The 271,792-nt window shown below is 41.5% G+C and overlaps 6 protein-coding genes and 1 long non-coding RNA gene across 10 annotated transcripts; 4 read left to right on the top strand and 3 right to left on the bottom strand.

Moving 5' to 3' along the window:
- Window positions 1-12,775: 12,775 nt before the first annotated feature.
- On the top strand, window positions 12,776-40,673 carry ANKRD29 (ankyrin repeat domain 29). Of its 2 annotated transcripts, XM_041477745.1 has the most exons (10): window positions 12,776-12,813; window positions 18,452-18,562; window positions 20,263-20,361; window positions 22,067-22,165; window positions 28,359-28,457; window positions 31,731-31,829; window positions 37,529-37,627; window positions 38,100-38,195; window positions 39,262-39,360; window positions 40,545-40,673. In XM_041477745.1, the coding sequence occupies exons 1-10, from the start codon at window positions 12,793-12,795 to the stop codon at window positions 40,626-40,628; spliced, it is 906 nt and encodes a 301-aa protein (XP_041333679.1). In that variant the 5' UTR covers window positions 12,776-12,792; the 3' UTR covers window positions 40,629-40,673. The 2 variants fall into 2 exon arrangements, with proteins under 2 accessions (XP_041333679.1, XP_041333680.1); XM_041477746.1 differs by lacking the exon at window positions 39,262-39,360 and having other exon boundaries at window positions 40,545-40,628.
- Window positions 40,674-52,309: 11,636 nt separating this feature from the next.
- On the top strand, window positions 52,310-79,203 carry NPC1 (NPC intracellular cholesterol transporter 1). The gene is made up of 25 exons (XM_041477650.1): window positions 52,310-52,538; window positions 59,239-59,361; window positions 60,599-60,705; window positions 61,305-61,480; window positions 62,370-62,537; window positions 63,153-63,402; window positions 64,580-64,656; window positions 65,298-65,668; window positions 66,023-66,249; window positions 66,625-66,725; window positions 67,619-67,721; window positions 68,674-68,863; window positions 69,251-69,433; window positions 70,087-70,201; window positions 71,020-71,147; window positions 71,237-71,377; window positions 71,953-72,042; window positions 72,153-72,343; window positions 73,125-73,240; window positions 73,795-73,924; window positions 74,621-74,821; window positions 75,610-75,841; window positions 76,890-77,003; window positions 77,779-77,941; window positions 78,581-79,203. Exons 1-25 carry the CDS (start codon window positions 52,461-52,463, stop codon window positions 78,661-78,663), a joined length of 3,858 nt encoding a protein of 1,285 aa, XP_041333584.1. The 5' UTR covers window positions 52,310-52,460; the 3' UTR covers window positions 78,664-79,203.
- Window positions 79,119-95,264, bottom strand: RMC1 (regulator of MON1-CCZ1). The gene is made up of 19 exons (XM_041477603.1): window positions 94,808-95,264; window positions 92,148-92,224; window positions 90,771-90,855; window positions 90,354-90,410; window positions 89,188-89,274; window positions 87,854-87,994; window positions 86,177-86,280; window positions 85,611-85,700; window positions 84,861-84,966; window positions 83,394-83,505; window positions 82,282-82,326; window positions 82,221-82,228; window positions 81,912-82,046; window positions 81,081-81,200; window positions 80,805-80,882; window positions 80,548-80,652; window positions 80,395-80,463; window positions 80,022-80,247; window positions 79,119-79,296 (listed from the first exon to the last, which is right to left on the bottom strand). The coding sequence occupies exons 1-19, from the start codon at window positions 95,033-95,035 to the stop codon at window positions 79,217-79,219; spliced, it is 1,953 nt and encodes a 650-aa protein (XP_041333537.1). The 5' UTR covers window positions 95,036-95,264; the 3' UTR covers window positions 79,119-79,216.
- A 2,325-nt stretch (window positions 95,265-97,589) lies between these two features.
- Window positions 97,590-108,206, bottom strand: RIOK3 (RIO kinase 3). The gene is made up of 13 exons (XM_041477651.1): window positions 108,040-108,206; window positions 107,170-107,291; window positions 106,202-106,347; window positions 105,969-106,073; window positions 105,305-105,414; window positions 104,451-104,594; window positions 103,442-103,569; window positions 102,353-102,538; window positions 101,713-101,872; window positions 100,614-100,694; window positions 100,436-100,525; window positions 100,019-100,126; window positions 97,590-98,923 (listed from the first exon to the last, which is right to left on the bottom strand). The coding sequence occupies exons 1-13, from the start codon at window positions 108,103-108,105 to the stop codon at window positions 98,822-98,824; spliced, it is 1,548 nt and encodes a 515-aa protein (XP_041333585.1). The 5' UTR covers window positions 108,106-108,206; the 3' UTR covers window positions 97,590-98,821.
- LOC121359015 lies at window positions 97,937-103,590 on the top strand. Its single transcript, XR_005955983.1, has 3 exons — window positions 97,937-97,989; window positions 98,839-99,023; window positions 103,454-103,590. It is a non-coding gene; the product is annotated as an uncharacterized LOC121359015 (long non-coding RNA).
- A 4,624-nt stretch (window positions 108,207-112,830) lies between the features above and the next one.
- TMEM241 (transmembrane protein 241) lies at window positions 112,831-167,729 on the top strand. Of its 3 annotated transcripts, XR_005955984.1 has the most exons (16): window positions 112,831-112,967; window positions 116,450-116,496; window positions 118,235-118,312; window positions 122,607-122,688; window positions 125,898-125,975; window positions 127,365-127,390; window positions 129,052-129,103; window positions 129,841-129,889; window positions 131,884-131,929; window positions 132,895-132,930; window positions 139,092-139,126; window positions 140,344-140,413; window positions 141,476-141,512; window positions 143,063-143,156; window positions 163,539-163,603; window positions 167,010-167,729. XR_005955984.1 is itself a non-coding variant. In XM_041477662.1 (15 exons), the coding sequence occupies exons 1-15, from the start codon at window positions 112,896-112,898 to the stop codon at window positions 167,068-167,070; spliced, it is 888 nt and encodes a 295-aa protein (XP_041333596.1). In that variant the 5' UTR covers window positions 112,831-112,895; the 3' UTR covers window positions 167,071-167,729. The 3 variants fall into 3 exon arrangements, 2 of the variants coding, with proteins under 2 accessions (XP_041333596.1, XP_041333595.1); XM_041477662.1 differs by lacking the exon at window positions 141,476-141,512 and having other exon boundaries at window positions 127,368-127,390; XM_041477661.1 differs by lacking the exon at window positions 141,476-141,512.
- Window positions 167,730-182,666: 14,937 nt separating this feature from the next.
- CABLES1 (Cdk5 and Abl enzyme substrate 1) lies at window positions 182,667-252,752 on the bottom strand. Its single transcript, XM_041477602.1, has 11 exons — window positions 252,405-252,752; window positions 251,635-252,101; window positions 218,166-218,237; window positions 215,824-215,916; window positions 208,991-209,068; window positions 199,067-199,166; window positions 197,392-197,548; window positions 196,510-196,613; window positions 186,943-187,049; window positions 185,831-186,038; window positions 182,667-184,286 (listed from the first exon to the last, which is right to left on the bottom strand). The coding sequence occupies exons 1-11, from the start codon at window positions 252,750-252,752 to the stop codon at window positions 184,146-184,148; spliced, it is 1,875 nt and encodes a 624-aa protein (XP_041333536.1). The 3' UTR covers window positions 182,667-184,145.
- Between the last annotated feature and the right edge of the window lie 19,040 nt (window positions 252,753-271,792).

The raw sequence follows: 271,792 nt of genomic DNA, 5'->3' as shown, positions 1-271,792 counted from the left end.
ATGTTCATTCTCAGACAGTTTTAATTTATTGGTAAGCATCACATGAAAAAACACAACTTACACAAGCCAGAACCTAATAGTTTAATAAAATAATTACATGTTCTTGGATATAGTTTCCTAAAAGTTAAAACCAGGAAACTTTGTAAACATTCACAAAGTTAGTCTATCAGATAGAAAAAGAGAGGGAGAAATTTTCCTGGCTTTTCCCTGGTAAAATTGTGTGCATTTCCTAGGTATTTCCTTAATGTATACCTAGATTTAAAAACATTTTCTTGGCCTTCTCAGTGATTTTTCTGTCCTTTAGTAAATCACTTATGCCAAACAAGGGTTAGGTTTTGGGTTTTTTTATTCAGTGTGTTTTCTAGAAATAGCGATCAATAGAGATATTGATCTCTAGAGATTTTAGATTTAGAGAGATTTATAGAAATTTTAGATTTTCTTGAAAAATCTCTAGAGATCTCTCTAAATATGTGGGCAGGTATGATGAAAAATGCAATGACAATTTTTGCCTTTGACTCAAAGTGGTTGGAAAAAGTGTTTGTAGGGGCATTCCCAGCACAGGTACTCAATAACTTGATTCCTATTAAAAGTTCCTGCAGAATTATCCAAAAATTTTATGCTGACACCCTGGAGCTGTGCAAAGCCAGAGATAATAATTTGCATGAAGAAGCAGACAGAGTAGTAGTGTGGGTGTGTGTGTGGAGGTGATAACAGCATGGGCGGTTGGAAAACTGAAGTTTTTCTGTGACTTCACTCTGTTTTGGCTCACCTTATCTAATATAGAACTTCATCCTCTAAAAAGGTCACTATCAATAATTAATGACATAATACTTCATCTTCCCCTCATGTCATTTTTTTTTTGTAATTACAGGTTCCAGATACACAGATAAGAATTTAGTAGCTGGCAGCTCTCTGCAATCAGCATTTATGGACAGTGCCCCTCTGCAGAAAACATTCTTCTCCAGCTATCTGCCCTTTTTTCTTCCCAGTAAAGCCTTTCCTCCTTTTTCCTGCAGCCTTTTGAGGTTTGCTTTCCTTATTTCTTCCTGTCTGCAAGGAACAGACAAGGAACATTAGTTGACTGATGTTGAGCACCTTATTGAATAAATGTAGGCAACTGAAAATGTCACTGGGTCTGTACTGTTATAACATAAGCAGATTACATTGCATTTTCAGGCATTTAAGCTACTATGAATATAGCTCATTCTTTTTATTTTAAAATACATTCATTCAAAATTTCAAGTCAAGAATGTTTGTTGAAAATTAGCCTTGCTGATGTAACTTCTGTTTCACTCTCTTATTGATATGTGCGCTACAGCATTTCTCGTCTCATACTGCTGTTTCATATATGCCATGTTATAAACCTCCAGTGAAAATGAAACCATCAGTAGAGAGTCCCAGTGAGTAATATTTTTTTATTGCTCACTGAGTAATTAATGGTAATATTTAGCTCCTACTTTACCATCCCACATTGCCACACGTGATGTTATGGGAGTTTGCTCTTTGTTTCTGTGATAATAATGAATCAATATCCTACCAGGTAGCCAGAAAGTCTCTCAGATTAGATAGTCCTGAGTCTCTGCTCAGTGATCATTATAGATTAAATTGTGCATCTTGTTACCTCATTAATGTTTCCTATCCCACATTTATGTTTAAGGCAGTCTTAATAATCTTGAGGAGAGACTCAACACTTTGCAGGAAGACTCTCCCACAGACTAAATCTTCACCAGGTAAGCAGGTCTCTAGCCTAGAGTGTAAATACCCAACCAGGAGCTTTCAAGCTCAGGTAATGATTCCAACTTTTATCACGGAAATAAGGCATTTATCACATCCTGTCATAAATGCTTATGTATGACTAATGTTCAGTTTGTGTCTATATGTAAACTTTCGTTAGTTTTAATAACAGTTTTTTGTTGAGGACTCCCCATGTCTGGAGACACGAGGCTTGACTCCATTTTCTCAGAAGACTGATTTATATCTTATGATCTATATTATATTAAAATACTACATAAAAACTATACTAAAAGAACAGAGAGAAAAGATCATCAGAAGGCTTGAAAGAACAAGAATAGAATAGAATACATAACAAAATCTTGTGACTCTCAGAGTCCAATGCAGCTGCATCTGTGATTGGCTCTTAATTAGAAACAACCAACATGCACCAATCACAGATGCACCTGTTGCATTCCACAGCAGCAGATAGTTGTTGTTTACATTTCTTTCCTGAGGCCCTCAGCTCCTCAGGAGGGGAAAATCCTAGCAAAGGATTTTTCATAAAATATCATAGCTACAGTTTTTCACAGTAAACCTAGCGTAAAATAAGGTTACATGCAGGCACTCTGGTTTAATAGGAAAATGGTGCAGTGTGTGTTGGCAAGACCAGTGTCCTCAATGAATAGCACTGAATAAGATGCATTCTGTTTAAGATCATTTCGGTCTCTGATTTTCTGACAAAAGTAGCTTTTTCATCTTTCAGAAATTCCTTTAGTATTTGGGGACCCTACCATGTTCCTTTGAAAAAGATAAATTATCCTCTTTGTAACTGGAATAGAGGCATACAGAGGCTAGGACTGAGGTCTAAAATGCAACTCTATCAGCAGAAACAGTTCAGATGACTACATTACTTAGTTTAATCCCAAACTCATTTATTCAGAACTGCCCTTTTTTTCTGTCCTTTGGTTTGAGTTCATTTTTTTCTTGTTTCTTTTACCTGTTTCTTTCTGGATTTACACACTAGGATTATGCCATCCTCCTTAATAGACCATCTTTTTCTGCTAGATCTTGTTATCCATCCAATTGGAACCTCTCTTATTGTCTGTCCTAGCATCTCACATGATTCAGGTATTTCAGCTGGTGCTTTCTGAAATTCTCCATAATTAGATGGCCGCATAATGCTGCTGTACCATGCAAATGTGCTTGTTGCATGGTAGTTTAGTTGTTACCATTTACTTAGCACAGTTCTACAGCCTAATACAAAGGTCTGTCTTTCCTTCTGCCAGACAGCAATCTCATATATTGAGATTTTAGTGTACATTCTGCTTCCTAAGTTAACTTGACATAGTCTTATAATAGAAAACCATTGTAAATACTGTTGGTTTCTAAGGGCCCTCAAGTTAAATTGCAACATCTGAAGAGCATTCTCATCATAGCTGTTATATTTTTTCTTATCTTTTGTCTTTCTTTCCTATCTCCTGTCTTTTTTGAAATATCCTGGCTACAAACAGCTTACTAGTAAGCACTCATATCTTGATGGGATTGTGGGCCAAGAAATTTTAAAATGGCTTTGTGGCAGATTGGTATTTTATGCTCTTTTACTGCAGAGAAGTGCTAAGCCAAAAGAGGAGGGAAGGTGAATGTTTGCTACTTTGCAACATTTTCTCCATTAGTGGGAAGGTAAATTGCATTTTCCGGAGAAGGGGAATTACATTTTCAAGGCAAAAACATGACCTCTCATCCCTAGCCAGTGTGTAGAACTCATGACAGTCCTTCCCAGTTTTGATCTTTTTATGTTTACTCAGTGAATATCCTGGGGCTAGGGCAACCCTGGAAGCAAGACACAACTTCTTTGCCAATGATTAAGTCCAGAGGAACACTCTGGGCTGTGTAGCTAAAGGTATAGCTAAGACTCCCTAAGCAAACTACACTTGAGTATAACTCATGTTAACTACAAAGGCTGATGTGTCTTTTGTTTTTTCTTTTCTTGAATAAACTTTCTAATGGACAACATTAAAATCCATCCACTTTATTGTTTTGTTTCTTAATGGATGTCCTTCTTATTCTCGGCTTCCTGTACTTTTTTTATAGAGTTGCTCATGGACTTAAAAGTTCAAAAGGAAGAAAACAAGTCTGGTTCATAAAATGGCTGATTTTTTGTAAAGAAGCACATGCTCCCCTTGGTCAGTACCCGATGACTTGTCAGTCAAACATCTGGGGAAAACTAAAATGTCAGCTCTTGTATTTTTCACATCCTGTTTTTCTGTTTGCTGACATTGGTGCTATTATTGCTACTTTGACCATCATAATAAGGGAAAACAGCACTCCACAGACTCCCTGCCACAGTACACCAAGCAGCTACTTATGGAAACCACTTCTTTGTAGTCTGCTTTTCCTAAGAGGCTCTTTTAGCCATTGGTTAAATTAGTTTGGCATTTGAATTTCATATTTTTCTCTGCCAGAATTGTCTTTGATCTGATCTCTAATAATAAGACAGTGTTTTTTTTCTGGGATCTGTTTCCAGAAAGGTTTTAGGTAGTGTTGCTTTTACACATTGCCTCAGGTTTACTTCAATCTCAGCTCTAGCCTGACCATAGTCTCATCAAGTTTTTAATTTTTAAACAGAACCTTGTGTTTAAATGCGATAGGAAGCCAGACTTTCAGCAGCATAAACTGAGGAGACTCCAGTGCTATATCAGTTTATTCCAGCTGAGGATCAGGCAAAAAATATAACTTCAAATTCAAACAGATGTTGTTTAAGAATATTGATTTATTTAATTTTTGTAACTCAGAAAATACAGCAAATTTAAAACAAATCCCACATGAAAGTGCCGAAAATTAAGTGGACAATACTTTTGCTATGTTTTTTTGAGCACAATTACAGATTTCTGTAACACAGACATAATACGCTACAAACATTCTTTGTGGAGGAGAATTTAAAATTAAAAGAGTTGCAACTCTTAAAAATCACTTTTTTGGTTTGTTTTTTGGGGTTTTTTTGGTTATTAATAATTCGTTTCAGTCATGTTAATTATCAGGAGCTTAATTAGGACATTCGATAGTGCTTGGTAGCCTTACTGTGGTATTATTTTATCATTTGGTTATTTTATCATACAGTTGTATGTATGTGTTCTTTAGCCAAATCCTTTATTTTCAATTAGTGGACTGATTTTCTGACCAGCAGAGCATAAGACAGAGAAATCAAACTGACTGAGCTGTAGCCAATAACTCAATTTTTTTACCTGGCAAGGCAAGCAGTTTCTCTCTCACATGCACAGAGTTGACTCCTATTGAACTTGCTTGTGCCATGTCATCCATTCCCTCAGCCCAAGGTCTCACTCCCTTCCTTTGAGGACCTCCACTCTCTCCAAGCGAGAATGAAATTAATCTACCAGATCAGTTTTACTGGTGAGCTTTAAGGTCTCAGGGAGGCATCTCAGACTCTGGACTCTGAAAGTTATGCTCCACAACAGCTTCTGTTGTCCTCAGACAAAGCTTTTGGGGCAGAAAAGAAATAGCCAAACACACACCGTTCAGCTGATCATGTGAATGAGACAGTGAGAATCTTACACTTCCATGCCAAATACAGAGCAGTTCTGTGGTTCCTGTGCAGCGCTGGTGAGCACTGTCCTGATTTCTTACACTGGGGTTTTTCTATCTTAGTAAATGTACACAAATCTTCCACTTACAAGAAGTTAGTTATATTCTGTGGGGAAAAAAAAATATATATATAGCAAACCCTGGATAATCTGCTGTTTTTCCTACCTGCACTAGCATATGGGATATATCAGGCATTGTTCTCACACTTATGTGACATATGTTTTCAGATCCACAACTCTTCTCACAATAAAGTTATATACAATAATATAGAAACAATGGCTGGGGGAAATGGATATGATATTATTTGATTTGGATATGCCTTTCTGTTTAGAGGACTTCACTAGCAATGAAGTTTAGATTGTTCATGGACTCAAACAGCCAGTTTCATTTATCTGCACCACTATCCATTAGCATTTAAGTGCCAGGCGTAGGGTTAGAAAGATTGTAAACTTGAACACAGGCTCACAGGCTTCTCTCTGGCTAAGCAGATGGAAAATAGGTAAACAATTCACTTCAGACTGAGTCATAAAATCAGCATATACAGAGGGTAAGCAGGGAGAGCAAAAGGAAATGACAGATGAATATAACATACAGTCACAACCTGTAAACGCTGTCTTAAAGCAATATAACTTGAAGAGAGCAAAATTCCAAGACTGGGAGGAGAAAGATAAAAAAAAAAAATTGAATATGACATACATTGGCTAACATAGAGAAGCTTAAGTTAAGCTGTTTGAAGGTTGGAAGGCATTTGCCCTTAAGTGAAGATGGCATGCTGGTGCTTATACTGGACTAGAAATTGGTCTTACATGGTAGTTGTTGTCCTTTCATTGATTTCCTTCACCTGTCCTTTCATATCTGTGACAGAAGTCATGAATTTGCTGTGAACAAATGGAAAAGAGGAAGGAAAAGAGCATACTCATTGGAAAACTCAAGTAGTAATTTGTGGAATTTGTTCTGTACTACTTATTCAAGTGCAATGCTAACTTCTCTCTGATTCCCTAGTCATTAGCCTAGGCATCAGTTCAAAGGTTCATGTGAAGGGAGTTGATAACACTCTTGTGGTCCCCAGCAGCTACATGTCCTTACACCAGCTTATACCAGCAAATTTGATAGGAAGTTGGATGTCATAGGAGGCCTCAGCAAAAAGGCTGTGTAGTAAAAAGAAAGATTCGAGGTAAGAGTTCCCAAGAAGGATGAATGAATACAGTTGCCAACATGTTGGGTAAACTATTTCTATTAATAGATAAACTTTTCCATTTTCAGGTCCAGTTTTATAAATTCCCCATTCTATTTTTGAAAGGTTTATGGGACCCATAAATACTTAGTACAGTTTTCCTGATAAGTCTTCAAAATTTATTTTCAAAGTAACTTTTGCTGTTTCTAATATTATACCTATTCATTTCCAGGAGTACCTTCCAAAATAAAGAATAACTCAAAGCACTTTTTTCATACATTAGTATGTAAAATAGACCTGTATTTTTTTAATATTATGGAAGTAATGAACAGGCCATGTCCTATTAATTCTACAGTTTAGCAAGGAAAGATTAATGGAAATGGTAGACCAGATGGAAAATCTTTTTGTTTATAGACTGTTTTATCAAAGTTATTGCTGATGATTTAAATGCATTTCTTCAACATGAAGAATGTAAGTTAAAAAAATAATGGAAAGTGCAATACACAACTTGAAGACTGTAATGATCCTGATAATTACAAAATTGAAGTCAATCTACTTAGTTTTCCTTAAATTTTGCAATATTCCATCTGTAAATTAAAGTAGGTCTTACAACAAAGAAATCAATAAAACTGGGTTGCATTCCTTAAGGAATCACACAAAAGTTCTTCCCAAATCCTGAAATCACGGGGTGAAAGTGTACTGGAAAGGCATGACAGCATGAATTAACCTAATGCAGTCCTATGAATTAATCCTTGGAGTTGTCACTGTGTGGTACTGATTTCAGTGTCTCAAGTGGCAGATCTCTCCAGAACTATGTTATTGAAATCTTTTTCTATGGAGTGCCAGAAAGAATAAGATGCTACTCATTTTGAAATGAGTAGCATCTCTTTTGTTCACAACGATAAAAATTTAGGGGATTAGATACCACTTCAGCAGCAAGGCTGTGTGTATTTCTGTGCACTTTCATAGTGACACATTCATGGATCTGCTCTGGTGCTTTCCTGATTTAAAACTCCTTGTGCACACAAGGCAAGGCTGGAAGTAAAATACCAGTGTGCTGAATTAATTAGAAATGCCTCTCAGATCTGTCACTATTCCTCTTTTTAATGAAAAGACAGTTTGAATAGCAATAATACATTGCACTCAAATTAATATCCACCTCATAAAGTCCTAGCATTTTGTGTGCAAACTTTGGCTAAGCACATAATCAATAATCAATCTGAGACATGCCAGGAGGTTTTCTCCATGGCTGTTCAAGTGTTTCAACATGAGATGAGCAGTGCCACTCTCACTGAAAGAAGCAAGCCCAGTTACTCAACCCTAAGTGCTGTGAAGGAGCCAAAGGGCATCAAACCAAGAAGCAGACAAGGATTCCTTTAGGAATGAATATTCCTAGGTGGTATAGCCTGCTGGATTAGGAATGATTAATACTCCCAGGCAGGGGTTGGGCAAGCCCAGGCACTCTGGGGTGTATCACTCTTGTTGGACATGTACAAGCTGATGACAAAGTAGATACAGCATGCTTAGAAAGTATCACATTTAGTGTGTATGTTATGTACCATGAATTTGCATCGTGCACCCTGAAAAAGGTCAGGTTCACCATGTCCTTGAAATGGGTTGAGGAAGCACACATACATGAGCCCCACAGTAAACTGCAGTGGACAGGCCTTGGATTTCCTGATGATTGTGGCCAATTTGTAGGTGCTGCAGAACATCTGCAAGTCCTGGGCAAATAGTGAGACTTCCCAGATTCTCACTGGATGAGAGAACACACACAGGGCAAAGGGAAGGAGCCACAAGACTTTGGCTACTTTTCAGGCAGGAGAGGGGGGCCAACATGGCTGTGCCAGACATCTTATAAGGTGCTTTTTGTGTATCAAAGACTGCACTGCAGTTTAGAGATGTCTAAGCTAGCTGTGGCAGTAGTAGCACAGCACAGGCTGTCTACATTTGCAAGTACTGCAGCCTGACAGGAGTGAATCTGTAGAGCGAACAGTGCTGAGGACCTAAAGTCTGCAGTGTACCTATTTCATGATGAGTTAGTTTTAATTCAGATTAGCTCTCTTTCAATCCCAGTTGGAAGCTGCAGTCCACTGAGTCTGCTCCTGGAGGAGTTCTTTGAGGTTAGCTCAAACTGGATTCAGTTTGCACGGTACAGGTTCCCTTCACAAAAAGAAAAGAGCACCATAAGGGGAAACAATCAGGAGATTCACTTCAGCTATGTACTCCTCATCCAGACCAGAGCACTAAAGTAGGTGTCCCAGAGAGGTCAGCATGAGCTGATTTAGCCAGCCAAGAACTTGGATTTGCTGGTCTATGCAGATGTCCGTGCTGGCACAGCAGAACTGCTGGTGGTGTCTGAGCTTGTCAGCTCAATTCTCTCCACAGCACAGTGCAGGATTTAGTCAAGATCAAGAATGATTTCAGCAACATAAAGAGTCCAAATACTGGGGAAAAGACAAAATGTTTAGAGCTGTTATCTTACTGTGTGCTGGTATTGAATGTTGCTGACAAAAACTGATTAAACTGCAAAAACCTTGGGCTGATGGTTTCAAAGCAGTATTTGTCTTGGTTGTCATCATTTTGAGTTACAAGGCAAAAGAACGTAAGAAAGACAAACTGAGAAGTTATTTTTAAAGATTTTGGCACAAAAGGCTTGCCCAGGCCCAGACAGGAGGTCATGGGCAGAAACATACACAGTTGTCTAAGAGGCAATGATCCAGGATTTTGAAATCATGCAGAGAGAACTAGAGTAGTAAAGAGCATTTATGCCTTTAGCAAAATAGAAATAGAATTTGCTATTCACAGTAGCCAGGCTGATTACTGTTGTTGTCTAGGTAAAATCAGGCTTCAAAATTTGTAACTGAAACCGCTGTAGATTTCTCCACTTTACATTTTAAAATGCCATTTTTTTTTCATAGTTTGGATAAAGTAATTTATTTCTAGAAAAACACAGAAATCTATTTACATTTTAAAAATATTTAAATAACTAAATGTTAATGGAAGCAAATATCCAAGGAGAGAAGACAATGCAGATACAGCTGAAATCAAAAACATTTCATCAATTATTTTTGTACAGGTGATATTGAAAGCAAAAGCATTGACATTATTGACATACAGCCATATGGGAAATGACAAAAGCTATTGCAGAAACATATTTGTCAGTGCAATATCTTCCAAGTTGCACAAATGCAGTTGTGTGGCACACCCTGCAGTAAAGAGCTCTGGAGTCTGGAAGATGGCAGGCAAATTTAACAACAGGTTTTTGAGATGGGGCAGAATCCCATGTCACAGTTCACTGAAGTTACAAAACACACATTAACCATCTTGTCTGATGAAATGTATTTATCCATTTCCATACACAGCAGGCAAACTCATATTGCTGTCTATTCACATTTCTAAATGGGTATTTGTTTATTTATTGCTGTTTTTTAAAGCAGATAGAAATTAATGTCATCTTTGCATAAAAAATTGTCGAGGTTTAGATTATAATCTCTGAAGGAATGTTTTTTTAACTCAGATTTTGTGCTATTTCTCTTAATCATCCATATATAGATGTGCTTGAACTGTTCTGGCTCAGGTAAGGTTTTTCTGTGACTTACACAGAATGGTTGGATCAGCTTTTAAATGCAATAACTTAATTTGTTCCTGCAATTCATCTTAGGTAGCCTTCAGATTTGAACAAAACAACATGACTCAGGATATTTGAAATAATCGCTGTGATGAAATACTGGGTGAGAGGAATGCAGCCTGCTGCCCTGCAGATGAATTCTGCCAAGCAGCTAACAAATCCCAACCAGTCCGAGTATCTTGCAATCTTAAATATTCTGCCAAGACTAAAGAATAGAGGAGAAGTGTAGCCCTAAAACACAGTATTCCCGTGATAGTAACAGGCATTGAGTTTGCAGGGCCTCGGGAACTGAGGCTTGCCAGGTTTGCTCTTTTTAAACTTTTCTTGACCTCCCTCAATTTTGTTTTACATGGCTTATCTCTAACAGCAGCTTTTCTAATTGAAATGAGAATTAGTTTGGTTGTATTATGGAACTGGAGACCAGTGAAAAAAGAGTCAGAGGTAAAAGCATATCAGCAAACATATAAAACTGAATCAGGCAGATCCTAGAGGGAAGAAGAAGAAGAAGAAGCCATTAACATGAAAATCATAGTCCCTGAAATGACCAATTCCAGGTGCTACAGCTCACCATAACATCAGAATGAAACCACCAACTCTGGGACCTAGCAGAGCAGGAGAAAGATGAGGATAACATCCAGAAAAGGAGTAAAAACTAGGAAGTGTATGTAAGTTTTAACTGTAATGTTATTAATACTGATTTTTTTCTCTGTTTAGACATCTTTCTTTTTCTGCTGTCATTACATCTGCTCTAGTAATGATTCTTATATTAGACTGTTAACATTCAGTTATAATAATTACAAATTCTTGGGTTTATATATATATATATATATGAGGGGCGTGTCCTCTGCCCATAAACAAGTGTAACAATAGGCAGCAGACGTCTGCATCAAAAAACATTGTTTCTACATGCTTTCTGGGATAAACTTTCAAAGGATCACTAAAAAGGAGCATAATTTTTATATGTATTTCTGTATTCAACTGTTCTGACAAATTATTGTACCTAAATATGAAAACAGAAAAGTCACAGGAGACCTCGTGCAACTGAAAATATGTGCAATTTCAGATTTTGTGGGGATATTAAGAAAAGCCCTTTAAATTTTCCCCCCCGACACCCAAGATAAATACAGACCCAAAAAAAACTATTTTGCTTTCATCTCCTTCTTTGTTGTTCTTCGAAAGAACTCCTTGGGGTTTTTTTGGTCAGGAAATTTAATATTTAGGCTGATGAAAGTAAAAAGTTTGGCATGTTATTCACAAAAGATTGAATAAACACAGGGATTTTCCAAGGGTGAGGGAGGGAGTGTTACAGATCAGTAGTATTTTCCTCTTTCAGTGGACAGTCATCACTGTGCAACTGGATCAGAGCAAGGATGACTCTCAACTCTGCAATCTGCTGAATTTATTCGGTATTTTTAAGTTTAAGAAGAAATCTGAGTGATCGTATGATCTCAGTAATTAAGGTTCACACCAGGCCATGCATTCTGAGATGAGCTGGTGCTATTAGCAGATTTCATCTGCCTGCCTCCCGTTTGTTTTACTGTATGCACAGATGCACAGATGAATATTGCCTCAGGAAAAAGATCTGCAGAAACCCCTTCACTTGCAGATTTGTAGAATAAGCTATTTGGATCTCAGCACAAGTATTTTCTCTCAATGCACACGCATAATTTTCTCGTGAATGGGATTTATGGTTGCACATCAAAAGAGGAAAATCCCTAAGGGCTCAGTTTAAACCAACAATAGCAAAGAAATTCAGGAATCTCTCACCAGAGCATGCCCTGCTTTGCCTGCTTTGCTTTGCCTATATCACGAAGACTTTGAATGAAATCTCTGGCAGCCAGGCAAAACAGGACATGAATTGGCCTTATGACTGTTCATTTTTAAAGGCATACAATTAAGCCCTTAAGAATTTACTGGCTTCCTAATGAGAGGAAATCAGCTGTGGGAGATAGTGTTGGTGATAGCTGGATGCGGGCAAGGTGAAGGAACGCTGACCCTCACCACAGGTTTGGGTGGCAGCACTGTGGCTGTACTCACAGCAGTGAGCACTCTTAACAGGTTTTGCTTAGATATGAAGGGCAGAGGCTGTGAAATACAAAAGTGGTGCTATGCAGGTGGCATTAGCACCGTGATGAGGATAGGGCTGGGGTGAGGGTGCTTGGAGTTTGGACCATTTCAGTGCTATTCCTGAGCTACAGAGGCCTGATCCATAGGTCTAAACCAGAGGCTGTGGTGTGGGTCCCCCACCCTGGGGGCTGGCTCCTCAGGATGCTGCTGGAGCAGGGGCCCACTTTAAATAATACTAATATAACACTTGTTATAATAAGTTATGATACTTGTTGTTATTATAACTAACAACAACAACAATAGAACAATAATAACTATGCAACCCAAAATATCAATAAAATGTAATTTTCTGTAATTATATAAAATTGCATGCTGATATAATTAGAATGTCTTCTAATATAATTGATTCTATTATAATCTAATATAATCCATTCTGCTAAATAATAATAAAAAGAAGAAGAACAACAACGATGATAATAATGACAATAATGACAATAATGACAATAATTACAATAATGGCAATGACAATAATAATGATAATAATGATGATGATACTGCGCGGGCGGGCGCGGCGCGGCGCGGAGCGGGGCGGAGGCGGAGCGCTGCGATGTGCAGGATGTCGTTCAAGGTGAGCCGGGCGCCTCAAGGGGAGAGGGGCGGGGGGATGCGCCTTTGGGTTCCCGCTTTGCGCTTGTCATGCCGGCAGCCCGTGGAGCGCTCTGTCGTATCCGTGATTTGGGGATTGATTTGTTTTATTTTTTTAGGAAAAACGAGGGTGGTGTAGGGAGGAAGGAAAGAGAGCAGTAACGTCCTTCCCGGGCTTTGCGGTGCCCCGGGAGTGCTGCGGTGGCGGCTGATGGAGCGGGCGCTTTTCACAGCTGACAGCCCCAGAAGGGTGCGTGCCTTGTGTTACATAAACTGCGAGCCTCCGCGGAGCTTCACTCTGGCTCTGGGGTGGCCGGGCTCTGTGCTCTGGGTTTTGGTGCAGTCAGGAGCCTCCTCCTCACTTTTGCGACCATCTCTGCTGGTGCTGGTTGTGTAATAGTTAGGAGGCAGTCTTTATCCGTGCTCTTCCTTTCAGGCTGTGGTGGCCACTGAAGCCACACTGGTTCGTTCCCTTTGCCAGCTGTGATTCCCGTCACTTTTTGTACTTCTTCCATCCAAACCCACGCAAGAGCAGTCATTTCAAATGATTGCCCTAAAGAAGTTTTTTAATGTAAGGACAGGATTAATAAGGTTATTTGGCAAAGAGGGAAGCAAGCAGCAATTTACTAATGATGTTAACAGATCATATTTATGATGGATGTACATCTTCTCTGTTATGCACTTTCTGGATGCTGTGCTTGCCCTTCTCTTATTGATCAACAACTCAGTGCCAGTCCTTTGCCATATTGCTTGTGTTGCAATTTTTGATTTGATGGATTATTCCCTGTACTTGCCTCTCTCCTGTCAGGATATCTCCCCCCTGGAATGCTGGTGCTTCGATGTCACCGTGTCAGTTCAGTGGTGGTGCAGCAGGTGGTTCCCACCTGCAGTTAAAGCCCTCCCGTGGAGGCAGCAAAGAACCTTTGCTCCAGGGGTAGCTCAGTCTTGCACTAGGTGGTGAAATCATGGAATGCCTTGGGTTGGAAGGGATCTTAAAGATCATCATGTTCCATCCCTCTGCCATAAGCAGGGACACTTTCTACTAGACCAGGCAGCTCAAAGCCTCTTCCAGCCTGACAATGGACACTTCTAGGGATGGGGCATCCACCGCTCCTCTGGGCAACCTGTTCCAGTGTTCACCACCTTCACAGTAAAGAATCTCTTCCAAATATCCACCCTAAACCTACCCCCTTCCAGTTTAAAGCCATTTGTCCTTGTCCTGTCTCCACATGCCCTTGTAAAAGTCCCTCTCCTCTTTCAGGTCCCGTTCAGCCAATGGAAGGTTGCTCTAAGGTCTCCTCAGAGCTTTCTCTTCTCCAGGCTGAACAACCTCAATTCCCTCAGCCTGTCTTCATAGGAGAGGTGCTTTCTCATGATCATCTTCATGGCCTTCTTCTGGATTTGCTCCACCAGGTCCACATCCTTATGTTGGGGACCCCAGAGCTGAACATAGTACTCCAGGTGTGGTCTTACCAGAGCAGAATTGGGGGAGAGAATCACTTTCCTCATCCTGCTGGTCTTGATTCCTTTGATGTAGCCCAGGATACACTTGGCTTTCTGGACTGCAGTCTCTGTGGTCATCCCCTTTTTGGTCCTGCATTGGTCTCACACCTCTTTTTGTTTCTTTTTTTTTTTTTTTCAGTTTTTCTATCCCTTCATTCTGTGTGAGTTTTTTCCCACCTTCATTACTCACAAGCATCCACCCTAACAGCCCCATGTTCCTGGTGATGCCAGCTTCTTTTTCTTTCTTATACTTTTTTGGCCTCCTTGTTTATTTAACTTGTTCTTCAGGTCTTAGTTTCTGTTCTATCCCTATCAGCTCCTTTTCTGTGTCCTGTTTCTCACATTGTATTCCCTCAAGTTTTCCTGTTCAAAGTAGCTCACTGCTTTCCCTTCTCTCTGAAGAACTGCAGACCATACCTCCCTCTCTCTGTTTTCTCTCCCTTTCCTGTGACATTTTGTTTGGCATTTTCTCTTTCTCTCAGATCATGAACTTAACTTGGATTCTTACTGTTTGCCACAGGCTGTTCACATTTTCCATCTTATTATCCTACTTACCCATGGCATAGCATTTATCTTTCTTTCTCACACAAATGTCCTCTCTTCTGCCACATTTTGCCTGACTAAACAACATTTATATATTGAATCACCTTTCCTTTTTATCAGGATCCTTCACGTAGGATATATTGCTATCTAATAGAGAACTCTGCTCCTAAGTTGCACTAGCCTTTTCCATCATGCTTGATCCTGATTTCAGTTCTTCTTCTTCTTTAAACTTTTTACTCAATTCCTCCTTCCCATTAGGACTGGTTTGGAAACTAAGAAAGAAAAGGGAAATTTCTTGTGTTTTGCCAGCACAGGGAACAAGCCAATGGGTGGACTAGTGTTCTCTTTCTCCTTTCTTTTCTTTCTCTTTGTCTATTGCCCCTTTCCTTTCCCTGTTTAAGAACTGCACTCTTCCTCCTCAGCAGTCACCCCACTGTCACCTGTGCTTTCTCTGCAAACAGCAAATCAAAGGTAGGGCAGGGAGCAGGAGCTGGTGGTCACAGCATTTAAATTATATTTTCCCCCTCAATATTCCTGAAATGACACAGATACCTTAGCACAATTCTTTTTTTTTTTCTGTATCCCTGCAGAGAAATGGTTTTGTCAGATTTATAATATATATTTTCCTCTAGACCATTTTTGAAAAAGTGTTTTTTCCAATGTCAATACAGCATGAATATAATGCCAGCTTTTCATCTTTGGGCTCTCATAAAAGCATACAAACAATCAAAATTATTAGCACAGCCAGATTTTAAAATAAAATTTTAGAGAACTTGATGAAGTGAAGGAACTTTTATCCTGAAAGTTGCTGATGCTTGCACAAGTGACATAATGAAACAAGCAATTTTCATGAAAGTTATTAGCTAATAATTTTCAAATGTTTCTTACATTCTGCTCCCAGACTGTCAGTGCTGAGGATCAGTTGTTTACTTTGAGGATGCTTTGGGAGCAGACTAGCTTTATGATAGGAATTACATAAAAATTTTGTCTGATTAATCTTTTGACATTCAACATTACCTCTCCCTAGGAAGTATCTGATGAGACATGACTGAGTTCACAACCGAACAACAGCAGTCACATCCTGCAGCTACAAACCCATTTATTGCTAAAAAATAATTCAATTAATTGGAATATTAACCCCAAAGTGCTGTCTTACATTTTGCCTACCAGTGCTGTCAGTATTGCTGATAAAAATGAAGATCACAGAGATATAGATCCAGGGATATAAACTGCCACACAGTACACACAATGAGGCTGTACTTGACAGGTGCCCAGATAATTTGAATTATTTTGCACTTTCATTCATCTTAACACGTACAATAGCTCAGATTTGCATCTGATTTTTTTTTTAATACAGTCACTGGATGGTTGATGGTCTGAGTGTGCTGTATATTCTACTTTTTATACAAGGGATTCCAAGCAACACAGGAGCACAAGGAGAAGTAAAAGTGCTTAATAGGAGTCAGTTCAAATGGGAAAAAACTTTGGTTTTTGTCCTTGGTGCACTGAAGAATTCTTCCATTCCTTGAGTCTGATCCAAAGTATAAGGACAACTCTGCTGGAGGGCTACTGTAGGACTTAGAGGAGAGAAGAAAGAGGTAGGAATTTATGACTCATAAAGCCAAAGACTTTGAATTTCTCCGTCCAGGGTCACACTGGACATTTAGTTCTCTTCTCACGTGAACTGGTGAGAGCAGGTAAGGAGTTCCTGGATATGGATTCTAGGTCACCTGTCCAGTGAAAGTGGGGGTGTATGATGAGCCATAATAAAATTCAGTCTGCTACTGTGCCCTTGTAGTTAAAACTGGAGTGGATTAAATAAATATGTCCCTTTATGGATGTATTGCCATACCTCTAAATCTTCTAAAACTTTAAGGCATAGTTTGGGACAATAAAAGGTAAAGAATTTGATTGTCCATTTTGTAAAGTCTAAACATAATTCTTTTGCAATAGCTTTCCAGTGAATATCATAATAACAAAGCCAATAAGACAATATTCCTGCCAGCTTTATAAATAAATATCTATCTAATAAATCAGAGCAGAAAGGGCAACTTGAGCCCTGTGTGTTTAGGTCAATTGTTTGCTTTTACATGAAATTTCAGTGGTTCTAAGGGCAAAGATAGGAAGACACTACAGTGTTGCCAGCAAGGAGGGTATAAACTGCTGTCTCTACCTTAATCAACATTATCTACACATTCTCCAGGGAAATGCAACAGCTGTGAAAAGAAGATCAGAATTTCGCTTATTGTGCTTGCTAAAATTTTCAGACTCCTGCCCCTGCATGTGCTGGTACAAGAAATACCACTATCAATTTATAGGAAGTGACTTATAGTTTATTGAATGGTTGGAACATCTCTCATCTGAAACAGCTGCCAATTTTCCAACCTATTAATATTAAAAATGGAATCCATGGGAAGTGCTCAGTGTGACAGACCTGAGATAGATTCAGATTCATGATTCATGTGTCTGCTGGTTTCTGCAAAGTTTATTGTCTTCATGTCAGTGAAGGAAGCAATTTAAACTGTGCTGTATTTGTGCATTTTAATTATAAAGCATAAAACTATTGAATCCTGATTCCCTGCCACATTACATGTGTGCATTGACATTTAGACAAGAAGTGCCTATGTAATTTCTGAAGCTGGATTATTGACTTTAATATCCACTCTGCACTCTCTCTGGGTTATCCTGAAGTCAGGGTTCGCTGCAAAGCAATGCCCCTGGGTATTTTTGACTCTGCTTTGGTGTGACTATTGGTGGAGTGATGTTTTACACCTCTGTAGGTGGTTTGGGCCCTTATTAAAAAATCAACAGCATGAGCCTGCTCTAGGATACATATCATTGCCATCATGGTGTTTACCCCACACTTCACCCCTGACAGAGCTTACCTGTCAAGGCAGAATATTGGCAGCTGTCTGCATCAATTTGGTAAAGAGAGTGGGAGCAAAGTCCATGTCTTTTCATTCTGCCCTTTTCCTGTGCTGGAGCAGTCATCATTCACTCCTGCCCAGGAGATATTGCACATGCCTGCAGTCCCAGGGTGTTAATTCCAGGCAGGAGACTGAACAAGCAGTCTGGGAGATGCATGAGCAATACTTTTCCTGTATTGGAACTTTGTGTGCAGCAAAGAAGGAGATGACAGAGAGCTAATCTGAAAACCAAGAGGATGTCCTGCAGCAGGACATGTCAGCAGGATGCTTCAGCCTAAGTGTGGCCAGCCCCACCATAGAAGCAGACAATACAGGCATCACTGGGCATGTTGTTCCGTGTGCTGTTTCCCTGTGGATCTGGATCATCATCATTTCTTATTACAGAGCAATCTAAGAGACTGCCATGGACACAAGGAAGACTTGAAATAACATGAGGAAGCACAGGAAGACTGGTCTCTTTAATTGCAAAAAGAAATTAAATTAGCTTCCTTTCCATGCTCTGGGGGTTTGAAAAAACAGCACATTAAGCTGAAACTTTCCTGTCTTGAATGCAGAATGTATGCAATGTGTATGCTTGCCCAGTGTATTTCCCAAAGTGATTTATTTCTGCTTTCTTTTTTTTTTTTTTCTTTTCATTTTTTCCACCAGAAAGAAACACCACTTGCCAATGCTGCATTTTGGGCTGCAAGAAAAGGAAACCTGGCTCTCCTCCAACTGCTGCTGAACAGTGGGCGAGTAGATGTGGACTGCAAAGACAGCGTATGCACGCAATGCACCTACAGCCACAGCACTCATTTTGCATCACTTTCCATAGCCCACCATGCAGAGGGTGTAGTAGGGATCTAACATGAAACATATGAATGTTTTATGGTACTTCAGGATGATTGAAAACCTTCTCCTGTCAGTAATCAAGCTTGAAACGCAAGATAAAATAGTGTGATGATTTACATTAGTGGCAAGGGGTTAAGAATTTGCCAGCACTCAAAAATGTGTCTTACACAGTTATTTGTGGTGCTGACATTAAAAACACACATCCTAGCACCTCAGGCTTCTCTTTGCAAAGAAATGTCATTGTAGTAATAGATCACAGCAAAGAGTTGGCTGAATTGAGCCCAGGTAGCAGTGATTCTGTCAGCTAACAGACCTCCTCATAATTAAAACAACTGCTGGCCTCCTAAATTCTTCCTCTCCACCCAATCTCTGGACTGGGCAGCAACATGAAGGCACAAGATTGCCAAGCAAGAGGAGCCCAGACACATTCCTTACTGTGACTGACATGGGCTGAAATTAGTTTTGAGATTGGAAATGGGTTGATAACACAGATAATGAGCAGGTCTTTCTATTCTGCCTACAGTGCATGGTGAGATACTTGATTGTGCTAATCTGAGTCAAAGAGCAAGGGGAAAAGGAGGGTGAGAAGTTCCAGGTTTCTTTTGTGTGGCATTGGGACTGACTGACACAGAGTCATGCTGGTGTTGGTAAGGATTAATGCCACTTCCAACCAAAACATGAACTTGCCACAGCTTCTCTCACTTTGAATACCTTCAAAGTGTAAGAGATTTTCTAAGCCCATTGACTTTAACGTATCTTCTCATTTTCATTCCATTTTTGCCCTGTAGGCAAGTATTTGTCCTACAGTACTTCTGGAGCTGGTGCTATGACTGTCCTTCTGACAAGAGAGGGAAGGTTGTTCAAATAGAGACTTGTAGTAAAAAGGACAGAGATCAGTAAGAAAAAATAAAATCACTACTGTTCATTTTTTCTCAAAAAAAGGCTAACTTTGGACAAGAAATTTCACACTGCATTGTATTAATGATTGTATCAGACATACACATTTTCTAGACTAAATTATTTTTTTACAATTAAGACCTCATGTTTGCTTTTTGTAATGTCACCCATTCCTTCTTTAAATTGAGCTGTTGTGTGTGAATGGTTTTAAAGGATGTGTTTCATCCTTATGCACATGGTTTCTTCATATTGTCCATGCACTGCATACATATAAATCTTACTTCTTTCCCTGGAAGTGACCTTATAGTGTACTGAGGGAGCTGAACACAGATTTCTGTACAGAAAGTTCTCTCTTATAATGTGAAGAGTCACTGAGTGAGTTTGCTCTCATTATTTGGATAGGGAATTACTGTTCAAATCACCCAGCCCCTTCTCCTGACTATGACTCAGAATTCTAAGTGACTCAGCTGAGTCACTCAGCTCCTGTGTCTGAGGTTATTCTTCTGGAAATGATGAAAAGAACTTTGGGATTCTCTGCTTAAAAAGAGAGGGAAAAAAAGCTGTTTAGAAACAAACCCCATTCTTTTTATACTTGTTGCACTTATTTTGGGACAATAAGATATCATAAGCTTCCTCCAGCTTTTTGGCAGAGATGCTGTCTCATCCAGACAGCCTGATTCATTGCTGTAGGTGTCTGTTGAAGGTACTGACTTGTTTTTCCTTACTCCCAGCTTGGCACAACAGCTCTGATGGTAGCCTCTTACTATGGCCACATAGATTGTGTACGGGAATTGGTGTTGCAAGGAGCAGATATCAATCTGCAGAGAGAGGTAGGATTCAAACAGGGCTTGATTAAGTGACTGTTGGTTTGTTACAAATAATAAGAGTGTTGTCTGCTGCTTGTTGCCAGTTGTTTCTTTGTCACTTGCTGTATAGTGTATTTATAACATGTATAATGGCTTCTGTTCCGAGGACATCAGGGAATCAGATATCTGGAGTTTACAATAGAAAATCAGATGCCAGAGGTACATTTATAACAACACATCAAGCATCTTCAGCACATCTGGTTGGTGAGGGTCAGTTACATCTGGGATGTAACCCCCCAGAGTTATTCCATTTATGTGTTTGCAGGTTTACTTTTTGGCACAACAGTTTACAGATCTCCAGATGGGATAAATAATAAGAAGACCTTTACCTTTGATTTGCAGCCTGGTCATTAAAACAGAGTGGATGCCATTTCTAGCAGAGGGATTTTTTTTCATTTTGTATGTTTTGGAGTTTCTGCCTTTTAGTCTGAGCCAACTCATTTCTAGCAGTCGCACAGCTTTATCACCCATACCCTTTCCTGCATCTCTGCTTGGCATTCAAGACGTGTCTTGCACCATGACATCGGCATGGAAGGGACATCAGCAACTGATTTTTTTGGGACATTGCCTTTCACTCATATTCCATGCAGGCAGTTGTAAGGATTGCAGTTGCTCTGGTCTGCATGTTGGCTGTGCAAAGAGCAGAATTGCTGTGGGACAACCATTGGTTTTAAGAGAAGAACAGTTTAAGGAGGGCATGAAACTACATGGGATGGTGGCAGGTCATGCAATGGTGGCAGGACAGCAGTGTGCTCATTGCTCAAATGGTACAAGCCAAGGTTTCTTACTTTCCTTGGTTACCTGGAACCAACGCATTAATCTCATGCTGACATCTGCAAGTTACTGAGTCAGTGAATGCCCTGTTTGATGATGTAGGTGTCTTTGCACTTACTGGCCTAAACTTGCTCTAACCATGATTGTCGGTGTCTTTCAGTGGGGTCCTGTTCGAACAAAACATGTACTTAAATACGTCCCTTCCCTTAGGTAAACATTGCTTGGAAAGAAGCAACAAAAGAAAAAGTTAAGAACACTTTTATGGAGCTGCTCTTGATTATCACTCAGGAAATACTGATTCAACAAGCCAACAAAAAAGAAAAACACTGAAAGCCTCCAAAATCACTCTGTTGCAGAAAGGGAGCAAAACAGATGAAGTTTAAGTGCTAAAGACCAATGGCACTGTTCTGCAACTAAATGGAGTTACTCCAACCAGTGCTCTTGTTCTCTGAAGTTGCTGTGAAGCTCAGGAAAATGAGAGTCCCATAAATGTGCCCAGGAGAGTGGGCTCTGAAATTATCTAAGTGGGGCCATATGCTATTGTAAAGGCTTTGGACACTGGAGTGAATTTCACATCTAGCTCCCAATTCCTGTACTTTCTACATGGGGTAAGAGAGCCCAAAGTAAAAAAAGCCTGCATCTATCTCCCTTCCTTCCCTTCCTTCCTTCCTTTCCTCCCCTCCCTCCCAAATGTATGGTGCTGGACAGATTTTTCAGTGCAATGGGAAGAAGACTGAGTTAGGATACCTGGTGTCCTCTGGAGTCTTCAAATTCATCATGTCTTTTCAGCTGATACTCAAGTGATTGAGCTCAATACTTTTTAATTTGAAATGTCTATACTTCAGTCAAGTGTGTTATGTGTTTGTTACTATTTTAATGCATTTTTCCTTTACAGTCAGGTGCAACTTCTCTGTTCTTTGCTGCACAGCAAGGCCACAATGATGTAGTGAAGTTTCTCTTTTCATTTGGAGCCTCCACTGAATTTAAGAATAAAGTAAGATGATGGGTCTATTTTTGCATGCTGATACATTCTGACAGTCAAGGCTGGGTTTTTGTATTCACATGAAACATGACAGGGAAGTGTTAAGATGATGAAATTTCCTCATGTGAACGTTTTTGAGTAATGCAACACATGGTGATATATTAACTTTAGACTAGATTTTCCTACCTAGACTTAATGACATAAATTCATCAAGGTCCCTTGACAGTGATATCAGTCTTTCTTCATAAACTATCCTCCAATACAGGATCAAAGGGTCTCTTTGCACATACCAGGTAGGATCCTGATTTAGGTGTTTATGTACTCTGGTTGCATAGAACTTACATTTCATCAACATTGGAATGTCCCGACATGCCACCATTAGATACATAAGAATATAATGCCTTCATTTCCCCCTAAATTCCCACCTTCCCATCTGGGACAAGAAGATGAAATGCACCTCAGAGTTTTTATTTCTTTGTTCAGGCAGGTCCTTTTCCAAAATCTTGTTAGAAGAGCCAAAAGCTCACCCCTCATGCTGTCAACAGCAGCAAGATCAGCAGTTCATCACTGGCAGCAGTACATCAACCCAGGTTTTTTTTGCCCAAGCCAGTATTAGCACCTCTGCTTTCAGCAAACGGGGGAAAAGCAACATATTTTCAATAAGTACACTTGTCCTTGATGTGCTGGCTGCATTTTGAAGTGTTCGGAGGAGGACACTTGTCAGTCACTTATCCTGGGATCCCTAGTGATATCTTTGAAGAAGCAGTAGTTGTTTACCCCACAGTAATCATTTTCTCAAGATATTTTAGTCAGTGATTTGAATGATTCTCTCAACCCATACCAGTTTTCTGGAGTCCCCGGAAATACAGGCTCTAAATACAAGGGAATTGATGGAACCGCAGAAACTCAGCTCCTTATGCTCCAGGGGCTAAAAATCCTGTTGTTTTGTGGCCAGCGTTCACACATGCCCATTGAGTAGGATTCTGATACCCCAGGGAGCTGTGCTTGTGGTGAGCAACTCTCTGACCACAGCAGCAGCCAGTAGTGAAAGCATGAATGAAGTAGTGGCTGTTTAGCACAACATGGAGTGCAGCTGTGAAAGTTGGCAGTGCAGGAGGTTGCAGTGTTAAATACAACAGCTGTATCTTACAGTGCTGGATAATCGCATGTGGGACAAATTTCTTGGGAAAGGTTGCACATTAAAATAAATTACCTTTATTTCAGGATATGGGTGGGGGTTAGCAAGATTCAGAGGGGTCATCTTCCCTTGCAATCAGCTGGCAAGTCAGAGGCTCAGTACCTCATTCTGTCTAGAAAGACATCTTCAAGTTAGTTGAAGTTACATCTTCACTCAGTCTTTCCACAGCCTGCGAACTAGGAGTCTGTGAAGAGACCAAGTTTTAATCCAGGAGGTGAACAGCAGGCTTGAAATTGTCTGATCCTTCATTGCAATATACAATCTTTTATGAAGCATGCAAAATATATTTATGTGAAACACTAGGACAGATAAAAGAGAGCAAAAATCTAAATTATAAAAGAATACTCCTATGTCCAGGTGCTCCAAATGGCTTCCATCTTTGGACAAATGCAAGTTTGGGGTCTACTGTTGCTCACCTTGAAAATTTCATTCCAGACCCTCTTTTCCTGCCTAACCCTGCTTCTGAACCCAGACCTGACTTGGCCCATATGCCAGTCCCAAGCATCTTTTAAGCTGCTGGTTGCTCTTCCTCTCCAGGCCACAGCTTTCTGATACATCCAGACAAGCTGGTTGAAAGATATCACCAGCTCCCAATGGGTGTAACATGGGAAGCTGGTGTGTGATGTGCATGTGAGATGATTTTCCAGCAGCATCACCCAGCGTGTGCCTGAGCAGGAGGCACCAGTCAGGTGTAGTGCATGGACAGTCCGCATCTTCCACTGTATCAATTCAATCTTCTGATTTAATAATGTGGTTTTCGTAGCTTGGAATAATTCCATTATTCTGTTAACAGGTGACCAAGGTGACAGGCTCCTCTATCCCTCCCAAACCCCAGAAACAATATAATTGATAAAATACACCTTTTCAGGTTAGGGACAAGGCATTTTCTCACTATGACACTCATCTGGGAGCATCACTGGAAAAGATACGGCTGATCCTGCTTTTAAAGGGCACTGCAAAATGAATCCCTTTGCAAAGAATATGTATATTTCTATTATAAATTACTACATGAATTTGGAATAAGCACACAAATTGAATGTATCCTAGAAAACAGAGACTTAACTAAGGAAATGCAAAGCCCAACATCTTTTTCATGTACTTATCTGTAAATTGTGATTACTACATTTGTTACTCATATATGAGAATTCTGAAGAACTATCTTAATACAGGCATGCAATTCTTGTTAAGCCTTGTATCATTAGAATTGATATTTGCTATGGCAGGAAAAGTAAAACTATTCTAAAATACTGTAATAAAGTAATTTGCAATAAATGCTGATGTTCTAAAGAGAATTAATAGTACTATTGAAGGTTAATTATTACATAATTATTACATACAATATTATTCATTCATATTATTCTGCACTGTCCCAGTCTGACATCCATATAAATATTTAACATAGGTTGAATTTTTCTTTTCTTTATTCTGATAGATGTGATTAGCATGTGAGATCTTTAAAAGCATGGTGGCACGTTTTCCAAGCAGTACTGCAGGTTGAGCAGTGTGTCAGAGGCTGTTTTTCAGCAGGCAGTGATTGCAGAAGATCAGTTCTCATCCTCTGTACCACCTTTAAGAGATGGTTAAACAAGGTACAATTGTAAGCTCTTTCAGGTGTTGATGACAGAAGAAAGGGGTCAGCAAATAGAGAAGTCTGCACCACTTAGTGTGGTCTTACCCAGTACTGCTGTTCCAAGTATTTTCACGGCAGATCAGCAGCTGCTGTTATGTGCTGACAGTGAGGAGGGCAGACCCTGGGGAGGGCAGAAAAATAGTTTCAGGGGAAGAATTGCAGAGGTAGCTGAGAAAAGTCCAGCTCCTATCTGAGCTGGAAATATTTGCAGTGCAGGATTAATAGAAGCTTCATTGTGTCAGGAAAACAGGATATGAGCAAGAAGTGAACCCAAGGCAATGTGCCATCTCCAAGAGGTTGCACAGTGGCCTCCTGCCCACTGCAGAAGGGGTGATAGCCCCAGGAGCCCCTCAGTGCTTGCTCACATGGCCAGCTCCCATTTGCTGCCCTGCTCAGAGTTTCCAAGAGGCTTGCCAGTACCAAAGACGCTGCTTCAGCTTTTTACTTATCTCAGCTGAAGCCAAAAAGGAAAGAGGTAATCACATGTCTGAAAGGGATGTTAAAACTCCATCATTTAATTTATTTTTTCTTTAATTCCCCACAACTTATCTGCATTCCCTATGGTCTGTAAAGCATTGGGGTCTTCAGCTAGAGCTTGCTGGAGTTAAGTGTGAGAGAAAACCAGATGGAAGCTCAAGGCAAGAGGAGGACTGAGTAATAAACCATTGCACTGTTTGACAATTCCTTGATTTAACTAAGTGCTGTCTTATCACATGGTCAGTGAAAAAGTTTCCTGCCCCCAGCTTCCCTTTCTTACAGAAAGATGTAAATCTAATTTTTCACAGTGGTGCCCCCAGCTCAGAGCATGCAGAGGAATCCCAATCCCTTCTGTTGAATGTGTTCAGCCTTATATATCAGACAGACAGTAGAGCAGGTCTTAGAGCTCAGTTGTCCTCCTGATCAGGGACCAGGTCTTTGAGCCCAGGAATTGTTACCCACTTCTCTCTGCCTCAGTAAATATTTGATTCAGAGTGGACAGATGAAACTGGGGACCATCCAATGATCCTCTTCTAACCCCTGGACTCTGATCAGACTGATCTAGGAAAACTTGGTCACTTTAGTCTGAAAGATCCAAATGACGTATTTTGGAATTGTGTTACTCTTGCAAAGAAAAAAAGAATTTGTCTAAAACTGTTCACTGGGTTGAACCAAACACTTGGTCAGGAACCCCTTTTTGAATTAATTAGACATCTATTGAGAGAATGTTGCCATTCTTAAACCCCAAGCTGTCACATCTCCCCAGATGGGATCACACATTGGGATTCCAAGTGTTGCGCTTCAGCTCTGCTGTGCCAACTGGGGTTAGCTCTGCAGGCCTGCCTTTTATTTGGGACCTGTCACTTGGTTCCCTATGGAAATTATGATAATAACCAAACAATCTTCTAAAAATAACAGGAGTTTGTGGAGAAAACAAGAATTTTAGAAAACAAAAGCCTGACCATAAAGTAGTAAACAAACTTTTCCCAGATGCAACCAACTGAGCATGTCTATTTACCGTCCATACATGGAACTTTAATATTTTTAAGCTTCCTAAAACTTTTCCTTCCATGCCTCTCCACAGAGAACCTTCAGTCTGGATAGCATAGTTTCTCTTCTTGATTCACTAACCTTTCTCTCTCAACATTGTTCAGGGAAAACGTCTTTAAAAATTTCTCTGGGTTTTTTTGTTTTGTTTTGTTTTGTTTTGTTTTGTTTTGTTTTGTTTATAGCCCTTTGATCCAGTAAATCACCCCTTGAACAAAGTGGCTTTCACTTGGCTGGGGAGAGGAAATAGGTTACATGAAGCTATTAGCTTTTCCATTGTCTTTTAAGTGTGTATAAGGTGTTTTTTAATCCAAGAACAACTGTGATTGCTTTTGTGTTTTGTTCCAGCAGTTCCCATTAAGTTACAGTAGTTTAATTTGTCAGGAAAGTCTAATTTCTCATAAGAGAAACTTAACTCCACTGACCTGATTACACACTGTACTTAGTCAAATAATCCAGAATTAATAGACAATTAATAGGCTGTCACACAACAGCCTCACATCTCTGGCTTTGCTGACACCCAAGCCTTCTTTTCTTTTCAATGTTGTGGCAGTTTTGGGGGTAGCTATAAACAGTGTCTGAGGGTTAGTTCAGTCATGTCAGAGCTTGAATTTTCACCAGGCTATTACAGCCATGAAATTGCACCATTGATTAATAAATTTGATTGGCACTTCTCATTATAAAAGATACATTGGGTCACTCAAGATGCAACTTCTGTTGTGAATATCTGTCTGTGTGGAAAATTTCAGACAACTTTGGGGTTGTTTCAGAGAACAAGTCTAGGCCAAAGCACAGTTTTGTGTCCACATTAATAGCAGCTCTAGAAACCATTTAGATTAAATACTTTAGATTATTTTGTGAAGGAGAGGCTTGAGACTGGGAGAAGGCTAGGGAGGAGAGAGAAGACCTGTGGTGGGAGCATTTTGGGGTGTGCATCATCTTTGCACTATGGCCTGGTGCCATCCCAGGCAGATGACAAGAACTTGCTCTGCATAGCTGTGTCTGAAATACTGGTAATTTCTGAGTGGGGCACAGCACATTTAAGATGGCAAGACCCACGTTTGTTGTCTCAGTTTGAGCTGGTTTGGAGTCAATCACCAGTGACACTGAGGTGTTTCCCTTCTCAGTTGGCTCCCAAGGGAACGTTTCTACAAGGAGGTTTGATGCATGTGCCTAGGTCTCCCTTTAGTGGTGATGTGGAGTAATTCTAGCTGCCTGGGATTGATCCCACTTGCAGGGATCGCTTCTCAGCACAGCAGTAACAGTGCTTTCACTGGTGGTCATGCCTTTGGTCAGACTCACACTTTCACCGTCAGCTAGCACACTTTAAAATGCCTCCTCTCTGCTCAGCTTCCGACAAGGCCAACAAGCTACCGATGAGAGGCAGGACAAAACAGGGCACAAGGTTCTGGCCAAAGAAGAGCAGATGATCAACAGACTCTGGAGCAGTGGAAAGGTGTGCTGTCCTTCCATTGGTGGAAGAGTTTGACAGGCATGAGGAATTTGGCTGTAAAAGGAAGAAACGTGGAGGAGCTTGAAGCTGTGAAAGGAACAAAGCTTCTAATGACAAGGCAGAAGATGAGGAACGCAAAACAGAATTTTCTTCATTCCTTTCCCTCCCTAAAAAAACTCAGGAGAAAAATTTATATAATGACAGAGCCAAGCTGAAAGATTTACATGTCAACACTTGGCATTAAAGTCGTAAAAGATTCAGTAGCTACTCATCACAGAACTGCTGTGAGCCAAATTCTGAAAAGTCTTGAAGTTTGGCTCTTTTTTTTTTTTTTATGGTGAAGTTCAGCCCAGCATCTGACCTCTCACCTGACTGTACCCATTCTTTTTTGTTTTCACAGGATGGAGGCACAGCTCTGCTGGCTGCCTGTCAGTACGGGCATGCAAAAGTAGTGGAAACTCTGCTGAAGCACGGCGCCAACATTCACGATCAACTCTATGTGAGTTATTTGACGCACACAATATTGACAATGGTGGTGGTGGAACAAATGTGCTGTTGCTTGGACAACAGCAGACACCCTGGCTCCAGCACAGACAGGCATTTGCCAAACACTGCAGTTTTATAGTATTCTGTTCCTCCAAGATGTGGATTTTGTTAACTGTCTGCTTTTCATGATGCTGAGAGAAGTAGCACAAAATCAGAAAAGATTCTTTGGCTGCCTTTTGGTTCACGATCTGTATGGAGGATATGTACCAAATATGGAACAGATTGTGCTACCCATTAGCCTTGGATGAAAGAGCATGTCATGTTCTACCATGATTTGCAGGAGAGTGAATAGCTCTAGAGCCTCTGAAGTACATTAGTTTTCTGCCAGAAAGAATAGCAAAAATTAAAATTTTTAAATTACATCAAAGCAGTTTTTTTAAAATATCAATTAAAATGATGTTATTTGGTATTTGTGAATCTTCAGTTTGCCAGTGTTTTGGGCAAAGTAAGGTTAAAGTGGCTGAACTGATGTCGTTTAGTTGACTTTTCTGAAAGTTGGATTGTACCAATGAAGCTCTGGATTTAATTTACTCCAACAGAGACATAGATAAGTTGAGCTTTTCAGCATTCAACAGAAACAAGTAGCAGATTTTGCCTTTGCTTCCCACCCCACTCTTTCCTACCCCAGGGCACTCAAGACTGACAAAGAGGAAGTTGTTTCTCTGAGATATATGAGTTTTTTCAGCTGTTTCCATTGGCTTTGGATCTGCAGGATGCTGTTGCACTCCCTGCTGGCTTGCAGGGGAGCTGAGAGCTGGTGACTACAGAAGTGGTCATAGGGGGATCCCCACCTCAGTGTTGCCTCACCCCTCATTTATAAATAAGGTACCACCCTTGCTGTTGTGCAAATTGTCTTTCTGATCTGAGGGCAGTGATTCATCCCTTTGCAGGGTAATCCCAGGGGCTGCCACTCAGTTTAAAAATAGCTATGCTGCCACACCTGCAGACTCTTACCCAGAGGTCAAGGCAGTAAAATAACTTCCTTGTTGTCTCTTCTGGAGATGAGCAATATTTGCAATTGGATTTTAAAATGTACTTTTATTGCTCACAGACATTGGGCAAAGCCAGCCAGAAAGAGTTGTGTAACAAAATAAGAATATGATCTCTTGAAAAAAAGTGTTGTCTAGCTCGTTTTATGGGCCAAGCTGCATTTGTCAAGTGGTATCTGGATGGCAGTTTCACTGGCAGCCAAATGGGAGAGATTTTGCACATACATTTGGATACTCCTCCCAAAACCATCAAGATTGATGTTTTAATCTTAAATTGACTCATGTGAGGGGTCAGGAGAGCAAGAGACAAAAGAATACTCTAACTAAATAGTATTTCTTGCAAAAATGCTTTATAGCCTCAAAACAGCATTCTCATTACAGCATCCATTCAAATCAAATAGGTCAGTGAATGCAAGGTTCTCCATCTTGATTGTTCCTATAATAAAGAGCTTTTTTTATATTACACAACCTTGTTTACTTTCTAAATTGAAGTGTTCTCTGGCTCTGGAGGAGAGTGTTCTCTGGCTCTGGTAGTGCCAAGTTTTTTCATCTACTCATACAGCAACCAGAGAAAACAGCCCATCAGAGGGCCCAGGGACAGGCATTAATAGTTCCAGCAGAGACCTCTTTTGGTTACCAGGACATTTGTCTTGAAATCAATGTCAAACATCCTAAATTCAGTCCCTCGGGCACTATATTCAGCTCATGCTTCACCAAGTCTGTGCTGAGTTTTTCAGCTAGAGGAGTAGCTGCACATGCTCTCTCTGCAGACAACAGCATTTAGTCCCAACATAGTGATATGCCAACAAGGTCAACAGCAGGCTTCCACTAAAATGCCCTGTATTTTGTGATCAGCACCTGCCTGAGTTGTCATGAGAGGTGTACTTGCACATCTGAGATGCAGTATAGGGGTTAATTCCCATCTCTATTTAAACGAAAAGATTCTCACCTCCTGGGAAAACTTGTCCTAGCACATCCTGTGCTTAGTGCTGTGGATGTAGGATGGGTAAACACCTGTCCCACCCTCAATACAGATTTCTGCTTATAGTTGGTTAGATGGATTATAATGCTGTTTGAAAATGTTCCATCAAAAACACTTAATGAAATATGACTTTCAATTTTTTTTCCTATGGAAGGGGTTTCTCTGAAGTAAAATTCTGAGAATATCTGCATATGAAAGACATATCAAAGAAAAATACAACACTGTATTTGTTCACAATTTATTCTTTCACAAGCTTTTTGCAGGAAAATTCTGGTTTCTGATATGGCTACTAAATACTTTTAGATTACTATATTACAGGAGAAGGCTCTTCTACAAGATGTGCCAGAGCAGAAGCATGGTGGTTTCTGAAGTGGCACAGCAGTATGGCACAGGCCTTACTCGTTCAGCCTCAAGGGCAGCCTTCAGTGCTGGGGTCTGTAATCTTGCAAAGTACCTGACATGTCTCCACCATGTAGCAGAACACTTCTGCATGATCATATAAAAGCTAAATGAACCTGTATTGCTGTACAGGAGCTAATTTCTAATTATGTAGCTCAATGCCTCAAAGTATAGTAAAACAGAGCAACCCTGACGAGGGGGAGAAAGGATGAGGAGGCCTCCATTGATATCAAAAGGCTAATTAATTACTTTATTATACTATATTATTCTATTCTACATCACTCTGTCTTTATTATACTATATTATTCTATTCTACATTACATTATATTACATTACATCTAAATTGAATCTGCCAGGCACTCAACTGCACAGAATCTCGTGACTGTCAGCCAACAGTCCCGACACACACACACATGCTTGGCCCTGATAGGCCAAGGAAACAAAACACCATCACTTTGGGTAAACAATCACCATATTGCATTCTACTTTGGCACAACATAGGCACAGCAAATGAGATAAGAATTGTTTTGATCATTCTTTTTTTTGCTTCTCCCAGGTTCAGAGAATGCAAATCCCACATCAAAGGACTAGACTCTTAGTATTCCAGACACAGGATTTAATGCTGGATTTGAAATATGACGGGAGCCAGTATTTGTGCATACTGAATGAAAATGTCGCCACAGTTTATTATGAACTAGACTTTGCATTTTGGTAGTTATTTCTTGAGCATGGCTGTATATCTGCTGTAGCAAAGCATAATGACTAAAGACTGAGAACTTAATTCAATTTGATTTGGTTTTGTGTGGAAAAATGGCATCACTTCAATGCAGTGTAAGACTGATGTGTTTGTTCTTAGGATGGAGCTTCTGCAATTTTCCTGGCGGCACAAGGAGGATATCTGGATGTCATCCGATTGCTGCTTTCTTCAGGAGCAAAGGTCAACCAACCACGACAGGTATGAGCAACACTTCAGGGCAGAGCTGGGTTCTAATTTTACAGTTATGAAAATGAACACTGGAATTTTCTCCAGACATTGGTTCCCGTGAAGCTGTTTCATTGGAAGGCAGTTTGTGGCTGTGTCAACATTCTGTGTTTTAGTTCAGATTGGTAACATGATTTTGAAGTCAATACCTAAGTCATTTCTGAAAGAATTGAAACTGAAAGCTCTGCTCCACATCTACACATTACAGCCTGTGAGCCACCATCCCTGGAGGTTTTTAAAAGACAGTGTAGATGTGGCACTTGGGCACATGCTTTGGTGGTGGACTTGGCAGTGCTGGGTTAATGGTTGGACTCAGAGGTCTTTTCCAGCCTAAAGGATGCTATGATTCTAGAACAAATCAAACCACTGACTGCTCCTTTAAACGGGTTAGAACCACACGCATCCTCCATCCAGTATGGAATGTTGATGTAAGGGTCTTCCACTGCCTCTTGCAACTACCAATCTGTTTGTGTTGTACATTACTTTTGAGGGTCTACACAGCCTACAACATCCCTGAGTCCTTTTGAAAATTATTTGAAAAGCTTTTGAAAATCTGGGCACTCTGGGAGGAGGCAGTACTAAATTTGAAATCTCCAGACCTTCGGATGTGGCTTTGGTGTCAAAGTTCATCTTTGACAAGTCCTTTTATTTTTAGTTTAACTTTTGTTTATTTGTTTGTTTTACTTTGTGTCATTTCTGTGCACTCTGAAATTCAAGCATGAGTTTTGCCTTCATCTCTGGAAGTTCTTGATACATATGGAAAGCTTTTCTCCCCATTTTCAGCTAGTCACTCTAGTGGGCCTGATGTTGCTAACACATACAACCAGTGGCAGCTGTAACCATGAAATTAGCTCCTCTGCAAGCAGTAGGGCTGCTGTTTGATCATTAAATGGAAAGTGTGAGCTAGATTTGTGGCTGGTTCAGAGATTCCTGATAGAAGGTCTGGGGCTGGGTCCACTGTGCATCACTGGATGGTGGAGTTAGGTAAGGGTGCAAGGGGCTTTCTAGGTTTTAAAACTGTGAGATAGGTAAACATAGGTGGTATACAGAGACATGTATGAAAGCTCTCTTGCTTTCCAAATAAAAGGGTTTCTTAATTGTTTAGCTGTTTCTTGACTCTAAAATCAGCACCTAAACAGCTAGAGGTGGAGTTGCACAGCTAGCTTTACACCCAGCACGTAGAAATGTCTGGTTAGAGATGGAGCTTCTCAGGAATCTCTACCTGCTTGAAGAGACCCTTGCCTGTGTTCTGCTGAAACCCTGCAGGCAAGGTAGCTGTTCTGGGTCTTCACTGCACATTTGAAATTGATGGGATAAGGTTTTGTCCTTGTAATTAGTCATGCATGTCAGCCAGGTGGCTGTGATCACTGACTGCAGCAAGCGAAAAAGCAGCAGGCAAGAGCAAATGAGTGTGAAAACTCTAATTACAGTGGACAACGTGGCATGAGACAAGCTCTGCCAGGTATTTGCAGTATTTCATTTCATCTGCACCAAAAGCCTGACAAATCATAGCCTGGCAACAGACACTGATCTATATGCTTCTGCGTGTGTAGGTCTTTGCACACTCCTAGCTGTGGAAAAAGGATTAGTATTTTAAGGGCCTTAACTGAAACAGTTTTCCTGCTGCCCCTAGCCCCACCTCTGAGTACCAGAGCTGTGCTGGCAGCTGCCCCCTGAATTGATGATTAGCTGCTCCTAGGTTGCCTCCACACTGTCTCCCTAGAAAAAGCTTAAGAAATGTTAAAAGCTGTTAATTAAGTCTAAAGTTTCAATGTAGAAGGAGGGACCAAGGTATGCATTAATGCCTTTTGAGTAAGTCAAAATAGGGTTGGGGATCTTTAGATCTGGCTGAACCCTGTTGCCATTAAAACTGCTTTCTGTATCTGTCATTATAATGCAGCTAATTCTTTCTGACATTATTTTTTTAGCTCTCTAATCCAATTTCTACAACACAATGTTTCACGAGGCATTTTTAAATCTTAGTTGAGGCAAAGACTAGTCTCTGTGTGAATGCTCCTCCTGGCTCCTCTGTTTCATCTCCAGCAGGACAGACCTTCCTTGCTTGAGGGTACCTCCGATCCCTGCTAAGATTATGCCTGGATAAGTGCGTGGCATTTGTATTTGGACCCACTGTAATCTGAAACATTTCCTTAACAAATGGAACATTTTTACTGTTTAATTAGTCAAGTAATGGTTGGATGGACTTCAGTCTGTTTCTTCCTAACAAATGGATTTGTACTTTGTAAGAAGGGGGTGTGTTGGTCATGAGGAATGTAGCTCTAGAAGGAGCGGTTTCGATGCCAGACAACTCTTGCTCTCATTTACGAGCTACCTTGCTCTCACTGTGGTAGAAAACTTTTCCAGGCAACATTACCTCAAATACAGGGCTGCAGGGTGCCAGGTGTGAGTTCATCTTCCCCTTCCTCATGGTGTCCAAGTTTTCCTCTCTACCTAGGGAATTTGGTGGCTTAAGCCACAGACCTGCACACACGTGTCTGCCTTCTATGTCTGCTGCTGCTGCTGTGGTGGGTACCGGTTCCCCCTCAGCCTGGTATCCCACCTCCCATCCCATGGGGGTATGTCTGACACCACAGAGCATTTTGGATCATCCTGGCTGTCCACGTGCAAGCCCTTCAGTTCTCACAAGACCAAATAGTGAAGCTTCCTGGAAAGTTTCTTCCCTGGCAATGTCCTTTCTCTTGGGTTGTAATTGCCTTCTGCTCTTGCCAAATTGAGGAGCTGGGCAGGAATTCTTTTGTCATCTTTTTGTCTAGACAGAGCTGGGGGCAATGTCTGAAGCCTGCTACAGGAGATGTTTCTATGCTTCTTCAACTTACAAAACAAAGCTGTAAGATTCTTTGCCAATGCTGTTTTGGCAGTCTGTGTCCCAACAGGCTTTATTCTGGCTGGCTAAGCAGATTCAAAATAACCTGAAAATTAATGACTTTTGTCTTAGCACTTGATATGCAATTACACATACATGTAAGCCAGTAAAACCACACTTCAGCAAGCAAGAAATTTGCTATTGGCAAATTAGTTGTAGTAGTGCAAGTGGACTAATAGGCAGAGCAGTGGAGGATATGATACTGAGTAGCCTGAGAATAGGGCTTGCCTGCCCCTGGAAATCTGAGGGCTCTTTCACCTCCCACCCAAATCTGACCTTTTCTAAAACTTCAAGCCATAAGCAAAAGTTGAGATTCAAAGCTGCAAGATGAAGTCATTGGTGAATGGGTAGGAGAAAGAACATTAATAATTTCAGTCAGAGTATATTTGGAACTTCTGGCTTCTGGATATATAAGGTAGTGTCCATATATACTAGCTTGTAACCAAATGTGGAAAAAAAGAGCACCTTACAAACATATGGCATATTTAAAATTATTCTAGGAATGTAGTGATCTGCAGTCTGCTGGCTGGGCAGAGGGACAAGGAAAGGAGAGTAGCTTTTGAACTGCATCTTTCCCTGTTCTCGCTTCCTTCCTGACTCATCTCCAAGCCCTAATATCTGTTTACACATGAATTCTCATGTGATCTCTTAGTAAAATGTAGTATCTGCTTTGTGTTGTTCACCAACATGAAAATGGACAGAAAGCTCATCTACTCCATATAAATATCATAGATAATTGCATAAACCTGAGTGCTAGATGCTGTTTGCCTAAGAGAAAGAAGCTGACCATAGTCAATGTGAGCCCATCATTATCTTCACTATCTTTCTTCTCTTCAGGCTAAGTCCTTCAATGCAGTCACTTTTCCTTATAAAGTGCTTTTATCTCTATCCTATAGCTGAGGTGCTGAGGATAACGTCTGACAGCAATACTATTAATGACAATTAACGGTAGCAGTTATATTACTCAACATTTGCACCTCTTTTTGCTCCTTTTCATACCTGAAAATAGGGGCTGTTCCTACAAACTCACTGTGAGTAAACAAAAGCTGCTTTATTTGCTATGCTGAGCTTGTGATTTCATTGCTTGTGTAAATACAAGAGTGGATTTGCACAGCATTGGTTCTTCATGCAGATTAAATTGTGTAGGCTGCTCTCAGATATTTTCCAAGTTTTACAGGCTTTTTCAATGCAACAATTGCTATTTTCTAGAGCCCTCTGGTGGGGGGAGATTAGAAAAATATAAAGTGCCAGCTTACTGGTGGGGAAAACACTAAAATAAATAAATTGGAGAGGGACAGTTTTTGCCATCAAACTAGCATTACATACTCTGTATACAAGAGAGCCTTTGTTATTTTTGAATCACAAAGAACACTTGTATTTACAGGATATATACCAGAGTGAGTTCAGTCACTAATTTCAATGAGTTAATTTATAGAGAAATTATACAAGGGTGGGAAAAGATCTTGTTCTTCAACATTTGAGAAGCCTGAAGATCTCAGGATGTGCATTTGTTCCTTCTCAGAATCAGAAAAAGGGAAGCCCAGATTATTATTTCAAAAGAAGAAATAACTTTTGTGTTTCTTTCAAATTATTAATTCATTAGTCCATGAAAAGCAGAGAACTGATTCAACAATGGTTTCCTGGGTTGCATGAGCAAGTCATAGGAATCTTCAGGTGGCACTGGGAAGTGAGACTGTTTCTTTGACTAAGGTGGCAATATCTTATTTAATGTAAAAAGTTGATTTCTCCTGAAACTTCTCATTAAGGCTAGTTTTGAAGTCTTAGTTTAGTTTTTCTTCCTCTTTCAAGCCAAGCCTTCAGGCTCCAGAGGGTGGTGAGGGGAGCTGGCAAGCCCTAAAGGCAGAAGCAGGCACCCTGCTTTGTGGGGTCTCACTTCTGTGTTAAAGTCCAAACAGGCAAAGCCTTTTTTAAAGGCCCATGAAAATTAGTTTGGCACTGCATAACCGCTGGAGTCTGGAGAATCAGGCCATTTAGAATCAAAAAGAGGAAAAGACATAAAAAACCTAAATTCTACTTGCAGTGAGAAATACTTCTAGTGCTTCAACTCACTTTTGCCTTTGGGAGGGAAATCCATCTCAAAGTTTAGCTTACTCTGAATGTGCATTTTCTGAGGTTTTGTGTTCAAATAATGATTGCATAGGACTTTTCCAAAGCAGATTGTTTCATGCTGGACTCCTTGATAATTGCCTTGTTTTCTAGTGGAGTTTTGAAGATAAAATTTGTGAAATACTTACCTTCACCGTAAGGCAGGATGTTTTTACCCAGTTCCCTGAGGGTGGATAATGTAACTCAATACTGATAGTTGGTGATCACCTTGCATTGCTCCCTAGCTTCTGTAAACAACTTTCACTCCCTATGTGCAGGCACCCAGCTGCAGAATCTGCCTGTGCATGCTGAGGTTTGTCTCTGTCCTCTGTCCTGTCTAATCACCTAGAGTTCAAAGTACACAGGATACCTTTAGCCCTTATGTTTCAAAATTCCCTGTGTATTTTAGGCATGGCTGGTGCCTTACTGGGCTTTAATTCACAGAGCAGTGCATATTTCTGGCAAACTATGCAAGAGAAGGCAGTAAAAGGAGCTCTACTCCACAAATTGAAGCAGTCCTAACTTAATACCAACCTACCACATGAGTTTGGACACAGCTTTGCATTTGTCTCCCTGCAAGATTTGATTGAGTAATTGATATACATCAAATCCAGTAGGTTTGGGCAGTAAAATATCAGAGGGCACTGAAGTGAAGCCATCAGCAGTCATGTTTTGTTTGCAGGACGGGACAGCTCCCCTGTGGATTGCCTCGCAGATGGGTCACAGCGAAGTGGTGCGAGTGATGCTGCTCCGGGGAGCTGAGCGAGACGCCGCGCGGGATGTGAGTAGCGCTTCCTCCTGCGCTCTGTCTGCAGCTTAATGCCTCACTTGGGGGCTGTAAGTCTGCCTGGATGGAGGCTTGGTGCCTCCAGAGTCCATCCTGTTTGTCAGGTTGCAAAGTCCCACCACAGTCCCTTTCCTTTTCCCTGCTGTGTCTGGGACAGCTTCCTGGAGGGACCTTCTGGAATAAGGGAATGGAAATGTCCACATAGTTGAGAGACAAAGATTATATATGGTATCACTGGTTCATTTCATCCTGAAGTTTTCACCCACCAGAGAAACAATCCTCCAGGTACCCTAAAACCAGCAGCACATGCTGTGGAGGTGCTCCCTCAAAGGTGATGAGCAGAGGAGACTCTCCTCTCAGATGTGTGGGGAGAGCTGGCATTTCCCTCCAGCTTTTTATTCCCCTCCATCTTCCCCTGCAAGGGGAATGCAGGCAAGGCATTTTTGACATTCCTCTTTTTTTAAAGGATGGTACCACTGCTTTACTGAAGGCTGCCATTAAAGGCTACAACAATGTGATAGAAGAGTTGCTGAAATTCTCTCCCACACTTGGCCTGCTGAAGGTTAGTAGTGAAACACAGAGACTTTTTTAGGCACAACATAAGAAGACGAAGGGTCTGATGAAAAATCTGTCATTTATGACTACTCTAGTGCCAGATGATACAAGTTTGAGCCAAAAAAAAAGTCAAGAAAAAAAGATTTTTAGTCTTAATACCACTCACAAATCTTTTTAAACAAAACTGTGAATTTAATTATTTAATTCTTGGAATGAGGAAGCACATTGTGTCACAGAAGAAATTCTGCTTTTTGTCACTCAATTTTATTTCTACTGTAAGTAGATTACTCTTGACTATACAATTTTAACATTATACCCAGCCTTCTATTGCATTTAGTCAGCAAAATAGTGTCCTAAAAGATCTGTTGTGAGCAGATTCTCTACTTGATTTTGTTTTCCTCTGAATTCATAAAGTGACTTGAAAAATAACAGCTATTTGGAAGCTGCTTTTTAATGGCTGACCTAATTTTATGTGTCCATAAATCACCTATTTTGATAGCCTCTGTGCATGCAAATGATTGGCAAACTTAATGTACTTGAAAATGTAGGTGGCATCAACTTAGTTATTAATTTTGAGTATGAAATAAGTTCCACACATATTTGAACTGTCAGTTTGCAACCACAAACAAACAAAAGGCCAGCCATAAAAACCCCCTCTCAGCTGCCTGACACTGAGGCCATTAATCATCAGAGAGAGAAGATAAAATGCACAGATGGCTTCCATTACTGCTTGTGCTTCTGTTTCACTTGTTAATGACTGATTTTGCTGGGCAGAAACAAGTGCTGTGTTCATGTCACCTCTGATCTATTGCCAAGGCTGATTATTAAAAGGAAATACTGCTGTGGTAATGTGAACTTGACTCTCATTTTTATTAAAGCATTTAAAATCACGTCCTTCACATCCCACTCGGGGCTGCCAGCACCCTAACTCAGACCCTATGCCTTTGATGACCTAATCTCTCCCATGTTACTTCATTCTCCCTGGTAGGTCTGTTCTTTACAAGCCTTTTGTTTCACTGCCTTTTGCTTTTCTTCCCATGCATGGTGCAAACACCTCCACTGGCATTCCCTAGAATGGCACCTCTGCTCTCCATGCAGCCGTCCTGAGTGGCAACGTGAGGACAGTGGCACTGCTCCTTGAGGCAGGAGCGGATCCATGCCTGAGGAACAAGGTAGGTCCTGGCTCACCATCATGTGTGCCATCAAGGTGGGGCAGCCCATGTTTCTGTGTAGAATTCAGGGCATTGCCCATACAAGAAAAAAGAATAAAAAAATCCCAATTTAAATGCACCTTTCCCATATCTTACATAGATCTGTTAGGGTTATTTATTAGTTTTGCATTCTTTTGATAGCAGCAATTTCTCTATAGAAAACTTACCACAGTTTTATCCCGTGAAGTGTTTTAACATTACATGCTTAATTATTCTGTGAATATGTCTTCTTCTGACATGTTTCTGAACTATTTGCTGCGAGGGTTTGATATGGGTTTGTTAAGCTGTAAATGAATAGTCTGGCATTGACTTCTGCGTGAGTGAAAGTTTGTAAAACAAGTAATCCAGGACATATGTTGTAAATATTTTGGTCATTTAATATAAAATTTCTGGCTTTTAATTTCTGCATCATTCCACTTGATGGCAGCACAGTTAATGTCACTCACACAGTAGTCTCTGTTAATAGACATTTTGGGTTTATAATATAACCTGAAAATGCACAAGGTTTTTTTGCTACTGATAATGATCTACAGCAGCAGGGGTGTGCAGTAGAAGAAAGTGTGTGGCTGAAACCTCTCCTACTGATTTCTTTTTTTTAGCTTTTGTAAACAACATGCCATTTGGCATGACAGAGTATATTTGCAGGACAGAATTATTGATTTTCTGAAGCAGCTTCATCATAAATGCTTTGTGTTACCAAAATTGTATTCAAGAAATAAAAAAAGCAATAACAAACTCATGTTCTATTACCAACCTTACAGCATAACACGATTTTAAGTCACCCCTTAGAGTTTTATGGACATTAGTACATAAGGACCTGCCCCATCTCCCCCAAAAAGTCAGCAGCTATGCTCTCCTTTACTTCTGCAGCAGAAGCATAGGGAACCCAAGGGCATTTACCTGGACAATCAGCACAAAATAAGCTGTCACTCAAATTCCATTCTGGGATTGTTTTGAAGACTTAAATGAGGCTTGAACACTGAAAGATGGTTTCCTAAGATATCTTCAACAGTGGTGGAGACAACACTAGAAAAAACCCACGTCATTATAATGACCAGTACGATCTTCTCTAGAGTGTACTGCTTTCAATCATGATTGGGAAATACTCTTTCATTTCTGCTAACCTCAAGGGTTTTTTGTTCCAGGCAAATGAATTACCAGCAGAACTAACAAAAAATGAACGCATCCTCCGACTCCTCCGTGCAAAGGAAAAGCAAAGGAAAAGCTAATGCATCCCTACGGCAGATGCAGTTTGACAGAGATGTGCCCTGACCACAAGTAGCATGACAGTAATCCTAGGTTGGAACAGTTTGCAGAACTGATTAGCCTGTCCAGTACACGCTCCCTGAATGCACCAGGCCCTTGCCACAGGGTCACCACGGGCTGGAGCCTCCGCCCGCATCGCTGAACGCGGGACCGTGACGAGAGCAGGGGGTGGCCCAGGAGCTGCCTCTGCACCGCAGCCCTGCCTGTCCTCCACACCCCACCGATCCCAGCACCCACGTTTGCTCCCCACTCCTCCCGGCACAGGCAAGCACCCCTGCTGCTTCAGACACGCGTCCCCACGCTGTCATGGCCACACAGCTGTGACAGCGTGCGTAGGGAGCACTCGGCTCTTGTGCCAGAAGGATACCCGGACCTTGCAGCTGTTTGGATTCAGTTGCCCATGGAGCAGCCCCATGACTCCCCTGCCCTCCCTTTGCTGACAGTGACCATTCCTCTGTACCTCCAAGTGCCATGTGAGACTAGAGGTGAGATGCTGCCTGAGCCATCACAACAGCAAAAGTTCTCCTGTCAGCCCAGGGGTGAGGTAACATTTTTGCTACTACATGAAGCTCCATAAAAATGATCAAGAGTATTGCAAGTGATGCCAAAAGCTACCAACCAAACAAAAAGCAAGGGGAAGTCCTCTCAATTGCAGCATCTTGATCTGCCAATCTGTCCAGCAACAAAACACAGTGGAAAAGTTTATTTCGAAATGCCTACGCAGCTTATGGGGATCCTTCCCCAGCCCTGTGTGCATTTTTGTGGGGAGAGGAGGACTGGTTGCTGAGCAAACTAACAATGCCCAAAAGGGCATTTTTCCACAGGTGCAAGTACATCAGAAACTCAGCTGTCAGGCACAACAAACCACACAGATGCTACACAAGTGGTATTTGTATGTTCTGCACCCAGATATGTGGCACTATGGTTTGGTACCCACAGCTACTACGCAAAGCACTCATTCCCCAGGTCTGTGTCAAGAGCTAAGGGAGAATTGCACAGTGTTCAGGTGTTTCAGCAGTTGGTGAGAGGGTTACACCAGGGTAGCCATAACTGAACAGACCCACTAATTATTGCAGACATGGAAAATGAAGTCTGAACAGCAGTTTTGGCCTTTATTGTGGTTAAGACACTTAGACGTGCTACTCGTGCCTGTGTGGGGAAGGCAGTGCAAATTGCAGGTGGCTTGTGAGCAGCTATGTTTTAACCATGTTGCTCTAAGACACCCCATTAAAACCCAGTAATTTCTGCAGTATAACAGTATATACCGTGTCCTGTTAGCCACAAAAACATTAGATTAATTTACAGTGAGTTGAGTTAAAAAGTTAGTTCAGTACATAAATCCAGGCACTTCACCCACTTTCAAACCTTGGCAAATTATTGAATTGCTTTAAAAGCTGAAGACAAGGAAGATTGTAAGGACACAAAATAATTCTTGCTTAAGAAATGTCTGCCTATGTTTCAGCTGCACTGCTGCATTTGTGCTTTGGTGAGTTAAAAGGAAATCTATAAGTGAGCTAACACAAATGAATGTAGTTTATGTATTGCAAATTAGCCATGTGAATTATCAAATTATAAAGTTATTCTTTTTGTGAGTAAGTTAGGTAAGAAGTCAGTGTTCTGGTGAAGAGAACAGAACCAGGTGTACCTTTTCTTGCATGCTGGAATTCCTATTCAATTTCTACTCTGCATTAAATAGGAAAGCTTTAAGTTTTCCAACAATGTAATAAGAAAAAAATATTTGTTTAGGTAATTTATGCTGCTGTATTTTTAAATTAAAATAATGTTGTGCCTAACAGAAACTTGCAGGTGAACTGGTACAGAACCAAAGAATTATGCAAGATGCTTAAGGGATGACGGTATCCAGGTATAAGTTCTGCAAGAGACTAAAAAATATTGAGCATGCAGAAATCTCAAGAGCCTTATTTGGATCTTAAATTGCACAGCATTACAAGGGACTGCACTCTAACTTCTTTAACAAACGGTACTGGAGAGGACAGGTTTATTTGGAGCCTCCAGTGGGCTGAAGATGAGCATACTATTTTGGAGAACAGTAGAGGGACTCTGGGCAGCCTGGCCTCAATATTGAACTTTCACCCTAAATTTTCTACACATCAACAATGGGCAACAACCACCCTCTCAGTGAAAAGCCCTTTCATATTTGTAAAGGAGGTGAATAATCATTAGAAGGTCTTCAGTAGCTATGCAATAAATACTTACTATCAGACAGGCTGTAGTCCTCTTAAAAAAGGTGGAAGCATCCATTTTTGGTGAAGGTCTCCTATTTTTTCCTGATAGCAGAGCATAGGAGAGAGGACAAGGCAAGCCAACAGTGGTCCTGCAACAGCTGAAGTAAGAAGCTGAGACAACAAATGCAAGTATCCAATATCTACAGGTGGTCCTTCCTTTCTGCCAGGTGTATTTTCTTGGGAGAGATGTCTTGTCCCAAAGGGACCAGTTACTCAGCAAAGAGCTTCTTCAACTATGCCTGTCCATGAGAAGATGCATGTCTGCTCCTCACCACTTAGAGTAGGACTTTCCAAGTCCTGTGTCCAGCTGCCTCTATGAATGGTCACTGCAGCTGGGGATCTCTTGAAACATGTGAAGAACACCTGGGTCCCTGTGTCCCACACAGCACATCGGCTGACCTTCTGAGACCTTCTGAGATGATGCAGCTACCAGGTTTTTTGGTTTTGTTTTGGTTTTGGTTTTTTGTTTTTTTTTTGTTTTTTTTTTTTTTTGAGTGATCTTGTGCTATAATGGGCTTTTCTTATTTCTGAGCAACATTTGAAATGTGGGGCTAGCACAGGTTAAAGGGAGAGATTTGTTGGTCTCTTCTTGCTCTTGTTAGTGCTGGCTGATACAACACACAGGCTGTCTGGGGGGATCTGTCATGGAGAACTGGCACTGAAGTCTTTCTCTGTCTGATTCAGGCTGAAGTTGTATCTAGCTTCAGCAAAGACACTGTTCAACCAGAATGAGACTTCTGGCATGGAAACCTCCTTTTTGGGAGCATTTCTTTCATCTTGGAGCCTTTGGAGAGAGGGATGGTTTCAGTTTTGGGCTCCCTGTAACCCAAAGGTGCTTAATCTGCCTGTATATGGGCTCTCAAGTTGCAATACTGTTTATCACCGTGCAATCAATGTTTTCACAAAGAAACCTTAATAATTATTAGTATTTATGTAGCTGTTGTTATCTTCAAAGTGTTTGGTAAATACTGCTGTGGTTTGTTTGTTGTATTAAAAAGGAAGCCTGTTTTCCCTTGGTGGCTGAAGTGATTCACTAATACTGGCAGTTGTTCTTTGCATAGTTGTGGTGCCTTTTGTGTAAGGTTTTCCAATTGCTCTACAGACTTTATTTATCTTTGTAAGTTCCAAAATGCATTGCTGAAGTAAGCAAGGAAGTAAATTATTTCATTCACAGACCAGTGAAACACAGTAGCTCTTCATCAGTTCATGTCAACAGAAAAGAGTAAATTTAGACATTTAGATTTAGAAATTAGGGGGCACTAAACTAATTTCATAGATGACAGGATGAAGATAGATATAATATAAAGATGTGAAATAGAACTGGGACAGAATAACACAACAAATTTTTTTCTGAGTTGGGTTTTGGGGTTTCTTTTCCCTTTAAAGCGTCATATATATCTCCATCTTACACCCAAAACCAATAAGCTCCACTAGCACACTGATTTCAGGTTTGCTTCTCTGCACATTCAGAGCCACAGGCTCAGCCTGCTATCCCCTCGACATTTATGCAGATGCTGTTAGCCTGGTGACCTCCCATCAGCTGCAAGTGAGTACAAAGGATGTGTAACCAAGCAAAAGGCCACACCAACGAGTCAATGAAAAATATAGGGCATTTTTCTTCTATTTCACTGGTATCAAAATGCCACTGTTGATTGCATTTCAGAGTAATGAGACACACTCTTTCAAGGAGAGAAAAAAAACCTAAAACTTTTTTGTTTTTACACCCCTTTATACAGAGTTTTATAAACCCTCTCATGTCTATCTCCTCTTGGTTGGTAACAAGCTGTTACCCTACTGTAATTGGTCAGTCTTGGACAAGGTGTCTATATGCAATAAAGGGTTGTTTGTGAGATATTGTTTTTATTCTTTTACTGAGACAGTTGGGATTGTTGAATTAGGTGCAAGAAAATAGTCCTGATCTGTAGAATTCTTTTTTGCTGTTGCTTCTGTTTTCATGAAGAGCTGTTAGCTTTCCCATGGCTATCTTGAACCAAGACTCCATATGCAAGGCCTTATACAGGTCTGCTGTTTGTCACCACGTCAAGCCATTGTGTCATAGGGATGAGCACAAGGAAAAGCCTGCAAGGTGTAGACAAAAGTGACATCCCAGCATAGACATAGTAGTGGTGGAACCTCAGAGGTTCCAAAATACATGGAGTTCTTAATTTAGATTATCACTGGAGTGCAGTGTGCAGGGACATCTATTCAGTAATGATACAAAAGGCAATATTGTTCCACTTGACTTGCACGTGCTTTTCTTCTCCTGGAACAAAACCATCTACTATTGATTCACCCACCTTTGTTTAGCTTAGAAGAGCTGAGAGAATTACAGCATGAGATCAAATAGCTGCAGGTTATATATAATGCTCCTTACAATGATGATTATCTGCCTCAGAGTCAGAGCTAATTGCAAGAATAATTCACACTTCCTTTTCCAGCCAGTCATACTGACTACTGGAAAAATCCACAAGTTAACCAAATCTGGTGCCTCAGCAATTTCAGAATTGTAGTACAGAAAATGATGTAGCACAAACCCCAGCCCATTTGTACTTCATTTGATATAAGCACTGAACAGACATAAAATACCAGCCTTGTCTGGAGTAATTTGTGTTAGAATGGTAATGTTTGCTATGAGCCTAACCAAAGGTAATATACAAGGCTCTTTTTTCCAGCAACAGGATATTGCACTGCACACCTGGGACTAAATGGAGTTCTGCCTTCTCACAGCAGCTCTGCTTTTGGCTCCTGGGAATGTCATGAGAATTTCATACTGTTCTGAATTCTGCCTTTTTTTTTTTGACCTGATATTTTATGCGTTTGATAATGCACATATGAATTATGTAGCTCCATGTGAGACTAACATTCTGCAACCGGAATGTTGCTTTACTAAAATATGCTTTTCCATATAATTTCAGCAAAAATGTACTACTCAGATAATCTTGTTCTGCATACTTCAAGATTTCTTTGCTTTCTTCTCTATTCTACTCTTTTTACAATACCAGAATTAGTTTCTTATTTACACAAAGACCACTGTGTTCTATTCCACTTGATTGATTAGGCTGTTATTGTTTTCCAGGTCTTCACAGATGAGATAGCATCCACAAAAAAACAAAAACAAAAACAAAAAACAAAAAAACAAACAAACAAAAAAAAAAAAAAACACACAAAAAAAAAACAAAAAAAACCAAAAAACCCCCAAATGTTGTGGCTTGGGAACAGGAAAACCTAATTTATTAATTTAGCATAACATAACAAGATTTATTTCAAAGATCCAGACATCACTGACAAAGTTCCCTTTAACATCCATTAGGTCAGATCTCTCTGAAGGGAAGATTATAAAAAGTAATGTTAGGAACCAAAGGAATAAGACAGTACTTTTAATTAGTCAAATATGTTTTGTTGGTTCCATTTTAGTCCTAGATGTAAAACTGGTCCTTACACTGATCTGACGTATTTCAGCTAAAAAAAGTCAACGCCCTGTTGATGTGCTTATTATGGTGTGCAGTGGATTGATTATGTGCATTATAAAAAGGAAAAAGTGTACACTGAAGCCCATATTTTGATATATTTTCACTGTGTTTGACATCCCAGGCTTTTTGCCTTATTCATACAATTTTATATTGTGATGAGCTACATTTTGAGTAGCTCATCATCAAAAATTCCTATGGCCATAACTCAATAAAGCATCCCACTCTATTCATAGAATATAAAAGGAAAGTATTGTGACTTGTTCATGGCCTAAATCACTACAAAGGATGATTTCTGGGAGTGAAAAGCTTCTTAATTTTGTACATGAAAGCATATCAAAACACTATCAAGAGTCTGAAACTAGACAAATTCAAACTTCAAGCAGTAGATTTTCAAGACTATTTCAGAAAAAAATTGTTGAGATGGTTCCTTCATCATTTGAGTTTAAAAAAACCCAATTATTATTTTTCATTCTGAAAGATGTGTAGCAGCTGGAACTGTGTTTGATGCAGGAATTACTGGATGAAATTATACAACATACAGGAACTAACATTATATGATCATAATAGTCCCTTTCATCTTGAAATATATGAATCAATACACTTTTTGCTTCACCTCCTCTGTGACTTAGAGAGATACTAACTCTCATGGGATCAATAACAGGACTATATGCTTAGCAACTGTGGCAAGATGAAATCTGAGACACATACCTAAACTGTCTCTAGATAATCCATTTTGCTCTCACAATGTTGAGAAGGCATTTTAACAGGACTAATGCTTTAATGTACTGCTTTTAATGTCAAGTGAGTTGGTTCAGAGCTGGCACCAGAGCTGCGTAGTGCTGTACCTTGCTAGGAACAAGAATCAGCAGAGTGATCTGGGATGTGCTGTTGGGGAGCATAGCTAAGTGAGGAAGGAACATGGGACACAAATATTTGTGATGGCAAATGGCTTGGATGCACAGATGGAGCATGACAATAAGCTACAGTGCAAAGCTGAAACACTCTGCAGTTTTACACAGATTGGACAGATATGTTCTTGTGTGGTATATACATGCACATGTGTGCATACATCCAGCATATGGATATAGGCTCTGATAATCCCCTTGGAAAAGTGATATCATGACCTCGTGATCTGCTTGCCTGGAATATATTGCGTAAGAGGCAGAAGAATTATTTCGCTTTCTGAAGACTCCAAGAACGGTTTCTGGAGGTAGTGCCTTGGCCATGCTACTGCATCAGACCCTACTCACCAGGACAAACTGATATAAAACTGACAAAATGTCTTTGAATCAAAATCAGTCTGCTCCTCAGGTGATTTGTAGTTCAGAAACCCTGAACTCCTGCTCTTCCTGACAAACCAGATGTTGATGACAAACCCTTAGGCACTCCTCTGTGACAGTTCTGCCTATATTCTCCACTTGGACAGCAAATTGTGACCACGTGGCAGCGTATGGTGCTATAAGGGCTCAGTATGATGATGCATGATGGTCATGCAAACCATACACAGCTGTTAGTTGGTCAAACTTCGAATTTGTCAGCATTTCAGTGCTTATGTGCAGTGTCTGTGTCTAGGTTTGGAAAGACAGGTGTCTGCTAAGGAACACAGGAACCTCCCCTGAAATGGAAAATTTAAACACCCTTCCTCCAAATTGCTATAAATTTTAAATTAAGGGGGTCTTGGGCAAAAAACATGGGGGCAGGAATAACAGTTCTTCATTAGGGAAGAAAATTACAGGATGGTCTGGCATGAGGACACACTGCACATATTTGCCCACAGTAAGTGCAGAGTGTCTGCAGACTCCACTGCAATAATAAGCTGCATAGTGTTTTCCTTCAACAGCTCAGTGGTTGACACCTGGTTTTGGAGCTCTTGGACCACATATTGCCATGCAATTGGCACCTCTTTATAGAAGAGGAAATTGCACTGGCTAGATTGGGACCTGCCGACTTCATCCAGCAAGTTTGTAGCAAAGCTGGAACAAACATTAAGTTGATTCAATTCAAGTCCCAAGCTTTTGCTAGAATGCAATAAATAATTTTACCTAAGTGTAATAAAAATTAACAAGTTTCAATGACTTCAATGATAAATGCAGAACGGATGTGATTTAAGAACTGTTGAAGGTTAAATAAGGACACACTGGCACAAGTTAGTGGAGCAAAATACACTAGGGCAGATAAAAAGATGAAAAGATAATAAACAGACTTGATTAAGCATCACCTGACACACTACTTGCATATTTAAGTGAGTACGGGCGGCATCAGACACATTGCCCTCAGCCCCCTCACTCTGATTTGATGCCACATGGTTAATCTGAAGCCAAGAGCATCTGACCAAAATGACAGGTACATTGAGTTGTGTATAATTAAAAGCCAAGCAGGCCTCTACAGCTGGGGGAGGTAGACAAATGAGAGCTGATCAAAAGAATACAAATAGTTTATATCAAATAGGAAACACCAGGTTTGTTTGGTACTAGCATTATTCTGGTTTAGCTGGAGAAACAGTCTTGGAACAAGCTACAGTGGTTTTGTCTGAGTGAGTCTACAAAAACCAGACATATGAGAAACTGGGTGAAACTTCTCACTCACCTGTTGCAGCTTGTCTGCACACAGATTGCAAGACATCCCCAAGGAGAACATCCCACTTTCCCATGTGCTTGTGCAGGGTGTTGCTTACCATAGCTCCCAGTCCTTGCAAGTGCCTCTGGGTGTTATTGCAATAGAAATAAGAAAGGCTCATTATAAATTATGGAGAATAAACAGCAATAGACATTTTAATTGATTTTGCTGCAAAAAAGTCACGTACTGTGTTTCTATTGGTAGGCACAAGTAACTCGACAGACAGATTGCCATCTAGAAATTGCAAGGTCATTACCACTAGGTGTTCAGTTTCTACTGGAAGTGGTAACACAGGTTTCATTTCTGCATTGAATAAAGGGATGGATACACAGTAAAGCCCATACCTCTGCAGGCAACAGTCCTGGCTTTCCGTCAAAGACACAGAACACAACTAAGTTATTTCACATGAGCTTTCTGGCAGGCAACTTTACTCCATTCAGGGTATCCAGTGAGGGAAAAGGCTGATTTGACCCTAATGGACAATTAAAGGACTTGTTCAATAAATTAGTAGCAGGTTCTTCTTCCAGGCAGGAAAATTTTGTTTTGTATATGCTGCTGAGAACCAGAATAAGTGTTTCTCATAAGCCTTCCAAATCCATAATAGTTATGAATAACCCTGAGTTTAAAAGGGAACCTTATAAAACATAACTTGATAAATGTCCTTCTGAAGGAGCAGGAGGGAATGTGAATGTTCTCTTTTGGGCCGCGCATATCACAAACAAGGCTATGAGCTGCTGTCAGCATGTTGACCTGGGTTAACTATTCCAGGCTACTTTTTCCCTGCCCACAAAGAACAAGATAACCTTAAGGTGACACAGTCATGATGCCAGCTTTGTCGTTGATAACACTCATGCAATTGCACTTAAATGCCCATGAACTGCCAGCTATAGTTCTGTACCCTCATCCCCCAAACCTGACACAGAGCTATGACCAAAACCAATGCTGCAGCAGGACTGAAGGCATACCCTGCTCTGTTCAGCTGGCTGCCAGGGTATCGAGGCCATATAAAAACAGATACTTGCTTGGGTTCCAGCATCTGCCATTGCGCAAGATTTCAGTGTTTGTTAATTTGTCTTCATACCTATACCACTTCAGCTTGCGAGTGCAAAAAGGCACCACTCTGAGGGATTGCACTGGAGTAACAGTGTGAATTTAGTCAGCCATCTAGAGATATTTGCAAGAGAGTTAGATAAATATTAAAATACTACCCCTTCTCTCTCTTTGTGCTGCAGGTGGTAGACAAGGGTAATGTTATGGACTTAATTATTTTATGGTGAAAGTTGTCCTTGCAGTAGCTTTCCTCTTGCTTGTTCCACAACACTGTGCATTAGTTCTCTCTCAGCTCTCATTCTTAAATGTAATAACTTATTCACTATGTAATTTATACAGAAAGAAAATACCATTTCTGTTCAGTGAGTTTTGCTATCCTTCACATTTTTTTCACAAGCATTTTTTCACTGAAACAAGGTTCTTGTATTTTTTTACCTTGCAACTATGCAAGCTATGCCCACTGAATTCTCTGCTTAAGTGGAGTGCCTGGAACTAGCTCTCCTGATTCTCGGATCACACTGCATAGTCCTGAATAAATTTATTATTTATTACATGAAAATTAAAACACAATATAACTTTAACTACTCTAGCTTTGTTTGGCACTTGCCAAATGCCAAGTCTTGCATTTAGGGTGGAGTAATCCCACAGAAAAGTACAAGCTGGGCAGTGGCTAGATGGAAAACAATTTGGAAGAAAAGAACAGAGTGGTTGGGCGAAATGCTGAACATGAGTCAGCAAGCTGCATCATCAGCAAGAGGGTGGTCAGTAGGTCAAGGGTTAGGGTTCTTTCTCTCTTTGGGACATGTCAGACCACAGCTGGAGTGCTGTGTCCAGGTATAGGCTCCCCAGAATAAAGAAAAAAAAAAAAAACCAAAAAACCAGTGCGTCCCGCCCCCTCAAAAAAAAAAAAGGGAAGAAAAAAAAGGAAACATACATAAAAAAGATACTGACATAGCAAAATCTATTTTACTGCCACCCCAACAGCCGGGGCTGCTGAAGCTGTGTTTGCTCAGCCCGAAGCAGAAAGCTGGCTGGACTGGCTGCAGGGACATCTTACTAATCACTGCAGATACCAAACGGGACGATGTGGAGAAAGAGTCACACTCTCCTCCGTCAGACACCATGACAGTAGAAGAGGCAACAGCCTGCAGATGGAACATGGGAAAATATACAAGAAAAACATTTTGCTCCAAGTGTGGTCACTCAATGGAAGAGTTTGTCCAAAGAAGCTGTGAAATTTCCATCTCTGAGGCTATTAATAGCCGGACAATTCCCTGAGCCACCTGCTCTAACCGGGCTCTGCTCTCAGCAGAAAGTCGGATTACGTGACTCGTGGGAGGTTGCCGGCCAACACGCCATCCCGCGTCAGTCTGGCTCTGACACCCAGACTAGTCTGCGTTTCCGTCAGCAGATGGCAATATCAGCTAAATTACATGTTTTATTCCAGCACAGCAATGCGAGTTACCTGTCGAGGAAGGCAATAAACAGGTGGGGAAATTAGAGACTGCATGCACGGGAATGCCTCACGCCCTGCTTTTATTGCGCCTCCTCCCAGCCAGGTCCCGAACTGATCCCAAACAGAGCCCAAACAAGCTTTGGCAGAGCGCAGCCAGCACTCCCAGAACTGCTGATTGCGACAGCGGTCAGGCCACTCGGTGTCCGCGCCACCCGGGAGCGCACCGGGCAGCGGCCCTTGGCCGGGCCCCCGATCATTGCATCGGATTGCACCCCCGACGGCTGCGAGACGAGTCCTCAGAAATAACGAATCGGCGACTTTGAAGCCAAATTAAGGCGCTTTTCTCAAATCCAAAGGTTTTCTAAGCGACTTCTGCTATTTACAAACTACGCGATTAGCACTCCCGCGCGCGGACGATGCCGCTGCCCGGCTGCCAGCGCAGCTTGGGCGGGATGATCCATCCTGGAGGGGCACGGCTCCGTTCCCACACCGGGACGAGCTTCCCGCCGGGGCCCCACAGACCACCGCCCTCCACGGAGCACAGCGGCCGTGGCGCGATGGGCGCCCCGCCCGCCGCCACCGGGACAGGCCGTGCTGGGGAGGCGGTGCTGGGGGCGGTGTTTCTGGGCAGGCGGTGACGGGAAAGGCGGTGCCAGGGGCGGTGTTTCTGGGCGGGCGGTGACGGGAGAGGTGGTATCGAGGAGGGCGTTCTTGTTTCGGCCGAGCGGGGTGAGGCGGTGCCGGGGGCGGGCCGGCGGTCGCGGTTGGCGGCGGCGCTGGGGCGGCCCTCGGCCTCTCCTCGAAGGGGCTGGCGGCTCCGCCCAGGTAGGCGAGAGCGGCCCTTCCAGACTGCGCTGGCGCGGCTGTCTCGCCGCCTTCCTCCTGTTTCCATCCGCTGCTGCTCCGTGCTGCTGCCCACAGCGCCTGCCGGTCGTCCGCGCTCCAGCCCGCGCCGCCATGGGGACCCCTCAAGGCAGCCCCGGGCGAGGCGGCCTCGGGTTCCTGGTCCTCCTCCTGCTTCTGTCGCCCGTGCGGGTGAGTCCGTGGGGTGGGGAATGCCGGGCCTCCCGGCACGGTGGGCTGGAGAGGAAGCAGCGGGATCCCGCGGGTGTTGCCTGGAGCGGCGGGAGCCGCGGTGTCCCCTGCGCATCCCGCGCCCGGGGGTGTCCCAGGCGGCGGGGCTGGATAAAGGCGGCCGTGTCCCCGGTTAGGCCCCTGGGCTCGGGGCGGCGCGAAGCTGAAGCGAGGTACCGGGCTGTCCCCTCCTTGTCCCCGCTGGGGCTCGCCCCCCTTCTCCCGTGCCCCTGGTCTCCGTCGGGACGGAGCTGTCAGCCGGTGGCACAGCAGGCCCGCCGGGAAGCGCCCGCGAACTTCAGCCTCTGCCCAGTCCCCGTCCCCTGCGGTCGCAGGCGGCAGCGGCAGCCCCCGGGATGCCGCGCTCCCGTGGCGTGCCCTGGTTATGCAATGCCCAGTGCATGTGAGTGGCCACGCAGTCACATGCTCGGCAGAGGCTTGCAGATGTCGTCGGTGTCTGGTTCGCTTTGCTTGGGGTGTAACTTAGGCTAGGTGACAGCTTCTTGGAAGTAATGATCTGTGCGGAGTGAGAGCTGTTGTTTGTTCATGTGCCAGTAGTGAGACTACGTATTTTCTTAAAATCGAGGGCTAGAGTATGTTGGACTTCTTGGGAGCTTTAGGAAAAAATATGGTAAAACATTCACTATTCTTAGTCATGTTTTGTTATGCTGTTTGTATTCAAGATAGGAGCGGGATACTCCACATTCCTCTGGAGAAACAAGGAGTGTCTTGTAAGCCTTTGTGGTTGGCTTTCTTTCCCTCTCTACCTACGTTGAAAACATACTTTCTAGGTCAAGTTTTATGATTAGCCCTTTTTAAACATAGGAGTTTATCATCTTGTGTATGTGCTGTTCTCATATCCTCTTCAAAAAAACTTTTTTAAGAGCTTGAACATAAAATGAGGAATTCATTCTTCTTTTACCACTGGAGAAGATGATTGTTAGTAGTGACTTGTGATTTTCTGGTGAGTAAGTAATGATACTTCACAGCTAACCAGTGCACCTTTATGGAGGGAGATATCATCTTGGAGCAATGAGGTGTGTCCTAAGCTGGTAAAGAAATGACAGAATGCTTTCCTTTTCAGGAAGATACTGACCTACAGTAACTTGAAACAAGTTCCCTAAATATTTAGGGGAATCCTTGTAGAGGCTTTGTGGTCCCTCGAAGTAAACATTGCAAAATTACTCTAACCATGCAAGTCTCAGTTATGTACTGTAAGAAGGCAGAATCTGGTTTTATTGGGAATTTTTGCCATTAACTCTTATTTACAGCCTGACACTTCACAAAGAGAACCCTTGATATCTTTCAAAGAGAAGCTGGTCCTTCAGTTAGGCTGAGCCTATTTAGTGTTAGATGCTTGCTGATGAAAGCATTGTAAAGGTAAACTGTTCTCTCCCTCGAGTGTACTGCTGGTGTGATGGTTTTGTGCTTTCAGTTGTGAGGTTTGTAATCCAAAGTGCCGTATGTCATGTTTTTTGTTTCAAAGCAGTCGGTGGACTGGAGTGGCACTTCAGCTCACAGTCTTTCCACTACATATGTATTCACAATGAACTTGAAGTGTTCAGCCTGTATCTTTCACTCTAAGCAGTGCATGGTACAAGATTTCTGCCAGCTATCCATTACTATTTTGTTTTCTTATGAATGTTCTAATGCACTAGATGGTATTTGTGTGATTAATGGCCACTATTGCAATTGATCTTTGTATAATTGTACTAAAACACAAGCTATTAAATCACTGGCTGATCAAGGTTGGATACACAGTTCCTATCAGCAGCTGGGATCCCAAGCTATATTTGATTTTCTGAAATCCCATGGGAAAGTGTTAATGACAAGTGCTGCTCATGCCAAATGGCTGCAGTGTGGTGCTACCTGACCTTGGACATGAAGTTCTGAAATGTCTGTTTGGAGCAGTTTCCTTTTCAGGGATGGCAGTGTAGCTCCAGAACAAGACGGTAACCACTTCATCTAAATTACTTCCTGGAAAATCAGGAGTGACTTGTTCAGCCTTTCGGGATGGAAGGTGAGGAAGCTGCCTTAGAAGGAGATGGCTGAAGGGAGTGACTGGCAGAACTGAGTAGTTCCTAGCTGGGCAGTAGCCAGAACAATCCAGGTGTTGTGCAGCATTATTATTATTAACCTGCAGGACATCAGAGCTGCAGACAGGTGCTAGCTGGGGGCCCTGCGCTTCCTGATCGTGTATGCACCCTTGCATGTAACATCAGCTTGTCCCCATAGATACAGGATTATTACTGTTACTGCAGCTTTCTCTTCCTACTTGACTGACTTTACTGAGGCATCTGAAATGCTCTTAGGTAACTCCAGAACTGTGGCTTACTTTGCCTGGCTAGAGTAGTAATGATTTTTCCATCTGAAAGGAAACAGGCTGGTGAGCAAAGGAACAGGAGGAGCTTGGCAGATAAGGCATGGCTCTGAAAAAATTACTGAAAGAGACAAAGAATAAGAACTAAACCTGAGTCCATGCACCTCTTTCCCCCACAGGAAGGGTCATGAGGTAATACGCAACTTCTGGGGCAGATCTCTGAATTTGATCTGCTCACCTGTTTCCATAAACCAGTGTTCACCCATACACCACCCATTTATTAAGAGTGGTGTAGTGTTTCCTTAGAACTCAACCTAGCTGGCAATAGCACATATTAAGGGATGCAGGGGAAGAGTGTGCTCTTTCCTGGATTGATCTTTTTGCCCTGCAAGATCCCAGATGCATCATCCTAGATGAAGGAAAGGGAAACAGCTGTATCTGATGCTCTTGCCTTTTCCATACATTAGTAATCCTAATTTGAAGAATCAAACAGTGTTCACTTGTCATCTGGTATTTGTAACACCACGAACAGTTGCTGTTTCTGTGTACAGCATCATCATTGTTCTTTGTCTCCTTAACAGCTATGTATTCATTGGTGGTGGTGAATGCTGCTGGAAACATCAAAATCTATCGGTTTGTTTCAACCTGCAGTTGAAGAAACATGGGCTGAATTAAATGTGTTTGTGATCTGTTGGAACACTGGTTCTATTACAAATGAATGATAGTGCTTGGGAACCAGAAAACTCTTAACAGAACTTTTGTAGAATGCCCATACTTGCTCATGTGCAAGTTCTTCATAAGGGCTCCTAGAGTCTCGGCTTGAGGTGAAATTTCTCTTCAAACAGACTAAGCCTGCCAGAAATAGGAATACAGTTTTCTGAACTCTGAGGATGTACTGAGGGTTGGTGTTAGTGTACTGACAAGTGGTTTCTAAGATGTGCTAGAGGCAGGAAGGAACAGCCTTTATCTAAAGTTATGTTGCTGTTGCTTTATGAAATACTTAGGAAAGTCCCATTTTAATATATGAAGTACTTAGTCACATGATCTTAAAAGGAAAACATACAGAAAAAAACCCCAAACCATGAACTAGCCCTGTGTTACTTATGGAGTATTTAAAGTATTTTGCCTTGTTTAGAAGGCAGTTGGGTTCAACACAGCATTTGCCTTTTACTTTTGGGTCTAGGCTTTCACCCACTTAAGAAACTTAATGCCCGGGTGAACAATTATCTGACCTAAAAGTCTGACTCTGCAAGCAGCAGCTTCGTTAACCATGACTTATTTACAACCACACTTAGTCATCCCTATCTCACCCTACCCACATAGGAGCATTCTTCTGAAAGAATGGAAAGAGCAAAGTGCTTGTCTTACTCTCTAACTTAATCTAGCTTTTACTAGAGGGTTTTCAGAGGGAAGAACTGTCAGCTCTATCTTATCTGTGGTAGTGGAGTAGTTACGTAGTTACTTGTATCCCTGAATGCTGCCTCAGCCATAGGAGACCAGTCCTCTCCTGTATTTTGGGGCTGACTCAGTGGTAAGCAGGCTATTAACTTGTTAATGTTCAAAAGCTGTGTTGTTCAGTTTAGACTATTTGTGCATAATGATTTGGTGGTTTTTAGGTTTATTGACTTGGTTGAACCACTGTAAATCAAGCATCCCCAAAGCTTATTGGTTCAGGGGACAAACTTACACTTTTATTTAGTGAAATCCTGCTGGGTAATGGCATAAATGTAAACTCTTAAGCTGTTTCTGAAACTGTGTTCTTGGTGTTAATACTGAAACAGAGTATTCAGACTTGCACTTCTAGGCCCAAGTGCTCTTCTAATAGTTCAAAGCAGCTGATCTGTTTAGCTTTTCTTAAACAGGCTGAAAGTTTGAGTGGCAAACATAATTTTTTCCATTGTGTGTTTTATTGCTGTGGAACTTCAGAAATGTGATTTGAAATTCTTTATCCAAATTCAAATGTAAACTAATATTAGGCCAAACTTTGTCTTGCTTTATTTTTCTTTTGTGTTTAGCTATATACCTTTTGGTACATTACCAAGTGTCATGTGCAAGTAAGTTGTTTTATGTTCTGTCCTGAAAATTATGACAGAAAGCCTTGCAGGTAAATTTATAAACATAAGACAGATTGTATTTTGTTTTATATCCATGTAGCTATAACCAAGGAATTGCTGCCTTGAAACACAGATGATGTTTTTAAAACAATTGAACTATCAGTCAGACTGACATGGTAGCTGAAATTTACTCAAGCTTTTCTGGACAAGAGGTGCCCTGATAAGTTTATTGTAACTGTTAACTGCATTACCAGGTTTCCCACACATTCCAGTCTGGAAGAAACAAAGTATTTTTCTAAAGAGTAGGTTGATGAATTTCTGTGTTTTAAAAAATAAGAGGTGTTAGATAACAAGATGTAATGAAGCACAGAAAGTGTTTTTTAGAAAGAGTGCTTACAAACCATTCTAGACTAAATACGGAAGCCAGCCTGATACTGAAGAAATAACTAATCCTTTTCTCACGGACATTGCAAAGCAGCCCCAAATTCCTTGCCCTTTTGTAAGAACAGTAGTGAATCTGTGCTTCCTCTTGAAGAGACAGTTCACTTCTGATGCTGGTACAAACAGCAGAACCATTTTCACTGCTAGGAGATTGTTTGCTGTTAAAACTGGGGCATATATGTGTGAGGAAGAAGAGTTGAAGATGTTGACTTCTAAATTTGCATCACAGTAGTATTAACTTCTTAGATTAACTTGATGCATGAACAAATTTACAATGGGGTTTTGAGAAATAGTCTACAAGTTATGGAAGTTTGACTTTTTGGCTTGTACTGGTGTTAAACATTATAAGGGTTTATAAGTGCAATCTTAAAGGGTGTTATCCAGCTTGTATCATAGAACATGGTAATACTTAACAGCTGGTTGTGAGTTTAACTAGAAGATGTGCTAGAATAGACAAATGAAATGGTGATCTAGATGAGTGGCACTTAAACTGACTTTTAGACCTGGCTTGCAGTGAGTAACTTGGAATTGGCCTATGTTGCCCTGGCTAAGGGAAAAAGGAAACAAGTCTTGGGTTGGGTAAATTGATGATGATTATTGTCCCTGATAAACAACCAACTACTGATGTACTTTTTAAAGAACTGTCAGTGTTGTTCAGCACAACAAGTGTTATGGAGGCACTGTGTTTCTGGGTAGCTCTTGGGTAGTGTCAGGACAGCCTTTCGGGGCCTCTCTGGTCGGTAAACAATACTATTCATGGTCAAGCACAAAGCACAGCAGTCTGTCCTTGCAGCAACAAAATATGGTGTCTCTAAAATGCTACGTCAAGGTTGTTCAGGAGATCAAAATAGGTCAGTTATCTCTCAAACTGTACTAAGCAAACTCCTGATCAGAGCTGACAGAAGTGTAGTAAATGTTTGTGCAGTCTGCTTTCAGCCCAGGTGGTAGGAAAACTTTGGAGCTGAATTAAAGCTTTTGCTGTAAATAACTTGTTATTGCATTAAATGTTTTAATTTTCAGAATAAATATTTTAGCTTAGTATCGCATATGTTTCAGTGTCAGTACCACTGAACAAAAATAAAAGGCTTTCAAAGTGCCACTGCCCTTTTTCAATTTCTTTTATACCCATAATAAAGAACAAATTTCTGAATTTTCAATAGTCCCTTAAAGCATCTTTAAAATTTGCTTTTTTTTCTTAGCACTGTAATCCCATTTAAATGTTCCATGCTTAGGCTTGAAAGTGGTGATGGAGGGCATCCTTTGAGATTGTGACAACATATGTATGGCAGATGCAGAGCTATGAAGTTCTGTTTCAGAATCCTCTCTGTGCTGCTATTTCTTCAATCTGTCACTGTAATGAGTTTTCATGAAGGATCAGAAGGTGACAGGAGGAAGTGAAATTGCACATAAGCAATGAGTTTCTCTTCATGCGCACTGACTCGTGCTCTAATGTGACAGTTTAACCCAAAAAATATTTTGTTGTCTTGCGTGAACAAATTATTTTCTAAATCACCTTGTACTTGAAGATGTTTTTCAGGCATTGATTTAGGTTCTTCTTAAGTAACTCTTATACTTGATCTTAACTATAGGTTGTGCACCTCCTGTTTCTGTAATGATCAAGGAAAGGTGGGGAGCTGAGCAGAAGATCAGTGGTGATGTGCACCATGTCAAAAACACGTGCTTTTGTTAATGGGTGCTTTATGTAGTACACACTGATGTTTTAATTAGCAGGAAGTTATCAGATCTGGACTGCAAATGGCTTTTGGAGTAGTAGCACATAAATTCTACAATAGCTGAGGTATTTGGCAACTCTTTCTTGCAGTTAATCGCTTATTTTGTTGATTAGGTACTTCCACAAATGTGTGTCTGGTATGGAGAATGTGGAGTTGCTTCTGGAGACAAGAGGTACAACTGTGCTTATGATGGGCCACCAATAGCACTACCAGAAGATGGCTATGACTTAATGCAGGTGAGCTTCTCTTGGAGGTTTGCTGCTAAAAAAATAGATCTCCAACAGCAGAATTCTGTATTGGGTTCTTTTGGACCTGTGCTATGATGTCTCATCCTAACCTGATGAGAAAGTAGACAGATTATCTCTGATTTCTCAGGTCCAACTGGGTTAAGGTAATTTACCTCAGTTTCTTTTCAGAGAGGTACGAGAAGTCTCCAAAATGTGATTAGAGGCTGTCACAGACAAAACCTTAAATATAGGATTTGTTCACTTTCTTGCATATTTTTCTCACTGGTTTGACTACTCTTTATTCAGATGGCTTTTTTGAAGACTTTCCCAAAATGTGTTCCACAGTTATGCCCTTCTGATCTCTAAAGGACAAGACTAAACTATTTTCCTTCAGATAATCATTCCTGATAAAGGAAAGTGCTAACTGATACTTGTTCAAATGGAGCAAATTTGGACAAAATTAGCTGTGCCTAGTGTCAGACTGTATTTCCTTACTTTGGCTTCAGCTGCTAAAATGAATGAAACCACAGTCAAAATAGAGTTCATATATTATATGCACAACACAGCATATTGCCAAATTTGCCTTCTGATAGTTCAAAGCTTTAAAGAGTGAAATAACTACAGAGTTAAACAATGGTTAGACTGATGACAGCAGTGACTTCATTAAATAGGTAGGTGAGCTAACTGCTGTTGTCTATTGTTTCTGAAGACTTAATGTGCAGTTCTTGTATGTTACTATCAGTTATACTTGTGTTAAATGCATTTGTCCCTTCTACAAACTGAACGTGAAGCAGCTCTTCCAGGTAATCAGTGGTTTTATGGTTAGTGGCTTGCCTTCTGAGACTTTAAAATCTGATATTATCCAGAAGGAGTACTAGAGGATAAGCTGCAGGAGTACTTTCAGCTTGGATAAACATGTGTTGTCCTCTTACCAATAGGCTCTCAAATGCCATTATCATTCTATATATAGACCCTGGTGACTAAAGATCATCTGAAGGAGCTTTGCAAAAGGAAATGCTGCCTTGAATAAAAGAAGTGAAAAAAGTGATCCTTCTCTGCAGTCTCTAAACAAAAATTTTGTTTGCTGGACTGTTTTTCTCCTATGCATCTCCCACAGCAACAGCTACTGTGTTCTGAAATATGCTGACACAGAGCCCATGATGTTGATGAGTTCTGAAATCTTAAACATGCTTTTTATTCCTTTCCTCTTGATCTCAGTGTTGTTTGTTTTTTGGTTTTTGTTAAGGAACTCTGTCCAGGTTTATTCTTTGGCAATGTTAGCACTTGCTGTGATGTTCATCAGCTTCAGACTTTGAAAAATAACTTGCAGCTGCCTCTTCAGTTTCTCTCCAGGTATGCTAATGAATGGCAAAGCAACTAATTTTATAACAGAATAACAAAGCACTTGTCTTCAAGTAGACTGTAGAAAAAGAGAAAAAGTGGTAATTTCATTTAAAGGATTATTGGAGCAAGCTGCTGGAGTGACTTTTTTATCCATAGCAGCAGGCTGTAATGTCCTGAAACAACTACTTGCAATCTGGATTGATTTAGCTGGTAAGAATAAACATTCCCTTAGCTTATCTAGCTACTTTATCTAATGAAACCTGCAGAAGAGGGTAACAAAGTAGCATTTGGTCTTGTTTTAACTAAGACATTAAGAAGTCTAAGAAGTCTTTCTACTAGCAACAGTTAAGTTTTTCTTCCAATTCCAGTAAAATTGTTTGAATCTGCTATTTGAGGTAGGCAAGTTTATTAGCAATTTATGGTGCTTAAAGTTGTTCATCTGTAGCATCAACAACGGTTGTTGTATTGCTGATTAAAATCTTACAGAATTTAAATACTTTTTTCTGCTGCTCTGAGCAGAATGTTTATATTTGCAAGGCGTATATGACTTGACCTACATAGCACCTTTACCTCTTAATCTGATTGCTGTTCATTGGCTTTCCTTCCAGATGTCCATCATGTTTTTACAACTTGATAAACCTCTTCTGTGAACTGACTTGTAGTCCAAATCAGGCTGACTTTTTGAATGTTACAAGCACCATACCTTACTATGATCCTGTTTTAAAAGAGAACAAAACTAGCATTACAGAGCTGCAGTACTTCATTGGAGATCGATTTGCAAATGGTGAGTAAACACTTTGTTAATTTACCTTGGTTTTTGTCCAGGTAACAAGACCAGTGCTTTTCCAGAAAGAATTTGGAGGGGGAAACATCTCTTTGACTGTCTTTTTGAAGTTTGAGTCATCACATAGGTAACAGTAGGTCCCCCTTAAAACTTATGGAACACTTAACTTCTGCCTGGGCAGCGGACATTACACTGGCGCTGTTAAATAACAATGTTTTAAAGGTTCAGCTGAGGATGAACATCTATACAAACAGTTAATAGCTGATAACCCTGATGGCTACAACTTCAGAAAAATAAAATTGTTGCCAAGTATTGAAAGTCCAAAGTCTTCCTGATACTAAAACAGTCTGGCAAGCATGATAGTAGAGTTTGTACACAGTGTACTATGATGGTTCTCTAAGAGGTACTCAGTCTTGAAAAGGACTGTTTAGTCCTTTGTCAAATCAGATGTTTTTAGAGAACAATACATTTGGGTTGTATTTTGATTTTGTAGCAAGTTTAAAGCATTAATTCATTCTTTTTATGCTTTTTGCAGTAAACTTTAATAAAATTGAGACACTTGAAAGTCATATACGGCCTACAAGTTGAAAGTACCTTAAATGCTTTTCATAGCTTTCCCTGAAAATAAATTAGGTAATGTTTCTGTCAAGCAGAAAAGTAGGTTCTATCATAATGCAGATTTAAGTGGCTTTCTCAGAGCAAGGTAGCTGTAACAAAGTATTGCAACCTTGAATACTATAAATACAACTAAAAGCATTAGTTCACTAATGTTCCTGAGATGTTTCTACTTGAAAACTTTGAGTATGTTCTTGGAACTTGGAGTCCGTAATATTGGAAATACTTGGAATGCTTACTCAAATTATAACATTGGTTTAATGACTCTTCCCAGCAATGTACAATGCCTGCAAAGATGTGGAGGCTCCATCAAGCAATGTTAAAGCACTGGGGTTGCTGTGTGGGAAGGATGTCAAGGACTGCAATGCAACCAACTGGATTGAGTACATGTTTAGTAAAGACAATGGACAAACTCCTTTCAGCATAATTCCAATCTTTTCAGGTAAGAAACTGAATAGTCCTTGCCTTTGAAACTCCTGTTGAAGGTTGGGTGCTATGGCTAGAGCATTGATTGTTAAAGAGCTGCCCAGCAATGAAAGTCTGCAGTCAGAGGCTTTCAAAGCAATGTGAGATTAACTTACTTTTTTTTTTTTGTTGTTTATACTTGGGAACCATACTTTGGGTTTTTTTCTATGCTGCTTCTTACCGTAGAAATTTCTAAAACTCTGTGATAGACTGAACCTAGGTAACTGGCTACTTATATTCCTTGGGAAATGGGCAGTACCCTCATCCATTTCATTAACAGGAAATTGCTACACATTTCACAATCTGAATTGATAAAAGGGATGACAAATCATTGCTGGGATGATAGAAGTATGTGCTTATTACTTTTACAGATCAAAGTTTTATAGACATGACCAGTCATTTAATTATTAGACAACTGTAAATAGTTGGTACCTGCTGTGGAAAAGGCAGTGGATTCTTCATCTGTAAGACCAAGAAATGCTGCTCTACACAGGGGCTGTGGGCTTTCATAAAAAGGGTCAACTCCTGTAACTGGGAAGGTCTGAATTTTTCCTGGTAGTAAACTGGCTCTGCAACTTGTGCTTTGTCATAGATGTTCCTGTCCATGGAATGAACCCTATGAATAACGCTACCAAAGGCTGTAATGAGTCCATGGATGATTCAACAGGACCATGCAGCTGTCAGGACTGTTCAATTGTCTGTGGTCCAAAACCTCAACCCCCTCCACTGCCTCCTCCTTGGCTATTATTTGGTTTGGATGCTGTGTATGTCATCATGTGGATCTCATACATGGGCTTTCTACTCATATTTTTTGCACTAGTTTTTGGAGTCTGGTGTTACAGGTAAAGCATTCAAAACGCTGAGTTCTGCAAGTCACTTGTTATCCCTGAGAACTTCTTTGCCCTGGTCAGATATTTATGTCTTGACAACTTCAGCCAACCAAAAGTCATGCTCTGTAGCAGATACCACATATACTTACAAAAAATATTTTAACAGTTAAAACCACCTGGTAGAAAGTGATTGCAGAAGTTGGTTTAGTTGATGCACACGTGTCATAGCATTCCTAGCTGCAGAATCACATACACTATTCTTCAACTTCCATAACTAAGTATGCAGAAGTCTGGGAAAACACACATTCATAACATGGCATATTGCAAGTTAAGTCATGAATACTTTTTCCTAGTCTCCTATTTTGAAAAAAACTAAATGAAAGCTGAGCTTTTGGTAATTATGGCATATCACCCTTGATCACATGGCTGGAGCACCTCTCCTATGAAGGCAGGCTAAGAGAGGTGGGGCTGTTCAGCCTGGAGAAGAAAAGGCTCTAGGAATTCCTTACAGCACCTTCTGGTACCTAAAGGGGGACTACAAGAGAGCTGGAGAGGGACTTCTTACAGTGACATGTGATGACAGGACAAGGGGCAGTGGTCTTAAGCTGAGGGAGAGTAGATGTGGGTTAGATCTTAAAAAACAAATTCTGTACTATGGGGGTATTGAAACAGTGGAAGAGGTTGTGCACTTCCTGGTTGTGGAGGTGTTCAAGGCCAGACTTAACGGGCTCTAAGTGAACTGATCTAATGAAGGTGTCCCTGTTCATGGCAGGGGAGTTGGAATTAGATGATCTTTAAGATTTGCTTCCAACCTAAACCACTCTGATTCTATGGTTGTTCAGTTAGAACCAGAAAACTGAAATTCCTCTATAATAAGAATTAAGTCTGCTTGGAAAAGGATAGTGGGGATGACAATTTGATATGTTCAGCAGCCTTACCTTAGTGGGCATCATAAAATGAAATGTTTGAAATGCCTGGTTCGTATTTCAAATGTAAAAATCTCCTGCAAATATCAACTTAGAATCAATTTAAAGAAATTCTCTGTGCTGTTATCGCTAGTGATCTTCTAAATGTGCATAAATAATCTGTGCTTGATATAAGCTGAAAAAGTTTCTTAAGATAGCTGACAGTACAAACAGTAGAGATGCCTTTTTGGACAAGCAGGATAACACAGCTTCTTGCCTTGCAGGAGGCGGCACTTTGTCTCGGAGTACACCCCAATTGACAGCAATGTAGCCTTTTCTGTGAATTCCCACCGTGACAATGGTATGTCTTGGGTAACAGTATAGGTTTATTACAAACTCAGCTTAAGTACATCTATTTCCTATGGATAGGCTCTGGAGTTTTAGCTTTTTTTGGCTGAAAGTCCATTCTGAGAGGGCTTTCAGCCTTTTGACCAGCATCTCTCTTCTTTTAGAGTAGTACTTACCCCTATTTTACTGGATGCTGAAAGCCCTGGATACACCCCTCATGGATCTAGCTAAGCTCCAAGCAAGGTCTGGAGAGCTTTGTTGTAGGAATATAGGGAGGACAACATGATACTAAAATCAGTTTGGTCATGTTTTGACTCATCCATGTATCCATTTAAAGCATGCTAGGAAAGAACTGTACTGTAACTTATGTACCAGCTGAGGTAGCTTGTTTTATTGTTTATATATGTATTTTAACTTTATTTGCTACACCTGCTGCTGTCAAACACAACCTTACATTACAAGGGGCAACATGGGTACAAGCTGTTTTCTGCCCCTTGGCTTCAGTCAGGGATTGGTCCCACGATCTGACTGTCAGTGGAGACATAGCTTCTGGTGCTTCCTACAAACAATAAAATTTCATCTTTCTGAGTGGACTCCGAGAAAATGCTACTTAACTGACTTCTCAAATATTTCCTGTTTTTCTTGCTCTTGCAGGAAGCATTACCTGTGGTGAAAGGCTTGGTGAAAGGTTTGAGAATGGCCTGAGGATGACATTTACGTCATGGGGGGCTTTCTGTGTCAGAAATCCACGTCCTGTTATTCTCTTCTCTGTGGTCTTCATTGCAATGTGCTGCTCAGGCTTTGTATATATTAAAGCAACTACAAATCCTGTAGATCTCTGGTCAGCCCCAAGCAGCCAAGCCCGCAAGGAGAAGGAATACTTTGACACGCACTTTGGACCTTTCTTCCGTACTGAACAAATTATTATTCAAGCACCAAAGAGCCACCCAGACACCTACTCACCTTACCCATCAGGAGAAGATGTACCTTTTGGGCCTCCCCTTACCAAAGATATTCTCCATCAGGTAATTGGGAGTTTCCAAGAGCAAAGATCTAAGCATACTTAACAGGTATAACCACATGGAGTTTGCTTCCACCTGCAATGTTATGTATCCATCAAAACAGTCACTAGATATTCTTATTAAAAATCATAGCTTTACTATAAAAGCTTTTTTTCTGAAAACCTTTCTGTTAGAGAGACACTTGCAACCTAAGTCTCTGTTTATAGTATGAACACAGAAATAATGTTTTTGTAGTGTGCTTCTATTGATTTGTCCGTCCGTCTCTGGGAACTCACAAGAATATAGTGTGCACTTAAGTCGTGTCTTGCAAGGGGAGTGCTTGTGCTACTCTTAAACTATGGTTTGTTTTTTTTAAAGGTACTGGATTTGCAGGATGCTATTGTCAACATAACTGCTTCTTATGACAATGAGACTGTAATGCTGAAGGACATTTGCCTGGCTCCTCTTGCTCCCTACAACAACAACTGCACTATCCTGAGCGTACTCAACTACTTTCAGAACAGCCATTCTGTTCTGGATCACACTGTTGGGGATGAGTTCTTTGTCTATGCTGATTACCACACTCACTTCTTATACTGTGTTCGGTGAGCAGTACAATTGCATGTTTTTTAATCAAGTTGCCAGTTCAGCTTGGTTTGGTGTGAATGCTGGCTCTGGTTTACCTTAAACATGTTTTCAATGTTTCTGAAGAATTCTGAATAGAACATCAGTTTCTAAGCTTTCTCTTTAGTTTGTAGTTCAGTTGGTTAAAAGGTACTCCTTGTCTTAAAGGCTATAAGGCAGACACCTTTAAAACTGTGTTTAAATGCAAAGCAAATGTAGCACAAGGCCAGTGTACTACTAGCAGTCTTGTTTTGTTTGTCTTGATTTTCAGTTGTAACACAACAGCTTTTTACTGTTTTGTGCTGTGCCTCAGCTGTCACGCAGAAGCTAACAGTTATTGCTGGTGATCTCTTTAGGGCTCCAGCATCACTGAATGATACAAGCTTGCTTCACGATCCCTGCTTAGGAACATTTGGTGGACCAGTATTTCCGTGGCTGGTGTTGGGAGGATATGATGGTTAGTGGCAAAACACTACTGCGGTATAAGTCTGAGAGTACATACTTATAGGGCTGTTCTTGGTGCTAAAGGTGCTTTCTCATTTAACACAGCTGTTTAAATGCAGTCCAGAGAAACTGGAGTTTTGTTAAACTTTCAGTATGTAAGGGTGTTTTGAGTAGACTAGTCCTGGGATTGGAGGCAGACTACTCTGGAAGTGCAAAATGCAAGCAATCTGTAATTGGAACATATTGTCAACAGGACAAATATTTGGTCTGCTTTGGCCCTGGTGAAAGATAAAGACATGAAGCAGCTCAGGTTGACATGCTGGGATATATGTGTATTTTCCTTTGAGTTAGAATAAAGTTTTGTTACTGATCTGACAAAGCAGTTAAGAATAGATTAAAGTGTTCACAATGCTTTCATATGAAATACTTTCGTAATTACTCTTAAGCCTGGATTTTGTTCAAGCAATTTGTCTAATTAAACTGTGTTTAATATATCTAAAATAGTGCTTAAAGGCAGCGGTTCTTTATTAAACTGCAGGGGATTTGTATTTGGTTTGAGTAAAATCTAAGTATGTAAGAGGTACAGTGTTTAGGAAGCCACATTTCTCATTAGATGGAAAGTCATAAGCAGTGGTTATACAGTAGCTTTTTGTCTAACTGTGCAACAATTTAACATTGTGGTGTCATGAACATGTTAAACAATGAATAATTACTCTGGAATGCAATCTGTAGTGCTTATCAGCTTTGGTTCTTATTTCACTAGTATGTTTGAGAACTCAGTGGTGTTCAGTGGAGTTGTAGGGATGGGATTGCTTTGGGCAATGCTAATTTTAAACTTATTTGTATTTGCTATACTAGAATGTAAGTTCCATTTTTTTACTGCCAAACTTTTTATTTCTTCTATAGATGATAACTATAATAATGCTACAGCTCTTGTTATTACTTTTCCTGTCAACAACTACTACAATGACTCAAAAAAGCTGATGAAAGCCTTGGCATGGGAAAAAGAGTAAGTAGTCTTCCTGTTCTGAAATGCATACATGACTTAAAGCAGCTTTAAATGTTGATTAAAAAACCCCACCTGCACTGTACTGACAGTTTTTCAGTATAACTACAGGGATGTTTCAAGAGGCAGCAAAACTGGTTAAAACCAGACTATGATGGTCGTAAGACCTTCAGTTTGTCTGGCACACTTAATTTGCTTTGAGACAGAGGTTCTAGTCCTCTTAGTGACATCTAGCCCAGTAGTACTTGCCCATAAGTAACTTCAGAAAGGATTTATTTTTTTTTTGTGGCTAGAATTACACAGGTAGACTCTTTAGTTTACTGGACCATTAACGATGGGTGGAAAGGTCGAGCCTGATGCTGTAGTTCTTTACCTTTAATTTTTAAAAATGTCATCCAGATGAACATCTAAGCCTTTTGTCCCCTCTGCCACCTTGAAGAGCTAGCTTATGCAGGCCAGCTGCTCTGGCTGTCAGTTCAGATAGAAACTACTGTACTAGAAAGTTTGTGACAAAATAAAAGTATGACGAGCATCTGCCTGTGTCACAAGCACCTCCCAAGTTGGGGAACTGAAACAAGGGCTAATAAATTGTTCCAGTACTGTAAGCAAGCTGCAGTCATCTTTTATGTGTGTATTCCTAGGTCTGGCTTTGAGGGAGACTGTGCTTAGAGTTTGAAATAGCTCATGTAAGGTACCTATTTGTCCTCAAATGCTGGAGAGAGCATGGAAAGTATTTCAAAGTAGTGTATTTCTAGTTCTTAAAGTGGAGTTTTAGGTATGTGTAGCCTGTGCCTCTTTTAAAACTGAGAAAGGTCCCCTCAAACCACTGTCTGGCCACAGGGTACTCTTGTACCACACAGACAATGTAAATTTGCCATTAACTGGCTCTCAGGTATTTCTAGTGGAAGATGTTTTATCCTTTTAAAGTGTGATCAACCTCTTGGATTTTTTTTAGATTTATTAACTTTCTGAAGAACTACAATAATTCAAACTTAACGATATCATTTTCTGCTGAGCGGAGTATTGAAGATGAGATCAACCGCGAAAGCAACAGTGATGTTAGCGTTGTGTTGATAAGCTATATTGTGATGTTCGTCTACATCTCGATAGCTTTGGGACATATCCAGAGCTGTAGAAGACTGCTGGTATGTGTATAGTTTTCATTGCTATGAAGACTAAAGCTAGAGCTTGCTGATATTAACTATTTTTTCAGAATGCTGATGTTCAATTTTTTGTTAGAGCATTGAGTCCTTCATGGGCAGGAGTTAGGGGGAGCATTGTTTTTCTGCTAGACAATTCATGTGTATTTCGTAGTCTCAGCTGAGTTCTTTCACTTGATGTTCAGTTAACATCAGCTTTAAGACTTGCAGCTTCAAGGTTGATAATTCTTTTTTAATACCTGGATCTTAAAAAAATCCCTGAAAAGTTTTCTGCTACCTAGACTAAATGTTAGAATATGGCTTTTGCCTTTGCAGTAATCTGTTCTGTGGGATGATGCTTGTTTGGCTGACGTTCAGTACAACTTTCTTTAGGTGGATTCGAAGATCTCTCTGGGCATTGCAGGAATTCTGATTGTACTGAGCTCAGTAGCATGTTCTATAGGCATTTTCAGCTACTTTGGAATCCCACTGACACTGATTGTGATAGAAGTAATTCCTTTCTTGGTGCTGGCTATTGGAGTGGACAACATTTTCATTATGGTTCAGACACTTCAGGTATTTATTCTTGCTCTTCTAAAAGTGCCTGTCATTTTTGGAGGCTGTAAACTTGGAGCAGGAAGTCTTCTTTGTTCCAATGCTCAGGTCAGTGTGAGCAGCTCTGGACTCTCACAAGATATTTTGTGAGAGTGGAAGAGAGCCAAGAATCTGTGTACCTTCTACCTTCACAAAAAAACCCTAATTTATGTCTCTGCATTTTTCATATTGCTGCTTGATATCAAAATAGTTGTAGAACTCAACTGGTATTTTGATCACTTGTAACTGAAACTTATTGTAAGCAGTAGTCATGAACTAAACTATATGCTTAAGACTAGGAGCTTCTGACACTAAGTCTTAGTGGGTAACAAGCTTTTTAATTTGACAGATTCAATAACCCACTGAAACTGGTACTGCCTCTGTCAAACGTGTAGTTTTATCTGAAATACTGAACTTAGTACTATATTTTAAATTTGAAGCAAGACAGCAAGTAATGTTCAGGCTGCTCTTGTTTTAGAGAGTCTTAGGTGGTTTTTATCTAACTATTGTTAATGCAGTGGAAACAACAAAAGATAGCTTAGGATATTTTAAAGTTTCAGGTTTTTTGAAGCCATATGAAATAGCTTTATAAATTGCATGATTCCTAATAATAATAAATTATTGCCTTAAAACAGAGAGATGAACGCCTTCAGGGTGAAACTCTGGATAAACAGATTGGCAGAGTCTTGGGAGATGTAGCACCCAGTATGTTTCTCTCATCCTTTTCAGAGACTGTGGCATTCTTTCTTGGTAAGACACCTTTAATATTTTAAGATAAGGGCCTTATCATAACTGCATGTTTCAAGAATAAACGCAATACAAAAATATAAAGCAAAATAAGAATTTGTAGAGGCTGTTTAACTTAGTTGTTCATTGTTACTATCAAGTTAAACTGCTGGGGATAGGCACTGGATTACTTTAGGAGTCTGGCATAATTTATAAGATCTGTTTCTGAATCTGTTAAGCTTTTCAGCCTGAAAGACTGAAGATTTTTACTGACTTGCAGTGACTGACAAGTCTGAATTTGACCTTCGGAATAGATCAAATACCAAGGTGTATGAACTCCTATATGGTGTTTATTCATCTTGACAAAATGCCCATTGGTTGGAAAAATGCTTCTATGACAGATTTATGTTTGAGGCTCACTTTATAAGTTTTAGAAGTAAATCTTTTGTTGCTCTACAAGTTTAATTTGGCCTTCTTCATACCGGCTTTGTTTACCTGCAGAGTAATTTGTCATTGGATCAACTTGCATTGGAGTGGCTTAATACTGAAGCAAGATGTTGCCTGACAGCACCTCTTAACTGCCCTATTACACAGTCTGCACCTAAATTTGGAATTGAGAAATAGCTTAGAACTAGTAACTCCTTTGCACAGCCTCAGTGCTGTTAAATAGGTCAAAGACAGCAGCTGTAGCCAGGCTTGTATGGGCTGTTTCCTTTGCTCTGGAAAGAAAGGCTCTTTGTCCTGCTATAAGGCTACCACTTAAACTGGACGTTTGTCTAGAAAATGCTCGTGCATTTCTTGGAGAAGGGAACTCTCTAAACAAACTGGGTCACTTCCTCCAGGGACACTGTCTACGATGCCAGCGGTTCGCACGTTCTCCCTGTTTGCTGGAATGGCTGTGCTCATAGACTTTATTCTTCAAGTCACTTGCTTCGTGAGTCTCCTGGGCTTGGATATTAAACGTCAAGAGGTGAGTATAAGTGCACCTGTAACTTCAGTGTCACGTGGATGACGACATCTGCAGAACTGCTCTAACTCTGGCATTTAATCTGTTTTCAGAGTAATAGACTGGATATTCTGTGTTGCATCAAAAGCAGTGAAGAAATGAGTGGAGTCCAGCGTTCTGAGAACATGTTATTTCTGTTCTTCAAAAATCTGTTTTCTCCATATCTGCTTAAGGATTGGATGAGACCAATAGTAGTATGTATAATCTATTTCAAGTAAGCAGTCATCTAAACTTCAGCAAAAGAGCAGTGAGCCTGAAGGCCTAAATAGGGAAGAAAAATCTTCAATACAGTGAATGAAGCTTCTAGTTTTTTTGTTCTCAGCATAAGAATAGAAATAAGCTTTTGTAACTGCAAAAGTATTTCAGTAAATAGAGGCTTGATTGTGGATTGTCTAAAGCCCAGATTTAAGAGTTGCATTGCAGTCAATCAAATTACTTTAGCCTATGTAAAAAACCCAGCATGTATTGGCTTCTACACTGCATTAATCCAGAGCGTTGTTGATGAATCTGTGATTCAGTTTAAGGTTACCATGCTTATTTACAGAAGGTGTTTGTAACCTTCACTGATGATTTCTAAGAACCAATTTCCTTGCAGTTCCAAAGGGACCCCTGAGTAGCTATGTTGTACTACCATTGCTGTATTAAGCCTGGGTAGCATATTTAGCGTAACTAGAGCCTCTTTGCATGGTTCCTATTAGCTTAATAAATGAGTCCTATCGTCTATTGTTTCTGTGCAGTTCTCACTTCCATGGATTTGCTTTTTTTGCAGATAGCAGTGTTTGTGGGTATCCTGTCATTCAGTGCAGCAGTTATGCACAATGTAGAGATTGGACTGGATCAGTCTCTCTCAATGCCAGATGTAAGTCTTGTGATCGTGTCACTGTTCAGCAGTTTGTGGCTGAATTGAAACCTTGATACCTTGTGCTACCACAACATTCCATAATAGTAACTCAAAACTTTCCCTTGAAGGACTCCTATGTAATAGATTACTTCAGCCACATCAGCAAGTACCTGCACGCGGGTCCCCCTGTCTACTTTGTCCTAGAAGAAGGACACAACTACACCTCTTTGGAAGGGCAGAACATGGTGTGTGGTGGAACGGGATGTAATAATGATTCACTTGTCCAGCAAGTCTTCAATGCTGCAGAAATTGGTAGCTAGTAAGTCTTTCATGCTTGTCTCTGCATAATTGCATGGAAAGGATGTATCTGAGCAGTGTGTCCTCCTGATTTATTTCAGGCTCAGCTGCTGGTCGTAAACTGACATTCTATTTTATTTGCTTTATGTTGTGGGTTTGGGAGGGAAGGGGGTTGGGAGCAGCTGTGATAGTCTTGTACAAGAGTGAGGATGAAACCTGTCTGGACTGATGGGATAGATTGATGTACATGGGTTTGGAAAAGGGGCTTGATCCTTCAAGGAATCTTGGAATGGTAGTAAGAAAAACTTGTGGAAACTTCTTAGCAGGATTTTAGAAAATGGCTGCATGCTCAGCTTCTAAACCTGGTGAATAAAGTAGGCTAGCCTAGGGAGACTAAGCAGGAATTTTATCTGCAGGTAACAACTCAAGGAAGTTGTTTCGCAATTCCTTCCACTGTAGTTCATTTCAGCCGAACTGAAGGAGAAGTTTTGCTTGAAAGCTGAGACAACAGGGTGTGGAATAGGACAGGGATCAGAGAGGGCAGGAGAAGGGAAAGCTGAGCTTGGCAGCAGGACAGGATGCAGTGAAAAGGCTGCTGTTGTTTTCTAGCTACAGTGTTCTGAGCTACCTGAGCATTATTGCTCTTGGATGGGGTACTGGAGCATGGGACTATATGAAGAGCTGAGTAGATTTGACAAGAATAAGTTGACATGACATAATTTGGCACTGGAGAGATCAAGTGATATGTTTTGGAATTAAACATAAAATTACTGATGATGGATATGCTGTGTTATTTTCATTAGCACAAGGATAGGCTATGCCCCGTCATCCTGGATTGATGACTATTTTGACTGGGTGAAGCCACAGTCGTCGTGTTGCAGAGTCTACAATACCACTGGCCAGTTTTGCAATGCTTCAGGTATTGGCATCCATCTTGTTGCTAGTGAATTAGCTTGGTTTATAAGTTTCACAGCCAAAACACTTTCTCATGGTATGAGTCAAGTAAATACCTTTTCTTACTGTAAGTGGGGACCTCTTGAGTTGTCCTCTTAATTTATTTGAACTGCTGTTTGAGTGAGCTTAAATATTCTACTGGAATGCTGCAGCCTGAAAACAGCCTACCTAGACAGCCAGTGTGACTTGCTGTAAAAATTCTGATCCTTCTCTTGGCTGTCTTAGAGCACAAAACTTGGTGCTCTGCTTTTGTTAAGGTCTTTCAGCTGGGTGTAGTTCTCATCAGATCTAATGGAGACAAATGCACAAGTAAGAGTTCTCTGACAGTCCTTGCCTTGGTAGCAATAAATCAAATTAAGGACTACAACTCTTATATAGAATTTCAGATGGATCAGTTAGTTCATCAGTAAAAATGCTTTTTATGGAATTGCATCCTGTAGTAATGCAAATCAGAAGTTACTACTGTTAGGAAAAAGAATACTTGACCCTGTAGATGACCTTCTTCCTGGATTTCTTCAGTCAGCGATCCATCCTGCACTCGTTGTCGACCACTGACTCAAGAAGGCAAGCAGAGACCACAGGGTGAAGACTTCATGACCTTTTTGCCAATGTTCCTATCAGACAACCCTAATCCTAAATGTGGCAAAGGGTAAGAGCCTTATTCTGTAGACCCTGCTTAGACCAATGTGTCAAAGATATTTGTTCTGGGTTTTGTCTGGAGGTTAGATATCTAATGTCCTCCTAAAAGCTGTACAAACATTGACATCTCACCAGTTCTGTACTATTTTCTGAAAAAAACCAAATGCATCATCAACTAAATGGAACAGCAGCTTTCCCCTGTACAAAGAGAGACAATATCTATGGTCAGTCTGTTCTAGAATATCCTGTGCAGTCTTGAAATGTATTGTGCTCTGAAGCTTTCATAGTTTTAGAAACTGCTAGAAACAACTACCAGCTATTAGCCCTCTAAAGGGCACCTACAAGAGAGCTGGAGAGGGACTTTTTGCAAGGGGGATAAACAAGGAGGCATGGCTTTAAAATGAAAGAGGGTGGATTTAGATTAGATGTTAGGAATAAATTCTTTACTCTGAGGTGGTGAGGCACTGGAACAGATTGCCCAGAGAAGCTGTGCCCCATCCCTGGAAGTGTTCACAACAAGGTGGGATGGGATGGGATGTGAGCAGCCATAGTCTAGTGGAAGGTGTTCCTGCTCATGGCAGAGGTGGAACTAGATAGATGATCTTATGCTCCCTTCCAAACCATTCTATGATTTCATAAGATTATTTGTTATAAAAGCTAATAAATTTGAATAGTGCTGACTTCTGACACATACCTGTTTTTATAGAGGACATGCTGCATATAACTCTGCTGTCAACTTTATAAACAACAAAACTGAGGTTGGAGCCACTTATTTTATGACTTACCATACTGTACTGAAAACATCATCTGATTTTATTGATGCTATGAGGAAAGCTCGGATTATAGCAGACAATATTACTGAAACTATGGGCATCAAAGAGAAGAACTACCGAGTGTTTCCTTACAGGTACAGTTAGATCTTTCTTGCCTTGGTGACAAATACTTGAGCAATGCAGAAAATGTGCTGACTAAAGACATATTAGAAACCTGAGTTTTGTCTAACAGAAGGTAATGCAGAGACATGGGGATTTCTAGTAAAACTAGGAAGATATAATTTGTATCCATAGCACTGGCCGCTTTCTACTGTCATTGATAACTAATTTAAATCCTTCACTACAAAGGCAGATATGACTCCATTTGGGGGCATTTCCTGGCTTTCATAGTAGGGTTTAATAGTTCAAACATAAGCAGATATGTTGACATGGGTAATTGCAAGCTGTGATGTGAATGTATTGACCTCAGATAAGTTATTTAAATGTAAAGCAAATGCAACAGAAATGTCAAGTATAGGAGTACCACACTAAGATTGAGTTGGAGTTGGTATCTGTACATCTGAAATACTGATCTCTGCCTCAAAGAATCCTAGCTGTACTTATGGTCCATCTGCAGTAGCTCCTGTAGATATCACAGTGGATCTGAGCCACCTACATTCTGGTAGCTGCTGCAGCTGCTTATATTGAAATATGGGAATTACACTGGCTTTGAGACCATGATCTTTATTTGAAGTGTTAGTGAGGAGTTAACTCCTACAGAATGCCGGCTGTTAGGTGACATTCCACTGATACAAGGAAGCCACTTTCTCTTGGTGACTTCTGTGGGGGATGGGGGAACTACTTTAACCTTAGCACAGAAGCTAATCTAATATTAGCATATAAAAGGGAAGATGGCTAATGACAACCTCTCTTTTTTCTACAGTGTGTTTTATGTCTTCTATGAACAATACTTGACAATTGTGCACGATGCTATCTTTAACCTCTGCATCTCTTTGGGATCAATATTTCTGGTGACAACTGTGCTTCTTGGTTTTGAAGTATGGGCTGCTGTTGTGGTTTCAATAACTATTGCTATGATAATTGTCAACATGTTTGGAGTGATGTGGCTCTGGGGCATCAGCTTGAATGCAGTTTCATTAGTAAATCTTGTCATGGTAAGTCAACATGACCTCTTTGCTTCTGTTTCCAAGTTTTGAATAGTTCTGTGTGCTACATATGTACTTGTGATACTGGGCAGTATTCTGCTGCTAAACTTTGACAGGCCTTTGAACAGTAGTGGAACTACCCTAACACATCTAGCAGAAGAGAAAATAAGTTGATTCTGATGACTAGTCCTAGTACTAATAAGATACAGCAGTTGAACTGAAGCTATACTGCATCTGGTGGAGGTCACTCTTGTTTTGCAGCAACAGCTGCATTGCTGCTGTCTAGGCTAGGTGCTGCTCCACGTCAACACGAGGTGGCTCATGCTGAAGGGGAGGATGCATAGGTTTGTCTGCTGTATTTATGTTCTACAGAGTAGATCTGGGATGTGCTAGCACCAGTATTGTTCCCACATAAGTGGATGAAATAATCTGGGCAGACAGCCTTGGTAAAGCACTCCAGAACTAGCTCCAGCAAGCAGCTGTAGGTTGCTCTGGCTTACTGTCTTCTCAAGAGGTTCGTGGCAGGTCTGAGGGTTAGTGTAAACTGTTGGCCCATGTTACAATTAGATGTGTGTTCAAGCAAGTCTCTCTACTAGATAAGGCTAAGATTAGCCAAGCGTTCAGTTAGTGCTGTAACAAATCAGGTATCAAATCATGATGTATATTCAGTGTTATTCTAAAGCAGTGTTATTGCAGCTAATCGTTGTAAACTGATTCTAATGTTCAATGTTCACTACGTGCACTGCATCAAAGCCAGCTTGCTTCAACCTCAGGAAATTTGACCTCTGAAAGAACCTCATGTTCCACTTCCTGTTTGATTGTCTGTTAGTAATGACTGGTGGTAAAACACCACACAGTGTTTTACCTGTGTGGCAAACACCTGGAACAGCCTCTGGGAAGCGACACTAAGTTTTGTCATTTCCCATGGTACTTTAACTCTGCGGACTGATGACAGCTGCTAGGAATCTTTCTAGCCCATCTAGAATTCTGAGTAGAGACCTTGCCAGCCAAGTGCTCATCTAACTGAAGTTTTCACATGTTTCCTTTCACTCTCCAGAGCTGTGGAATCGCTGTGGAATTCTGCAGTCATGTGACAAGAGCGTTCACCATCAGTACCAAGGGCAGTAGAGTGGAGCGTGCGGAAGAAGCTCTGTCTCACATGGGCAGCTCGGTGAGTATCTGCTGGGTGGGGAGGGGAAAATGAGTAGCCAAGTAACAGCCTTACTATTTTAAGAAATACTATAGGTGACAGTCTTAAGTCATAAAGATGGCCTTGCTTTTTCTTTTTGGAATGCTTAAAGCTCTTAAGGTCAACACAGGCTTCTACTAGTAATAGGGGTGATGAAGAATCACTTTTAATCTGATGCTACTACTACCTAATAGTAGAAGAGAGCTAAATGCTTTAGCTGAACTAGTAGTTTGGATAAACCTCAAATTGTCCCATTAAAATTCAACTATTTCTCTTCCAGATTGTCAGAGGTGACTAGGAAAAGTGGTTGTGAATATGGGATGCAGTTGGAGCTTGTAGAGAACAAGCAGGACTCGGTGTTTAGGCAGTACTCTCATGTCACTTGTCTTAGACTAAGTGAGCTGTATGGGGTTGGAATGGAAAGTTCTTGTGATGTGTGTACCACACCCAGGTACAGAACTTAACTGGGATGTGAGTTAAATTAAGTAATGGTTTCCACTTGTATCTGCCTGAAGCAAAAATTAATTAGGTGGCTGCATAGATCAGAGTGGATTTTTAATTATACTGAGCCTTTCCTGTGGGACCAAAAAGATGAACTCTTGAGTGCATCTTGATTTGGTCCTAGACTGGCAGGGCAGGAGGTATACTGCATACAGGAGACTTAGATCACACAGAAATGTTACCAAATGCTAAATACTTGAAGGAAATGGATTACCTAAATTCCTAGTTATCACTTAAATACTGTTTTTATTGCCAGGTATTCAGTGGTATCACGCTGACCAAATTTGGAGGAATTGTAGTATTGGCTTTTTCCAAATCTCAAATCTTCAAGATATTCTACTTCAGGATGTATCTAGCTATGGTTGTGCTGGGAGCAACACATGGACTGATATTTCTTCCAGTTCTGCTTAGTTACATAGGTAAGATGTGACAGTCTGCTCTATACCACACTTCAAACAAAAATAGCTGTCTGTGGACTTTCCATGACACAAAAGGGTTGCAGAGATGAAAAGCATCACTGGAATGTGCCTCTCTCATCTAAGTGGCCTGTCCTTTGGAAAGCAGAGGCTGACTGGTGGCACTGCAGGCTCACTGTTGTGGGCTTGCTGAACTGAAGCAAGCACTGCCTGGCCCACGTGGCTGCACTTTGCTGTGCTTTGTGAAGGTGCCTGCTGTCCCAGACAGCAGCATGACTAGCATGTTTCAACCTGGGGACAGGATGGTGGGTGGAAGCAACAAACCTCCTGTGGGTCGCTGTTCCTGCATTTGCAGAAACCACCTTGCCTTTCAGTGAGGATGGTCCAAGCACTGTCCTCTTGAATTTGATAATGCATGTCTATAGAGTAGTCCTTAAGTAAGGCTCAGTTTAAGTCTACCTTTAAAGGGCTTAAGACTGATGGGGATTCATCTCCCACTGCCTTTGTTGGGGCTGTCAGCTATGAACAGCTGAGCTGAAGCACGTTGCTGACTTAAGCTGGCCCTAGTAAGATCATGCATGCTTCCTGATGACTGATCACCTGAAACGTGGAGCCTTTGGATAACTGTGTTCTCTCCATCAGGCCCATCAGTAAATAAAGCTAAAACTCGTGCTGCACAAGAGAGGACCAGAGGTACAGAACGGGAGAGACTCCTCTACTTCTAGTTTTTAACCGTGTTCAGTGGACTGCCTGAACTGTGGCTTAGGCCCAACTCCTAAGAACTGAAGCGCAGCAGTGTTCTATGACTATCACACTGTAACCACCACAGACTTGACTCCTGCACAGATTCAACTAGAAGATACCAGCTGCAGCTTTGGACATAGCTTTAAACTCAGGAAATGCTAAGTGTGGCTCAAGTAACAGTATTATAAAACTAGATGTGTTAATAAGATTACTAAAACACTTCTGTTTTCAAGAGGTTGCATCTTTTTTCTTCAGAAACCTAAACCAGCTGTAGTAAGTTGAATAGCATTTTGTCAATGAAATTGAGGTGATGTGTATGAGAATGGACTGCTAAACCACTGACACTAATTTTAAATGCAGGTCAATGCAATTTTTGTCTCTATTTTTAGGGGGAAGCCATCACACGTTGTAATATTTTTAGTACTATTTGCCAAAATGTCTTGTATATACTTTATTATAAAATAGCAATTTTGTAGTTCAAAAATCTACTTAAATGCAATAAATTAAGTTTATACATTTCAGTTGAAGAGTCTTTCAGAATGTTGTGGGTTTCATGAGAGCTTGTTCTCCAAAAACTTGTTTGAAGAAGGTGACATGTTCTTCACAGTGCTCACCTACAGGAGACAAAAGTTCCATGTTCACTTTACAACTTACAAACCAAGAACCAAGATTGTGTAGTTTCACTTATCTTCATGTATTGGTACTAATTCTTATCTTTAATGTGTGTAAGTACCAGAGTTGAACAAACAGAAAGCATTGGAATACTGAGGTATTTCCAGTCCTGTGACTGGTATTCATGAGGTGATGCAGATGTTTATTTGATCTAGTTCATGGATCTAACCAGCAGATTCACAGCATGAGAGCCATTTACTGTCAAGATGCAAGAGTGTGGGGTGGGATTCTGCACCTACAGAATGTCTGGTGATTACAAACTGGTGATGTTGCTGGTGCAAGCAATTTGGCTTGGCTTTTAAAGAAAGAACTGTAGCATAAAACAGGCCTTGAATTTTTGTAATTAGTGGAAATAGACAATTAAACTCAAAAGGTTTCCCAACCTGGTTGCTGACTTCAGGAGAAAATACTAATTGGATATAATGGCTCTGCTAACCTAAGCAGTGAGAGCAACTGCAAGTCAAACAGGTTCATCTGCAAGTTTATGTTTAGTTCAGCCTCTTTACTCCTGGGTGCAGTAGACAAAGGAGTAAGCCAAGTTAGTTCGGAACTATGCTTAAAGGTGAGTAGAAAATATATTCTAAACTGTGCCAAGAGTTTTATCATCTAATACAGGCTCAACTGGATTGCACAACTGATTATCCTGGTCAAACTGCTTATTGCTTACCTGGTGTGAAGCTGGGGTTTCCTCGTAACCGCTGGTTTCTTTGTTCAAAGAATCGGAATATGGTGTAGAAAAGCATCTCATCCTCTGCTTGTTTCGCTGCATCGAGGAATTTGCGGGCTGAAATGCTGTCGTGTCCTCCAATACCCCTGATGAATCTCAAGGCAGCCAAAACTTGGTGTTTGGACAACAGAACTTCCACTATTTCATCATTTGCTGTGGAAAGTCTCTGTGAAGTCAATCACAGCTGTAAGACAACGCTTCTAATGCATGCAAATAATTGATGCTACTTAATGACGTCAAGCCTGGTCAGGGAAGCTGTTTGACCAGTCTAACCCACATGTGACATGGAGGTACTAGAGTCAGAAATGCTTACTTTCAACATGTCCAGAGAGAGCTGATGTGCAGGAGGGTAAATGCTTTCCAGGGACAGTAAGAGACAAGCCTAGGGCAAAAGTAGAAATAACCTTAAAATTCTGAAGACTTCTCCCTTCCCTCACTAGCTTATTGGAGCTACTTGCTTACATACCAAGGGCTTTGAGTCACTGAGCACATGGTACTGCAGAAACTGATGGAGCATGTAGAACAAGTTGTGCTGAACAAGGGTTTTGATGACCAGCTCATACAAGTAGTGCTGTGAATGTAGGAAGAAGACAATCAAAGGCAGGTCTCTGTATGTGTTTTTACAATCTACAAGTCAATATTGTATAGAATTTACACACGAGACTAAGACTGGACTAAAATTTCATGGAGTGGGGCAATGTACTTGGCACATAAATGATTTACCTGAACTGCAATCTGGAACTGGTTGAGAGAGCGAATGTATTCCATCAAGACGGCTATAGTGAACTTGTGAGGTGCTTCCTGGACAAAGAAGAAAGTGTTAGGTGGAAATTGCATGGCTTCTCTGTTAATAATCCCATAAAAATAGGCATCAAAATATGTTAATCCTGACCAAGCTTCCTGCAGCCAATTTCAAGCCGTCAAGTTAAGTTGGCTGATCTGAGACTGCTGCCAAATTAGCCCTTAAATTTGTTTCATGAGCCCTTAAAATTAACTTACCTTCTTCTCTGTAAAAACAGATAAAACATGTGTGTACATATCAGACTGGTCAATAACTGCTTGAGTGCGGACAGGACGTTTCAGGAGTGGATTACTTCTACTCAGGCCTGTTTCTACCACCTAGGAGGAAAAAAAGGTCTTTTAAAAAGAAACCTGTAGTGTAGTACAGTTCCAAGTCAGTTGTACAGACTGTTTTCTGTCTCAAAAAACAACTATAAATTTGTGTTAACAAGGAAATTCATATCTGTGGTCATGTTATATTAGATGCATTTTGTTCAATAAGGATTTAATATTAAATTTAAAACTGTTTTTTAAATTTATATAAATACAGCTGCTCTTATATACCTCAAAGCCAGGAGATAAATCTTAACTACACTGACATGGGCCCTCAGGCTTAGAAGAGTTTTGAGTATGTGACTGTACTCTGAGTTAGTGCTTGAATTTGTTACTTAAAGGGAAGTAACTGAGATGTATCGGGACTGCCTGTTTACACCATGATACAGTGTGCAGTGAAATCAGTGCTTTGGAAACCAAGGCAGTAGTTATTGATTCAGAGTCGATTTTTCAGCTTCTACCTTTTCTCTGCTTTCAAGCACTGGGGTATGTTAACCCATCACTCTGGAGATGGGCTATGCAGCACCTGCACACAAGTGTCAAGTGGGGGTCTTAGTGCATTTTCCACTGTAGACTTTTACTTGTGAGACTGAAGCAGTCAGGACCTTTTGGGGTAAGCCCAAACTTCCTAAGTAGAAAGGAGCATGCTTTCACCTTGATGCCACCTGAAAAGCAAACAGCATCGTCCTGTAAGCTGCTATAGCTAACATTGTTTACCATCGTATAGCTTTGCTCAGCTTCCAAGTACTTCTTATATTCATGATTCAGTTTGTCAAAAACAGTTGCAATCACAGACAGTGATCCTCTCTCTGGCTCACTGAGCACTGAAAAGATAAAAAGAACATGGTGTACCTATTCAACAATTTCATACACATGAAATAATCAGGAAATGTGTTATTATACTAGACTTCAGTATTTACAACTCTCTGAAAGCATGAGGCCATTAGGAAGCATATTTTGTCTTGAAGTACATGTGCATTATCAGCTGAAACTGCTCTGGTAAGGAGCCATGGTAAAAAATGCTACCTTCTTCCCTGCTTGATACATAGAATGAAGTTCTTACTTTTTGAGAGGATTTAAAGGATACAGAGTTTACATGGAACAGGAGCCTGACTGGTCACAGAAGCTGGGCCTGCAGAAAAAAGAACATCGGGTGAAGAACAGTAGTAACTCAAGTATTTTATGCTGAAAAGGTAAGTATGGAATGCAACACTCTAGCATGTAGTCAAAAAGATCCATTTCTCTGTGTAGCCAGATGTACACAAAAAATCTGACACTGAGAAGGCAAACAAATCCTTCAAAACATGATTGTTTTGTTTTTTCAGCCAAGTGAAATAATGTATGTAGAAATATTCCAGCTCCAGTACTGTAATTCTAAATACACAGATTCCATTTGCTGTATTTAAATGTATACTCTTTAAAAGGAAGAGTAGTTCGTACATTCTGATCCTAACCTTTAATACAAATCTCCATCTGCAGATTTATCATACTTGCTATCAGATGTTAGAGCTTTTAATGTGCAATCTTTTTGTATAGAAGCATCTTTCTCTTCTACAAAGAAAACCTCACTGCTCTATCACCTGCTAGTGAAACTATGCTCAGGCTATTTCTATACTCCCAGCTTGAGGGTAACTACCTGTAACTACCTGGAGAACAGAAAGGTAATCCAAGAAGAATCTAAGCATTGGAGTCCTAACACTGATTGCAGCATTACTTTTAAACTGATCCCAAACTTGATTCTGAGCTTGTATTGTCTTTCAGCCTCTAACTTCATAAGTCACACAGTCCTGACTTAAGCCAGAAAAGCATGCAGTCCTTTTGAGCACCCACAAGCTTTTCGCACTGATATAATTCGCATAATTCGCATAATTCGTCCTGACTTAAGCCAGAAAAGCATGCAGTGCTTTTGAGCACCCACAAGCTTTGAGAGCAATGGCCAAAAAACTCCCCGCACCCAACACTTTTCAAGTGTAAAAGCAAAGTACTATAGGAAACGTGCACCTTAAACAGCAACTCTTCTGTAGTTGGCACACATTTGGAACACCAACTTCTGCTCAATTGCTTCTTACCTTCTTCCTTCCTCACCCTCTTAAATATGTATAACTGAAGTGTTAGAAACCTGAAGCACTCCTGTATGTGAGCTGTTACATTTAAGTACTCTTGCTAAGTGTTAGGTTATTCATTATATAGTGGTTCTACCTGCTACAGGTATTTGATAGGGTTGTATTGATCGAGGTGGAAGTACAAACTGATGGATGGTTGTGGACCCATCAAAGTCTCCTTTTAGCTTGATGTCAAATATAACTGAAGTCTGCAATTAAAAAGAGGCAGTTAGTATTGATGGATGTGAATCACCACCCATTTACAGGCACTCGGTCTGCTTTTCACATTTCCATCTAGTATTCTCCGTTAGAATCAGAGTGGTTGGGGTTGGAAGGGATGTACTGGGGGATGCAGTGAGGACATTTTTCACTGATCAGGCTGCTCAAGGCTCCATTCAACCTGGCACTGCACCCTTTCAGCAATGGGGCATCCTGTTCCAGGGTCTCACCATCCCCACTGTAAAAAGCTGCATCCCTTGCATCCCATCTAAGTCTATCTCCCTTTGGCCTAAAACCACTGCCCCTAGAACTATCACTATGTGCCCTAGAAAAAAGTCTCTCTCAGTCTGTCTTGCACAACACATGACTTTGACACTGCACAGTTAAGGATGCTAGAAACTCTGACTGAGGAAAATTGTCTATCTTCCTCTGATATCCTCACATTTCTACCATTCAGTCTTGTTCAACTCAAGTCACTAACACTTCTAACCCAGTATGGACCACCAGGGAAAGCAGCTTTGCTTTCAGTGCCAATGAAACTCCAATTACTGGTGTCTCCCAAAGGCAAAGTGAGTAATGTTTTCTGGGTCTCTATAGTCATGTTTATAGCTTGACCAAAACACCAGGGAGGAAGTGCTCTGGGTTAAATGCTAATGTGTAGAATTAACACGAAATATACATGAAACATCAACTAATCCTCCTAAGGAGGTAACAGGAGGTGGGGCAACTAAGGAGGTGCCCCAGTGCTTGAAGTTCTTGAAGAGAAGATAATACAAGAAGTCCGAGTCTTTTCCCAAGTTAAGAGCAGAGTACCACTTCAGCTTAACCACTGATCAAGCCTTGCTGCTGGGACTACAGACAAGAAGTTTACCTGTGCTGCCAGATGCACAAGAAGGTTTGTGCTCATACCACTTTTTAGGGAGCCAGGCCTTCAGACTAAAGGAGAGTAAGTTTGTGTCACAGAAACATTATCATTCAAATGTTTGTGATATGATAAGATTCCCAGGATTGATAATTTAGTATCTAATTTAACTGTACCCCTTTGTATAATGTCTTAAAGGCCTACACAGTGCAGCAGCAAAGCATCATAAGAAACTGACAACATAAGAAGCAAAAACAGTGGAAGAAAAAAGCAGGCATTACCAGCAGCCCTGATTATGTTAGCCCATCAGGATAAAAGGATAAATTTGAATCTCTTACAGTGTTCTGGAATTGTTCCTACAAATACTCTGGGTTTTGGCCAAGCTAAGCCCAAAGAAAAATAATTTCTGAATTAAATTAAGTTATTAAAACCTGCCCCTAACTTCTCGAAGTTATGGCACAACACAATATAAATAAATCAGACCTCAGTATCCTGATGATGTACTACCACCAAGTTATCCACTACATTCAGTGCAAACTTCCCAGTTCTGTTCAGCTTTAAAATATGTGTCTTCTTACAGGAACCCTCTCTGTGGAAACAAAGAGAAATGAGAACTGGTCAACAAGCCTATATAAGATGTCTTTTTGTACTAGTTTTGCTGGAACTCCGTTTATTTTCTTCCTAGGAACTGGTAGAGTGCTGTATTTTTGATTTAGTATGAGAATAACACTGATAAGACCCTGATGTTTTAGTTGTTGCTCAACAGTGCTTACTCTAAGTCAAGGACTTCTTGGTTTCCCATGCTCTGCCAGCAAGCAGGTGTGCAAGAAGCTGGGAGGGAGCAGGGCCAGGACAGCAGACCTGAACTGGCCAAAGGGATATTCCATATCCTAGGACATCATGCTTGGTATATAAAGTGGGGGAAGTTGGCCAGGAGGCACAGATCAGTGCTTGGGACAGGCTGGGTGGTAATTGCTACTGTGTCACTTGCTTTTCATGGGTTTTATTCCCTCCGCCGTGTGCTTTTTATTCCTACTACTATTACTTTTTACCTTATTTCACTTATTAAACTGGTTTTATCTCAACCTATGAGTTTTACCTTTTTCTGGTTTTCCTGCCCCTCCCAGCAGGGGTTTGGGGGAGCAGCTGATGGTACTTAGTTGCCACTTGGGGTTAAACCACAACACTGACACAGATGTGAACTGCCACTAACGTTCTTCATTCTGCTCTTACCTGGGTAAGTGATAGAGCACTACTTCTGCTCCTGTACTGTTGGAAGTCCTTGAGTGATGCCTCAAATACAGAATGTAAAGCTGCCCATATCTAACAAGACAACAGGATTAAAGCATTATTTTCAATTAAGAGCTCTACCAGTCTCTTAGGTAATCTCATCCCTTCTTCTGGGATAAAACGTTTGACTCTAAGTCAGGTAATAATTTAATTAAAAGTGAAAGATTAACACTACTTGCATAAGTATAGGCCATGCATTGTGATTTATCAAGTTTGGCATCTGTGAATGATTCCTCTACCAAAATATCAACTAAGAAATGAAACATTCCCCAAACTTCTGTGGTAATCCAGAACAATGTCATGTAAGACTGCTCCATTTGCTTCCCCTCCCCACCCTGCCCCAAGAGGGTTGTTTAAATGCTTTGTTCAAGGCAGTAACTGAGGTGCTTTAAAGCAACAGCACTGCTAAAACAAGAAACAAGTGCAACCACTGTAATGTCCTTCCCTTCTTCCAGCATTTCCAATCCACCCCACCTTCCCAAGAAAGACCTGACTCGTGAGATACATACATTGTAGCCATAGCAATATCTCTTTCAGAAAGGCTGAGCTTGGATGACTTGGGCGCTGCAGGCAACTCAATTTCAAATTTTGATAGTTTTGACATGGTCCCGCTCTGTTAAACGGCAAAACAAGAACTGTCACGACCGGAACCAGAAAGAGATGAGCCGCCTTTGCCCACAAGCTGCATCACCAGCGCCCCCACGAGGCAAAGGGCGGTCATAGTCTAAATGAAAGGGGTTTGTGCTTGTTTTCCTAAAAAAAAAACCCAACTGATTCTTAACACACACTTCTGTAACTGCAGAAGCTTTATCGTCTTGATTTTATTACTTCAAAAATACTACAAAAATATTTCTATTTTAATTCAGTCAAGACAAATCTGTATGCAAATCCCAAGTACAACTGGTCTGGAGATCTCAAACAGCAGTTTTCCCTCTTCCAGAAAAGTATATGCTCCAACTCTTAAATAATTGCTTCCTGGGAAGGAGAAAATATCACTACCTCCTACCAGTCACAGTCTCCTTTAGTTCCTGTCTTCTGCTTAGAGCACATCCCTTCTCCTGCCCAAGGCTTCCGCTCTCCTCTTCCTCTTTTCTATGGAATTTATATTTAATCAAGTTCTCACAGTTTCCAAAGCTTCTACTGAAATTAACTTCCTATTCTTACTGATTCATTCTTGAGTGTGAAGTGTGAGTACTACAGAACTATTTCCTTTGCTAGATCTCTATTTTCAAGTATTACTTTAGTACAGGACCTTTCTCAGGAGATCTTTAAATACAACCTTCTGAACACAAGATAAAAATTATTTAGCTTCAACCTACAACTTGACACAAAATGTGAAGGAGGGGGAACCATAACTTAAGTTGTTAAAAAGAAAACTGTGAAAGGCTAGTAGGTTCCTCCCAGCCACCTAAAGGAACATAATTTCAGGATGCAGTACAGACCCTACACAAGATTAACACAAACCAGGAAACTCATGTGAATAAGATGCTTTTTAATCTCTTCCCTTAAACTGCCACAGAAATCTTCCTGATCCATTGACAGTAGCTCTTTTCCTAATTTTTAAAATCACCTGACTGCATCATTAACTAAAAACAGATTCTGATTTTCACAACACACTTTTTCCAAGACAAAAAGAAAAATATTTTCCCAGTAACAATAAGTGTTGTCCACATTGAAGAACACCAAAAGAAAAAAACTACTGTAGACAAAGTCCCCTTTGGCTTGGGACAACAGTTGTTTCTTAAGTGCTACCTTTTTTCTTTATCTTTTTCATCCAGTCATATCTGGGAGGTTATAATTATAATCACAAGAGAAAGGCCCTTATTTTTTCTTTATCATACTGCAGACAGCAAATGTTCATATTACAAGTAAATCATAAATACCTATTTAAGTGAAAAAATTCTTTAAAGACATTTAAGTTGTAAAATATTTAGTCACCACCAATTTTTTCTTTCCTTTCTCAAGATCAACTGTCCAGCCTTGTCTGGACACACATCTTTCCAAAGAGCATGTAAGAAAGAGTAATTTTAAGCCATCACTTAGGAGCTACCTTATAGATTTGCTTATTGTCATACAAGGATGTGAACACATGCACCTTTTGGAAGAAATTCAAGTAATAGAATATTTGGATGAAGAAGCAGTTTAGGAAAAAACGAAAATGACAAGTTTGGAACATATCCCTTTACCTTGAAATAGAATGGCTGCAGGACATTGCCAAGGACAGTGGTTGAAAGGAGGATAACAGAGCTCTCTGGACAATACATGTACCAATTGACATTAATACTCTGATTCTTCAGAAGCTTTAAACTTCGTTTCTCTGGCAATACCTGGAAACACAGAATATTAGCATTATATTACCACCAGGATTCCAACAGCTTAAATGGTAATTAATGCACAGGAGCAAGGAATGTTAAGCAAGAAACAGGTAAGTGTAAAGATGTTTACTGTGCTAGAATTAAAAATCAGAAACCTGACAATTGCAGCTGAGGCCCCACTTTATTGTAGCTAAGGAAAGAATACACATCAAGTACTAATGAGCTTAAAGGTGCTGTGTTTTCCCACTCATCCAGATCGTAAGTTCTGTTCTGGGTATAAGTGGAGAAAACACCTTGCTTGATACAACTAGTGAAGTCTTATTAAAAAGATCTCCTTACAATATTCTTTCTGCCTTCACTCCCCAGCCTCCTTAATCTTTTATATTTTGACAAGTATATAAATCAATTTTCTTCATTTCAAGGGCTTAAATATCCTCTCTTTAAAAAGACACTTATTTCATTTAGTCCTTTTACCTGCAGGGTTGACATTCATAATCCTTTCAGGTGCTAAATATATATACTCAATCAGCATGAAATAATGCTGCATTTTCAGTTACTTTCTTTAGTACTAGTTATTAGTAACAGTAATTAAGAGAAACATTGTGTCTTAGCTCCAGGACTGAAACTAGTGGGAAGTGCACAACTTTTTTTTTTTAGGAAGTGTTTAAATATCCCTCATCATGAATGTTAGAAGGAGTTTTTTATTCATCAGACATCTTTAAAAATACATGCAAAGGAAATTACATGTTACATAAAGGAACTCAATGAGGTCAACACAGGAGAAAGCTGCAAGCTGCAGAAGAGTACTAGCTGGTCGATTATATAGTTCTTTGCCACTTTTTAAGCATTTACATATCTTACCCAATGCTGATTTGTTTTGTGTGAAGTGATATTTCACATTAGATTTAAATACTCATTTCCATACAAGCCAAGAGCATCTCTTAATCTAGAGTTCCCAAGGCTTAGTTAGTTGAGTGCTTCTTTATACAAGGTCTTAAAACCTGTAAATGATAAATTTGCCCTGCCCTAAAAATGTATTCTTCTTAAAAAAAAACTAAATTGTAGTCTGCAAACCAAATAGCAGAAATTGTTTTTTCAGCAGTACACTTTCTCAGTTACAGAGAAAAGAAAAGAATTCAAATATGCTGTTACAAATTTACATTTTCACATCTCTAAGCATGTCCTATGGGAGTTATTTGTATTACCTGGTAGAATTCAATTCCTTGATCTGTGATGAAGACAATTTCTGTAGAACTCGTCCAGCAGAATCCTAGAATATTGGCATTCTTTGTCTTTTAACAAACAAGCAAACAAACACTGTTTTACTTGGAAAAATTAACTATTCAGGTAAGCTAATATTTCTAAATGAAGAGCACAAGACCAAAGGCAATTTAGGTATCCAATCTCTGGAATTAATACTTTTGGCCAACCAGATACCCAGTATGCATCAGTTGCTTTTATGAAGCATTCCCAAACTACACATGAACACAATTACTGTATGACCCAGATTTTTGGCAGCATGTAATATTTGGAAGTTTATTATAAAATCAAATTTTATTTTCACCCTAGATAAAACTAAGTTCCTCTGCTTCAAATTCTACTGCCAATTCAACCAGTTCCTGACATGAAGAGCAGGAAGAGATGTTGAGAGAAACTAAAAACTAAATGGAAAAACTTGCCATGACTTCACTCAGAATCTACTCCTATTATGCTCAGAAGTTTCATCACCATAAAGGTTTTGCTAGAATGGTTTATTTAAACTCATAATTCTAAATAATGAAGCAGACAGTGTTTCAGCTTTAAAGACTACAGGGATAAAAGGATCTGTGTAAATCAGATGTATAGAAATTTACTTTAGTGTTCTATTACCCAAAAATTTGTTTTAGTTAAAAGTTGGAAAATATCAAGCAATTACAATGATACTTGTTTCTGGTAAATAATCATCTAAAATTAGAAAGATTATTTTAAAAATAGCAAACATAATATGAAAACTAGTAATAGCTTACTACTACTGATTAGTGACATTAGGAAAGAACATCCACATTAACATATCTGGCACAAATATAATCACTGTCCATTGTTTCTGTATCATCAGCACTTTGTCTCTTCTCCTTACCAAACTTTGTCATTTGCTGCCCTCACAGCATTTCTGATCCCTCTAGGAAACAATTACATTCACAAGACAGGAAGTTTTTTCTGGTATTGTTAATATCTGTTTGTTCACTCAATTTCAATAGACAGCAGTGCTTACATCTCTGATTTCCTTGATGTTAGTGTTTTGAAAGGTACCTCAGTTAGTTCTCTTGCAGCCACCAGCATAACTAAGATCAGAGTTTCACTTAAGCATATAACCCTGGGACATTTAACTCACCTTACATTCCTGTGTGTATTCTAGCTGAGGACTATCTGGAATAAAATTCAAAAAATCCTGCAAAAACACCCATTAAGTGGATTAACAATTACAAAGCACAGACGAGATACATACATAGATAGCAAAGAATAGATATTAGTTTATCAAATTGTCTTAGGTGCAATTTATATAGAGAAGAACAACTTCTGTTCCACCTCACCCTTGCCAGAGTTGGTTCCCCCTTACATTTTTTGTCTAAATGATGATACTAGCAAGACAACAACGCTGCCTGACCAGCCTCTCGGGACGATGGAAGAATTTTCACTACAGCTGTTGTTAGCCAACAGACTTATTGAACATTTTGTCTCAAAGAATTTTACTCTGGAAGTAGAGGATTTCCAGCTCCAATTCCCTAGCTGCAGGGCGCAGGGTTCTTACCACACTTTTCAAAGTTCTCTGCACAGCCAGGATCTTGTTCCCCAAGGAAAATTTGATGCACTTCACTTCTCCTTTGTCCTCCATCCTATACAGAAAGAAACAGAAGTTATGGAAATATAATCTAAAATAGTTTCTTAAAGAATATACCCTAAAAACAGACAATGACAGAGATAAAAAAGTGTAATGCAAATGCTCGTGAATACAGAGTATTACTCTTCCTGACTAATATATTCAAGACCCAGACTGACAGAAAATGGCAGCTCAATCTTCAGAAGTCCTGAACACATCAATTGCAGAATCATGGCTAAGCTCACACAAATCAGCACCTGAAATCACTGCAAATATACAGCTCTGTTGGCCTGTGATGTGGAACTGGAAGACTTGTGGGACTCTCCAAACCTGCATCCTCAGTGCTGTGACACTAGCATCCTGCAATCTGCTGTTACTTATAGAACTACTGCTAGTTGACACAAGCCTCCTTGCTTTCCCACTAGGACACAGCCACTGGAAGAACTTCTCATGTAGAAAGGAGAGTGAGGCTGTTTTCACACCACTAAAATAAATTTTAAAAGTATTTCTACCAAACAAGCATCAGCATGAGTAAGGTATATAGTTCCTCTGGCATGTTATTAAGTCCAAAGAGAGAGACAGTCAAGTATGAAAATGGTGGAACATTATGATGTCTACTAAGTATTTTCAGCTCCTTCAGGACTGACAAGTGTAATCAAATAAAAAAGTAAAATAAACTCAGCAACTTTCAGGACAGGCCCTGTGCAATATCCGAGAGATCACAGTAAATACATCTCGATTACAAATTGCTTCATCCATATTTGGATTGATATGGAATAAAGGAATACTTCCTTACACATGCACAGCAGAGTACAAAGAGGCATCACTCTTAACAGAGACATACATAAAATAGTTTACTGTTGTCAAATTCTGCAGAACTGCTTTCACAAGAAATGGAAGGCACAGAAGAAGCCAATTCAGATAAAACGAGGAACAGAACATGAGAAACCTACATCTAGGTTTGGACATTGTGCTTGAATCACAGACATCACTTGCTAAACTGTATCCTTGGATATGTCATTGCTGCTGTAGGAATCACTCTCTCACATGTATAGCATGTGAGCATAATAAAAGACTGTTGTTTAAAATAAAGAAGTCACAGCCTAATTACTTTTTCCCCCCCAGAGACCACAGGGAGGGAAAAGCATACCCTCTTAATCGCAAGATTATATCTAGGAACAAGCTAAAATATGATCACAATTACTTGTCAGTTTTATGCCTGAATTACAGTGGATCAGGACCAACCACCACACAATTTGAAGATTGCATCATTGCACTTTATCTTGCACCAAGATAAAGGTGTCTTACCTGAAAGAAATAGGATTTCTATCCTCCAAACCTTTAACAACAACTCCTGTAGCTCCCCCAGATCGAACAGCAAAAACCTACAAGAAAAGTTTTGAACATATATTTAACTCTTTCAAAGTCTCTTTCAAAGTAATTTTTTTTACTACACACAATTTTTTTTCTTCTGCAGATCTGACAATTCACACTGAGACAATCTGGAATTCCAAGTTTACTTTGAGTTGTCAGATTACATGGTACTGCAACAGTCTTGCAGGCATATTCTGAACTACTGGGCAAGTTAAATCAGTAAAAATCTTCAGAAACCTTTATCTTGGCTTTGTTTCTTTTATATTTTCCTAAGTCATGTACCAGTAAAAGTATGTAAGACATCAGAGCATTGTTTAAAACAAAAAGGACCTAAGATTGGGGACTGAGAAGAGATGTAACTCAATGCCTGATCCTATCAAAACATGTTATTAAATAGAATAGATTAATATTAGTAGATTTTCATAGAGATTTTCAATAGATTTTACCTAAGGAGTTTCAGCCAACATGCCCTAGCAAGTGAGAATTCCTTTAGCCCAGCTTCACGTATAAGTGTGCAAAACCTGCTAGAGATATGACACGTATTGAGCTGGAATAAGATTTAAAAAAAAAAAAAAAAAAAAAAAGAAGGAAAAAAAAAAAAGAAGAGTCATGCTCTTACAAACTTTACCTAGCTTGGAAAAAGAAAGTCAGGGAAATGCGTTATTGGCACACGGATCAGGGCTCAAGGTGACAGGGACATTTTTCTGTAATATCAGGCATGCTGCCAGTCTGCTATGCCCAGGGAAGAAATATAACGTATCGAGATTATAAATTGCAAGCAAGTCCACAGTCTTACTAGAATGATAAATACTTAGTTTAACTACTTTTAGTATTATGGAGATAGAAAAAGAAGGCAACACTCTCTTCATCTCTGCAAGATGAGAAGACTGCAGGGACACATCTCTCACATGGGAAACTGTCATTGAAATGCTGGTTACAAGCAATTCAGAGACACACTGGAATTCCAACTATTTTAGATAACAAGAAAACACAGAGAAATAAATTTACACTGGAAAATATGAATCTTTCAAATGAGCTCTCAACAACCAGTTTCTATGTAGTTATATCACATCCACACTATGATACAGTATCACCTGATAGGGTATTTCAAGTGGTCCTCAAAGATAATGGCTTATAAGAAGAAATATCTGGAAAGTGGCCCAGTGGAAAAGGACCTGGAGATGCTGGATGACAGCAGCTGAACAAGAGCCAGCGTGTGCCCAGGCCAAGAAACCAACGGCATTCTGGCCTGGATCATCAATAGTGTGGCCAGCAGGACCAGGGCAGTGACTGTCCCTCTCTGCTCTGCAATGGTGAGGCCACACCTCAAGTGCTGTGTCCAGTTCCAGCCCCCTCAATTCAGGAAGGACATTGAGGTGCTGGAGCATGTCCAGAGAAGGGCAACAGAGCTGGGGAAAGGTCTGGAGCACCAGTCCTATAAGGAGTAGCTGTGGGAGCTGGGTTTGTTTAGCCAGGGGAAAAGGAGGCTCAGGGATGACTTTATTGCTCCCTACAACTCCCTGAAAAAGGCTGCAGCTGGGTGGGGGCTGGCCTCTTCTCCTGGCAACCAGCGACAGAAGCAGACGACATCACCTTAAGCTGTACTGGGGAAGGATTAGGTTGGACATTAGGAAGAATTTCTTCCCTGAAAGGTTGATTAGACACAGGAATATTCTGCCCAGGGAGGTGGTGGAGTTACCACGGCTGGAGCTGTTTAAGGAAACACTGGATGTGGCACTCAGTGCCATGGTCTAGTTGACAAGACAGTGTTCAGTGAAAGGTTGGACTCGATGATCTCAGAGGCCTTTTCCAACCTAAATGATTCTGTAATCATTCTGAACAGAGTGCAACAGCAAGAAACACACCCCAGAAATATTGCTCCCTCTCCAAACACACCACTGATCATGTCCACACATGGGGCAACGCCTGCCAGCTACGTGGGGAAGAAAGCTCGAAGGTTCTGACTCCATGAATGCCGACGTCAAAGAACAGTCACAGGAATTAGACAGGAATGTATCCACATCTGTATAAGCCTCACAACAGCCTATGGATCTTTTAGCTGTACTGAGCTGAGCTCTCAGGAGCCCACATGGATATTATGGAGAGCCTGCTTAAAAGCACTAAAGCCAAGAAACAGCCACTTGGGTCTATGCCACAAGGAAAGCAGTAATTATTCATTTTTTATGAATATATTGAATTTCAGGAATTGAAAGGGGTGTGAAAAATTCAGGGAAATTAAGCTAAGAGCAAAGTGACAAAGTTTGCAAGTCAGGCGGGGACACTTGGAACAGAAAGGAAAAGTGCTGACTCCGATGAATTCCAGAAAGACCTTACGGCAGTGAGAGTAAGGCAGGTGAAATCCAACCTAATAAATCGGCAAAGGAAAAAAAAAATAAATACAAATTCTACCGCCTCTAGCACGATGACAGGTCCTGAAGGGAAACAACCGGGCTCATGCCTGCGGCCGAGGGACGGCAGGGAAGCAAAGCCGGGCAGGGAAGCGGAGCCAAGCGGGCGAGCAGCAGCGGGCCGGGCTGGGCCCACAGGCCCGGGCCCGCAGCCGCGGCCGGGCGGGAGGGCCCCGCCGCCCCCACCTGCTTGTTGGCCTCGTCGAAGAACACGCAGTTCACGGGGTTCGCCTTCTCGAAGTGCACGGGCCGCGCGCACAGCGCCAGGTAGCAGCCGCCGGCCTCCGCGCCGCCCCGCGCTCGCCCCTCGCCCTCTTCTCCTCCTCCTCCTCCTTCTCTTCCTGCGGCCGCAGCCGCTCCCGGTGCCTCGTCCTCGGCCGGCCCCGGCGGGTCGCGGCCCGTGGCGGCGGCCATTGCCGACCCCCGCTCTCGGGCCGCCGCTTCCTGTTTACACTCCCCTCGCGCGTGACGCGGGACGCTCCCGCCTTAAAGGCGCAGCGGCCGGGAGAGGGGTCAGGATCGGGGACAGGAGCGCCGCCGGGAGAGACCGGGAGTAGCGATGCGTCCGGCAGTTCTGAACGCCAATGTATGAGAGGTGTCAGTGAACCTAACAAACGGAAACAGCAAGTGGGAAGCTGCAAAATTTGCCTCAGGAAAGGCGTGAGTGCTGGCAAGGTGGTAGAAAAGAAAGACGTGGAATGAGCATAGCGTTACAGTGCGGGAACGCGTGGCAAAGATTTAGGAGGGCACGTGTTAGAGGAGGGAAATAAGGGAATTAAGGTGCCAGGGTAAGCTCTGACTCCAACCGGTGTCACTTATCAGGGCATTGCTCTAGCTGTATCCTAGGATTTATTCTACTTTTAAAAGCAAAGCTGGTGGAATTTAAAATGTTAGGCAAGCAAAACCACTGTCTTAACCAAGGCCACAGCAGCAGACTGGGGCTTTTGGCCCAGTCTTTTATAACGATTTTAAAACCAACAAACCTAAAACAAACCCAAAACTTTTATGTGCAGAAAAAAAAAAAAAAAAAAAAAAAAAGAAAAAGAAACAGCTGCTTCTGAGATCTGCCTTTATTTGTCCACAATTACTGCATCATCACTGTCACTACTGATCCTGCCCCTTGGCGGGAAACTGCTTTTTAGTGTTGCAGAACAGTTCAGGAAAAATATTAGTAAAGCATTATTGAAGTCAAAGTCTGGCTTGGTCCTCAGTATTTATGCTGAGTATATATTTTAGTTTGGACAACAAAACAGTGATGGGATTTTTTTTGTTGTTGTTGATGCACTGGTTAATGCCTTAGCTCACTAGCTGTAAGCCCTACATTATGATCTAGAAATTGTGTGAGAATATCAATTATGTATTTGCTTATTGGTTTAGAACGGAAAATTTAAAAAGGGGGGGGGGGAGAAGACTAAGATCATAACAATTTTAAAAATCTCAGATTAAGACAGTAGCACAGTTTAGTATGGGAGAAATAGAAATTTAAGTACCAGATACCAACACAGTATCATGCAAACAACTGTTGGATGACTTGTGACCCAGTTAGTCCACCTGCACTAATTTCACATCAGATACTAAAGAGATTTCACATAAAGACACTAAAGTCACAACTGTGAATTACAGTAAGCTGTTTGTTCTGCAGAACCCTCCTGCATCATCAAACAATTCTGTTAATTGGAGATGACAAGTATATCCAAAGCATTTGAAGTACCTTAAAGTTTATAATTTTTTACAAAGTAACAAAATTTATTGCATGTTAGCCAGAAGTTTAGTTAATCCAGGGTGAAAATTTACGAAACTCTACTGACATTTACCCTTTCTTACTTCTCTAAAAACCAGCATGGACATCCTACAATTGCAATAGAAACTGAGGTGTCTTTGAGGGGAAATCAGCAGAGTAAATAACACACACAATGTCTGATAGTAGTAAACCTTAATGGCTAATTTCAAAGCTAAGATTCTATATTTGCCCAATAATAATCCTGGAACTTTTTATTTCAAAGGAGTCCAAGAAAATGCTTTTTTTAGCAAATTCTTGTTTTCAACTACTTGGAAACACGCCCAGGTGTCTTAAAATCTCAAATCAAATTCCTAAGCCAATTTTACTGCTGGAAGTGAAAATATATTAATATATATTATATAGTGTATAATACATAGTATATAATATATTTGGGTCCAGTAGTTTTAATTAGATTAAGAAAAATTGCTTCATTTATTTGGGGTGTTTGGTTTTCTTAAGCCTGTGCTAGACAGATTTTAGCAAGAAATTAAAAATGACAGTAACAACGGAGGCTTTGGCCCAAGCACAGAGATACAAGCAGGGGCCTGTTTCAAATAATAGCTCAAAAAACACTCTCCCCCTCACTTCCTGTTATTTCTGCCTTCTTCCTCCCTCTTGATGCAAATAGCTGTAGCAATCAAAAACTTCCTTGTACAAGAACATTTTAAGGCATTGGCAACTGTTCAGAGATTTTTTTTCCCCTAAGAAATGTTAAGAATATTAAAACTAGCTATAAACCAAGAATAGGACTATCTTTTTTTTTTTTTTTTAAGGCCTTCTCCTCTGAAGGAGATTTGGGTATCTTTGACAACAGCAGCTTGTAGTCTTCCTAAAGAGGTTAGCACTTCCCTTGCAGTACCTAGTCTGTCCTTTCCCTGATACTATTATTTTGGGAAACTGTTTCACTGAGAAATTCAGAACAGACTTAAGTATCTAAAAGACACAAGCTCCTTTATTTCAAAAGCAAGGGGTAAATGCAAGATACTTAGCTGATTTAGAAAAAGGAAGAGGATCCAAGTGTTGGGATGAAACTGGCAAAACCAAGGTTGTTTACTGTTCATGTAGTACCCACCCAAACAGTCATTTTTATATTATAGTAAGGAATTTGTGTGGTCCTACCCTAAGACTGCTCTAGTGAAGCACCAAGGATCAATGAAGGCCTCCGTGATGCAAAGAACCATACAAAAATACCACCACAAGATCTTAAATTTTTACTTCACCACCAGTTTTCCAACAAAAAAAGATTAAAAAGTCACTTTCACAGCACACTGTGAGGTCACATGTAGCATCACTATATTCTGCTTGATAAAGAGCAGCATCAGAAACTAGAAACCAGAAATCAGTTAAAAAGAAGTTGATTAGAATTCCTTAATTCCAAACTATCCCACCACATCAGTTCATCTTTAAATGTGTTTTCTGGAGAGAAACATCAGCAGATTTTTACAAGTTGTTGGAAAAAAAAAAGCCTGACATTAAGAATAAATAAACTGTGGAAACAGTATCAGTCATCATTATTTCTAAACAAAGCTTTTTTTTTTGCTTACAGGTGCAAAAAGAATACTCAGATTTGTCTGTGATTATCTTTAGGGTAAGAACATTTGATGCTCCAAAATTATATTCTAGGTAGACACAGGATTATTATAGTTTTGGCTTGCACAAAGTTCTTGGAACCATTTGTGTATTAAGAGTGAAGCTACCTGAACTGACTCTTTATTATACATCACTGACTCAGGATTTCCTGGCACATCACCAAGGAAGTCCTCTGCTGGTTGGATTTCAAAGATCTTTCCCATGTAATACCCAACAGTATTTACAGAGATAATTAGAGCCACATTCCCTGTGCTTCAAATTAAAAAGTCCAGACTTTTGCATTTATAAATATATTACTTTGCTAAATTAACATTTTAATATGATTGCAGTGCATAGTTTGCCTTCTCATTTTGCCCTTGGTGGAGATGGATGAAAGACTTTGTGTCCATAAACAATGTTTCATGAGTTTTCCAAGTTGCACTTGGAATAAAAAGAGAGGGACTCTTCTAGTGTGCTTTCCCACTAGATACTTCGGACAATATAGACGATTTTTAAATTTTTTTGTAGACTAAAAGATATGTAAGCTCTGAATCATGCAAAATACGACCATTTGAGCTACATTAGTCTAATGTAACTGGGGAATTGGTGAAGTTGTCAGTCTGTTCAAAGTGGTAGTGACAGTCCATTCTCACAGTGCCAGCCTGATGTGTGGGACAAGTTAAAAAAAAAAGCAAACCACTGAGGCATCACCATATGCTTGCTGTGTTTTCCATTTTGGTATTCCCAGCCAACCACTCTCTTGACATTGGCAGTTGACATTTACCACTGCACCAACGTAGTTAGAAGCAGTAAATTTGTGTTTTGTTTTGACAGCAGCTACAAACTCAGTGCTATTCATCATATATAGGTGGGTCTCCATCACTGGAAAACGTTGACAGTTTCTTTCCATGATTCTGCACGTGATCTTCATTCATTTTCTCCAAAGCTTCAATCTAGAGAGCCAAAAATAAAACCATGCTGAAATCATAAAACCATGCCAGCAGCAGAAGGCTTCTAAACAGCATTAAAAAGCAGCTTTTGAGGCCAGAGCAGGTATGTACAGTTGCTATTTCAGAGATTCAGTCACACGTAACAGCTCAAATACAGCCAGGTACACCTTCAAACATCTGTTCTTAATAAGTTACTAAAATGAACGGCACTCCTTTACAGTTTGAAGCTATGTAACCAAAATGAACCAGTTTCAGGGAGGACTGGATGATTTCTTAAGACTTCAGCTGTGTTCCTCAAAGGACAGAAGTGTGCCCTCCTCCAATGACACAGAGATCACGGAACTGTGTTCCCTTTATCTCTTTCTTACTTTGACCACCTGCCCCAGGAGTCACCTAATTACCAACTCCCACCTACTCCATGCTGGACTAGCACAAACCTACAATGTCATTAATAATTAGGGAGAGTAGAATTGCTACATTGCCCTTACTTTAAATACAAAATATGTAACATTTGATAACTTGGTTTTTTTGGTTTTTTTTAAATCTGATATCAGGATGCAGGCCTTGAGGAGTTGTAGCCAAAGGTTGAAAACTAAAAGCCAACAGTCACCAAAGATTCCTAAGTCCATATTTACATTAGCATGATTTTAAGCTTCAAAATTAAAAATGCTAGCCTAAACTTTAAACTCAAATAAATTAACATTTAAACCATGAAAAATAAGCAGTAAAATAATTATTATTTTTAACCCAACTTTCCTTTTGTTGTACAACCTTTAATGTATGTAAGACAAGACAACAGCTTTTAAACTAAAACAGATCACTACATTTGCCTTAATGCTGAAATGAAGCAATTATATTCAACATGAAGTCTTTTCTGCTTGGGAGCAGGGAGATCAGGAAAGGGGGTGTAGAGGTCTGTCAATCTGAGTTTCTGTAAACGTTTGTACTAGGTTGAAACATTCAAAGTTTTAAAAAGAGATGCAGAATGACTGCTGAAATTTTACTCATACCAATCACACAATTAATCTGGAAAATTAAGGTATTATAATAGCTACCATAGCTAACCAAATTTAAATTGTTAGACAGAGAAAGCTATACCTCTGCTTGGAAGTCTACTTCATTGTCAGCTGTAATATTCAAACCTGAGACAGCATTGAAGAGTTCGCGCTCATTAAGTGCTTCTGCCACGCCTCCTTTCTGGAAGAACTAATCAATATAAAGAGCACACATTAAACACTTTACTGCACAGAACAAAATATTCCTTTGACTTTCTCCAGTTACTACATTTACCCAAAATTATATTTTTGTTTTTGTTGACCCACAGATAAAAAGTTTTATGAAAGAAGTTTTAAGTTCTAGCTGGTATAATTTTACTTTTCCACATTTTTTTCACTTTCAGAGAAGGACACTATCAGCTTGGAAAACGTGCAAGAGTAATGTTCTACACATCTAAGATAGCTTGTATCTTAGAAAACATGCAGCATAATAGAAGATTGTCAGACAAAGAGGTCCTACCTGTGAAACATTCCTACAGTCTCTGAACAAAAACTCAAGTCCATGAGGATGGGTTGGCTCCACAGACTGACTGACATCAATGAGCCAGACCTGCAGTCACAGAGAAATAGCAATTCGCTTTGTATTAGTATTTCACAGTAGATACAACTTTTCTCCCCCAAATTAAGAACAAACTCACCTTCCCATCATGCCAAAGCATGTTGTATTCACTCAGATCTGCATGGACCAGGTTGCACTCCCTATACAACTGCTGCATCATCTGCAAGGAACCAAATGAATGAAGGAAATATGCTATACTCCAAATGAATATTGCTAGCATGACTTAAAAAAAAAAAAAGCCAGACCAACCCCACCTTTTCCTAATCACCCAGATAATTTACATAATTTTTACCCAAATCTTCAATACACTTTCATCCAGGGAATTGCAGTTTTGGCAAACTGCCAGCAAACTAAGCTTTTATCACTGAGCTTAGCTTTGGCAAAGTCAGAAGAGCTACTCTGGTAAACTGAAGTCAGCTCTGCCAAGCAGTCCAAGTGCAGGAGACAGATAAGCACATTCTCTAAATACCTGTCATTTTCACTCCTATCACATGGGAAGGAAGCCTCACAGTTGTAGAGGCTGAGTCCTAAGCAGTGCACAAATTCACTTAAGACACTTAAGAGCTGTGTTGCTCACTGGTCTCATTCATTTGAGACCTAGACCACTCCTGTTACCAAGCTGTGGGGCTGGTTGCCTGGTTGGGTTTTTTTAATATCTATAACATAATAATGAGTAGACAGTTAGCAGCTGGTGTGTTTGAACCAAGCAGATAATAAGAAATTAAAGCATCCACCATGCAATATTCTAATTAATTCTCCAGTTTCTAGGTTTGCTGAAAAGGGGGCGGGCGATCCACTGGAGAGTGCTTAAGTATTGTAAATTAAGTGTTTGCTAAGCCCAGAAAGACTTCAGAGAATTTTCTAAACCACATACTGCTTCTGTAAAAGGAGAACTACTTGCTCACAATTCCTCTGCTGCTAAGCATCTGTTTGTCATCAAATTCCAGTATGTTTTCCACTCAGATTAAGATGAAATTTAATTGTATTTTTTTTCAGTGCATAGTTTCTCACTGATTCTAAGTCACACATTAAACAGCAGCAAAATAAGACTTTGGACTTCGTATCTTGACAATTATGTAAGCATCCTGAAAAGTAAATATGTGCTCATTTGTCCTTACAGTTATTCCCTTAAATGAAAATACAACCCAGAATTGGAGGAGAAATCAGCATCATCTTACATTAAGAATCTGATAGTAGGCCTTTTTCATATCTTCACTACTAAGTGTTACATCTTTTAGTTTAGGAGCTGGGACTTGATCCTGGCCAATGAAAGACATAACCAAGACGTGTTTCTTAAGGATAACCACTTGAGGACAAGGAATTCCTGCATTTTGCATTCTGTGGATCAGAAAATAGATACTGATTAAGAAAAACAGAACAAAAGATTCAAAGTCCCCAAAGTTCTAGTTCCTGCTATCTCATTTGCAATCTGAGAGCTGTGTGAAAAACCTGATCCAGAGTAAACAAAGTCTTTGAAATAATTAAAAACTGAATAATTATACATATTGCACAGTATTTTACACAGGAAAATTCAAATTCTCAAGTTATAAGTTAACCTAAAAATGCTCTAAGTACTAATGACTTTTACAACGAGAACCTCTTAACTTCATGAGCCTGTAAATTCTGCTGCAAAATCACTGAAGATGCTGACACAGCTTATTAAACTGTAAAAAAAAGCCAGGGGCTTATTCAATCTGTGCCAGGTTGTATATTATTTTGGCCTAAAAGTTAAATACCCAGACATAGAGTACCTTCCTTAAACAGAGAACAGGAAACTGACAGGCATTTGGCAACTACACTTTCTTTTTCTTTCTTTACCTTGTTAAGTTATGCATTTCTTTCTCAGCCCACATACGAATAATTTTTCGTGGATTCAATTTACTGAAGCGGTCTTTAAACCTGTAGTCATCCTTAATGTATTTGTCACGGTTCTTGAATTCATTAAGAGTTGTTTTAAACACTTTGATGGCACATTCTGGAGGAATAACTTTATCTTCAGTTGCACTGCACATGGAAAAAGACAAATATATAACAAAGTTAACTATTCCCATATTTACAAGCAAATGCACGAGTTTGGGTTTTTATACATTACAACATACAGCAATTTTTAATACAAGAGAGGATCTAATTTTCTATCATATTTAGAAGCAAACTTAAGTTTATAACAATTCTATGATTAAACTTACCTATGAATATTTGGGTTTTGGCATTCTGATTCCAAGTTGCTTATCAGATAGGTTACCTCTCCTGATTTGTTAAGTCACATCTTTTCTCCCCAATTCCAACTTTCCCTCTTGACATCTCTAAATACATTATCTGTATTTGAGTTTTATTAGTACTTTCTCAAACATCACTGGTTCAAAGTCAGTTAAACACAATGCAATTGCCATAATGCACTCTAATCCTTCCAGTATGGCAGGAAGGATTGAAGAAGTGAGCAGCATCCCAACACTATTCTCATCCTGAAAGCAACAAACAGCACCTCCACTGAGCTGCAAATATAGAGCTGGCAATAGACAATCTCTGTATGGAAAGACACCCTTCAGGTAGCCCAAGATCCTCATAACAGCTCTGTGGTTTGGGGCAGGTCAGTGGAAAGAGTATCTCAAAAATCTCAAGATTTCTTTTATAAAAAAGGAGCATGTATTTTTCCACATAAAAAAGAAAGGCAGGGTGGATTTGTCCCCATTCATTAGCAGCCGCCAAGGAGGAAAGGAAAGTGGGGATTTCTTTACTTTATGATTGGTATCATTTGGTTTTCAGATTTTATTATCTCCATATAAATGAATACAACCTTTAAGTCTCAGAAATAAAAAAGGTGCAGATGTTTAAATATTTTTGTGTTTTCTGCTTTTTAAATCATCTCTTGTACTTAAAGCTATCATCAGTAACAAACAATATACTCACTTTCCTCCATAGGCATGAAAAACAACAGATTCTTTTCCCGTGCTGATGCAGCCTGTGATGGTCTCCAGCATCCCAGAATTGACCATCTTGTACAGAAGTAAACGTGTTTTAGGATCCACTGCTTTCTCCTACAAGAGATGAATAAGATTAATAGGCAAGACATGAATACTCAATTCAATAAAGCAATTCTTTGCTTTACCATGAGTTCAGAATATTTATATACCACAAGAACTCAACTAAGTGGAAAGAATAATATATTAATAAAATTTCTCTCAACTGACAGAAGGGAGAAAAAAAAGCCAAACCAAAATAATCATCTGAAGCAAACAAAATCTGCTTCAGGACTGATTTAATGATTTAATATTCTTAGTTTCCCATCAGCTGTGCAGCACATAGAATATTTTACTAATTGCACATATAGACTGTGGCTCAACAGCACTTTCTACAGTGTTTTCAAGAATCCTTTATAAATCATTAATCACAATATCCCAAGTACTATATTTCTGAACAACAAAGCAAAGCAAAACACAAAAACTTAAAGAAGTCCACATCAGGAATTCCCAGAGGCCCTACTTCAAACTCACCCATACAGTCTACCAAGTAAACTCCTAAATTATTAGGTCAGTTGGTCACCTCATGCTCCTGAAACTTGTTATGAAGACAAATATTTGGAGCCATATGGTTCAACAGCAGAGGATTAGTCCTCTGGATGTTTCTATAAATAACTTCCAGACAGCATCGTATTTGATTAAGAGGCAAGTTTAGAAAGACAAAGAGAAAAAAAAACAGTAGCTGCTTGCTCTTTCTTCAACATGGTTCTCACAGTAATGCAGCTCAAACAAAGAGCCTTTTTCTAGTAGGAGCTGGCTGATACCATTTCCTTCAGCAACGTTAGCATAATGTTGCTTAGCTGTTTTACTAAAAATGGAATGTTGCAAGAAGTTGCCCAGCAGAGTTTAGCTATTACACAAGATAAGGAGTAGATAGAGAGACTTTATTAAAAACATACAGCAGTGGAGTGCTCCTTCTTCTCATGGAGCCTTGCACTTCGACGTTCCTCAGAGTATGCATGCTGTTTTAAGGCATTGAAGACTTGATTTGATAGCTTTAAGTCCATCCCAATTCCATCCCCAACTTGGAATTCAGGTGCAAACTATAAGCAGAAATAATAGGAATTTAAGCATTGTCACTAGCAGATGCCAAAAGTTGGCACAAAATTTCTCATCCTGATTTGGAAAACCTCATGATAGATTTGGACCTATGTGAAATCCACTTTTTTAACATAATGACAACATTGCACAAACACATTGCTTTAAACTCAGAACTCAAAGTTCTGCCCAAATTGATATGAGATTACCCAACATCCTGCAAAAATAGCACTTGCAGCATCTCCTTATTTACAGAAGCTGCACCAGTTACCTTAAAAACAATGAAAGGTATGTACTAAAGATAAACAGACTGAAAAGCTGTAAGTCAAACAATTGACTGAAAATAAGTTACTTGGCTTATCAGACAACATTAATTAGAAGAAAGATTACACAACATCTATCCTTTTCAAAAATAGCTTTCGTGTTTTATTTGCTTGTGTGCCAGACTTGCTGATAGTTTTGTTTACCCAAAACAGTTTTGTGCAAATTCTTGAATTGCTCAATAACAAACTACTTTTAAACAGAAAACCCACAAAACTCAAACTGCCAATGTGAATAATCAATAAAGCAAAGACTGCATTGCTTTCATCCAACAGGGAAAAAATAAAAGTCAGCACCCTACCCAGCAGCACTGGTGGACAAGCATTAGTTCTTTGGCTGAACTGCAGCATTCCAGTTTTACACACAAAATAAGCTTCCCTAAGTTTTCACTTACATTTTCCATGCGAGCAGTGTTTTTTCTTCCACACACCACTTCATCATGTTTCGTAGTAATGTCTTTTCCTTTTCCTATGAAACCCCTTCTTGGTGTAGTAGTAGGTTTATCTGCCAGCAGTGAGAAAAAGAAACCAAACTTTACATCTAAACAAACATAACCAATGCTCATAGAAGTCACACAATATCCACAAAACTAATCTAATTTTATTTATAAAACAGAATAAATTCCTTCAGTTGTATGATCTTAATACAGTCTTCTCCTATCCTAAGCATGACAGTTTCTTTGGCTATGTTACAACTTACTTCTCTGTCTTCTCTGGGGTGTCAGACACATTTCTGGCATGCTACAACAGGAGTATTCAATATCATGTGCAGATGATATGTAACCATATCATCCAAACGTAGATAACAGATGAGCACATCCCACAATACTTCCCATGTACACTGGTTATTTTACCAGATTCAGCCACTGAAGCCAATATACTGGCAGACAGAAGCCTGAAGTTACCCACCCAGCCTCCTGCTGACACCTCCAATTGAGGTGACCTGATTTTAAATGCAGCTGGTGTCTCTCCTTACATTAAAACAAGACCTAATTTAACTCTGTCATACTCTCAGGTCTATTGGCTGAAGAAATTGTATTGCCTAAAGCTGTCACATACCTGCTCTGTATGGATCATGACGGGTATCCTGCCAATCAACCTCATCCTCTGAGCTGTCACTGTCATAGGGATGCACCTTCCGATAATTTTCAAAGGATATGGAGACTTGAGAAACAAAACAAATAAGCATGTCTGTGATTATCAGGGATTTGCTACTTCTTCACAGCTCTGCCAATTTAAGATAAGTGCCAAGAATAGCTCCAAAGCAAAAATATTGCTTCTGATGAAGGTACCTTTGCTATCTCCATTGATCTTCTTCTCTTCACGCCGAAGCTGCGCATCGTATTCCCTGTCAAATTCCATCTGCAGCATCTGAGCTAGCATTAGATCACTAGAAGTGTCAATATTTTCTCCTGTAATAAATGGTCCTTCAGCAGCACTACATAAGATGAAAGCAGGAATTTTAAAAAAATTAAACACAGCAATCTAAGCAGAAACACTGCTTTACACCACTTTCCCACTCTATACAACAGACTTCATGCAGAGCTGACAGAAAGGAATGGATCTCAGCTGTCTGCCTCCTCTTCAAGCCAACACTAAATATTAATAGATCATGACTTCATTTCTCTTTGCCACTCATTTACGATGCAAATTTTACTTAAATATTTGCTTGTTTACCATTCAGCAAGAAGCATTAAGCTCTATTTTTAAGATGTCCTTCAGGAAAAAAAAAATGAAGGCATACAGGTGTATGCATGTGTATACCTATTTATATGTTTAAAACAACCCAAATAGTGTTGCTTTGTTCTGCTTCACAGAAAAGATAGCCAAAATTTGTACAATTTTGAAACTAGTAAGCTCTTGGCCTTTGTTTAGAGCTTTCAGGTAGTGGGAGGATACAGGTGATATACCTGATAGTTGTCAAAATAACATTGTACACTGTTGACAACAGTTCCTAAAAGGGTAGAAAAATCCCATTTCTGACATGTCTCTAAATATAGCTTACAGACTGCATTAACACCCCCAGAAAATGCAAAGAAAACATCAATAAGGAAGGATGAGCATCAGAGAAGAGAATCTAAGGAAGACTTTTAGCTGGGGAAGCCATCTTCACTGAGGAAGATCAGAGGAAGTAGAGTTAGGGGCAACAGGCAAATAATTTACTATATTGCTATGCACTGAGCACATTGTAAGAAAATGCACAAGAGAGAGAAGATGGCGTCACAACTACGGAGATTACTAATCCAGGACTTAAACTTACGCAACCACTTCGGGAAAAGCAGCATTTTCTTCTTCCAGCTGCAATTCTTTTGCCAGCTGTTCACTCATTACATCAGCAAGAGAACATGATATTGATGTTGTGCTTGGGGTTCCCCACGGACACTGTAAATAAACATTTTATTCAAGTCAGCAAGACTGGTGCAGTGGCAACACAATAATCAGGATAATTAGCTATTGCTGGCTCCAAAATAAGCTCATGTAATCTTGTAAGGGCTCTTCTACAGATAGCTGGGGAACCACTCAAAGAGTAGAAACTCAACAGGGAGAACGGGGGTTGAAAAATTGTTGACGGTCACTTACTAATGAAGGACAAAAAGTCAGTTTGTCAGTGTCGGTACCCTCTGAAGACAGGGGTAAAGCTTCCCCAGGAGGTTTTCATACAAGCAGACACACAAGCTATGTAAAACTTCTCTTGGAATAACCCAACAGCAGTGGCTTACGCACAGCTTCCTCCCCCGCTCCTAGAGCCCTGAAAGGTCAGCCATGGTAAAACATGCCACCTCAAAACCGCAGAGGGACACAACACCTCACTCGGGGAGGCGGGGGCTGGGGAACGACGAACCAAGCCAGCCGGAACTCGCTGCCTACCGCCGGGATAACCGAGCTCGCCCAGCTCCAACACCGTCGGAGGGAAGCAGCTCAGTTATCAGGCTGTCACAACAGCTCTCACCACCAAGGAGATAGCTGCCGCTAGCAACAAACCGCGCTGCCGAGTGACCGTGACGCTGGCGGTGCTGGCACCACCTCGCAGCGCCTTCTCCACGGCCTCGGTGCTTCTCCTCCTGCTCCTCCGGCTCCCCGGAGCCCGGACACGTCGGGCGCGGCCCCGCGGTGCCGGCACAGCGCTCACCTTGCTCTGCCAGGCGGGGCCCGGCCCGGCGTCGGGCGCGGCGGCAGCGACTCCCACCGAGTCCATCGGGCACGCAGGGGCGGGCGGCGGCAGCAGCGGGCTCTCTCCGCGGGGCAGCAACGCTCCGACTGCGAAACCTTCCGGGTCCTCCGCGGCTCTCCGCGGCCGTCAGGCGGCCCATTGGCCGAGGGTGACCCGCCTTTCCGGTGATGTCACCGGGGCGGCCGCGGCCTCGCCGGCGGCGTGCGGAGCCTGCCGGCGGAACCCCCGCCCGGCCGCCCCTGCCCGGGGCTGAGGGACAGCGCCGGGCTGGCGGTAACGCGAAAGGGAGAAATTTAATAGCCGAGGTTTGTTTTTTGTCTCGGGAAGTAACCAAGGGTACGGTGGGAAGAAAAAAAAACTCCAGCAAATCAAACAGTAAGCCAGCGGCAAAACAAACGGATGAAATGGAGTCCAGAGAAGCGCAGCGGAGCTGGTGGAGGGTCTGGAGCACAAGTTTGATGAAGAGCGGCTGGGGCTGTTTATCCTGGAGAAAAGGAGGCTCAGGGGCGGCCTTAGCGCTCTCTAGAACCATCTGAAAGGAGCGTGTAGCAGCTGGGGCCGGCCTCTTCTCCCCGGCAACAAGCAACAGGAGCAGAGAACACAGCCTCAAGCTGCGCCAGGGGAGGATTAGATTGGACATTAGGAAGAGTTTTTTCACAGAAAGGGTGGTTAGACCCTGGAATAGGCTGCCCAGGGTGGTGATGGAGTCACCATTCCTGGAGGTGTTTAAGGAAAGATGGGATGTGGCACTCGGCACACACGGAATAGACCACTTGGTGTTTGGTCATGATTGGACACAGTCTCAGAGGTCTTTTCCAACCTAATTGATTCTGTGAAATGAAATAGTTGGCATTTGTTTTTATTACAGGAAGTAACTGAGGGAACAGGAAAAAAATACAACAAATTAACCAAACCATAAGCAAACACATTAATTTTATCCCAGTCCTGTAAGTCACTGTAGATGTAAATTGAAATACTTTGTGTGTGACCTGCTGCCTTTTACATCTCAGTTTTATATGTAATGTTTATCTGGAACATAGTATTGTGACTAAAATGCCCTGTTTCCAGGACAGCAACAATGGGATAGTGTTTTGCTACGACACATTAGGTCTACTTGGGCATGTTTCCTTAAAGGAAGGAAGCAATGCCTAGAAATCTCTGGCTGGCTCGTCACATTCTGTTGAAGGTATCTGTCTGCAGTCAGACAAGTGTGCTGTCACAGTCACTGGTGATAATCTGAAAACCAGCCTAGGAAAGCTGGGTGGCTGCAAGGGCAGAAGTGGTAAGGGGTTCTGTGGCATCCCCCATCCTGCCTGGAGTAAGTTCCCTATTTTACATCTAGCAAAGCCCGTGCTGCCAGGCAGGCCCAGTAAAGGCCATTCATATCAATTCTCAACCATGCAAGAATCAGCTTCGTCGGCCAAAGTTCCTCTTTATTTGTCCTTAGCAACCTGCAGTGACGTAACACGATCTCCTCAGACACTGTTCCAGAGTTCATTACCCCAGAAAGTTCCCAGCTAAAACACAGACCATTTGGAAGAGGGTAGGGACTGAGGCTGTAACGCACAACCTGCAGGCATGACACAGTCTTGTGCCACGAAGGCATTTTAGGATCATGGAATCATTTAGGTTGTAAAACACCTTTAAGATCGTCAGGTTCAATGGTTACCACAGCACTGCCAAATGCTGGCGAGAATGGCTTTGTGTGGTGGTGCAGTACCAGCATGTTTCTTATCCTCTCTGCACTTAGCCCTGGTGAAAAGAGATTATTTCTTTTGCTTTGCAACTGCCTTTTGGGGTATGAAGATTACTGTCGTGGTCCCCTCTATCTTCTTTGTCTAAAATTAACAGTTTTATATATGAGCAGAATATCAAAGCAATGTCCTGCTGCCGGGGAAAAATCATTATTCTTGCACAGTTGCACAAGCACTGATTAAGAAAATGAGTTTTGGTAGGTTTTGATTCAGAAAGAACAGTAACTAAATATTCTTATGTCTTGTTATTAAGTTTTTAAGTTTTTTTAAGTTTTCAAAAATAATATTTTAGTGTCTTAAATATTTCCTGATTAGGCATTGATCCCATGACCTCTCATATGAATGGATAAAGCTTTGAACTGGATTGTGTTGAAAAGAAATGTTCTGTGAAATGATGTGTAAACAAAATAATTTGTGGCACATTCATACCTCCCAATAAAAATAGTTAAAAATCTAGATAGAGCAGGAACTTCCCTTCATATTATCAAAATAATTCCAAAACTGCATAGTGATTACTTTGTATGTAATACAAGTCAGTCCTGATAAACATTAGCAGAAATTTACATCTTCTTCACTGCAAGTGGCATACAAGAATTCATACCTGCCTCTTTATTTGGCTGTAAGAAAATATATCATCTTTGCCCAAGTCTCCCACTTGTACTAAGAAATACTGCAAAAAGCTCAGAGATATCACTGTAATATTTTGCATGAAAGTGATACCCCACTGTAATAAAAAGTCAAAAGTACTCTTACTGCATGCTTACATTAGTCTTTGTAGATTCTGTAAACTTTACTTACTCTTTTTTAAGGCTTTACAGGCTGAATTTGTGGCACAATGCAAAGTGTGCCTTTGTTTGCCAAATACCCATTTGACATTTGTACATAAACAGATGCTCTGCAAAGTGGAAATGCTGTATCACTCACCCTGCCATCTCTAACACGTCCATTACAGTGGCTCATCAGCGATCTCTGTGAGCCTGGATGGACCAAACATTTCAGCACTGGAAATTGATGTCTGTGTTGGGCCACTGCCTTACAACCAGATAGGATCATGTCTGATGCACCAAAATACTTGAATTTCCCTTGGTGCAGGTCAGCTGTTCAGCTGTTGCACTCTGTTGACCTTGTCTTTTGAGCATAAACGTAGCAGGTTAGACAGGCTCATTTTATGGCCTGGATTTGACCACTTAGTGCCTCCCTCCCTCCTGCCCTAGTTTAAGCCATGCTCATAAAGTTCCTTATTTATGCTGCTTTGCTCTGGCCTCTAAAGAGAGGGTGCACATGTACAGAGAGTGCTCTGTACTTTGTGTTACCTAAACAAAGTCAAGGTAAGAACTGCAAAGATAGGGCCTTGCTAATACCAGGACTGGGAAAAACAAGGCTTACCTAGGCCATAATAAAAGATCACCCAGTAACCGTGACCTGACAGGGCGTTTCTTTCCACCTGCCTGGGATATTTATAGTTCACACATCACCAGTGAATCATAGAATCATAAAATAGTTGGCTGGAAGGGGCCTTTAAAGTTAGCCATCTAGTCCAGCCCCCTGCAATAAGCAGGGGCGTCTTGTCCTGAATGGGAGTTTCAGACAAAATTTATTAGGGAAGCCCTCCCACTGAGCCATGAGGTGCAGAAAGGACCCCCTTGCTTCATAAATTCCTGCTCAGAGAGGAGCCAAGGTACAGCTGAATCCAGTCTTAGCCTCAGACTGTCAGTGGTTTAAGTTTAAGAAATTACAGAGGTGTGATTGAACTTTTGTACGACTTTGTCCTGTAGGATAAATTATGGCAAACCAGATCTATTTATATAAAAATGAATTATATATTATGATAAATTATTAGACAAAGAGATCTTACTGAGAATTACTTACTACACACTATAGAAGATAAAACTACTGGGATAGAGTGGTACAGTGCACTCTATCAAAGCAACAATATTGAAGCAATTCTATTAAAACTAGCAGAAAGAAATAGTTATTAAAGCAGAGATTGATGTTATTCACCCATGCCAATGACCATGGGCAAAATATCTTTCACTCAGCCTTAAGGAATAACTTTGAGGGGTGTCCCCACCCAAAGGAGGAATCTTCATATACACTCCAAGAAGGAATATGTTAGAAGAACCTAACCATATGGAAATGGATTGGACTTTTATAGTGTACAGTGACTGACTGTCAGTCATATATCTCCAGGTCAGCTTAGCAGCCTGTCTGCCAAATCTTTACCTCACGGTCAGGATGCTAATTTGGGGTTAATGGGTCAGACTGGTGTTGTCATAATTCAACACCATAACCAGCTTGATGCCCTCTCTCAGTCCACCTAATAGCCTTGTAAATAAGGCATTGTCCAAGTTGCTTGACCACATTCCAGGGCAGGGCATCCTGCTAAACGTCTTCAACTAGACCAGGTTGCTCTGAGCCCTGTCCAGCCTGGTTTTGGCCACCTCTAGGGATGGTGTATCCATCACCTGTTCCTGCGTCTCACCACCCTCGCCGTAAAAAATACCTTCCTTACATCTAGTCCAAATCCGCCCTCTTTCAGTCTAAAGCTATTCCCCCTACAACTACATGCCCATGTAAAAAGTCCCTTTGCAGCTCTCTTGCAGGTCCTCTTTAGGTACTAAAAGGTGTAAGGTGCCTCCAGAGCGTTCTCTTCTCCGGGCTCAACATCCCGAACTCTCTCAGCCTGTCTCCACAGGAGCGCTGCTCCAGCCCTCTGATGATCTTTGCCTCCCTCCTCTGGCCTTGCTTCAGCCGGTCTTTCCCGTGCCGAGTGCCTGGGAGCTGGGCGCAGCACTCCCGGTGCGGTCTCACAAGGGCAGAGGAGGGGGGACAATGTCCTCGCTCCCCGGCCGGTCACGGTTCGGCCGCTGCCTCCTGGGCCGCGGCTGTGCCCGGGCTGCGGCGCTGCCGGCCGCTCCTGCCGCCCTGGGCCCGGCACGGCCGGCCCGGGCCCGGCACGGCCGCCGGGCGGCAGCAGCGGCCCCGCAGAGGCGGCGCCCGCTGAGGCGACGTGTCCCTGGCCCGGCCGATGGCCGCCGCCCGCCGCGCCCGCGCTGACTGATGTATTTGAAGAGGCCGGCGGGCGGCCTCGCCTTCTGCCTCTTCTACCTGGCCTCCAGCTTCACCAACAAGGTGAGCGCGGGCGCGGGGCCGCCCCGGTCTCGGACGGGCCGGGCGGGGCGCGGGGAGGTGCGGGGGCGCTGGCTGCCGGTCCGCGGCTGCGAGAGCGGGGGGCCAGGGAAGTGCAGGGATCCTGGAGCGGGAGGAGGAGAAAGACCAGGGACGGTGCCCTCTGCTTTCCCTGCCCTGCTCAGGGAAAGCCGGAGGACCAGCCCTTCCCGGACGGGACTATCCCACGAGTGAAAAAGTCCGTGGCACTCCAGCCCGCCGCCCATCCCGGTGTGCTCCCGAAACTGCGGATAGGGTGCCGGTTTCGTTTTGCTCAGTGTGAGACAGCTTTACCCTTCCACGACGAATGAGTTCCATTATTGTCTCGTTTAGGAGAGCAAGGAGGTTGACATCATATCGTTCCAATGAATGAAGTGTTATAGAGCCAGAAGTTATGCTGCAATGACTGTATCGCTGATGCTGTATATATTTCATTATTGGGTGTATGGCAACTGCACTCATTCCCAAAAGTTCTGTTAACTGGAACAATGATATCAACTATGCAAGGGAAAAACGTGAAATATCCAAAGTGTTAGTTTAGAAGTGAAACAAATAGCAAACAAAGCAACTTTGTTACTTTGACAACTTAATTAAATCCAAATCAAGTTCAAGAATTTTGTTTTCCACTGTGTAACAATTTCTTATGAGTGTAGCTCAAGTGTCTAAGCAGAAGAAGTAGGCTGAAGATAGCCACATTGTGAATAAAATTCTATCATTTAAGTATAGTTTGAAAGTAGCTTTTTCACTCTGGGAGGAGGAGTTAGAGTAACTGTTCCATGCTATCCTGTTTGTCAGAGAGCATGTCTCTCTTCCTGGTACAGATTTCTGAAAGGAAAAAAGTATTGGTGAAGCAATCAGGGTATGAATATTCTGAGAGAAGATTAGAGAAAAGCAGCATTTCAGACATGAAAATGAAATCTTTCTGGGCATTGGCCAGTGGTTTGTGTTCCAAGACACATTTGCCATTAAGGATGCCCAGAAGTAGACTGAAGTCCAGACAGGAAGCAAAGTTGTAGGGAGAGATAATGCACTTGATTTGGCAGACGGCAAATCACTGGGAGCAGTGATTAGTTTAACAGAAAGGGGCCAAAAGAGCTGCCAGGTTGCATCATGGATTGGGAAGGGTATTTATTTGGCTTAACTGTGCTTGACAGGAGGTCATAGGGACATTGACATAGGGCCTCCATTTTCAAACCTTCGTGTAGATTTTAGTGCAATAAAGTTTAAAATAACCAGAATATAGACCTTTCAGTTGTTGAAGGTGGTGTGCAAATGCAAGCAGGGACAAAGATGTGTAGGTAGATTTTCCTGATTTAAGATGCACTTGGCATTTCTGACAGCTGTATGCGTAAAAGGACCTGTTGTGAATCAACTTGCCTTGTCTCTGTATACTGATGCCAGCTTCTTAGGGACACCCCACAAACTGAAAACTGGGTCTTGCAAGGTGCCCAGCACAGTTTTCTCTCTGCTGAAACTTTCAGCTCCTCCTTTTGCCTATGACAGCTTCTGCTGGCTTCTGGAAGGAACAGCAGGTACCTTTCATTTCCTCTGAGGAAGCTTCAATCATTCTTCTCCTTTGCAGAAGTGGTATTTATATACTGCATCATGGCAAGTTATTAGACCTGGAAGGCATGTATTTGTGCCTCACATTTGCATATATACATATTTAGTGTGAAGAGACACTAGCATCCATACATGCAGGCCCAGACAAAGCAGACTAAAGCAATGACACAGATTTTGCTTTTTACCCCCATGTATTACATCTCTGATGGGCTTTATGGGCTGCTTAATATTTTACACAATGTGTAAGCAGAATGTAAGATACATTAGCCATAAGGAGACAATTATGTTTAGATTATTACTCTTGGTTCTGCCAAAGATTGCCTGTTTGGTACGATATGATTTCAATTGACTGCTGCTCACAGCTTTTTGTTCCTGTTAATACTTTTCCATTCAGTGTGATATATGGACTGTGTTCGGAAAGTGAAAGTGTAATTCAGATGACAGCCTTCTCCATTTTTCAGTGTGTCCACTCCATGCCTCATGTGCTTTAGTGTCTGTTCCTTTCCACAGTGGCTGAGGCAGCATCCAGCAGTTCTGGCGTGGGAAGTGTCATGAATGAGTTGTTTAGGTCACTCAGAGAATCACCAGCAAAGGGATGGGCAAAAGCAGATTTAATATTAAAGTGAAATCACAATAAAATTTGTTGGTGAGGTTCATTCTACTGCCATCAATACTACATTATTACATTATTACATAATTATTGCATTACTACATCACTACATCTATGACATCATTATTAGATGCTTAAAGCAGAGAGAGAAAAATCAAACTAAAATCAATCAATCTAAAAATCAATCAACCTAAAATTATATACATGCAAGTAAGAACAGGAAAGGGCAAGGATAAAAGGGAATAATATACAGTGAGTTACAGCATTCATAGTGGACCCGTTTGCCAAATTTAACTCCAGATTTAATGAATGGTTTAGTCTAAAGGTTATAACAGCACTTAAACATAGCAGCTCTTAATCAAATGCTTAATTTAAACAACTTAACAAAAGAGTCATGTAGAATTTAATATAGGCACAATAGTGACTCACTATCTTACTTACAAACCTAATATACTTAATAATCAAAGACAGCAATATTCATAATTAATTTGCTACAGCATATCCACATTCACATACAGTCAGACCTAAAGGAACATGTACAAGGTATACCCAGGAAAAATTCCCCTCAAATTCCTTGAAGTACTCACTTTGGATGTCCTTGCATCTTCTTCACAGGCAAAGGGTTGAGTCTTGAGGAGTGGATGGTATCAGCCCAGGATCCATCATCATCCTTCAGAGATCTTCCAAGTGTAGTAAGCTAGCTGGCTCTGAGGGGTGTCCCACTCAGAGAGAGGTTGCTGGTTGCATCCTGCTGTGGTCCAGGAGAGCTTAAAGGATCTCACTCAGGACTGCTGTTTATAGGGAAACAAGAGATTTGGGTTTAGACCAGAGTGATTTTCCTTCCTGGCCTCAATGCCAGTTGGTAACTTTCTTTGAAAGTTCAGTAACAAAAATGTTGTTTCACTTGGGTTCTTACATAGGCAAGAAAAATTAATCTCCAAGGCTGTTTGTTAAAAAGCAGGAGCTCGCTGGACGGCATTAAGTTCCTGAGAGCCGACAGCGTTTCTGATGAGCTCAAGTGGAACTTAGCCCAGACGCTGTTCTTTGAGATTGAGGCCTATAAAGCATTTCAGAGAACAGAGTGCAGCCCTGTGAGGGAAGGGGGAGGAAATACACCCCAACAAGTGAAATTGCTAAATATTTTTTTTTCTCTTTTCCACCAAAATAAAGCAAAATGAAATTTTTTTGGTGTTTGTTTTGTTGCTTGTGATTGTGTATTAATATTATGAACTGTAGGTGTTTGATGTCCATTAATTTGCTATTTGTTTTCCAGTATGTCCTGTCTGTCCTGCAATTTACCTACCCTACCCTTTTTCAAGGGTAAGTATGGTTTTAAGAATAGTGGTTTGAAAAATGACTTTAACATCTTGCTGTTACATGCTGAAGCTAACTTTACTACTTCTTGTTCTTATTGGCTTTTGCTGTCTAGAGAACATGCTTCATGAACCCTTAATAAAGCATTCATTAATGTGTCTTGGTTAATTTTTAAACATCATGGAGGGGATGTAATTGAGATACGTGGAGTCCATAATTTCTCATTTTCCTTAAAATCCTAAGCTTCACCATAGAAAAGTAACAATTACAGTACAACCTCTCTTCTTTGGAAGAGAGGAAAATGTGGAAAATGTGTATTTATGGTGCATTCTTTTGCTGTGCTAGAGAAAACCAACCTTAAAAACATCTTTAAGCATTCACAAATACTATGTTCCTTCTTTTCATGCTTAGCCTTGGTTGTAAGTCTGCATCACGAGTCACAATTATATCTTAATGGCTGTAATGAGAAAATTAATGTTTTGATAAATGTCCATATATACCATCAATGCTGTTGATGAGACATTTAATGAAAATCTGGCCTCTTAGAGCCAAGTTTTCCCTTGTTTTTGAGATGGTGTTAAAACTTGCAGACACTGGGTATCTTTACTTCCTCTTCTGCTGCTTAGCATGGCTTACATTTTTGCCAGACTTGCAGTCCCAGGACTGCAATCAACTCTAGGAATAATTACCTTGGGAATCTCCACTAACTTTGAATGTATTCAGCTCAATTAGATATGCAGTAAATGCTTTCTCAGTTTTGACACACACAGAGATTGTCTCTTGCATAAGGCTTTTATCATATGGGGAGAGGGCTTTGAGTAATTTGTGTAAAATAGCTGTGGTAAATCAACAGAAAAGTGTACTTCAATGGCAAGCAACTGCCTTATGGCATCTGTGTTGCTACAGTTATTTCCTTTTTCTATTATTTGGAAAGGCATTTCAGCATCTTAATATTTTTTCATAAGCTCTGGCTTTTAAAAATGACCTTTCCTTGAAATTTTTTTGTGGCTCAGATACACTTTCATTTAGACCTGTGACAGATGAGCAAAGAGGAAAAGAATGTAATTCTCAGTTCGTGATGTTACTGTTCACAGTCCTTGGTTTTGTTCCCTGAATAATCTTAGACTATACTGCATAGTCCTAAGCATCTGAAACTGTCACAAACTTCCGTCCTTAAAACCTGAGACAAGAGGAAATTTTTCACAATAAAGCTGATGGGATTTCACCACTGGCTTGGATAGAGCACAGTCAAACCTGCAGCAAATGTCAGGGAAACTTGGCTTTTAAGCTCTCATAGGCTCTTCATCCAAAAAAAGATGAAGTGAGCTGTGATAGTAGCATTAAATATTTACCACTATGCACTAGTACTGCACAGAGTGAATATTTGTTTATTTGTGTATGTGTGAGAAAGATTTTAAATAATTGCTTCAATGCATTGCAATGAATGGGAATAATAAATAAGCCCACTTCTCTACCTGTTATGGATGTTAAATGGCATTAACATTATAATACAGTATCTCTGTCTGAACTGTGCTAGATATTCAAGGATATTCACCCAAGGAACATGGAACACCTCTCTGAAAACCACTAGCTTAAGGAAGAAGAAAGCTGATAACTTATAAAGTGTTAAAGAAAGTGATAAAATGTAAAAGAAATCAGTATGCATTACTTGCTACTTATTTTAAGTTATCTGCACGTATTCCCAAGGCCTCACATATTATTGCCCAGTGTCATTCTGTTTCAGGTGGCAGACATTGGTGGGTGGACTTCTGCTTCACATCTCCTGGAAGCTGGGCTGGGTGGAGATAAACTTGTGTTCAAGGTACTGTAGGTTTTTTGGTATCTGCCAAACACTTATTTTCTGTTGCTGGATTACAACATAGCTAAGTTGGTCATGGATGTTATTAACTGGCTAAGATAGAGTTTGATGTATGTGGGGGTGTCGGTGTTCTGCTTCACAGATGTAGAAGAGAACTCACATTTTAGTTAAATGGGTGTTCAGTGACACACACTTAAACTGACTACTTATATAAAGTGGATTTAATTTAATCTTGGTAAGACAACCAAAAAGCCCATAGTGAAAACAATAAGGATGTCTCATCCAAACATCTGCCCCTAAGAAACAATCTCTTCCCTGGATTGTTTGTTAGTATTGTAAGAGAAACCTTGGTAATGTTAGTAAAGAGCATTGACACAATCTTATGCAAAACCCTCAGGGCTGTGAAATGTACAAATGTGATCTGCCTTTTTCTGAGAGCTGTGTTGCATAAATGGGGGTCATTTGCCTTTTCCTAACTGATGTTAGCAATAAAACTCCAAATTAAATGGTGCTTTGTAGACAAAAATCATCTGCTTGAGCTGAGTGTGACAGCACAATCCAGAAGAGTCGTCATGCTGTACTCTGCTCAGGTGGATCCATTCTGCAGTATGGAATGCAGCATCTTTTTCATTGTGCAAAATGGTATCATTTAGAAGATGTATGCCCGCAGCAATCATTGGATCTTCATCTCAGGAGATGCTAAAAACCTTCCTGGGCAATGACCTGAGTAATGTGACTTGACTCTGAAGCTGGGAGAGTTGGGACTAAATGCCTGCCAGACACCCCTTCTAATGTAACTTTTCCTCAGTGATTCTGTATTACCAAGTGACAACTGATGAACTTTCTGTTTGAGATTCAAACAGTTGGCTTGAAAAATTGAATCTCCTCACTTGGAATGAAATCCTGTGAGTATGTCAGAAAAACCAGGCTGTGTTCTGTTTTCATGTCCATACAAGTGATTACATCACTACGGAAATATAAGTGAGGTCGTAAATGAAAACAGAATTCAGTTTCCTATTTTATAGCTGCAATAAACTGAAGATATCATAAAAGCTGTCAGTGACTTTGGCAGAGACAGATTAGGGTCCAAACCTTGATTTCCTGGCAGTTACTGATACATATATATATTATTATCAAATTTATATTGTTTATGCAGATTTTGTTGTCACAGAAGAATACAGCCATCAGTAATGTCCTTTTAAAGTTCAGCTTTTCTACACTAATGATTACTTCTGCTTCAAATAATGAAATTGAAGAAGTTGAATCTTTTTTTCCCACCTTGGAAAAGATACTTTCGTCTTTTCAAAACCTGGGAAGACATTAAAGAAAATAGAGGACAAAAACCACTCGCTGATGTTAAGGAAGTTGTTTTTATCCAAGAAAGGCTTGGATGAAAAATTAGTTCATGTTTTGACCCTGGAGACTTGAGGCCACTAGATGTCAGCACAGTGTAGGGAAAAGCGTTGAAATCCCTCTTGGGAAACCTCTTTGTTAGCTTGGTTAATACAGAGTACCTGTTCTAGTATAGACTGAATGGAACAAGCAGAATTAATTTACATGCTTTGGCTATAATTCATCCAGCTATTTAAGCATGAGTTTAAACCTGCCTTTGTTCACAAAGATTAGGCACATGCTTTAATGCTTTGCAGGGGTGGATTCAAACATATATCTCCTAAAAAAAAAAAAATCAAAGCCAAAACAAAAAGCAGCCTGAAAACCCAAACATGGAAACCATCTAAACCTCTGAAGCACTACCAACAAGAAAAACTCACCAGCAAACAAACAAGTATGACATGCAAAGGTGATTTTAATGCCACTACTGGGATATGGACATTTCCATCCCCTCTGAAAAAATACCTGTCTCTGAATCTATCTTTTGGTTAGAGGGGAGGGTTTTGTCTATGTGTAGGATACTTAGGAATATCATAGCCAGTCCTCAGTTTCAAATGCTTAAAATAATAAACTGCCATCCATTCATGGCAGTTTGTTCATGTCCACAAAGTCCCAATTTTTCTGTCACATGGACTGATCTCATATACTTTCTGAGCCAGTTCAGGTTATCCCAAAGTGTCTCAGCAAAATTAAGTTATTACATAGAGATCATTGTCCTTTGTCCAAAGTCCAGAATACTAACCTCACTATAAAGACCAAATAAAAATGTATTATTTAGAGTAATCTCACTCAGGTTTTGTGGATAACCTGCTTTGCCTCTGCTTCCCCCTAGGATATACTGTAAGGAACTTTCTCTCATTGCTTCTAAACAGCAAATGTTGACTGTCTGCAAAACTTTTATCCAAAACGAGGGCTCTGTGGAGAGCAGAGCAACATGTAGCATCTGCATAATGCTTCCAGTCTGCTGCCTAACTGTTGTAGGCACATAAATCTGAGGCGTTCTGATAGGCATTTCTTGTAGTGCTGCATTTCACCCACAGCTAAGCAGCAGCTCAGAGTTTTTTTTTAAAGTGTTGTTTGGGGGAACCTACCCATTGCCTATCATGGGATTTGGAGTTAGCCCCACAACAACCACAAACTCATCAGTTCTCTTCCTCTTTTGCATGTACATTACTATATTGCCAAGAGGAGAAGCTGCTAATTGGTTTACATACAAGACAGATTGTTGATGCTGACATGCTACATCAAACATCCGTGCATTCTTTTTCAGTCCTAAAATTCCCACTTGGCAGCATAAAATTCTACCCTTACATCATGGAAAAAGCATCTGAAGTCCTTTTCCATTGCACTTCGCAGAATTGCATTGGAGATAAAGGCATATTTGGGATTCCTACAATTTAGTGGTGGGGAACATGAAAGAGTGATATTTTTATGTTCTAAATGAAAATTTGGTTTTTATCATGTGTTTCTTTTATCTTCCCAGAACCGCTTTCTTTTCTTCCCTCCCCTTTCTTCAATTTGTTGCTGTTCAAATAGTGCAGGGGGATTTTTGTTGGTGTCTGATGTGAATTCATTGTTAATGAGGTATGACAGTATTACATCTTGGACTTGATGTCAATAACCTCAAAAAACCCAGTGTTTTTATAAAAATTTATGGAGACTAGTCAAGAAAACACAGGACAAATATTTATGCCAGTTAAAGGATCTAAACATTATTTTTGTGACCCTGGGTTTTTGTTGTCTTGGAAAATTATATATATAATAACACAGGAAATGTGGTATTTATGGTTTTTCCCTTGTCTGTGATTACATGAATCTTTGTGCATGTTTTATCTTTATTCACACAGTTCTGATTTAATTGTTTAGTCATCTGTTTTCTTGTGTTCCATGAAATGTGCTGGTGTACCAGTATCTACAATTACATTTCAAGTCTTACATCTTAATTGGAAGTGTAATGCAAACTAAGGAACTACAAGCAGTTTGGTTTTGTTTTGAGAACCAGCACTGCCCGTTAATGTTTTCTCCACTTTAATTCAAAGATTGGGAAGAGTGAGTGAGGCAGCCATGTCTTCAGTCCTGGGAAGCCCTCAATTCAGGCCTTTACCTCATGGCTACTCTTTTCTTCCCTTGCCAAAAATCTTACATTATTCTCTCTGAAATTTACCACCTACCTGATCCCTTTTTTTCCCTTAAGTAACAAGATCAAAAATAGAAGTGCAAGTTCTGAAGCCCCTTCTCAGAACTGAAACCTGACTCTACTGCAGTAACCATGGCTAAAAAAAAAATTAATCAGATCAATCTGATGACTTCATTCCTCCATTAGTTGTCAAACTGCCTCTAGGAGTTTGGCTTAGTCAAAGGAATATGATTAGGAAATCTCAAGAGATAGGCTTCCACAGAGACAATCTGATCTTTAGGAAGAATCTCTTTGTAAATCTGGCTGAGAAATGAATGTGTGGGTGGCCCAGTGTATTTGTACATAGTGAAAATGTGTGCTGTCTGTGCAAGTGAGCCATTTTATGCCTTCATTTGTCAGGTTTCATTCCTTTCACAGAACATCAAAGAAATTAGTTGAAATGTCTTTAATACCAATGGGAATAATTTCTAAGGGAGGAAAAAAACCAAAAAACAACATGATTTTAGAGGAGAGGAGCTGGGGAAAGAGTAAAACAAAGAAAATATATCTGCAGTTAGTTCCTCTCTTGGATTAGACAAAATGAATAATTTCTAATTTGGACTCCTTAGTAAATGGGAAGAATACTAAGCAATCTGATACTGCCTTTTACATGCACATATTTGAAATTACTGTACATATGTACATATTATTACATTCATTGCAAGCATTGTTGCTTTCTGTATGTAAACAGAATGTGGTGAAATAATGGGATTTTAATTGTTTTCACAGGTCTGAAATCCTGTCATGGCTTCCTGCATCAGTACTTTTTGTGGGCATTATTTATGCTGGCTCCAGGGCACTGTCTAGATTGGTAAGAAATGAACCAGTAGAAGTCAGCTCTTTATTACCTCTACTTTGTAAACAAAGACCATTCCCTTCATACATGGTGTTTAATGTTGTTCCTGGGCTGAGGGAGAAGGAGGGAGGAGGACTTTAAATAATAGATCCATTGTTAGTGGAGCTAATGCAGCGGTCCAATCCTACTAAGTATCAAAAAGCATCTCTGCGACAGTCTGAAGCACTCAGCATCTCTACAGAGTACTTAGTGTTTTGCTGAACAGATCCTCAGTGGTCTGAATTGTACAGGTAGGAAAGAAGCTGAAGAAATCAGTAGCTGTAACTTTGCAAAAGGAGGAATGGGTTTGTGGGATCTGTGGGAAATCCTTCCAGGAAACTGATGAAGATTATTTCAATGAGAAGGTTTTGATTCTTTGCAGGATTTGAAAAAATAAATAGAAAGTTGGAAAGAGATTATGGGAAGGGTTAGATTACTCAATTTTAGGATTCATTTGCATCACAGTAATTTACCAAATGTTTACAGAATGTCAAATCTCCTTTCAAGAACTTGAATGCTTTATGCTTAAATTATATAGCCTTCTCTAAAAAAAGTAAAAAAAAAAAAAATTGGTGGCATTTCTTTTTTTTTGATAACAATATTTTGTTGCTGTTGTGCAGTCTGCAAGCTGAGATCCTGCACCAGTTCCCTTCTGCATTCTGTCAATGCATCTTAATGTAGCTCCAGAGCCAGCTTGTCCCTGTCACCTCCTGAGCCTTAAGCAGGATCAAAAGGGACTTTTTTTACCAGATTCTGATTGTAGTGATCCCTTGAAAATCCCAGTAGACAGAGCAGAAAAAACAGGAGGTCTCTGTCCTTGTAAGCAAGGTTAGGGGCCTTATCTTGGACACAAATAATCTTGGGAAAGCATGTGCTCAGAAGCCCCATGCTCTGTGATCATTTCTCCCTCAGTGTGATTGCATTTACTTCCTCTTGCTTCCTTGTCACAGGAAGTTCCACTTGCCTTCTTTAGTGTAAGGTAAGCAAAGTCCCATAACAAAACCCTGTCTGGAAGCACCAAAAAGCCTTAGCAGCAGCCTCTTTTCTCCTTGCTCACCTGGGTGGTGGAGAAGTTAAGAATCACAACCTCTCTGCTATTTCTTCTTACTTCCTGGTCATCCTGAAAGTTACTGTATTTACCTCCTGTTCCTGCTCTGGTCATTCATGAGTGAACTGCACTGGAGTGGCAGAAGGGCTGTGAAGGGTTTTCATTTGTATCCCAAACCTTTCTTAAGGAGCATCTCACATTTCATAACGGCTTTTGTTGTACATGAATGGGGATTTAGAGATCTAATTCTGTGGCCATTTTACAAGGCAAGACAAAATGAAAAGCAGTCTTAGACCATAATTATTATGTGCTGTCTTGTAGTGGAGCTAAATTCAATCCTATGTAGAAGCTTTACTTACAATAACTTTGTCTACAACAATTTTATGACACAGTGAAAATGAAAGTGGACTCTCTCAAACTCATAGCTGAATTGGCTCATCTCAACAGCATATTTTAATTAAGTGGGTTTATTTCTAAAGCAGAAATAATGTGTACTTTTATTATCAAATCCAAGGGGACCCACTTTCAAACATTCCTGTATACTGGCAAAGCTGCAACTTTAATCTGTTTGTGCCTCTTCCTAGAGGTGCTGGCAATCTCCCCAGACCAAGGATTCAGGGCTAGAATGGGAGGAGGACTGCTTAGCTCTGGACTGTGATTATTTAAAAACTATGCAAAGCCATGAGAGGAGATTTGTTCAGAGTGTATTCGCCCTGCCTGCCCAACCAGTAAACCTTTCTTTTCATAAGCATTAAGCCCACTCACAAATTTAAGAAATGCTTGCATCAAAGGCAATAGACATATGGAGAAGGTTAAGTGGGCTAGGCCAACTGGAGCCATTGTTGGCTCCAAAACACATTTGGAAGAGCCAAAACCAAAAGGGAGGAAAGAAAAACCCAACAAATTGGCTTTCACAAAGGGAAGAATGTAAATTTTGCTGTCAACTTTCCTTGTTTATGGGTATTTCTTGTATTTCCTATTACTGTGTCAAGCTCAGACTGCTTTTATGTTTAATACTTCTGAGTTTCTGTTCTCAGTTATCCAGCAACAGGGATGAGAATTGGTTTTCAGTACCGATGAAGCTGGGTCCAACAACTTCATGCCAGTTGTGTTTGTGTGATTTCCATTCTTATTTTGGTGCAACTGTTGTGACTATGGACCCACTCCAGCTGTCATTATGACTTAAAATGTTTAATCAGCAATGCTTATCTGGCTTCTTTTCTTTAACATGTAAAGAAAAGAAAATTACAGAAAATATGCAAAGTCACATTTGAGAGATATTTGCTGCTTATATCACCTGGTACTTAAAAGTTTGGACATCACTGAGAAGTTAATCCATTCCCTGCTACTGTGATTTAAATACCATATATGAGTGGGGAAATACTGCTTCCTAAAATGGCTTAGTCTTTAGATTATCTTAATCAGAGCAGAGAATTGCTTCTGTTTCAGCTGTCTGAGAGACCATGGATCTGATTTGGAGGAAGTATTATGAACCACTAATTCTGGTTGGGTTTGCCTGGGGCAGTGGGTGTTTGATTCATTATTGTTATCATTAGGGTTTGTTTCTTAATGATTTCATATTGGGATGGTGTCCAGATACCTCAGTGGGTATAATTTCAACATCATTGTGTATGAACTATTGCATTTCTATCCTAATTTTGGGCAGTTCTTCCTAGCAGTAACTGAAAGCAATCACCTAAAATTGTCTTGCCCATAAATCTGTTGCTAGGAGTCACACTGTATTCTTAGTACCAGCAGACAGAGATGGGACAACAAATGAGAACTGTTTACTGTGAAGGCTGAAGATCCTGGATCAGCGAGGGAAGACTACAGGCTGAAACCTGGAGCAAATCTCACTGGGGTAGCTGGGTACACACAAGCTGACTGAGAACTCAGCAGTGGGAGATGCAGAAAGCAGGTCTCCAGGAGGGTCTGCATTTAAAGATGCCTGTGCCCGTGTGCTAGTGATTGGAATGGGTTAAGTCTCTTTTAGGTGATGTGGCATGGGTTTACAGCTTCAAAAACAAAACCCCAAACCACAGACATGTGGGACAGCTGTTTCTAGGAGGAGTGCCCCTTCCTATGTGTGTGACTGCTCTGGGTTGATTTGAGCATTTTTGTTCTCTCCCCATGGCAGCCAATCCCGGTGTTCCTCACTGTGCACAACGCGGCAGAAGTCATAACCTGCGGGTTCCAGAAGTTTGTGCAGAAAGAGGTAATTGACCTATTAGTCAAGGTAACTCCTGTGATAGAACTGCCCCAGAGCAAGATACCTAATTTCTCTTAATACAGGCATTAGTGCCAAGTACTTTTCTGGACTCACTGTAATAGCAATTAATTAATGAGACCCTGAGAGAGCTTTTTGCTGGTGACAAGTGTCTATACTGATGTTTCCTTTCCCCTTATTTGATGAAATACTGCAAATACATATCACCAGTCTGATCTGCATTTTTAAGACTGGCTTGACCCTGCTTATTTTATGCTTTTGAAAATTAATACTGCCTCTCTCTCATGCCCCACATAAAAGTCTCATTGTTTGAGCTGAGAGGAATGAATACTATGCCCTTAGATCTAATCAGTAAAATAGATCTTGTTCATTGTATGCTTACAGATAGGTCACATTTCCACATAAAATGCAGGAGGAAGAGTGCATTTTTAAATTTGTTTTGAGTGTTTGAGATTTTGCCCCTATGAATGTCAGGAGAATAACTTTTGTACCCTTTTGTAAGAACTGGTTTGTTTTTGGTTTTTTTTTTTTCCTTACAAACTGCATTGGGGAGCCTTCTTTTAAGGCTTTTTTTGAAATGTTTTTCTAACTGACTACAGAGTTGCTGTGTGAGCTAACACTGGGAAATCATTCATCACAAAGTTGTTTCTACAGTGGCCTCTGGCTTGCTGTGAAAGGCATCTTCCATTCATTATAACTGTTTTTTGTATAGAAGACAGATAAATGGGTGTTTACTTCATCTAACAAACAGAAGGGATCATGAAGGTTATGCCTAAGGGACATAGCAGTGTGTACCATGGCATGTCCCTGTGTCATTGTCCTCTGATTAGTCTCCCTGTCAAAGTGTTTAATATTTTCCTTCTATGTCACAAGCTTATGACTCCTCTCTTTAAAAACAAAAGCACTACAGACAAGGATAATGCAAACACAGGCCTAACGGAAAGCTCCTCAAGAATAATTTCATATCAAAGAGTTGGGAAAATTTCATGAGTTTAGATCAAGATTGGTTTGTATGAGGTAGTACCCAGTTAGGAAAACTCAATATTTGAGTACATATGTTACACAGTTTTGGTACAATTCAAGTCAAGTTTGAGGAGCAGGTGTTAAGTTCATGTCTGGTTTTAAGTTTACTTGCTGGTAAGTAATCTGAAAATATAAATCAAGGTGCAGTAGGCTGATCCATAATCCTGATTCTTCTTTATCAAATTAAATTTGCTAAGCAGTGCTCAAATTTTGAATGCTGCTCATTGAAGTTTTAATGTGCATGGTGCAGTAAGATCAGCTGTCATCACTTTTGAGCTTTTGGAAGGAGAAAACACTATTTTACCATTTTTATCATTAAATTTTAATGTTTTAATCATACTTTCTTTTTTACAGCAGACCTCTCATCTGAAAGTCTGTAGGTAAGCTTTTAAAACTACTCAGATTCAAATTCAGACTTGTTTTGGCTCCAGCTTCTGTATTTGCTTCAGATAATGGCACACCAAAACAATGAAGAATGTAAGGCACATTCCTGTGGGCAGTGAGCCTAAGTTGTAACATAGGAGTAATTAAATATTTTTAGGTCTTTTTTAGCAATTGCTTGCATAGTTTGATATGTTTTTTTTTCCTTACAAAAATGAAATGAATGATAAAACAGCCCATAACAATGCTTTTGGAAAGGCTTGAAAGGTTTGAGCTTCCAGTAGGTAATCATAAACAGTAAGAGAAAGATAATTAGTGTGTTAGAAAGTAGCTAAAAATTCCCTTCCTTAGAATTGAAAGGTAAATTAGATCCATTTCTGCTGGAATCATTCATAGTGAGGTGGGGGTCAGTCTGTTCTGCCATGTCTCAAATGAAGGGACAAGAGAAAGTGGCCTTTAATTGCACCAGGCGAGGTTCAGGTTAGATATTAGGAAAAAAAAAATCACAAGAGTGGTTTGGCATTGGAATAAATTGCCCAGGGAGGCGGGGGGGTCACCATCTCTGGAAATGTTCAAGATGTGGCACTGGGGGATATGGTTTAGGGTGATTACGGTGGCTCTGGGCTGACAGCTGGACAGATGATCTTGAAGGTCTCTTCCAACCTTGATCATTCTGTGACATTAAGCTGCACAACTACCAACCCTTGGTGGCCCTGGTTGTTTAGGCTTCAAAAAGGAGATGGAAAGAGACAAACAAAAATCAACCAGTCCTGTGTTAAAATTTCGATTCTATGCCCCAACATCCCCCTGGAAAATGGTATTTGCTGTCTTCCACATCCTGTAATCTTTTAGCTGTACTTTAGAATGGATAATGTTGGGTTATTATGTAGTGTACTTAGAGACATTATCTTCCTAATTTCTTCCTGTTGTTTTCATTATCTAACTATGTGGCCTTGTCTTCACCACTGGATTATTGTCAAGGATACCGTTTTTAAAATAATCTTTATTCTGTCTTTTCCCATGCCTTAGAGAGTAGGAAAATAAGCTGCAAAACCAAGAGTATGTTAATATAGTGACAGACCACAGAAATTCCACAGTGTCTTCCCTGTAGCTTAAAGAAATACTGACTCAGCCACAGATTAAGAATTTATTTAGCTTAATTTGGTGGACTAGGAGAGGACTTGTGCTGTCCTTAAGACATTTCCAGTATATACCAGTCAATTCCACCTTGCTCTGTGCTCTGGAGTAACAGTGTCACTTGTAATGGAGTCACATCTGCTGGAATTGCTGTAACAGGCAATTAGTCCCAATGAAAGAACTTTTTGGTAGCCATTCAGCCAAAAATTGGCTGATTTTGGCTTTTTGAAAAAGCCTAGGGAAGCCAGATGGCTAGTGAAAAAAAATATTCTCTACCAAAAAAACTTGTTTTTATCACTTCCGAGGTGTTTTGTGCTTCTTCTCTTCCCATAAAACTTTGCTGTGCACAAGATATGAAGAATGCATTATGTAAAAATTCTGGTGGCAGAAATTATTTTTTAAACATGGAATAAGAAAATTAAACAAGTGTCAGTTAAAGAAGCAGTGCCTCTGCTTTGCTGGGAGTAGAAATCCAGGTTAAAGGCCTTTGGTCTTGCTTTTTTTTTCTTTCTCTTCTCCACAGTGTGCTGTTCCTCCTGGCAGCAGCAGTGTGCCTTCCTTTGTGTGACACACAGGTGAGATCTGCTTTGTAAAGCAGCTTGAGCTAGGCCTTGATGCTTGACATCCTGTTAGCATATGAGGGATGCAGCTTTTACTGGTAAACTAGACTAGGATTCTTACAAGGGAATTGTAAAGGTTTCCTGTTGCTGTGTTGTGATCTTGCTGGGTTTACTGTGTTTGCGTCATGGTAAAACCTCTGAGCAGTGTGGACATACAGTGAAGGTGGTGGCTGATGAAACCACAGTTTTACATCTTAATTGTGCTTACAACAAATCACTTAGGTTTGAATTAGTTTTGTGTGCTTTCAGGAATTTCCTGAATTAGTTTTGTATTCACTGTACACACCTTCTGTAGCTACCTGAGAAGGAAAGGAGGTGCCTCCAGAGAGTTCTCCATTCAGGAAAGATCTAATCATTGGAGATTCTCTTTTGGAGACTTAGGAAAGCTGCTTCCTTGCTTTAGATACCTCAGTTAATATCTGAAGTCAGATGAGTCTGTAAATAGGTGTACACATCTGAAATAGAATTATCCTTGCTGATACGAGCTGAGAACCTGCATAATTGGCATATACCAAGTTTCTGAGTGTGACAGGAAGAATTTCAGTCTTCCTAATCTTCTTTAGTCATCTTCCCTTTCTTTGTAGCACAGCTCCCACTTGCTGTACTTGCCTTGCAAAGTTAACTGCAGGGAAATTGCAATATGTATGTTTACATGTTCGTGCTTTTATTTATGTAGATGTTCTTTATTGCAGTTTGATCCAAATGGATATTTATGGGCTCTAATTCACTTGATCTGTGTTGGTAAGTAATTTTCTTCTAGAAAAAGAATTAGGAAGAGTAAATGTGTTGGAGAAACCAGTTTATTATAAAGTTACTGATATTTGAGATTCTATATATAAGAAACACTTGAAAAGAATAGAGATCAGTAAATATAAGAAAGTGCATTTTTTTATAGCTTTTATGTTGAAAACAAGAACAGAACACACTGCATATTGCAGTCTGTTAACAGTGGATGAGAAAATGTACATACAATTTTAATGAGCACTAACCTTTTCTGGTTGTTTTTTGATGGTTGCCTACTGAGAAAGACTTCTTTCTGAGGGGAGAAGAAACATGAAAAAAACCAAGCAATAATTTGTACCTGGAGCTTTGTTGCCCTTGTTTGTTTTTTAATTTTATTTAAAAACTGTCAAAAATATACTAAAATATCACAGACTATGGTCCCAGAGGAAGGATGTTGAAATGCTGGACTTTTTAAGGCAATCATATGCATTAAAAAAAAAAAAAAAATTAACAATTAGTTGCATAACCTATCAGATTTTCTTTTGTCTTTTTTTTCAGACCAAACGTTGATTTGGATAAATCGTTGTTGTTCTCTGAATAGCTAGCAACAGTCAGACTAGAAAATCTGAAGAAAACAAGAGCAGTAGTATTTAATAGGAGATTTTTGGTTTTTTGAGTATTTTGATGGATAATAAGGGACTTGTATTTGATTCTTATCTGTCCTATATACTGAGTGAGTGACTCATTCATGTTAAGTCTTGTCTGCAGATTAGGGATGATTCCTTCTTTATTTCTTCTATTCATACTGTAAAATTTTCAGGGCAGAGGTAATATGTTTATATGTATTCCTGTATAGGAAGGTCTAGAGATCCCCATCTGAAATGGTGTAAACATACAAATAATAAATAATTTTGGTGGGTTTTTTGAGAAATATATGATAAACATTTGTTCATTTATATAAAAGTAAAAGCTATAGATTTTCCACTTCAAATACTTTATTGCTGTGATGAGTGATGTTCTTGCTTTCTCAAAGCCAAGGAGTCTCATTTGTAAAGGAATGCTTGGTCATGGAGGTGGAAAATTGCTTAGAGAGTCTTCAGAATGCTTCATTTGTGTGTTTGAAATGTGTAGGAAGTGCCAACAGAATGTTTATGCTCAAAATATAGCTGCCTTCCATTTCTCTTGGTTTTGAGAGTTGTTGATATCTCTATTGGGAGTTATTTGTGTAATTAGATTTCCTATCAACTGGAATGAAGGTGCTACGAGAGGGGGCGAACAGATGAACTAATGTACTGCGTAGTAAATCAAAGAAAGGACGTGTGTTCTACCCTTCAGCTTGTGTAATGGAGGCAGGATTGAGAAGATCTATTTCATAGTCTTCTACTGGGTTGACTTTTCATATTCTAGTTTTCTCTGTGAATAAAAAAAATTACCCCTAAGCCTGGAAGAAAGGATCTGAAAAAACAGAGCCTGAAGCATTGTCACTTCTTCCATGAGTGCTCAAATCTTTACCCAGGACAGAAATGGTAGAGGTAGATGGGTGGGTCAAGAATGTAAAGAACCTGGAGACACTAAAGCTGAGAGAACTTTAAACAGGAAAGATGGCTCAGACTCAACAGCTCTATGTAGGTGATCATATATATCATAGAACTTACCACCAAAATTGTGTAGGCTTAAAAACCCATTCTGTGACATTTCTCTGTATGTATTTACACATAAAACCATGCACAAACACACAACCTCTCCTTCGTTGTTGCTGTGAGCTAGAAGATGTCCTCAGTAGGAGCTAGCAGAAACACGAAGCGTGACTGTGCTCAGAGCTGATAACACTTTGAAAACCATTAATTTGAAGCAATAGGTTCATTTTACTCATGGTTTAGGAATCGTTTGTGCTGTGTTGCTAAATTGTAATTCAGAGGGGTTCCACGTCTGCCAGTAGCACAGCCAAACAAGCTGTTGTTTGTCAGAATGATCGCATGATGTGGCAATTACACATGTCATTTCAATTACAGGGGCTTACAAAGTATTTCACAAGTTGTGGAAACCTGGATCTTTAAGGTAATGTGTTTTCTTATTCTTTCTCTTTATAAAGAGAGATGACTGTGATACAGGGAGCTGTGCATGATCAGCAGGAGCTGGGCCACTCCTGGTTAATCATTAATGACTTCTCTTGCAAGATGAGCCTTATTTATTGTTGGTAGCAACAGCATGTGGTCATTGATAGTTATACTGCTAACTGGAACACTGAATTAGTTTTAAACAGTGTATTATCCAAGGGTGACAACCAGCCCTGGAAAAAGAACCCCTAATTACTGACACAGGTGTTAAGAGTAAATATTAGTCTGTGTTCATGTGGAAAGCTACATGGTTTGGATCTGTCAGTATCTCCCTTTGTGACACAGTCTCAAAAGCGTTCAGCAGCTGGTGGTTTACCACAGGATGGGAACGGCTGAGTACCTTAAACACCTTGGAACCTTGGACTAATCCCATGTGCATGTTAGAACTGCAACCATACAGTAGTAGTTGTGGAATCAGGTGGCACTGCATGTTCACAGTCTGTAATCTGCAGTTTTCTTTATGGATAGACATGGGTATGTTGGCACTGCATATGATGTATAATATACATGCATGGATAAGCTTATTTATTTCAAAACCATTTTCCATCTCTGGTTAAAGGGTCTAAATTTTAATCAGTCTCACTTTATCTTCACTTTAAATGAAACTCCTCCTGACAGTAACAACGGAAATAATGTGTGGATCCTGTGTAAATTAATATGTTGGTCAATTGATAATTAATTTATTTGTGTTGATAAAATTATTACTATGGTATCTTTATAATGTATATAATTATAATATATATAATGTTAGTATTACCTAATATTAACCTTGCTATATATTATATAAATTAATATAATGTAATATTACAGCATTACTGTATATTACTGCTTAATATACTGATCTGTTAGATCAAATGAAGTGCACTGCTAAAAATACCACTGTTTTTTCTTTGCCTCCTCTACCAGTGATCTGGACCAACAGTACATCAACTATGTGTTCAGGTAAAATGAATAAGTCTTTGATACACCAGGGCTGGTTTTATGTGGTATATGTTTTCATTTTCAACCTTGGCTTGTTGAAGAAACTCATAGCTATCGCTACTTCAATGCATTTATTTAGCAGGACATTCACTGAAAGAGCAGTGCTAAGCTGAACGGCTTAGCAGCTGAATTTTTTTGGCTCCAGTTGTAGATGGACATGCCAATGTACACCTGAGGAGGTAACGAGGTGTTAATTATGAATTTTTAAATCACCACGTGCACAAGTGATCTATCACTTCCAGAAATAATATTTACAGAGTAACTCCCTGGCAATACCCCACTTCAGAAAATAAAACTTGTACAAAATTGCCAGAAGAGGAGGTAGTGATTACAAAAGTACTGTGTGCAAAGAACATGAGCAGTAACTGATTGTTCAGAGTGCCATTAGTGGGATTGAGTAATTCTGACTTTCAGTTGTTTTTCTGATTTGGAGATAGAAGAGTGGCTTGTTATTTTGTAGCTAGTGAAAGAGTCTAAGTCACTGACCAGATTCCCCTGCTTTTTTAAATCCAGTCCTTTCTTCAAAGAGCCACAAACCAGGACATTCAGTGTACATGGCTTCTGTTAGATTTTTGTGAGGCTTTATTTCAAGTAAGGCATCTAGAGACTTGATTCAATTTTCTTCCATCCAAAATCACATCTAATATATGTTGGCCTCTTCTACCTAAAGTCATTTGGGAACACAAAGTATGAATAATAAATTCAAGGAAATTCCTTCTGTGGTCAGAAAGAGTGAAAGAGGGAGCAGAAGTTGGGAATAAGCATAACAAAAGTGAAGTTGTCCCAGTCTGTTTGATTAGATGGATATATGCTCTTGTCTGGCCACATGAAAGATCCTTCATAAAAGTACACCAATGCATGACAGTTGCTTTCCTTCAATTCCCATTTGTCTTGTGATCATAGTCAATATGATAACACTGTATCTCTTTCTGTCTTAGTTCAATCAAATCTCCTATTTCCGTAAATAAGTAATGCAGGCCTCTGCTTTTGCCTTTATGATTCACCAGGGTCCCATTAATGGGCAATATCTAGATATCAGTTTGCTTGAAGTAAGCTCTTGTTTAAGTCAGTTGTTGTTTTACATCTATTAAAAATGCACAGCAAATCCATTTTACACAAAGAAGGTAGGTGTGTTTATTGAAATTTTGGAAGAATTAGTCTTGGAATTTGCAAATATGCTGCCACATGCAAAAATAATCTATGAAGTCTGCAATGAGATATAGCTACCTCTCTGTATTGAAGGGAAATCATGAACCAAGCAGTAAAATCAATTTATTTTCGTTTGGCAGCTGCCTGACTGTCTCTCAGTTCTCATTTTAGTTGAAAATTGCATCTAGGCCTGAACCTTTAAATTCAGATTTTGGCCAAAGGTCTTAATTTTTCATCTTTGATTGAAAAGTCAGAGCTGGGCTGTTTCTGTGTTAGTTCATGATCTTGGCCCTTTGAAGTCTTTGAACTTGTGTCCAGCAGAGAGCAGGAGTCCCACATTACATGAAAAGTATGATAATTTATTTGGAAGCTTTTGAAAGTGAGAAGCTTCTCACTGAGGAACTGTGAGGTGCAGCAGTATATGTATATAAAACTGTTGTTTTTACAGAAAAGAAACTAACAAACAATCCAACAATGGATTTATGCAAATTGGAAGATGGCTATTTTCAGCATCTGTTTAAGTGCAAAAATTTGTTATCAAAGCTTCCAAAGTTTTTCCCCAAGAAGAGGCTTAAAGGTCAGTGTAGATGATGGTGCAAAGCAACTTGCTGGAAAACAGGTGGCTTAAGGGAGTTTCTTATTTCCTTGGTTTGGGTCTGTGTGTATCTACATGTCTATGTGTCTGTATGGGTATACATTTCTGTGTGTAGGAGAAATTCACAATCTGCAGCATTTGGATCTCATCTTGCCTAGGGAAAACAAGCAGTACCATGGAAAATGGAATAAGTGACATCTGAATTCTTTTAGAGTTTTGTTTTGTCAAAATAGCTAATGATGTTTGAAAGGGTGTAAAGTTTGGCAGAAATGCTCTCCTGGTCTGCAGTCTCCATGATGTGTCTCTTCCAGTGTCTAATGGGGCTGGAATCCTGCTGCAGGAGGCACAGGCAGGGTTTGTCCCTGTGTGAGACCCCTGCACATGTAGTTATCTCAGAGACCACTGACACTTCCCAAATCTGGATGAAGCTGTTCAGCATGTTTGAGAGCTATTTGGAGCTGTGAACACCCAGCTTAACTGCACAAACTTAATTTCTGTAGAAAATAATCAAAACTACTTTTAAAGTAATCATTGACTAAAGGAATGTTCTCTGAATGTGCACTAACTCCTCACAGGCAGCTCTGGGTCAGAATTACTGATTATCTCTGTCAGAGGGTGCCCAGCAGTAAATTCTGTGATTTAGCAGGTGTTAAAGCATATGTTGCCTCCTCTTCTCAGACCTTCTCAGGGACTGTTCTGGCCATGACAGGATCACAGTTCCACCTCCAGGACAGGACAGTTTAGTGTGTACTGGAGGTCTTGTCCCTACAAGCATGATTGTGTGATCCTATGATATATGAAGGAACTTGCTAGTGTGGTATCAGTGCAAGTTTTTCCTCCTAAAACTATGATCAACAGGTGTTTAAAGCTCCTTATTTCTAACCTAGATCAGACATGTAGCTGTGTGGGCACAGCCAGATAGTGTTTAGAATCATTCAGTCTTTTAGGTTAGAGAAGACTCTTAAGGTCATTGAGTGCATTAAGCAAGCACTACCAAGCCCACCACTGAACCTTGTCCCTAAGCCCCTCGTCTCTTAAATATCTCTAAGGATGGTGACTCAGGCACTGCCCAGGGCAACCTATTCCAATGCTTGATTCCAAAGCCTTTTAGTGAAGAAATTTTTCTTAATACATAGGATTATGTTCAAAGTGTTCATTATGTTCAAAATGTTCATGTTATGATACTCAAAGTATTTCTCAGTTCAGTATGAAAGCACAGTTGTACTCTACTGAGTGTAGAGACTGCCTGCATGAAGCAGATTAAAAGATCTGCCACAAATTACTGGATGTTAGAATATACCAATATGTTAGAGTAAAAAAGAGAAGGCTGTGTTGGATACTTCCAGAAGTGCAACTGAAATGAGCAGTCTCCAAACATATGCTGTCCTTACACACCATGCACTATTTCTTGTTCTGAAATCTGGAACAGTTTGGAAGGAAAGAACACCCTAAGTAAATGTATATGAATGGGAACTTTCCAGAATCAAACAGATCTGAAGAAATATTTGCTGATGTCAAAAGTCTGGCATTCTTCTTACTTCATCATTTCCAACATGATTATTCAATGGCTTTTAAAAAGGGAGCCAGGCCAGGGACAAGTGTAGGAGGGAAAGCAGAGCTGTGCTATGCAGAGAAGGGAGGGGTAATGTTGCTTCTCAGTGCCCAGCCCCATCCAATTCATCCCTCTCCCTTGTGTTTAAGCATCTGGGGCAGGGAAGAAGAGAAAAGGGTCAATGTACTTCCAAGATCCTGCCTCTAATCCTCCAATCCTCTTGATCCCACCCCCTTTTTTAAACTGCAGTATTGTATTTCTCTGTACTCTGACTTCTGCATTAGTGTTCTACTTCCTAGTGGGGTTTTTTTTTCCTTGTAATCTTACATTTTCTTTTATTCCTTTCTGTTCCCCCACTTTTTATCAAAGGGGGAGCCAGATTTCTACCCCTTAGCTGGTGAGGGGTAGCATGAGAGGAGGAGTAGTAATGCCTGCCTGGCATGTTGAGGGAGACATAAATGACTTAGAAGCAGATTGTAGCTTCTCTTGGGCTTTCTCCTATGCTGAGGCAAGTAAAGATATTTTACTTCTTGTTAAGAACCTGCAAGAAAGTTTCAGTGCATCCCAATACCTGTCTCTGTCTGAAATTTGTCCACAAAGGCATGCCTAGATGGCCTGGCAGCCATTGGTGAGGAGAAAACAGATACAGGAGAATTTCAAATGGTGAATAAATAGCAAAGTTATGAGGTAAAGGCTCTACTCTATGCAGCAAAACTACATCTGGCTTCTGGAAGAGCTGCTAATCTGTCACTTCTGTGAATTAAAAATGCTGCAGTAGCTTTTATGCAATAGGGGAGAGCAGTTTTGCAGGCATAAATTGCTTTTCTTGCTGACAAAATCTCTTTTTTCCAGAAAGGAAACCACGAGTGACCCAGCCCTCAGTATTTAGTACAGGGGGAAAAAGAGAGGAGCAGAGAAATCTGGCACATGGAATTTGTTTTTGCTGCAGCCTCGTATTCAGGCTGTCCTGCTAGAAACCTCTGAATCCCTAATCTGGTTTTACAGCATCATCATGTCTTTTTTACAGATGCTTCATTCAGAGCAGGGCTACAGAGCAGCTGTAATGCCATCTAATCCATTTGCCTTAACCTGCCCTGCACTTCACAATTAAGGTTTTGTTTTGTTTGGACCAAAACCTGGATGTCTGTTAGGGTTATCAATTCCTCTTGGTTGCAGAAGGAAATTTCTCTCTGACTATTTCCCAGTCTCAGTGGGTTTTTGTTTTAAATGTAATAATAAAAAAAACAAGTGGAGAAACATGGCTTAGCCCTACTTCTCATCACTGTTGATACAGTTTCACTTTCCCTGTCAGTCTCCTATTTTCTCTGTTATTCAGTCAAAAGCAGTAGACCTTTGCTTCCTTTTCTCTCTTTACCAGGAAACAGAGGAACTGGGCCTGTTTATTGTGAATTACTCTTGGCATCCCTTTCCAGGGAGAGCATCTATGTGTGGGGAGGAGGGGTAGGGCAAATTACCTACTGTAAGTGATCTGCTTTGCCTTGTTTAATACCTTTGTGGCAATAACATCTTTTAAAAACATGTATAAATATTGAGAATGGGAACACACTATACCATCTGATGTCTTTCAAAGACTTATACAACGTGAAGCCTAATATACCTGCCTGTCTGTCCCTCATAAACCCTTTCCTCCTTCAGCCTATTGTGTTCTATAGCTGATTTCAGTGACAAGCTTCCTCCCAGCGCTTCCTTGGCCATGGGATTTCCATGCTCTTTGCAGTTCCTTTTGCTGCAGGTGATTTTGTGACTAATGCTGGGGTCCACCAAAGCTTGCCAAGGGCAGGTCACCAAGCATGGAAGCTTGATCATGTAGAGAGCTGGGCCAGCTGTGAGTGAACAGGTTTGGAAATGGTAGCTGTGTTAACACTGGAAAAGGGAGTTGGCCTGGTATGCTTGAGCATTCATAACATTAATGAAGATCTTTTTACCTCTGTAAGTGCAGTGCTTGCTGCTTACCAAGAAGCAAACTCTTGAGATACTATTTTCTTCTTCTCCCGCTTGTCTTTAGTGTTTGTCATGGATGTATGTTGTGGGTAACTGGAAGAAGCTGTAGCTCTACAGACGTGCATGCTTATCCCATCTCATGGCACCCTGGAATGTTTTTGTAGCCCTCTAACCTTAAAAGCAATTTCTAAGAAGGAATGAAAAATGTGCAAAGAAAAAAAAGGAGATAAATTTACAAGAAGAATCAGTAACACTAAAAAAGGCTCTGTACAACCTATACTGCAAATTCAAAAGAGTGAGGCCTTTGTAAGACCCCAGAAAACGCAAGTGATAATACTTCAGATAAAGAAGTGGTCACAGCTGGTTTTCTTGTTCACTTGTATCTGGAAAGTGTGAATAATTCAGGCTGGTACTTGGTTTTATTTTCATGTGTTTTTAAACTTGTCTACATGCAATATTCAGCATAATACGGAGCAACAACCATACATTGCAACTTTGGTGGTTTAAAAATGGGACAGCAGGAAAAACTTTGCTGGAAGGGTAGAGTGGCCCTGGGAAAGTTACCTAGAGAGGTGTGGAATCTCTCTGCTGGTAGGTTTTTGAGACATGCCTTTTTAAGACAGAACCAGAGGGCATCATCAAATATTTGTGATAGTCATGCTTCAGGTCAGAAATTTTATTAGGTGACCCTAGACATTTCTTTCCAATCAGCTTGTGTTTTCTTTTAATTACTATTTGTGTCTCAGTTATTCTACTTAACTGGAATAAGTTTCACCATGAAAAACAAACACAAAACTGTCAATTTATAGTCTTCAGCCCATGTCATAAATTCTGTAGTATCCAATTAATTTTTTATTTTTTTAGTGTAGTGCTGTTGGCCTCTGCATCCCATCCAGCAGGTAAAGTGAACTGAATTCTTCCTTTCTTAGGTTTCCATGTTGCTTTTGCTTTCTGTGCATGTTTTAAGGGAACCCTTAGAATTTTAGCCCTGAATATGACCAATAATATGTTATCATGTAGGAAGAGGACAGAAGGGTATATAACTTGATGTAAGTTGCATGATATTTCCCAATACCATTCTTAGCTATCCTTTGCAAACAAGCAGTATGGGACTGACAACAAAGAACAGTTTTTGGGGTGGTGCATGGTAAAGAAAAAGAATTCCCTAAGCCAACATGTCCTCTTCAGAGCAGTGTCCCAGCAGTTCATGTAGGACTGAGTTTCCTTCTCTGCATTGTCCCCAGTGCTATGCAGAGTTTTTGTTTTGTTTCTTTCATAACACGGATCCCATTGCTTGGGCCCATAGCAGGATTTGAAGTAGCAGTGTATCAGGTGGTAAAAATGGAGAAATTTTATGGTGGCTAATATTCTAGTGTGTTCATAATTAAGAGGGTAAAGGTGATCATCTGTTGCTTACATTTGTTCAGCCAGAAAAACGAAGAAGGAAGCATTTAAAGAAACATAAATTTTCCCTTTTTCCTGGTGGTGCAGATTGTGTATACAGGAAACCCCCCCAGGATAGACATACATGTTAAGTGAAACAGTCCTGCATTTAAAAAAGTGAAAGATGGAACTTCATGCAAATCTGTAGAGCCTGAAGGCCAAAGAACTCCTGGAATTGCCACCAAGAGCACCCAAGCCTGGGTTCCTGGAAATGCAAGTACTCAAGAGCTCTACTTAGACCTAGGAGAACTCTTTAAACCTCTCAACATGCTCTGTGTCACGGAGTTCAAATGCCAGAGGGGGAAGCAGCTGCCATATGTCTGTGTTTCCTGTTGTTTCAGTAGGAGCTATCACATGCTGCGTTATAAAAGAAGTGGATATGATACATGTCTGTCCACTGGCAACAGGACCTTCTGAACACTGGAAAAGAATAAATACTCTTAGGTATCCCTTTCCCCTTTTTCAACCAAAGGCAAGAACTGGCTAGAAGCAAGGTCAGAGAGAAATCATTAAACAAGCCAGAAATGTGGAAAGCATCATAAATGAAAAGTCAGCCAGCTGTAAAGACTCAAAGGAATGTTAAACTAGTAATGTTCATGTAATTGCTGTTGCATTGCTTGTAACAGTGGGTAATTTTTTTCCCACCTACTGAGTGTATTGCTTTGTCCCTCAGGTGATCTCTTCAGTGCCTTGGATTTTCCATTCCTGTACTTCTACAGGTTTCATAGCAGCTGCTGTGCCAGGTAACCTCTCTATAACAGGTCATGTAAATGTTTTCAAAATAAGAGGTTTAATTGACTTCCAGCCTGTACTCTCAGTTAAAAACTTTGTAGCATGTAAATCCTTGCTTATACTAGTTTCTGCTGCCGTAAGCCAGTAGAATTGCAAAGAACAAATCTTTGCATGTCTGTGGATATGCATTTGATGGCCTGAGACTCAAATGTGCTGAAAGTATGTGTTTCCTTGAGTGAGTGCATTCTGATTGGGGGAGTTCGCAGTCGCCAGTAAAATATTGTTTACCCAATGTAGCAAAGCTTTGATACATAGCATCTCTCAAATGCTTCTGAAGTCAGATTAACCCAAACTTGCTGTTTGCAGCAATTACTAAGTATTAGTCTTCAGCAGTATATGGATGTACATGGATTTATTTGCCTGTACATCTTGTGATTTGGCAGAATGCTGGTTTGGGTAAAAAGGAAAAGGTTTAACAAGCGTTTAATTATTTTCAGTAGCAAAAGTTCACTGTATATTGGCATAATTCTCCCAGGACAACATAAATATGTTTCCCATAGATCTTAATTTTTAAAAGATTCCTGTCTTTCCCCCTCAGTCTTTTACCAAATTATTTTTTTAAGAGGGGGAAAAAGATATTTTCATGCTAACTAATGGCAAAAATATTTCTTGAAAGGCATTTTCTGACTTTGGAATTTCTGTTGAAAGGGTATATTGAGAATGATTGTTAAATAATTTCCAACATACATAGGTTTTTGTTATGTTATTCCAAGTGTGGTCTATGCACAGTACAAGTAACTCACAATTAGGTATTCTGTAGGTAGGTGAAATCTATATTTCTCGAATGTGAGGTCTAACTGCAGGCTCTAATGGACATCAGTCTAGCCCAGATATTATTCTCATTCACTGCATTTACCTCTGTGGCAGCTTCCCACTTCTGTTTCCATTGGCCCACCTTCAGCACATGTGTAGTAGATAGCACTGTACACCAAAGGAAGGGGAAAGGAATGGTTAGATGGAGAAAAAACCATCTCAGTTGCTCTCCTACATTTTATAATTGAGTGTCTTTGTAGATATGTGGGATTTGGAGGAAAACCTATGCAATGTAAGGTAAGGGCAATTCATGCAGCTAAATCTACTGACTCTGAAAAGTATCTGAAGCATCAGCAGTAAGGTGGAAAGTGCTCAATTTATTTAATAAAATAAATTGCTGTTAATTGTGGCATCAATATTTTAGGTATTATAATTTGCTGTTTCACTTTTTTTATCTCTTGAGTTGTACTAAATATCTTCAAATCTTCGTGACTGAAAGCCCATCACAGCAGGGCAGAAGATCTGAAATAAGCTACTGGACTCTTAAAATTATGGGCAATGTTGGTTCATTGAACTCATTCATTTCTCAGAGTGGAATGCTCTACTGCTCAGCACTCCATCCCCTGCAACAAGTTGCTGAGTTTAGGCCTATCTTTTGTCATCAAAGCAGCATCTGCTCCCTTGACTTCAGACTTTACACACATCCCAAAGGATTTTGTATTATGGCTCAATGCAAAAATTCCCAATGCCTTCTACTCCTGGGAAGTTATCTTAACCTGCTCTTTGGTGCCTGTATGGACATGCAGCTGAGCTGGAACTTGGCCACATGTGTTGTACAGGGAACAGATGGTATACTGGAGCCCAGCACAGAACTTCTGACCTGAGGAGCCACCATTTTCCACCTTTCCTGCTGCTGTAGAGAGGGGACCAACTGCGTGGCACCTCTATCCAGAACATCATACCCTCTGTGAATTCCAAGGCACTTTTTGCTTCACCACCTGTCTGCCTGTGTTGATCCTTTCCCATGCAGCTTCCCACAGCACTTTGTCATCTCTTATGTCTCACAGTAATTTGTGCCTTGCATATTTTTTAGTTATTTTCTGTTCCCTACTTACACTGTTCCACTGGTTCACAGTCAGTGGGTTGTACATATGTCACAAGTGAAACAAAATCCAGAGCCAAACCTCATGAACTCCATAAAGTCTGTGGAGATGTGGAACAAAATTTCCTTAAGGGTAGTCTTGGCTACAGGAGTGCTGTGAACTGCTGTCCTGTAAGACTTGAGAATCAAAATTCTCTTAATTGTCAGCAGAAAACTTTGGAGTATCCTATTCCCAGCACTACTGAGCCATCTATTTGTTATACAGTAGAGATGTATTTGACTCCCTAATTGGAATTTTGGCTTCATGAAGTTTAAACAGCTTAAAAGCTTCAGGCAGAAACTTTCCAGTGGTTATTTTTTCAGTTCAAGGCTCTGTGGAGGTTGAAGTTAGTTAGTTGCCAAATATGTGTGGCTCCTGCTGAAATTAGCATTGCTGTTATTCAGAGCCATCTCAATGCCTGAAGTTAATATTTCACCTCATGTTTTCAATGATATCTATTTTTCTGATTATGCAAGTGCATTAGACACCAACCATAAGAGTGTCAGTCTTACTTTATTCAGATTCTAGTCACTGACTGAACAAAACACTAGGTGTACTGGACATAATGTAAGCTTCTTGTCCAGCTTTCATTCTCCAAATGGGACTGACACTGCAGTTCTTCATTAGGAAAACCAAGATGTCTGTAAGAGGTTGTTTAGTTGAAGTTAAGAGATTTTATTAACAAGCTTTCTCCATCCTTTGTAGTGGACTGTTGGGATTCTTTCTGATGTTGCACACAGTGAAGCTAAAAAGCAGCACAACCTCGGGGCAATATGCAGCCTGGAGTTTCCTTGCAAAGGTAAGAGAAAGACCCTCACAGGAACACAGTGGATCTGTGCATCTCCCAGGAGAACTGAGGAATTTCTGCATCTGTCTAGTTTCTCTTGCTATTCCACCTCGATGCTTCCTTGGTCCTGTTTGTGCAACCTGCGTGTAGAGCTGTGGCAACAAATATCAGGTGTGTAATATCCCAGGATCATTATCTGAGATGAAATACTGTGTGTAGACTGAGCCTAATGGAACTTGGATGATTATTGCAGCTAAGGATTTGGACTGTGGCATTCCGGAAATGCAAACCTATACTTTCCAAAGTGTTTTGAAGACTACGTCTTCTATGAGTGTGTGCACCAGCCATTTTGCACAGAGTTTGAGTGTGTCTTTCCTGAGCCAACAGTTACAGCTAATTCCCTGAAGTTCAATACCAAAACTCTCACTGTTTTTGTTGCAGAAGAGAGCTGAGGATGCCATTTGCCTTGACATTACTAGGGCTTTTGATGGTATGTCCCACAATATTATTATATAAAAATTAGAGTACTACAGTCTGGATGGGCAGATAACTAGATGGGTAAAAATATGGTTGGAGAATCATGTTCAGAAGGTAGAGGTTAACAATTCCTAGTCTAACTGGAGTCTTGTGACAAGTGGAATGGCACAGGGATCTGTCCTGGGTCCTTTACAATTTAATATCTTTATTGAAGAATGAGAAGCAAGAATGTGCACTCACATTTCCAAGGGACACCAAATTAGGAGGACCTGTCAATAATACTGGAGGATAGGATTGCCTTTCAGAGGGATCTGGATAGGCTGGAGGAATGGGCCAACAGAAATCCTAAAATATTCATCAAGGGCAGATGTGAAGCCTTGCATATGGGAAGGAAGAGTCGGTGGCAATAATAGAGCCTGAAGACTGCCTAGTTGGGAAGCAACTCTGTGGAAAAGGACCAGGGATTTTGGTAGACAGCAAGTAGGACATGATGCAGCAGTGTGCCCTGGCAGCTAAAAAAACCCTGAGTATCCTGGGCTGTACTTATAATAGGATAGACAGCAAATTTGTGGAAGTGATCATGACCTTCTCCTCAGCACTTGTTAGTCAACATCTGAAATAGAGAGCCTTGTTTCAGGCACCTCAGTACAGGGAAGATATTGATAAACTGGAATGAGTTTGGCAGAGGGTTGCTGGGAAAGTCAGGGGACTGGATCATTGGTATTTTGGGGAGTGGCTGCTGAATCAGGCTTGTTCAGCCTGGAAGAGGGACATCTTTGGGAGCACATAAGAAACAGCAGCCACCCAGTAGCTATGGAGAAATCATCCAGAAGACAGATCCAGATATCCTCTCTGTAAAATAAACAGAGAGGTTCAGATTAGGTACAAGGAAAAATTTTTCACCCCAAAGACAAGTCAGGCAAGGGCAGAGGCTGCCCAGGAAGGCTGTGCTGTTTCCAACTTTGAAGGTTTACGAGACCCAACTGGATAAAGCCCTAAGCAACCCAGTCTGACCTCCTGAGGTCCATTCCTTGTGGAATTATCCTGTGATCTGGGGTCTGGCTGTACTTGATTTAAGCTATTAACAACTCAGTTTTAAAATGATTGATGGCGAATGCAGTCAAAAGAGCTTGTCAGACTCCTTTTCCCTGCTTAGATTTTACTTAGTTTCGTCACTTTCATCTAGGTCATCTGAAAACCACAACCTTCTGATGTGGTTTGTGATCTCACCTTTCCTACTACAGTGAATGAAGCAGTTACATTATCACCCCCTCCCCACCCCAAACCCTAGATTCATAATATGCTTCTTTAGAAACTGTAGTCAAATGAGTCTGTTTTTTGTGGGGATAACAAGAGTGGAGTGATATTACTTGGTTTGTGCTTTGTAAGCTCTTCCCCAATGTACAAGTCACACAGTGTTTCTCACTAGTTTAAATTTCTTCCAAACATTGTGAGTGTGCAGATTTTAGTACCTCAGCTTTCTTCTTACTGCTTGGTAGCAAAGTCAACTGATCTAAAACTTGCTCTTGAGTCTTGTTTTTTTTTTTTTGTTTAACATTCTGGGTTGGAGATTGGAATAGCTGGCTCTGCTAGTAGGTGCTGTGAATGAGGGTAAATGGTTTTACATGTGGTATTTATGACCTACTGGAAAAAAATGCAAGCAAAAATGTGTTGTGAAATATATTTTAAGCACATTTGGGTCCATCCCAGATGAAGTGGATGAGAGCCATAAAGTCTGTATTGGATCAAAGTTTTCCCAGAGTTCAAAGGTTTCTAGATTTGTGGGGGTTTGGCCATCTCTAGACATAAGTGATATGAAGTTTGTTTTAGCCACTGTTGCCAATGAAATTATGTGCCTTCATGCCAACTAAAAGCTTGTCCCTGTGTCACTGGAAGAATTTAATCTGTTCTTTAGCCTTTAAAGTGCATGTTTTAAATGTACATTGTTTAATTTTCTTGCTTGGAAGGTTTTTGTAACAGAGCAATTAGTCTTTTTTCTGTTGCAGCTTCTAACCCAGTGCTCAAATTATATGTCTTATCTTGAGTTTGAAGAGGGCAATAATAATGAATACATGAGATCTATCTGTAGCACTAATAATTTTATCAACACTAGTAGTGTCCCTAAGTCTTCCGCTAGTGTTTTAAAGCTTGCTATGTGACTTATTTTGGGGTTCTACCATACCCATCTAAGGATGCATGAGGAGCATGGAGGAGCTGCTGCTCCAACTGCTGAAATGAAGCTGATTTAGGGTTAAAAGTCAGTGAATGCTTGAAAAGTTTGGAAGCACCATACATCTGTTTTAGAACAGAAATCAAAGTAGAGACAGACACAGACAGGCAGAAAGCAAGACCTGAACTGGAGCTTGCCTTAAGGGTAGGGGCTGATCTACTGGCTCCCAAAAAACTCTCCCAAGGAACCTTGTATCTACAAGGAACTATAAATTTATGTACTGTGTAGTTAAGATTTGAGTTCCATCTGTCTGATCGTTAATACTACTTCCTGCAGGTGTTTGGAAATGGTAAAACTGTGTACTGGTCCAGCTCAGCATTGCCCAGGTATGAGGGCTGTGTCAGTCACATCTTAAATCATTGTAAGTGCAGAAAAGCAGCATTTAACTAGCACTGTAAAAATCTGTTTAAGTCTAAGTGTATGGCTCCCTTAAAAAATAAACAGAAAAGGAAGGAAGTTAATGTGGATAAAGAATAAAGGTAGAAAGTATTTGTATCTGGACTTGCAGAATGGGATCCAGTGGGGAAAAAAAACCAAAAAAAAAACCACCTCTGGTCACAACAACAGCTTTGTGTTCCCACACGAGCATTTTTCTTGGATTGAGTAGTGCTCTAGATCATCCTCCTAATCTCTCAGACTGACTGGAGTTTTCACCAGCAGTTGGAAAGGAGCAGCGTTTGAGGCCAGAATATGTTTATCTTGCAAATGAGCCAAGAAAGGAGACTGCTGTAGTCCTCAGACAGCAGCACAGGCCTCTAGGGAGGTGCAGGGAATTGGAAAATCTGTTTTCCATTTGGATGCTTTGTACCTATGTGACTGATGAGCTGGGGCTGAGATTGTTGTCACAGCTTCATTTCCAATAAATTAACCATGAGATCTGATCGGCTCTGCTTTGCACATCCAAGGACACATTCTTTGTGAAGCCCACATATTTGGCCTCCCTGCCCTCTAATTTTTCATTCACTTAAAAACTGGAGCTGGGTTGTAACTTGATGTTATGATCTTTACTTTGGCTGTGGCAACTTAATCAATGCATGAGGTTTTTAAATTCTTTCCTGTAATGATTTCTGACAGCTCTCATGTTAGGTCATTGCTTTGCACAGAGACAGATGAAGCACAGATTTCATCTGTGTATAAAGTCCTGTGTGATAATTATAGTGACAAATGCTCTCTGCACTTTTTCTGTGAAAACAAATAGTGCATGTGTTAGTCATATCTGTATAAATTCCTGAGAAATGCAAAAAAATCAGTGAAGTGATCTGTATAAAAAAAAAAGTTTTTAAGAAGTCCAAGAAACAGGAAATGCTTTGTCATAGCCTTGCACAGATTTAATCCCCAGAAGAGCAAGGATCTGAAGCTGTACTGAGATTTCTTTTAATTTGAAAGCTGTGCTAGTATCCTGGGTCATATACTGGAAAGAAAAAACTGGAGATGCTCATATATACAGACAGAAGCATCTGGTGAGAATGCTAATGAGCTCTAACAGTGCTGTAAGTGAGTTTGTTTTGATTAAGGTTGCCAGTCTATATCTGGTGATGAAGCCTGTTAGGGTCTCTAAAAGTTAAGCAGCAGAAATAATTTAAATCATTAATAGAATGGAAAAATTCAGCAAGATCCTGGTTACTTGTGAATTTGTATTCCCAAGTATTTGTATTCCCATATCATGTTTAGTGTTATCCTAAAAAAATTGTAGTAGGGAATTCAGCTTGTTTCCAGTAAGAACCTATTGAAGCAGCTTGTTATAAACAGGAAGAACAAATGGGAAGGTCAATGGATTTTGAATTCTCTTTTTCTTCCTCCCTCACCTGAAGAAAGGAAATTCAATAACTGAAATTAAGTTGCATTGAGATTTACTGATTTTCCTATGCATGGGTTGGAAGGAAATATAGAATAATCGGATCAGGAGTATGCGACTATTTTCTATATAAACATCCCAGGCACTATTATGTAATCTATAATTTATCTGAGCAGTGTTGGAGGCTCCCTAGTACATAAAAGCATCCTCTGACAGCTGCTTTGGTTCCTTGTTTGTTAACTTTAGATGTGTATGCCCCAGGTCATCCTGTGTTTAATGCTGGCTGCCAGACATTGCAAAAGCAGCTTTGCAGGAGTGTCTGAAAGCATCTCTTATCTGTGGGTTCTGTGTACCAACTCTACTTATACCCCAGCAGGTTTAGTTTTCCTCCCAAATATATAATGGCTGTTCAGAATCCCTCCTGCTATTCAGAATGACTCCTGTATTCTTGGATTTCGTATTTTGTGTCTGTGTTTTTGCTTCTTTGCTCCCCGTGGTGTCTTGAAGAGAATGGATAAACTAGATCCTTCTTCATGTCAGTGCAAAAATAATTGATGACATCCATCTTAATGGTTGGGAAACTACTGATGTTTTTATTAAAGCAGAAATTCTCTTTTTCTGCTTCTCATAAAATGGCAAGCCACAACTGCAGGCCTTCTGGGGCTCCTAGCCTTGTTATGCTCACTGCACCTCTCTTCACGCATAGCATTTCACATGAGAATTTATCTGCTGTAATTCTAGGGGCAAACCAACCAAGAGAAATAAAATGAATTCATGCTTTTCCACATTGTTGCAATCTTAAAGCCTCTGCCACAACATTTGCCTCAATTTGTATACTTCTTAATTCCTTTCTCACTGCTGCTTAGCATGCAAGTGCTCGAAAATATTCTGCTGGGGGCTATTTACTTGCAGGAAATTTATAAAAGAGTCCTGCCATGGGTACCTTCCGAAGTAAATGTCTCTCCCTTGTTCTTCTCTGCCTTAATGGAACAGGATTCTGGAACTTAAAAACCTGTTTAAAAATTTTATATGAATATCATAACTAGAACAAGAATGTATTTGGTTTTCTGGCACTACTTGGTTATATTGTAGACTGAAGTAGTGTCTTCTTTGCATGCTGCTGGCTCAGGAAAAAATGACAGTGAGATTCTTGGCTGAAAATCCCATTTCTTTCTTGGCTTGGACATTGTAAAGCTTTAGGCAAAAATGTCATAAACTCCCGTTGAAGTTCCATAAACACAGTGAGTTTGCAGCAAAGATCCTGCACTTTGCAAGACTGTCTCAAGATCTCTGCTCACCCAACCTGGGAAAACTGTGCAGCTACAAGACAAAATCCTATGAGAGAGGGAGAATTGTGTCCTAGACCCATCTGGACCCTACTGGTAGGAGCTCTTTGTGGCAACAGTGTGGTTAGAACTGCATCTCTAATCTGAGAGAGGAAGGTTCTGTGACACTGAAGTTTTCAAGGATTCCAAGAAGAGGCTCATAAAAAATAGAACTGAACTTGTTCCATCTACACACCTTGTGCACTGTCATGCATGTGGATGTGCACACATACATGGATAAAGACAGTTAGAAACAGTAAAAATCTTTATTGCTTTCTGATTGGTCCTCACTGTATGAAATATGTACATTTATTCTTGCTACATATAGTTGATTCATGTGAGTCACCATGAGGACTATGCAAATACCTTGGAAAAGAAAACATGTTTCTCAGCTTCAAGCAGAGAAGGCAATCAGTGTGAACTTCACTGCATTGTAAGGGTCTGTAAAAAAGACTAGTTGCTGAAACCTTAAAAACACCGGTTTTAGGGTAGTTTCCATGGAGACAGCTTCATAGTTACGTTGTAGCAGCCAACACTAATTACACCATATAATTGCTGGGGAGACGTCAGTCTCCATAACAACTTCATTGTGTGCTGCATGGCCACTAAGCTAAGTGACACAGGCTCCCTGGGGCACTGTTGCAATTTAAGGAAGCTGCCTTGTAAGAACAGCTGAGACTTGTTGTTGGAGATTTTGAATTGCCAGGTAATGGAAAATTTTAATATTGTGAGGGTGATATAAATGGCTGCAATTGTGTATCCACTGAAAAAGCCAGCTACACTGCTTTTTGGGCGTGACATGGTCACACAAAGTTATGTGTTGTGACTTGGGGATGGTATCACAGAATAATTTTTCAGCTGTGCTTAATATAATAAATCTAGTCTCAGCAGACATTAACTTCAAGCCCTAAGAGATGCTCTGAAATAATTTGTTTCCTTTTATCTGTTATGATATCCATTTGAAGTGTATGTTTGGTACTGGCATGTTCTTTAATGTAAGGCTAAAGGCAGAACCGTGAGCTTAGAGTATGTCTTTGGAAGATACTTTTTCATTCCTAGCCTTGACAAACCATCTCTATATGACTGACAGTACAAAACAACAGTTCAAAAGGAAATTTTTTTAAATCTAACAGAATTTTGAATTGCAGAGAATGTAGGTTTATTTGTTCCTCTGCATAAGAGATTGCTACTGTCCCAGGTTTTTATTTAGTCTCCTGGAGTTACTAGCATATGGAGAGCTGAGGCTGGGAGATGAATCATTATTGTCACAAAGAGAAATCAAAAGAATGAGAACTGTTTTGGAAGTCATTTCCGTTGCTAATGCACTGATGTAAATGCCAAAATTACATGGGAGCACTGTGCACTCTGTAACATACTAATGTAGAAAGCTCCAAAGTTAGCTAAGGCTGGGCTTCCAAAATCAGGAAAGATTTAGCCACATTCTTCTGCTTTTCTGGTTCTCTATTATTTTCAGAATGTTCCCTGTTGATTTTTAAATACCTTTGTGGGTGAAATGTCTCCAGGCTGTCTCACAGATCTTGAGCCTTGACCTCTACGGTAGGCACTGGGTGTCACACTTCAGGCGTCTTCCTTCAGAAACTTCAGATGCTGCCCCCTGAAACAGGTCTCTCTGTCTTTCTCTTCCTCCCCATCTCATACCAACTCTTTGCCAAACCTCAAGTGCATTCATTTCTCAGTCCAATTCCATGCATCTGTTTAAGGATTAGATTTTGACTTTCAACAAGTCAGAAAACAGCCATAGAGGTCTAGGGAAGGCAGACTTAAATGGATTATGTTCTGTTTCTGAAATTTGTGGTACTCAGGGAAGTCACATAGGCTTCAGACAATGTCAGGAGGTGGCAGTGGGCTGTTCTTGACCTATGCACAGCTAGCATGGAGAGAAAGAGGGCAGAGTCCAGCTTTTTCTATATGCATGTTGCTGTGCATGGTTGTTCTAAGGGGCCAGAACGGAATGGACCTCCCTTGCAGAGGTTTCCCCAACTGTTTTTGGAGGAAATGTTTGAGTACAGTGAGCTGTAGTCAGTTCTGTCACTGTCTTCCTGTGCATGGGACACACAGAGACTGCTGAGTGTGTAACCTTGTGACATTGCTCATAAAAGGCATTGCTCAAAATTGATCAGCTAAATAAATGTTTTTTAAAAAATATTTTTTCAAGTATCACATTTTTTAAAGCTTCTGATGGAATATTTTGACCTTTTGTAAGGTGTAATGGTTAGAAAGCCCTGGAAAGGCTGTCATTTTTAAATGGAAAAATAAAACCTTAAAGAAAATCAATTCTTCCTTGCAGTCCTTAGCATAACAACAGTAATAGTAGCATGTCACTTTCTTTCCATTACATCATTACTAAAACAGCATAAACACAGCAAAGAATGGCAATGCAGAGACTGTGCCTCTGTTATTCTTGTTGGTAGTATGGAAAGGGGTCAGTAGGGAGATTTAGTTATCTTCTCTGGGAATTGTTTGTTTATGAATTAGGTTTTCCCAAAGGAGCTGTGAGATGGGAAATACAATAGGAAATGGACTTTATACATGCATAGAAATACCAAAACTATAAGTGTCATCTGGGAGAGAGGCTGACGGAAACTTGCTATTTTTGCTAACAGATTTAAAAAAAAACCCCCTTGATTACGCATTCCAAAGTTTCCTATGCTATTTTGATACTGCTGATATCCTCCACAGAGTTCTGAATTAGTCATGAAAGAAAAATGTTTTACATCTGATAATGTTGACAGGGAACATAGGCACTTCAGGTGTGTTTATAGATTTTAACAATGGAAAATTGCATTGCATTTCTTTTCACTAAAATATTCCCCTTAAGCTGGGCATCCTCATTGGTTCTCACAGCCCCCTTGAACCTTTTCAGCAGCATTTGGGCTTTTCAAATATAAGAAAAGCAGCATGCACAAGATTTGTTCTCTTGTAGCAGTGACATTGGGGGCAAGGAGGGGTTTGAAGAAGCACTCAAGAAATGCACAGCTCTTGTACTGACAATAGCCTCAGTCTGCAATGTTCAGCATGAGAACTTCGGGCAATCTGGCATGGAAAGAGCAATCTCTGAGAACGTGTGGAGCATCCCACTCAACACCTCCCTCCATGGCAAAGGGCTCCACATAAGACCAGTGTTGGGCTAGTCCCCATCTGGATCTTTGGGCCAGTTATGGCAGTGACTTCAGAGTACACAGCTGGGTGAGTATTCACCTGCCTGAGGCCTATGTGGAAAAGAAATTTTGCTGTTGGATCCCCAGGGGACATTTACTGCTCTCAGGCTTCTCATCTGTTTTGTAAAGTTTTTATCTAGTGTACATGCTGTCTGCTGGAACCAGCTTTTTCTTTTCTCCTGGATGCCAGCTGAGCCACCACTGAGCTGTGGTGGTCATAGTTCGCCTGTTTGGAAGAGCATCCTCTCCTGCAAGGCAGTTATAGTAACTGCTCCTGATTGAAGCCCACTCATGGGCATCCAGCACTTGGAAGAAAGATAGGCATAGGCAGATGCTGAGCTCATTCCTTCCCAAGGAGCCAGCTCCTTTCTTGCCAGATATACACAGCAAAATGCCATTTTGGCTGTTAAATTCACCACTTAAGTGTGACAACGAAAATCATGATTGCTTCATCTGAATTATCTTCATGATCTCATGAGATGAAGAATAACTTGGAATGCCAGAAGGCTAGCTCTTGCTGAGCTTAATATAAAATGAAGTGTATTTCATGGTGGTATTTTGCAGCAGCAGAGGGTTAGTACAGCTGACTGCTGCTCAAATCTGAAAATCAATACTTCTCAAAACATATAGAAAAAGTAATTTTTTTACACAGTGTACCATATTATTGATCAGTAAAATTCAGTGTCTGAAAGAGAAGATAATACTGAGACTGACTAAAAGTAAAGAGAGGTGTATATTTTTTACAGGCTTGGATCTGCTTAAAAGGTTCCAGGGACTGAACAATTTCAGCAGTAGTAGACATTATATGGAAGTTTTTCTTGGAGAGAAAGGGAAAGACTAAGAACCTCCATGCCATGAGATATAGGTTTTGTATCAGCTAAGGTCAAGATAAAAATGCCTCCTTTTCTCTGATGTGCACATTGATGCCAGACTTGCTGCATCAGGGGAGAATCATAAATTCTCCCAAATCCTCTGCCATCATCCAATACTTGATTAAATCTTATCTTAGTCCAATCCAGTTTTTGTCTGTGGTCCTAGTAGGTAGAACTTTACAGTTGTGGTTGTTGTTGCTGTTAAAATATTTATTCTATTGCACAAATATTTAATAATTCATAAAATATTAGTGAGATGATGAATCACATTGCCCTGTCAGGTCCTGAACTTACAAGTTTCAGGGGAGAGGCTAAATGTCAGGAGCCATTTAAGGCCTTTGCAGTAATGAGGCAGTATATAAGAAAAAGAGACTCCTTGGCAGGCTGAAAAGATACAGGAAAAGTACAATTAAGCATTATAATGCATGAAGCATCTACAGGAAACTGGGGGTGTTGGGTCTTAAATTTGGTGAAATAGCAAGAATGGGCAAAATGCTTCTCAGCAAATTCAAAGAAAATCAAATTTTTTGGGGATAAAGAAGCCTTCTTGTGTTCCCCATTAAATGACTTTTGTTGTCTTTACTTGGCAAAGCTTCAGCTGTATGGATTTTGCCTCTTGTTTGCAGAACTGACCTGAACAGATGCTGTTAGTCTGGAGCATGTGCACACACCTGTTTGAATCATGATTGATCGTGTTTCCATATCAGCAAAGCATGCTCAGGAACAGCAATTACAAGAATTGTGCAGGCTGTTCCCTTTGTGTCCTTAGAACTGGAACTCTGAAAGTAATGACAGTATCTGAATTACAGATGGGCACATTTAAGAGAAATAGTTAAAATATGAGCAGAGGTACTGTTAAAATTGGGTTCTGTACCACTTCAGCCACTTTATAGGCTGAAGATTGGCATCACTGCTTGAGCTCTTAGTCTTAGAAGGGAAGATGGATGTCTTGGCCATTATCTCCAATAGTCGAGGAGAAATTATTCTTCTTATGGCTTTGTCTTTGATCAGAAATTCTGATCTTTATGTCTGAATGAAGGTAATGTGAAGTGGCTACTTGATGTTCAGAAGGAAATCACTACAATCACCATAACTTTCAGCCCAGTGTGGTATTTTCCAGGGAGCAAAGAGTTTTGATTTTCTTTAAATGAATGAATTTTTTGGGGGGAAAGCAGAATAAGTTATAATGTGCTTGTTGTAGTTCTGTCCTATTTAATCAGTCACATATGTTTATGTATTTCTGCAGTGTGTATATATAGTACGCGTTTATATGTAAATGCATATATAGATACATGTTTATACATTGATAGATGTAGGTCTTGCTGAAAAGGAAATTCCTCTTTGGTCATTGTAATTGTGACCATGATATCCTGTTTTTCATAAGAGGAGAATTTTTTTACATAGATTCTATTAATTACACTCCAAAATCCACATATCCTTCTTTCCTTACTGTACTTTAACATTGTAAGATGTTTCTGCAACATAAAATAATCATCATATCTTTGTGGTGGCTGTTGTAAAGTTTAAAAAAGAGAGCAACACTGAAGAGACAAAATTAAAATTAAGGCCAGGAGTCAAAATGGCCATCCATGAGGTATATTTAAAGTCCTGGTATGGCTGAGAGCAGCAAGACAGGTGGCACATACCTCAAAGAGGTGAAGGCAGTGGATTCCCTAAAAGAGAATCAAAGGCAAGAAATGAAACCTTAATGGCTCATTTTCTCCTGCAGCCAAACTGCTGATGAGATGCATGCCGTGCAAGCGCAATAGTTTGGCCACTTTTTTCTCATACAGAATTTAAAAAATGATGAAGTTAGACAGCAGTTCAGGAGTTCTTTTGATATTTACATGATGATCAGGGTTAAAAACTAGTTACTCTAGCATATTAATCTGAAAGGATTGTACATTGATCATGTATTAATCTGCTAAGACAGGATGGTCAATGACTTTGAGGAAGATTTAAGGATGCAACCACCTGTTGGTCCCACCTTGCACTTATAGGATCAGAATCATGGTTGTATTGGTCATCAAATCCTGGAAACAAAAAGAACTTTCAGAAAACAGCAATGAAAAAAATCTTCACAAATGTGATAGAAAGTAGAGGATGCATACATAATTCTTTAAATACTGGAACTGCATAGAGGTACTCAGCCACAGAAATGCAGAGGATTATCTTCTCTCTAAGCACCTACTAGAGCTAATTAGAAAATCTATTTTCTCATAGCAGTCAAAAAGCTAATATATAGAAATACTCATCTGCAGTACAGAGATTATTGATTTAGATATTTGTAATGTAAAAAAGAGAAACCACCTTGTAATATCATATGTAATCATATGTAATAGATGATTTTTCTAGAGGCATTTGTCCTGCTTTTGTTGTGAAAATGTTTTCGAGAGCAAGTTGCTGATTGTGTGTCATTTGATCTACCCTCTCCCTCTGCTTTTAGTATGTTCTGTATATTAAATGTAACATGTAGGTGATTTTAAGCTTTGTCAGAATCTGTTCCTATGAAAAACAGATAGACTCATTTACACTAGAAATAAGTTTTATCATTATCATTAAGCATTTGACTGCTAAGGCATGTTGAAACTCTGCCTGCTTTTGAGTAACAATGCATGGAATTAATTGTGTTCTTAACCCCCAGAATTTACCATCATTGCTTTTATAATGCTAAAAAAAAAAAAAAACATAAAAAGAAGAAAGATAAAATATAAAGAAAGGGCAGAAGAGAGTAACCAAAACCTTCTTTTAGAAAATAGATGCTTTAGAGAAGGAGATGAGTTCAGGCATTTGGGCATTTATGAAATAAACATTCTCAAATAAATTTACAGCAACTGAGAAAACTTCTGTGTGGCTGGATCAAAGCTGTGTGGATCATGAAGGTACTGTCACTGTTGCCATGGTGCCACTGTTGCCATGGTGCCAGCATCACCAGGTTATCCTTTAAGGAGCAGCTTGTATTTCAGAAGGGTTAAAGGGTTTTCTTCCTTCAGAAGAGTGGAGCAGAGTCCTCCTATGAGCAATGTGCACCTAAGTATGCTGTAATGCACGAACTCCTTGCATTGTGTGCTGATTTCATTGGCTGACAGTCTCCAGTTAAGTCTGCCAGGGGATGAAATCCCTCAGGGCATGTCTACACTTCGATCAGGCTGAGGGTAACACAGCACATGTGCTCCAGTTAGTGTTAAATTGATGGGCAGAATTGAGAGTGAAGCCTGTTTTTGTTTCCCCTTTCCTCCAATCTATTTCACTTTGGATTGTTTCTTTGCCTTGTTTGGGCTTCTCAGCTTTTCAGGCAGGATCATGGCATTGTTGTTTGTTCTGGGAAAAGCCATTATTTTAGTGGTTCAAGGTTAAAACTTCATTACCTTTCCTTGGAAAAAGTTGTGTGGCTGATTGAAGCCCTTCCTTGTCAGTGCATTTTCTAGTAGTGCTCCTTCAGGGGCTGTATTATCACCTGAAGCCCTTATGTTAAGCAGCAAATTTTGTCTTGCTTTTTGATTGGTAACAACATACCCTCAGAACAAAATTGAAAGGTCTCAGATTTTGTTTCATTGTATTGATTAATACAACTAAATTATTATCTAGGGAGAGGAGACTTTAAAGGAGAGTTGGTCAGAGGAATTTTGCCTGAATTTGCTGTATCGTTTTTAACCAGAGATTGACCTTGGTATTGTAAAACAGATTTGTGAAGTGCCTTTGAGCTTCTAATGATTTCATGGAAAGTTTTGTCATTGCAAAAGCAATATAATTGAAAGCTTCCAGGGAGGTTTTTTCCTGTGATAGATCATCTCCAAAGCTGACCTAAAATTAAATAGCGAATGCTACTTTGATTTTGGTCTGTTTCTGCATGCAGGATTCATTCAGATGCTTAATTCTGCTCACAATGGAGGACATCTCCTGTGCACAGTATCTGCTGCTTTTAACAGTGCTTTATTTTGTTTGATCACCATAGGAAAAAAATAGGGGCTTTTTTCTATACACTTTGTTTATTTTTTCCCTGCCCTAATTGCCAGCAATCCAGTCAGACTTGACATTAGTTCTAGTCCCATCCTCTCTTTCTTGTGAGGGAGGGCATGTACCATGTTTGTCATACTTAGCAGGGATTTTTGCTGCCAACTCATGTGAGATTTCCAGTGACAGTACCAGCCTTGCGCAATCAGTGAGCTTACAGGTGGTCATTGGTGCCTCTCCTTAAACACTGCTGACTTTCTGCAGCTTGAAACCTCACAGTCAGCACCTGCTCTATAAAAATCTCTCAGGTCTGGGTTATTTTAAAAAGACTTGCCAGTGCATGCTGGACCACATCAGTCGGGGTTTGGACAGCAGAGATCCCAGTCCCTCAGTGTTCTCCCATGTATTTGGCTGTCCCAGTCAATGCCTTCATCTGTTCATCTGGTTCTGTAGCTGCTGGATGTGTGTGAATGAAAGTATTCTTGCTAAAGTGCAGAGAATTTACCCATCTGGCAATGTTTCCTTGTCTTAAATTTGGATGAAGGAAAGTGGAGGAGAGCTAAATGCAAATGGTTTGTAGACCACCTGAGATGGAAAATGTATGTAAACAAAGATAAATGGTATTAAAAGGGTAGAAAAATCATGTGAATTAATGAATACAGAGGATGGCATTAAAATATTAGTTGCTCTTTTTTTCTAATCTGAAGATTTTGGGGGGTTTTTGACATACTTCCATTCCTGGCATGGAAATATTTTGTATGCTCATGAAACATATGCTTACTCTGAAGTAAACATATGTACAAAAGAGCTCTAACTCTGAAATCTGGAAAATTATTTCAGTGTCTGTTCCTCATGAAAAAAAATATGTGAAGTTATTGATGTTTGACTACTGTAATTTTTATCTTTTTGGTAGTGCTGGATTATCTCAATGTAGCTGTTTTCAGTGGCACTAACAACAATCCATTTCCCTGGTGATTTTTGATGATTATCTTAGCAGCTGGTTAAACCACGCAGAAGAGGGACAGAACAAATATTATGTCTATAAAAAGCTTGATATTACTTTAATTCCGACAGTAGAATGAAAACAAAGGTTACGTACATCAGAATCGTTTTCCTGATGTTTTGAGAAGATGACCCAATGGTAAATAGAATGATTTATTTTGAACAGTGAGTGAACTTGATGAGCTGTTTCAAAACACTCTCTTCGGAAAAAATACGCGTCTTTGTAAGGACAGAGGTTTTGGCAGTTTGGGGAAGTGAAGTTACAAGGATTGGCTCTGTGTACACAAATTAAAGAAAACTTTTGTGAAGTATTCTGTGTTCACAGTGAGAACTATGACATTTAACTTCTGAGCAGTTTAAAAGTTTCAGAGAAAACATAGTTTTATATGGAATGTACAAGTAGAGTGGGAATATTAACAAATCATGGCCATGTCAGGACTTAATCCCCACCATATCTTTCCATTCCAGATAGAAAGATTAAATCAGAATCTAAATTTTGAAAATGTCCTCATCTGTGTTCTTGTCTATATAAACAACATCTTCCTGAACAACTCAGAAATGCTAGATATTCAAAATCTACAGCCAGCTTCGGCAGCCTGAAAATCTTTCTCTGAAGTGATTGTAAAATCAGGGCTGAAGGGGACCCATGATAGCTTGGTCAAGAATGACACTTTTATTTGGACAATGATGTCTGGTTTGAACTGATCAAAACTGGACACTCCAGAGTCTGTGGTATAACCACAGCTGGTCAGTGGAGAACTCGAGGCAGCAAAGAATGCAGAGTTCCACATTCCTCTACTCTCAGGATTCAAATTTGTGCATTGCCAAGGACCAGGAACTCTTAGGATGCCATCTCCTGTCATCAAGCAACATGTCGAACTTATCAGAGTTTTCTGATGTTATATGTTCAAGAAAAACGTCTAAGAGGGAAGCTGGCTCAATAATTATCTTACCTTTTCTTAAGGTGTACAGCAAGAAATTATCCAGTCTTTATTTTTTGTTATCTGTAAACTAAATTAATCTCTTATTCTAAAATAAATTCCATTTCCCCCCTTATTTTCTAAAAAACAACACTTATGAGACAAATTTTACTTTCTTTGGAAAGCAAAAAATTTCTTTGGAAATTTTTTCTTATCTGACCATATAGTGATAGGAAGAAAGGAGGAAATTCTTCACATCATGAGTTGTGCAGTGATCTGTCTGTCAAAGTTCCTTGGGAACCCTTTAAAGCTAGTGGCAATTGTGCCTCCCTCCACTCAGGAATCACTAAAGCAGATTTACAAAAAGCAGACACATCAGAGCACATTTTTTCCTATGCCTACTATTTGCTTGTACAAAGGTGATTTTATGTGCTGAATTTGTCCCTACTTGTGCAACAAGTTCTTCCACACATTGGGATATTTCTGCTTCATGGATCTTAGTCTGTTACCTAGTATTTCAACAATGCCATTGTTTTTCTAGTTGCCATTATTCATTGCCTGGTAAGGGGCAAACTCTAGAGCTCTGGAATTGAATTAATTTCTTTGGATCCTGAGGTTGAGTGCTGTGTTGCCCTTGATAGGAGCTTGTTAAATGTAAATGGAAATGTAAGCAATGTGTGGAATGTTTTATGGCACCTGAGCCCTTCTCTGTTTCCATGAATAATGGGGACACCTGAAGTTTTTACCTTTTATATGGGACCTGAATTTGAGGATCTCCTGTTACCAATAAGTTTGAAATCTCTAACTGGCTGAGTTGCTCTCTGTTTTTTCTCCTGGTCCCTGTTCAGCCCTTTTACTAGAGTATTTATGGGAAGAATATTGGAGTATTTATGTAGTTTTTTACCTGACTATCCAGGCTCAATCTCTTATGTGGAGGGGATCAGCCCACTCTCCTCAGACCTAATCCCAGATAAATATCCATTACAAGGATACACTTATTTCCTGCAATGCTAATATACATTGGAAGGAACTAGAAATGGTTTTGGTTGAGGCATAAAATACAATTTGAAATGCCAAGATTTTTGGTTATTTTTAAAATGACTTGTGAATAACTCAGTGATTGGAACTACAGAAATAGCTGGAATCAAGACAAACAGGTGTTAATAAAGTGTTCCTTTAAAATGGGTCTTATTTTCACAGTACAATGGAATGACAGAATAAACTTAGACTGATTTAAGTAACAGTCTTAAGGGGAGGTTGTTTTGTTTTGTTTTGTTTTGATTTTTCACGCAAGGAAGGGATTCAAATGATTTCTTAGGAAAAATTTCAGCTCGCATGGAAATGTTTTGTTAAGCTTGAATTTTTTTCCTAATCATCGAAAGCTGTGTCAGAATTTTGTAAGAAAATTTCCGGGTATGAATGTTTTTAAAGTAGCTTTTGTAATACTGACTGGTCACAGTTCCTTTAAAAGTGGGCAGAGTCCATGGAGCTATTCCTGTTTCCAAAATAGTTGGCATTCAACCACCCAGCCTGTATAATTTGATAGAATTAGTGACTGTATGTCAAAATCTTGGGGAGCTTTGTTCAAAATAGGCATATTATAGCTAATTAAAATTTTCCTTTCCACCTCTTAGTTTCACAGATTCAGCATCAAAATATATTTGGAAATCATTAACTTCAGTTTGCCCTTTAACTTGCTTTCTTTTGTCTTGAAAGCTCATTCCTTTTACTAAAGCATCTGAATGCCTAGGAGGACAACTGTGACCTTTAAAATGAAGAAAGAAAGATTACTGCACTTAGCTTGTTGTGAATTTATTTTGTTGGTTTTTCTTTTTTTTAAGGCCATTCAGAACATCAGTGTAGGTGGGATTTTTTTCAAACTAAATGTGCACTTAAAACACTTCAGATAATACTGAAATGTACTTAAAGGAAAATTACCTTCTCTACTGTGTCCCTAGGATTTAGATTCTTCCCTTGGAACAAATTACATTGTTAGCTTCTCTGAAAACTTGTTTTCCATTTTTAAACATATTTTTCTTTTAGATAACTCATCAAAGGTAGACATTTTAGCAATGTCTTTTCCTTTTGGTTTGTTTGTGATTTGTTTTTTCTTTCCTTACACACACTTACTTCATGCGGTCTTCCAACCCACATTTTGTTTGTCTTTGGCACTGAGAGACTCTTACATAATTTCTCAAAAATACAACAGTGTTCAGCTGTAGTAGTCCAAAAGGCTACAGCCTGCATTTTTGCGGAGGTTTGGGATGATCACAGTAGAATGGTGTATTGTTTCTGATAGGGCCTGTTTTCAGAGGTTTCTTGAATGCCTGTTTCTCTGCCCTTGGCCTCTTCTCAAGCTTCTAATAAACAGGGCTCAACAAGGGAGTGGGTGACACAACTTTAACTTGTGCCACTTCTCAAACACAGCACTTCAGTTTCTTTGAGGAGATGAGCTTAAGGAAAAGAACGCTCTGTGCGTACCACAGCTGCCATCCTTTGTTAGTTGCTGTTTACATGGTCAGTAATTGGTATTGTATATTTTTATGTAATAAGTTAGCATTAACTTAAAATAAGCTCAGTACAGTTAATTCCACAAGCATTCACACCAGAGTAAATGAGAAATGGTTCCCTATAGGTCAGTGCATCCGCTGCACTCTTTGTAAGGGGAGAACCCAGCCCACTAGGACAAGATGCAAACGTATTTTAGAGCACTGGTTTAGAACTAATGGATATTCAGCCTCACAGCTGGCTTTTAGGTAAAGTGCATGAAAGATTCAGCTCCTGAATAGTTAACTTCTACTGTTTGGAGTAGGTGTCAGCTCTCTCTGGCTGCAAATAGCTATGAGACAGGCCACTGAATATGCACAGCTGGAATATGATTTTGAGTTTTGTAGCGTAACTCTCTGTTTGTGACTTGTCTTTGTTCTCTGCCAGTCTCTTTTGGGTATACATGTTAAGTTGTATGTTTGCTTACATGTATAGATACAAGGCTATAGGTGTAGATACATATCTTTGATTTTTCCCTAGCAGTAGGAGCTCACTTTTCCTGTTGGCTTAGAGCTATACAGCAGTGCCTGTGCTGTACACTGCTGTGGCTGGCAGTGTGAAAACATTGAAGTCAGATGAAGTTTGTATCAGGTGTATCTGTGGTTGTATTGGTACCAGCAATTTGCTTGCTGAGCAGGGATGGAGTGGGCCTGCAGTCATGTGTTATCCTGTCTGGATCAAGTCTATCTCCTGCCTCATTTCCTCTGACAGGGGCCTGGGCTACAGGCACATGGAGAACAGTCAGGGTGTGAGTTATGGTAATATCTAGGAAGAAAAAAGCCACCTGCACACCCACCTGAATCTCCCTAAAGCAGAAAACATCCCCAGAGAGTCCAGAGGAAGCACACCTTGTGTAGTCCCCACTGAACACCTTTGCTCCTGTGCCACTGCATGGTCTCACTGCTGCATTTAGATTGTTGTCCCCTCTCCACCTAACTCTAGAGTGGGACTCTAGAGAGATGCACAACCTTCCCTTCATCACCTGCCACTCCTGCATGTGATCCTCCACTGATTACACTCCAGGCAGATTCAGAGCCTGCCTTTTAAAATGTGGCCATAACAATTGTAGCAGGTGTTGACTAACAGACTGCTAGTCCAAGCCCTGGTGCACAGAATCTACTCTGAAATGGCATTTGCTTCCCTTCCCTGCTGCACACGTAGTAATGCTTTAACAAGTAATAGATTACAGAATGAAGGTTCTGCTGTCTCCCCTGGGAGTCAACTAGGCAAACAATGATTAGGAAATCTTAGCTGATAATTGTTTAAATGTTTTATTTCTTAATTTCATCTTTTTCCTTGGGCAATTTTGTATTAACCTAAATAGTTCCTTTCATTCCTCAGTGCTTGTGTTTCCCAAGTTTTGTAAACCACTACCAAGTCTTCCTTTCCCACAGGCATTGCTTATCCTAACTGTTGACTGAAAATCAATCCCCCCATCTAATGACTCTGTCACTGTTCTTTGAACTCTTTCCATTTTACATTATCCATCTGGCAGCAAAACATCCAAAACTGCACGCAGGCTGCAGATGTGGTGGTTCCGTAGCTGCTGAGGCAGGGATCTGTTACAAACCATTGCAGGTCAGGATCGGGCTGTTTCTGGGATCAGTACTCAGAAAGCAGAGTCATTTGTCTCTAGTTTCTCTGCCCAGGACGCCTGAGGGTAATGACAGCCTTGTAACATAAACCTATGGAAGTTGTGTTTTTTCCTAACCCTGTACCCCTAATTTTTGTTTTGTTTTTATACACCTATAAACACATTTCAAGCTCTTGTTCTCCTCAGAAATACAAAGCTTTCCAAACCTGGGATCCAACTGCTCTCCCCAGTCTGCTGTCAACAAGTAAAAGCCAGCAGGCTCCTAGGTCAGGCCAGCTGGGATATGTGACAAGGGATCCCCTGCTCTGGTTCTCTGCTCTGTCCTGGATTCTGCTGGAGTCAAAATTGAATTGTGATGTGTGACTATCATACTATCTTCAACTAAAAGAAGAAGATATGACTGCACACACGGAAATTGAATTTCAGTAAAAGTATTTTAGTTTTAATTTGTGATATCACAAGTTCACAAAGTGTTTTTTCCTTCTTTTCAATTTAACAGGTTATCACTGCTAGCTTATCACCGTTCTTCTTTGTCATGACTGCCAATGTACTAACAATTTCTTGGTAAGTGCCTACATGAGCTTTTTGTTTAGCAGTAAAGATGAATTTTCACACAGTGCTTCATGTGGAAATATTTTTAAATGTCAAGTTCTATTGCTGTCAGTATTATTTTGCATGTAAGGAGAACCAGGTGTACAATGATGGATGCAGTACAGTAATAGAAAAGTGTTGCTTCTGCCTCTGTGGGAGAACATGGACATTTTAGACATTAAGCCTAACCATAATTCACTCAGCACATTTTACTGGGAGGCAAATGGACCCTATAGGCAAATAAATGACCCATTCAAAGTCATGCTGCAATTTAGTTCTGGAACTGGAAGCAAAACACAGGAGTCAAGGTTTGCTGACAGTATCTTTTTAACCAAGAGGATGCATTCAAGTTTCCCTAACACACTGTGCACTGTGAATGCATAAAATTAAACTGTAGAAAAATAATGATAATAAACTGTTTCCAGAGCTGTATCTGGATTTTATAATGTGTGGCCACACAGTACAAATTACCTAACCTGAATTTTTTAGGTAGTAATATAAAGGCTTGGGTTGCAAACTCCTTTAGTCAAAGGCAGTGTTTTTGATCTATGTTTTGTAGCACACAATGAAAGGGAATCACAGAGGATGGCTAATGTTCCTAAATGCTTCTGCCATGCAAATAACTTTTCAATATGGGGTTAGGCATGTGTCTCTGAGAACAGATTTGTTAATAGAAATAAAAATCCATTTACTTTTGAAAAGCTTTAAGCTTCTTTCTTTCTACTTGATTCATGATTCATTCAGTTTGATTGCCATCCTAAAGATTCAGCTCTGCACTGAATGGAATTTGCATATCCTTTCTTCAGGTGTGATAAGAGACTTATAGAAAGGAGAATCTCCAGTTCAGACTGGCCCCATTTACTTATGTGTTAATATGGATTCCTATCTGTATTTTAGGCACATGTAGTCTCAAATGCTAAAGTAAGTTGTGCATTTAGGAAATACATGCTGCTTGTGCATGTCAGAGACTTAACCAATGTCAAAGCACCTACAAAACACTCCTAGTCTAGGCCATTAACTTGCTGCTCTTCACCATGTTTTGCATGTGTTTGTACAGGTCTGTCACGCGTGTGCTAGAGGCAGGCTTTGATTATACATCTGTATTCACTGACATGTGCACTAAAAATGAATGTGTACCTTTATTAATGTGTATCTTTGTTAATGTGAGCACATAGACCCATAGAGTTGCACACATGTCACCTGCCCTATATGGACTGAAACTTCTATAAATGATGAACACATCTGTATGCTTAAAAGAAAATTTGCTTTAGCCCTTGGGCTACTGTTACACTTTGATTGTCATAATTAAAAAAAATAAAACAATTTATTTTATTTATTTATTTTTGAAATTTTAATTCTGTTAGTGCTTGTGCATTGGCAGTGCCTTGACTTAGCAGCAAAGCTCTGGAAATAGTTTGTTGGATGATAGCAGCTGCAAAGTACTCATGAGAACATTAATCACTGAGGATTTTAGTGCTGCTCTAGTGTGGTCATGGACAATATCATATGTTAATTTTTGAACTATGGGCAAGTGCAGTTAGCTGCCATCCCACTATAAACAGAAGCTAAAGAGTTTTCCACATGGGAAATGAAGGTAAAATCAAGGGCTGGCATTTAGCTATGGTTTTTGCTCTTCTTCATCTTGAAGATAATAACAATGGTTTCCATTTGCCTAGTAATTTGGATTGTAGGGGCATGTGGATCCCAAGATTTCAAATCCTTCACAAAGGCATTCTTCTTCTCTGATGTAAGACATATGATGTTAAAGAACAACTCTGGTACAGGCATCTTTTTACAGAACAAGGCTGGGCAGTTTATTATCTTTTGTATATAATTTCCAGTCTCATTTTTGAAATGGTATGCCAGAAACAGATTTATTTTTTAATCTGTGTTAAAAATTTAGAGCACAACACAACTATAGAAACAGGAAAAGAATTTCTAAGGTCTTCTGTGTGTAGTGTTTTGGATTTTTTTTTTCCTTTAGGATAAAGGGTATATTATCCAACCATAGATTCCAAAGGAGTTAATGCATAGGATGTATTTGTACTGAAGCTGAAATAAGACATGGGAGTTAACCCTCTCCAGAAAAAAAGCACTCAGAAGTTGTTACCAACTGCAGGTGGCCAGACTCAGTGGTTTAGACCCTTTTTGAAAAGCTTGCAGCCCTTGCAGCCTTTTGCTCCTCGTTAGTAATTCCACACCAAAGCTATTCTGTCTTCCCAGTGGACTGTCACAGAGTGCCTGTAGCACCTACTTTCCAGGGCTGTTTACTGTGTAATTGTAGGATGTTATGCTGTGTTATACAATATTTTTTTCCTCTCGGGAACAAGGGCAATTATGTGGTTTTTAAAACAGCTCACCAAAGCTAAGATTTAAGTGAATATAATGCTATTAGACCAAAGAGCCTTCAGCTTTACATGCTTTTTTTTTTTTTCCAAGGGAAAAAAAAAGAGTACCCTTAGAAATGAACTTAACAGAAGTTTGTTTTGTTTATAAAGTTCAGTAAGGAGCTTTTCTGTTTCATAAGCTAATTAGCCGTAGGGCTAAGATGAAAGGTCAGTACACTTAGCTTTGGACTATTCTAAAAGGGGAGAAGAATCGGCATCTTACCATATTCCTGTCAGCTGTGAGAGATAACAGAGGAGACTTGGGGATTATTAACTATTGCATGCATTGAGTGGGTTGATAGCATATTTAAGTGAAGGTTTTTGTAAAACCATTCATCCTGACTTGGAGCCCTGCTCCTAGGCTGACTCTTGGGGAGCAGCCTTAGTGCCACGGCTGTGCTGTGAGCAGCACAGGAAAGAAGTGCTTGGGCACATGTGTCTTTTTGGCTGGGGCAGCTCCTTTCACCTCACCAAGAGAGGCAAACACAGGAATTTTTACTGGCCTCACTATGCCAATGGGGTCACCCCAGCACAAAAAAGGTTTTCCCAGATTTCACCTTGTCCACAAAACCTAAGCTTTACATCTCCTCCTGGTGTTGTCAAGTGGCAAGTTTTCAGGACAGAACACAAACAGAAATTGCAAGAGGGAATCAATAGGCTAATAAGGTTCAAACTCTCTTGCCTTCCTTTCCTATTCTTGCTAGTGTAGGGGTGTGCAGCTATTCTTGTAACTAGGGGCAACCTTCTCCATTTAGATTCCTGTCTGTGCATTTTTATTGAATATCACCAGCCCTAAAATACAAGAAAGGTAGTTTCTGATGAGATCATTTAAATGAGATATTTTGGGTTTCAGCATTTTCTTAGCAAGATAAATGAAAAAATCACCTGGGTTACTGTTTCTAGGTTGGAAAGTGTTTAGATAAAACAATACTTTTTTGTATCAAGTAGAAGGACTTGCATGATGCTAAGTTTGTGATATACTTTGTTTACAGCCTTGTGATCGGTGGAGTTGGAGAAGCGTTGCTTGTTTACACTGAAAGGACAGGCACATAAAGAGGAACCAGATCTCACCAGCTGGAACAAAGCTGACTTGCAGCCTAGAGACACTATCAAGAAAAAAAGTGGCAGCAGGAATGAAGAAGTGCAACCAAACATGAGGAAAGGGACCTATTTTTTTTTTTTTTTATTAAAAAAAGAACCTATGCTATTAATAGTGCTAGTAAGGGAGCAGCATAGCTGGCAGAGATGGTAAGGAGCCTTTGCCTCAAAGCACAAGACCAACTATATCAGATTGATGTGGTAAAGAAAAAACTGCACTGTATCATGCTGATGGCTCTGTGTGAGCACCACTCACTAGCAGCTTCTTGCACAGGGGCACAGGGAACTAAACTCAGGAAAAGCAGCATTCCCCACTGTATGCCCCGGGTGGTTTTTTTTTTGGTTTATTTTGTTTGTTTGGTTTTGTTGGTTTTTTTTTTTTTGTTTGAAGCAGACAGCAGGTCATACCAAACAACGTATAAATTCAGGATCTGGAAGGATTGATTTTGCCTCGAACTGTTCTGTAAGCAGCAAGCTGCCACACACAGGTCTCTAGTCATGTTGTCTGAACTGGCACAGGGACTGAGGCCAAAGGGCTTGTGGAGATAATCCCCTTCTGGAACTGTGGCAGTTTGACAGCTTTTCAGAAAGGGAAAATCAGCAATAAATCTCAATGTCTGTAGTGATTGCTCTTTGTAATTTTTTTTCTCTCCCATTCACTGAGATTTCTCTTGAACTCTGCCAATTTTTGTCAGCTGGAGGGGGTGTAGGGACACGTACTGTTCCCAGCAGTGGTTTGTCTCTTAAATTATTGCAAGAGGAAACACAGAACATGAACCTTGAATGAATGTCATAAAGAGTGTAAGGAAATTAATCTCAAGAGTTCTTAAAGTAATTTCTCTTCTGGTTGCTTAATGGCTGTTAGAAGTTAGTCTTGATATATTAGAGCCTGCAGTCTATGTGAAAGTAAAATTAAATGATGAGTTTATATTGTGGGAAAGGTCTACATGGTAAAAGGAACTTGATAACACATCTTCAGTGAGGAAAGGGATTTGTCTTACTCGATGTTAGACATGTAAAATGTAGTCCCTTAATCCAAGTTGACCAAGTTTCCTTCACAGTCAATGGAAAGAGGGCTGCCCTCACAGAGATGATCTTTCTTGAATAGATTGCTATGTTAGGAAGTGCATATATCTCTGTAGATAGAAACTGGGTAACCAGTCTAGACAAGACACATGGTTTCTACAAGGCTACAGTTACTTGAGGCTTCAGTCTAAGATGGGCTTGAAAATATGGCTACATTTTGATTTCAAATAAAACACCATAGGTTAACAAAGAAGGTAAATTTTACAAGTGTTTGCAGTCAGTTTCTATGACTGTAGAAATTTAGATAGAGATTAGTTGGTTTTCAGAAAAAAAAAAATTGCTGCAAAAGAAGCTTATAAGAGAAGTATCTTGGTCAATATTATTCCTAAGCTTATCTCAGTCTATCACAAAAAGGTCTCTTCATATGGGCATGTTGTCTGTGTATGTTGGGTCCCACTCTGGCTTGACTTTGGCATGAGCCATTTTTTTTGCCAGGTGGTAAAACTCAGGTTCGGGAAGAAAGGGGGAAGAGAGGCACAAGCATGAAAAATAAATGCTTGAACTTGAGCACGAGTCCAGAAACCAGCATGAGCCACATGGGAAGTTGGGCCCATCCACCCAGTGAGCCATGACACAGCCAGCCATGGGTCCTCATGGCATTCCAGTCTGTAAATTCAGACGGTGCTGGGAGTGATGGCTGCAGCATTCTGGCTTTCCCCAGACTACTCTCTCTGCCAGCCAGTTGTGGCAATGCAGTAGGATCCTTGCTGTGCCACCTTTCTGCTGACTTTGAAGTGAATAGTGACCCTAGGAGACCTCATGGAAGACTCCGTGCGTGATTGCCGAGGTTTTGCAATCGTAGCTGGAACCCTTGCTGTGGGAAAAGCTCATCTTGTACCTCTCTTCTTGCATAACTTTCAAGGGTAGGCTGCAGTCTGATTTTTTTTTTCTTCCTCTATCTTGTCTGTGCTGTTCATAGCAATGTGCAGAACACCCATTTGCTTTCTTGCTGGGGGTCTCAGTGGAAAGGCAGAGGCCAAACCAGCAGCCAGGGTTGCAATAGCACTTTGATCAGAGGACATCTTGGCATGGCTGCAGGAAGATTGTTTGGCTGCAACAGGCATTTCTGTTGTGTGGGATCTGGGGGAATTCAGTGCCTGCAGATACTGCATTAGTATCCTCCTGCACAGTAAGGCAACTGCCTTTTTATTTAACTCACCCATGTTAAACAACACTGAACTGTTTACCTTCTGCTTGCATTTTTTGTGCCTTAGTGCTTGCATTTCTGAGACTCTGCTTGAGGTAAGTAAAAAGGTTTAAACTGATTGCTACGTAAGCAAATCAAAGAACCACAGGTAGCAGTGGAACTGGGCTCCTCTGTCAAACACGGCTGGTTCAGTACCCTCTGAACCCTGCAGAGCAGCATGATGCTCATCAGTCTTGCTGAAAACTCAGATTAGGGTGGAAATAGAGCTCAGTGGCCTTCATATTTGGAGTTGTTGAAGGTGTTGAAGGCATGGCTTGGCATCCTTCTTGCTCAGGCTGTGGCAGAGGGGGCAGCAGGGCCAGGTTCCAGTGTGGCATCTGCCTCTGGGAAAGGGCTGGCTCACTGCTGCTCACACTGAGCAGTCAAAGGGTCAGCCTGTGGTGGGGCAAGCAGTGGTTGGGGACAGAGCCCTTGGGGGACTTCTGGCTGTTGGAACAAGTGGTGCCTTTCTCAACACGTGTGCTGGGCTGGGGATGCCAGCCAGGAGCTGCTGATCTGCAGCAGTTGCAAAGCCCTGAGAGGGCATCTCAGCTGCCAGTGCAGAGCAGGTCATACAAACCTAAAGGTCAGCTCTAGGAGGGCACCAAGAAGACCCTGGCTCTCCAACACTACCCTTGGGAAGGTGTGTGTTCCCAGCAGTGGCACCCAAGGGAGCAGAGACACAGAGCTGTTTGGGCTCCCTGGTCCTCACAGCCCTGGCTGAGCAGGTGATGGCAGCAGAGGAGAAATGTGGGCAGGGCAGGTGCTACTGGCTGCTTGCAGAGGTTGGGGACTTGAGGGGATGGGGTAGAGCCCACCTGGTGATTTCCTGAGAAAGCAGTGCCCTGGTCTTTCATTCAGCTCTGCCACAGGAGGGATGCTGCATAATAAAGAACACACTTCAGGGCAGTTAAAGTGATCTTCAAAGCAGAAGACCTCAGAAGTTCAAGCTTAAAATGGCTCTTGCAAGACTTGTGAACAGTTATGTTAAGTAATTTGAAGCAGGAATATGCAAGGTTGGACCATTTCTATCTAATTGACCTTTTTTGAGTCAGTCAAAAATACAAAGTGCCAAACACACATCTCTGAGGAAGTAGGAGCTCCTTTATGTTGCAAAGAAGCAATGACACCAATTAATGCCTGAATGCAAAGCAGTGTGTCTGTAGCTCAGCTGAGCTCTACATTTATCAGTATCCAGCATTTAAGGAATTTACTCTTCTTGGGTTGTCAACACATGTGACTAGAGAGAAAAAATGGGGTGTGCTGGTCTTTCTAAAAGGCAGCAGGTGCTGGAGGCTGTCCCATCGTGCCCTTTTCACATCTACTGGTTTTGATCAAATCACTGACAGAGATGGTCCTGAATCAAGTCATACCTTTTTGATCCTACCTTGCTTACACCTATTTTCCAAGTGTCTTTTTTCTTTCCTTACAAAGTAATGGGGAAAAGGCTTGTGTTACCCACTGCAGTGACATGACTCATGCATGTGGCTTCATCATGGAGAGCATCTGCTTAAAGCCAAGTGCCATCAGAAGAAGACTTGAAGAGTAAAGCTGCTGGATATAGACTACGAGTGGATTACAAAAATGCAGGCCACAGGGATTCTATTTTGAAACAATCTTCTGGATCTGGCAGCTGTAACATAGCTTCCAGCAGAAAACGTTATTAAATTAATTAAATGAACCTGATACTTAACACTGAAGTGAATCTTTTGTTGCTTATTGCTGTGTTGTGCTGGCAGAGAATCTATGCCAGTCTTTCAATAGAAGCTGAAAATCTGCAGAGCAAGTGATCTTAGCAAAAAGCAATAGGGAAACCTTTAAAGTTATTTTTAAAAGAAGCTCTGGACTGGTTAAAATATTCCATAGGGGATAGAATTGTGATTTAGCATTACTCTTTGTAACACCTGTGTCTGAGTTGGTGGATGAGTGTATATATATATATATAATAAGAAGATCTAAAAAATTCAAGAAATGTGATGTCAACATAGCACATGCTTTAAGAAGGATGCTTTATTAAGTATTGTAGAAAAGTTAGTTGCTGGGAGCTGTACTGAGAGCTGAGGAAAGGTTTCCTGCAGCTCCTGTAAGCTGAAGGAGATGGTGGGTTGAAGAAAACTCCATGGCAAATTTGCCTTGCCCAGAGCTGAATGAACAGCTTTCAAACAGATCATCTGCTACTGTGAACCTGGCAACAGGCTCAGTGTGGAACTTTAATCCTGTTCCAGGGGATAGACACAGGGACAGGTTCATTTGGGTTGAAAAGAAGGCGTGGGTGAGGGGAAGGCAATTGGGGGCAGGACTAAAAAAATTGAGGCTGGCATACTTTTGTACAAGGAGATAAAATAGGATGGGATTTGCTTCAGAAAATGTGTTTCTTATTCGTAGGTTTGGAGGGGTGGGGGCTGGGGCTTTTCTTTGTGGCCTTGTTGTTTTTCTTTTTTTAAATTAGAGTGTATTACAAATACATGTCTGTTTAGTCCCAAAAAGGAATTAGAGGAGCCTATGAAGGTTGTGTAACTATTTCCATATTATTTGCCTGGTTTGGGAAGCTTAACCCTTTTATTAACTAAAGTGTCCTTGTCTAAGCCTTGATTTCTTCTGGAAAAAGGACTGGTTTTTGTAATAATGCTGGTAAAAAAACTGCTCTCTCTTCTTGATCACCAAGATGGGGAAGTCTTCAGTATCTGTGGTGGGAAGGAGTCACACTACTCTTCTACCTTTTAATAATTGCCTTGGCTTCCACAGTAGGTGGGAGTAGCCAGCCAGCATGTTCAGCTCTTGATTTGATGGTATACTGGATTTGATGGTATATTTGAAAGCCACACCGGGAGCATGATCAGCAAATTTTGTCTTTTGTTCTGTTATTAAGATTTGAAAATATATAGCCCAGGACTTGTTCAGCTGTGAGCTTGCTGCCCATATAGAGAAGGCTGTATAAAGAAGAAGAATATTGTGACATGGGTGTGTCTCTCTATGTCCCTTCCAGGCAATGGGTAAAATCCCATAACTGCGCTCACAGATGTGGCTGTGGGAGACCCTGTGACTGCTTGAGCTTTTCTGCTTCCTGTTTGCCATCAGCAGTCCTGTACCTTTCATGACTCCTGACAAACATCGCCTTGAGAGGGAGGAAAACTTGCACATTCATAGGTGAGGCTGGTGAAGAAGCAGTTGCTCTACCCTAAGATTCATGTTGGTTCAAGTACTTGAGGGCCAGTACAGCTTGGGAATCAAAGGCCAGGCCCATTTTCCTGTAGGAGTTTGATCCTTGTTTACACTTAAACTTCAGATTTCTGTACCACTGCCGATGGGGAAAGCTGGTGCACCAACAAGTTTGTTTATCACAGCCAGTGTCTTGTGATACTGTGTAAGAACAGCACCTGCCTGGAGCAAGCTGGCTGAATAAAACAGCCAGCACAACCCTTTTGAAACTGATAAGGAGAAGGGTTGATGTTGTTTGGAGGAAATGGTTATTCAGTTTGAAACTGGGTCATTAGGCAATGAAGATGGAAAGGAAAAGCGGAGAGCTGGGAATTCTCTTTGCCAGAAGAAGTATCGCTGACACCAGTTACACCACAAGAGGGTTGGAGTTTCTGCTAAAAGGACTGCGTTTCAGGCATGAAGCTGTTAAGCAGAAATGTTTTGGAGATTTGCAGATGTCCACTGTAAGGACTGTGTGGCTGTAATTAGCAGTCACATGGCAAAAGCAGAAAGCATTCATTGACTGGGATGGGAAACACCTTGAGGCAAATATTTCTCAGACCTTCCTTTGAAAGTTGTGGAGACCAAGCTAGTCTGGCTAATCGTCCCCTGTAGCCCTGGCTAGAGACAGAAACCAAAAGGTTTTTTTGCTTTTTCTCTGTCACACACCTTCTGGGACACCAAGGGATGAGCTTGGCCTCAAACATGGAAAACATCTCTTAAGGAGTCACTTCTCCCTTACTGATCACCTAGAAACTGGTCTGTTCTTTGCCTTCTCAGGGAAGAGGTCTCTGTGCCAGTTGCCATCACAAGTTAGCAAATTAAGTTCCTTCAGGTTTGGGCAGGCAGGAGAAATTTTAATTGAGACCTTTCATGCCCATAAGTCTGCAGCCCTGTGGGCAGTCCAATGCCAGGAAAAAGATTATCAGCATGTTGCAAAGGATGCTCAGCATGCTCAGCCCTTACAGTGAGTTTCTCCATTTAAGCTGAATGAGAGAAGTGACAACCCCATTTCAGTGTCAGTGGAGATGAAGCTGGAGGTACTGCTATTATGTGACTCTGCAGGCATTGCCCTGGATCTCGCCTGCCAGCATTTGAATGACCCAGTCTACTTGTGCAGGAAGCTTCAGCAGTTAGTAGAGAACACCCCCATAGCTGCAGTATAAGAGACACAATAAATTTTAGCAGGCAGAAGCAAACAGCCTCCAAGTTCTTCTCTTCTCCATTCTGCGGCTGGCTGTCTCCCTGCCAAAGCCTGGGATCTGCAAATCACTCCCATAATGGCCACTCAGAAAACACAGTTGAACTTTCTTTCAAATATTATGTTCCTTTTGGGTGAAGTTAATTGTTTTCCCTCATTTGGTGTCTCCAGTAATGGTCAAAGAATTATGATGTAGGATAGACACAGAAGCTAAAAATTTCAGCAAGGCAGCTTTTATTTCTTTATTATAGTTGTCTGTTCATATTGTCTTCAGCATGGGTGCTCCTTGGTCTTATTATTGATGATGAGTAAGAACAGACTGTGCAGAGATTAACACAGATGGTTGTAGCCTCAAGACTTGATGAGCTGTTACCAAAGAAAATAAATCTCTACTTTGAAGGAGAGCCTTACACAACAGAATTTCATGTGGTTCAGCTGTATTCAAAAGGAAATATTAAAATTGCTGAGCAAAGAATTGAATGGCTCCTGTTGCGAATAGCTGTCTGTATGGCTAAGTTGCTTACCGCAGTCTCTCAGATGGAAAAAACTCAACTATAGTGTTTTCTTTTGGGTTAAAACAAACAAACAAACCCATAAAACAAACCCTCTGTGATTCAGAAATGTTTGGAGAGAAGCAGTGTAGCTCACCAGAGCAAATGCTGAATTGCAAAGGCAGCGCCACTGAAAATTTGGACAGAGGAACCCTTAACCTCCTGCTACAGAAATAAGTGTAAAAGCTATAGAATAACTTCACCTTTCCCTTCAAAATCCCTCTCATGTTTCTTGCTCTTCTTTTTTCTGAAAATGTGACACAGAGGCACCATTCTGGTTCAAACCCCTCTTTGAAACCATAGAAAGTCAGTTTTAAAGGAGTATATGCAGTGGAAAAAGCTGAGATGGCAGCGGAACCTCTTGCTGCCAGCATCTGGGGCTCCAACAGATCATGCAAAATCAGGGAGAGCTTTTTAGACTAAAGGTAACTTGGATCTAGTACCGTGCTCTGCACCATAAGCTAATAAGCCAAATCTTTTAAACTGATGCAAATTAAATCTTCTGTGTCAATCATGTTCCTCTCTTCCCTTTGTATGGGCTTCAGGCTAGATACAGCTCCTGTAAACAGATGGCTGTGCTGATGGGAATGTCTTAGGCTGTGCCTTCAGCCAGCAGGAGGAAACGAATGGAATATTATGTTGCACCACCTCCCAGCCCTTGCAATCATTTAATCCAAAAGTAAAGACTGGAAAGGTTTTGCAAGTGTTTGTGTTTCTTAGGGAAAGGAGAGAATGGAACATGCTCTTAACCATGTTGGTCTCTCTGAGAGACTTCATGAACTCACTTCATGACAAATTCTTTCATGGGCTGGAGATTTGGCTGTCTTTCCTTAATAGGAAGGTACCAAGTAGCCCAAAATATTTTTGACCACTCCAAAAATATGTTCCTGCTATAGAATTCTATCATATTTTTCCATGTAACAGTTTAAAAACAAACAATAAAGCAAGACCATGGCATGAGATTTGAGCTAGAACATTCTTTAAGGTTTTGTTTTTCTGGGGGAGTGTGGGGGTGTGTGTGTGGGGGGGGTGTGTGTAAAATTCATTAGTGTTTCCATTTCATCATACTGGTTTCATCTTCTCCTGTATTCTATGGTAGTTTTATATAAGTAGCCATAATTACAGTGATACTTTTATTCTATTGCTACACTGTTAACTGAAAAAAAAAAAAGAAAAAAGAAAAAAGAAAAAACTTCATATGAGGACAGTATTGTTATTATATCAATCAGTGGGTTTAAAAGCTGCAGTTCTGCTTGGTTTAATGTATTTATTTTTCCTCCTAGGAATCACATTGCTAGGCTCTAAGCTTGGTTGGGATTTGAAAAGTCTCTTCACTGATTCATTGTCTTGTGCTCCATGGACAGCAGCAGCCCAGGTGTAGATGTTTTCCATGTGCCTTGAGGGGCTTCCCCTGTGTCTGATCACGTTTTCAGTAAAGGTGACTTCCCTAAGCTCATCATTCTAATGGAACTGCAGAATGACTTCTTCAAGATTCCTACCACTTTCTCAAATCAGATATGTCTCACATCTTTAAGAGGTGAATAACTTGGATGGTTAGCAATTGTAACATCCCAGTGATAGTGGTTCTATCCTATGTGTTCAGTTTTGCAAAATGTTTGAACTTCCTGCTGGTGAGGAATATTTTAATTCCATAGCCCTGTGGCATTGCAGACATTCGTGCTCCCCTCCTTGTGACCCAAGGATCTGCTTTGGGTCACAGACTGCCATTTCTTTAATATGTCTGCAATTATTGTGCTGCCACCATCAATTAAATTCTCCAGATATTTTTCTTCCTGGTCTCCTGCAGCTTTAATCTGAAACTTTCCATTTTCCTGTCCATGGACACCATCACAGCCTGAACAGGGTCCAATTTTCCATTAATGGACACAGCAGGCTTTTAAAATAAATCAGGCAAAGGGTGGAGTCTGCAGCTCCAGATGCACCATGTGAAACAGACAGCCAGACCCAACTCCCAGCACTGCATCAGCTCCTTTCTGTTTATCTTTGTGCTTATTGAAATAATAAAAGGTGAACAAAAAAAAAAAAAAAAGGGGGGGGTGGTGAATAAGATGCCTAAACAGCAGCAGTCAAGAGAAAAGCACATAACATGGAATGAAAGAGGAAATGGGGTCTAGTTCTTAATGCATCTGCACAATATATAATTTAAACTGTGATCTGAAATGTTCCTTAGAAAGTACATCTGAATGCAAGGCCTCCTATGCTCCACTGACTGGTGGAGGTCTGACTTGCCAGGATAAATCTCAGGTTTGAGGAAATGAAAGATTATGTACTAGACAAAAAAAAGGAAAAGTAATTTTTTCTTTTTTTTTTTTTTTTTTTTTTTTTTTTTTTCATTTTGGGTTGTTGTCTTAATTTACTTCCATTCTGTGCAGATATACAGGCTGCCCTGGTAGCCAGATGGCAGCTTGAAGAGTCTTGTATTCAGAAAATATGAATGAACCTTTTGGGCTGTCATGGGAGATGAGCACTTTGCAGTTCTAGTGCTGGCTTTGTGTGTGTTGTCATCTTGGCCCATGGAAATACCCCAGATGTTGGTACCACAGTCTCTGCTGCTCATGGGAGGATGTTGCTCTGGAGGAAGGCATTAAATATTGAGCTTTCAAAAACATGCTGTGCTTTTGGAAGATCTGCATATAAATGATGTAAATGCCTTGGGGTTGCTTATTAAGCTGGAGTTGGTCTAGCTTTGACTAGAAAAAATGTTCACAACTAGAAGAGACTGACATAATTGCAACCTACTGATGTTTGGAGATGTGTTGGACTTTGTCCACCTCAGAAGTGTAAGTCTGTGCTTTGCTGTTTTGGTGAAACGCTTGTGTTCCACGAGCAGCCCCCGTGCGGTCAGTGCCTGGCTGCATTGTGGGAGGTCAGAGCTCAGACTAAGCCCTCTCCAACCAGCTCACTTCAGACCTTGAAGGCAGAAGGAGGGTTGCTAACAGTTGCACTTCAATCGTGCTTTTGATCAGCAACCTCTTAGTCCTCTCACAGTTGCTGGGAGAAGAGAGGACCCCTTCTTGAGATGAAGGTGAAGATGAAGATGATGCTGTCATGTTGACAATGATGATGACTGAGTAGTCACTGCTTCAGTTCTCTCTTCTTTTCCTTTTTCCTCTAGGGATGTTACCATGGACAGATGATCTCTTCTTTCCCTTCTTGTCAGTGCTGTGGGCTCCTTTTCAAGGGAAGCTGAGTGGGTGTGGGTGGGTGCACAGCCAGGTCTTATCCCAGCATGTAACTAAGAGCAGCCAATGTATCCAGGTGGGAACCAGGCCCACCGTGCACTCCTGCCCTGCACTGAGGACCGAAGTGCATCTTTCCCAGTTAAAAAGGACTGCATGAGGCAGTTTAATTGACAGGGGTTAATTGCTTCACAGGCTGTGAAGCTCTGAGCTGTGAGCTCTCACTCACAGATGTAGGGCAACATGAAGAAGATGTCTAGGGCTCAGGCTTCTGGTTACAGATGTACTGGCAAGTGGCAAGACTCTGAGGGAACAGTGTGGTCTAGACCATTAATCCAACTCAAATAGTAGCAATTCAGTCTTTTTTGACTGAGTGGGATGAGAACAGTTTAGAAATAAAAGTGTCTTATGTGTTTTTTTAAAATGTCACAGCTACTTTCTTCAGTAGTTTTTTTTCTTTTTTAACAAAACTCCCACCCCAATATTCAGGCTTCTTTGGTTGTCAACAAAAAATACCACTAGAAACCACAGCCTCCTGTTGTTTTCTGCATATTTATAATTTTGCAAACCATTCCTCCTTCCCTCACGCAGCCTGTCAGACTCTTCAGCTCTGCAATTCTTCTGAATCTATTTCTGGCATGTTATCTTCCCTCCCCATCCAGAGTGGCTGTTTAATTAACAGCATGTTGAGTTGTGAAGGGCTGGGGGAGGCCATCACGAGTGTGCTGCTTCCCCAGCCAGTGACTGCCACGAGCATTCCTTGCAAGAAGGGAGCAAATCAGCATGAAACTCTTGTGCTTACTGTTTGGTGAGCTTGCTCTTTTTCTTATCACTATACAAATATGTTGAGATTTGCCATCTTACCTCCTTTTTATTTTAATTTGGATGTATGTGGTGATTGGAGAAGTGTGAGATGAGGAGAAAGAGCTGAGACCTGTGCACTCCCAGGGATTCCTGATACACAAACAGATGGGAAGAAATCTGGGGACCAGTACAGGGTTGGTCCTTTTAGTCTTCTGGTGTGGGAGTTTAAAAGCTGATGTCGTGCCTGTCATTTTTGTGCTGTGAAACACTGCCATTGCCCTTTGTAAAAACCCAGCACAGTTCAGCCCTGTGGGCAACATAAATGGTACAACAACAGGGGAAGAACAGGTGGCTTAAGTTAGTCTAGATGTCTCCAAACCCTTCCTTGCTGAAAGGCTTAAGCCTAAAGAAAAGTTTAGCTAAAGCTCTGTCTAAGAGAAAATCCCAATATTCCTCTTCTAAGTCAATGAACAGAACCCACTCCTGGTAAACCAGTCTTTGTTTTTGAACAAGGGTGATTTAGTACTGGTTTGTAATTAAACCCTTCTGCCTCTTCATCCTTTTGCTCTCCCAGTTAACTCTCAAGAGTAAAAATCCTCCAGCTGTTGGTAAAAGGAAGCAATGGAGAAGAGAGAAACTTGCCCTTTGGGTGAAAGAAGGGATAGAAGGGTATAAGGGCTTCCTCAAGGATGCTGCTGCATTGAAAATGAGGGAAGTTTAGGTCTTGTGTCAGTGTTTCTGAAAACCTGACTTGCACAGCTTCTTCCCCTGTGGTTGTACCCATTGATGTTAACCAAGACAACACTTCACTACACTTGGAGGCCCCTGGGAGAGGATTGGTTTTCTTTCCTCTACTTTCTCCTTTTAGTGTCTTGCTTAACTCAATTCCAGAATTTTCTGAAGGTTTTCTGCTAAGGAACACCACACCCCAGAGTTCACTTAGGGGAGAGATTTCAGTTTCAAGTTAGATGAAAAACTAGCATGAATTCAAAAAGGTACAAATTGGCCACCATGAAATCTGACTGCAAACTGGAAGACTTCTTCAGCTTTGAGGAATTAAGCCCTGGAGCATCCGTCTAAACAGTGTAACAGAGGCAAGGGTCCTAGCTGGCTTAAGATAATGTTTAGCAAGGTTATGGAAAGGAGTGTAAGACAGGATAGATGAATGAATATGTAGGAAGGGCAATGTATGATAGCAGCCAATATTTAGATCTTGTTAAGGGCAGGATGTGTTTGCTGCTTGAGTCAGCAGCAACTTCTTGGTTCACCCCTGCCTTGCTTTGAAGGTGTGCAAGCCATTTTCCAGGATCATGGTTCCAGCTCTTTCCCAGTACCATGCTATAAGCACCGCTTCTCCTCTCTCGTGGTCCTGGTATTTGCTGCTGGGTCTGGGCAGGTTGTATGTTTGTTGGTTTTTTTCAGGGACTGACGAGCTCTCCTCTGAGCTCATCTGGACCATCAGGTTGCAGGCTGAGGTGGGGGTCTCTGCCTTTTACTGGTTCTCATCAGTTTAGGGTTTTGCAAAGGCCTTTTTGCTTTGCACACAACATTGTGTGAAAGGATGCACATGGTGCTTTTTTCCCTTTTTTTCCCTCCCTCTTCACTACAGATTTTACAGTGGCAGATGAACAAATTAAGTTCAAATCTGCTTCCCACACTCTCCTCCCTTCCCAAAGGTGCAACCTGACAGATTTCAGTCTCAGCTAGTGATGTTGGCATTGTAACTCCGATTGCTCAGTCTCTCACCTCGCTCAACTACTTTTACCTTATTTGTGTATTTTTACATGTTTATTGTGGGGCCTGGTGCCAAAATCCTTTAGCATCGTGGGAAGGTGCAATCATCTCTTAGCAAACCACTCCTCACTGCTTCCACACAAGTCTCATGCTCTGTATTTTAGGAGGCTGGAGCAATTAGCTGAAGTTGCATCAATTAGATATGTTAGAAACTATCCCAAATAAGCCATTGCAAGTTAATAAGTAGTTTAGGAAAATGACTGCCAAGTATTTTTCGCTATGTTTGCATGTTCTGGAGTCTATGTAAATCATGGTAATGTTCACATTGTCACAAATATGATTTAAAGCTGTGGCTCTCTGGTGATGGGTAAAGGTAGGGAGGCAAACCTTTCCCATAATTTTATTAATATGGAATGAAACTACAAGTAAATGGGTGTGTTTGATGAGACCACCTATACAGGCATTGGATTTAAGGGGTGTCATAGGTGTAAAAAACATTGCTTGAATGCAAACACATGGTGGGCAATTGGGTGTGCACACATGAATGTCCAAAACACAACTTTCACCCTCCAAAGAGAAAGCAGCTGCTTGTGAACTACAACTGGCACATGGGCTGGTTTTAAGTTTTACCACCACCTGGACTAACCCAAAGTAGTGTATTCCAAATTCTCTTGTGAACAAGGGGCCATGAGATACAAAAAATGCTGGAGAGCCTGCCTGTGCCTCATCCTCTGGCATTCCGACAGCTGGGACTCAGACACCCTGCTTCTGGCAGTTCCAGGTGCTGCCAAAAAAGAAGTGCTTAAAATCCCAACAAACCCAAACCAGTGGTCTGGGAAGAAGGTTATGATTCTGAATGGATGGAAAATGTTGAAGTGAGAGCTCTGCAGGGAGCTGAACACCAGGAGACGGCCAGGGTCCTTTGGCAAGCCCACCACTGGCTTATTAATAAGCAGCTGTGTGTCCCAGGGGGAGACAAAACCAAACCCCTTTTCACATACTGATGAGAGACAGAATAATTTTACATATTGTCACTGGTGAAAAACAGTTTTTCAATTTTTTTAAAACTTTTATTCATTTTTTTTAGAAAAGGAATAACTCTGCATGGTAGAGTGTACGGTATATAATTTCAAAACAGAAGAAGTTATATGGAATGGATTATTTTCCCAAACTATTTAAAGTTTAACCTAAAATCATTTGTAAATCAACACTCAATGCCATGTAAGACAAAGGAAAACAATCAACATGTTTTCTGTTTGGTACAGATTTTCTCTACCTCTTCAGCCTGAATTTTCCCAGGGTTGGGCAGAAAAGGGGGGCAAATCCTGCCCATTGTCCTAATCATAATTGTACTGACCAAGCTTTGTGCTCTGAGATCTAGCAACATATGGCTTTATATACGTTCCTAAGTGAACAGTGCAACATCATCACCACCTTAAGTGTTTATTCCACATTCAAACTGTAACTGAACATCACTCTGAAACCCTTTTCCGCCCCCAAAACAACAGCGATAACAATGAGAAGCAGAAAGTCTCCAGCAATCAGATTTCATCCAGAAATCTGTGTAAACTGTAGATCAGGGTTGGGTAGCAGCACAGAAGGCAAAAGATGTGACAGCTTGATTCAATAGCATCTCTAAAGACTACTCTAAGACTGTCATTCTTTAGTCTGCATCTTGCAAGCACAATTTGCTTTTTCCCTGCAATGCTATAAAGCAATATAAGAAAAAAATCAGACTCAAAAGCAAAAGGTAGAAGCCTTCGTGGAAAGGTAAAGCTTCTGCTTAGCCTTGAGTGGTTGCTATTAGAAACAGATGTCAACAATCAGAAACAAATCTTGAATGTATATACACAATTTGGGTGGAAAGGGACACGGCCAAGGGTGAAAGCCCTCCTAGCTGACCCACAAACTGTTCTGGATTGTAGGTTCACACCACACCCACTGCCTTTTTGGTCTGAATAAACCAGCAAGGCAGCCGCAGGCTCCAGGTGCACTCCAGGCTCTTGGCTCCACTGCTCCTTGGCTGTGTGGGGGCCAGGAGAAAGAGGAGAAGGAGGAGGAGGAAGAGGAGGAGGAGGGAGTAAGATTGCCCCCCCTCCCCTCACTTTGCAGCTGGCTGAGTGACGCATCGGTTGCAGCGACATGGGACGTTACACTGGGAAGGTTTAAGTGCATACTTTTCTTTTTACCCTCTCCTCCCTAATCCTGTTGGAATGTATCTATATCAGTAATCAAGTAAGTATTACTAATAACTGTAAGCTAGCATGGTCACCCTCCCCTTTAGAATGGGGGGAGAGCAATAGCATCAAACAAACTTCCATTTGTCCTGATGTGTAACCTTTCTAGATCCTGTAGAGCAATTGTATGCAGGCTTTCTTCATACTAAAATTTAAAAGAGTCAAAGCTGGTAAAGAAACTGGATGTTTCCTGGCTTAACTGAAAGAAATAATCAAACTGATTAAAGTAAGAGTGAAAGAAAGTAAGCATTAGTGTGTTCGCATCCTCTGATATGTCCCACTTCTCTATGTTCTGCTCACAAGCCCTTTTCATACTCTGAGCAAGCATTCCCAAACTTATAGAGGTAAGGCTTCAGCTGAAATCTCACAGTTGAGACTATTATTTATTTTATAATTACCACAAATGTAATAACTTGATTTTAGCAGATCCATGTGGGGCATGTTGAGGACAAGGCTTGTTAAGTGAACCAGCACAGGAGAAGATTGGACAGGGGTGGAATCCCACATGATAACAGCAACTGAACAATATCCATCAGCATGGCATTAGCTTAGTGTGGATATAGCATCAGGAGCTTGGATAAAGCCTTTAAGCTTTCTGGGTGTCCAGTCAGAACCAGGGAAGCTGCAAGAAGTTTTACCATAAAACTCCAGCACTGCAGTGTCTAAAGGACCTGAATCTCAATGGGCACAGATTTTAGGTTTTGCACAGCCAATCCTAATTAAAACCCCAGAAGTATATTGGCTGATGCCCCTGCTGTTGGAGCCTTAAGACACCCGTTACATTGCTGAGCCCTACACTTTTTTTTTTTTAATAAAACACTGTTTTAAGATAAAGCACAATGAATGTGCTTATTACGCACTCTAACATAGAGCACAGAAATACAACACTACAGAGTGCAAGTCTAACCATCTCCACAGTGGGAAAAGTGCGAAGGTTAAAAATATGCATGTGGCTTAACACAAGATATTTTTAAAAAACATGACACGGAAATCTTATACTAATGCTTTCGTCTTTACCACAAACATGACTGAAAACTTAAGGTCAATTGCTGATCCTTCTCTCGCAGTAGTAGTAGTGTAATCCTTTCAAAGGTACAATGTTGGAAAGATCAGAGAATAAAAAAACCCAAGTGTCCAAAAATGATCCCATTTGCCACTTTTCCAGTAGTTACGTTTCAAGGAGTAAACGTGTAAGGTCACCTTGATCTTCACCATCAGTAACTGATACACTTGGAAACAGCTAAGCCAACCACCTGGACTGAGATCAGTTCGGTGTCGCACACACACACACACACACGGATACACACACAAATACCCCACAGGAAAAAGTGCACTTTCAATTGCTGATACAAAAATAGATTGGCACATTCTTTTTGACACAGTGAAGATATCTTCTTTAGAAGCTTTTTCACTTTAAGAAGTTCTCTTGGAATTTGCAGCAGGTCTGTAGAAAAAGCGCTACAAGAATGCACTCAGTGGGCTTCCAGGGTTTGTGTGATGGACAGAGGGGTGGTCATGGAGGCTGCCCTTCTAATTTTTGCCTACTTTTATAGCTGTAGTCCCTACAGGTAGGGTCAGTCACCACCCAGTTTCAGCACGTGAACTATTCACCAACAGCTCAGTCTTCACCTGCTTTGAGAAAGTAACAATACATAAATTCGTCAAAGCCAAGAGTCGATGCAGTATTTCCTGTAGCCAGAAAAACTGTTTGGGGGGGGGTGGGGAGAGAGAGTGAGGTGTTAGGAGTCTGATTTTGCTTTTCCAGTAGTAACTGCGGCCTGGGAGAGCCAAGCGGGAACAGTCAGGAGCCCCTTCCCCGCCGGGCAGCCAGCGCTAGGAGTTCTGCACCAGGCGTCTGTAGTGCGGCATCACTTCGTGCTCGGGAAGGTGGAGAGCAAACTCCAAGGCCACCAGCACCGGGAACTCGAAGGCGATCAGCTCCCGCCTGTTCAGCCGGAACTTCTCTTCCAGTTTCTGCAACCACAGCCGAGGGGAAAAAGTATAAATGAACAAAAATGGAATGAGGGTTTGCCTTTTAGAGCTTTCCCACAAATGGCATTATTCAAAACACGCATGCTGCTGTCATTAAACTTCTGTCCTGATGGATTTGCATGGCTCTAGGTTTAGAAAGCCAGAGCTGTGTGAACTGCATGTTCCGAATCCTTACTGTGAAGGCGAACTCACAGAGCTCAGCCAGCCCTGCTATTTCTAACATGTTTGTCACTTCACTCATTCCACTGTGAGCAGATACATCTTCTAACAATCACAGTGATTACCACTGCAGCAACAGGAAATTCCTAGCTTCAGGCAAACATCAAAATCACTTGTGTAATGGAAGACATGCATCTTGTAATTGTCCAAAAACCTCCTGCACTGCTTGAAGTCACTAGTTTTCCTTTCAGCATTAGACTGTGATACAACGCCCTGTTGGGGAAATTATTTTGCCACAATTTGATCTTAATACTTCAGAGGCAGAAGGTGTTGTAAGAACAGTGAGTAATAGAAACTGCTATCCTCAGGGGGAATGATTTGGGTTTTATAGTTGTTTTTGTGCTGCCTCCCATATGCTCTGCTGTTTTCACTGGATTTGGATGCTACAAGTAGACAATCAGTTGCTCAGGGATATTTCCCCCTCATCCTCTTCTTAGGATCTCCCTGGCCTGCTATTTCTCTGCCCACTGGGTTTACTACAAAGTTCAATGTCTTATGGACCAACATTTCAGGATACCAAGAGAGGCCAGATCTTCCAATTCCTACTTGGCTGATTTTTTTTCCGATTATTCAGAGGGCTTTCTAACAAACTGACTGTCAACCCAGCTCTGTGACTGTGGGAGGAGGGCATGAGTCCAGTCCTGCCCCCATCCACGATCCCATGTTTCTTCCATTGAGTGAGCTGGTTGTAGCCACATACCGAGACACCAGCCTAACTTTCTGTAGCATTAAATCAGATTGGTACCTCAGTGCTTGCAGAGGATTATGGTATAACACCCTCATGTTACCTCTTTCCTGTGGACTGCATAGAAGACCAAACACCTTACTCTGCAAAAAAACATCTGGAGTGAGGTGTTCTAATGGGAAAACCTCCTTAGGTTTTTTTGTCCAAAAGCTGAACTTGATAAAAGAAATACAAATGTCTATTGGACTCCATCTGAAATTAGCATCTGCATTTAATTCCCAAAGGAGAATCCTTACTGACACTCTTGAAAACATAATTAAAAGCAAAATTAATTTCCTGAAGGTTCACCTGTTGCCTTGTATTGACAAAATGATGGTCATATACATCTCAAACCTCACAGTACCTGACACCAGGGCCTTCTATCCCATCAAACAAGCTTCCCACACCTCTGCAGGGACATTGATCACTACCACTTTCACAAACATGCGTAACAAAAAAAGATGTTTAGCTGGCTGTACATCTGGAAGCCTAAAAAAGAGCATGTCCATTGACTAACAGAGTTGCACAGACCACACACTGGCACTTCACATAGATGGAACACCAGAAACCTATGGATACGTACATCTATAAGATGCTTGACTTCATGTTTTCTGAGGTCACTGCCAATTTTGGCTGCTAAAAGAACACAAGCTCCAGCACAAAGCTTTCTATTCTGCTTGTTCAGCTTCCCCTTGAGAGCGAGCTTCTCAAAGTAGACAAAGGCCATGGCCACTGTGGGCTCTTCAAAACCACATTCTTCTTGAGCAAGCTTGCGCATTTCTCTCTTCAAGCTGAGTAAAGAGACCAGACAAGTATGCTGTGAGATTAGTTTTAAAGCATTTCTCATTTCACCCTAAGAGCCATGCTTTCAGAGATTCCTGCTTAGTCAAATGGAAGGGAAAATATAATTTACTGGGCAGATATCTTTATGCTGTTTTGGGGGCACATTTATACATCACCAGTGACCCTCACTGCCCCAACAGACAGTTGTGTCAAACTATAAAAGCAACCAAAAAAGCTCTGACAATTTTAGCAACAATATTTTATCAGAGGTCCTTCAATGCATACCATTTGTTTTGTAACAATGTTTTGATTACTGGTGCTCTGTATGCAGCTTTTGCTGCTGGTTATGGCTGGTCAAATCCAAACTGACAGTTCTGTCCGTGTACTGCAGCCCTGTCTGGCTACAGAGCAGTGTGGCTCAGTGTCCTTCTGGCCACTAGGGTCAAATGAAATTATCATTACTTCAGTGGAGCAATATGTCTAGCCTGCTACACCAGAAACGGAGATGGAATATTACAACTTTGCTGTGAAGCCAACTACTCTTTTTGCTTCTGGCCAAGGCACAAAAGCAGCACTTCTCTTTCCTCAGTCTCTTTTTAAGCCAATTGCCATGAGATTAGAGACTCTGTTGGGTTATTTTTCTGGCTATTTTAATACAGTGCATGCCCAGCTCTCATCCTCATCCCATTAGATGCTGTGTTTGACACCTGACCAGCACATGTTTGCACATTCCTCTATCCTGTTTACTCATCCCAGTAATCCAAGCAGTCATCTGACTTACTCTGCACCTCTGCTGGTCACTGCTCCTGGAAGATCAATCAGTGCTGTGCTTCCCCTCATGCACAGCAGGAATTGCAGTGACATGTGAAACAGCTGCACCACATTGCAGCCTTACGGAGCTTTGCAACATACCTTCTTATTTTACTGAGGGTTAGCTTGATGTGAGGGAACTTCTCCTTAAAGGTCTCATTCATGTCCTTCTTGAGATCTGATGGCTTCACGTAGTCTATGACCGTGGTCTGTAATGCACGTCAAGAGAGAATTACTCTTTTAGTTTGTAACAAAGAAGATCACTCGATTCCCAGAAGCAAGAAATTACAAACATGTGCCAGTCAGTCCAACACTTTCAGCAGACAGGAAAATTAAGTCTGAACTAAGACAACTATTTACTTGTGACTGACAAAAGAAGTGACCTGTTCAGCACAAGCCTTGAACAATGCATAGATCATTAGCATCATCTAAGTATTGCTAAGAGTGATTTTAAGATGAATGTGGCTGGATGAAACCTACCTGAGAAGTCTTGCAAGACAAAAAAAAAATTCATCACAATAACTGATATGATGACCAGATTTTGGTGCATACCTCCATGTGATTCTGAGACCCATTGTGAGTTTCGCTCAGGCTGATTCTTTAAAGAAACCACAGGTACAAACCCTTGCCTGCTGTAGCATACATTGATAATAAAGTAAGTAGCCAGCTTATATGGCAGGTCACTCAGTAGAGTGGAAGGCAGGAATGCTGTGGTAAGTTAGGCAGTAAATGGACAAAAGAGTCAGGACAACATTCAAAGCATACAGTCTATTTCCTTTGAGCTTCCTATTCCTTTTTGTTACAACCTAAGGAATCTCCCCAAGTTGCAGAAGGTTCTCCTGGCCAACACAGCCCCTGCATCTGTGGGCGCCCAGCACTTCTCTTGTTCCCTTAGTCTTTGTTCAGGTAGCACTTTGCCCAAATCCTCTGTCACCATTCACCTGGCCAAAATCTAGCAGTTCAACAACAAACCAACCTTTATTTTGGGAATGTGTCAATTCTGTTCCAAGCTTTAGCAGTTCTGCCCATTGGACAGAAGTGGAGAGGAGCACCAGCTTGGGCACCAGAGGGACAGCCTGGTCCCCAGGCATACAACCCCCTGCGAGCTTCAAGCATGTAAGAAATCACCAGTGGATAGTGCAGTGCATTCTCCTGCTCATAAAATAATATTTCACTTCTGATTTCTGATTTTGATTAATTTTTATTATGGCAAATGGCTGTTAACACCAAACAAGAGGTGGAAAGAGGTATGTGAAACCCTTGCTGCGTGTTATGCCTTTATAGAAGGTGGAGCTCTGCTGCAATATATCCTCATGGGAATTGAAATCAGCCAAAAAGACTAACTGAATATGCTTTCAGGCTTTTTTTCTGTCATTAAAATAATATATGGAAGTGCAATGGCTCTAGAGAGAAAACAGACAATAAACAGACAATTCCCTTTATCCAGTCATGTTGTTCTCTCTTTCCAAAATAAGCATGAAGGAGAGTAAAACACACCAAACTTTTCCTGACTTTACTTATGAGGTATGGTACTGAATTATTAGGAAATCAAAACAGAGCAGAGCATGTGTTTCCCCTGAATAGTGCCCAGCAGTATTTGATGCAAACAAAACAGAGAGAAAAACCCCAGGTTTTTGCCACGGGGTGTTGTTATGGTCATGCACACGCTTTAAAACATGGGCCATTCTGCCACATCAACACTCCTCAGCCACACCTGCCTCCCTGCACGTGTATGGATGAGTCCGACTGCAGGTACAGGCAGACAGTGCAGTGCCTCTGAGGTTAAAAATTCATAAACTGCCTTGATGCCGAAGCAGGCAATGTGCTGCCACACCTGAATAAAAGGAAGAGAAGACAGGAAGGAGAAGCCTTGCCCTACCCGGGTGGGAAAGCTTTCAATGGAATGTATGGGCCTGCCTGGTTTAACCCTGCAGAGGCTGGAAGGACGTGTGCATGCACCGTGCAGCTGGGGCTCTTCACTGCAGACAGCTTCTCTCACATGCTGCATCTCACCTGGCAGGGCTCACACCTCTAAAGCAGAAGAATCAAGATCTTAACAACTACCCCTTTTCCCTTCTTTCCCTGGAATGTTGCAGCTGGCCTGCCTACTCCTTGGTATTGTTGTCAAAGGATCATCAGCAAGCTGGGTGCTGCTGAAGCACAGATATGTTGGGAGTTTTATGTGTTAAGGGCTTCCTCTCAGTACTGCTACAAGAGGACACTGAAACAAGCCACATCTAATTTAGACCACTGCTGTCTGTTGCTCAGGGTATAGAAACATGGGTCCATGCTGCTCTTGCTTACAGAGACAAGAGACACTAGCCAGATACATCCTATTACATGTAAAGATGATTTTAGTTACTACCAGTATTTTTGGTTGTCTTGGGCAATTCTATAAATACTGAGCTCAGTGTTACCTTATAAAGCTACCTGACACGTTATTTCACGCTTCACTACAAACCTAACTGCCCATTGTTTGTTCTTCATTACCACAGAGCTCATAATTTTATCTTAATTAACTTGCCTTTAGCTCTCTCCAGGTTATCTTCTTCTTTTGCTTATGTGCACAACAGAAACCACTTCCCAACAGAAAGGGCACAGAAGCTGTGTCACACAGCAAGTCTCAGCTGCTTTCACCTCTAATAAGTCAGGGTGGCTCTGGGGGCCAATGTGCAGAGGGGCAGTGAGCCCTGGGCTCTGCCTCTCAGCAGCAGCAGCCCCCTGGGATGCACCTTTCCCCATGGCTGCTCTGCAGGCACCGACTTGTTTTACCTGGGACTCCTCCAGCCTGTGGGAGGTTTGCCAGAATTCAGCTAAATTCTCTTTAGAAGGAGAAAAGCTCTTTTTAAAAATTTCATTTAAAGCAAAGCGCTCAGAGGCTTGAGACTAAGCAGACAGCTTAAAAATGAGAACAGTATAGAGGTACAGTTATTTTTAAACACAGAGATTTGTCAATTTTGTCCTGTTGATAAGGATCTCCCCCTCTCCAACTCTGAATACTGCCGCTTCCTGCGAGACAACAGTCTCTACGATACAAATCACAATAATGAAATCCAGATGAAATCTGGTGTGTGCTGGTTTTGATTCATGTAACAGGATAACGGCAGCATGTTTGAACACACTGGCTCTAAGGCAGCTGTCTCATCTTGTCAGTGCCATGCTGGAGAGCTCAGCTAACTGCCCTTATTCTCAAGAAAAGCATTTGTGCAAGTTTGTTTGTGGGGTTTTTTTTGTCCCTTGATTTTTTTTTCCCCTTCATAGCTGCTGCAGAAGCTGGACTTTGAGTAACAGCATGCTGCTTGTCCAGCTGGTACCTACAGAAATGCATCCTGTGCGTGCAGGACCCTGCCCAGCAGAGAGGCAGGCCGAAAATACCCCTAAAAAATATATGTTGAGAGGTAGTTTAAAAGCAACGTTGGATTAGCATCTGTTGAGTGATCAAATCAGTTACCCTCTCAAATGGTTTCTGACCAGGCACAGGTCAGAACAGGTTTCCGAGTACCCCTGTTGCTGGGGCACAGCACTCGTGAGGCTACACAGAAATCTTGGGCCCCAACCCTGACTCTGCCCAGGGCCCCTTATGCACCCTGCAAACAGCTTGCCACAACCACCAGCTTGCAGCAGCTCCCACTGCTGCCCCTGCCCACCAGCAAGGGAGTGGAGCAAAGCTCTGGGGTGGTCCAGGAAGCCACAAGAACCAGCTGGGATCTGACAGGGGAGGGCTTGGACACAACGCCATCCTCCTCTGCCTGCTCCCTGCTCAGCTTCTCTTCTGTTTGTTCACACAAAGTTCCATGCGAAGAAAAACACATGACTGTCTGTCCAGGACAATTCTGATATTGCCTGTGTCAGGGCTCTGATCAATAATGACGCTCCAAAATTTTATGAAGGGTTTGCAAATATTTCCCTAAAAAGAGCACAGCTTTTTTCCATCCAAACATACTTTCTTAAACATAATATTATTCCCTCCCAGGCAGGCACTCTGCACTCCCAGAGCTGTCAGACACATGAACAAGGCACTGGGAACTACTAAACTGTCTCTGTCATAGTCTAATCTCCAATGTTTTTAACGTCTGTCATCCAGAACCGTCTGTCTTGTTTCTCACAGCTTATTTGCACGGAACACATTTCAGTTCAGCATTCAGCAATACTCCTTTGTGGGCTCTGCTATGTTCTCTGTGTACAAATCTGTGTATGTATATTTTACTTTGGCGATGGAAGCTGCACAAGACAAATGAAAACCTTGATAGATGGTAGCTGACAGATGCCTGGACAGCATGATAAATGCCTGAGCCCAAGTCTCTACTCTGCACACTTTTTGCTTGGCTGGCAGTTTTGAACTTGGAGCTCAGCTCGTGTGTTATTCACAAGCGTTTTCAGGCAGCTGCTTTCTCATAGGAAAGCTGTATATATAGTTTTATAAATATGGGAGGAGAGAGAATGCCTGAAATGGTTGGTAAGGCTGGCAGGATGAAATATTGTAGAAAATAAATCCTACTTTGGCAGGCAACCAGTAAAAGATGATCTAGCCTTGGGTGCCTCTATCTCTTAGCTTAAGAAGGATAAAATCAGAATAAAATAGGTGAATACAATGAAAGATGTATGATAGGCTCTCTTAGCTGCTGTTACTGTGTACCCCTGATAAATCTACTTCACAGAAAGCAGACTGAAGACTGATACCTGAAACAGACTTTTGGCAGGTCACTGATAAGGTCTCAGCCACACAAGAAGTGAAAAATCAATAACTCTGCACTCTCTGACTAATTTAATGCATCCCATAGATGACCAGCTACGTACCTATCAACTGCCAGTAACCTAATTCATACGCTTATGGCTTATGATGCATATATATGAGAAATCCTGATAGACAAGAGACTTCAAACTGTGATAGAAAATGGGAGTGATTCTGAATTATAATTAAAATTCTAAAAAAGGAAGCTAGACTAAAATAAGATATTTCTTTTGTTACAAAGTTATGAACATTCAAGGACCTTAAACTGAAAGATTTTGAATTTCACAAGGCAAATAGTCCCAAAACTGCCTCTTTGAAATTAACTACATGGAAGGACACCAGTTTATTTTAGATTGTTAACACTCAGGAATTATTCTCAAAATAGTTATTTATTGGAGTCTCAGCCAAATACAGCATCAAATGCATAGATCACAGGATTTATATATGATTATCTACCACTTCTATCCTCTGCTCCCTGAGACTTTTGGGTACAAGGTCAGTAGCTGATAAAGAAGCAGTCTGGAGATACTTAATATACAGCTGCAGAAGAGGCTCGAAGAATAGGGTGACAGCACTGAAGGACACTGGCTGTAAGTGGAGTCTGCCTGACCTTGGTGCTCCTTGTGAAAGACAGAAAGAGAGAACGACAGACAGATGCATTATATCATCATGCAGGGCTTTTGTTAGACCAAAGGGCCAGGGCAGCAAGCAGTTCTAATTTTAAAATCACACTGGAGGACTAATATTAAATAATGCGGCCCGGCTGTGCTCACCACTAGTGCGGTACCTGGCAAGCGCAGCCTGGCAGGCAGGCACTGCAACAGCTCTGCAGAGTTTTGTGACCTGCTTCTCTTATTAGTGGTGTGGAAATGTCAATTTATTTTTATATAATTAAAGCAACACACTGACATTGTAGCTTGGTACCCAAACCTAATTCCACGTGTATCCCTTGAGCAGAGATAGATGGATATTTCAGGGATGCGACTACAGAATGGGTCACTCAAAGTCAACGTGCTGCTGATCTGGGCTCTTCTTCTTCTGCTTCAAGTTTTGGCAGCACGCAGTGACCAGCTAACATGCTCCTGTGCTTCTGTGTTACTGACAAAAGCAGTACTGCAGGATCAGCCTCAAGTTTTGTTGAGAATGAGTTTTCTAGTTCAGCACAGAAGGAGTTTCTGCTGGAAAGAATGCAGAGAGACCAGGGGGGCACTGACGAGTCTGTACATATGCTAGTCAATATGAGATTCGAGGAAAGAAATTAATGCTTAGTCTGGTAGATAAAGTTCCTGTTCTAGAGAGATTTAAGAATCTGCACAAATTCCTGTTTTAGCAGTATCAGCCAGGAAGACATCTGTTAACTATGACATGATGTTTCCCTTCCCCCCCACCCCCCAGCATGAATTTTTTCTACCTCTTACTGTTTATACTGCAGCAGAGAGTGCAGACTCTCCTACAAAGACAACACAAAAGGAAATAATTTCTCCAGGGCAAACTAGACTTTAAATACAACTAATACAATTAACAGAAGCCATACAGTTGTTATTGGCAAAGTATTGAAGAATACTTTTCAGAATTGTCCCCTGAAAGGCAATTTGTGGGTATTACTTCTAGAAATGCAACAGGGAAGTGTATGCTCTCTTAAGCCTGGGACTTCACTACAGAAAAAAAACTAAAATAAACCGAAACAAAAAAAACCCCATGCAAAAAAACCCCAAAACCCCAACAACAACAAACCCACAGAAAACAAAAAAAAACCAAACCAAACAAAAAACCAAACAAAAAAAAAAAAAAAAAAAAAAAAACCCCAAAACCCCAAAAAAACCCAACCCAAACCAGACTAAAGCAAAAGCACTTCTGCTTCCCCAGAGCTATCTACAAGGAGGAAGCTCAGCTTCTCCTTGAAAACAGCTGAGGACTTGCAGCTAACACCTTTCTCCAAGAGTCAGGGCTAATTCAGCTCAGTAAAATTAAAAGACTATAAAGGCAATGTCAGTGATGATAAACTCAGGCTCCACAAAAATTGAGCACACCGAGTGCTAGCTGCACATATTTCTGAGTGAAGTCTAAACCGGACCACACATTTTGTCTGTCCCGTGCCTCGGGATAAAGCCTGCAGTGTTTACTGATGCAGCATTCACACAGACCTCAGCAGAGCTTTCCCAGTGAGCGTAGAAATCCTGGCCTAAGAAGCACAAGCCAGGCTCATGGGAGCAATAGCAGCGCATGCAGCTCTATCCCGCAGGCAGTGACGCAGCCCAGCATCCACTCCTCTTCCACACCTTCCCCCCATTAATTGCTCGCACATCCACCAGGAGGGGTGAGGGGAATATCGACAAGCTTGCAGCTGTCGAGCATTAATGCTAAATCCTGGCCAAGTACCGAAACTTTAATTACAAGCTGCAGCTCTCCGCGCACAACAGAATGCTGGGCGCTGCCATCAGAGCCGCTCTCACTGCTCCAGAGGCAGCAGTCACTGCCACATCCCGCCCTGCACCGGCGGCTGCTCCGGCCTCTGCGCTCCTCTGGCACAGATCTGCCACTGCTGCAGTGGCTCTGAGTGGTCAGGAAAGGACCACAGGTCTCTCGCTGGCCCCAGACCGCAATTTGCTTTAATTGCAGTGTGAGCTGATTTTTACATTTGGGGGGGGAAGAAAATGATTTGAAATTATAAGGCTATTATGCTCCTGCTCACACTGATGTGAACTGCAGGGAGAGGGGGAGGGGATGTCAGGAGAGTCAGGAAAGTCTAAAACAGATGTGAGTAAATGGCCTTATATTCAGCCCTGTGCACAAGCCCTTGCACAAACTGAAAAATCCTACTTAACTCCTAAGTAAGCTCCTAGGACACTCTAGTAATACTTTTTCTCCCTTCTCTTGGTTGAAGGAAGCACCAGCAGCTTTAAAATCTTTCAGCTGAGCACTGAAGAACAACCATCTGCCCCTTAGCTCCTTGCAAAGCCATGCAGCTCCTGCACGGGATCACAGCTATGCTGCTTTGGCTGCAGGCAGGCAAAACCCCAGCCGAGAGAGCCCTTGGCACCTGCCTGTGATCTACCTCAACAAAAGAAACAGAGCACTTAATGTCCTTCAACCATTTCTTAGGTTAGTGCCTGCCTTCAGAAAGGGAGGTGGGAATCCCACAGACCCTCAGATAGTGCTGAAGAGGGGATGTCTGGAAGGGTACATTCAGGAAAAAAACCCTCAACTGTCAAATAAGACATTATTTCAGACACAGCAGTAATTAACCCTAGAGAGATTTAAAAGCCAGGGAGACCCCTGTCAATGCAAATATATTCTAGACAAACAATGACATTGATTTTAACAACTGTCCTTGAAGTAATTTTTCACCTTCAGGGCATCCAGTCATATCCCTTGTCAAATCCCCAGGCAGCTTCTTTTAACAACAGAAGTACAAATATAAGACTTTTAAATGCTGTGGACAACCAACATACAGAGAAGTGGGCACTGAATACCCACTCCTGGATGGAGAACTCCCTTGCAGGATGCCATCCTGGCTGCTTCATTTTTACTCATTTAATCATGTCCATGAGAACATCAAGCTAAAAGGGGGTCAAAGGTCTCAGGTGATTCTAGGGGACTTGCACTGCCTGGCAGACACTCGCAGCCTGAGGAAGGTCAGAAACACAGCCACAACTGCTAGAGCTATGCTCCCTTTGGATGTCGGCTAACAATGGCTTTCTCCTTGAGGGAAGACAGTTCCATGACTGTCCATGACACTAACCATATCAAAACCTGACAAATATTTTCCCACATAGATGTAGCTGCTATAAAAGGTTGTCACTTTGTGGGTTGGCGGCCAAAAAGTAATTCGCCAGCCCTTAAAGGAAAACTGGTAGCAAGTAAGCAGAGGACACTCTGGACTTCCCATTTGAAAACCTAGAATAAACACATCCTTAGAACTTAATTAAGCCTCTGTGTGCAACAGACAGAACATTCCTGTTAGCATGGAGATAATCTTCCATCCACATGAAGCACTTAGAGCTTATTTTGAAGAAGGAGCACCCACTAGCCAAATTACCTCTGGGGTGGGGGGCAGATGAGCACATAGAAAGGCTGTATATTTACATAGATTAGCAGTTTCTTAAATAATGTCTTCTGTTCCAAATTAAACAAGAACATGGACAACACTTTAGACCTCAGTGTTTCAAATCCTATCATATGTGTATACAGATAAGAGAAGTAGGTCACCACTTTGGGGAAAAAAAAATAGTATTTTCCCTACTGCCTACTGTTACCCTGGATGTACAATCCAGACAGATACATGCTCACATGTGTATGACTGCACTGCCTCTTGCAACAGTCCTGCTAAAATAATCTACAGACCTGGAGCAACCAAAAAAAAAGGCTACAGAAGTATCTCACCACAGAAAACATTCAGTCAGAGCACAGACCATGGAACAATTATGTCTCTGTATTGTTAAGGGTTTGGATATAGTGGGAAATATACAGACTCTGCTCGTAATTGCTGCAATTAAAGGAAGGACTATCCCATGGTGAAAAAAATACCTGGGAAACCAAGCTGTTCAGAGGAGTGAATGATTAGCATCAAAACACAGCGTAGCTTCATGACTTCAGAAAAACCCCAATGGGCATCCTCCTATTTTGTAATAGGTGCCAGTTTGAGGAAGTATAAATTTTCCTCTGAATGCCAGAGAATGAGTGCATTGTTTGAACAAGCCTTTCATCTAAAGCATTTATGAAATACAGCAGTAATAAAAGTGTTTGCTTTTGTAATACCTCCAAGAGTTTGTTTTAACATGTCTTGAGAAGTAACTGTCATTTAGAACAAAGCACTCTGAACAGCTCTTATTAGCAGATTAAAAATAATAACAGTCTTCTTAAAATATGGCCAAATGAAGTCTCAACCTTCAGAACTTTGTTACGGGAATTCCTCTGTCGTACACAGAATCACTTACCATATATGAAGGAAATATTAAAACCCGCTTATGTTTGCCACATGGCCACTGGGGATCATCTAAAAGATTTGGGTCGTATTCAACAAAGTCTCCCAGGTCGCTACCTATAAAACAACAGTTTAGATGTAGAATTTTGAAAGGAATTCATTGCATCAAGACATCTCTGAACTTAACAGAAGTGGCAAATGAGTTCACAGATAACGCACAATATTACTTCCATGCAAGATTTTTTAAAGAGATGAAAAATTGTTTTAAGTCTTGACAACTCTAAATATTTCTATATTAATTTGCCAAGACACAGAGGACCTAGAGCTTACGAATTACCTGCTAAATGTGAATTTAGGGCTTAGAGAACCGCAGAATTATATAAGGCTCCACAATGACTTTTATTCCCGGCAACAAGTTTTCATCTGTTCAAGCAGATGTTTTGATTTGTTTAATTTATCATGCCAAAATATTTTAAGCATATAGTGCTTTGGCTTATGTTTTGTGTCCAGTTTTGTAAACACAGCCCTTTCCAGCCTAACAAAGGTCACAAGTGGAATTTACACCTTCAGCTTATGACTACTGTGTTGCCACTGTAAATTTTCCATAGCAAAGGAAGGTAAGGACAAGCCTGATGCAGGAGGAACAAACAATGCTGATGACAGGAGGAGGCATGCTGGGTGCCATTGGAGCTGTCAATACCACCAGCGTGCTTGTTTATTTAACTTCTATCCTCCACAAGCAAGCTTTCTAAGCAGATATGGAATAAGCTGCGCTTCACCCACAACAGAAGACTGTATTTATTTCATTTAAGTTAATGGGGGGACTAAAACACGTCAGTCCTTTGCAATAACTGCCTACCATCAGGGTACTAAAAACAGCTACTTGAGAAGTTACCTGCATCAATGCTCCCCTGGGTGCTGTTAGCTCTTCCCAAAGAAAGGCTACGATGGCTTGCATTGCGAAATTGGGAGAAAGATGAGGTGGAGTCTATTGTGTTCCTCCGAGTTCCCAGAGCATTGGTGGGATATAGGAACTGTGTATAAGAAACCGTCTAAAAAACAAAATGTCAGAATGGACAGACAGTTACTTCCAGCCCAGACTGGATGCAGTGGGATGCTTTTGGTGCACTCCAACTTAAAGCAAGAGAAGCCAAATTAATGGAAGACTTCTGGATTTAGTAGTTAGGCACAGATGAATATAGACCAGCCACCTACATTTGCTCCAGTGCAGCCAGTTTATTCATGATTCAAAAATACTCTTGTGATGGCATTAATTCTTCAGCAAAACAAACACACACACACACACACACACACACACACATGCTCCAATACACTGGATTTAGAAAATCCTACTCAAGGGTCAGATTTAAAAATATATCAGTTTGGTCAGGTTTTTTCTAGTGGGCCTTCTCTGTAGCACATTTCAGCAGCTTCTTTACTGAACTAGCATCATCTATATGGGTCCCTCAGCACACAGCTGCCAGAGGCAAATCACTTAAACACTGCTAAACAGAAGCACTTTCTCTGCTATTTTTCTTTCTCAGGACTTTGTCTGGCAGAGTCTTATTGATGTAATAAGTGAGCTCCAGTCCACAGCAATCATTGTGGGAGATCATTTACTACCCCCCCAACGTGTACTAAGTGTGAATGAGTAACTTGTGACAAAATTATTTTTAGAGTGCACTGATTCTCTGCTTGTATCCCTGGCCAAGAAAAAGCTATGCCTTGCTTCTTGTTGGCTCATTTTCCAACGATAACATTGCATTGAAGAAAAAAAAATGAGTTTGAGACTCTAGACTGGTTTACGAGGAGGTCAGAACACATATCAAATAAAACATGTGGCATGTGAGCTTTCGTTATTTATAAGCAGACAGATTGTCCTCAGGAATTTACAGCCTGTGGTCTGGCCTGACACCTGGTTAGGTGAGCACAACACGTGTAGCAGCATTGACCCAGGGCCTTTAAATACATAGATGACAGCAGACTGAGTAAAACTGGACTGCAGAAAGTAAATCACACTTTCAGGAAGAAATGTTTTCTTCTATGATTAAAACTGTCTCTCCTCTATATATTTATTTAAAATCAATCAGTTCCCTAAAGATTCTTATTTGCTTATTCTATTCAAGTGAATGAGCTTCTGGATTGTGAGAGACTCATCAGCCTTGTGCCACTGTCTTCCTGCTCTCTGGAAAAACACTGAGCAAAATGTTATTAAATACAATTGAAAGCAAATAGAATTACAGGTACAACTCTCACCAGAAATTATTCTCAAGGTCCTGACAATCACTGCAGAGATACCTCCTGCTAGAGCAAGGGGAAGGCTGTATAATTCAGTAATGCTTTACACACTCAGACATTGCCAGAGGCAAATTTCTTCAAGGATACAGAGTTGTCTGTGTTGACAGCTTGGTCAGTCCTCATGAGTTTCTGCTAAGCCTATTTACAGTTGCACATTCTGTGCTTTAACCACTCTGTTACGCTGCATGTTGTATTTGTGCTTGTTATTAGTTAAGCCATTTTTACCCCTTATAACATCAAATCTAAGGGAGTAGGAACTGAAGCATCCCCACCTTCCCATCTGCTCCGAGCTCCACACCTTCAAGACCAATTATCTCTTTCAGACACACTCCAGCAGAATGGCACTGGCGTCCACCATCCAGCTTCATATCCCTGGGAAGCAGAAAGAAGAGCAGAAACAGCTCTTAATACACACGCTGTGCTCACCTCCCACCACCAAATGCTGAAACAAGATGCAGCATTAATCCAGACATGCCAAAGCAAAGCACAGACCAGACAACTTTTCCTATGGGAAGCACTTTTGCTGTCGAAAACACCTTCTAGAGAAAAGCCCTGCTTTGTTCACGGTTGCAGCTCAAAGCCCCGCCTGTGGTGCAGAGCAACGTTCCCCGTTGCTGGACCTCTGACAGGACCTGGCACTGGGAAGGAACTGGAAGTCATACACACTTCAGGTGAGACAACAATCCAGCCTGAACACTTGACTGCCATATATCCAGCAGGCAGATATTCCCAGAGCACATACCCACATTCCCCTATGTGAAACAGAGATCATTTCCTGTGGAAGATTCCAGGAAGGATTCCTGCTCTTTCGAGAACACAGGAGAGTGGCCAAAGCCCAGTGACCCTTCTGCTAGAGGCTGACAGGAGAAAGCCAGTTTTCCATGACCCTGGCATGGAAACTCAGGGATCTACTTTAGAAGGACTGACCCACCTGGCATCTCCCATTTGGAGATAAATGAGATGCCTGAGACAAGCAGGCTGTATCTCATGCTTTAGCATCATGATGAAAATGTGAGCAGAGGTGAAAAAGACTAGGAGCAAATCTGTGCTTCACAAATGACAGCTGAAGGAAACTCCATAATATTTATCTTGCAATATTTTCCTGGCTGGTTGCTGCTGGGGTCCAAGTGTGTGCTCAAAACTCCGTGTGGGAGAGATGCTGACGTGGAGGCCAGGAGAAGCCCTGCAGGCTCTTCACCCAGTCACAGGCTGGGCTATCTCCTGCTGTAACATACAATACACCCTGTTTCCAACCTATCACACATTTTATTTCTCTGAAATGTGGCCATCCTGAGCCCCCAGTAAGTTATGTACCTCACTGCTGGAAAAATCCAACACATCTATCTTCTGGAAAATATAGTTCAGTGATAAAGGAAAAGACTGTATCAAGTTTCTAATCCCGACAAAGTCCTCTTAGTTTCTTGATTGGAGTTCACTTAGCACAGTGTCATATTATCATTCTTGTTTCCTGATATCATGTTACTGAGGGGTTGGACTAATAATTATGTAAAAATAGCTCTCTGTCACAAGCATGGTATTAGCCTCTCTGCTCCTGTGCAGAAAGTGCTTCAGGAAACTATTTCTCACAGAGATAAATGCCAAATTGTAACTATTTCAGCAGTTATCTATGAAACAAACATACAACCTGAGGAAACCCCTGAACCCCAAAATGAAAACAAATATCTGAACTACCTGAAATCAGAACAGTGTAGTTTCTTTCCATTCAAGACCTTACAGATACAGAGCAAGAAATTATGCTGTTACAACTCTGAAAACATGTCATGGAGTAATTTTTCCATGTAATTAAGAGACATGGATAGATAACTCTGCCACTCATCAAATGGAAATCCATCACCCTTTGAAGAGTCAGCACAGCAGCTTTAAAAAATAAAAAGCAGCTCTGAGGACTGGAAAGAAATCAGTGCTTTTGAAGCATGGAGCAGGGTCAGCTGGCAAGTGCGAGCACACACACGAATGATTCCTGGACATTAGCTGAAGATCGGTGGACACTATTGCCTCCAGTGCCCGTCTTTCTGATGTTTCTAAAGAGGATTCTCCTTTCAGGACCCTGTGAACAACACTGCAGTAATTCTCCCTGTTTTGCAAAAGCTACTTGGGGTGTTCCCCTTCTCCACATATGCTCCATATTTCTAGAAAGTATATGACTGCTTGTGCTGTAAAATGGAGTAATAAAGTGTTACTGTTTGGAGAGAAGTCTGTCCATAAAACAGAGAATTAAACTCCCTCTCTTGAGGAAAATCAGTACTAAACAATGTGCAGTTTCTTTTGAGCATATAAATGGAAAGGCTCATCCTGGCTTATACACATCTTCCTCTCTCTTGTAAAAGATCTTGGTTAACACCTCATAAGGAATTCCTAAGCAACTTTACTGTATCCTTCTTGAATTCCCTATCAGTACGATCAACAGCAAGCTAGTAAAATTTTTTGCATGACAAGCCTTTATTTTTTTCCCTCACTTCTATTAAAGACAAAGAGCTCAAGAAGGTCTTGGCAAAGCTCTTACTGGGAGAGCAAGCCCAAAGGCTGCCAGCCCAGTGCTGGGGGGAGCCCCAGCACAGCTGCTTCCCCCACACAGCCCCAGCATCCCAAGAACAACTAGGAAAGATCTGGAGGATGCTTTCCCTTAGTCCTCTCCACATGGGTGAGTCGTGCCTGGGGAAGGACGGGGAACCTAAGGACAGTTGTTTGGGTACAGCCACTGCACTGGTGTGGCCATCCACTGCCACCAGGTTTGTTAGGACATGTCCTTACACAGAGTCAAAGGGTCCCATGAAGCAGGAGCATATGGAGGACAGGTACTTCATAGAGAAAACAAATCAAGCTTTCACTGTGTTTTAAGTTATTTAAATTACCGATGGGACTGAGGAACTGCACAAACCACTATCCAGTAGTAAATGGTGCTTAGAAAATGCAGAGAAGGAACAACAGTCCTTGCCAAAGAGACATTTAAGTAAAGAAAACTTCCCTCCTCCTCTTCCTCAGTTTTGATTTTCCTGCTTTATTTCCAAAAGTGCTTTTTAGGAAAATTCAAGGAATTCAAGCAGACACCCAAATCCAAAAATAAACCATGGGAACTTAATTTTACTACCTTCACTTTATTTGAGCAGGGAAAGCTTGAGAAAATGATCAGGGATAACATTTCCTTAGGAGGCAAAAAACTAGATCTCAGTTTTTGACAAAGTTTGGGGAGTTACCCTGATTTACATCAATGTCAAGCTCTAGATACTCTGTTCATGAATACCATTTCTGGAAGACTGAGCAGTGTTAGAAACTACATTCAAAACTAAACATATTGTCTGTTATCCATGAGTGCAGAATGTTGAGGAATACATGAAGTACAAGTAGCTGGGCTCACAAGCTGAGACTGAGATGCAGATTGAAATGCAGAGCTCCAGGCAGGAGCCTGAGAAGAGAGGCCATGAACTGCCAGCCTTTGGGACAACACAGGGCATCATGGTGGGTGACACCAGCCAGGTGAATGGACACCGGGAAACGCAGGAGAGCTGGGAATTGCAGCCTTTTGGGTAACAAAGGCGATGAAAACCAGTGAGCCAGCAAGGTGGATGGACACAAGAGGGGGGCAGGAGCCAAAGACTCAGGAGGAAAAGGAGACTTCTGGAGACTGTGAGGGTATAAACAGCCAGGGGTTCCTTGGCTGGGGATCCTCCTCAGTGGCACCAGCTCTGGCTGTTCCTGTGTTACCGCACCATGAATAAACGGCTTTATGGAACAAGATGGAACGAGACATCTGGGACTTTGCCATGGGAAACCTGGGGTCGAACTGGTGAGGAAACCTGGTCTGAATTGTGTGTGTCAGGAGTAAAGTGGGGACCCACTGGGTCACTGGAGCCACCCACCATGAGCAGTTTCAATCCCAGCAGTGAAAGTCTCTGACACTGAAGTGTGACCAGCAGTCTCCTGAGTAGTCAGACTGGGTAGTTTCCTTAGCAAGAAAATAAATTAAAGTTTCTCCATCTAACAGAGTTCACAGATTTTCTAGGAACCATACCAGGTGACATGGGATCCCAGATTTGTTGTCAGATGGTTTATTGAGCAGATAGATAAGGATCAAAAGAAGCAATGTCATCATGTCTTTTATTAGCCAGGCCAGGATTAAGATGCTGTTACCTTTGGAAGTATAACACTTCTTTAATGAACCAAATGTTATGCTTCGATGAGATCTACAAAGTCCCATGCAACACTCCTGCTGGGCACTTGCTCTTTAAATGACAGTAACAGTTGAGCACTCTAACCTGTGAATAATTTAGGAGTCTATGAAATATTAAACAGACTTCTAGATACATGAAAAAGCCTTCTGCTTATTGCAAAAAGGAAACTGATAATTGTTGTTTAGAGATGTCAGCCTTCTGTGCCCCTATTTTATGCTTAGCTATTCCCCCCACACTGCTAAGATTTATTCTAAAAGCAAAAGAGGTTCATGAGACATCAAGAAAAGATGCCATCCTCATCCGTCAGTGTAAATAATTTCTACTTATCATCTGTTTATAGAGACAAGGACAATGAGAGCTCTGGAAGAGATGCACTGCCAGTCAGACCAGCAGCAGATCTCCCACTGCCTGAAACTGCCAGCTATAATTGATCAAGAGCTTTCAGATCCTAATGCCATTAGTGTTGCCAGAACAACTCCAGCTGCAATTTACAGGGAGAAGGAGCAAAAAAACTCCTGGAAAGATGGCTCTAATGGTCCTTTTTCTCTCTCCAAAGATATTTAGCTGTCAGCACGCTAGCTCTTTTCCTGATGTTTTGCCCAACACAGAGTAAAAGTTCAAAATTTAAACTTACTAGCTTTTGGAGATTCATTGGTCAATTTCAATCTAAGGGAACAGGACAACTCACAAGAATGAGCAATAGGGGCTCTATAAAATTCATACATGAGATTATGAGTTTTGAAATGTCCTACTGTGAGGAAAAAAACTTTAGATTTATGTGTCTTTCTGTAAAGCTAATATTCGCTTGGTTTCATTTTTTGTTCACTTTGTGAGAAGCAGGGAAAATGGGCAATGGTAAAGAAATGCAGGGATATTTCAGTTTCCCTGTCACAGGCTAAAAACAGATAGCTGTTCTTCCCCAGGCCTACGGAATGATACATGCTCAGGAAAAGCACTCAAGATTGATGACTTAATCTAAACTGCCTTGCATACAAAATCTGTTGGGAAGAACAGCAAGGAACTCGGTAACAAATCTGAAGGATGCAACAGAGTATCCTGCTTTGCTGTCTGCTTATTGCTGCTATCCATATGGCAGTTTAGATGCTCTCATTTCTCCTGTAAATATTGCCCTGTTTTCCACACTCACTAACCTGCCAAATAACTGATGGCAGCAAGACAACCACACAAGTCCTTCTTTTCGCCTCATTTTGCATATGGCTTTCTTACCCAGTTTAAACACTAAATATGAACAAAGATTGCAGAGTTTAGGAAAAGAAGGCTGTTGGGAATGCCAGGTCTGTGGCATTGATAATTGATAATTTTGGTTAAATACTATTTGGGGCAATGGTATTGAAAACCTCTTGCTCCTGGCATCATTGAACATATTGTCCTGGCCAGCATCTAGTTAAATCTGAAGTTAAATTCAGCAGCGACTTATCTTTAGAAACTGGATGAAGCCAGTTAGTAGCACTTCTGAGAAGGACACAAATTCTTCACTTCAGAAGAATGGTCTGTTTCCTGGGCTTCAATCCATTTGATTACTCATACTGCATTATTTCCTTTAGCTGGAGGCAAGTTTTGTCAGATGAGTACCTGTATTTTTGTCAAGGCAGCAATATTCAGCAGCTATGCCTGCTGCAGATAGATTTCTAACCTGAATTCAGTGTCACAAAGAAGAAAAGATGAGGTGAACTGGCCATATTTATAAGGATGTGCACTATCTGATGCTCTGAGTTCTCTGTCCTGTAGCTCATCACCTCCAGCCCCTGCTGTCAGTCAGCCACTGCGAGCCCAGGTCTGAGTGCTCTTTTAAGACTAATCAGGCTGCAGTGCTGCATTTGTGTCATAGTGCCAGCTTTCCTCCTCCCCCAGGTCCTCCAGATTCATCTTCTGGACAGGACTTCACAGGAACTTGGAAGCTCTTAAAAGAGTGCTTACAACATCACAAAAAATATAATCAGAATAGGTACACTATTTCAATCTGTGGATGCTTTTGCCATTGATAAGAACAAGCCTAAAAAGTGCCTCTTCCAAAGCACATTTTTAAATCATGAAGCATAATGATGTGTGCCAAGGATGAAAAACAAACCACACATCAGAACTGTAAACCCAACTAACTGCAATACCTTTTCTTTTTGGGGTGAAAAACAACACGGTACCTTCTTCCTCCTTTTTAACACCTCTAACTGTGACAAACAAACATTGCCATTGTCCTTTTTTGAAATTGCTTAGGCTATACTAATGAGGACTGGATTGTTCTCACTTGGCTGCAAGCATATGCAGACCATTTCTGTAGGGCAACACGTCCTGCTGGCCACATGGAGCAACTTCAACAACTGTGAGCACTGCCACAGTTGTACCATCTCCTTGGAAGCTGATGGAGAAGTGGTGCCTAGAGAAGCTTCAAGAACAGGCAAGCAATGGAGAATTGTCTCCCTTCTCCCCTGCCCAGGCTATCTGCTTTTTTCCAGAGAAGGGAGAGTTGAACCTGCTTCTTTCTCCATCCTGGCTGGGGCCATATGGTGGGTCCAGAGAGTGCCCTTGCACACACCACACTGGGAGAAACCTTCAGGAATGTTCCCAGAGAGCCTGGCTGTAACAGCTCCTCTTTAGGGACTCGAGTGTCCGGAGCATGAGCTGCCTAATGGCTAAAAGGATAATATCTGCTGTGTCTGATCCCCGTCTCCTGTCTCAAAGGGCTGAAATCCAATTCACCTCAAACCATCTGGAACCCATCTCCAAACAAATAATTCCTTCAAGTCTTATTTAATCCATCTGCAAATGGCTTCACTCTTTGGTTTGCCATGACACAAATCCCCTTTGAGGGCCCAGAGCAGGTCAGCATGTGTCAGGGTGGAACGCCTGTGCCTGAGGGTGGCTGTGGGAGGACAGCTACCTGCTGCTGACCTGAGGCATCTTCCCCTGTCCTGGAAGTGGAACAGTATCAAGGCTCAAGTCTGTTTGCTGTGAGCTTCCACAGTGACAACCAGCCTCTGACAGAGGAGGTGTGTGCCACAGCAGCTCAGGGGATGCACAAGGTGCACCTCTGCTAAAAATGGGAGGTCAACACATCCAATTTTCTGCCCATCTACAGAACCAGATGGGGATTAATGCTTATCTGTGGCAAGGAAGTTATGAAATGGATACCGAGGCAGTTTCAACACCGTCCACAAAGTGGATCTTACATATTTTGGAATATTATATTTAAAGAAGAAAGAGGAACCCTTTATCCATTAAGGCTTCCAATGCATTGAAAAACGAGAGGCAACTGCACAACCCAAACGTGCAGTACTAGCACTTGCCTCTAACCTGTGCACCACACAATGACTCTGTATGTCATAAAGCCAAACATTCAGGCCATCTTTCTCTTTGTCTGTTAAACTAAGAACAGAGGCAATAACACTTTTACAAGTGCTTTCAAATCACTACATCACTCCCCTTAGCTACCACTCAACCCTGCCTAGGGTCTGATGACTTCAGGCTGTAACATCAAGAGGTACTGTAGGGCAAGGAATGCCAGCGGCCAAGATGCTCAGCACCTCCTTCAGCTCCTGACTTGCAGTGAAGCTTTCCTTACTTTGCCTTCACCTGGCTATATCTTGCTCTGCTGGTCTAGATAGAGGAAGAAAAGTAAGCATTTAGGAAACTTATTCCAGGGGCACCTCAAACTTCATTCCCTCATGTACATCTACGGCTCTCTCCCCATACTTCCAATTTGTACTGGTACAGCCACTTAAAAATCACACTTTAGGTTTTTGGGGAGGGTTGTTGCTGTTGTAGTTTGACCTCTGCATGGAGGGCAGGCATTTGAAGACCACAGTCTAGAGTACACGTCTCGCACCTCACTGCTGAGGGGTGATGCTGCCCCATCCACACAGGACAGGTACATAGAGTTGTGACTTCAGAAAGTGCCTTTTACCATGTTTTTATAATGGATCTGCTCCTGCAGACTGTATCTAGCAGCACTGGTAGAGCACAGCTCTTCTGCACTGCCTTGAGTACAACATGGGCTGGCAGCCTCCACAAAACAGCTGTGCCTGGAGATTTCCTCACTGGCCACTCACAGTGCCCGTGAGTTGGAGCAGAGCTGGAGAGGCAGCAGCAGCTCCACTATGGGCTCCTCTCACAGGCAACACTTCCTCCTGCCTGCTCATCCATCCTACTCTCCCACTGCTGCCGCGGCTCTCTTCAGTTCAGATATGTCCATGGCTCCCTGCAAGGACCTGTTTCTTTTCATTACGTGTTCAGTGATATTTGCAGAACACAAACCAGCTGGGACATCTTACCTGGGGACAGACATCAGCAATCCAGGGATTCAGAGAAAGCAAAGCTAAAAGATGCTGTAATTACAGTACTTCATAAGAGTATCCAGTGTCTCTCCCCCCTCCTACTTCACATCCAAAATGTGCAAGTAAGCAAGCACTGTGCAGCCTGAACAGAGTGGTACAGTTTATGCTATACTGCCTCATCTGTTCCTTGCACCAGCTGTTCCTGGAAGGAGGTGCCACTGAATTGTTTCTCTCTTCCTCTGATGCTCTGGAAGAAAGACAGAGGGCATTTTTTTAAATCTTGGCTTTTTAGCCAAAGGAACAGGGTTGGATTGTTGTGTACTGGCACTTGCTACCTTCTCATCCCATGCTCTTCTTGCTGTGCAAGCACAGTACAAGACATGACATGCTGAAATAATATTTAGTTTTGCAGCTGGGCTCGTTACTGCTGTAATTTAGAAGGTATAACCAGTCATCAGAATTTCAAAATGTGTTCAATTTTCAATAAAGAGGCAATTTCCACAGGATGATGACCATAAAAGAATGACAGTGTACTCAAGAACAAAGAACAAATCTGCCAGTCTGTCAAGAATTTGCCTGATGTGTCATCACAGTTTAATTAAGGGAAAAAATTTACTGTAAGAGTGAGCAGACAGAGTCAACCTTCTGACAAAGGTGCCTCCTTTCCTTTGTGCATTAAAAATAATCTCCCTTTGTTTTGAATTACTGGTGCACAAGGAGATTGTGACAAATCACTCTCCAGAACTAAATAGATGGCTGGAAAGTATGAGCCAAATTTGTCTTTTATACAGTGGAAAGATTTGACTGTAGATGATTTGTGGATCTTTCAAACTCCCCTCAGTGTATCAACAGACTATTTCCCATGCATTTTGTGCTCTGCAGTCACTGAGTCAACCACAAGGACTTCTCAGGTCTCTGGCAAATGAGCCTGGTGGCCATGCTATTCCCCCTGTCCCAGGGTCACAGGGCTGCTGCCACCAGCACTGCTGATCCCAGCCTTGCACTGCACCCAGCTGCCATCAGAGCCTGCCAGGCCACGTCCTCCAGCCAAATCCAGTTTCTTCCACTTCTGTTGTTTCAGTGGAAGAGCTAAAAGCTTTCTCAGTCTCTGGAGAGCTACTTCATTCCAAAGGAACTATTCTATCAGAGTTGCAGCGTCTCAGCACGTCAGGGGATGCGAGGCAGCTGCACGGACAGCTATGAACCTGTATAAAATCATGGCCAAAATAATGCTTTCACTGACTGAATGATCTGACCAGTTACTAAAAGTAATAAATAAAAAAGTATTCTGTTTAAATCCAAGTATTTCTTTATAGTTCTGGAAATCTAGATACAGTAGCACTATGTTTGTATAGGAGAAAGAGACAGCTAAGATGGCTTATACAACTAAGTCATGCTGTCTAAAGTATTTGTTTTGTCAAAGATGAGTGAAACCAGAAGAAACAATAAAAAAGTGCATTTTTTCAAGAACATTGATTTCATGGGGGCAGTTTTCTCCAGCTTAATAATCAAAGATATCACAACACACATAAATAAAGTGGGGACTGAGAGCTGTAGTTTAATCTGGTAATGGTCCACAAAGCAAATACACCTAAGAGCATTTATCTCTTCTCAGAGCAGACATGTAAAAGCATTAGCCTCCATCATGCTGTGTTCTGTTATCAGGTCTACATGCAGGCCCAGAAAGACTATGCAGTACACGTATGAATATACATACCCGACTTGGGTACAGTCTCGATATGGCAGCACTGAAAATATGCTACAGAAGGATCTTCTGCTGCTGATAAGGACTATTCTAAAATATAAAAGAAAATAAAAGAAATCAAAGACTAAAATTTAAAAATCCCACCACAACAAGCAAAGCAATAGATGTTACCATTGAGGAATTTGCAATCATAAAACTTCCATAATGGATGACTTATCCGTCCTCTTTTACATCTCACAGATATTGTGCTACGGAGTCTTTACAGAAGTGCTGAAGCCTGTGCCACAGCAAAGGAGCAGTGAATGAGTAGTAGAGCCCCATTCCCTCTACAGGCTTTCTAGGAAGACTATCCTGACTATGTGACTTGGAATGCAGGACAGATGCTTTCCTAGTGAAAGAAGTCTACCCACAGAGGCACGGGACCATTCTGTCAACCGACTACAATGGCTGAAACTCAACAGACAACGCCAGCAGCAACCCAGGTGATACACACCAACAAATACCACTGATACACACACATTCTGGCTGCTGGTTGTGACCTTTCTCTGCTAAACCAAAGGACTCCCTTGATTGTCAGCTTCTTGTTCCTGAAATGGGCTTCATCCGTCAATCAGGCTAGGTTTGCTATTATTACATTGAGTTTTCAGATCCTTTCACTGTTTCCAGGCTTCCTCTTTTGAATCTTCTCCAGTTTTTGCCCCATCACACTTCTTGGTCTCCAGGCATCATCCGTGACCTCAGAAGTTGCACATCTTCCAGTCTTACCTTTAAGATCAGCGTCTAGCCATGACACTCTGCCAGTCTCTGTGCTCAATAATCACATTAGCCCTCTTGGTTATGATGTTGCATTGACACTCAGGCATAACTGACCCCTCAGCTCCCATCTGTCTCAGTCAATGGCTGAATCCCTCCTCCTCTAAGCATGGCTTGCCTTTGCTCCTCATAGGCAGTTAGCCAAGATTTGGCTACATGAAATCATACATCATCTGCCTGCAGAGAGCTTATCTCAGAATCCAGGACAGTCTTAGAGCAAATGCCTTGCATTTCTGAGCAGTTTCCAATTCTCTGCAACATCTGCAAAGTCACTGTGTGATACTGTCCTCGTTTCAGCTCAGATAGAGTTCATCTCCTTTAAAGCAAATAGCTTGGAGCAACCTGTCTGTTACACAGCCACATTGCTGCCTTCAGCCATCGGGCTCTGACATATTAAGCAACATCAAAACCACCTTGAAGTCAAGACCCACTTCCCATGAAACAGAGTGGGATGCCAGTAGCTCCATTATTAAAGTTTTGGGAGATGCAGACTTGCAAGAAGCCAAGAGAAGCTTGGTGAAGAAGTAAGATATAAAATGCCAACTTACCACCTTCAGGACACAGAGAATTGTACCATCGTACAACTGACCCTTCCTCCCTCTAAAGCTGGCTAACAGGCTGAACCATGTCAAATTCCTCTAAGACACAATGACAGCAATTTGTGATGTTTTCTGACCTGATTAGTGTTAGAATTTTCTGATATTTTACCTTTCTAAAAATCTCCACTTGTGGTGAAAATGCTAGGACCTACCACTACGTTGGTTTTCAGGGCTATTGCACTTCATTGCTCTGCTCTCCAGCATTGATTTTTCTGACATTGTGTCCCACAGATCTGTATGTAAGGATTTAACCTGAATTTTTCATCCTTTTTCCTGCACTGATCAAAGCTGGACAACAAACCCTAGCAAGCTCTTTTGCTCTTTGCCGTCTGAAAACCAGCACATGCACCTATGAATCGCATACCAGTTACCCTGTTATTAGAACACTGTTTCCTTAAGGGACCAGCTTAGTCATCGTTCTTGGAAAAGGTTTAGCTCCCCAAGAGAGCTGCTGCACGTAATCCTTGGAAAAATGCAGAATGATCAATTTTCCTTCTCCTGGATTACTCCGTTATAGCAATCCTATTTTCTTCCTTAAAATCCTGTTTGAAAGCAAAGAGGGATTTACCCTTTAATGAAGAAAGGTTTCTAATAATAAACACATATACAGCTTTAGGAAGTTCTCCTGCAGCAGATGAGGTACAATTTCATTGTTGTCTGAATGCTGTAACACTCCTTACCTAAGGAAAATCTCAGATCCTTCAAGATGGTCTCGCGGTGCGGCAGTGAGTTACAGAGCAGGGAGGAATGATTTTTCCCATTTGAGAACAGCAATGCACAAGCAAAAAAATCCTGGCATATGATTAATTTTGTGCTTGCCACTGCTTACTGCTGAATGGTTGCTACTCACAACAGCTTGCTTGTTCACTGGAAGCCTTGTTTGCTGATGTATGAAACTTGGCACAGGTTTCGAGGCTGACATCAGAAAGCATCTTTGAATTCGGAAAACCACAGTACCCACTAAGCATATTATCCCCCTCCCTCTGGCTGCTTCTGGAAATACAGCTCCTCCACCAACGCCCTACACCTCCCTAAAAATACCACTCAACTCTTAATACTTAAAAGAAAAACAAACTGGTGCTTCCATGTCCACAAGCAAAGACAACAGTAGGAAGTTACCATAGAACTGTGTGTATCAGAAGGAATCAGACAAGAAAGGAAATAAAAAGCACCAGCCCAGCCTCTATTTTTTTTAGATTTCTTTCCCTTGGGACCCAAGTATTGCCTCTCTTTCCATAAATCAGCAGATCCTCTTTACACAAAGATCTCCCAGGCAGAGCATGAGAGGAGCCCATGGCCTCCACTGCTAGGATGCCACAAAACCTCATCGGCAAAGCTGCCAAGGGAGAGTGATGCAAAACAGCTTTAAGAGCTGGACTGGAAAGGAAGTGGGGAAAGCAGTGGCCAGATACTCACCATGGAGGGATAAAATGGCATTTTATGTATAGGTCTCATGACATGCATGGAAGCAAAAAAATTTCTGAAGGCCTGCAATGGTTTGCTGGGGCAGAAAGTCCAGAAACTTGCCACAAAGTATGCTTTGGAGAAGAAGTTGTGGTGGAAGTCCATTGCTGCTCAAGAAAATCAAATTATTGCTTATGGGAGAAAAGTATTTTCCCGGATTTCAACTCTTCAACAAAGGGCATCTACAATCCTGCACATCTCTGAAGCAGTAATCTCAGAAGCTGTGTGAGAGTGCTTACATCCCTTGATTCAAATTGTGCCACCTAGACATGTTTAAAACCACTTCACAAAAAGGTTTTCATTCTTTAATTCTCACATTTCACTGAAAAGTTGTTGAAATGGTTGCTCTGAACTAATTATTATAGAGCAACCATTATTTTGCAAGAGAATTCTGACAATGTGCAAAAGGCCAGAAAAGCTAATCTTCCAATTTCTTTATGAAGTGTATACTGCAAAAAACCTTAATGAGCACGAAGCTCTCAACAGAATCAGTAATTTTATAGACTGGAAAATAATGTCTGCTTTCCCCAGCATCTGTCTAGGTTTGATTGTGTTGCACCAAAAGGCTGCCATCAGGCAATGCGACATACATCACATATACCATATATACATGTGGAATATTGCAGTCTCTTTTCTCATTCCTGATTGATGATTTTTGACTGCCAGGGCTCTGTTGCCCTGCACACAAAGGTAATACACAAACCATGGATGCTGTCAGGGTAGCAGCCCTCATTTTGGAGTCTCAGAAGTTCAAGGGCAATTAGAAGGTGGCTGACAGTTACCATGAACTGTGAGGGTGCTACCAATCATTAACCTCTTAGTCTGCATGTGTGTGCAATTAAGAGAGCAGCAAAAGACATTTCATGATGGTGTTTGGCCTTCACTCAGGCGTGTTTGCTAACAAAAAAAATTGAGAAAGCAATGGCATGGGGGTGGGAGAGGTATGCTGTTTTACTGCTTTTTATACCTGCTATATATGATAACTCTAGATCCTTCTTGTCCCATTCTCACCAGTAACCGTTTGTTCAGCTGGCTCAGGTTGCCATTTCAGCGGCTCTTTTTTGCTAATCCTCTGCTTCAGTGTTTATGGAGGATATCACCAATAATCCTGATGTGGGTAAAACCCACAGAAAAGTGGGTAAAACTATATGCTGGTGCCTACCTGAGCTAGTTTGTATGTCAGGGCTGACTTGTCTTTGTCTTTAAATGGGAAAATGTATTTTCTGCTGTTTTACAAGACTGCTTTGCTAGCATAGTCTAGGAACCCTAATTTTCCAACTCCTTTAATAAGCCACAACCTAGGAATCCAAAGAAACCGGTTTAACCAGTGATCAGAACTATCAACAGGAAGCTTTACAAGGACTCACTGATTAAGCTCCAGTCTGTGTGTTTTTCTATATGAGCTTTTTCTCTGTGATAAATAGCTGAACTCTTATTTTAACCACAGCGGGTCCTGCCTTGCTGCAGGACTGACAAAGGCTGGACCCAGTGCATCTTTATGCAACACATGTCACCCCTGAGGCTGAGATGGTAAGAGCTCTCAGTGCCACAGGACAAAGACACATCACCTTACAGGTTGAGAGACACAAACAAGGGTAGCTACTGGAGAGAGGAGCCCTGAGCTATCACTCACACTGCAGTTTTCTTTGCTGTGACACAGTCACAAGCCAGTGAAACAACTTCTGAAAGTAATGGCTATCTTAAAGCCCAGTCATCAAATTCACCACCCAAAAATATATTCCGTGTAGATGTTTTCAAGGCTGGGTTCCTCATCTTAAGTGGAAGACTGACATGCTGTGACAGAAGGGTCAGGGGTTTCAGAGGGAGCTCAGAGCCTGACTCCAGCCCAGCTCAGCATCTTTAGCCTGCACAACCACGCATGAGCCACCTGGGACACGGTCTCAGGCATGGAAAGGAGCCGCAGGAGTGTTTGCTATCCATTACAACACCTGTGCTCCTCTGTGTCACAGGCAGCTGGAAAGGACACCAGCTTCAAAGGTCTTAACATACTCAAAACCACTGTTGATTTTAGGATGAATACACAAAGTAGATCCACCTGTATTTCTAAAGGTCCTTTTAATCCAGAATGCCTATTAACTCCAGTGACTACATCCAGATCCCTGGGAAAAACAGTCTGCACTCAAATTACTTACTGCTAGACATAGGGGTGACACAAATGTTAACTCTGCATTTTATTTTTAGTTAGCATCACTGTGGCTCTACGACCATAGGATGAAAACCATTGCCAAAATTGTGTCTCTCATTCTTACTGTATTTGTATTCTAGATAAAGAGATCTTTATTATGATTGTGGAAATATTCTGGAAAACTGTGTCTGCTGATAAAGATAAGAAGCCAGTTGAATAACGGAAGCTTTCTCACCGCTTTCTTCGCAAGAAAAATATTCAGTTCCATTGTCAGACATAATGACTGATCTATGTATTAAGGTAAAATATTGCATATATGCTACAAATACTTCTTTGCAAAACATCAAGAAAGGAGTTTACAAATCAACTCTTTATTCATTCTTTTGCAGGTATTATTTCTATCAAGCTTATGCCTAGATTTTGTACATCTCAGAAATTTTTCTCTGTGGAATTTCCATAATACCATGTAAGTATATTTTGCTGTGAGTAATTCTCAGAGCATATATCTACTTATGCTCAAAATGGACTAAAATTAAAGGGCTGCTTTTCAGTGTTTGATTCCACATGTATTTCTTATAAAGACAATAAGCAGCATCTAGTGAGAAAACAGTCAACAGTTCAATAGTTCTGCATGTGTCTGTTTGATACTAAAGCTGGATGTAAAAGCTGTTTCTAAAATCTCTCAGGGCCACCTTGCACAACATTCATGTTGATTACTACCTTTCACTGCATTCAATTGTATGTCTGAGAATAACAGTGAAGAAAATTTTTCTTGAGCCAAGTAACACGTATCAGAATTCAATTCATAAAACCTGTGGTTCAATGCAATGTTAGAATTTCTACTGACACAGTTCCATGTCTGATGGCAAAGGCTACAGGCACAAATCAGTCCAACAGAGCATACATGGTTCTCAGCCATGGTTCTCAGTTTTATGGGAACAGGCATGTGCAAGGGTCAGCTCTCACTGGGATAGTTTAGCCTACATGCAACCTATTCAGGTGGCCTAGTTCAAAACGACTCAGATTTGGAAGAACAAGAATAAAAAAAATTATGAGGCACAGGGAGAAACTGATTTTGGAAAAATCAGAGAGGACAGGTATGCTCTTTATAAGCAGGAAGGAGGCAGTTTCACTTCTGAGCTGGATGACACCATAGTAGAGAACCCATTTTGCTGATGGATACACCTTCAGCTGATGGGAATAGGCCTTTGCAGTAAGCCAGGTCTCAACCAATGGCTGCTGCACAGGTCCCACCAGTGCCTATGGCTGTAACCTGGGCACATCCCAGTTCAGGGCGTGCTGCAGACACAGGTGCACCTCTCACACACCCCCTGGAAGCCACTTTGCCTACATCTACCACAGAAACCAGGATCCCTTGTCTCATCTTGCTACAACCATCCTTGTCTGAGCATTTAGCAGCATGCTGTATCCACTAAGAGATGTTGGTAGTATCCTTGAACCATCGCTAAACTTGGTCCAGGCAGGTTCAGCTGTGTGCCCCTCTCACACTTAGAACCTGGCAACATCCTTGAAGAAACGCAACCAGATTATGCCTAGTTTGCCCTAACACCATCACAGATTTTCCTTTTTTGCAGGTTATTTGTATTAAGGAGGTCTTGAAATCTGTGGGCTAGCACTTCCATTGACACATACTTCCCTGGGGGATAGAGCATGCACTGCAGCCTGCACCCTCAGAGATTATTTGAAAGACCATTAGGTGGTGAGTGGCAATGGCTGTGCTGTTGCAGGGGGATGCTGATCCTGCCCCTTCCCTCACATCCCATGGGTTGCCTCTGCAGAAGCAGCCTCTGCATGCACAGTACCTGCCGTTCCTGGTGTCGTGTTGCCGCATGTTCTTGATAAAATGAACCTTCTTAAAGTTCTTTGGTCTGGGTGATCCTGAGAGTGTCCGACATCTGAAAAGTAAATCAGTTGCAAGGGAGGGGAGGGAGAAGAAAAAAAAAAAGTTCTCAGTTCCCTGCTGTACCGCCAAGAAGTCTACACAAAAGCAGGAAGGAAAGACGAGACAAATGATTCAAGTCACCCTGTGTTAGGAATCAGCAAGAACAATAAAGACAATAAGTCTGGAAACACGACAGCTCAAAGAAAAAAAAATATTTAAAATAATAATGAGAAAAGGCACCATCCCCCTCCCTTCATGCCAAAAAAAAATCATTTAAAAAATCTCAGCAAAGTAAAACTTCCTGTAATCTGCCATGACAGCTTAGCCCAAGCTTTCAGAAGAAAAAAAAAAATTAAACCAAACCAAAACTTAGTAAATATGCAATTTTCCCCACTCGCACCAACACCCACGCTTTTGTATGCTCCTCAGCTATTGATAAAGGAGCCATTGAGGGAAGCTCTTTCTTGTTTCAATTTTAGAAAGATTTACAATCTCCTATTTGCAAAGATAATTCCTATTTGATTTTAACTCTAAATATTACTTTCCACATTCCTGACAGTACAAAAAAACAACTGAAAATAAAATTAACTACCCCAGGAAAAAAATAATCATTCTTCAAAACATTAAGCCTTAAATCTATTTTACATCTGAATGCGCTTTATAAATTGCAGTTACAGAAAGAAATTGCCAGAGGGAGGAGAGATGAGACAAACAGCAATATCCTCCCCCTGCCTTCCACCCTTGCTCTTTCTAATCAGCTGAAACCACAGTGCATGTGAAAGCGTTCTCTGTTTCATCTCAGGGCTGTTTTGTTGCAGGGTGAGGCAGAGCTCGCAGGCACTGGAGATGAGTCCCGTGCTCTCAGCACAGCCAGGGCTGGACCGTGGCTGCTGCATCCTCCGTGGCACCTATGGGACCAGCATCCTCTGCCAGTGCATGGATGAGCTTCCCTAACCTATCTTTTCCATCCTCTCCTTGCACGGGCAGAGTTCAGCAGCTCCTCAAGCCCATGAGGTCATTATCTTGGACTGAAACCATAGACCACTGTGCCAGTCCCTACCACTGTACCCAAACACCATCATGCTGCACAGGCACACCCCGAGAGGGGCACCCCATCACTTTACCATTTCTGCCTCCCTCCTGCTAGCAAAGGCCTTGAGATTCCCTCACCCTCTGATTGCAATTAGCCTTGTTAGCTTCTTCACAGGAAAATGGCACCAAGAGAGACATTCTACCACCAATTCTGCAAATTAGCAAGCAAAAATACTGCCTGGCAAACCATACTTTGTTTATATCTTTTACAAATTATACATGTTTGAATCACTTATGGGAACACTTCATAACATGCTGGTAAGCATGCAACAGTGAGCTTTGTAAAAATAATCAAGCTTTGGTAATAAGCCAATCGGTACAGCCTCTGCTATTCTTTGCTTCGAGGTAAGGAGAGACAGCCAATCTGCATGTGGATAAACAAGGATGTAGGCTCAACACCAATATAAACCAGCTGAATTACAGGTCCTAAGATAAAGAGGCAGGCTCAAACCCAGGCTGCTGTCCTGCCGAACAGCTGACCTGGAAGCATTCCATGCACTGGTCAGATTACCGACCAGCCAGCTTCTGAACTGTTAAGCAGTTGCTCCATTTTCCATCACCCCAGAGGATTGCCTAGCGACAAATTACTGTGGTCCCCAGAGGAGGAAGCTGTGGTCTCCCAGATGCACAAATCAAACCACACTGAAGCAGCCAATATAACAAGGATGGGAGCAGTTTTATTAGTGGGGTAGCAGTCACAAACCTACCAGCCGACACACAGACAGCAATGCTGGTAACCAAAATAAGCTTGCATGTGCTTGAGCGAATGGACAGTAAAAATTCATTAAAAATAGCAGTCTTCAAAAACTTACTGTATTAAACCATCTGTACATACTTTTTAAATGTACCACAGATGTTAGGGTATTACTGACTAGGGGCTAGTCATTCATATTGGTGACAACAAAACTTTTCTATTAATCAAATCTGGCATTTTAATCCCTGACATTTCATCTAAATACTGCCTTTTTGTTTAATGACCTAAAGCCAGGGAATGGGCAATTTGTATCAGCCACCACCTTAGAGGGCGTGTGAAGTTTCGACACTTTTACTCACTATGAAGAATATCTTAATGTGAAGACCCAGTTACTTTTCAACATGAGGAGGGAGAGAAAGCATGCCCATGCATGTGCTTTACAGACAAGAAGCCAGAAAGAGAGTAAATAAAATGACCTCCTCAGTGGGGCATTTTCCTCTATGTCCTCCAGAGTCTCCAGAGAAGATCGCTGGGAGATCAGCCGACGTCTGCAGAGAAAGCAGAACACAAAACATCACTGCTGATTAGAGGGCACAAGGAAGTCCTCAGAGCTGCTACTGAGTAAAGATCACAAACCACCCTCCACTAGCCAAGCCACACCTTTGGATATTAATAAATTTTGTTCCGTTCTGCTTATCTTGATCGGTTTGATTCCACCCAGAAGCAAACTTACTCCATACAAGCTGCTACAGCAAAGCAGAAGTTTCAGCTTTGCAACAGCTCCTCCTCAATTTGTGCTCCCCTTCCTCCAAGGGTTTAACACCCATCTAACACAGTCCCACATATGCTGCAGTACAGCTGGCAATGCTACAAGCAGAGAGCTCTGACAAAATAACGCAGACATAGATCCACAGAGACTGCCTGTCCTTCACACTGCCACAGGGGCACTTCTCTTTGCCCCTTGCACTTTCTACTAAGCAAGTGCCACTTGTTTCTCCACGATGTTCATCTCATCACTCCTGTGAGGAGTGTCTCAAGTGAGATGAAAGATGATAGTACCAGCAACACTGGTTATAAAGCAGCAGTTTAAACAGAAGCGCTGACCATTCCCATGAGCAGCGCAGGTGAAGCTAAGCTCTGTTTTAAACCATTTTCCTATGTCTGAGTCACATCCTTCCTCCACCTTCAAAGAAATAATTATGGAAATCTTAGCATTACAGCTTTTCTGGCTGTTCTAGCAGGCAGGGAAGATGCCCCAGTAGAGTCTTTGTTCTAGCAGCCATTGCTGCTGCACAACCTCCAAACACCCTGACAGCAGCACAAAACAAGAACTGCACCCAACCCTCCACAAAACCACTGTAAATACCATAAATGAATGTGTACGACACAGCCCAACCGCAGGCACACAAAGAGAAATTAAGCTGACAATCACTGAAGCTACTCCATCGTCGATGGGCGTCAAAACAGCTGCAACAGCCAGCAGAGCCGTGGCACTGTGCCCCAGCACCCGGCTGGCAGGAGCTATGCCAGCACCCATCGATCCCCAGGGCCATGGCTCAGGCACAGAGCACCTCTCCAGTGACTTCATGAGTATGAATGACAAAAGTCTTCAAAGACTATCGCTATTTCTTGTATCACTGTTTCTTGCCCAATTCCCACTGAGCTGCCTTACTCCCTTGATCTGCAAGCAAAGAGTTTCCAGAATGTCATGAGCACTCCTATATGCTTGAAAGGTGCTCATTAATTTATTTCTGGGCTGTATTTTTACAATCAATTGTTTTCTCTGTTGGTAGTGTAAGCAGTTTCTAATCCTTCCTGCAATTTCCTTACCCCTCCAGTTGTGCTGCTACAACTGTTCCTGCAGCCATGCTGCAAATCTGATTACCAAAATGTTTTTCAGTTCAAAATAACCCTGAGGTTCAGTGATTCAATTTGTTATTAATTCAAACACCAAATTTCTATCACTAACCAACAGACAATGCATTTCAGGACAATTTGAATTGTCCTGCAGCTTCTTTTGTTCTTAGAAAATCATAGAAAACCCCTCAAACAATTTATAGATCAACTAAGTGTGAAGCACAATCCTCTTAGGAAAAATATGCAAACCTAAATCCCCTCGGGCTTTGTCTAAACTAGGATTTTAGGAGATCTGGTGCAAGATAAGATACACCTTCAAAATGCTAAAAAAAGAGTCTGCATTTCAGGATGTGCTGGCATAGACAAGGAAGAAGAGACCAAACACCTTTCTCCTGCACCCATGGGTGCTCCCACATCTCCACCCATAATCAGAGAGGACACAGGAATGCTCTTATTGAGAGAAATTCAGATCAGGAGGAGGAGCTCCTCCTGCTTTTTCAGTTTCACTGATCCATAAGCAAAAGCTGGAAGTTTCAACTACCAGCACCACTGGTAGATGACGTGGCACATGATAGCTGCTGGCTTTTTAATGCCTCTTTATACATCATTAGCTTAATAACACAAATAATGGCATGCTCCCATCTTGTGGTGTTACAACACCAAAAGCATACTTGGAATGTTGTTAGTCAAAGGGATATAAACAATGGTACAACCTTGCCACCTTCTTCATACTAAATGTATCAAATTAGTCACGCTGTAGCTCCTGTAGATGCCAGGTGCCTGTACAGCACCAGGTGCATATTCCAGCTGCCACTGAAGCCTTTTTCCAAGAGTCTTCTCGCCCAAAGTTATGCACCATCCTCAACTTCATTGCCCATAGTTTGTCAGGCATGGGTTTGAAGATCCTACATTTGCGTCTGCTGTCAGGGCAGATGCGCTGGGTGGCAGGAGCACACACAACTGCATTCCACCAGCTGCTCACCCAGCTGCCTGCTGGGGTCCTCTGCCTTCCCTCACTGCTCTCACCTTCTTAAACCCAGCACCACGGATGCTGCCTCCTGACTTTTGCTTGCTAACCTCAAATGCAGCATAGGCTGGATGGGAATCACTGCCACCCCTCTTGGCGTGAAACCTCGCACCAATTCTCACCAGTACTGCTTTTGCAGAGTTTTGGGTACCTTACGTGGCAAGTGAGTTGGCACAAAGGAATGGGGGGAACTCTTTGTTCACCCAAACTTGGGAGAGGAGCACTGATGCCGGAAATCCCTCTAAACTAGGGCATGATACAAGCATAACTCTGGATAAATCCATCCAGGAAGAAAGGAAGAAAACACACACAAAAGGTACTGGCACAGGTAGCAGTGAGAGCAAAGATATCCAGCCCAGCCCCCAACCCAGCTGAAAACTGCCACATCTTTCAGCTCTTCCCAGAATTATTAGTTTTAATCACTTCAACTCCCAGCACTGTCAAAGGAACACCAGAGAGGTGGATTTGGAGCAACTCTGTTGAAATCGGTTCATACTGTCCAGGAATCACATCCTCTTTTCACTGAAGAAGCTCAGCTGCAATAAAGGATGTACAATTATTCCACTTTATCTTAAATCTTTATTTCAAGGCCTAATTAAGATGACCTAAATACCAGTATTTTATAAGCTTTCCACAGCTGGATACTATATTAAAAATGCCAACTAATGAACCTACCTGCTGTGAACAAAGTCACATCCTGTGCCACACACAAGGGACAAAAAACAATTCTGGAAAAGGAAAGCTTTTGAAAGGATCTTCCAGGGAATACAAGAAAAATCAGTTTTCCACTGACTTCATTAAGAATTAATCATCTCAACTGGTGTTTAGTATTTAAATTAATCATCTTTCTCTCTTCAGGCAAGCAGCCAGGCTTTGTCTATACAACTCCTAAAAGGGTTATTTTTCAAAAATTGATTAGCATGCTATAGCAGCTGGTATATGTAGACACTTGCACTGAAATAACCCAAACTGTTTCATATCACACATCACCATCATTCTGATGTAAAGCTGTGTTGATACCTATTTTGTGTTTTAAAATGCCCTATTTCAATAATAATTATGGGAAAATCATTCTACTGTGGAGGAAGAATATATGCAGAACAAAACAAAACAGCACTCTGTGACTCACACAGGATTCAGGCTTTGGGGTAAGTCTCTAAGTAGATGCAATTTCAAAATAAAATGCTTTAAAACTTTTGTAGACTAAATGTCAAACTAACACAAAAAATACAATTGACCTTAATAACCAAATTAAAGATGTTTCAACAAAAATGTTAATTTCTCCTAGTCCACAGAAAGCCTTAAAAACTTCCTCCTAGTTTAATCACCACATTCTAGGTATACCAAACTCACCCTTGCTCCCTACAGAAAAAGGCAGCTCAGTGCTGGAAAGATGATGACCTCCTCATTCTAATCATCAGCCCTTGCAGGACAATGGTCACAGTCTCATGCAACTTACAGACTTGTTTTGTTTAAAAACCATATAATATCACTTTCCCTTCTCCACCTACCTAAAATACTTTTTGTCTGTTTCCTTGCTGTTGGTTCCCTGTGCATGTGCCCAGAAATAACCAATACCCTGGAATCAAATTCCAAGTGCAGACCAAAGAAAAAAAACCATATGAGAGAGACATTTGATGCCACGGTATTTTAAATGGCTGTTTTCTAAGATACTCATGACCCTGCTAGCATGCTGGATTTATCTTTGACCAGCTGTCTGAATCTCTGTGGAAGTTTCTTAAAAGCTAAAATGTTGTCTTCGTTTCCCCTCTCCAAAGTCAGATTAATACATGGCTCAGTTGCAAAAATGAAATAAAATAAAAGGGAAAAAAAATACAAGGAAAAATAACATAAGGCAGGTCTGTAGCCAAAACAGCAAATAGCCAAAGCAAGACGACTGCAAACATATTCACTGTAACCACCACATTAGTCAGTGGAATATTATCTTTGCTCTCAGCTGCTGCAAAATACTCAGCTCAGTTATGTTAAACATACAAAATCTTAAGCCACATAGACAGGAGGTGATAAAAAAAAAAAAAAAAAAAGGAGAAAAAGAAGGAGCTGCAATCAGAACACTGGATAAATTCATCCAGGAAGGAGGAAGGAAGGAAGCCAATGATAATCCAAGAGATAAGGAAAAATAAATCCATGTGTAATGACTTTCTAGCACAGCTACAAAATCAGCAAGAAAAAACTGCATTTCAAATACAACTAATTTCTGTGAATGTTGGGTGTGTAATTTTCCCCCTTCTTCTGTTAAAATCACAAACCTGTAACAGCTGAAGCCAGCAGCGTGGGTACTGCTGGCCCCCAGAACAAAAAACACCCCTTCAGAATAAGCTTCTTCACTTTGTCTGGAACAACTGCATCCCTTCAGAGATGCAGTGACAAGGGACACACGAGTGCCAATCATCTGAACACCTGCTGGCTGCACTAACACTGATGGGAGAACTTGGGAGGACAAAGACATTTCCAGAACTGAAGACTGTTGGCAGTTCCCACATCCACTGGGCTACCTCCTCCCTTCAGGTGGCCAGGCAAAATCGTGGGACAGAAACTTCTGGGCTACTACCTTCTAATCACAGCTGTGTTTACACTAATGTGCCTTGGAAGCATCAGAAAAGGACAGGACTGCTCAACAATTTGAAAATGTTGGATTCTTTATTTCCACTGCGCCTTCATCACAAAAGATGTACCCTACACACAGAAACACTACCCTGGATAGGTGTAGAAGGGGAGTGGAAAGAAAGTAACCATAAAACTTACAGTGATTGGGAATGAGATCAGGATACCTGTAAGGATACCTCAGGATCTGCCTAGAGGCATTAAGTGAAGGGTCTCCCTCTGCATCCATCTGAAAGGTGCCAGCTCCAGACTCAGACATCTTGCTCAAAAGCCAACCTGTCCTTTGCAAGCACTCCCTGAGGAGCTACCAAAACATACTCTGGACTTGCAGTTCCTATAGGTCAATCCAGGCAGAGCAGCACCTTGATCCTCTATGGGAACAGCAACACTAGGGCTGTTTTTTTTTTTTTTAATTTGGGCTTCATATTGTTCCTTCCAGCACCAAAATGGTTTGAACAGTGAAAGGAAAACAAGGAGAATATTCAGTAGAGATCTAAGATTAGGCTTCCATGTAGCAGAATGAAAAAAGAAAACAACCCACTAAAAGGAAATTTAAAAATATATACATATATGTGTATATTATATATTACAATATTATGGCTACAAACACATCTTGCAGGCTAATCTGAGTTTTGAGTAAGTCATAATTTGCCATTCTTTTCCTTAACTCCTTTGGATTTGGGTATGAATAGAAGTGCAGCTGCTGGCTCTCTCCCCACTCTGGGGACAGGGGAATAGGTATAAGCAGAGCTGCCAGACACAGGCCATGCCCTGTCCCCAGCAGCTCCAGCCCCTTTGTCACTCCAGGGAAACTTAAATGCCACTTCTCTCCAACCCCTCCTCAGCCTGCTGCCTGAAGGCCTCTGCCCAAACTCTCGGGCTAAGCTGTGACAATTAATTCACTCTTCTGAAATATTATACAAGACATCAGCTGTGAACAAATCCCCATTCACTTCCTGACCCTTGACTTCATGCCCCAGCATGAACCCAGATGAAAGACCCGCTAATGAGTCACCTCTCACCCTCCCTCTGAAGTTTTTACTGGGATTCCTATGTCCCAGCTCATTTTCTTCCTATCTTTTGCCAATATTACAGGAAGACAAACACAGGAAAAACAAACCCTGAGACTATTGAAAATTATTAAGGGAAATAGAATTTCCAGGAGCTACCCAAAGTGATATAAAGCCATTTTTAATTGTGTGCTATCATAATTACGCAGCAGAGCCATTATCTGCAAAGAACATCAAACTCCATTTAGGACTTCCACATTGTGCAGTGTATTGTCAAGACTGCCCACAATGGGAATTAAAAGCATCTGGCACATGCTGGAAAATGGGTTATTTTGTTAATTCAGCAGCCCAACCCAAACACACAGAGAACATACTGAGAGCCTTCCATTTAGCTGTCACCTGTGGGCAGGCAGGATGCCAACACATGCCAAGACCACAGCTTTCTGCAGTGGGCTGTGAAGAAAGTCTTTGAAGCAGAGATCCAGAGCTAGCAGGACTCTCAACAACCTGCTTTCTTGGGATATGAACTGCAAGGAGATAGACCTTCAAATCTAGTGATAACTAGGAGAATAATGCCATGCCAAATGTCTCCACAGTCTCCATCAACCTTTCAGGCATAAGCAGGAAGATGGACAGAAACAAAGAGACGACAGAGATCTATGGCATGAACGTGGCTCCATGCTACACACTCCTCCTAAACGTCCTGCACTCAGCATTTCACCTATATTGTCATCCAGCTCCTCCAAGCCTCATCCTCCCAAAATATCCACGGCAGAAGCTCTGAAATACACAGTACTTGAACTGCTGCCTCCTGACCGGTCCGCACACAACATCTCAACACAAAAAACACTTACACTGCCATCCCAGAGGTAGGATGTGAATAAGAATAAAGTAAGAATGAGGAAAGAAGTTAAGAAACAATGAAGAAAATAAGCACAACAACACCGAAGTATCCCACCGACCTTTCACAATGCAACACAATGCTCTGTTCACATATTATTATGCAGCTTTACACACATGATCCTTCAATTAGCACACAAAATTCTAGCACAGCCCTGTCCCAATGCCCCACAGGGATCATCTGTGTCTAGTTAAATCAAATATAAAATCAAGATTACCAGCACTCCAAAGGGATAAGGAACTTTCACTACAAGTGCTGAGTAGCAAGCAGTTGACTGACAAAGCATTTGTAACAGTGTGAATGTGTACATGAAACTGTGCAGAAAAACAGAAGGTATGGGAGAACAGGATTTCTGGAATTTTGGGCTTTTTTAGTATCATGCACAATTCAACTTGACACATTATCAGTCTTTCTAGAAGACATGATTTCAAGAAATCTCTAGTGAAGGGGAAAAAACTCCCAGTATTTAGTCTAGGGAGAACAGAAGAGCAATCACCACATTGCTAACTCTGGGGAACATTTAATGTTCACCTTCCCCAGTAGGATTTCCAATTCTCCATAAATATATTTTGTTTGAAACCTACCATCATGGTTTAGTGGTGGATTTGGCAGCCCTTGTTAATGGTTGGACACAATGAACTTAAAGGTCAATCTAAATAATTCCATGATTCAATGATGCTATCTTCCCTCTGCAGGCAGCTGCCTCTGCACCCAGTCCTCATACTGTTGGCTCTGGCCAAGCCATAACGAGGAGCTACAGCCACAATTCAGTAAGATTCATTTACACACCGCAGAGCTCTCACAGATGCCGAAGTGCCAAAAATCTACATCCTGTTACCTTTATCCAGTGATTTACAGATTCACTGTCTTCACTTTACTGACTCTGCAGCTATGTGATAGTTTTCAGAAGGCTTCTGTGCAGTGATTTATTCTGAGTATGCCTCAACACTGCCATAGCTACATTTTTCAGAACAACCATTACCTCATAACCTAACATACATTATCATGGTAAGACATGAACGGGCATCAGCTTAATTAGAGACACTCTAAACTAGGGAAGAAGCAAACAACAAGATTAATCACCTGACCTTATGAAAACAAGGATGCTTGCCAAAGCAGATACAAGAGCAGTGTAAAGAACATACAAACTTGTCCATCTTCATGTCCTTGTGTGGCAGTAAAACCCACAGCCTAATAGCCTTCGTTGGATTAACATGAATCTAACAGATTCTTCATGTATCATCTATACCTGACAAAACTCTGTTCATTGCAAAACAATGAATATTTAGTTGTGTTCAAAATAAGTATGTCCCTTAAACATCACATCCGAGGGAAATGAAGCATCAACTTTCAAACCAAGTATTTGAGAAAACCACACACTGCCAGAGTGTGTGCAAGTCTCTAAAGTATCAAATCACAAAATGTTGTGTTCCATAACACCCAAAGTCCTGTAATTAACTAACAAACTTGCTTGCAAGTCAAGGCTAAATGCAGTAGATACCAGAAAACATGGAAACACAGACATGCACTACTGAGTCATCTGAAAAGAAGACTTTAATTCTAGCCTGTATACATAACCATGCAATTAAAACTCCAGCCTTTTCCTCTTTCATTTGAAATGTTTTTTAGGTTATCTACAGCCCAACCTCACACCCCTGCCTGGCTTCCAGACACACCTGTGCTAACTAGGGTGAACATATTCCTTAATCCCACATCTTAATATTCTTAGACTTAGAAAAGATCTGAACATACAATTAATTGCACTGCTAAAAAAATATATTCTAGACACTGTGAATGGTCTGAATAGAGTTCTTGACTGAGAAAGAAAAAGCCCCTGTGTGAGCAGGGCACAAAGAACAAATAGGAGAAAGCTTATTAGCATGAGGCATTTTGGGCATGAGATACGAATGCTGGCACAGGTGATGGCGATCTGAGCGTTCACTGCTGCCTACTTTGCATTTAGTTCTGGCTACACATGCTACACATACCCATGGGATCAGGCACTTTTCCCAGCACCTCATTACACACCCAAGAGTAAATGCCCTGCTTTTCCTGGCCATTCATCGCTGAAGACCAAGCCTATGCATATTGTTCATAGATTAGCTATCATATTGGACAGCTTAGATATCTTAACTTTTTGATATCTATGATAAGGTGAGACAGTCCAGTGCCATAATTTCAAATATTATTACATCTACAGGAATTAATGCCTTTTTGCTTGCTAGTTCATACACGGTCAGTTTCAATGCCAAAGGCCTTTGAGTACAAAAATATGTATTAACTTAAAATATTGCATTTGCTTATGCTTTACTAAGGAACATATTTGCAATACAAGAGACATGTTCCAAAAACAGTACCACAAGGTCCATTATTAGGGAAAAGGCCCATCCTCACTGTCCAGGAGAACTGCTTCAATGTACCAGTGAGCTTGTGGACCTGAGTCTTGCAGGGGGAGAGCTTGGTTTTTCCCTGCTTGTTTCAGTAGGGACAGATCTCAGCATTTTTCACTCTGGGAAAAGCAAAGCGCCCTCCTCTTTCCCCCATCCCTGCCAGCATGACTGGGCACAGTCATGCTGTTACTTGGCCACTGGGTTTCTGCTGATAGCAAAGGGTTAGATAATTTCTTCTCTCTCTTTTGAGGTCCTTTGCTCAGCATGGCTTATGACAGTTGGCTCATTCCCAGTCTGAAGTTACTCTCTCCTGGTACAGAACGCTAATAAAAATGTAAATGTTTTCAAAATCCAGTTTACTCCACTGTGAACATTTAGTTCTGCAAGGTGAAAGACCAGCTACAGACTGAATACCATGATTCAGCCTATCACAGGTTCACAAAGACTAATCATGGTTTAAAAGGTGACATTTAAGAGATTGGATCTCCACAAGGAACCCTGGCTTCCCCCTACTTTCAGTAAGGAAGTATTGCAGGAATTTCCACAAGACTGCTAACATTTGGTTGTGCAGCTGTATCATTGCTCTTTTTGAAGGTATGGTGGGTACAGTCTTGTCCAGTATTTAGAGAAGCTGGCCAAGAAGCCTCCCCACCTGTTTTCACAACGGAGTACCCAGCAGTCACCCTAATGAACATTTCATTGACTTGGCAAATGGAGCCTCCATCTGCAGGCTGGGGAACTGCCTTTCCCGGGATCAATACGCCCCCAAGAGCACACATGGCAAGGGGCAGAGGCCAGAGGCTACAAAGCACCTCCCCAGCTCTCTGCTGAAAACAGCCTCTTTCCAGGGCACCATCCCCACTCACTCAGAGAGCACATGCTGCTCTGCCACCCCACAAACAGCTGCATATGCAGACTTGAAAGGTTCCCAAATTTATGGCCTTTCATTTTCTTATATTCCCCACATACTGTCACAGTGCTGGGTAACAAAATGTAATCTGAGCAATCTCCTGCTTAGTAAATTATGTAATTATTGGAGAACTGAATTTTTGTGGGTGCCAGCAAGTTGGCTGGCTAGGAAATACTCAGCAATGAGATATCAGTTTTCAATCAGTTTTTGAAGGGAGAAAACCCACAAAAAAAGGTCATGAAATTTAGACAATGCTCTTAACAACATGCTTTAACTTTTGGTCAGGCAATTGGACTAGATGATCCTTGCAGGCCCCTTCCAACTGCAATGTTTTATTCCATTTTATTCAAAAAGCAGACTCATTAACACATCAACAGTGAGGACAATTGCCAGAGCACTCTGTTAGACTGAGTCTACTGATACTTTATATTATCAGAATGATAAGATAGCATCTCACAGTGACAAAGCTGGCTAACAACAGTTTAGGGGACTGATATTAGAATGCAGCACAAGACACAGATTTCACTTTTTCTGTATTTCCCTGTCTTGGTTTCCTCATGTTGTGCCAGAAGGATCAGAGGCAGCAGCTCTGGCAGATGCAAGAACAGGCAGCTTCCTTAAAGCACCACTGATAGCTGTACCAAACAACCTCAGTGATGATTCAGTGACTTCTTCAGTGTCTCGCCAGCACACCCAAAAGATTTGTTGTATTCATACTATGCAAAGAGGAAGGGTAGAGGTTGGCTGACCAACCCCAACATTCACAGTGATCCACTTCAAACGTGTACTGAGCCCCCAGTTTGATCTTGTCTATAGAGCATATAAGCAAATAAATAGATAAAGCAATCATTAAAGCAAAATAACCAACAATTAACTGTGTTTGCAAACCCATCTCCTGGTAGAGATGATTAATTGGGAATGGGGTCACACCCTGACCTTACAGGAAGTCTGGAGGACCTGAGTTACCAAGCTCTCCCTGTCACAAACAAACAAAACATTTAAGCTATGATGAGTTTATATAACCCGTACATTACTTCAGATATCTATACACTCAGGAGAGCTCTCCCTGTCACAAACAAACAACAAAACATTTAAGCTATGATGAGTTTATATAACCCGTACATTACTTCAGATATCTATACACTCAGGAGGTGGGGGCAAAAAGTCTAAAAATTACTCTAAAGTCCCAGGACAGGGCAGTTTGATAGTGCATATCCCTCCTCCTCTTCTGAGGCTCAGGAGAGGCAGGGATGCCTTCCATAATCCCAACATTTGATGAAGGATCTCCCCTTGTCAATAGCTTTACAAAAAAACATTCAGAAGGGTAAAAAGCACCACTCAACATTATCAAATCTTCTTATCAGTCAAAGCCAACTGCCTGAGGTCTCTGCCTCCAAGTATCTGGGAAGCACAGGAACAAATCACAACACCAGACCTGAAAAACACCTGCCACGGGGCCCTGAGCTGATGCAGTGGTTGGTTCTTCCAAAGCTGAGGTGTGGTCCACTGACTTAGTCTGAAATGATCTAGTTTGAGCAGTTTCCAGGGTCTGGAAGAGTAGTGCTGTGGCTGTACTGTAGCCATACTAAGGAACAACCTTAGGCAGATCTTTGGATGGCAAATGCCATGACTGTAGATGCAAAAACATATTTAATTCTTCTTTAGTGGAGAACCTTTCTTGTGTGTGTGTTTTTTCTTGTTGGTGTTTAATTTCTTTATATACATGCACTTTTTATATGGCTTTAGGAAGAAAAACCACTAAGCCAATGCAGAAATGGATATATTTGATTTTAAAGGCTCTATCTAAGCGGAACAAATCAATGACATTAGCATTTCCCTGGGGTGAACAAACACATGGATAGAACCTCTGCTGATGTAAGACTTTCAGTTTTCCTAGTCTCCCCTTCCTTTTCTCTTCTCAAAGTCTCCGCACTTCCACCAGCAGCCTTTAGAGACAAAGGGTCTGTAACTTGTTTTCAGAGTTGCATTATGGCCTAGTCCTCCCTCAGTCAGAGGACTTTTCTTGGTAACATAAAACAAGGCACTTTGTCATCTGACTCAGTGGCAATTTTAAAGCTCTGCAATGAATTGCAATGAATTTGCAGCTCATTAGCAATGAATTAAGTTGATGAAAGGTCACAAGGAACCAAGGACAATTTTTACAAAGCATCTCCAGGCAGTTTTTCCAGACCATCAGCTCTCTTTCGCTAACCCAGGAACACATCTCACGCTCTTTAGAAAGCCAACCGCCTGTTTCCCCATTAAAAAAAATCCCAAAGTATCGCCTAATGAAATACACACAGAGTCCTTCTCATGCTATGGGAATACATTTCAGGATTCTGCTCACATGTTTTTTACTCAGACATGCTTTGATGTAATAACAAGGGAGAGAAATTTTGAAGGATTTACAGATTAATCAGCCAGAGCATGGATGTAGGTTAGGACTATGAGAACTGTGCTCCTCTGGGATATTATCTGCAGCTCAACTTACCCAAGATGAAATGAAACGTGCTTTGGGAATGCAAATGAATTAGGATGTCTCAAAAAGTAATTCAATTTGCAGCAGTGGGGTTTTGAATTCCATTAGTTACATACAAGACCTTTATTTAACTGTAAACCTGGTACAATACTTAGTATGGTTTCCAATTTGAAATTCATTTTACTGCTATTTTAAAAATCAGGCCTGATAACTACTGACAGATTTTCAGGTCATGTCTCTATTATATGTATATAGAGTATATATACATCTCTATGCCACTGCACACTTATGGATGCTCTCTAACAGATATGCACAAGAGATCTGTGGAATCTCTCACACATAAAAAAAAAAAAAAGGTAAGACTTTCATTCATTTCACCACTGTGGAAGAGGTAAGTGGAACAAGACAGCTAATTAGTCATTCTCCATTTCAATCCTCGATAACCACAAAGAGAGCTTGTTTTTTTACTGCAGGCATTGTCTTACATCAAACAATTTGTAGATAAGAAAAACCAGTTCTCTTCCTGAAGGCACATACACAAGTATTTTGATAGAAGAGATGAAACAGCATTAGAAATTAACTGTAACACTTCTTCCCTTCCCTAGCCACCAGAGTATGTCCATTAGGGCACATTGCTAATATACAACTATATTATCCAGACTGACAAATTTTCCTCAGTCTGCTGTTTTGGCATTACAGAGCACAAGCCATTAATAGCTGACTGTCTCATTCAAATGAAACAAGACAATTATCAGCTGTAACTTACACAATCAATAATACTGCTGCCAGCATTTTCAGCAGAGATTTGATTCTTTTATAGCTCATTTGAAGTCTTTAGGGAACGTGTCATTAGTACATCTGTCCTGCTGTAAACATAATTATCATGCTAAATTCCATTTATCATGCTGATCAGGAAGTACTTTCTATCAGCCCTTCAGACTGGGAACAGTGATAAACAGGCAAGGGAATTTGACTGCCCCAGCTAGGAGGGAGTGTGCTCATTGCCAGGACCACTGTCCTTTCCAGCCGAGCCTGTGGGAATTTTCTGAATAAGCAGGAGGCTTGTGCTGACCTCTGACTTTGGGGCACACCATGTTTGAACTTGGGGTACATCCTACTGGACACTGCTTGCTTGTATCATTAGCTGATTTTATGTTCTCCTGTAATTCCTTGCTCCTCTCCAAGACCACACTCATAGGTTGTTCAGGTTTCTGGAGCTGCTGCACAGGGAGCAGGCAGCAGCTGGATTCACCATGATCATGGCCCTTCATCAGTAGCATAAATCAAGTCCATGTCACAGACAACAGGCAACATCTGCTTCAACAGAGCATCGCTTTTAATGCACAAAACTGGGCTGGGGCCAGGTGTAAACAAACATCAGGTAAACAGGCGTCAACAAACACGGTGCTGAATTTCAGCTAAAATGGGTATGAGGTTTTAAGGAGTGAACACCATCAAGACTTATCAAACTCTGATGCCTTACATGCAGAACAGCCCACAGCTGCTTGATGTGCAGAGAAACTGTCTTCATGGACAACTTAACCCCAGAGACCTGCAGAACATCCTGACATCAAAGTAAGATAAAGCAAAGTAAAGGTCAGCCCCTGCAAAGACCTCCTGCAAACTATAGCTTCAAATTGGTTTAAAACAGCCTCATTTATACGAATAAGCTGATGCTGTGACCAAAAGGCACCGTGCTGCTTCAGCCATCTACCACCCACTGCACCACACCAGCAGAAGGTCTCCTGCAGCCAGCCAGGTAAGGGAAACACACATATGATTAGTGATCAGCTTCTCTGGGGTTTTGTGAGGGAGGAAAAGATCTGCTGTCCTCAATGGGATCAGCACGAAACAGTCCTCCAATCACAGGAAGTGATTAACTGTTCCTGCATCCCAGGAGGCTGCTCCAGTAAATGCTGGCTGTCCTCACACCTTCCTCACTGCAGCTACGGGTACCTCCTTCAACCCAGCCACCGAGCAGCACCTGGAACAGGCACAGGAAGAGGCTGGAACTGCTTCAAGCTCAGCAGACAGAGATGCCAAACAGGCCTGTGGCTTATATTGGTCACATCCAGTCTTTGGAACTTAACATTTTTTTTCTATTGGTTGAAATAGTATTTTTTTTTTCCCAGTGTTTAAAAATTGCCTGACAGGACGTAAGGGACCTGCGGATGCCCTGAGGTTGATGGAATCATACTGCTGCAGCAAAGGGCAGAGGAGGAGGACACCAACTCCTGATGATATCAGAAAGCAAATGTTGTTTCAAAGAGAAATTATTTGACTGCTGATAAATATGTGATAAAGTTATGGGGTTTTTTAAAATGTGGGAGAAATTCATAAATCTAACTCAAGAAAACTGCTATTGCGGTCTGACATTGGTAGATGTAGAATAGCTGCATGACCACAGAAACTCCTAAGTTAATATACTGAGCCATTATGGATTGTATTTTAGGCAACTTATTTCCAGATAATTCTGATGTTTCATTTAATTGTATTAAGACAGGGTGACTGTGAGAAATGAGTAGCACAGTGGTTACATCAATTACTCTCTTTAAATTCAAGAATCATGCATATCCAGATTGCCTAATTTCTCCCATACATCTGCATTTGCATATCTTTCTTCTCTGAAGAGCTTTCAAAAGCTCAAGTTTTAATCAGAGGACTATTTTTGATCCTAATTTTCCAAGCTGCAGTAAAGCTGCTTCATGACCTAATCTGATGGCAAATGTACCATCATTATACAGTGGTTTCTAGCAAGTTGTACGATAACTAGTCATAATGTTTCTTATTTTTAATCACTGTTACACCAGGTGCCTTGTGTCTAATTAGAGCTATCGATCTGCAGACATTGCTTTAATTCAGACTGGCAGATGACTTGTTGGGGTGAATAAAATACCCTGCAGGGCAGTGTCTGCACAGCAGCCCCCAGAGACACACCCCAGCTCACCAAAGCTGTGAGCCAAGGCAGCCCTGCCTCCTCGTGCACCCAGCTCTGACTTTCTGCTTTTATTTTTGACACTATTCACAGCAAAATCAAAAAATCTCATATTTCATGGGGAACAGAGCATTTTGATTTGCCCGAAGCCAATGTTTCACTTAGATTTTATTTTATTTTTATACACACAGGCACACGTATTCATCTATGATACAAATGATACATACTCAGGAAAACAAAAGAATGCTTCCCACTGTTTGAACATGCCCCCTTTCTGAAGAATTTTGCTTCCTGAAAAAAAGTTCACAGAGTTTCCTCTGGTTTGGCTTAACAGCTTTAAATGTTGTGCTTCCAGACAGACAGAAAATCTGGCTTACCCACAGCTTCCTCCCCCCGCTCCACATTTAACAGGTCGCTGTTGTGACCACAAGAAAGACGGCGGCTGCTGCTAAAACTTTAATCTCCCCCAAAAGTCGTAATCTTTATATAGCAAATATAATGAGCTTTCTCAGTGACATATTTCAACAATGTTTAACAGGATTGCATAAGCAAAGTTATGTTTAAATCCACTAAAAATGCAACCCAATTCTCCTCAGTCTGCTTTGGTGATAATTAATGACAGATTTCATTAATATTCACTTATCCAATTTTTTTCTCGTAGGATTGTGTCCTGCTAACACAAGGACAGCAGAGAGGAATTGTCTTCTATTAAAGAAGCTCTGTTAGGCATCACAAATAACATATGAAGCGTGGCCATGCTGTTCTCTATCCTCTATTACCCCTCAATTTTATTCTCTAGAAATTGTTTCAGGAGGAGAGGTATTCTGCCACTGCTGTCAGACAAGCCAGTGGAGGACAGAAAAGCAAAAAAAAAAGTTTCAAAGTATTTTGCAAGGTAATCAAACACTTGGAGGTGGCAAGATTTCACCAGGGAACAACAAATTATCTATCCTATTCTTAAACAGGAACAGTCAAGAGACACTTTTCTATGTCAATGAAATTTCATTTTCCCAAGGGAACACAAGGATGACACCACAACAGCCTGCCTCTCTAGGGCAGGCTTCAGGAATACTGCCCCCAGCTCTGCACTTAATGGAAATGTAGGAAAAATCACATGAAGCCATATGCCCCAATCACTCTCACAATCCACATCTCACCAAAAAAGTCTTAAGCCCAAATCTCTGCAGCATTTTGAGACCTTCCCAGCTATGGGGGAGGACAGGGAAGTGAAGAGGAAAGTGGGAGGAAGAAGGAAACAGCTGCTTCCCCTTCCCAACCTGATATTTCTTCTGAAAGCTTTGATCTCTACTTTATACACAGAGTGTAACAGGAGACACTTTCTTTTCCTCTTTTCCTGTCCTGCAAAATGATGGACAGAAAAGCCTTACCCTCCTTTACTCTTGTGAATCATCTACCCTGTCCCTGCCAGTTTTGCTGGGGAGCTGAAGCAGCAACTTTTGCTGGGCTGCAGAATCCTGTGCAAAGACAACTGTCACTCCCAGCATTTAGTTTTAATTCCCATTTGAAGCCCAGTGAACTACTCCAGAGCATAACAAAAAGTCCATTAAACTTTCTACAGAACCAAGTCTTAAATTTCAAAAATATTTATCTTGATCTCAAAGATGCTCACTCTAACTTCTGACTCCGTGGACAAATGATTTGACAGACCATACACACATAAAAATCAGAAACTGAAAGGAAATTCAGTAACACCAACCTCCCAAGCTATGGACTGGGAAGCTGGCCAAGGAATTGCCTAATTTCATGAATATTTTGGAGGAGATACAACTTTATTTCGATTCACAGATTACAGCAACAACTGGAGACAAATTCTTACAAATAAGGCTCACAAGTACAAGGGACAGCTGTTTGTCCCAGCCCGATATTACATGTTGGGACAATCCTGCAGTGCCACTGCTCAGTTTTCAAGGTACTTTCACTATTGTCAGTGAATGTATTATTGTCCAAGACTGTTCAACCACACCCAGGCATTTTAATCAGACACCATGCAGCTGGATTCATACCCCAAAGCCAGGACTGTGGGCAGCTGTCAGCCCCACAGCCACCACAAAGGGAGCAGCTGCTGTTGGGACAAGTTTCAGCAAGAGCAGGCAGTGAAAAACTCACATGCACTGCTGTCGGTATGACCACAAAACAGGTAATTCTGAAAAAGCTCCAGGCTGGATCTGAACATCTCCACCCAGCAGGAGATGACACCCCATCTCACTACAGGTTAACAACCCGTTGGGGATTTGGTATGCCCCAGAGCAGCTGGCTGGTTTTGTTGTGACAGGCAATGGTGGCCCTGGGTCACATGCAGAAGAAGGTGTTTTTGAAACAGAAGGCAATTGCCTTGCTGGAAAATACAAGTAATTAAAAATGAAATAAATTCAGAAGTCCCTCTTGATGGACTTCAGTATCACAAGTTTCTGGGAGAAGAGAATAAGAGCTGTCCACACACCCAGACCATGACCTCAAATACCACTGGGTAGGTGGAGGATGCAAGAACAGAGTCAAGCAGCCAGAAGGATGCACTGTTCCCCTTGCATTTCTCTCCTCCTATAAACTCAGGAACCACACTGCTGATCATTAGGGTGTGGTGGCTTGTTTTCCAGTTTCACATCCACCTTACCCTGGCTCCTGCTAGGGAAGATGCCAGTGCAGAGGCAACTCCCCCGACAGCCCTCCCTGCTCCTGGGGCAGCCTCTGGCACCTGAGCTGCCCCAGCAGCTGCGTCTTCCTGTGACAGCAGGACCAAGGCAGACACTAAAAGCAGCACTGCAGTGGGCACAGTTGTTACCACTTCCATGGTGATATCCATCATTTTCCAGAGAGCCTCATCTCCATGAAAATGTATACAAAAAGACTGCATGTGCTTATGCTGCATTCAGTATTCATTGCTGATTCTCTGAAAGTGGAAGGCATGAGAGACCTGTGACTCTGTTCAAGCAACAAAAACAAAGCTAAAACATATTAAACATTCATGGATTCCTGTGAATCCTTAATGAATCTTATTTTCTGCCTTCTGTTACGTGGCTCCTTAGGGGTACATATTTTTATTTTTTTTTACCTTGAAAGCTAGAAACTTTGTCAAAATGGCAGAATGCAAGGGGATTGGACTGAGCATCTCTACCTCTTCTCAACAATCCATTAACTTTGAAAAGCCTCTACCACAGATTGGAAGACTTTGGAGTCGGAAATACTGGAATAACTCCCTCTGCCACAAAGATGGAGAGGAGACATGGGACCCTTTATTAGGTCATATGACTCAGAAATGTTGCTAATGCCTCCAACCATTATTAAAAAACGTACTAAAATCTTATGCAGAATAAAATTTGAGTCCCTGAAAATGGATAATATCGATCTGGCTCCCCTACTCCCTTCAATCAATTAAGCTGTGTACTTCTGAAAGCTGAAAAAATTCAACATGGGGTAATATGAGAGCAGAGGCAGACCTCTGTACTGGCTTAACCCAGCAGTTATTTGAGTTTAGGGTGATACTTTGGGTTGTGAAATCAAATCTTGGAATTTTGAACATATTTGCTTCAGTGAGCCTCTGCTTTGGGGCCACTAATCCCTTTAATTGCCCCAAATCACCTAGAGGCACCTCCAGGCAGAAAAATCATTGTTCCATAAGCAGCATTATGCAGACAACAAAACCCTTAAAGGTAAAACCAGCTGGGGAAAGTTTGATAGCAGCTCATCATGTCTTCTTAGATTAAGTATATTAAAAAGAACCTAAAGCATGAAGTGCCTTGAAAAAAAATCTCATTTTGACCCCACTTTGGATAAAAATGATTTTTTGTCACAGACTTCAGATTTAGTGTCCAGTATTCTCACAGGCTACATTCAGCTTTCAGTATTGCAAGAACTAATTGCACACATTCATTTACAAGAACATCTCAAAACTTTCCCTCTAAGATTTTAAAATATACCAGCCTACTAGTGCAAAGAAGTCACTTATACCCATAAATTGTTCCAATCCTGTAAAAACTCAACGCACTTCAGTATTCTTAACGAAGGTGCTAACTGCATGACTAACGATGCATTTCTCCAGAAACCTCAGCTGATGGAGCTCATGCTCAAATCAAAACTACAAAACTACTCAAATTTGACTATTTTAGGCAATGTTTTTATGAGTCAAAGGCAACAAGTTACCTGGAGAAGTAAGACTGAACATATCTGCAAGTGTTTGCAGGATCAGGCTCTATTTTTATACAGCTTTTTATCAAGGACAAAAGCTAATTTTAAAAATTGCCTCATTCAAGAGATGGCACTAAATATAATACAAGGAAGATTTACTTTATAACAGCCTTGAGGGTGTGTTAAAACACACAAAAATCTATCTTTTAAAAAGGATTAAGACATATTTAGATGGCACAGACATGAAATGCAGACCTAACAACTCCAGTACAGATACTAATCATGTGAAATGGATAAACTCATAATATCACACATCTTAGATCATCTGACTTATGTGTCTGTCTGCATATTCAACATCACAACCCCAAGCTGAAAAAACACAGACAGAGAAGAAAGACATTCTTGTTTCCTGGTAAAGCTTCTTGCATTAAAGAACTGAATGCAGGGCAAAAGGCCCATTCAAAAATGTGTCACAAAACACTTCACCACAGGCCTAGGAGCTTTGTTGTGAGAGGAGAAAGGGGGGAAAAAAAAGGATTTTGAACAACAATATTGACTAATGGGATTATGTATATACAACAGTTTCCCATTCACAACACCCTCGCGGGGAGCTGAGCACAAGCTCAATTTTACCTGTGCCAGTAACATTTACATCATTTTCTGACAGATATTAAGCCAACAGGGTACAGACCACAAAGCTGCTACCAAAAATACTTAATCTTCCAAGGAGGATATCAGACAGGCAATTAAAGTAACAGTAATCCTCCCCCAAACATTACGTTTTATCATCTGTAAATGTACATCCGCAAATCTCTCTCTCTTTGCTTTAAGTAGGAGCCCATGAAACTTTTGTAAAGTATTTTTGGTAACGTAAAGCTTTCAAATTATATGTAATGCAATACCTGGGTAAGTAATACACAGAAAATAGTATCCTGATGGCAATGTAACAACACATGAATACAAACTGTTCAGCATCCTTTTGAACTTGCTTGCATACAAAATCATTTCCTTATTCATATAAGAGAGAAGGGGTATAGAGAAAGAGGCCCTAGGAGTGAGTATTTCTTCCCTTCTTTTTAATATATGAACTAATTTTTCACCTAACCACAGCAAGCATACATGCTTTGAAGGTTTTTAAGAAAAAGAAAGAAAAAAAATACCAAAAAACCTGAGAACAAATTTGGGAGTAGAACTGCTGCAGTTCTAGACCGACCTGTGTTTTAGCAACTGGAAAAACTTATTCGTGCACCTCACAAAGAATAAATACAGCTATGAATACAGAACAAACATCCTCGATTGTACTAATAAGATCAAATATAATGTAGACACACAGCTATTGTTTGAAGGAAAGCACATCCAAAACCTTCACAGTGACAGCTCCAGCCCCCTGCCACGCTCCGTCAGGCGCTGTGCAGCCTTGCAGACTGTCAGGACAATGTCAGCAAGGAAAGGGATGGTCAAGTAATCTGATGGTCACCACCACGTGCCTGTGGTGCAGCTTTACAGAGCAAGGAGGCGTCAGGAGGCTGCAGCAGCGGGGAGGGGAGCAGACATGGGGTGTGCAGCCAGGGCTGAGGGTCCCCCACAGGTGTTGTGGGGCAGCGAGTAGCACTGCCAGCAGTGGTAGTTGGGATACGCGATCCTGACAGAAGGAAACCATCTCCACAAATTCAACAAGTAAAATGAGGGATGTGAATGCTAACAGAGCAGCATTCAGCTACCTGTGGCAGAGCAACAATGAGAAGTGTGAAGATTTCCTTTCCTGGCAGGATCTGCTAACTGCTATTTGGGTAACAGGAAATTCATATGCCTTTATTTTTCATTTTGAAGCAGCAGGACCTTAATAATATGTCCAGATACGGAACCAAAACCACACTTCTGTTACTGTCTCTTCAACTGCCCGAGAACACACAGCATTTTCCGTCCTTCCCAGTAGTCTCTGCAAAGGAAGAAGGTTGAACAAAGTGCCACTATACAAGGGCCATGGCCCCAACAGCCGCAGGAAAAAAAACAGATTATGCAAAACTTGCACTGTTTTGCTTCTGTCACCCTTTGCCTCCTCAGACCTGAACAATAATGAGCTTGTCTAGCATGGAGGAAAGGGTGGAATGGCTTTGTGCTTGGATGGGTCAGAACAGATAAATGCAGAGATGTGCTTGCCAAACCCCGCTTGCATCTGGTTGGAATAAGGAAGAAACACAAAGGTGCTTCTCACAAGGGTGAGACGCTGCAGACAGCAGCACCAAGAGAAGACCACAACCCTCCCCCTCTGTGCCTTGGTGTGGTTCCCCCTGGCAAATCTCTGGAGGGATACAACATGAAGGCTCATTTGGTAGCTACTTACATAGAAGTCACAGGTTAAATTTTGCCTTATTGCTTGCACTGAAAGTGAAATCAGCAATACTTTGTATAAAAGTGGGGCTGTTTATTTTCTTTTGATTAAAAAAAATGAGCCCCCCTTTCCAGACCACACAAACAGAAACCACTACTTCCTCAGTCATTGCATGTTCACATCTAAAAAAAGCCCTGGACAAGGGTAAAACCACGCTGGGTATGACATCAGACCACTACAATGATCAAGCTCATAAACTGCCATCAACATGTGACGGCAGTTTTGAAATTTTGGTTTTCCTGTTTCACCTTTTCCACTAAACAGACAGGAAATATGTCTGTTAATGTGAACAACTTAATAAAAAAAAATTAATATCCATTTTTTCAGACTCTACCACATTACAAAATTAAAATCTAGAGAGCCCACAACTGACCAGTAAAAAGAAAACAGATCCCTCCCCATGTCACCAGGGATGTGAATCAAGTTTTCACTACCATAACCCCTCATCTTGGAAAGTGGATGTGAGGGTCAAGAGCCTCTCAAAAGACAGTTTATTCTAACATATGAAAATGACACCAAAAAAACCCCTTACAAACAAACAAAAAAACAGGAAAGACCATGTTGAAATATTCCTGGGGAATCATACAAAACAAAGAACTGCAAGAACTGCAAGGTAAGTGCCAGCTGCACAAAAGACCGTGCCACCCTTGACTGTTGCTGTCACATTCATTTACCCAGTAAGATATTCAAGATATGCAATCGCTGGAAGGGTTGGAAATACTACCTCTGCACTTAAAATAGAAAAGACAGGTCTAATCCTGTTCTCATTTGTACCTGAGCAACCCTGCAATTAATTCAGAGGTTGGTCGTTTTCAGATGCCTTGATATTTGCAAACAGGCAGTGGCTCACAAGCGCTTTTTCACATCAGCCTCTTTGCTCTCAGCCCATCCTCCTCAAGGGAGTGAATTCCAATTACAACCCACACCTTTCTGCAGTGCCCTATTGCACTAAACAGGTCTTGGGCTTGGGGCTTAGCTCCTAAGGAATATGGAGCAGTAGTGGCATTTTGTACAGCACTGAGCACAGTACCAGTACTGCACTGGGAAAAACATCCTTGCTCCTGCTGCAACACTACATCTTCCAGGAGAAGGAAGCCTGCGAGCTCACAAACACACTGCGAGAAAATACACATTTCCATTCCCATCATCTATTCAGCCTTCCCACAGAGCATGAGGGCAGCAACAGAAAATACTGCCTTGAAAGTGCCTGTTTAAGGATGCTGGCAAATTCATACAATTTGCGGTTTTTATTTTCAAACGTGCCTGCTCAAAGCTGCTCCCTGTAGCACCCTAGCACTATCTTTGACTTGAATAGCTTTACATCAATAATGAAACTAATGAACAAACAAGAAACTAGTATTTCTAATAATCTCTTTAAAACAAACAGAAGCAAAAAGCCTGGGACAATGAAGTCTGTTCCTTAAAACAAATGTGTGCAGCCACTCGCTACTTGCGAGGCTGCTCTCGAGTTCTGCAGTACCTGGAGTGCCTTCTAAAACAGAAGAATATTTTATCTTGAGGCAAGTCATGCACACGGAAAAATACGGATTTTCCAAATAAATCTCAAAGGTCACAATGGAGGTACTTGACAGTGGTACTTGGTGTTCTACTGTAAAAAATTCTGCCTTTTTAAGCAACCACCTCTAAGCTGCCACTTCTTCCAGATTAGCTTATGCTAAAAGATGGGATTCTACAAAGCAGTGAACACCATCAATTAAAAATCAAACCCAGTTTTGCTTTAGAAAATTTGCCTTATAAAATTAAGGAGGTTCCACAATGCTCAAGACAGAGGGTTACGTGAACTCCATTTTTAAAAACACAAACACAACCCTTTGTGCTTTAAAGACCACACTTCCAAGTCTATTAATAGCACATGGAGAGTTTTCCACACCTTTTTACATAACCTGATGCAGCACCTGCATGACACACCTACCTAAGCAATTAAACTGCACTTTGCACTGTAGCACCTGAAAGGTGTTTTGACTCTCTTCCTACTATCCAAAAAAACATCTCCATGTTTTTCAGTCAGAAACGGTATCATTCACTTAACTAAATTCAGGGAACTCTGGAGCGTGCTTGTAACTACCAAACCTCCTCAACTGTGCCCACGTCCCAGGTATCAAGATGGGTCTGTTCGTTTTCAAGTAGCTGTCACCTAATGAGGACTTCACTCCCTGTTGTGCCCATCCACCACACCCCATGGACACGTGGGCAATACTTCTGTCACCCAGCATTTGCCTGGGTGTAGCTGATTGCAGTCTTGACTGGAAAAGGAGGAAATTAATCTCCTTTTTATGCTGGATCTGTAGGTACTAACAGAGGTGCAGAAGCAACAGGAAAATAAAAGTTTGACAAAACCGCAAGGAATAAAGTTGGTGAGTTAAAACCCCAGGAAGCTATTTTCAAGACACATTTCGGACCACAGCTGACACCCAGCTTCTGCTTTATGCTCCACCCTTCACACAGGCTGGTACAGTGGGGTGGGGAGTGCAGGTTCCTAGAACATGTCCTTGTGAACAGGGAGCAATGAGAGCTTTGTGAAGTGTAGGTATGGGCTGCACTTGTGCACATGCAAATGTATGTACATGATCCCAGCAGGCCTGAAGGCAAAGGGCCTTGTGTGACATTCACCTCCTGGCTCCCCCTTTCTCCATCCCTACATGTGCTGGGGGTACTGCATGAAATCAGACAACCCTCCAGCTGCCACAGTGGTCCTCCCTGATTGCCAGAGGCATCTCATCTCCTTGGGGCAGTGGGGCTCTGCTCTCCCCTCCTCCAGCACCATGCAGCCAGGAAATTCAAATTCGGCAGCCCTCTTTCTGAAGCAGGCTGACAAAGCTGTGCTGCTTGCACCCTTTAAGGGCATACCACGAGGCTGGGGGCAGAATCCACTTCTCTGCTAGCAGCTGCAGTGGGCAACAGACTGCTCCAGTGCTGTGAGTTATCTCTGTAAAAAGCAATGGTAATAATATCTGACCCTTCAATCACGATGAAATTAAATCCATGCCACTCTGCCAGCATGTACACCTCCTGTCAAAAAGGGAGAGAGCTCAGCTCAGGGTCTCTTGCCTTCTCCTCTCCCCTTTCTGGTATATGAACCTCTGTGTCATCCAACCTTGTTGGAGGGCTGGGACATCTCCCTGCACTTCCACCCACAGCAGATCTACCAGAAACGATGACAGAAATGCTAGAGCCTTCCACATTTGTCCATTCAATTTCCTCACCAGGAGTTACTAACCCTGTAAGCCACCTGCAGTGGCTCTTTCTTCATCCTGGAATGGCAAAGGACATGATGCCCCACAGAAGAGACAAGATAGAGAGAAACCTTCCCATGCTACAGAAGACACAAGCAGCAAGCACAGCAACAGTGCCTGTGGTTGGTACCTACTGAGGCTGCACCACCACATCCCAGTATCACTTCTCTCTCCCTTGCGTACCCAAAAAAATCTGCAGGTATGACCTGCACAGTCATGGGTGAAGCCACACACAGCAGACAGCACATGGATGGCAGAAAAAACAGCTCAGTGCCAGCAGGCTGCTAACCCAGAGGCACTGATGAATTCTTGGTGCCCAGCATCCTACCCAAAACCCAGAGAAAGGGAAAAGCAATCTCAAGAGCTTCATCCCTGTTTGTTTCATCCAGCTACATGGTGCAGAAAGAAGTCATCATAATGTCCTTACAGATTTTTCCCGTTACACAATAAGGGCATTTTTTTTTTTCTTTGCAGGAAAATGTATGCTTCTTTTGAATGCCTTTACCTATAAACTGATGTTCCTATGTCTGATTTGCCTTGACAGCATGTAGATTTGAAAACTTAATCATATTTATCTTGGTAATATGATTATCTCTAGGAGCACCAAAATGCAATCCATTGTTGACTGAAAAATTATGATAAACTTCTCTAGCTTTCCATTTTTTAATCCCACCAATACTACAGAGTCAAATCCCTGATATTGCAGAGATTTACTTGCTAGCAAAATATCATACACTGGTGCTTGATTTAACTGAGCAGTTTTATATAAAAGTAAACATACAGCCCAGGCTTTTCGGGATCTCTTGTCACAGAGGACATACTTTCCTCTGTCATCTGAGACAATGAGTGGAAAACATTTCAATTGTGGTGAGTGAATCTTTCCCCAAACCTCAATTTCACAAAATTGCTAGCCTGATCTATAACAACACAGGGGAAAACACCACTGCTTGCTAAGAACATGCAATTGTGCTTTATATTCATAGATAAGGTGAAAGGTTATTTTATTTTTTTTAATACTTCTTCTAGAAAAGAAGATAGCCTTTGCTTCACTTCTCATTCACCTCCCAATTTTCCACAACAGAAAACCTTCCTTAGGCAAACACACCCTGAAACACTGCTTCTAAAAGCAGTGCTGGCTTTGAAATACATCATGAGAACAGAAAATACATTTAGCATTGATGACAGGAAAGCAGTTGCTACGAACATAACACAGTAGCCCTTGTAAGGGAACCTCACAGCTCCTTAAATATGTATCCCCTTAAATCTGGATATTGCACACTGAAAAGCAAACCCCAGGAGTCCTAGAAGCCTCCCACTGGCACATCACGTTTTCTCTAACTACCATTAAATTTTCTTCTGCTAAATGCCCTACCAGGCAATCTATCCTACCCTTGCAGCAAAAAAAACAACAACAACAAAACAAAAAAAAAAAAAAAAAAAAAACCAAAAAAAAACCCCAAATAAAAACCCCCCCCCCCCCCCCCCCCCAAAAAAAAAAAAAAAGAAAACTACCAAAGAAAACCCCACAAAATCCCCAAAACTTCTGAAAGCCCTTCCTATGAAAGCAAATACCATTCCTTAAATTTCTCGGCATGTTATTTGCAAACGACAGGCCAGCAAGCAGATACTCTCCATATGCCAAATTATGTCATTTCCACTTTCTAGAAAGAATACTTCTCACAGCAAACTGGCAAGGGCTTTTTCAGTTGGGTTGTGAAAAGAGCTAGCTCTGTGTCTTGCTGCACCTGCTGTGTTGGTAAGTCTGGTATCTGGTGGCAGCCCCACAGCCATCCATGGCAATTCTAGGTCCAGAAAAGAGCTTGTCATAAAGGCTGAGCACACCCTCAGAGGTACTGGTAAATGTTCAGGGGTGAATTCTGTGGATATTTGCATATAGATTTCTCTAGACACCAGCTTGTTCCACTTGCAAATAGAATCTGTTTTCCCATGCTTCGTAAGGGAAAAGCTGGTGCCTACAGAAGTTTCAGTGTATCAAAGTCCCAACATATAAACCAAACTTCTGCATTTTTAGGTTAAATTATAAAGAGTAGCCTTTTTCATTTGTGTAGCAGAGAACTTACACTACAAGAGCAATACAGCTGAAATCAGAAGGAAAAGAAATTTAAAAAAAATAAATAAATCAAAATTTGGTTCTTCTCATTTTTACCTTCCATCATACTCGCTGCACTACTGAGTCTCCAGACAGCCCACCTGACAACTACTTTTTGGAAACAAGGAAATCACAGAATTACTAGAGAATTGGGTTGTTTTTTTTTCTTTTCAAAGAGCACACTTGGCAATCTCATATTTGTGTTTTAGGTGTTTTGAACTGTTCCAAGCTAAGCGGTATCTTCCGACAGAAGAATTCTCAAAGTCATAATAATTGCAGACTAAAGCAGACTTCATATTCAAAAGCTATCATCAAACTATGATCTGTCATTATTCTATTTATCTACCATGGAACTATGTTTTTGTCATGGTCTGGAGGGCTAGTGACTCACACAGCTGCTACCAATCTTCACCATTTCAAGGTGCTCTCAACACTACCATGGTGCAGACGAAAGCTGTGCAGCAGGCTTCTAAGGAAAAGATCCAGTTTGGTTGCCTGCACAGGAGCTTTGCAGGTAAAGAAAAGGGTGAAAAGAAAGATCAGGTAGTGGAAATCCACCCACCACATAAGCAAACCTGCTGAAATTTGCTCCTTCTGCTCTCTTGACAGCTAATGAGGGGTCACTGCACACCAGCCAAGCACCTGTGTGGTATAACCACAGCACCTCCCATGGCAGGGCTGGACCTAGAAAGCTTTGAATTGGCAGCCAGTGAGGGCAAACAGGACTCTTCATGTGTTACCAGTTCAGGTCTCCTCACAGGGGTTAATGTGCACCCACCCAGGTGTATCCCTCTCACCTGTCCAGCTCCAAGGCTGCCTCACTCCGAAACCTGCAGAGTCCTGAGGCTCTGGCAGACACAGCTGCCTCTCAGCCTCTGTCCCTCTGTGAAGCTCTCTAATTAATTCCCTAGTACCCATGAACACCATGTTCTGTCCCACTGTTCTGCTCTTCAGAATTGACAGCAAAGGGGTTTGTTCCTTGTCTGATGAATATTAACCTTTTTTATCTGACAGAGATGCTCACTAAATAGTATAATAAGAGCCTAAAATATGCCGGAGCAAATTCCTGTGGGATTTGTTTTTAAAAGCTTGTGTACTAAGGGAACAAAGGTGCTGCACCTGTGGTGTCCATCCATGTGTGTGTCATCCTACTCCAACAATGTGTCAACCACTGGTCAGCTTCAACTAACACCTGGAAGCTGACCCCATTTCCACCACTTTCAAAGGAAGTAACAGAGGGAGGCACAAACATCTGTGCCCTGAGCAAGGGAAATGGCTGGCAGAGACCAGTGGTGGTGAAAGCTGGTCTGTGTGACATGGGGCTGGCCGTGCTCAGCCCAGCTCAGAGAGCCCAGCAGCACCAGTGAGTGCCCCTGCACAGCTCGTGGTGAGCGTGAGGACCCAGCCTCTCAGCATGGTCGGGGTGAAGGATGTGCTCCTTACAGGACTCGTGGAGCTTGTACACTGTGTACTACTACAGAAACAGTCCTTATTACCTGAGTCTAAGCCCTGCTGTTGAACATTCCCCCTTCAGGGAAGCACAGGAATTTAGCCTCCTGAAGGGACAGCTGAGGTCAACAAGCATCCCCTTCTTCAGAGCCAGCAGCTATCAGTGGTATACAAGGTCACACACCTAAGAAAAGACTTTGTTTAGCATGCGCACTTCCCATTGACTTCTCAGACCATTAAATCACTGTTTTCATGCTATGCTTGTACACATCATTCTGAAATTCAGGCTGCCCAAAGGGCTTTAGGTTCAGTGAATAGCAGAGTGTCCATCACACACTAAAGGGCTGATGTGTTTCCAGCAGCTCACAAGCCACCTCCTGATGCTGGGATGACCCCATGGGGTGGAGGGTGCCCCCAGCTCTTTGTTCTGCTCCCCTTTCAGGACTCTGCCTGTAAGACACTTGTTTCTGAGAGACTCTTTTGTCTCTTGAGTGTTCAGTTTGGAGGCATCGTCGGCTGTGGGCTGAAACTGCACTGCCTGCCTGCCCAAGGCCATGGGGAACTGGATTCTGACCTCTCAACCCTTCATCACAAATACTTAATGGCAGGATTCAGCATCTGGAAGGCTTCCTCCAGCACTAACAACCCAGTGAACTTTGCAAACCCGAAAAAAGTCAAGCAAGCCAACCATTCCAGCATCTCCCTTCACTGCATCTCTCCAGAAGATAAATACTGAGGCCAAAGGCATATCCGTCCTTTTTAATAGGTAGAAATAAATTGAATTTTCACAAGCTTTACTAACTGTAAATTAATTTTAGAATTAATCAGGAAATGAGATATACTGTAAGTCAGTAAATTCTGAAGAAAAATCTATTTGGACCAGGATAACCTCAGTGTCCTTCTGAGTGGCCCTCTCCTCAGTGATTACTCAGCAGATACTCTCTCCTTGCTTCCCAGCACCTGCTGCTCTCAGAAGGAGTTCTCCTGCCCATCTGCCTTCAAACCTGACGTGGTGACACAGACAAATGCAACTGTAAGCAATGTCTGAACTCCAAATCCAATCACCAATTTGCTTCCTTAGCAAAACTGAAAAAAATCCAAAACCAAACAACACAAAAAAAGAGCATGTGCTTGTTTCTAACCACCTGGCCCACTGGAAAAGGAAACTTCACATATGGAAACAGCAATACTTTTCCCAAAGAAAACTATGGCAACAAGAATTCTAGGCATACACAAAAATAGTTACCTGGACCATCACCTAATCCACAGGATGTGCAATTATTTTAAACTAGTGTTTCTGAAACCTGGTTTCACAGAACTTCTCACTAATTTCAGATTATTCTATTAAAATGAATTATAATTTCACATGAAAGAAACCCTGGCCCTAGTTTCTAATAAACTCCTTGTCCTTGTCCACCTATTCACCACAAATAGAAACAAACTCCTGCAGGAAGACAGGAGCCTTTGGCAATAACCAGCCAACTTCTGAACAAGCCTATTTTTTGCCATTTACATATTTAATTACATACTAGCCTCCAAGCAGCTAGAAGCCCCATGTTCCTTTTTTGTATAGTTTGTTTCTTGTGAATACACATAGAGCACAAACCCAAACCACATTAATGATAACCTTGTTAAATATAAACTAGTGTGCAATTATACAAACTGCTAACACAAACAAAAAAGCCAGGGAACTCTGATTATATGTTCACAATGGTTTCTGAAAACCAAATAAAAATAACAACATAGGGCAACCTGTCTTGCCTGACACTGTAACAGAAAAAGATTTCACATTATAACTTACGGGTCTCAGCACACAGGACTAGTCTGTCAAACAACTCCTCAAACTCAATTTCAAGCTCACTCGCTGCAAGGAGAGCAGAAGGGTGGGAGGAAAGGCAGCCAGTGCACATGTGAACTACGAAAAAAAATCTGATTTTCCTCTCTGCATCATCCTTCACATGAGCTAATGCCTGTCCCTAGGCAGGTGCTGTGACTTTCACCCTGTCACCCTGAGAAGGGCTGGCTGTGTGCTAGGGATTTGGCTCCTTCCTCTCCATTAAGAGAGCAGCAGAAGGGCTGCTCGAACCCTCTGTTCTTGGGTTTGTGCCAGCCCGGTGCATGCCTGCGATTTAACTTCAGTGCAGCCACGGGTGAGCCCAGCAACCAGAGCTCCTACCACACCTTTTCATTAAGAAGATGAGCCACTAACATTCTGTGCAAGCTCTGTGGTCTTGCAGCTGCCCGTTCCTGGTGTTTAAAAATATATCCTTTTTCCACAACAGAAACAGATCTATTGAAGGCAAACTCTGCCCTGGACTGCACATGTGCAGCATCACGACAGCCAGCAAAGGTGGGGAACATTACCCAGAGCTCCCCCACACCAGGGTCAGCCTTTAGCAAGTGCTACAATGGAGAGACTCATTCTTCTCAGTGGAGTAATGCAAACTGAATCTAGCTCTGAAGAAAACAAAACAGTGTGAGAAAACCGGCACTTTCCTTGCAGCCTGCATCACAAGCAAAAATATGGCACAAATGACAGCCGCTACAGGACTAGAGGAGCATCCTGGAAAGGTTTCCTTAGGTGACTTCTTTTGCCATGGACTTGGGTTATCCATTCAGTTCGTTTGCATGCTAGCAGCACAGCTGAACTTGCCAGACTCTGGATTTCTAGGTTGTAAACAAGAACAGTAATTACCTTTCCCTCTTAAACTACACTCTGTTCTCATGCAATTGAAAAAAAAAAAAAAAACAACCAATGGGTTGTGGAAGGAAACGTTCAGAAAGTGGGAAAAAGGAGCAAGGGGAAAAAATGACTGGAGTAGAGTAGAGTGATACTAGTAGATCCGGTAGAGTGATACCAGTGAGATCTAAGTATCCTACCCAGAACCAAGCACAGCATAAAAGCATGCAAGAAACAAAAACCAAGGATGATCCCTGGGAATCAAGAAAAGTAATACTGGAATACTGCATCAATAATGAATTCACTAAGTAGAAGGTCGAGAAGAACCCAGTCTCCTGAATGCTAAGTTCAAGAGTAAGAAAGCAATTCCCAAATCATGGTCTGTGGGTCACTTCTCCCCCACAAGGCTGTGGGCAGAATCACATCACAGAATGAAATGCAGGAGTGTGAGCGTGTGTGTGACACAGCTGTGCAGTTGATCCACAGAGCAATTAAAGGGTTGTCACTGCAGAAAATGTTTTGAGAGACACATGCCTGGGAGCAGAAGGGTGGTAACTCACCAGCAGGCATTCTGCTTGGGAAGGTGCGGCTCCCTCTAGCACAGCACCTGAAAAGGGGTTCAAAAAAGCCACCAAAACAACCCAGATGGAAGGGGAGGAAAAAAAAAAAAAAAAACCAAAAAAAACAAAAAGGGGGGGGGGGGGGGGGGGGGGAACAACCAACAGTGGGGCATGCAGCTAACATAACTTTCCCCTGGAATACTTCCAATTTCTCCAAGCTGGTTGGTTTTGAAAGGGACTTTTCTCCAGCGATCTATGCTCAATTACCCTTATAAACCCTTGCAATAACATGTGACTCAAAGTCTACCTATTTGTCCAAGGGAGAAACAAGGAGGGAGTGTGGCAAATGGGGAATGTGGGAGTGGCTGCCGATGTGGGCTTGGGGAGCACAGTCATTTCCTCCAGCTTCTTCCCCCCCTCCGTCTTTGATATCTGAGTATGTTGTTGAGGAAGTAAAGGAAGATGATTTTGTATCCACAGGCATTCACACATTTTTACATGATTGCACCTTCTTAGCCAGAAGTCTCAGCTTGAGAGCTGAAGCAGGTGAGGTTGCTCCTCCCGGAATTAAAAGGCAAAAGAGTACCCGGTGGCAAGAAACGACCCAGAGGAACAAAGTGCTTGGAGATAAACAGCTTATTTAGGGTGGTAGCGAGACGCTGCTTAAACCATGCGCTCGCATCGTAATCCGTGGATTTCGATGCAAAGACTTCATTCCCCCTTGTGGGCTACCAGACCTGGCTACAGCTCACTTGACTCAGAGCCGCTTCCCAGCCTGCTGTCCTACAGGACAGGCAGCACGGCGGGCTGAATCCACCACCGGTCGGGAGAGCGGGGTGACAGCCGGGGCGCAGCTGGGCTGGGCTGCAGCGGGCACGGCGGCTGTGCGGCCGCACCGCTGAGCGGGAGAGAAACTTTCAGCCACTCGCGCCCAGGCGGGACCGACCGACAGACCGGCTGCTGCCGCCCGGGAGGCTCGGGCACCTCCGCGGACCTGCCCCTGCACGCTCGCACATCCCCGCAGCTGCCGCTGCTCCCCGGCCGGACGGCAGCAGAGCCGGCCCCGCGGAGGGAAGCTCCCGCCCCGCGGCTATCGGGCCTCCCTCCCCACGGCTTCCCCCGGCCGCCCGGCCGCCGTGCCCACCCTTACGGAGCCCATCGCCATCCCGCGCATCCCTTATCCCCGCATGCCGAGCATCCCTCATCCCCGCGGCGCTGCTTACCGGGACCGCTGCAGCTCGAAGGCGGCGGCGGGGCCGGGCTGCCCCAGGTCTCCGCTGCCGCCGATGCTGCCCTGGGGGCTGGTGCGGCCGAAGGGCGCCGGCAGCACCCCCGCCGTGAAGGAGTTGAGGCGGCAGCGGCTGCCCGCCGCCGCGGCGCCCAGGAAGACGGCGGGCGGCACCTGCACCGCGGCGAAGGCGTCCTCCTCCTCCTCCTCGTCTTCCTCCCGGCAGGGGCCCGGCGGCGGGACTGCCAGGGCTGGCGGCGGTGGCGGCCGCCGCCATTGTCGGCCGGCTCCCCCTCCCCTCGCCGCTGGCCGGGCGCTGCCTGTCGCTGCCGGCCCGTCAGGCGGGCGGGCGGCGGGGCATGGGCGCCGCGGTCCCTGCGGGGTGCATGGGGGTGCCGAGGGGTGCGCTCCGCCCGGCCGCGCCGCGCTGCCCCGGGCCCCCGCCGCCCGCCCGCTCCGTATTTATAGGTGCAGCAGCCGAGCCGCGGAGCGCCCTGTGCAATAACACGGCAATCACGTGTGGGAAACGGGGCGCTGGAGGAAAACAAAAGCCCGGCCAGCAGCCCGGAGGAGGAGGAGGGAGAAGGGTGGGTCTCGGCGAGCTCCCTCCTTTCAACCTCTCTTTTTTTTTTTTTTTTTTTCCTTCCCTTTCCCCCCCTTCCCTCCTCCTCCTCCTCCTCCTCCTCCTCCTCCTCCTCTTTTTCCCTTCCTGGATGCGTGGGGGCGGGCGGGAGCCGGGGAAGGTGGAGTCTGTGCCCGTAGTACTCGGCACATGGCTCTCGGAGCCCGGCACCGACCGCTCCGGACCCGGGGCTGCGGCTGGGCTCGGCCCGTCTGCGGCACCGGGAACAGCGCTGGGAGCGGCACCGGGATGCAGCCGTGCCGTGCCAAGCGGCCCTGGCGCTGCCCGCTGGTTTTCCCCGGTGGGGGCTGGCGCCCGGAGCAGGCGCTGGCAGTGCCCGATGGGCACGGAGGACAGTCGGGGTCGGGGAGCGGCCCCCGGGGATGCGCTTGAATGCCGACGGTGCCTTCTGCGATGCGGCAAACCTGGGCTGTCCCGGGTCCCTGCTGCAGTCTGAGGCGTGCGAGTGCCTCTGTGTGTGCAAGTAACATCTCACGGGTTCCCTAAAACATCGAAGCAACCTCCTCCCCAGCCTTTCCTTCAACTCCGTCCCATACCCTTCCCTCTCCAGAGAAAGCACATTTGCTTTGCTCTTTCCCAAAAGAGCATACAGCCCAAGCCCCAAATATCTGTATTCGTGTCGTCCCCAAAGTGAGGGCTGTTGAGCAGCTGACTGCAGGTCTGCAGCTGTGGCTTGCGAAGGCGGGCGGCCGGTCCACCTCAGCATGGAGCTCCTTCATTCCTTCGTTACTTTATTGTGACCAACTCAACCGTGCTATAAGCGTGCTTGTCCTGTGGTGATAATTTCATCAACGGCTTATGTAAGGGTTGGATAATAGATATATACAAACAGAGGAACATATGGTTGTCGCAAGATAGCAACATGCACTTTCTTCATAAAGCATTACAATGGCTTGTATTGCATTCCAGTTATAGCTGGTGGATGACTCACAAGCCATCCCAAACTGTCACAAAATATTGTGATGTCTCCTACAATTTTATCAAAACCTTGCTAATTTGATGATTTAAAAAAAAAAAATATTGATCAGAAAGGAGAAGCTGATCCCATTGTTAGAGGATGCTATGGATCCAGGTATGTGTTCCTCTCAAGAGTGATATTTTGAACATTCAAAGATCTGAAGATTGTGCTCTGTGACCTGGATTTACTTCTGAACCTTTGGCCTCTACTGAGTACCACAACCCCCAAATTTAGGCACCAAGTCTCTGGGGTGTGCTGCCTTTTTTGTAAGGGACACTGCATGGGCAGCATCCTGAGCAAGAGCAGTGAGGAAGGGAAGGGGAAATGATGGAGGAAAGAGATGTTTTCCAGATCACACCTTCTTAGAGAGGTAGGTGAGTGCTGTTTTGAGATGGACATTCTCATTTCAGTCTGCTCTCTTGAGATTTATACTGATTTTGTATTTCTTACCAGAGGGTACTTCTGTGCCCGTCCCTGTGGCACGTCAAGGATGATCATTTGGATGGAAAGTGAGTAGGGCAGAGTACTGAACTCTCCTCCCCAGAGAAAAGGCCTAACTGACATGTCCCATCTATTGGAAAGATGCTCTGTACCCCTGTGGTTGCAAAGTGGTTCCTTCAAACTTCCATTTTGGAGAGGAAGGCTGAGGAATTTCAGGCCTGCCACCTTCATTTGATGACAATGCTTTTTTCTGACCAAAGGCATTGTCCCTGCAGTGGCAGCCAGTGAGATGTCAGGGCACTGATACACTTGGCTCCTGTGGAGGAGTTCCAGGCTTCTTTCCCCACTTCCAAAAGAGTTCAGGACTTTTTGGAGGAGGACTCCTGAGTCACAGATTCTGTAGCCTGGCAGTTGGTATGTTACTGAATGCTGACCCCTGGTCCAGGGACTACAACCAAATGGTAAATAGGTCATGGAACTCAGGCCTCCCACCTTAGAACTGAGTAAGGGAGACACTGGGATATTTTTTTCCTCTTGCATTTCTGAGGGGCAGAAGCAACAGAGTGTGTATTTTCCTCTGGAGCTCAAAACCTCTGTATGGCAACCGAGTGCTGGTGTATATTTGCCGAATTCAGCTTCTCACAGTACACAGGTCTGGGAAAGAGAGCCACCACCAAAATGCCAGAGGGGGTTCCAGAGGTTGGTTAAACTTAGGACATTTTTTATGAGTGCAGAAGTGTGCACTCCTTTCACAGGATTACTCTTGTGAAGAGATAAATTCCTATCTGTTGGAAGCATTATTTTAAATGAAGCCACAGCCTCTGTTTTAGAGCTCCTCCACAGCTGACCCAGAGGCAAATGTTAGCCCTTCCCTTGTCCACGTGTGCATCTGAATGATTTTGGCACCGGAATTCTACAAAATAATTTTTTACAGTCTCTGCCATCAGGAACACTTATGTGAATGGTTGAGCCTATCAACCTCCTTGCAGCAAAATTAGAGTGGTCAGGATAGAGTGTAGGTCTTTCCAGGCCTGGCTCATCCAGCTGAACTCACTTTGTCCCTTTGCAAAGTGCTTGTCTGTGCCCACCAGCCTAAATACTCCCATGGAACCAAACAGATGCTCTGGTCTAATATGCACAAACTGCCTCTGGAGGATACTATCTTTTCCAAAAATCACACTGAAGGTTGGTTAAAACATCTCTTCAATTGCAAGTGAAAATAAACCCATTTGAGAAAGCTACGTACAAGAAGAAAATTACTTTTCCAGTCTGAAGTGAAGCTATTTTTGATAATGAGTGGGGTACCACAGTACAAAGATAATTGGCACGTTTGAAATACCCGGTTCTCTAGAACTATTTATACATTTAGTAGCACATTTAAATTAATGTGCACAACATAATATGAATTTTTTTCCAGTTACTTATGTCCTCTTGATCTGTGCTTAGCAAAACTTTAGGTGATATCATGAGCTATAGAAGTCCTGTGTGCTGGAGGATATATGAAAATGTTTAAAAAATTGATTTTGCTGGTTGAAACTTTTTTGTTTGATGGAGTAGCAGTGGTTGGCTGGAGGAAATAGCAAAGTTGAAAGGAAAACCAAAAAGGCACATTCTGGAAGCTTGCTTCTGTGACTGTTTTTCCAATCATTTCCTTCTCCAAGTTCTCTTCCAACCAACCAGCTCTACCCAAGTGCAAGTAAATGTTTTTATTTCAGAGGTCACAGGCTTATGTAAGCGGTTAGATGACAAATGGTAATGGGAGTGATGGAGCATGATGGCTTTTTCACCCACTGCACCAAGACCTGCAAGAGAGACTCATCATTGTGGGTGTTCAGAGGCGGCATGGAATTTGGGGATCCTGTTAACACAGGTGATGGAGAGGCTTTCTTTGTAGAGATTGAAGAGGGTGGAGAGAGTTTGAACAAAACCAAAAGCTCGGCAGTTTACCTTTCTGAAGAATGGGATTAGAGAAACAGTGCCTCTACATACCTGCCCTCAGAGGAAAGTTAACACATGTGGAGAATCCTCATGTTGTCTTTAGTTTAGTTTAACTGGTGTGGGTGCAGTCCTGCTGCAAGGCGAGTGTGTGGCCAGCAGGATGCGAGAAGCCAGTCAGAAAGGACACAGACCTTAGACCTTGAGCTGAAGTTGGGGTCCTGAGTAGTTTGTCAGGCCAAGCTTAAAAATATCTTTGCAGATGAGTTGAAAACTTCATACAGAATTTGAGTTAGAGGCAAGATTTGTGTTATACTGAGAGTTAACTCTGTGGGAATAACTGGTCCTGAGTCACCAGCGTGAGTCACCAGGCTAGTTCTTGAGTGGCCTCTGCATAGTGTTTGCCTGCTTTGGGGACAAAACCAAGTCTCTTATTGTCACTGATACTTGTTAGAGCTGCAGGACCTAGTCAGCTAGGGGAAGGAAGAGTAAATGCAATTGTTAGTTGTAATTTTAACAGTCTTGTTTTCTGAATGTCAGGCTCAGGTAATGCTGTTATGCAAAGTTCAGCAAAGATGTCTGGTGATAGTGCTCCTGTAGGTGAGAAGAGAGATCATTATTACCAGTGGTCTTGGATATCACTATCAGATCCCCATAGCCAGGCAGAGTGTAGCCTGTGAGAACTCTAGTCTTGCTGTGCAAGACTTTGGAGAAACAATCCAAATCCAATCTTTATAAATACTTTCTTTTTCCTTTACTTTGCAGAAGAGAATTGCACTTCAAAAGGGGAAAGCAGTTGTAACATTGGAGAAAGATTTGGAATGTGAATTTAATAATCCTTCTGTTTAGGAGTGTCTGGCAGAAAAAAAGTTGGGGGAGTTGGAACAAATTTCACTGAGAGCCATAGTTAAGAATGGAAATTGGATAAAGACAGTAAAAATTCTTTACAAAAGACTAATACTGCATCTGGATAGCAAGACCTGTTTTAGTGCCAGGCCCAAACCTTCAGTCTGTTGTAAATTTAGCCTGATTCTCGGAAATGCTAAGTGCTTGTGCTTTTCACTGGTGATTTTTGAGGAGCCTGAATGTTTTGCTTGTTAAGGGTCACCTTTGCTAATTGAAATGTAGAATTTTGACACTAAGAAGAGTGTCACCTTCTTGGAAAAGCAGTGTTCCTTGGGTAGGATTGGTCCACGCTTGCCTCTCTGTGCAGAACCTAATTTTGCTTGCATCATTTCAGGGTAGGTCCCAACATCACCAAGCTGACATGAAACCAAATTCAAATACAGTAGTGGGAAAGTGACAGAAATCTGTGGGCACCGACCATCATGGTTGGAGGGCAGTGTGTGACTGTGGGGCAGGACCCAGAGATAGAAGCAGGTGCCCTCAGCCAAGATGAAACAGTGTCTCCTCAGATCAGCTGAGGTGTGGATGGTCAGGGCACCCAGCCTGCCAATTATTTTGGTTGTCAGAGGTGTGGCATGCATGGTGTTTGTGTTTGTGTTGAAGAGTTCCTGAGATCATCAGTAAGCTGGTAGTGCACACACAGGTGGTAGAATTTAGGGCATTCTAGTTAAGTCAAAACTGGCCTCTGTATCATTACTCCAACTTACTGCACCTTCACTAAGTATACTTAATATTTTTCATTGCTAGATCCATGCTAGATCCGATTCAGGCCAAGCTTTTCTTGGAAAACTGGTCAAAAACTGATTGTGTGAGCTCCAAGGGCAAGACCATGAAAAACATACGCATGCAAACGGCAGGGGGGCTGAGGGCTTGCACATCCAGCATGAATTTCTCCTCACTTCTTTCTTGCATCCTTGAATTTTTGAAGTTCCTCATTCAACTTAAGCTGGGTTTGTGGTTTTTTGTTGTTGCTGCTGTTGTCTTTCCACTTTATATACTATTGGATCCCTTAAAGACCCACACTACACCTGAAGCTCCATTTTACTGGGTGCTGCTAAAATACTCTCCCATGTCTCAGTGAGCTTGCAGGATAACTAGACAAAACAAGGAAGGTGGCCATGTAGGAACTGCGTAGGAATGTGGCTGTTGCTGGCTCCTACTGGCTTCTACTAGAGTGATTAAATGGGAACAGGGCCACGTAGCTCCTCCCTCCCTTGAAAAACAAAAACTGTGGGCATTTGTACAGAAAACAACCCCTGTTTCTGTTTGTCCTTGTCTTCCTGCAGTTTTATTCTTTGAAATCAGAGTTTGGGTTTTGGGTTTTTTTCAGTGTCATAAGTTAACATAGGCGTGAGGTTCAAAACAGAATCATCTTTATTGAAACAAGGAAGGGGCAAATGTCCTGTTTGCTTGGAAATCACCTTAGGCAGTGGTGTAAATAAAAATCGACTTCTAACTGCAGTAGAACAGAATGACTCGTTGCTAAGAAGAACTGTTTTAAGGTTTTCATTAAGTGACAGCAGTGATTTATCCTGTTCTTTACCATTCTTAGGCAATTTGGAATCAAGTACAGAATTGCTGGACATTAAGATTTCAGAGGGAAGCCTGGAAGAACATCCATCTTTGTCACAGTGTCTGTTAATTTTTAATCACCTCCGGATAATTTTAAAACAGGCTGCAGGTTTCTGAAACGTTCATGTTGGCAAGTCTTTCAGTTTGCTGCTTGCTGAGGCTAAGAAAACCCTCCAGTTCATAGGACAGTCAGACCAAGGAGCTGGATGAGAAGGAAAATGCTGTTGACACCTTCTCAGACACAGTCTTCAGTGCATAAAAACACTAAATAAATAGAATCTAAAGTTCCCAGAGGGACATGCTGGTGGAGTGTTTCCAACACTCTCCTACAAGTTCAGCTTGACTGGAAATATTTAATATCCAAGAAAAAGAAAGAAAAAATGTTCAAAGGATTTTTTTTTTCCTCCTCTTGAAAATATTCAAGGAGTGTGACTCCAAGGGGAACGGAGGAAGCAAACGGAAAACTTCTGGTGGCAGAAGTTGGGTTTTGCTTTCAGCTTCGTGGCGTTTTCCGGTCTGCAGGCAACACGATATCCCATGAGCACCACACTTGGTTCATTCCAAGATTTCAGGGAAGGTTTCTGAGCCATTTTAACTTTGGAAGATCCTCAGTGGGTAGTGCTCACTGCAAGCTGGTATGGAAAGCTTGCAGTCAAAGGGGAGAAATAAAACCTGCACCTGCATCTTTGTGGTCTGTCACCTGGGGCCACCTGCATGGGAGTCCCAAGGGTCTGCAGCCACTTTACCTTGCCCCCAGGATAGGGCACAGATCTTGCCTGGATCCCCTGAGCAATATTCCCAGCTAAATATTTGCCACTGGCAAATCTCCAACATGATAAAACCCAGCCAGGTCAGCTCTGCCTCTGTTCCAGGGTGGTCAGAAAAGCTGGCACAAGTGACCGAAATCCTGAAAAGGAAGGTGAAATGGCAGTGACTTTGGTGGCAGGGGAATATGAGTCCAGCCTCAGCTGCAGGCTGGGTGGGAGGAAGATGATGGGCAGCTTCTCTCTCCCCCCACATGTGAGCTGCCAAAGGCTGTGCACCTCTGATCTGGTATGTGCTGCAGTTCTCATCACAAACAGGTCAAGTCACAGGCTTCCCATCACAGCCTTCCAGAGTCTTTCACTGCTCCCTGCTGCCCTGGGCCACGGCTGTGCTGCTCACGTGGGGCTGCTGCCTCCACTTCCCAAATCCTCCTGCTTGCCTTCAGGTTGCCATGGGAGGAAGTCCAGGCACCTGCTGGAGGAGCAGCAAATTTACCTCCAGAGGAATGACCCCAGCTGCACAGTGGGGTCTGCCAGGACCAGGGGCTGCCTGTGGGGTGGGGATGTCTCACTGCCATTGCAGGGGAAAACAGCAGCTCAACCCTACCCCCAGTAACCACAGCTGGCCACATACATGTTGTACATAGTCTGATAGCAATTAAACCTGCTAAAAATTGGTCTAAACGGGATACATTTGTGCTCTGAATGTTTTGGCAGGGAAGTTTTGAAAGCAACAAATGGAAAATACATAAATGGAAAGGCAATCCCCTAGCAAGACAGATCCAAAGTCTTCTGCTTTCTCTGCTCAAATTGAATAGCACCTCAGTGTAATAATTTTCATGTTGAGATCAATGAGGTTGTTAAATAAATGAAGCATTCAAGTGTAGAAGAAAGTAAGGGAAGAGAGCGATGGCACTCAACTTGAAAGACTAAAATTCATGCTTCCTTGAGCCCTAAGGAAAGGATAAATCCATTAAGTTGTGAAGAAATAAGACCTGGGAAGAGTAAGACCTGGAAAGAATCTGTCTGATCCATCCTAAAACTTATGACAAAATAAAAACTTAGGGGCCAGAGAGGAAACTGAAAGAAATGGCAATGTAGCAGGAGGGTACAGCTCTCCTGGCATGGCATTTGGTACATACTTGGTGCATCTGCAGGTGTCTCTGTTGGGATGTTTGACACACTGGTAATTCCTTCTTCCAAAGTAAAAGTGAATAATTTAGTTCTAATTTACTGCAATGTCTTTGGAGATGGCTGTTTTTTGGGCCAGTCCCTCAGGTAAAAGAGAAGAAAAAGGAAAGAGTTCAGATGCACAGCAAAAAGAATTAACAAGATTTTGGTTTGGTGTGTGTGTGTGTTTGTGCATATGTGTGTATATATATATTTATTTCACTTTGCCCTGTGGGCATGTAATTCCAACTAGATATAATAGGATATAATATATACACTCAAACCAGAGCAGTAAAAGGAATACATAGCAGAATTATTCTGCTGGCTGATTTTGGAAATGTTTGAGCTGTCTCCATGTGGTCAGTGTGACTGTGTTCCTATGGGAACAAGCTCCTTCAAAGCAAGGGTATTCTATAGCAAGAGTACAAAAATCCTGGCTAAAAACTTGGTGTTTAGCACAAAATTAAATATTCTTTAAATATGAAGCATTCTGCAATATTCTAATTAAATCCACTCATTTTCAAAACTAATTGAAATAGTTCTTTTCTACTCTGCCAACGAGGCATGATGCAATCAGTCACATTCAAACCATCATTAGGACTAATTAGAACATCCTAGGTAGTAAAAGCTTGTTTGCACCCTCCATGCAACCCCAGTGTTACTTCTCAGAGCTGCAGCCTAGTGATGCTCTCCCTTTTGAAAAGCATGTTACTGCAGGAGTAATCCCATAGGCTTTAATGGGACTACTGCTTGATTTAAGTAATCTTCTGTGGGAGGGAGCACTTTGGAGTCTGGCTTTAGGTTAATGTTTGCCCTAAATACAGATCTCTTCTGAAAAACAAGGTCTTGTGTTATATATTTTGAGTGGTTGATATTGTCTTAATGTTGACTTGTAGCAGGAACAATGTTTTCTAGAAGAAAACTCTGGAACTTCAAAGCTCTCTTGAATATTATAAACACGTCAAGGGATGGATGAGCAGCTGCTCACAGCCCTTGTGCAAAGGCTTACAGTGAGTGGGGTGACATCAGACTGGGCAATCCCCAAGTGTATGGAGTTTAACAAGGACAAGTGAGGGATTCTGCACCTGGAACAGGGAAAACCTGGATTTGTGTGCAGACAGGAATAAAACTGCAGAGTGGCACTGTGGAAAAGGGACATGAAGGCCTTGGTTGATGGCAAGCTGGATATGAGGCAGCCAGGAGGGCCAGTCATGTCCTGGGGTGTACCAGGCACAGCATTGCCAGCAGGGATTGTCCTGCTCTGCTCTGCCCTAGACTCACCTCAAGCCCTTTGTGTGAGCAACACAACATATGGAAGTTACAAAGTTATGAGAGAGCATCTAAGGGAGGCTCCAAGGGGAAGGACCTAGAGGGGAAGCTGTACCAGGAGTGGCTGAGGTCACTTGTTTTGTTCAGACTGGAAAAGAAGAGGCTGAGGGGAGACCTCCTGGCAGTGCGCAGCTTCCTCTCAAGGGAAAATCGAGGGGCAGGTACTGATCTCTTCTCTCTGCTGACCAGGACCCAAGGCAGTGGCATGAAGCTGTGTCAGGGGAGGTTTAGGTTAGATATTAGAAAAAAGTTTTTCACCCAGAGGTTGGAACATGCTCCCCAGGGAAGTGGTCACAGCACCCAACCTGACAGAGCTGAGGAAGCATTTGGACAATGCTCTCAGGCACATGGCACTCCATTCTTGGTTTGTCCTGTGCAGGGTCAGGAGTAGTACTTCAGTGATCCTTGTGAGTGATCCTTCTGACTTGGGATATTCTGCAGTTCCATGATATGCCTTGGAAAGGAGGGATTCTGGGGAAGAAAAACATTCATCTGACCAGTTGGTCAGAGACCAGAGCAATTGCTGCAGCTGGCTGAATACTTATTTGAATATATATTCTGAGTGTTCATTCCCTGATGTGAAGCTGATCAAAGGTATCTGTGCTTCACTTTCAACTCCTGGCTGCTACAATTGCCAGCAAAGTAGTTTTTATGTCTGTAAGTGATATGAGGGAAACAGAACTTTGCCTGCAGTTCTTTACCAGCAGGCAATGAATGAACAGACTGGAAGTTAGAGGGAGACTAGAACTCAGATTTCAAGGCAAGATTGTAAGTTGGGGGAATTACGCAGTTAAAAGGAGTTAGAAGTCCTGTACATCAAGAGTAGATCTGTAAATGAAACCCCAAGTGTGGTCTCATTATGTTCAATTTAGTACTAGGAGTGCAAAAATACCAGTTTTCTAATGGAAAGAAATGAAACAAGGATGTCAGAGCTGTGTCTTCCAGTCAGGGCCTTACCACTCCAAGATAAGACCCCTCTTAACCACCGCTCAAATATCTTCTCTAGCTCTGTTCTTAGTCCTGGTTCATCTATATCTTGTCTCTGCTGACATAGCCCTGGTTTGCCTCACTGCTGCTCTTAAATCAGTACAGCTTCTCTTGCACCCTGCTTGAGGTTCTGAGGGGCCAGGATGAGACAATAACATGGTACAGGCGTGGGGACCATTTATGGGTGCCATTTCCCCTGTCACCCTTAGGGAAGAGTGTGGTGAGGTGGCCCTAAGAAGAAAATCCTAAAGGTGCCTAAGAAACCTTTATGTTTAAGGCAGAAGTGAAAGCATCCAAGGAGGTTTTCGGTCATGTTGTGGTAGGATTGACACTTGGTGTTGAGAAACTTGAAGCACATTTCAGGAGTAGTCTTCACTGATTTATGTGGTACTGGTGTTTTCGACCACCTCAGCAGCTCACAAGAGGCCTTGAGGTGCCACCTGCATGCACAGTTTCACCTGAGTGATTATGTATTTTGGGAGGTGTAAGCATGTTTGTGAGAAAAAAAAAAATAGTCAAGAGGAACAGGCTATAGGGAAATGTTTAAAAATGGCAGAACTCCAATTATTGTTGAAATTCCTCTTTCTAACATCAAGAAATTTCCTGGTTTAAATTTCATGCTGCCCTAAACAATAATGGCATGTTGTCACATCTCCCTCTTTTTGTTCTTAAGAAGTCACAGGAATTTTAAACTGTCTGACACCTAATCTGCATTTCCATGGACCAAATGCAGTTTGTGATACTATATCATGAAGCATACTCTGCCCTTGGAAAAAACAACGCTTACAGCTCACAGGAGAGCCACAAAGTGAAAACATGGGTGTGTCAATCCTTTCTAGGCTCGATAAGACCTGAATTTGTTTGAACAGCCATCTGCTGGTCTTGAGCCCTTAGTATTTGCTTGCCAATAGAATGAGATAGGTGAGGGATATGTTTGTTTTTATCGCTCTGTACAAAGCATACCTGGATTGCAGAGAGAAGCACGAGGATGATGGCCCGTAAAGGTAAGAGCAAGACAAACGCATGTAGGGTAATTGGTCCCAGAACTTCAAATGCTCAAATTCACCTTGCAGTTGTTTCTGAAGTGGACATTTCTGAAGGGCATCAAGCCAAGTAATTTTAGGCCAAATCTGTGGCTATGTAAGGAAATACATTACAGAGCATTGCGTGACTCCCATGAAACATAATTTTAATTATGCCTGAATATGTGCAGTTTTGCCCCAATGTAGAGCCAGAGAAGCAGCGAGACAGGGCTCTGTGGTGCTCAGTGCCAAACAGAGTGAGAGCCAAATCTCCGAGAGTAACAAATCGCATTCACGGACAACCTTTGTTTTCCCTCTCTGCTTTGAATATTCCCTTACAAGTGTTATAAATTCAATAGTCTCGTGTGGGTGAAACCTAGAAAGAGCAAATCCCCGTGTGAAACCTGCCAGCCCATTTGCAGGATTAACCCTGGTTTGTGCCAACGTGTCCCGCTTTGAATAGGGAGTTTCCTCTGCGCAGACAACACCAGCGTGTGTCATCAGCATTTCCCTGAGGGTGAGGAGGAGCGCAGGTAAAGAAAAATGGTTTGCAAGAGGAACGGACGTGGTGCCGGACCTGGGCATTGCTCCCACTCGGTCCCCTGCCCTCCTGCAGCATCTCCTCTGGCAGCAGAGTGGCACTGCGTGCACAGCAGATGATTCCAGCAGGCTCTTTCAAGTCCATCAAAGCGATCCTTAACGCAGTGTGACCAACTCATGGCTTTTTTTCTTTAGCATTAGCCGCATGAGGAAGAAAGCACAGCCATTGGAGGTGACAACGCTTTGTCCTGTGCTGGAACACGGGCGCTTCGTCAGGACCGACTGCCAGAGGAACGTAATCTTTGCCCTCTCATTCTTCCTAACCAGGGCCAATGGAGCTGTTTTTCCAGTGAATTTCCAGCTAGGATATTAAAATAAACTTCTCCCCGAAAGCTTCTGCCTTGAAGCAGCCACCCTGTATTTGCCTTTGTTCTGTAACTCTGTGTGATGTTCACTGGAGCTCCCCTCTCCAAGGCTATCCCCTGTGCAGCTGAAATTAACCCCTGTGCAATCTTAGAGAGCACTAATATCTCACTTCAGTCACACTATGACATTATTTGAGGGACTTAGAGGCATCTTGTCTCTGTGAGAGTCTTCTGAATGCCACCCATGAGGTATATCATAACCCGAACTGGATGTTCTGCTATGCCTCACAAATATTTTGTAATTAAGTCACTAGGCAAGAGGGTTGGGTTTTGTCTTTGTTTAGCTTTGTTTTAACCATCAGTATTTGCACCCAAATTCTAAAGTCCATGGTTAGAGCACCTTCGGTCAAATTTCCTTTAACTCTTGCTGAGGGGAGAAAATTGAGCCATGGCCTGATAATCTGAATATAAGCAAACAATCTGTTGTGACAAAATCACGGGGATAAAAAAATATGATGATTCAAGGCAACAATATCCTCAACCTGAGATCATCATTTTCACAAAGGCAGGGGGTAACAGCTGCTTGTTCATCAGAGGATTATATCTTCCCGCTGTTGCTGCTGTGACCCTAAATAAAACCTCTAATGCCAGCGCAGCAGCATGGCCATAGAACACAGTGATGGCAGGAATAAGTCCCTCCCTTCTGCTTTGGGGAGATTTCTGTGGACAGTGTTGTCTTTCTGGAGCATTAACTGAATTATTTTTCCTGTTAGTTCCAGAACTTGGAGATTCAAATAATCTCCCTCCTATCACAGATCCCTTTCTAAAATCGTGAGGTGTTCCTGTCCTGCTGAAAATGTCATTGAAAGGCATATAATACAAATGTAGTGTTTCATTCCAAGATTTTCCTGTATTTTCATTTAAAACCTCCTGGATTCTAAAGCTTACATTGTGCTAGATATAAAAACACATGTTCATCCAAAAGCACAACATGAATGAATGCGAGCATTAAATTCTGCTGACCATTCACTTGAAATTTTTTCTGCTGCATGTGATTCCAGGACAAATATTGATTGAATAACCTCTGCGTGTGTGTGTGTGTGCGCGTGTGTGAAGTGTGTGAAGTGTGGTCTAACACCCAGGGTGACCTTTCTCTTCCATGTCTAATCACCAGCGATAGCTGTAAGCTTCCTTTTGTATCAAAAATCTTGTTTCATAACCCAGCTCTCCTGCTCTTTGGAACCTGAGTTTCTCCATTTGTTTGTTCAGCCAGTTGAGGTCTGCTGGGATATTTCTCTGTTTGATTTGCTTGTTAGCTTTGTTGCTCGCTGAAATGGCCCGGGGATGGTTTGTTCAAGGCTTTTGTTTTCTTTTCTGGGAGAGTTGGTGGAGGGTTTTGTTCCCCACAAGTCAGGCAGCATTGCTGCACGTGAGGTTTGCCTCGCTGCCCGCTGCACACCCAGCCGGGCAGGTGGCACCGCGTCTGCGCACACGCGTGGGCTCCGAGCATCGCCCTGGCCTCCCAGGGGGTGATCCCATGGCTCTTCCTTTTTATTTATCAAAGCACTGGCTGATGTTTTGACATGCTGTTTTTTTGGGCCACAGCCTGTCTCTTTCCCTGTCTTTCCTCACAGAGGGGCTGAGCCCCTGGGGCAGATGGAGGGAGAAGCGAGGCTAGGGCTGGTGTTTGTTGGGACTGGCTTAATCAAAGCTGGGGAAATACGGCGTGCAGCAGTACAGAGGAGTTTGAGTGCGATACCTCTGCTCTCTCTCTGCCCTCCCCACCCCGTCTCTCTCTCTTAGAGATGTTCCTTATTACAGGGAAAGGAGACAAGTATGATAATTGTCCCCATAGTCACTTTCCACATTCACAGAGTGCCATGTATAAGATCTTTATAAGATCTTTACAGACCACATATCTCCTCTGAAGGCATCTCATGGGAAACTTGGGGAAGAACTACAGCCCCCACTCATGCTTCTCCATACCCAGCCACCCTCCTTGTCTTTGGGACATGAGCTATGCTGGAAACTGGAACCTAGATTTAGTTGTCTTCCATTTGTGCCATCATCAAAACTACAATAGTTCAGGCCTCCAGTTCCCACCAGGGATGTGTGCATTTGTGTGCACACATTGCTCCCTTCCAGCCTAAGAAATGGTATTATTTATTCTCATGTCAACTAAAAATACTCATATTGGTTTCTCCTAACATTGTGATTCTTACTTCTCTACATAAATAAACATGCACTAAATATATATTTCTATATATACGCACACACACACAAACACACACACACATATATATATATATATATATATATATATATATATATATTCCTTCCCTCTAGTTTCTGTCTTTTCTCACAGTCTGACAAGTCCCAGTGAGAGGACAGTAACTTTCCATCACAAATGCTTTTCCTGTGACTGTTTTTGTTTTCTGAGCCTGTCACATGAAAATAGACATAATATTTTCATTTTGGTTGTCTGTAAATAAAGAGAAATTTGACTTCCAGTATGTGTTCCTAGAACAAATCAAATTGTTCTAAGATTACTCCCTTTCTAAATAATACTTACAATTTATGTGCAGATAAGCCCCTGATTTAAAAGTGCTGTGATGATGAACCAAAATCTCTGTTACACAGTGGTTAATTACAACAGTTTCAGTTTTGGTGGGTATTTGCTCCATTAGTTATTCATGCCATAAACAAATATGCTAACATTTGTTACATTCTCTTGGAGATGTGATTAAAACCAAATTTTAGCCTTCACAGATCCAAGCCTGTGTCTGGAGCCATGCACGTGCCAAAACGAGGACACGAAGGGCTGTAGGAAACCCTCTTCCTCCCCTGCCTGTCCTAATTCAGCTGTAAGGTCTGGTGGACAGATTTCAGCTGCCATAAGGCCTTCTCTGGGGACTGCATCCTCTTCCTCCTCAGCATAATGGCAGGAGATTGTTTTCCCTGAGGATTTTTCAAGGAAACAGTCTATACTTTTAACATTAGCTCAGCTGGTGGAAAGCAGCAGCGTCCCAAGCTGGCATTATGGTTGTCAGGGAGAAAAGTACCTCTCTACAACTGAGCATTGCACCTCCTGAGATGCTCCTGGGACCTCCAGGTGGGTTACAAGTCATTGTGATACTCTCAGCTTCTGCTGGCTGGCCTGCTCCCTCTCCTTGGCTTGTTGGGCCACAACTGGACTACAGCTCATCCTCTGCTTGAGGGACCTAAAGCGAGACCTAGAAGGGACTGCACATCACCTGACACTTGGGTTTTTTCTGCTGTGAGCAGGCATTACCAAGTCAGGCCCACAGCACAGAGGCAGTCTCAACACAATCTGAAAGGAAAATATGGAAATATTTCCTTTAATGCCCGGCACAGGGATCCTGCTATTGACTCACAGCTTTAGCTCACTCCAAGCTGCACAAGCATTTGGCAGGATGGCAGGATGCTGATGAACCTTGGTGTTGGGGCATATGAGGTGGCAGAGTCCCTTGGAGACATTTTGTTCACTTCCATTGAGATATCTGCTTATTTCACATGGGAGCAAGCCTCCCTCCTCCATGGAGGGTAAGAGCAAGCTGTATATTGAGATGATGGTCCAATGAATAACCTCTGGTACAAGAAATCTCTGAATTTCAGGAAGCTGGGAAGCTGTGCTGCAGGGAAAAAGAGCTTGCTAAACTTTACCTACACTTTTGCTACACTTTTTTCTTTTTCTAGACTATTTCTTCAAGGCACAGCAGTGGTTTAGTGGAGGTGTTCTTCCTACTGCTGCCTTCCATTCTTAAAATTTCCACCCAGGTGAAAGGGGGGGTTGGTTGGGGTCTGTCCCTGCGTGAGGAAGACTGTCCCTGCAGCACGAATGGATGCTCAGTGTGCTGGTGTGGAACAGATTGTGCCAGACCATTTTGCATTTGGGTCACAATATTGAATGCTTATTCTGACCTCTGTGATTCACTGTCCTGTGTCCCTGGCACATAATTTAGAAATCCCTGCTCCAAAAGTATTTACCTGCTGAGGGAGCAGACTGAATATTAGGTGGAGGCTAGAAGGATCCTTACAGCATGCACAGTCAGAGGCTGTGGTGTGCTGACCCTGGCTGGGTGCCAGGGGTTCATCAAAGATGCCCTAACACCCTCAGCTGGATGGGGGAGATAAACAGTAACAAAATGGATAGAAAAGCTCATGGGTCAAAATAAGGACGGAGAGATCACACACCAGCTGCTATCACAGACAAAATAGACTTGACTCCAGGAAATTAATTTATTACTAATTAAGTCAGAGTAGGGTAACGAGAAATAAAATCCAAGTCTTAGAACACCTTCCTCCCATCCCTCCCTTCTTCCTGGGCTTAACTTCACTTCCAGTTTGTCTCCATCTTTTCCCAGGTGGCACAGGAGGATGGAGAAGGGGGCCTGTTGTTAGTTCATCACACATTGTGTGTGCTGCTGCTTCCTCCTCTGTTGGTCTCCTTGGAAGCTACAGGTGTCCATCTGCTGCTGTGCAGCACCTTCCTCCCACCCCTCCCCTGTCTCTTGTGGCTCCCTGACCCCATGTTCATGGCTGCTCTGCTATCCCAAGGAACTAAACTAAGAAGGAACTGCTTATCTAAGCATGGGAAGAGATGAGGGACCATAGGCCTTTCTCCTTCCCAGTCCCAGGGAAGAGAGTTCAGGCAAGCTAGAAATGCTCTGGCATTAGAGAGGAGATTGGCGTACAGGCACAAGCCAGGGAGATGGGTGCCTTGCAAAAAAGGGGGAACAGTCTGAGGTGTGCAATGTGCTGCAGAATAGGACAAAAGACTTGCAAGGAAAATTGCATGGTGGTATTGGGTCCTGGCAGTGTTGTTCTGGGCTCCATGTTACTCCATGCAGCTGGTGCATTATCCACAGTTTCTGTGTTATGACTTTTAAATTACTATGCTCCTCCAAGTTTTAACATTTTTCTTATCATGAAGCGGTTGGGTAGAAACAAATCCTAACTCACACCCCTCTAGGAGCTGAAAACAACAGTGAGGGCTGAAAAGTGGTGTCTGCTGAGGGGCTGTCATGTTGAGATGTACTCCACACTCCTGCTGGTACAGCTGCTGGAGGCAGAGGATGTTCCTGCTTTGTTGTAGCATGGTCATACCTGCATGTGGGGGGGGTGGATATGACACAGATGGGGACAGATGCCTGTCCCCATCCTGCAGGCAGGACTCTGAGTGAGCTTTCTGCCCATCAAAGCACCTGCAGAAGCACAGCTCCAACAGAATAAAACAGGAGATGACAAGACAGAGAAAAAATGGAGGCCAAATGAGCTGTATGCCCAACTTGCAAACACCATCAGGTAAACCCAATCTTGCCCCCAGGATGCCTCCAGAACAGCCCTGTGGAACTGACATGATTATTGCTTCCTTTTTGTTGCTAGTTTGGTTTGGTTTTTTTCTGTAGGTTTTGTGTGCGTGTTTTTTTTTTTGGTTTGTTTGTTTGAATGGTTTGATTTGGGTTTTTTTCCTGTGTTTGGTATTGCCTCTTTCATGGAAAATATTAGAAATCAGAAATTAATGCTTCTTTTTTTTGCATCCCTCCCTCCCTCCTTCTTCCCCCAGCTCCACATGCTGAGCATGATGCCATCTGGTTTGGAATACACCCTTGGTCAGCTGGGGTTAGCTGACCCCTCCCAGTTCCTTGTGCACTCCCAGCCTCCTGGCTGCCCGGGTGCAATGAGGAGCACAGAATGCCTTGACTCTGTGGAAGTGCTGCTCAGGCAGAACAAAAACATCCCTGTGTTTTCAACACTCTTCTCAACACAAATCCAAAACACAGCCCCACAACAGCTACACTGAAAAAAACCAAATCTATCCCAGTCAAAACCAGCAGACCTAGAAAACACAGCACTTGCACAAGCTGCACGAAAGTTTTAGTCCTGTCCTGCTCTGCGTCTGATCCACACAAAGTCCTGTGTGTTGGAAATACACGCAGGCACACCATGGGGGCAGGAACTGTGCTCATATATCCAATCTATCCAATCTATCCAATCTATCCTACTGGCACCTGGCGGGCACACGAGCACCCAGAGGACTGGAGCCCCGCTCTCTTGCAGAGACATACATACACACAGCCCCACACGAGGCTATGGACCCCTCCTGTAACCAGTCATGGACACCCAGCCTGCCTAGCAGCTGGCCCTGGATGCCCTTAGCAGTCTTTGGACACACACACTCACACACACAGACAGACACAGACACACAGACAGACAGACTGACAGACACACACACACAGACACACACACACAGACACAGACACACACACACACAGACAGACAGACACAGACACACACACACAGACACACACACACACACACATATATATGCAGACAGGTCTCACAGTGAACCCCAGACCTCACTCTCTCCCCTGTGCTTGGCCTGGATGAGTAGCCAACCTCTCCAGCTCTTTTGCAGGTAAAGATGAAGAAATATCTGGCCCAGGCTTTTTCTGTTTTGATGTCTGTCTCCCAAGCCACCTATTCCATTTTCCTGCCAGCAACAGTAGGGAGCCTCTACCCAGGGATGTGGCTGGACACAGTTTAATGAGCAGACAGGACAGATGGCAGCAATGAGGTGCAGGGCATGGCCAGACAGGGGCACTGACTGGTCTCTTACATCCCTTAACTCTTGCCTACTCATTTTTTCCCCAAGCCACCATGATCCCTCCCTTTTGCCACTTCTGGTTGCTCCCCACAACATCCTCTAAATTTGTTGCATCCCAAGACATTGTTCCCCTGCACCCCATAGTGTGCCAAGCCCCTCAGGTGAGCGTCTCCTGTTGTCTCATCCCAATGGATGTCACCCTTGGCCCATGGGGCTAAGGGTTCCCTGGGACAGTCCAGCAAAGGGCAGGGAGGGGTCACGTCCCCAGTGAGGTTATCAGGGTCTCCCTACCTTTTGTCACATAACAACACTAGGTCTGGCATATGAAAGCCTTTTTGCCCTCTCGGGTTACTTTGAAAGCTTTGCTGAAGAAAAAGCAGAAATTTATACAATCTTTGGATTTTTAGGGGCTGCAGCTTTGTTGATACAATAACCGTGGGTTTGGTGGTGAGATCAGGACTCTCAAAAGCAGTGCAGCAACGAAAAGAGGAAAGGGGAATGGTCTGAAAACACAACCAAAATACCTGATTGCACACACATAAGTAGTAAAAGAGGAAGATCTCAGAAGTGCTGGCAGTAGGCCAGGAAAACACTGGAATTTCACATGTTGAAAATTCATCAAACCTCCTTGATATAAAGTTACAAGCAGGCCACTTCTGAGCAATAAATGAGTCTCTATTATCCCAAAGCCTTAAAAATTGAATAGGCTAGTGAGTGGGAGCTTGGAAATCCTCCCTGAAAAATTCTTGCCTTCAGCTTCAGCCATGGCTAAGGAATAGCAGGTCTTTTATGTTTTGGGGGGTTTTTTAGCTTTCAAAAAAATGAGAGATGTGCAGAGCAGCAGATATTCTCTTTGAGGAATGCAAAGAGAGCAGCCACACACATAATCACAT

The sequence above is a fragment of the Pyrgilauda ruficollis genome, unplaced genomic scaffold, assembly GCF_017590135.1.
Source record: "Pyrgilauda ruficollis isolate IOZ18807 unplaced genomic scaffold, ASM1759013v1 scaffold41, whole genome shotgun sequence".
In the NCBI taxonomy this organism is placed as follows: Eukaryota; Metazoa; Chordata; class Aves; order Passeriformes; family Passeridae; genus Pyrgilauda; species Pyrgilauda ruficollis.
The sequence above is the reverse complement of the archived record's forward strand: the minus strand, read 5'-3'. Positions and strand labels throughout refer to the sequence as shown.

What these genes read in the sequence shown, in the direction of transcription:
- ANKRD29 (XM_041477745.1), top strand. Translation starts at nt 12,793, where the DNA reads ATGTGCAGGATGTCGTTCAAG. An exon ending in ATGTGGACTGCAAAGACAGC is followed by an intron (nt 18,563 to 20,262) that starts GTATGCACGCAA and finishes CCTTACTCCCAG; the next exon opens with CTTGGCACAACAGCTCTGAT. An exon ending in AGCGAGACGCCGCGCGGGAT is followed by an intron (nt 37,628 to 38,099) that starts GTGAGTAGCGCT and finishes CTTTTTTTAAAG; the next exon opens with GATGGTACCACTGCTTTACT.
- RMC1 (XM_041477603.1), bottom strand. Translation starts at nt 95,035, where the DNA reads ATGGCCGCCGCCACGGGCCGCGACCCGCCGGGGCCGGCCGAGGACGAG. An exon ending in TGCAGCCATTCTATTTCAAG is followed by an intron (nt 86,281 to 87,853) that starts GTAAAGGGATAT and finishes GCCGTTTAACAG; the next exon opens with AGCGGGACCATGTCAAAACT. An exon ending in TCAGTGACTCAAAGCCCTTG is followed by an intron (nt 80,464 to 80,547) that starts GTATGTAAGCAA and finishes CTTTTGCCCTAG; the next exon opens with GCTTGTCTCTTACTGTCCCT.
- NPC1 (XM_041477650.1), top strand. Translation starts at nt 52,461, where the DNA reads ATGGGGACCCCTCAAGGCAGCCCCGGGCGAGGCGGCCTCGGGTTCCTG. An exon ending in CACTTCTTATACTGTGTTCG is followed by an intron (nt 66,250 to 66,624) that starts GTGAGCAGTACA and finishes TGATCTCTTTAG; the next exon opens with GGCTCCAGCATCACTGAATG. An exon ending in GCTGCAGAAATTGGTAGCTA is followed by an intron (nt 72,344 to 73,124) that starts GTAAGTCTTTCA and finishes TATTTTCATTAG; the next exon opens with CACAAGGATAGGCTATGCCC.
- CABLES1 (XM_041477602.1), bottom strand. Translation starts at nt 252,752, where the DNA reads ATGTTACTTGCACACACAGAGGCACTCGCACGCCTCAGACTGCAGCAG. An exon ending in CGAGACTGTACCCAAGTCGG is followed by an intron (nt 199,167 to 208,990) that starts GTATGTATATTC and finishes TCTGCTTCCCAG; the next exon opens with GGATATGAAGCTGGATGGTG. An exon ending in AGCTCGGAGCAGATGGGAAG is followed by an intron (nt 197,549 to 199,066) that starts GTGGGGATGCTT and finishes TTTGTTTTTTAG; the next exon opens with ACGGTTTCTTATACACAGTT.
- RIOK3 (XM_041477651.1), bottom strand. Translation starts at nt 108,105, where the DNA reads ATGGACTCGGTGGGAGTCGCTGCCGCCGCGCCCGACGCCGGGCCGGGC. An exon ending in TCATGATCCATACAGAGCAG is followed by an intron (nt 105,415 to 105,968) that starts GTATGTGACAGC and finishes CACTGCTGGCAG; the next exon opens with ATAAACCTACTACTACACCA. An exon ending in CCTACTATCAGATTCTTAAT is followed by an intron (nt 100,695 to 101,712) that starts GTAAGATGATGC and finishes GGTTCCTTGCAG; the next exon opens with ATGATGCAGCAGTTGTATAG.
- TMEM241 (XM_041477661.1), top strand. Translation starts at nt 112,896, where the DNA reads ATGTATTTGAAGAGGCCGGCGGGCGGCCTCGCCTTCTGCCTCTTCTAC. An exon ending in TCTCATCTGAAAGTCTGTAG is followed by an intron (nt 127,391 to 129,051) that starts GTAAGCTTTTAA and finishes TCTTCTCCACAG; the next exon opens with TGTGCTGTTCCTCCTGGCAG. An exon ending in TGGAAACCTGGATCTTTAAG is followed by an intron (nt 131,930 to 132,894) that starts GTAATGTGTTTT and finishes CTCCTCTACCAG; the next exon opens with TGATCTGGACCAACAGTACA.